This window comes from Dermacentor albipictus, unplaced genomic scaffold (genome assembly GCF_038994185.2).
Source record: "Dermacentor albipictus isolate Rhodes 1998 colony unplaced genomic scaffold, USDA_Dalb.pri_finalv2 scaffold_19, whole genome shotgun sequence".
NCBI lineage: Eukaryota > Metazoa > Arthropoda > Arachnida > Ixodida > Ixodidae > Dermacentor > Dermacentor albipictus.
The window spans coordinates 7344633-7632000 of NW_027225573.1; the positions used below are offsets into that span (position 1 = coordinate 7344633).

Sequence of the window (287368 nt, forward strand, 5' to 3'; positions counted from 1 at the left end):
TGGCGATGCCCCTCGTTACAGGGACCCAATCGCATCACAGAACAAGAATGGAGCTCTGCCATCCGGAGCTCAGAATATGCACATCAAACTTGGGCTGTCCAGAGAGCCCACGATGCGGCGGTTAGGCTCGGCCTACCAGTCCCCACGTGGGAGCGGCCCACAGCTCTGCCCTAGGGCAAAGCGTCTCAGGACCTTGCTATTAAAGTTCTTTGTCTGTCTGTCTGTCTGCAGCATATTCTTTAGGAACAATGACTTGCTTTGTGCAGATCTTGTAAGGTTGCTTGCTTGAAGAATGGCACTGAGAATTGCACGCAGAGCTGTGAATGGCATGGGCAGGATCATCTGTGCCATGGGCAAAGACGCATAATCATCAAACGACGCTGAAGCTCCGTGTGTGATCGGAGTAGGTCGCTGAAGAGCTGACTGGGATGGTCGCTGGGTACTGGTGTGGTTGAGGCGAATGCTGAGGTAGTCGATGAGACGTTAGATGAGGTTGCTATGTGACTGGCAGAGGGCGTTGATGAGAAGGTCGGCGAATAAGACTGGATGCCTGGGCAAGGTGAGTAGCATTCTCTGAAGATGGATCGTATCGCTCGATGTCAGAATGCTTTCGACCTGAGCGCTTTAGAGCTGCGCAATAGTTCACATTTTCCGCTTGTTCTTTTTCTTTGTTGGGATTTGGAGGCACATTCTTTACGGTATGTCGCAGTAGAAGATGGCAGAAGACTTGGTGGGGCGATGAAAGGAGGTAATTCGCGGGCGTTAGTTGCAATCGGTTGGCGCAGGACGGGTATTTGAGGATCGCAGGGAGGGGCCTTCGTCCTGCGTTGAACACAAAACAGGCCGATGAAAATTATGATGATGATGATGATGATGATGATGATGATGATCTTACGGTTTCAAGGTTCGGTGGGGGCGCATTCAAGGAGGCAGCCTTCCGTATTTCAAATCACGTCTATAGAACTTTGAGGTAGCTTTGCTCTGATGGCACCCGGAGTAGGAAGCTGTGGGGTTTCCACTACAGTTGGCACACTTTAGCTGACACACAGACTTGAACTCTGAATGGTTGCGGTCTTATGAGCTTATCTTGCAGCGACGTGGACTGCAGCAGTTCTTCGCTTGATGTCCAAATCCCAGGCAGTTGTAGGATCTCAGAGGAGAACCGTGGTGTTGTTCTACAGGATGACTCGTGGGACCCTCTTTGCGCGATGGGTTTGTCTTCTCTGAAATCAAGAATACCGGTTCTCAAATGGCGTGATTCTATCACTCTGTCTTCTTGGCGATCGTAGCGCGCCTGATGACGGGCCGATGTCACGCCAAGATCTTTCAGGAAGTCGACCATTGGTTCTTCTGTATATTCAACTAGAACATGGCGTAAATTGCCAACATTCTTGGTATAAGATGCCGGAATAATTGCCTTGTCTGCCCAGGGTTGCAATGTGGGCTTGTTGGTAATGCATCGCGAAGGGGTGCACGGTAGCGCGATTAAAAGACAGGACAAAAGAAGACACCCAGGGATACACATAGCGCTGTGTGTTCCCCTGTGTGTCTTCCTTTGTCTCCCAAACCAGCCACTTGACTTATCGGCAGTAGATGCCTTGCAGATGAGACTGAAGTACCGTTGACAAACTTCCATATCTCTATTCACACGGAGTGACTGTACCTTTTCTTTTGCCCCGGAAACAATTTCTGGTGCAGCACGGTTCGGATTCACTTACCAGAAGTTGCAGCCTTCCTGTGAGGGTCGAAAAACAAACGGAATTCTCTCAGGTCGCTGCTTTTTATGCACTACCGAGGAGAACGACGTATCATCACAGTCCATGTCTTCGTCTTCGCTTAGCTCATACGTGGATATCCTATCTTCGTCAACTCGTGGTTTATTGACTTCACTTTCAGATGTGTCAGCCATATATTCACTGAACGTGCACTGGAACGTAGTTCAGCGCTGCAAACTAACGTCGTCGGGTTGATGATAGTAGGCGCGTGTTGTGGGACTTCGGAATGTGGCGCCACTTCTGCGGCACTCAAGCTCCTGGGAAGGCGCTGTCGCACATTAGGCTCGTGCGAGTGTTCTTTGCTGCCTACCGCCGTGGAAGGCGTAGATTTGCTGCAGAGCGCAGCAAAACCACGCAATATTGCGCTTAATCTTTAGCACGTAGGTATCTCACCGGATGTCTGTTCTCTCTCGACAACAGCACAGTCTCAAAACAGCACTTATTCTTCGAAGAAACCAGAAAATGATATCTCACCAAAGAAGCAGCGGCTGCTCGGTGTTTCTTTTTTTTTTTTGCAGGTGTGCAAGGAACTAAGGAGGTGCGCCGATCCAACTGACAGGCATCAAACGGCAGCTGGAAAACACTATCGCGTTAAAATGGGCTTCTCTTTGAGTTTCCGCGTCACAGGATCATGTTTTCTCGTATATTAAAATTACAATCCGACGCTATCACCTCCGTAGGTTGTGTGTCCGTCGTACTTTACCATTATTGTACGTGTTTTACCTTGAGAAATTCGATTAATTCAGTAATTTTCTTGCGCCACATTTAGGGCCTGGGTAGTTGGTTATGCGTAATTAGAAGTTCCTTTGGCGACGTCCGACGTCACACACAGGATGCCGTCGCCGGATTTTTTTGCGACACGAGACCCTTATCGTTATCGCGTTAATAGTTGTTTCCATGGTCTGCTACTGGCCTCTTGAATTCATGTTATGAAAATGGAAGGAAATGTGGCTTCTCAATGAATATACGAACTCCATGGCCGAGCTCTTATATATCCAAAAACAGAGTCGGTGAATTGCGTCGCGTTGCTGGGGCCCTCCTCTTGGTCAGGACAATTTCTCTTATGCAGCCGGTCGCTATCTATTTGGCAACGTGCTTGTAAATTTTCGCCTTATGCGTGGAATAGTGTCAAGCACTCCCATATAAAGTGGAATACTGACACTGCATGCTGGAACCTGGAAGCAGTAGCGCTGTTCTGTGAGCCGTAGACGAATGCAGAATTTAAAGCTTTAAAGGCCAATTGCAAAAAAAAATTCATGGAAAAGAAAATGGACCGCGGTAAATCCTAGTTGTCTTATGAGATAGTCTGGGTATGCATGGGCCTTCGTGCAAAATTTTGTGCTTTAAATATGAATGGAAGCGGCGTGGAAACTTCGGAAGAGTAGCCGTTTTTCATAACAAAACAGAATATAAAGGCTCATCCAAGTATGGACGCGAAAAAAGAGAAGATGAACGTGGAGAGTGATTCAAATGATTTGATGAAAAATTCCCCGTCCTTAGCCATCGCCTAAAAGACGCGAAGGCAAAAGCCTTTTAACGCCTACTTTAATTGAGCTTAATCCACCCTATTTCGCCTTAATCTACCTCAATCCTCCGTCATACACCTTATTCCATTCTACCACCTTAATCGTCCTCACTCTACATTAATCTAGCTTAATCCACCCTTACCACCTTAATCCACTGTATTTCATCCTAATTCATTTTAATCCTCCTTCCACCTCAGTCAACCTTAACGCATCCTAATCCACCTTAATCCTCCTTACTACAGTTTATTGCATCTTATTCGACCTTATTCCGTCTTAATCCAATCATTTATTAATAATTAATTAACTTCTCTAATCAATATTCATCTCTTATACACGCCTGAACATGCTTTGCTTCGCCTCTGGCCTTCCTTGGGTCACGTGATATTTCCTGTACCTCAACACACGACCTCGAAACATCGATATATCAAGCTTTTGTCTTAATAAATATTGATTATGTCTCTCTAAGCTGTCTCGTTTTTATGTACATTGTACACTCATTTTCCATCTTATTCGTATCGCATTTCACGCGCCGTTACGTCGACTTAGACTTCCTGAGCATCGGCCCTTGGTTCAGTTTTTTTTTTCTTTTCAAGGAGGCCACGTGGGCCGAACCCGCGAATTGTGCACTCAGTAGCGCAATGTGGGTAATTTTTTTACTATATTGGAGCGAATAATGCCGATGCCGTTAATCTACTAACCTGCGGCGTCTAATTCTTGCGTTTTATAGGCACCAGCGAAGCCACCTTCCCGACACCATTGCCTCGCGCGAACTGTTTGTCTAAGTGAATTCGCTTCATTTCTCAAAAGTGTGCCGCACAGCGGCCTTGCCCTCACATGTGTGTATCCACGGTGGTGTATCCTTTACAGCACTATAGCACAACATGGTTAATTTTCGACTGTAGCGTTGCTAATTGTGCACCTGCCGCTATTTCACCTAATCTGCGACTAATCACTGCTTCTTGTCTCGCGGAGGCTTGCATTTTGATACCCGTTGCGTCTCGCTATGACGCCCTGGAGGCGCGGAAAGGACGTTTCTCTTCTTTTTTTCTTGTGAAAGTGGGTACACGATAACTAGATTCCAGACACCCCAGCCTCTTTTGAAGTCAGCTCAGACATTGCCTTCAAAGGACACCACGGTTACCGCTAGCTGGAAGTGACGCATGACCTAGAACACACCTCTCCTCGGCATGACCTCCATGATTTCGCGGCTCCCCTGGCTGTCCACGGCTCAATGAAAAATCTTCGAGGTGTGCTAGGACTTACGTCATAGCCGCTATCGAACAGCTGCAAGCGTCGTCAGCTTGGGTACCAGCCCTGCGGCTTTGCTTTTTATCGTTTTAATCATATATATATATATATATATATAATGTCTGTCTGTGTGCGTGTGTGTGTGTGTGCGTGCATGCGTGCGTGCGTGTGTGTGTGTGTGTGTGTGTGTGTGTGTGAGAGAGAGAGAGAGAGTGCCAAAGCCAGCAATATCATTACTAATATGGATGACAAAGTTCCAGTGGTTGAGTAGTTCTATAGAGATTGATACAGTACCAATGGCACCCACGACGATAATGGAAGTGGGAATAGAGTAGACGAACTTCGTAGTTGTTGCTGCCATATGAATTCAGTTGTCTGGTGCGCCAACCGAAAGTACTCGCGTTGCAGACAAATAGCTGTGAGGCGTCCTGCACGCCAAGTAACGCCGGTAGAAGTAAAGAACGCCTTGGGAGCTGTGCAAAGGGGGAAGGCGGCTGGGGAGGATCCGGCAACAGCAGATTTGTTGACGGATGGTGGGCAGATTATTATAGAAAAACAGCCCACCCTGTATACGCAGTGCCTCATGACCTCGAGCGAACCGGAATCTTAGAAGAACGCCGACATAATCCTAATCCATGGGAAAGGGGACGCCAAAGATTTGAAAAATATAGACCGATCAGCTTACTGTCCATTTCCTACAAAGTATTTACTAAGGTAATTGCAAATAGAATCAGACTTCTGTCAACGAAATGACCAGGCAGTATTTTGTACAGGCTACTCAACAATAGACCATATTTACACTGTCATTCAGGTGATAGAGAAATGTGCGGAATATAACCAACCCTTATATATAGCTTTCATTGATTACGAGAAGGCGTTTGATTCAGTCGAAACCTCAGCAGTCATGCAGGCATCACGGAATCAGGGTGTATGTAAAAATACTGAAAGATATCTATAGCGGCCATACAGCCACCATAGTCCTCCATAAAGAAAGCAACAAAATCCCGATAAAGAAAGGCGTCAGGCCGGAAGATACGATCTCTCCAATGCTATTCACAGCGTGTTTGCAGGAAGTACTCGGAGACCTGGATTCGGAAGAATTGGGGATAAGGGCTAATGGAGAATACCTTAGTAACTTGCGATTCGCTGATCATATTGCCTTGCTTAGCAACTCATGGAACCTATTGCAATGCGTGCTCACTGACCTGCCCAGGCAAAGTAGAAGGGTGAGTCTAAAAATTAATATGCAGAAAACCAAAGTAATATTTAACAGTCTCGGAAGAGAACAGCAGTTTACGATAGGTAGCGAGGCACGGGGAAGTTGTAAGGGAATACATCTACTTAGGGCAGGTAGTGACCGCGGCAGTGGCGTAGCCAGAAATTTCGTTCGGGGGGGGCTCACTTAGCAACTCGGCCTCCTATATATATATATATATATATATATATATATATATATATATATATATATATATATATATATATATATATATATATATATATATATATATATATATATATGTTCTTCAGCTACCTTGTTTGCATTTTCGTACATATGCCACGATCGATCAGCGGAAAATCTCAATGACGCTGTCTTTTGTTAGAATGTATTGCGAAGGAGCAGCTGTCACCGGTTGTGTATTGTCAGTAATTGCTCCGAAATTATAGTCGCAACTGAGAGCACATATAAAAAGCAGGAGTTCTGCAAGATATACGACGGCGAGTGAAATGAAAGCCAATGCGAATATATGACTACTTATTTAAAAGTAGTCACCATGAGTATTTAGACACTTGTCCTACTAACGAGTCGCGTAATTCCCGTCTCATAAAACTCCTTGGTTTGATGCCTCAAAAATATGTAAATGACTACACGTCATCTTCCGACACGAATCTGGTTCCCTTGAGCAGTTCTTTCAAATTTTACAAAATGTGGAAGACGCAAGGCAACAGGTCTGGGCTGCATGAGGGATGTTGCAGCGTTTCCCACTTGAACGTTGCCAGTTTTGTATTAACCACATCAGCAACGTGGGGACGGGCAATGTTGTGAAGCAAGATGTTCCCAATGCTCAATTTTCCACGTCGTTTGTTCTTGATTGCGACACGCAGCCGATGCGACCTTTCACAATATCTGACACGATTTAGTCTCTCCAGGTTTAGAAAATTCGATCAATAATGGCCCCTGACGATCTAAAAAGAAGTCGACACTTTTCCGGCAGAAATGGCGGCTTTTGTTTTCCTTGGGAGTGGTGAATTCAAATGTTTCCACTGTAGGCTTTGCCGTAGTGTTTCAGGCTGGTAGTAGCGGCACCATGAGTCATCCCCGGTCACAACTGCAGACAAAAAGTCGTCACCCCCATCGTGATAACGCATTAGATGAGTCAAGGCAGCGCCGAGCTTCTCCGTCTTCTGGCGGTGGTCCAAAATCTTGGGCACCCATTGCGCACCCAAGAGCCGATAAGCGAGATGTTCATGAATTATGGCGTGACTCGAGCCGTGAGTGATTTTCACACGCCCTGCCACTTCATCGATGCTTATCCTCCGTCCTTGTCTAATCAGCCTTTGCATTTGTTTAAAAAAAATGTAAATTATGGGGTTTTACGTGCCAAAACCCCTTTCTGATTATGAGGCATGCTGTAGTGGAGACTCCGGAAATTTCTACCACCTGGGGTTTTTTGACGTGCACTTAAATCTCAGTACACGGGTGTTTTCGCCTCCATCGAAATGCAGCCGCCGTGACCGGGATTCGATCCCGCGACCTCGTGCTCAGCAGCCCAACATCATAGCCACTGAGCAACCACGGCCTTTTCAATTGTGTTGGGGGTGATTGCACGGTAGCTTTGGCCCGGCCATGGATCGTCTTTATAAGTTTCATGTCCTTCTTTGAACAGCTTGCTACAACGCTTCACAGTGGCCAATGAAACGCAATGTTCAGCGCATACGGCAGCCATACGGCGAATAATTTCTTTTTTGGAAATATCTTCATTTCTCAAAAACCTCACGACACCAAGCTATTCAACTTTTGGAGTGTCCATTATGTCACGCAGCCATGTTCAACCCAGTGTATGAGAGCATTAAAGAACATTTAAACTCTCCTCTGCATGTCACTTGTAAATGAGATGCGTATGTGCTACGCACATGCCTCAAAAATAATGAACCGAACCATATTTCGCGGGGCCGGTTGTCTCACTTTAATTTGACTCGCCTTCGTACATTAGAAATGCGAAGATAAAATGGAATATACAAATGTGTAGATACAACTTGATAAAGGGCAGAAAATTGTCACTGGAAACAAAGTTCACTGCGCATACACACAAAACCTCGCAACAAGATATTTAAATATACGTATAACGTACCTAAGAAAAAGTCACTGTATATAATGCGTCAAACAAGGCAAATAAACAGGTCGCGCAACCACAAATTCACAGATCACAGCACCCCCCCTCCCTCCACTCCCAAAATGTATCGCGCGCGATGGAAGGCGGCGCGCTTTCTGCCCGCTTTTCTCCCTTGCGCACACAAGACTGAGCCACCATCGTCGGCTCACCACCTCCCCCCCACGCTTTCACTCGCACATAGAGCATGCGGTGCGCGGTCAAGATGTTATCGCCCTTGGCCTTTATTTATACGGAACATGAGGGCAACGGCAGGAATGCGCCTGGAGTCTTCATATAGCTGTTATCGCAATATTATTATAGTATCCGGCAACTGAAGCGTCCTGTGACCCATTACTTTCCCCAAAAGAAGTAATAAGATCGAACTTTCACCATGCGACAATTCGCTGCGCCGCAACAATGTCTTCTTTTTTTTCTTTTTTGGAGCGGGGGCCGGCGAAATAGAATAAAGCAAAGGAAAGCATGTTGGCTACAATCGAATGCCTACTGTGGGCCCCTAGTGTGGCTACCGAAGGAATATCGAAGAAAACGTGTGACGTTTGGTCCACAGAAAATTATACGCATAATGCCCGGTATCCGGAGAGGTTGCGCTCAAGCGAACGCGTTGCAATCCGTCGAGTCCCCGCAGTGCTGGCGGCGAGCGACTATGCATTGTTTCTTTTTCTCGTCTGCTAGCCAGAAAGCGTCCAAACCTCTGCCAGGCGAAAATGCAGCCGGCCAAAGAAAAACAAACGCGCATCCAAGTGTACCGCGCGGTTGTCAATGCAGCACGAGAAAAACGCATGCGCTCTGGCTGGATCGGCAGCCCGCGGGTTGCGAGATAAAAAAGAAAGAAAAAAAATGAGGCTCAATGAAATAGGCTCAATGTATCCTCGCGAATAAAAGTCTAGGTAGAAAAATAAATAAGAACTGAGTTACAATGGCGGCTTTAGTATCTTGACATGGATGCTTTGGCGCAGGTGAACAAAAAAATGTTCGTATTCTTTTCTGTGACCTGACGGCACAAATGAACCACCACAACGCTTTGTCTCATCGGACCTCGCTGCGTGCTTTGTCAACTTGTCTGATAGTATGTTGATTTGGCTTGTCTCGTTGTATAGCCCGATGTACGACTTTAGAAAAGTTGATGCACCTTTGGCATCAAATGTTTACAACAGCATCATTAAACCAACAAATTTCCGGAATCGAAAACCTAAAGCACGACTTTGGTAATGTCAATGCACCTTTCGCAACTAAATGTTATGAGAACTTTATACCCACAATGTTTCAGAATTGAAATCCAAGTGCTCCACAGATTCCGCGGCCTCCGCGAGATGCCGAGACGAGCCCGCTCGCCATCAAAAAACCCTTGACATTTTGTGCTCGGTGGGGCTCCTTGCGTTACGATATGTCACTCCCTATGCATGAGCGTTGCCGCGAAATCCAGCCCGATTTCGCAATGTTCGCGCTAAAATCTCTTTTCGAGCGTGGATTAAGGACATTCTAGACAAAATCGAGCATGATCTCCGCCGGGAGTTGTTTTGGCCGGCGGCGCATATCAGCACAAAAAAATTTCGGGGGGGGCTGAAGCCCCATAAGCCCCCCCCTGGCTACGCCCCTGGACCGCGGATGCGGATCATGAGACTGAAATAAGCAGAAGAATAAGAATGGGCTGGGGTGCGTTTGACAGGCATCGTCAGATTATGAACAGCAGGTTGCCATTATCACTCAAGAGAAAAGTGTATGACAACTGTGTCTTACAAGTACTCCCGTACGGAGCCGAAACCTGGAGGCTTAGAAAAGCGTTTTACTTAAATTTTGGATGACGCAACGAGCTATGGAAAGAAGAATGGTGGGTACAACGTTAAGGGATAAGAAAAGAGCAGATTGGGTGAGGGAAGAAAAGCGAGGTAATGACATCTTAGTGGAAATCAAGAAAAAGAAATGGGCATGGGCAAGACATGTAACATGTAATGAGGAGGGAAGATAACCGATGGTCATTAAGGGTTGCGGACGGGATTCCAAGGGAAGGGAAGCGTAGCAGGGGCGGCAGAAAGTTAGGTGGGCGGTAAAGATGAAGAAGTGTGCAGGGACAACATGGCCACAATTAGCACATGACCGGGGTAGTTGGAGCAGTACGGGAGAGGCCTTTTATATATATATATATATATATATATATATATATATATATATGTCTTGTAAGCATTTATGCGGACTTGATCTTCATCTGTACAAAGTCATCACCAATCATCGGCCCGTGTTCGTTTTGCATCAGCGCCATTTTTTCTTCTTGGAATAAAGCGTCGTCTCGACCGTGGTATTTGAAGTGGTGGAGGTGCTTTAAGATCCCTTCGCCCTCAATCCATTTCAAGATCTTTCCTGGAGCTACTTTCGGGACGCCGCTTACGCCAAGAGGCCGCCATGTCGCAAAACCAGACCGCAGCATCCACCATCTCGGTTCAAGTGCCAGCCACCCCAATCCCTGCCCTGCCAACAACCGGTATCGCGAGCCTGAAATCTTCTCTGGCTTGCCTGGTGAGGACGTTGAAGACTGGCTCGACAACTACGATCGTGTCAGCGAATACAACAACTGGAACGAGACATCGAGGTTGAACAACGTGCCATTTTACGTCTCTCAAGTAGCCATGACATGGTTCCTGAATCATGAGAGAGACTTCCGTGACTGGTCGTCTTTCAGGGAGCAGCTACGGCGAATTTTCGGCACTCCCACGGTTCTTTCGGAAGTTGCAAAAAAGAGGCTGTCTGAGCGCGTCCAGCATTATGGTGAATCGTATACCTCGTACACTGAGGACATCCTCGCGCTTTGCCGCCGTGTCAACAGTGCCATGCCAGAACCTAATCGCGTGCGACACCTTGTTAAGGGTATCGGATCTACTGCCTTCAAAGCACTCGCCGCTCAAAACCCTTCGACGGTGTCGGACGTCGTCTCCGTCTGTCAGCGCCTCGACGCCCTGCAGTCAATCCGCTTGCAACCGGACTTTTCCGGCAACCCCCTGGCAAACAGTATTGAGCTCCGGTCTATCATTCCAGCCATCATTCGTGAGGAATTGCAAGCGCATGGCTCACCCCCTTGCAACAGCGCTCAGGTCCAACCTGCTTCTACTGACCTGCGCGGTATTATTAAGGAGGAATTGGCCTCCCTGCAGAATGTCCAGCATACCTACGCTTCTCCTTGCCCACAACCGGCTTCTTACGCCCAGATTGCTGCAATGCCAGTCGCACCGTCTCCAATTACACCACCTGCGCCTGTTCACGATCACTTGGCACATTTAGTCACCCGAGCTCCGAACCCACCTTACTACTCTGCCTGGCGTTCGTCGAGGCCTATTTGCTACTACTGCGGCTTTCGAGGACATATCTCCCGGTTTTGCCGACGCCGCCAGCAAGACGAACGTCGTGGTTACGCGGCCTTTGAACGCGATGAGCCACCTCCTCGCGTTTGCCGCACTTATGACGATTATCCTCCCGTTCGCCGATCTCCATCTCCAGCCGACTTCTCCAACACCGCACTCAACACACGTGCCTCGAGACGCCGCTCCCCATCGCCGCTCCGACGTTCTGTTTCGCCACTTCGACCTGTCTCCCAACTCCATGTCCAGCGACCGGAAAACTAACCAGTGCAGTTTTTTGAGGGAAAACTGCATCGCCACGATACAGTTTTCCGAAGTGCTCCATGTCCTCCTGAACGTCCTTCGAACATGTTATTGGTGTCTGTGGAGGGTGTGACTTTGGTAGCTCTGATTGACACGGGAGCTACTATATCTATTATGCGTGCGGACCTGTGCTCTCGTCTGCGGAAAGTGAAGACGCCTTATATTGGATCATCCCTGATTGGGGCTATGGAGCGATCATTCGACCATCAGCCCAATGTACAGCACGCGTCTTCATTGATGGTATCTGTCATCACATTAAGTTAGCGATTTTATTCCAGTTAGCTCATGAACTAATTTTAGGTTGGGAATTTCTCTCGTCAGCGTCCGCTTTAATCTCTTGCCGTCAACGTGTAGTCAATATGAGCGAAACAGTTCATTGCAGCGGAAGTACCGATGAGCCACGACTGCGTTTTCTCACTGCTGCCGATGCTGTAGTGCCTCCCGGCCACGAGCAAGTCATAAGTCTCTCTTCTACGGACATCACCAATGGCGACGTGTTCATCACTCCTTACGGTCGCTGTCTTGCCCGTGGGATTGTCTTCGCTTCCTGCCTGGTGCGGTTCAAGGAAAGCTCTGCGTTAATCATCGCTCTAAATGCCACCACTGAGACAATCCTCCGTCCTCAAGGCTCCGCAGTGACCTGTTATGTGGATACCCAACCAGTCTCCCTGCTTCATCTTGCCGCCTCGCAAGCTCTTCGTCAACAGGACAAATCTGCTACATCTGCCCTTACTTCCGTGATAAGCCCTGACCTTACTGCTGCTCAACATGAAGCGTTGCTAAAATTGCTTACGAAGCACCAGGCCTCCTTCGATATGGATACTTCGTCACTCGTACAGACTTCCGTTGCCTTCCATCGTATCGACACCGATGGCCAGACTATTGTACGCCATCGTCCCTACCGAGTCTCTTTGGCCGAACGCAAAATCATCGAGGAGAACATCGCCAATATGCTGAAAAGAAACGTCATACGTCCCTCCGCCAGTGCTTGGTCATCACCCGTCGTTTTGGTGCAGAAGAAGGGTCGGTATGATTTTGTGTTGACTACCGTGCGCTAAACAAGGTCACCCGTAAGGATGTATATCCGATGCCCGGTATCGATGACGCCCTTGATTTGTTGCAAGGCGCGCAATATTTCTCCAGCCTTGATCTTCGCTCCGGATATTTGCAAATCCCAATGCACGAAGCGGACAAAGAAAAGACCTCCTTTTCTACTCCGGATGGTCTTTATGAGTTTAATGTAATGCCTTTCGGTCTATGCAATGCTCCCGTCACATTCGAAAGAATGATCGACACGGTTCTTCGCGGCCTCAAGTAGAAAACTTGTCTGTGTTACCTCGACGACATCGTCATGTTTTCCTCGACTTTCACTGACCATCTGCAACGCTTAGATGAAGTGCTCACATGCCTTTCTAATGCCGGACTTGAACTAAACACGAGGAAGTGCCGTTTCGCTAGCACAACGATTAAAGTCCTGGGTCATCTCGTTAGCAAAGACGGCATCCAGCCGGATTCAGATAAAATTTCCGCGGTGCTCAACTTTCCCCGTCCACTTCGTGCAAAAGAACTGCGTAGCTTCATTGGACTCACCTCATACTTTCGACGTTTTATCCGGAACTTTGCCAGCATTGCCTCGCCCCTCCACAAGCTCCTTGTTCTTTCCAGTTCCTTCGATTGGAATGATCAGTGTGAAGCCGCGTTACAAGAACTCAAGCGCGCACTAACATCCCCACCTGTTCTTTGTCATTTTGATGACAAGGCGTGCATATTAGTGCATACTGACGCCAGCGGTCACGGGATTGGTGCCGTACTGCTGCAGCGCGACCACGAATTTTGCGAGAAGGTTGTTGCATATGCAAGCCGCACTCTCACTTCCGCGGAAAAGAAGTACTCGATAACCGAACAAGAGTGTTTGGCTGTTGTCTGGTCCATTCATAAATTTCGTCCATACCTCCACGGTCGACATTTCACGGTTGTGACCGACCACCATGCCCTATGTTGGTTGTCGACGATCAAAAGCTTGTCCGGGCGCCTTGGCCGTTGGATACTTCGATTACAAGCATATGATTTCAATGTCATATACAAGTCCGGACGGAAGCACCAAGATGCCGATGCTCTTTCACAATGCCCATTACCACCATCATCGGAGCACATCACATCACCTTGTCAAATTGGCCGCACGGAGGACGCTTCGTCTATTACACCGATTTCTTCCTTGACTTCATCAAACCGCCTTTCAGTGCTTTCAACTCACCAGCGCGCCGATTCCTATTGCCATAGTATCATCAATCGCCTTAGCGGTGTTTCATCTCCACCCAATGCCAGGCTACGGAAACTACTCAAACTGTTCAAGTTTGAAGAGGACGTGCTCTACCGGCACATTTTTCACCCGGAAGGCCATCGATGGGTTTCCAATCTACCGCACTCTCTTCGCGCTGCAGTTCTGCAAGCCTCACACGATGACCCTACGTCAGGCCACTTGGGTTACAACAAAACACACGAGCGCATACGCAGCCGATTCTATTGGCCAGGCCTTTCCACGAGCATAGCTAGATATGTTGCCTCGTGCACGCTTTGCCAACACCATAAGCGACCTACTACTGCTCCGGTCGGGACCCTACAACCACTTCCTTGTCCAGCACAACCCTTCTCTGTCGTCGGTATTGACCTTTTCGGGTCACTCCCACCTACTCCAGACGGCAACCGATGGATCGTCACTGCTGTGGACCATTTGACCCGGTACGCTGAAACAGCCTCAATACGCTCAGGAGCTGCCTCAGAAGTAGCAGCCTTCTTCTTGCAGGCTGCCTACTTACGTCATGGGGCGCCTCACGTTCTTTTGAGCGACCGAGGCAAGACATTTCTTTCAAGGACTCTTAATGAAGTTCTGCAAGCGTCCAACACCGTGCACAAGACAACGTCCAGCTACCACCCTCAAACCACCGGCCTAACAGAGCGATTTCATCGCACGCTGTGTGACATGCTATCCATGTATATTCAACCCGATCATCGTAACTGGGATGCGATTCTCCCATTTGTAACATTTGCGTACAACACGTCGGTTCAACGGACCACCGGATACTCTCCGTTTTTCTTAGTATACGGCCGCCACCCAACCTCATCACTCGACGTTTCTTTCTTCTCTGGCCCCGTCAACGCTTCACCATTCATTTGCGACCAGTTTGTGTCTCGTCTTGCCTAATGTCGTCATCGCGCCCGTATGAACACTGCAGCCAGCCAAGACGATCGCAAACATCGGTACGATGCCTCTCATTGCGTCGTTTCCTACCGCCGTGGTGACGATGTGCTCCTATGGACACCTGCGCGAACACCCGGTTTATGTGAGAAGCTTGAGTCTCGATATATTGGCCCCTACAAAGTCATCGAGCAGACCTCGCCGGTGAACTATCGCGTTACACCTGTTGAGACCCCAACTGACCGACGCTGCCGCGGAACAGAGATCGTGCACGTTTCTCGCCTGAAGCCCTTTCATCTCCGTTCCACTGTCTAATGTGCGGCCAGGCTGGCCGCTTCCGTCCACGCATCACGCATCATTTAATCCACTGGTTTCCAGCTCACGTAGGGTCGGTCGAGAGTGCTCCCCCGAACCTAAATAAGTCTGCTCACGAGGCTGCGCGTGACCTCACCGACCGCGCTTGCTCTGCAAGAAGCACCGACTCCCCTCCTCTCTACGGCCACAGGGACGCTCCCGATACTCACAACGAGATTCTTAAATTCTTCTACATGTCTATAAGGGTCTTTCCACCCCCTCACCCTAAGTTTAATAGGGCGCAAGCCGTTTCGCTTAGGCTTCTGCAGACCAGTACGTATCCGTGTTTGTCCGTTCTCCATGAGGCTTACCCGGACGTGTATCGTGACGACGCCTGCCCCTCCTGCGGGCAGACCTCCACTCTAGCGCACATGCTGTGGGAGTGTGGGTCGACATACCCCAAGTTCATTAAGGAGGAGTGGGACTCGCTTCTGCGTAGCCCCGCTTTAGAAAAGCAAATCCTGGCTGTCCGGCGTGCCCGCGACCGGGCCAGTCGGCTAGACCTGCCGGTCCCGACGTGGGACTAGCCGGGTGCGCGACGAGTTCGCGTCCTCGCCGGACCTGCAATAAAAGTTTCTTCACTCACTCACTCCACGGGGGAAATTAGTGTAAGCATTTATGCGGACTTCATCTTCATCTGTACAAAGTCATCAGCAATCATCGGCTCGTGTTCGTGTTTGCGTCGGCGCCATTTTTCCTTCTTGGAATAAAGCGTCGTCTCCACCATGGTATTTGAATATATATATATATATATATATATATATATATGTGTGTAATTCGTTTATACCCAGTTTCGCCTAAGTACAATTTCGTTAGATTTTGCCTTTAGCAGCAGAGTCATCGTAGTGCTGAAGTTCTATCCAGGGCACTGTCCACTTTCGCCATTCTGCTGAATTCCGCCACAAGGGGTCGTTTTATTCAACCAGAGAGGCCGAAGCCTGAGCGTCAATCAGAATTCGCAAGACGACGAATTCGACAAAGTCCTGAGAGCCACACCGGTAGGAATTCGGCCTGTTGTTTGTTGTTGTGTCCTAGGACTTCCTCGCAGTCGGCTTTAGACGACGAGTCATCACAGTTGAGCAAGTTGACTCTTGGATCCCAAGTGTACAAGTGAATCACAAGTCTGTGGAACACCTCGATCAAGTCAGGGCAGCATTAAGTTATTAAATAATTTGATGCATGACCTTCATAGACTCAACAAAAATGTTATCGTAGCAGGTGATTTTAATGTGTCTTGTGTAGAACGGTAAGAAATGAAGCTGGGTGCACGGCATCACGATGCAGCTAAAGCAATCATAGATATGTTATTTTCTCAGGGTCTTTCTCGGTTGGTAACTATGTTCACGTGAATCCACGGTAATGGTAGATTAGATCAAGACTTAATTCTTATTATTGAATGCGTTGCCTCACGAAGCCGCAATATTTACATTTCGCCAGGCATTCCTGACCATTAGTCGTTAGCATATCTCTGATGCTGGCTCCTTTCCGTATACCTCATTCCGCCATCTATTATAGTGACTTCAATAAGGCTGATGACACGGCCATGCTCGATGAATTGGATAACTGCTTCAAAGTATTTGAACAGTCAGGTTTAGGTGAATCGGTTAACAATAAGGAATCACGCTAATACTTTCAATGCCTAACTCATATATTCGTGAAGCTATGTCTACAATTTAAAAGAAAAATGAAAAGCCTCCTCAGTCCCGGAATTACGAGAGATGTTATTCAGTTAAAAATAGAAAGTCGCCAGACGCAGAGCGATATTGAGGCGATTAAAAATGCCACACTATTTCTGATGACGTGGTTACGTTAGGCGACGAGTTAAATTATTTGATCAGAGACGCAAACCACAGGTTTTACAATGTCACGAAGCACAACTCTCTCCTCAAACCATCTCGAAAATTTTTCCGGCGTTTGTGGCCTGCCAGGAAGTCAGTCAACAAGATGAATACAGAACAGGGTACAATCGAAGGTAAGTGGTGTGTTATTGCTGGGGAATAACACAGTTTTTTCTCAAGTGTTTATACAGAGGTTAATGAAAAGGCAACGCATGTCGCGCGAGACATTGATCTTCGAAATATTGAGGACATCATACTATTACATGAACCTGTGTTGACTCTACAGCTTAACCTCGATACCTAAAAATCCGCATGCCCACACGACATTCCAAATATTTTCCTAAAGAGATACGCGGAATGGGTAGCTAGCTATCTTTACATAATCGTGGGGAAAGGACGCAATAGTCTTTTTTATAACAATTATTTTGCTCGTACGCCGTGGTTTTTGGACTGAGTGGATTTGAGAGAGTCAAGAAAATGGAAACCGAAACGAAGAAAACGAACTCAAGGCAGGCGCCACGGGAGCTCGGGCAAAAAAAAAAAGAAAGAAGTGCCATGTGGAAAACGTGCGAAGGAGCTCGAGCAGCGAAGAAACGATGGCCGCCGGACGAGCGCTCCGCTCGTCCGGCGGGTTCGGCGTCGTTCGGATCGTAACAGTGAGCTTTCGGGGTTTTGGCTAAGTGTCGGGCGGACTTAGTCCAGCTTTGTAGATACCTAGCAGGGTTTTAAGATAAATTTACATTGTCTGCTACGGAGATAGAGCCACAAATGTCTAAATGTTCTCCAGGGGACGGCACAGGGCGATCTCCGCCCTGGTCGGCCTCGCTACCACCTGATCAAATGCCTCTTGAAGCTTTCTTTCGTAGTGGGGTGAGCAGCATTCCTGTGGCGCTGGTGCCTCTGCATGGAGGAGCCATCCGGCTCAACAACCCGAAGGCAGTGCAGGCGGAACTTCAGGCGGCAACGCATCACTACTTGCACATCACTGATGTGCGACAGTTTGGCAGAGGTGGGATTGTTTGCCGTTCGCCAGACCAGGCGTGTGTGTACGACTTACTTAAGTGCTCATCATTTGGATCGATGCAAGTAAGTGCCTTCATTCCCCCACATCTTGCCTGCACTAAGGGAATAGTTCGTGGTGTAGACTCCTCCTTAAGTCCGACAGAGACCCTAGAAAAGCTCTCCGCGGCTGGAGTAATTGCGGTTTACCGGTGCAACAGAATGGTGGACAATACACGCGTCCCTACTGAGTCAGTAATTGCCACGTTTGCAGGTACGTCTTGCCCTTCAGAGATAAAAGTCTGGCCTCTAATATTCAGAGTGGACCCGCTTGCCTCGCGTCCATTACAATGTCGAAATTGTTGGCGCTATGGTCACAGCATGGGTGGTTGCAAATCCAGCATTCGTTGTTGCGTCTGCGGCGGGAGCCATTCCGCTAGTAATTGCTCGGCCGAGTCGGACTCTTGCTGCCTCTGTGGTGGAGACCACAAAGCTGATTGCTCAAACTGCCCTGCGAGAACTCAAGAAGTCCAAATAATGGAGGTTATGGACAAAAGGCGCTGCTCACGTCAAGAGGCAATTGCGGTGGTAAAAGAAAGAGCCCATGGTTATGCGAGTGTGACAGCACGAACCCAAGCTGTCGTTGATGGAAGCCTGTCAGAGGTAATCGCACAAGCTATTGAAAAGTCTATGGCTAAAATTATGGAGCGCATAGTAGAAAGCGTCACAGAATGCTTCAATGGACTGGTTACCTCAAAGTTAGAAAAATTATTACCGAGTGTTCCTGCCCTGCCATCATGCTCTGACATGAATGCGTGTTTAACCCACTCTCAGGAAAATGGAGCAATTGCATCCGCAACCCATATAGAGCAAGTCAGGTCTGCCGCAGGTACCTCAACCAAGGCAACTAATAGCCCAGACAACCCTGATCATCCAGATACCTCAAACATGGAAATTGACGTGAGGGCACATAAAAGGAGGTGTTCTCCCCTTGAGGCTACCACTTCCCACTCAGTTAGTAAATCAAAGAAAATCCTCCCTGAAGTCAACCCGAAGGGTAACATATTGGAGGAGGCTGTGGCCTCTGCGGTGCTCTCATCACTGGAAGGTAGATGAGGGTATTGCAGTGGAACTGCAGATCAGTATTCGCTGCTTCTACAGATTTAAACGTTCTATCGTCTCAAATTTCTCCAGATGTAATTTTACTGCAAGAAACCTGGTTATCCCCTGAAAAACAATTTTCTCTGCGCAATTTTAGGTCCTTCCGCCTAGATCGCCCATCTAGAGGTGGGGGACTGTTAATTATGGTCTCAAGCAAGTTTTGCCACAGGGCAAATATATCATTCCAGCTGATGTCTCCAGAATGTGAAATTCTAGCAGTAGAAATTACTCTCCCTGGCAGTAGGCCTTTTTCATTAGTCAATATATACTTTCCTTCGGGTGTGCAGGATACTCACCCACTAGACTCGGTTATGGCGAAATGCGGTAAAGATATAATTTTGGCAGGTGACTTCAACTCTCATCATGTATCATGGGGATCCAGGACAGACTCGTGCGGAAAGCGTCTATGGGACTGGGCAATCACAAATAACTTTTCGTGTCAAAATTCGGGATCAGTTACGTTTCTTCGCGGACAGTTCATATCTGTGCTGGATCTTACATTTTCAGGTCCAGGTATTCCCACATCCGCATGGGAAACGGTGAATGTCGGGACTACAAGCGATCATTTGTATGTTGTGTTTGAAGTGGTAGTTCCGCAGTCCACCGTGCAGGCTCGCATCCACTCTTTTGTGGATTACCGTACATTTAAAAATTGCCTGCGGACTACTTTCAAATCAATGGAAAATTCTCCATTGCAAGCCGAGGATATTTGCTCCATCATTGATACTTCGCGCAAAAGATCAGAGTTCCAGGTAAAGGCATGTAAAAACACTGCTTCTACAAATTGGTGGAATGACGATTGCTCGCGGGACTACAAGCGACGCAAGGCTGCATGGAAACAACTCATGCATAACCAATCCCCGAAAAACTGGAAAAACTATAAATTTATTGCTGGAACATTTAAAAGAACGGTAGGTAAGGCAAAAGACGCTTACAATGTCCGACATTTCGAATTCCTTTCGAAAGCAAATAATAAGCGTGCATTATTTCGGTTTTTAAGATCCCAAAAAATGATTCCACGCCCCTTCAACTGGGAGTCGGTAGTTTTAACCACAAGTGAGAAAGCTGACTCTCTAAATGTTATCGCGCAAGGGTTAGAGACCCGCTTCGCTACCTCTCTTCCCTTCTCTCCTTACGCGCAGGGCACTTCAGAAGATTTCGAAGAGTTTTCCATGTCAGAATTGTCCCAAGCCGTTTCCTGTTTACCAGCTGCAGCCCCAGGTCACGATGGAGTCACTACCAAGATGATTAAACTTCTCTTTGAAGTCGCTCCTAACGGCTTGTTAGATACCATAAATTACTCAGTAAAATATGCATGGTTCCCTCCTGTGTGGAGAATTGCGAAGGTGATTCCTCTGCTGAAAGACCAAACCAAAGGGTTTGTCCTAGACAATATTCGGCCTATTTCTCTAACATCAAATTTCGTAAAATTAATAGAAAGATTATTAAACGCACGTATGGTTCAGTTTGTAACCACAAGAGAATTATTGAGCCCCTGCCAAATTGGCTTTCGACCAGGGATGTCCATTTGGTGCGCACATATCGACCTAGAAAGCCGAATTCAGTTGGCTCGTTACCAAAAACAATATGCTGCCCTAGTCACGTTAGACATTTCTAAAGCATACGATAGTGTGGAATACCCTTTATTAATAAAAAGGATGCAGGATATTGGATTGCCAGACTACTTCGTGACGTGGACTGCAGAGTTCTTGCAGGGCAGGGAGTTTTACTGTGCACAAAGCGGAATTTCATCGGGAAAATTCAGACAAACACGCGGGGTTCCTCAAGGGGCAGTTTTGTCCCCGCTGCTGTTTAACATCCTACTCAGCTCCATTCCTCATCATCAAAATGTAAGCACGTACGTTTACGCTGATGATATAGCGTTTTTTGCATCAGCAAGTGATATTCAGTCACTGTACGAATGCTTGCAGAAATACTTATGCGAGCTAGAAGCATGGCTGGACAGTATTCGCTTGTCCCTTAATGTAAATAAGAGTGCCGTTCTTGTCTTTCCCCTACAAGACCCAGTTACTATATCCCTTTCATACCGTCACTCCACTATCCCACAAGTGGAAAAGGTCAAGTACCTTGGAATTATTTATAATGGTAATCTTGATTGGCATCCGCATATTGAACATATAACTTCAAAAGCTTCTCGTGCAATGGGGATATTACGAAGGATAAGTAATTATCGATGGGGCATGCGCAGAGACACACTCATAATGATTTACCGCATGTACATTCGACCTATACTAGAGTTCGGTTGTGTATTATTCTCCGGCGCCGCGGCTTACAAGCTACGTCCACTAGTTTTGCTAGAACGGGAAGCGCTTCGCTTATGTCTGGGGCTTCCAAAGTTTGTAGCCAACGCTGTACTCTACAAGGAAGCACGATTACCTTCCCTTGAAATGAGATTTAAAATACTCACCGTTCAAGCGTTTATAAGGCTCTATGAATCCCCACTAAGAAGGTCTCAGTCGATCTTCATCAAACAACGAGTCCAATTTTTTGGAGTCAGATGGCCACGGTTTCACACGCCACAAGTCATTGTATCGCAATCATTATTGAATCCGTTAGACGTAAATATAAATGATATAATCACGGAAAACAGAATCTCAAATTCACTAGTTATTACTTATGATGACCTATACCCAAATAATGCAAAGCAGCTTCCCTCACATATTCTTAACGGCTTACTCCAGGATCACTTGAATCAACTCCACACTAACGTAATTATAGCAACGGATGCTTCGCAGATTGATGAAAAGGCAGGAGTTGGAATCTTCTCATCATTATTGGACTGGTCTTTTTCTATTCGGCTTCCCGACTTCACTCCAATATACCTAGCGGAATTCCTAGCTGTTGTCCTAGCTTTACGAAAGCTACAGTCTTCCAGGTCAACGGCGGTAATAATCACAGATTCTTTGTCGCTGTGCACCTCACTTACTGCTCCCGGCGAGACACACATATTGAAAACTTTGAACTCACTGGCTCCAAGTCATTTGAGAAGTTTACGATTAATATGGGTACCTGGCCACAAAGGCATATTTATGAATGAGATGGCAGACAGCTTGGCCAAGGCTTCTATCAGCGGCCCAGTGCTTCCCCTTCTTCCAACAACGGGCTTTATCACGTCCGCCAGGTTCAGAAGATACATCCTTTTAACAGCTCAATCGAACCTCAAATCATCATTGGAACTACGCCACTTACAATTCCCTTGGAGCAGGAAGTTTTGCAAAACAAGACAAACGGAGGTTACATTAACGAGACTACGTTGTCGAGTCCCATCTCTAAATTTTTACATGCACCGATCTGGTCAGGCAATATCCCCATTGTGCCATTTTTGCAATGCATTAGAGACGATTGAGCACTACCTACTGGAATGCCGGCGTTTCTCCTCCATGAGGAAAATGACATTAGAAATTACAGTGCGACAGCTTGGTCTGCCATTGAACACTCCGGTACTGCTGTCTTTCGGAGCGTCTGTGCTTGGGCACTCACACAGGAATGTTTGCTTCGCCTTAGAAAAATTTCTTATTGAATCAAACCGATTTCATTGATGACCATATTATTTTATTCATTCCTCCTCTATTGCCTCATTGATATATTCAAGATACTTATTTTTTTATTCTCCTCTACGCAGCATGACAATCTACTGAACCATTTCGATTTTCCCTCGCCTAAATTCATGTAACAAAATTTTAGATTTTTACCTCCTTTTCTGAACACATAAGTAAAGTCTGCCCGACTCTTGGCCAATCCCCGCGAGTGGGTAAGCGCCAAACTCATCCAGGACATCATCATCATCATCATCATCCGCTCGGGAAGAGCTCATGCCGGCGTTCCAGCTGCTGCCGCGTGACCACGGTGTGACCTCTCGGGGCCGATGGAGAGGCCCGGCGGGACCAAGGCCCGCTGAGCGGCCTGTGCCAGGCCGCAATTGCTGGGCGCCATGTCTTCGGTGAGGCCTGTGCGGTCCGCGTGGAGTGTCCCTTGGTCACGGTGCCCGCTAGTTGCGGCCGCTCACCGCACTGGTGTCCTCTACGTGGCCAGGCGTCGCATGCGCTTCAGCGCAGCCGTGTCCCGGCGATGGTTCCAGCCGCAGAAACAGTGCCACCTCTGCCTCGGCTCGCCGAGGTGGCCGTACCGCACAACGAGCAACCAAGCTGTCACGACCCAGGAAAACCGTAAGACGACGTTAACGCTATAAGAGTACGTGGTTGATACAAGATTACAAGCAGTAAGCAGCGCTAAACAACAGGACAAAGAGAGGGACACAGACACAGAGCGACTCTTCACTGTACACAGAGGGACTCTTCGTCCTGTTGTTTAGAGCTGTTTACCGTTCGTATTGACGTTTCCGGTCTTTTAAACTTTCGGAGCGCCAAACGTTGGTGTGGTAGTTTTTCATAACTCCCTGTCCCTCTCTACTCTGAGCGTCGCGTTCATCGGTCGCGTATAGCTTGGGTTTGTCACACTGTTTTCATTTATCCCTCATGTTTGCTCATCGTTTGTGTGAAAGGGAAATTTAAAAAAAAAAACTACTTTTCCTTGCCCATTAGTACTTCTTTGGCAACTTTTCTCGTCCCACCAGACACAACCTAGTGGCGGACGTCACTAAGCATGGCAATAATAATTTGAAACTCTGTCTCCTGAGGCGAAATTCCTAATGACTGGATTATCAGTAAGGTTATACCGATATTTAAGGACGGGGACCACATTTCAATCTAAAATTATAGAGGTATTAGAGGTATATAGGTACAGGTATTAGAGCACAGTCTCCAGACACAGTCAACCCTCCTTATCAAGCAGTATTCTTATTAAATATCGGCATGGGTTTCGTAAATGTCTTTTAACAGTTACGAAACTGGTTGAAAGTATTCGTGATTTCTGCGAAGTAATTGATAAAAAAATCACCGCCCAAGCTCTGCACTCCGTACAGATGGTGAACAAGTGAAGCTGACACGTGCGGCCCCGGTGTTTTTCACTGGGTTGATCCTGACGTTTCATTGAAGTCTTCCTCATATTTGTTACGTCTTTGTGTTTCTTAATAAGGTTACACACACATTCGCCTGCGACGAAGAGAACGACGTCAGTGAAGATGTGCCCGCCCTAAAATAGTTTCACTTGCGTTCGATGTCTCGAGCTTGCTCGGCGGCGCAGTTAGCAGCATCCGCCCGCTATTGACGGTTGCGATTCTTCAAAATTAAAGTGCTTCAAAACTAAATCTGGCTGTCACGTAAGATAATGAATGGCTCATACCCCGATGCTGGAATGATGAGCGGCAACGGAGCGAGCTGCGAACGAAGTCGGCAGTCACGAACGCGGAAGCAAGGGCAGAACCGCGTTCGCGCGGTTCCGCCCAGGGGCGCCAGTGAACTAGCTTGAGAAGAAGACGCCGACGCTCGAGCCATTGCGGATGATGACGGTCTTCTCTACACAGGCGCGCCCAGCCGCATTTTCGTATTGCCTAGCCATGTAAAGATTCGCTTCAAGAAGAACCAAATCGACGTTATCAAGAAGAAGAAGAATCTTTATTAAAAAATAGTCCGACAGGTGTTGCTGTGGTGGCCTCAGGTGACGGCTCGAAGTCCTTGGACTCGAGCGGCATCTTCGGCTTGCCGGATGGCCCAGAGCTGGTCTGCCAGCTCTGAACTTTTGATAGCCGCCTCCCAGCGGCGGCGATGCCTACGGAGAAGGTCCCTGGCGGCTCCCGCATCCGAGGCGGCGTCGGGAAGAAGCGAGCTCGAGCCTTCTCCTACTCTGGCAACGGCCGCGATTACGGACGCGTCGCGAACGGAGCTGGTTTGATTACCGTTTCCGGCACATTTCCAGAGCATGTGTCGCAGCGTTGCTCTCTGTCCGCATGTTTTACATGCGTCTGTCGGATATAGACGCGGATAGCAGTGGTGTAAGATAGCGGGGCTAGGGTAGGTGTGTGTCTGGAGCATGCGCGAAGTTACGGCCTCGTTTCTGTTCGATTTATCGTGCGGTGGCGGGAATGCGCGTCTTTCAAGTCTGTAGTGTTGCGTGAGGTCTCTGAACGTGGTTAGGCGATCGCCCCACGCCCAGTGTGTTTCTTGTCGCTGTATTTCTGTTGTATTGTCCCGATCCGGCAGATCCGATGCCCCGCTCTCGGGGGCGGAGGCGGCCACATAATCATCGGCGGCTCCGCGTGTGAGACCTCGAGCTGTGGCGTGGGCCGCCTCGTTGCCCGTGAGTGGAACATCGGTGTGTGCCGGGGTCCAGAGGAGGAAGACCGTAGAATTTTGGGGTTGTGAGGGCGATGACGAGTCATCGTCGTCAGAATTTCGGAGTATGCAGGCCGCTTCCCGCGAGACACGACCGCGCGCGAAGCCGCGGATTGCCGCCTGCGAGTCGCTGATCACGATCGCAGCGTTCGGCACCGCGACGAGTGCTAGGACCATCGCGCCTTCTTCGGCCGCCTCCGTGTGTCCCGTGGTCACCGTGGCGCTCACGAGGCACTTAATCGATCGGTCTACAACCGCTATCGTGTGTGCGCTTCTCCCTCCTCCATATTGCGCCGCGTCTACGTACACCGCCTCGTTGCTGTTGCCAAACTTCTTCTGAAGGTCGCTTGCTCGTTTGTTGCGTCTCCCGGCGTGCTGCGTCGGGTGCATGTTCTTGGAAAGCGGCGCGATGATCAGGTGGTCGGGAACAGAGGCGGGAACCGCCGTCTTTTTTCCATGCTGAGTGTGGTACGCGATGCTGAGCGACTTGAGGATGCATCGACCTGCCTTTGACCTCGATAATCGCTCGTATTGCACAACGACGTGCGCCTCGACGAACTGGTTAAGAGAGTTGTGAACTCCGAGCTCTAGAAACTTGTCGGTGCTCGCGTTGAGTGGAACGCCGACCGCCCTCTTGAAAGCCTTTCGGATCATGCATTCGACCTTGTTTATTTTGGACCCGATCCACCTCAGGTAGGGGGCAACATACGTAATGCGGCTTATCGCGTACGCCTGCACGAGACGGATCGCGCACTCTTCACGCATACCATTGCGTCTATTCGTGATGCGACACAAGAGTCGGATGTTGTCATCTACCGAACGACAAAGTATTCGCACCGTCTCTCCGTTATGGCCGTTTGCCTGCAGGTGTAACCCTAGGATTCTATTTTTCTCTACGTGCCGTACGGGAGTACCATCTGCTAATGTAATGCGTATTTTGTAATATTCCCGTTCCTCTTCGCGCAGGGTTTTACGACCTCTCCTTGTGGGTTTGTAGAGTAGGAGTTCGGACTTGGTAGCCGAGCACTCGAGGCCCGTTCTACGCAAGTAATTATAAACCGCATCTACTCCTGCCTGTAGCGTTCGCTGGACGTGACCGTCACATGCTCCCCCGGGAACCCAGAGGGTGATGTCATCCGTGTAGAGACTGTGATGTAATCCTTCTGTTTCTGTTAATTTCTCGGGTAGACCAAGCAGAACTAAATTAAAGAGTAATGGTGATATGACGGATCCTTGCGGTGTGCCGCATGGACCCGTCTCGAATTCCGGCGATTCCTCGTCGCCGACGACGACGCATGCACGCCTGCCCACGAGGAAATCTCTAACGTAATTATACATTCTTTGGCCTAGTCCTAATGTTCTAATTGCTTTGAAGATCGCTTCGTGCTTAACGTTGTCAAAGGCCTTTTTAATATCTAAGCCTAGAATTGCCTTAGTGGAGCTGGTAGTGTCGTCTACGATCTGGTGTTTAAGCTGAAGCAATACGTCCTGTGCGGAGAATTTGCGGCGGAATCCTAGCATGGTGTGCGGGAACGCGGCCCGATCTTCGAGAAAGTAGGTCACGCGGGTGAGAACTGCGTGTTCCATGAGTTTGCCGACGCAAGACGTAAGCGAAATCGGTCTTAGATTATCGAGCATAACTTCCTTGCCGGGTTTAGGAATCATGATAACGCGGGCCCGTTTCCACGATTCCGGAAGGGAACCCCCTCGCCAGAACTCGTTGACGTAGGCCGCGAGTCGGGAGATTGACTCGTCGTCTAGGTTGCGGAGAGTCTTGTTGGTAACCCGGTCCTGGCCGGGCGCCGATCGAGTGTTTAGTTAGAACATGACTATCAGAATTTCCGATTTGCTAAATTCCGCGTCCAGTTTCTCCTTTGCGACGCGGTCGTACTCGGCGTGCTCGATGCTTTCGGCCTTCTTAAAGTAACGGTCACGTATTGCGTCGAGGAAGTTATCGCCTTTATAATCTCTTACTAGTCTACGAGTCTTGTGGCCTTGAGCGGCCCGAGTCTCCTCCGGATCTAATAGGTGTCTAAAAAGGCGCCAAGCGCTCGCCCCGATCATCTGCCTCTCGAGGCCGTTGAACGTGTCTTCCCATTGCGCCCTGCATACCTGGAGGGCGTGTTCTTCGATGCCTCTGTCTAACTGCGCTATGCGTTTGCGCAACGCCTTATTATGTCTTTGGCATTTCCATCTCTTAAGGGGGGCCCGCTTTGCGTCCCACATGTGTAGGAGCCTGCTCTCAATTATTTCGAGGTTCGCCTCGGGCGGAACGTCACTCCTTGCTGCGCCTACGTCCCTTCTGAGCGTCTCGGTCCACTCGTCTATGTCCGTAATTGGCTCGTCGCCTCGCCCCGCTTCTTCTCGCTTCTTGAGGAACGTGTCCCACTTCACGAGTTTGAGCTTACGACATTTGCCGTCAGGGTTAGTAGCAAGACCGCTCGGGCCCGTGCCTATCATGATCTCGATCAGCGCGTGGTCGCTCCCCAAATTTTCCTGCATATTTTGCCAGTGCGCTATTGTTACATTCGAAACGAACGCAAGGTCTGGTAACGTATCGGTACTCACGCTGTTCCCTTTGCGTGTAGGATCGGCGGGATTCGCGATCAGTGCAAGGCTTTGATCTTGCGAGTCTTCTCAAAGGTGTTTGCCCTTGGGTGTTTCTCGGGTGTAGCCCCAGGATCCGTGCGGCGCGTTAAAGTCGCCAGCAACAAGTAGAGAATCTGTGCTGCAGCGTGGATTTACTATACGCGTTAAGGACGAAGAGTCCTCGCCCGCTCTTAGGAATTAATTCTACGAACGTGTGAGGTATACTTACGCAGGCAAGTTCTCGCTGCACCACAGTGACGTTACGTCGAACGAGCACGGCGGCGACCAGCGACGGGCGTGTCGGGGAGACGGCCGGTGCGGCACCATCTCCCCCGGTCCCGCGCCACCCGCCACGCGGGATGTAGTGTTAGGAATGGCCTTACGGGGTGACAACGTGCCAGCTATTTCAGCCCGCTGCACGTGCTCCCAACCAACCGGACGGGGCGCACTTCAGAGAACTGCGAATAACCGACAGCCACGTGGCGCGGGGTCAGCTTAGGAATGTGCTACCCGCCAGCGCCACCCGGGACGGAGCAGAGTTCTACGAAACCCCTCTGACGTCGGCTCCAGACCATTACACCTGTGTGTGTGTGCAACACGAATATGTGAGCCCGCCTCCTTCAAAAGGGCGGGTCATCTACGGTGACGTCAAGCGGTGACGTCGAACGATGACTGGACGAACGTTTCCGTCCACTGGGAATCAAGGGGGGGACCAAGTGCTTATAAGCAGCGTTTGCCGGCTGCTAGTGTGTGCTAGTCGTCGGGAGCTGAGTGCTCGTTGTCATTCTAGAAATGTACTCGTGAGCTGTGTGCTCCTAAGCTGTTTGCTGTGTGTTAGTCTTGCGAGCTCCATATGGGAGTCACGCTAGACTATCGATGTACCTCATGTTTCAACTGTAAATACTGCAAATAAATCCTGCTCTCCTAAGTCCCGACGAAGAGTCAAGCTCCTTCCTACAGCTACGACTGGCAAAATCTTACAGAAGCCCGTTTTCTTCTTTGCCTGTTCTCCATCGCGGTCGCGTCTATGGCTTTGTAGCCAGCTAGTTTAACCGGATGGCTTGTCTCCTTAAGTGGCTCGTTGGAATGGCTCATACCCGGAAAAAGCGGTATCTACTCCAATGAGACAAAAATATCAGGAATGGCTCATGCCCCCGTAAGCAAGCAAAGGTGCAATGGCTGAATATGAAGAAATGAAAGATAGAACAAAGGAAATAGGAAAGCAAGAACAAACAACGAAAGCAAGTAAGGAAGAAATGAAGACAGGAAGAAATGAAGTCGGAAAGAAAGAACAAAAGAAATCTTAGGTAGTGCATTAGGTGATCGCATGTGTCGCTGAGGGGGTCGACCTACAGCGCCGGCTCAAACTGTGGCTCGTTATGTCTTGCGAGAAATCTGAGCCCTCCGATCGAAAAATTTAAGGCATTACCATGTGCGCAGCAGGCTTTCGCCTTGAAGCGTTACAGGGATCTAACGTACTGCCGAATGGTTTTTAGAGACTAAAAAGGCTTTTGACAAAGTTAATCACAATAAGCTCCTAATAAAACACAACGGTATGTTAGGTCATCAAGATGCCTAAAAAATTTGTTACCAACTGTGGTCTGGTTGTAAGTATCGGTGACAACATGGATGCAGTCCCTGCAGTTAAATCAGACGCGCCACATGGATCAGTCCTAGGCCCAGTGGTGTAGTTAGGTCGACTCGCACCCGGGGCCCATAAGTCTTCTGTCACTCCTCCCCCCCCCTCGGGGCGGAGGGGGGGGTGATGTTTCAGCACTAGCAAAGCCGCGTTGGATACCGCGCATGTCTTCCCCCTTCCCATTCGTTCCCAGAGATAGCAAATGTAGCAGGTGTACACATTGTTTTATTTTCTGCACCAAATAACACAGCGTTCTGTACTGATAACTTGTGATACGCACATTTGCCCATCTGCAGTCAGACTGCAAGACTTGGCAGCGAATACAGATGCGGCATTGTGGAAAATATGGCCCACAAGGAACAACAATGTTTTAATAAAGTTATAATTCACGATTTTGGGGGCAATATTGCATTTGCAATATTGATGCCCGACAGTCATGTGTCGGCCAGCAGCTACTTCACAGAATTCTTTGTAGGTACTACGGCGTGCAGTGTTTTGGCTGTGGGCAGTCCTAAACCCAAACGAAAATTGAATAGCATGTCAGTGACGCTGATCTCACCACCCTATTAGAAAACGTCACCAGCTTACCTGTTGTGCGGGCGTCAATGCTTTGACAATTACCAGTTCTCTTCGTTCTTACCCATACAGCATTTATTTATTTGTTGCTATTGTCCAACTTCATTATCTGAACTGCGGTGCCGCCACAATGTTAGGAACGGAATAGAGCATGCTCCGTGTCCATTCCTGGTGTCACCATACAAAAAACGAGAAGGCCACCGGGAAGCCCATGCCAGGGAAAGCTTGCGCTACTGTTCGTCTGCAATCGCAAGGGAAAGGATAGACAGATCGACGTCACTGGCGCCCTATTTCATATTTCTATTGGTAATGCCATACTGGGCCACCCGCAGTGCCAAAGTACTGCAGGCTCTAGCAGCCATGACTATATTGTTTAAAGAATAAGCTTTTGTTGAGTTGCTAAATATAACTTAGGGCCGTCAATTCCCTAACTGCAATGTTTCCTCTATAATTGCTATTTAGTCAGTTATTTAAGCTATCCTATTTCAGGATGGCGCGGACTGACTGGAGTAGGGACACAAGAGCCACATCGCTAGGCTGTGTGTGTTTAGCGAGGCGAACTCCGAGCACGAGCGCACCCTACATTAAGTGTTCCGCGAAAACATGTAGTTTAGCGACCACTTAGCGAATTCATTTTTTAGCCCGCACATTCGTGCAAGTATTACATAGGGTGCTGATAAAGCTGCAGCCGACAATGGTTCGGCACTCTACACATATCGTACATCGGGTACATGAGCTTGGGCTGCTCGTTACACCGAAGCCTTCTTTACCATTTACACCACGCCAAGCAGGCGGAAAGAGATATCTTCAGACATACATGACACCCCTTCCCCCCCCCCCCCAACCCAGATATGGCACCCGGAGCCCACGACCCCCTGCCCCCCTTGTTACTACGCCACTGCATAGGCCCCTTTTATTGTGGTTATACATAAACGATTTTATTGCACAACCTTCTCTAAGAGCAAGAGTGCCGACAAGTGCATCATTTACACTAGGTTAAATGCGTGAATGACCAAGCTATTCTGAATTGCCACTTGTCGAAAACTAAGGAATGTTGTAATTAGTGGCAGAGGTCCTTAGACCCGTCTAAAACAGTCAAGACAATTTCACATAAGCGCATGCAGAGAAAGAGGATATCCTATATCAGCGTCAAATAAAATGCGAAAACGTACGGAATTATTAAAGGATTAGTGCGCACTGTGCGGTCGTCACCATCGGCGGCGGCGATCATCCAGTTTGAATGCCCTGAGCGATGCTGCTGCACGTTTCTGCTTCTGTTCTCGCTCTCTTTTATTTGAAAGCCACAAAAGAAAAATGGAAGAAAACAGAAGATAAAAAACCACTGCATATGCCAAGCAGCAACGCTGAGTGTGGTACAAGCGTATATCCGATATTGGTGTCAAATGAAATGCGAACAATGGAGAACATAACTGAAGGATCAGTGCGCACCATCCGGTGATCAGCATCGGCAGGCGCCACAATCCGGTTTGAAGGCACATAGCACAACGAAAGGGGCGCGACGTCGCTGCCCGTTATCGTTTCTGTTCTGGCTCTCTTTCATTTGGAAGCGACAAAAGAAAAATGCAGGAAAAGACAAGCTAAAATGTCATTGCTTAGGCCGAACAGTATCGCGTAGTGCGGTGCAAGCGTGTATCCCTTGCCTGTTTCAAATGAAACGCTAACAACGGAAAGAATAACCGAAGGATTAGTGCGAACCGATGGTTGACCACCATCGTTAGGCGCAACAATCCGGTTTGAACGCACTGTGCGACGTTGCTGCCCGTTTTCATTTCTGTTCTCGCTTCATTTTATTTGAAACCGACAAAAGAAAAATGCAGGAAAACACAAGCTAAAATATCACTGCGTAGGCCGAGCAGTACCGCGCAGTGTGGCGGAAGCGCATATCCTTTGTGGGGTTCAAATGAAACGCGAAGAACGGAAAGAATAACCGAAGGATTAGTGCGAACCGACGGTTGACCACCATCGTTAGGCGCAACAATCCGGTTTGAACACGCTGCGCGACGTTGCTACCCGTTTTCATTTGTGTTCTCGCTCCATTTCATTTGAAAGCGACAAAAGGAAAATGCAGGAAAACACAAGCAAAAATATCATTGCTTAGGCCGAACAGTACCGCGCAGTGTATCGGAAGCGCATATCCTATGTCGGGTTCAAATGAAACGCGAAGAACGGAAAGAATAACCGAAGGATTAGTGCGAACCGACGGTTGACCACCATCGTTAGGCGCAACAATCCGGTTTGAACACGCTGCGCGACGTTGCTACGCGTTTTCATTTGTGTTCTCGCTCCATTTCATTTGAAAGCGACAAAAGAAAAATGCAGGAAAACACAAGCTAAAATATCATTGCTTAGGCCGAACAGTACCGCGCAGTGTATCGGAAGCGCATATCCTATGTCGGGTTCAAATGAAACGCGAAGAACGCAAAGAATAACCGAAGGATTAGTGCGAACCGACGGTTGACCACCATCGTTAGGCGCAACAATCCGGTTTGAACGCACTGCGAGACGTTGCTACCCGTTTTCACTTCTGTTCTCGCTCCATTTTATTTCAAAGCGACAAAAGAAAAATACAGGAAAACACAAGCTAAAATATCACTGCTTAGGCCGAACAGTACCGCGCAGTGTGGCGGAAGCGTATATGATATGTCGGTTCAAAATGAAACGCGAAGAACGGAAAGAATAATTGAAGGCTTGGTGCGAACCGACGGCTGATCACCCTCGTTAGGCGCAACAATCCGGTTTGAACGCACTGCGAGACGTTGCTACCCGTTTTCACTTGTGTTCTCACTCCATTTTATTTGAAAGGGACAAAAGAAAAATACAGGAAAACACAAGCTAAAATATCACTGCTTAGGCCGAACAGTACCGCGCAGTGTGGCGGAAGCGTATATGATATGTCGGTTTAAAATGAAACGCGAAGAACGGAAAGAATAACCGAAGGATTAGTGCGAACCGACGGCTGATCACCCTCGTTAGGCGCAACAATCCGGTTTGAACGCACTGCGAGACGTTGCTACCCGTTTTCATTTCTGTTCTCACTCCATTTTATTTGAAAGGGACAAAAAAAATGCAGGAAAACACAAGCTAAAATATCATTGCTTAGGCCGAACAGTACCGCGCAGTGTATCGGAAGCGCATATCCTATGTCGGTTTCAAATGAAACGCGAAGAACGCAAAGAATAACCGAAGGATTAGTGCGAACCGACGGTTGATCACCATCGTTAGGCGCAACAATCCGGTTTGAACGCACTGCGAGACGTTGCTACCCGTTTTCACTTGTGTTCTCGCTCCATTTTATTTGAAAGCGACAAAAGAAAAATGCAGGAAAACACAAGCTAAAATATCATTTCTTAGGCCGAACAGTACCGCGCAGTGTATCGGAAGCGCATATCCTATGTCGGTTTCAAATGAAACGCGAAGAACGGAAAGAAAAACCGAAGGATTAGTGCGAACCGACGGTTGATCACCATCGTTAGGCGCAACAATCCGGTTTGAACGCACTGCGAGACGTTGCTACCCGTTTTCACTTCTGTTCTCGCTCCATTTTATTTCAAAGCGACAAAAGAAAAATGCAGGAAAACACAAGCTAAAATATCATTTCTTAGGCCGAACAGTACCGCGCAGTGTATCGGAAGCGCATATCCTATGTCGGTTTCAAATGAAACGCGAAGAACGCAAAGAATAACCGAAGGATTAGTGCGAACCGACGGTTGATCACCATCGTTAGGCGCAACAATCCGGTTTGAACGCACTGCGAGACGTTGCTACCCGTTTTCACTTGTGTTCACGCTCGATTTCATTTGAAAGCGACAAAAGAAAAATGCAGGAAAACACAAGCTAAAATATCATTGCTTAGACCGAACAGTACCACACAGTACGGCGGAAACGCATGTCCTATGTCTGGTTCAAATGAAACGCGAAGAACGCAAAGAATAACCGAAGGATTAGTGCGAACCGACGGTTGATCACCATCGTTAGGCGCAACAATCCGGTTTGAACGCACTGCGAGACGTTGCTACCCGTTTTCACTTCTGTTCTCGCTCCATTTTATTTCAAAGCGACAAAAGAAAAATGCAGGAAAACACAAGCTAAAATATCATTGCTTAGGCCGAACAGTACCGCGCAGTGTATCGGAAGCGCATATCCTATGTCGGGTTCAAATGAAACGCGAAGAACGGAAAGAATAACCGAAGGCTTAGTGCGAACCGACGGCTGATCACCCTCGTTAAGCGCAACAATCCGGTTTGAACGCCCTGCGAGACGTTGCTACCCGTTTTCACTTGTGTTCTCGCTCCATTTTATTTGAAAGCGACAAAAGAAAAATACAGGAAAACACAAGCAAAAATATCATTGCTTAGGCCGAACAGTAACGCGCAGTGCGGTGGAAGCGCATCTCCTATGTCGGGTTCAAATGAAACGCGAAGAACGGAAAGAATAACCGAAGGATTAGTGCGAACCGACGGTTGATCACCATCGTTAGGCGCAACAATCCGGTTTGAACGCCCTGCGAGACGTTGCTACCCGTTTTCACTTGTGTTCTCGCTCCATTTTATTTGAAAGCGACAAAAGAAAAATACAGGAAAACACAAGCAAAAATATCATTGCTTAGGCCGAACAGTACCGCGCGTTGCGGTGGAAGTCCATCTCCTATGTCGGGTTCAAGTGAAACTCGAAGAACGGAAAGAATAACCGAAGGATTAGTGCGAACCGACGGTTGATCACCATCGTTAGGCGCAACAATCCGGTTTGAACGCCCTGCGAGACGTTGCTACCCGTTTTCACTTGTGTTCTCGCTCCATTTTATTTGAAAGCGACAAAAGAAAAATACAGGAAAACACAAGCTAAAATATCACTGCTTAGGCCGAACAGTACCGCGCAGTGTGGCGGAAGCGTATATCATATGTCAGTTTAAAATGAAACGCGAACAAAGGAAAGATTAGGTCACGGATTAGTGCGAACCGACCGTCGATCACTGGCTTTAGGTGCGACAATCCGGTTTGAACGCACTGCGCGACCTTGCTGCCCGTTTTCTTTTCTGTTCTGGCTCTCTTGTATTTGAAAGCGACGAAAGAAAAATGCAGGAAAACACAAGCTAAAATATCATTGATTAGGCCGAACACTACCGCGCAGTGTGGCGGAAGCGTATATCATATGTCGGTTTAAAATGAAACGCGAACAAAGGAAAGAATAACTGACGGATTAGTGCGAACCGACCGTCAATCACTGGCTTTAGGTGCGGCAATCCGGTTTGAACGCACTGCGCGACCTTGCTGCCCGTTTTCGTTTCTGTTCTGGCTCTCTTTTATTTGAAAGCGACAAAAGAAAAATGCACGAAAATACAAGCTAAAATATCATTGCATAGGCCGAACACTACCGCGCAGTGTGGCGGAAGCGTATATCATATGTCGGTTTAAAATGAAACGCGAACAAAGGAAAGAATAACTGACGGATTAGTGCGAACCGACCCTTGATCGCTATATTTAGGTGCGACAATCCGGTTTGAACACACTGCGCGACCTTGTTGCCCGTTTCCGTTTCTTTTCTGGCTCTCTTTTATTTGAAAGCGACAAAAGAAAAATGCAGGAAAACACAAGCTAGAATGTCATTGCTTAGGCCGAACAGTACCGCGCAGTGTGGCGGAAGCGTATTTCATATGTCGGTTTAAAATGAAACGCGAACAAAGGAAAGAATAACTGACGGATTAGTGCGAACCGACCGTTGATCACTATATTTCGGTGCGACAATCCGGTTTGAATGCACTGCACGACCTTGTTGCCCATTTCCGTTTCTTTTCTGGCTCTCTTTTTTTTGAAAGCGACAAAAGAAAAATGCAGGAAAACACAAGCTAGAATGTCATTAGTTAGGCCGAACAGAATCGCGCAGTGTGGCGGAAGCGTATATCATATGTCGGTTTAAAATGAAACGCGAACAAAGGAAAGAATAACTGACGGATTAGTGCGAACCGACCCTTGATCGCTATATTTAGGTGCGACAATCCGGTTTGAACGCACTGCGCGACCTTGTTGCCCGTTTCCGTTTCTTTTCTAGCTCTCTTTTATTTGAAAGCGACAAAAGAAAAATGCAGGAAAACACAACCTAATATATTATTGCTTCGGCCGAACAGTATCGCGCAGTGTGGCGGAAGCGTATATCATATGTCGGTTTAAAATGAAACGCGAACAAAGGAAAGAATAACTGACGGATTAGTGCGAACCGACGGTTGATCAATATATTTAGGTGCGACAATCTGATTTGAACGCACTGCGCGACCTTGTTGCCCGTTTCCGTTTCTTTTCTGGCTCTCTTTTATTTCAAAGCGACAAAAGAAAAATGCAGGAAAACACAAGCTAATATATCATTGCTTCGGCCGAACAGTATCGCGCAGTGTGGCGGAAGCGTATATGATATGTCGGTTTAAAATGAAACGCGAAGAACGGAAAGAATAACCGAAGGATTAGTGCGAACCGACGGCTGATCACCCTCGTTAGGCGCAACAATCCGGTTTGAACGCACTGCGAGACGTTGCTACCCGTTTTCATTTCTGTTCTCACTCCATTTTATTTGAAAGGGACAAAAAAAATGCAGGAAAACACAAGCTAAAATATCATTGCTTAGGCCGAACAGTACCGCGCAGTGTATCGGAAGCGCATATCCTATGTCGGTTTCAAATGAAACGCGAAGAACGCAAAGAATAACCGAAGGATTAGTGCGAACCGACGGTTGATCACCATCGTTAGGCGCAACAATCCGGTTTGAACGCACTGCGAGACGTTGCTACCCGTTTTCACTTGTGTTCTCGCTCCATTTTATTTGAAAGCGACAAAAGAAAAATGCAGGAAAACACAAGCTAAAATATCATTTCTTAGGCCGAACAGTACCGCGCAGTGTATCGGAAGCGCATATCCTATGTCGGTTTCAAATGAAACGCGAAGAACGGAAAGAAAAACCGAAGGATTAGTGCGAACCGACGGTTGATCACCATCGTTAGGCGCAACAATCCGGTTTGAACGCACTGCGAGACGTTGCTACCCGTTTTCACTTCTGTTCTCGCTCCATTTTATTTCAAAGCGACAAAAGAAAAATGCAGGAAAACACAAGCTAAAATATCATTTCTTAGGCCGAACAGTACCGCGCAGTGTATCGGAAGCGCATATCCTATGTCGGTTTCAAATGAAACGCGAAGAACGCAAAGAATAACCGAAGGATTAGTGCGAACCGACGGTTGATCACCATCGTTAGGCGCAACAATCCGGTTTGAACGCACTGCGAGACGTTGCTACCCGTTTTCACTTGTGTTCTCGCTCGATTTTATTTGAAAGCGACAAAAGAAAAATGCAGGAAAACACAAGCTAAAATATCATTGCTTAGACCGAACAGTACCACACAGTACGGCGGAAACGCATGTCCTATGTCTGGTTCAAATGAAACGCGAAGAACGCAAAGAATAACCGAAGGATTAGTGCGAACCGACGGTTGATCACCATCGTTAGGCGCAACAATCCGGTTTGAACGCACTGCGAGACGTTGCTACCCGTTTTCACTTCTGTTCTCGCTCCATTTTATTTCAAAGCGACAAAAGAAAAATGCAGGAAAACACAAGCTAAAATATCATTGCTTAGGCCGAACAGTACCGCGCAGTGTATCGGAAGCGCATATCCTATGTCGGGTTCAAATGAAACGCGAAGAACGGAAAGAATAACCGAAGGCTTAGTGCGAACCGACGGCTGATCACCCTCGTTAAGCGCAACAATCCGGTTTGAACGCCCTGCGAGACGTTGCTACCCGTTTTCACTTGTGTTCTCGCTCCATTTTATTTGAAAGCGACAAAAGAAAAATACAGGAAAACACAAGCAAAAATATCATTGCTTAGGCCGAACAGTAACGCGCAGTGCGGTGGAAGCGCATCTCCTATGTCGGGTTCAAATGAAACGCGAAGAACGGAAAGAATAACCGAAGGATTAGTGCGAACCGACGGTTGATCACCATCGTTAGGCGCAACAATCCGGTTTGAACGCCCTGCGAGACGTTGCTACCCGTTTTCACTTGTGTTCTCGCTCCATTTTATTTGAAAGCGACAAAAGAAAAATACAGGAAAACACAAGCAAAAATATCATTGCTTAGGCCGAACAGTACCGCGCGTTGCGGTGGAAGTCCATCTCCTATGTCGGGTTCAAGTGAAACTCGAAGAACGGAAAGAATAACCGAAGGATTAGTGCGAACCGACGGTTGATCACCATCGTTAGGCGCAACAATCCGGTTTGAACGCCCTGCGAGACGTTGCTACCCGTTTTCACTTGTGTTCTCGCTCCATTTTATTTGAAAGCGACAAAAGAAAAATACAGGAAAACACAAGCTAAAATATCACTGCTTAGGCCGAACAGTACCGCGCAGTGTGGCGGAAGCGTATATCATATGTCAGTTTAAAATGAAACGCGAACAAAGGAAAGATTAGGTCACGGATTAGTGCGAACCGACCGTCGATCACTGGCTTTAGGTGCGACAATCCGGTTTGAACGCACTGCGCGACCTTGCTGCCCGTTTTCTTTTCTGTTCTGGCTCTCTTGTATTTGAAAGCGACGAAAGAAAAATGCAGGAAAACACAAGCTAAAATATCATTGATTAGGCCGAACACTACCGCGCAGTGTGGCGGAAGCGTATATCATATGTCGGTTTAAAATGAAACGCGAACAAAGGAAAGAATAACTGACGGATTAGTGCGAACCGACCGTCAATCACTGGCTTTAGGTGCGGCAATCCGGTTTGAACGCACTGCGCGACCTTGCTGCCCGTTTTCGTTTCTGTTCTGGCTCTCTTTTATTTGAAAGCGACAAAAGAAAAATGCACGAAAATACAAGCTAAAATATCATTGCATAGGCCGAACACTACCGCGCAGTGTGGCGGAAGCGTATATCATATGTCGGTTTAAAATGAAACGCGAACAAAGGAAAGAATAACTGACGGATTAGTGCGAACCGACCCTTGATCGCTATATTTAGGTGCGACAATCCGGTTTGAACACACTGCGCGACCTTGTTGCCCGTTTCCGTTTCTTTTCTGGCTCTCTTTTATTTGAAAGCGACAAAAGAAAAATGCAGGAAAACACAAGCTAGAATGTCATTGCTTAGGCCGAACAGTACCGCGCAGTGTGGCGGAAGCGTATTTCATATGTCGGTTTAAAATGAAACGCGAACAAAGGAAAGAATAACTGACGGATTAGTGCGAACCGACCGTTGATCACTATATTTCGGTGCGACAATCCGGTTTGAATGCACTGCACGACCTTGTTGCCCATTTCCGTTTCTTTTCTGGCTCTCTTTTTTTTGAAAGCGACAAAAGAAAAATGCAGGAAAACACAAGCTAGAATGTCATTAGTTAGGCCGAACAGAATCGCGCAGTGTGGCGGAAGCGTATATCATATGTCGGTTTAAAATGAAACGCGAACAAAGGAAAGAATAACTGACGGATTAGTGCGAACCGACCCTTGATCGCTATATTTAGGTGCGACAATCCGGTTTGAACGCACTGCGCGACCTTGTTGCCCGTTTCCGTTTCTTTTCTAGCTCTCTTTTATTTGAAAGCGACAAAAGAAAAATGCAGGAAAACACAACCTAATATATTATTGCTTCGGCCGAACAGTATCGCGCAGTGTGGCGGAAGCGTATATCATATGTCGGTTTAAAATGAAACGCGAACAAAGGAAAGAATAACTGACGGATTAGTGCGAACCGACGGTTGATCAATATATTTAGGTGCGACAATCTGATTTGAACGCACTGCGCGACCTTGTTGCCCGTTTCCGTTTCTTTTCTGGCTCTCTTTTATTTCAAAGCGACAAAAGAAAAATGCAGGAAAACACAAGCTAATATATCATTGCTTCGGCCGAACAGTATCGCGCAGTGTGGCGGAAGCGTATATCATATGTCGGTTTAAAATGAAACGCGAACAAAGGAAAGAATAACTGACGGATTAGTGCGAACCGACGGTTGATCACTATCTTTAGGTGCGAATATCCGGTTTGAACGCACTGCGCGACCTTGTACCCCGTTTCCGTTTCTTTTCTGGCTCTCTTTTATTTGAAAGCGACAAAGGAAAATGCAGGAAAACACAAGCTAATATATCATTGCTTCGGCCGAACAGTATCGCGCAGTGTGGCGGAAGCGTATATCATATGTCGGTTTAAAATGAAACGCGAACAAAGGAAAGAATAACTGACGGATTAGTGCGAACCGACGATTGATCACTATCTTTAGGTGCGACAATCCGGTTTGAATGCACTGCGCGACCTTGCTGCCCGTTTCCGTTTCTTTTCTGGCTCTCTTTTATTTGAAAGCGACAAAGGAAAATGCAGGAAAACACAAGCTAATATATCATTGCTTCGGCCGAACAGTATCGCGCAGTGTGGCGGAAGCGTATATCATATGTCGGTTTAAAATGAAACGCGAACAAAGGAAAGAATAACTGACGGATTAGTGCGAACCGACCCTTTATCGCTATATTTAGGGGCGACAATCCGGTTTGAACGCACTGCGCGACCTTGTTGCCCGTTTCCGTTTCTTTTCTGGCTCTCTTTTATTTGAAAGCGACAAAGGAAAATGCAGGAAAACCCAAGCTAATATATCATTGCTTCGGCCGAACAGTATCGCGCAGTGTGGCGGAAGCGTATATCATATGTCGGTTTAAAATGAAACGCGAAGAAAGGAAAGAATAACTGAAGGATTAGTGCGAACCGACCGTTGATCACTATCTTTAGGTGCGACAATCCGGTTTGAATGCACTGCGCGACCTTGCTGCCTGGTTTTATTTCTGTTTTCGCTCCATTTTATTTGATAGCGACAAAAGAAAAATGCAGGAAAACACAAGCTAGAATGTCATTGGTTAGGCCGAACAGTATCGCGCAGTGTGGCGGAAGCGTATATCATATGTCGGTTTAAAATGAAAAGCGAACAAAGGAAAGAATAGCTGACGGATTAGTGCGAACCGACCGTTGATCACTATCTTTAGGTGCGACAATCCGCTTTGAACGCACTGCGCGACCTTGTTGCCCGTTTCCGTTTCTTTTCTGGCTCTCTTTTATTTGAAAGCGACAAAATAAAAATGCAGGAAAACACAAGCTAAAATATCATTGCTTAGGCCGAACAGTATCGCGCAGTGTGGCGGAAGCGTATATGATATGTCGGTTTAAAATGAAACGCGATCAAAGGAAAGAATAACTGACGGATTAGTGTGAACCGACCGTTGATCACTATATTTAGATGCGACAATCAGGTTTGAACGCACTGCGCGACCTTGTTGCCCGTTTCCGTTTCTTTTCTGGCTCTCTTTTATTTGAAAGCGACAAAAGAAAAATGCAGAAAAACACAAGCTAGAATGTCATTGCTTAGGCCGAACAGAATCGCGCAGTGCGGCGGAAGCGTATATCATATGTCGGTTTAAAATGAAACGCGAACAAAGGAAAGAATAACTGACGGATTAGTGCGAACCGACCGTTTATCACTATATTTAGGTGCGACAATCCGGTTTGAACGCAATGCGCGACCTTGTTGCCCGTTTCCGTTTCTTTTCTGGCTCTCTTTTATTTGAAAGCGACAAAAGAAAAATGCAGGAAAACACAAGCTAGAATGTCATTGCTTAGGCCGAACAGAATCGCGCAGTGTGGCGGAAGCGTATATCATATGTCGGTTTAAAATGAAACGCGAACAAAGGAAAGAATAACTGACGGATTAGTGCGAACCGACCGTTTATCACTATCTTTAGGTGCGACAATCCGTTTTGAACGCACTGCGCGACCTTGTTGCCCGTTTCCGTTTCTTTTCTGGCGCTCTTTTTTTTGAAAGCGACAAAAGAAAAATGCAGGAAAACACAAGCTAATATATCATTGCTTCGGCCGAACAGAATCGCGCAGTGTGGCGGAAGCGTATATCATATGTCGGTTTAAAATGAAACGCGAACAAAGGAAAGAATAACAGACGGATTAGTGCGAACCGACCGTTTATCACTATCTTTAGGTGCGACAATCCGGTTTGAACGCACTGCGCGACCTTGTTGCCCGTTTCCATTTCTTTTCTGGCTCTCTTTTATTTGAAAGCGACAAAAGAATAGTGCAGGAAAACGCAAGATAGAATGTCATTGGTTAGGCCGAACAGAATCGCGCAGTGCGGCGGAAGCGTATATCATATGTCGGTTTAAAATGAAACGCGAACAAAGGAAAGAATAACTGACGGATTAGTGCGAACCGACCGTTTATCACTATATTTAGGTGCGACAATCCGGTTTGAACGCAATGCGCGACCTTGTTGCCCGTTTCCGTTTCTTTTCTGGCGCTCTTTTATTTGAAAGCGACAAAAGAAAAATGCAGGAAAACACAAGCTAATATATCATTGCTTCGGCCGAACAGAATCGCGCAGTGTGGCGGAAGCGTATATCATATGTCGGTTTAAAATGAAACGCGAACAAAGGAAAGAATAACTGACGGATTAGTGCGAACCGACCGTTTATCACTATCTTTAGGTGCGACAATCCGGTTTGAACGCAATGCGCGACCTTGTTGCCCGTTTCCGTTTCTTTTCTGGCTCTCTTTTATTTGGAAGCGACAAAAGAAAAATGCAGGAAAACACAAGCTAGAATGTCATTGCTTAGGCCGAACAGAATCGCGCAGTGAGGCGGAAGCGTATATCATATGTCGGTTTAAAATGAAACGCGAACAAAGGAAAGAATAACTGACGGATTAGTGCGAACCGACCGTTTATCACTATATTTAGGTGCGACAATCCGGTTTGAACGCAATGCGCGACCTTGTTGCCCGTTTCCGTTTCTTTTCTGGCGCTCTTTTATTTGAAAGCGACAAAAGAAAAGTGCAGGAAAACACAAGATAGAATGTCATTGGTTAGACCGAACAGTACCGCGCAGTGTGGCGGAAGCGTATATCATATGTCGGTTTAAAATGAAACGCGAACAAAGGAAAGAATAACTGACGGATTAGTTCGAACCGACCGTTGATCATTATCTTTAGGTGCGACAATCCGGTTTGAACGCACTGCGCGACCTTCTTGCCCGTTTCCGTTTCTTTTCTGGCTCTCTTTTATTTGAAAGCGAAAAAAGAAAAATGCAGGAAAACACAAGCTAGAATGTCATTAGTTAGGCCGAACAGAATCGCGCAGTGCGGCGGAAGCGTATATCATATATTGGTTTAAAATGAAACGCGAACAAAGGAAAGAATAACTGACGGATTAGTGTGAACCGACCGTTTATCACTATATTTAGGTGCGACAATCCGGTTTGAACGCAATGCGCGACCTTGTTGCCCGTTTCCGTTTCTTTTCTGGCTCTCTTTTATTTGAAAGCGACAAAAGAAAAATGCAGGAAAACACAAGCTAGAATGTCATTGCTTAGGCCGAACAGAATCGCGCAGTGTGGCGGAAGCGTATATCATATGTCGGTTTAAAATGAAACGCGAACAAAGGAAAGAATAACTGACGGATTAGTGCGAACCGACCGTTTATCACTATATTTAGGTGCGACAATCCGGTTTGAACGCAATGCGCGACCTTGTTGCCCGTTTCCGTTTCTTTTCTGGCTCTCTTTTTTTTGAAAGCGACAAAAGAAAAATGCAGGAAAACACAAGCTAGAAGGTCATTGGTTAGGCCGAACAGTATCGCGCAGTGTGGCGGAAGCGTATTTCATATGTCGGTTTAAAATGAAACGCGAACAAAGGAAAGAATAACTGACGGATTAGTGCGAACCGACGGTTGATCAATATATTTAGGTGCGACAATCCGGTTTGAACGCACAGCGCGACCTTGTTGCCCGTTTCCGTTTCTTTTCTGGCTCTCTTTTATTTGAAAGCGACAAAAGAAAAGTGCAGGAAAACACAAGAAAGAATGTCATTGGTTAGGCCAAACAGTATCGCGCAGTGTGGCGGAAGCGTATATCATATGTCGGTTTAAAATGAAACGCGAACAAAGGAAAGAATAACTGACGGATTAGTGCGAACCGACCGTTGATCACTATATTTAGGTGCGACAATCAGGTTTGAACGCACTGCGCGACCTTGTTGCCCGTTTCCGTTTCTTTTCTGGCTCTCTTTTATTTGAAAGCGACAAAAGAAAAATGCAGGAAAACACAAGCTAATATATCATTGCTTCGACCGAACAGTATCGCGCAGTGTGGCGGAAGCGTATTTCATATGTCGGTTTAAAATGAAACGCGAACAAAGGAAAGAATAACTGACGGATTAGTGCGAACCGACCGTTTATCACTATATTTAGGTGCGACAATCCGGTTTGAACGCAATGCGCGACCTTGTTGCCCGTTTCCGTTTCTTTTCTGGCTCTCTTTTATTTGAAAGCGACAAAAGAAAAATGCACGAAAACACAAGCTAGAAGGTCATTGCTTAGGCCGAACAGTATCGCGCAGTGTGGCGGAAGCGTATATCATATGTCGGTTTAAAATGAAACGCGAACAAAGGAAAGAATACCTGACGGATTAGTGTGAACCGACCATTGATCACTATATTTAGGTGCGACAATCATGTTTGAACGCACTGCGCGACCTTGTTGCCCGTTTCCGTTTCTTTTCTGGCTCCCTTTTATTTGAAAGCGACAAAAGAAAAATGCAGGAAAACACAAGCTAGAATGTCATTGGTTAGGCCGAACAGTATCGCGCAGTGTGGCGGAAGCGTATATCATTTGTCGGTGTAAAATGTAACGCGAACAAAGGAAAGAATAACTGACGGATTAGTGCAAACCGACGGTTGATCAATATATTTAGGTGCGACAATCCGGTTTGAACGCACTGCGCGACCTTGTTGCCCGTTTCCGTTTCTTTTCTGGCTCTCTTTTATTTGAAAGCGACAAAAGAAAAATGCAGGAAAACACAAGCTAATATATCATTGCTTCCGCCGAACAGTATCGCGCAGTGTGGCGGAAGCGTATATCATTTGTCGGTTTAAAATGAAACGCGAACAAAGGAAAGAATAACTGACGGATTAGTGCGAACCGACCGTTTATCACTATATTTAGGTGCGACAATCCGCTTTGAACGCAATGCGCGACCTTGTTGCCCGTTTCCGTTTCTTTTCTGGCTCTCTTTTATTTGAAAGCAACAAAAGAAAAATGCAGGAAAACACAAGCTAGAATGTCATTGCTTAGGCCGAACAGAATCGCACAGTGCGGCGGAAGCGTATATGATATGTCGGTTTAAAATGAAACGCGAACAAAGGAAAGAATAACTGACGGATTAGTGCGAACCGACCGTTTATCACTATATTTAGGTGCGACAATCCGGTTTGAACGCAATGCGCGACCTTGTTGCCCGTTTCAGTTTCTTTTCTGGCTCTCTTTTATTTGAAAGCGACAAAAGAAAAATGCAGGAAAACACAAGCTAGAAGGTCATTGGTTAGGCCGAACAGTATCGCGCAGTGTGGCGGAAGCGTATATCATATGTCGGTTTAAAATGAAACGCGAACAAACGAAAGAATAACTGACGGATTAGTGCGAACCGACCGCGTATCACTATATTTAGGTGCGACAATCAGGTTTGAACGCACTGCGCGACCTTGTTGCCCGTTTCCGTTTCTTTTCTGGCTCCCTTTTATTTGAAAGCGACAAAAGAAAAGTGCAGGAAAACACAAGATAGAATGTCATTGGTTAGGCCGAACAGTATCGCGCAGTGTGGCGGAAGCGTATATCATATGTCGGTTTAAAATGAAACGCGAACAAAGGAAATAATAACTGACGGATTAGTGCGAACCGACGGTTGATCAATATATTTAGGTGCGACAATCCGGTTTGAACGCACTGCGTGACCTTGTTGCCCGTTTCCGTTTCTTTTCTGGCTCTCTTTTATTTGAAAGCGACAAAAGAAAAGTGCAGGAAAACACAAGATAGAATGTCATTGGTTAGGCCGAACAGTATCGTGCAGTGTGGCGGAAGCGTATATGATATGTCGGTTTAAAATGAAACGCGAACAAAGGAAAGAATAACTGACGGATTAGTGCGTACCGACCGTTGATCACTATATTTAGGTGCGACAATCCGGTTTGAACGCAATGCGCGACCTTGTTGCCCGTTTCCGTTTCTATTCTGGCTCTCTTTTATTTGAAAGCAACAAAAGAAAAACGCAGGAAAACACAAGCTAGAAGGTCATTGGTTAGGCCGAACAGTATCGCGCAGTGTGGCGGAAGCGTATATCATATGTCGGTTTAAAATGAAACGCGAACAAAGGAAAGAATAACAGACGGATTAGTGTGAACCGACCGTTGATCACTATATTTAGGTGCGACAATCAGGTTTGAACGCACTGCGCGACCTTGTTGCCCGTTTCCGTTTCTTTTCTGGCTCCCTTTTATTTGAAAGCGACAAAAGAAAAATGCAGGAAAGCACAAGCTAGAATGTCATTGGTTAGGGCGAACAGTATCGCGCAGTGTGGCGGAAGCGTATATCATATGTCGGTTTAAAATGAAACGCGAACAAAGGAAAGAATAACTGACGGATTAGTGCGAACCGACGGTTGATCAATATATTTAGGTGCGACAATCCGGTTTGAACGCACAGCGCGACCTTGTTGCCCGTTTCCGTTTCTTTTCTGGCTCTCTTTTATTTGAAAGCGACAAAAGAAAAGTGCAGGAAAACACAAGATAGAATGTCATTGGTTAGGCCGAACAGTATCGTGCAGTGTGGCGGAAGCGTATATGATATGTCGGTTTAAAATGAAACGCGAACAAAGGAAAGAATAACTGACGGATTAGTGCGAACCGACCGTTGATCACTATATTTAGGTGCGACAATCAGGTTTGAACGCACTGCGCGACCTTGTTGCCCGTTTCCGTTTCTTTTCTGGCTCTCTTTTATTTGAAAGCGACAAAAGAAAAATGCAGGAAAACACAAGCTAATATATCATTGCTTCGGCCGAACAGTATCGCGCAGTGTGGCGGAAGCGTATATCATATGTCGGTTTAAAATGAAACGCGAACAAAGGAAAGAATAACTGACGGATTAGTGTGAACCGACCGTTGATCACTATATTTAGGTGCGACAATCAGGTTTGAACGCACTGCGCGACCTTGTTGCCCGTTTCCGTTTCTTTTCTGGCTCCCTTTTATTTGAAAGCGACAAAAGAAAAATGCAGGAAAACACAAGCTAGAATGTCATTGGTTAGGCCGAACAGTATCGCGCAGTGTGGCGGAAGCGTATATCATTTGTCGGTTTAAAATGAACCGCGAACAAAGGAAAGAATAACTGACGGATTAGTGCGAACCGACCGTTTCTCACTATATTTAGGTGCGACAATCCGGTTTGAACGCAATGCGCGACCTTGTTGCCCGTTTCCGTTTCTTTTCTGGCTCTCTTTTATTTGAAAGCAACAAAAGAAAAATGCAGGAAAACACAAGCTAGAATGTCATTGCTTAGGCCGAACAGAATCGCGCAGTGTGGCGGAAGCGTATATCATATGTCGGTTTAAAATGAAACGGGAACAAAGGAAAGAATAACTGACGGATTAGTGCGAACCGACCGTTTATCACTATATTTAGGTGCGACAATCCGGTTTGAACGCAATGCGCGACCTTGTTGCCCGTTTCCGTTTCTATTCTGGCTCTCTTTTATTTGAAAGCGACAAAAGAAAAATGCAGGAAAACACAAGCTAGAAAGTCATTGGTTAGGCCGAACAGTATCGCGCAGTGTGGCGGAAGCGTATATCATATGTCGGTTTAAAGTGAAACGCGAACAAAGGAAAGAATAACTGACGGATTAGTGCGAACCGACCGTTTATCACTATATTTAGGTGCGACAATCCGGTTTGAACGCAATGCGCGACCTTGTTGCCCGTTTCCGTTTCTTTTCTGGCTCTCTTTTATTTGAAAGCGACAAAAGAAAAATGCAGGAAAACACAAGCTAGAAGGTCATTGGTTAGGCCGAACAGTATCGCGCAGTGTGGCGGAAGCGTATATCATATGTCGGTTTAAAATGAAACGCGAACAAAGGAAAGAATAACTGACGGATTAGTGCGAACCGACCGTTTATCACTATATTTAGGTGCGACAATCCGGTTTGAACGCAATGCGCGACCTTGTTGCCCGTTTCCGTTTCTTTTCTGGCTCTCTTTTATTTGAAAGCGACAAAAGAAAATGCAGGAAAACACAAGCTAGAATGTCATTGGTTAGGCCGAACAGTATCGCGCAGTGTGGCGGAAGCGTATATCATATGTCGGTTTAAAATGAAACGCGAACAAAGGAAAGAATAACTGACGGATTAGTGCGAACCGACCGTTTATCACTATATTTAGGTGCGACAATCCGGTTTGAACGCACTGCGCGACCTTGTTGCCCGTTTCCGTTTCTTTTCTGGCTCTCTTTTATTTGAAAGCGACAAAAGAAAAGTGCAGGAAAACACAAGACAGAATGTCATTGGTTAGGCCGAACAGTATCGTGCAGTGTGGCGGAAGCGTATATGATATGTCGGTTTAAAATGAAACGCGAACAACGGAAAGAATAACTGACGGATTAGTACGAACCCACCGTTGATCACTATCTTTAGGTGCGACAATCCGGTTTGAACGCACTGCGCGACCTTGTTGCCCGTTTCCGTTTCTTTTCTGGCTCTCTTTTATTTGAAAGCGACAAAAGAAAAATGCAGGAAAACACAAGCTAATATATCATTGCTTCGGCCGAACAGTATCGCGCAGTGTGGCGGAAGCGTATATCATTTGTCGGTTTAAAATGAAACGCGAACAAAGGAAAGAATAACTGACGGATTAGTGCGAACCGACGGTTGATCAATATATTTAGGTGCGACAATCCGGTTTGAACGCACTGCGCGACCTTGTTGCCCGTTTCCGTTTCTTTTCTGGCTCTCTTTTATTTGAAAGCGACAAAAGAAAAGTGCAGGAAAACACAAGATAGAATGTCATTGGTTAGGCCGAACAGTATCGTGCAGTGTGGCGGAAGCGTATATGATATGTCGGTTTAAAATGAAACGCGAACAAAGGAAAGAATAACTGACGGATTAGTGCGAACCGACCGTTGATCACTATCTTTAGGTGCGACAATCCGGTTTGAACGCAATGCGCGACCTTGTTGCCCGTTTCCGTTTCTTTTCTGGCTCTCTTTTATTTGAAAGCGACAAAAGAAAAATGCAGGAAAACACAAGCTAATATATCATTGCTTCGGCCGAACAGTATCGCGCAGTGTGGCGGAAGCGTATATCATTTGTCGGTTTAAAATGAAACGCGAACAAAGGAAAGAATAACTGACGGATTAGTGCGAACCGACCGTTGATCACTATCTTTAGGTGCGACAATCCGGTTTGAACGCAATGCGCGACCTTGTTGCCCGTTTCCGTTTCTTTTCTGGCTCTCTTTTATGTGAAAGTGACAAAAGAAAAATGCAGGAAAACACAAGCTAGAATGTCATTGGTTAGGCCGAACAGTATCGCGCAGTGTGGCGGAAGCGTATATCATATGTCGGTTTAAAATGAAACGCGAACAAAGGAAAGAATAACTGACGGATTAGTGCGAACCGACGGTTGATCAATATATTTAGGTGCGACAATCCGGTTTGAACGCACTGCGCGACCTTGTTGCCCGTTTCCGTTTCTTTTCTGGCTCTCTTTTATTTGAAAGCGACAAAAGAAAAGTGCAGGAAAACACAAGATAGAATGTCAATGGTTAGGCCGAACAGTATCGTGCAGTGTGGCGGAAGCGTATATGATATGTCGGTTTAAAATGAAACGCGAACAAAGGAAAGAATAACTGACGGATTAGTGCGAACCGACCGTTGATCACTATCTTTAGGTGCGACAATCCGGTTTGAACGCACTGCGCGACCTTGTTGCCCGTTTCCGTTTCTTTTCTGGCTCTCTTTTATTTGAAAGCGACAAAAGAAAAATGCAGGAACACACAAGCTAATATATCATTGCTTCGGCCGAACAGTATCGCGCAGTGTGGCGGAAGCGTATATCATTTGTCGGTTTAAAATGAAACGCGAACAAAGGAAAGAAACCTGACGGAATAGTGCGAACCGACCGTTTCTCACTATATTTAGGTGCGACAATCCGGTTTGAACGCAATGCGCGACCTTGTTGCCCGTTTCCGTTTCTTTTCTGGCTCTCTTTTATTTGAAAGCAACAAAAGAAAAATGCAGGAAAACACAAGCTAGAATGTCATTGCTTAGGCCGAACAGAATCGCGCAGTGTGGCGGAAGCGTATATCATATGTCGGTTGAAAATGAAACGGGAACAAAGGAAAGAATAACTGACGGATTAGTGCGAACCGACCGTTTATCACTATATTTAGGTGCGACAATCCGGTTTGAACGCAATGCGCGACCTTGTTGCCCGTTTCCGTTTCTTTTCTGGCTCTCTTTTATTTGAAAGCGACAAAAGAAAAATGCAGGAAAACACTAGCTAGAATGTCATTGCTTAGGCCGAACAGAATCGCGCAGTGCGGCGGAAGCGTATATCATATGTCGGTTTAAAGTGAAACGCGAACAAAGGAAAGAATAACTGACGGATTAGTGCGAACCGACCGTTTATCACTATATTTAGGTGCGACAATCAGGTTTGAACGCACTGCGCGATCTTGTTGCCCGTTTCCGTTTCGTGCAGTGTGGCGGAAGCGTATATGATATGTCGGTTTAAAATGAAACGCGAACAAAGGAAAGAATAACTGACGGATTAGTGCGAACCGACCGTTTATCACTATATTTAGGTGCGACAATCCGGTTTGAACGCAATGCGCGACCTTGTTGCCCGTTTCAGTTTCTTTTCTGGCTCTCTTTTATTTGAAAGCGACAATAGAAAATTGTAGGAAAACACAAGATAGAATGTCATTGGTTAGGCCGAACAGTATCGTGCAGTGTGGCGGAAGCGTATTTCATATGTCGGTTTAAAATGAAACGCGATCAAAGGAAAGAATAACTGACGGATTAGTGCGAACCGACCGTTTATCACTATATTTAGGTGCGACAATCCGGTTTGAACGCAATGCGCGACCTTGTTGCCCGTTTCCGTTTCTTTTCTGGCTCTCTTTTATTTGAAAGCGACAAAAGAAAAGTGCAGGAAAACACAAGATAGAATGTCATTGGTTAGGCCGAACAGTATCGTGCAGTGTGGCGGAAGCGTATATGATATGTCGGTTTAAAATGAAACGCGAACAAAGGAAAGAATAACTGACGGATTAGTGCGTACCGACCGTTGATCACTATATTTAGGTGCGACAATCCGGTTTGAACGCAATGCGCGACCTTGTTGCCCGTTTCCGTTTCTTTTCTGGCTCTCTTTTATTTGAAAGCAACAAAAGAAAAACGCAGGAAAACACAAGCTAGAAGGTCATTGGTTAGGCCGAACAGTATCGCGCAGTGTGGCGGAAGCGTATATCATATGTCGGTTTAAAATGAAACGCGAACAAAGGAAAGAATAACAGACGGATTAGTGTGAACCGACCGTTGATCACTATATTTAGGTGCGACAATCAGGTTTGAACGCACTGCGCGACCTTGTTGCCCGTTTCCGTTTCTTTTCTGGCTCCCTTTTATTTGAAAGCGACAAAAGAAAAATGCAGGAAAACACAAGCTAGAATGTCATTGGTTAGGGCGAACAGTATCGCGCAGTGTGGCGGAAGCGTATATCATATGTCGGTTTAAAATGAAACGCGAACAAAGGAAAGAATAACTGACGGATTAGTGCGAACCGACGGTTGATCAATATATTTAGGTGCGACAATCCGGTTTGAACGCACAGCGCGACCTTGTTGCCCGTTTCCGTTTCTTTTCTGGCTCTCTTTTATTTGAAAGCGACAAAAGAAAAGTGCAGGAAAACACAAGATAGAATGTCATTGGTTAGGCCGAACAGTATCGTGCAGTGTGGCGGAAGCGTATATGATATGTCGGTTTAAAATGAAACGCGAACAAAGGAAAGAATAACTGACGGATTAGTGCGAACCGACCGTTGATCACTATATTTAGGTGCGACAATCAGGTTTGAACGCACTGCGCGACCTTGTTGCCCGTTTCCGTTTCTTTTCTGGCTCTCTTTTATTTGAAAGCGACAAAAGAAAAATGCAGGAAAACACAAGCTAATATATCATTGCTTCGGCCGAACAGTATCGCGCAGTGTGGCGGAAGCGTATATCATATGTCGGTTTAAAATGAAACGCGAACAAAGGAAAGAATAACTGACGGATTAGTGTGAACCGACCGTTGATCACTATATTTAGGTGCGACAATCAGGTTTGAACGCACTGCGCGACCTTGTTGCCCGTTTCCGTTTCTTTTCTGGCTCCCTTTTATTTGAAAGCGACAAAAGAAAAATGCAGGAAAACACAAGCTAGAATGTCATTGGTTAGGCCGAACAGTATCGCGCAGTGTGGCGGAAGCGTATATCATTTGTCGGTTTAAAATGAACCGCGAACAAAGGAAAGAATAACTGACGGATTAGTGCGAACCGACCGTTTCTCACTATATTTAGGTGCGACAATCCGGTTTGAACGCAATGCGCGACCTTGTTGCCCGTTTCCGTTTCTTTTCTGGCTCTCTTTTATTTGAAAGCAACAAAAGAAAAATGCAGGAAAACACAAGCTAGAATGTCATTGCTTAGGCCGAACAGAATCGCGCAGTGTGGCGGAAGCGTATATCATATGTCGGTTTAAAATGAAACGGGAACAAAGGAAAGAATAACTGACGGATTAGTGCGAACCGACCGTTTATCACTATATTTAGGTGCGACAATCCGGTTTGAACGCAATGCGCGACCTTGTTGCCCGTTTCCGTTTCTATTCTGGCTCTCTTTTATTTGAAAGCGACAAAAGAAAAATGCAGGAAAACACAAGCTAGAAAGTCATTGGTTAGGCCGAACAGTATCGCGCAGTGTGGCGGAAGCGTATATCATATGTCGGTTTAAAGTGAAACGCGAACAAAGGAAAGAATAACTGACGGATTAGTGCGAACCGACCGTTTATCACTATATTTAGGTGCGACAATCCGGTTTGAACGCAATGCGCGACCTTGTTGCCCGTTTCCGTTTCTTTTCTGGCTCTCTTTTATTTGAAAGCGACAAAAGAAAAATGCAGGAAAACACAAGCTAGAAGGTCATTGGTTAGGCCGAACAGTATCGCGCAGTGTGGCGGAAGCGTATATCATATGTCGGTTTAAAATGAAACGCGAACAAAGGAAAGAATAACTGACGGATTAGTGCGAACCGACCGTTTATCACTATATTTAGGTGCGACAATCCGGTTTGAACGCAATGCGCGACCTTGTTGCCCGTTTCCGTTTCTTTTCTGGCTCTCTTTTATTTGAAAGCAACAAAAGAAAATGCAGGAAAACCCAAGCTAGAATGTCATTGGTTAGGCCGAACAGTATCGCGCAGTGTGGCGGAAGCGTATATCATATGTCGGTTTAAAATGAAACGCGAACAAAGGAAAGAATAACTGACGGATTAGTGCGAACCGACCGTTTATCACTATATTTAGGTGCGACAATCCGGTTTGAACGCACTGCGCGACCTTGTTGCCCGTTTCCGTTTCTTTTCTGGCTCTCTTTTATTTGAAAGCGACAAAAGAAAAGTGCAGGAAAACACAAGACAGAATGTCATTGGTTAGGCCGAACAGTATCGTGCAGTGTGGCGGAAGCGTATATGATATGTCGGTTTAAAATGAAACGCGAACAAAGGAAAGAATAACTGACGGATTAGTACGAACCCACCGTTGATCACTATCTTTAGGTGCGACAATCCGGTTTGAACGCACTGCGCGACCTTGTTGCCCGTTTCCGTTTCTTTTCTGGCTCTCTTTTATTTGAAAGCGACAAAAGAAAAATGCAGGAAAACACAAGCTAATATATCATTGCTTCGGCCGAACAGTATCGCGCAGTGTGGCGGAAGCGTATATCATTTGTCGGTTTAAAATGAAACGCGAACAAAGGAAAGAATAACTGACGGATTAGTGCGAACCGACGGTTGATCAATATATTTAGGTGCGACAGTCCGGTTTGAACGCACTGCGCGACCTTGTTGCCCGTTTCCGTTTCTTTTCTGGCTCTCTTTTATTTGAAAGCGACAAAAGAAAAGTGCAGGAAAACACAAGATAGAATGTCATTGGTTAGGCCGAACAGTATCGTGCAGTGTGGCGGAAGCGTATATGATATGTCGGTTTAAAATGAAACGCGAACAAAGGAAAGAATAACTGACGGATTAGTGCGAACCGACCGTTGATCACTATCTTTAGGTGCGACAATCCGGTTTGAACGCAATGCGCGACCTTGTTGCCCGTTTCCGTTTCTTTTCTGGCTCTCTTTTATTTGAAAGCGACAAAAGAAAAATGCAGGAAAACACAAGCTAATATATCATTGCTTCGGCCGAACAGTATCGCGCAGTGTGGCGGAAGCGTATATCATTTGTCGGTTTAAAATGAAACGCGAACAAAGGAAAGAATAACTGACGGATTAGTGCGAACCGACCGTTGATCACTATCTTTAGGTGCGACAATCCGGTTTGAACGCAATGCGCGACCTTGTTGCCCGTTTCCGTTTCTTTTCTGGCTCTCTTTTATGTGAAAGTGACAAAAGAAAAATGCAGGAAAACACAAGCTAGAATGTCATTGGTTAGGCCGAACAGTATCGCGCAGTGTGGCGGAAGCGTATATCATATGTCGGTTTAAAATGAAACGCGAACAAAGGAAAGAATAACTGACGGATTAGTGCGAACCGACGGTTGATCAATATATTTAGGTGCGACAATCCGGTTTGAACGCACTGCGCGACCTTGTTGCCCGTTTCCGTTTCTTTTCTGGCTCTCTTTTATTTGAAAGCGACAAAAGAAAAGTGCAGGAAAACACAAGATAGAATGTCAATGGTTAGGCCGAACAGTATCGTGCAGTGTGGCGGAAGCGTATATGATATGTCGGTTTAAAATGAAACGCGAACAAAGGAAAGAATAACTGACGGATTAGTGCGAACCGACCGTTGATCACTATCTTTAGGTGCGACAATCCGGTTTGAACGCACTGCGCGACCTTGTTGCCCGTTTCCGTTTCTTTTCTGGCTCTCTTTTATTTGAAAGCGACAAAAGAAAAATGCAGGAACACACAAGCTAATATATCATTGCTTCGGCCGAACAGTATCGCGCAGTGTGGCGGAAGCGTATATCATTTGTCGGTTTAAAATGAAACGCGAACAAAGGAAAGAAACCTGACGGATTAGTGCGAACCGACCGTTTCTCACTATATTTAGGTGCGACAATCCGGTTTGAACGCAATGCGCGACCTTGTTGCCCGTTTCCGTTTCTTTTCTGGCTCTCTTTTATTTGAAAGCGACAAAAGAAAAATGCAGGAAAACACTAGCTAGAATGTCATTGCTTAGGCCGAACAGAATCGCGCAGTGCGGCGGAAGCGTATATCATATGTCGGTTTAAAGTGAAACGCGAACAAAGGAAAGAATAACTGACGGATTAGTGCGAACCGACCGTTGATCACTATCTTTAGGTGCGACAATCCGGTTTGAACGCACTGCGCGACCTTGTTGCCCGTTTCCGTTTCTTTTCTGGTTCTCTTTTATTTGAAAGCAACAAAAGAAAAATGCAGGAAAACACAAGCTAGAATGTCATTGCTTAGGCCGAACAGAATCGCGCAGTGTGGCGGAAGCGTATATCATATGTCGGTTGAAAATGAAACGGGAACAAAGGAAAGAATAACTGACGGATTAGTGCGAACCGACCGTTTATCACTATATTTAGGTGCGACAATCCGCTTTGAACGCAATGCGCGACCTTGTTGCCCGTTTCCGTTTCTTTTCTGGCTCTCTTTTATTTGAAAGCGACAAAAGAAAAATGCAGGAAAACACTAGCTAGAATGTCATTGCTTAGGCCGAACAGAATCGCGCAGTGCGGCGGAAGCGTATATCATATGTCGGTTTAAAGTGAAACGCGAACAAAGGAAAGAATAACTGACGGATTAGTGCGAACCGACCGTTGATCACTATATTTAGGTGCGACAATCAGGTTTGAACGCACTGCGCGATCTTGTTGCCCGTTTCCGTTTCGTGCAGTGTGGCGGAAGCGTATATGATATGTCGGTTTAAAATCAAACGCGAACAAAGGAAAGAATAACTGACGGATTAGTGCGAAGCGACCGTTTATCACTATATTTAGGTGCGACAATCCGGTTTGAACGCAATGCGCGACCTTGTTGCCCGTTTCAGTTTCTTTTCTGGCTCTCTTTTATTTGAAAGCGACAATAGAAAATTGTAGGAAAACACAAGATAGAATGTCATTGGTTAGGCCGAACAGTATCGTGCAGTGTGGCGGAAGCGTATTTCATATGTCGGTTTAAAATGAAACGCGATCAAAGGAAAGAATAACTGACGGATTAGTGCGAACCGACCGTTTATCACTATATTTAGGTGCGACAATCCGGTTTGAACGCAATGCGCGACCTTGTTGCCCGTTTCCGTTTCTTTTCTGGCTCTCTTTTATTTGAAAGCAACAAAAGAAAATTGCAGGAAAACACAAGCTAGAATGTCATTGCTTAGGCCGAACAGAATCGCGCAGTTTGGCGGAAGCGTATATCATATGTCGGTTTAAAATGAAACGGGAACAAAGGAAAGAATAATTGACGGATTAGTGCGAACCGACCGTTTATCACTATCTTTAGGTGCGACAATCCGGTTTGAACGCACTGCGCGACCTTGTTGCCCGTTTCCGTTTCTTTTCTGGCTCTCTTTTATTTGAAAGCGACAAAAGAAAAATGCAGGAAAACACAAGCTAGAAGGTCATTGGTTAGGCCGAACAGTATCGCGCAGTGTGGCGGAAGCGTATATCATATGTCGGTTTAAAATGAAACGCGAACAAAGGAAAGAATAACTGACGGATTAGTGCGAACCGACCGTTGATCACTATCTTTAGGTGCGACAATCCGGTTTGAACGCACTGCGCGACCTTGTAGCCCGTTTCCGTTTCTTTTCTGGCTCTCTTTTATTTGAAAGCGACAAAAGAAAAATGCAGGAAAACACAAGCTAGAAGGTCATTGGTTAGGCCGAACAGTATCGCGCAGTGTGGCGGAAGCGTAAATCATATGTCGGTTTAAAATGAAACGCGAACAAAGGAAAGAATAACTGACGGATTAGTGCGAACCGACCATTTATCACTATATTTAGGTGCGACAATCCGGTTTGAACGCAATGCGCGACCTTGTTGCCCGTTTCCGTTTCTTTTCTGGCTCTCTTTTATTTGAAAGCAACAAAAGAAAAATGCAGGAAAACACAAGCTAGAATGTCATTGCTTAGGCCGAACAGAATCGCGCAGTGTGGCGGAAGCGTATATCATATGTCGGTTTAAAATGAAACGGGAACAAAGGAAAGAATAATTGACGGATTAGTGCGAACCGACCGTTTATCACTATATTTAGGTGCGACAATCCGGTTTGAACGCAATGCGCGACCTTGTTGCCCGTTTCCGTTTCTTTTCTGGCTCTCTTTTATTCGAAAGCGACAAAAGAAAAATGCAGGAAAACACAAGCTAGAAGGTCATTGGTTAGGCCGAACAGTATCGCGCAGTGTGGCGTAAGCGTATTTCATATGTCAGTTTAAAATGAAACGCGAACAAAGGAAAGAATAACTGACGGATTAGTGCGAACCGACCGTTTATCACTATATTTAGGTGCGACAATCCGGTTTGAACGCAATGCGCGACCTTGTTGCCCGTTTCCGTTTCTTTTCTGGCTCACTTTTATTTGAAAGCGACAAAAGAAAAATGCAGGAAAACACTAGCTAGAATGTCATTGCTTAGGCCGAACAGAATCGCGCAGTGCGGCGGAAGCGTATATCATATGTCGGTTTAAAGTGAAACGCGAACAAAGGAAAGAATAACTGACGGATTAGTGCGAACCGACCGTTGATCACTATATTTAGGTGCGACAATCAGGTTTGAACGCACTGCGCGACCTTGTTGCCCGTTTCCGTTTCTTTTCTGGCTCTCTTTTATTTGAAAGCGACAAAAGAAAAATGCAGGAAAACACAAGCTAGAAGGTCATTGGTTAGGCCGAACAGAATCGCGCAGTGTGGCGGAAGCGTATATCATATGTCGGTTTAAAATGAAACGCGAACAAAGGAAAGAATAACTGACGGAGTAGTGCGAACCGACGGTTGATCACTATCTTTAGGTGCGACAATCCGGTTTGAACGCACTGCGCGACCTTGTTGCCCGTTTCCGTTTCTTTTCTGGCTCTCTTTTATTTGAAAGCGACAAAAGAAAAGTGCAGGAAAACACAAGCTAGAAGGTCATTGGTTAGGCCGAACAGAATCGCGCAGTGCCGCGGAAGCGTATATCATATGTCGGTTTAAAATGAAACGCGAACAAAGGAAAGAATAACTGACGGATTAGTGCGAACCGACGGTTGATCACTATATTTAGGTGCGACAATCCGGTTTGAACGCACTGCGCGACCTTGCTGCCTGGTTTCATTTCTGTTCTCACTCCATTTTATTTGAAAGCGACAAAAGAAAAATGCAGAAAAACACAAGCTAGAATGTCATTGGTTAGGCCGAACAGTATCGCGCAGTGTGGCGGAAGCGTATATCATATGTCGGTTTAAAATGAAACGCGAACAAAGGAAATAATAACTGACGGATTAGTGCGAACCGACCGTTTATCACTATATTTAGGTGCGACAATCCGCTTTGAACGCAATGCGCGACCTTGTTGCCCGTTTCCGTTTCTTTTCTGGCTCTCTTTTATTTGAAAGCGACAAAAGAAAAATGCAGGAAAACACTAGCTAGAATGTCATTGCTTAGGCCGAACAGAATCGCGCAGTGCGGCGGAAGCGTATATCATATGTCGGTTTAAAGTGAAACGCGAACAAAGGAAAGAATAACTGACGGATTAGTGCGAACCGACCGTTGATCACTATATTTAGGTGCGACAATCAGGTTTGAACGCACTGCGCGATCTTGTTGCCCGTTTCCGTTTCGTGCAGTGTGGCGGAAGCGTATATGATATGTCGGTTTAAAATGAAACGCGAACAAAGGAAAGAATAACTGACGGATTAGTGCGAAGCGACCGTTTATCACTATATTTAGGTGCGACAATCCGGTTTGAACGCAATGCGCGACCTTGTTGCCCGTTTCAGTTTCTTTTCTGGCTCTCTTTTATTTGAAAGCGACAATAGAAAATTGTAGGAAAACACAAGATAGAATGTCATTGGTTAGGCCGAACAGTATCGTGCAGTGTGGCGGAAGCGTATTTCATATGTCGGTTTAAAATGAAACGCGATCAAAGGAAAGAATAACTGACGGATTAGTGCGAACCGACCGTTTATCACTATATTTAGGTGCGACAATCCGGTTTGAACGCAATGCGCGACCTTGTTGCCCGTTTCCGTTTCTTTTCTGGCTCTCTTTTATTTGAAAGCAACAAAAGAAAATTGCAGGAAAACACAAGCTAGAATGTCATTGCTTAGGCCGAACAGAATCGCGCAGTTTGGCGGAAGCGTATATCATATGTCGGTTTAAAATGAAACGGGAACAAAGGAAAGAATAATTGACAGATTAGTGCGAACCGACCGTTTATCACTATCTTTAGGTGCGACAATCCGGTTTGAACGCACTGCGCGACCTTGTTGCCCGTTTCCGTTTCTTTTCTGGCTCTCTTTTATTTGAAAGCGACAAAAGAAAAATGCAGGAAAACACAAGCTAGAAGGTCATTGGTTAGGCCGAACAGTATCGCGCAGTGTGGCGGAAGCGTATATCATATGTCGGTTTAAAATGAAACGCGAACAAAGGAAAGAATAACTGACGGATTAGTGCGAACCGACCGTTGATCACTATCTTTAGGTGCGACAATCCGGTTTGAACGCACTGCGCGACCTTGTAGCCCGTTTCCGTTTCTTTTCTGGCTCTCTTTTATTTGAAAGCGACAAAAGAAAAATGCAGGAAAACACAAGCTAGAAGGTCATTGGTTAGGCCGAACAGTATCGCGCAGTGTGGCGGAAGCGTAAATCATATGTCGGTTTAAAATGAAACGCGAACAAAGGAAAGAATAACTGACGGATTAGTGCGAACCGACCATTTATCACTATATTTAGGTGCGACAATCCGGTTTGAACGCAATGCGCGACCTTGTTGCCCGTTTCCGTTTCTTTTCTGGCTCTCTTTTATTTGAAAGCAACAAAAGAAAAATGCAGGAAAACACAAGCTAGAATGTCATTGCTTAGGCCGAACAGAATCGCGCAGTGTGGCGGAAGCGTATATCATATGTCGGTTTAAAATGAAACGGGAACAAAGGAAAGAATAATTGACGGATTAGTGCGAACCGACCGTTTATCACTATATTTAGGTGCGACAATCCGGTTTGAACGCAATGCGCGACCTTGTTGCCCGTTTCCGTTTCTTTTCTGGCTCTCTTTTATTCGAAAGCGACAAAAGAAAAATGCAGGAAAACACAAGCTAGAAGGTCATTGGTTAGGCCGAACAGTATCGCGCAGTGTGGCGTAAGCGTATTTCATATGTCAGTTTAAAATGAAACGCGAACAAAGGAAAGAATAACTGACGGATTAGTGCGAACCGACCGTTTATCACTATATTTAGGTGCGACAATCCGGTTTGAACGCAATGCGCGACCTTGTTGCCCGTTTCCGTTTCTTTTCTGGCTCACTTTTATTTGAAAGCGACAAAAGAAAAATGCAGGAAAACACTAGCTAGAATGTCATTGCTTAGGCCGAACAGAATCGCGCAGTGCGGCGGAAGCGTATATCATATGTCGGTTTAAAGTGAAACGCGAACAAAGGAAAGAATAACTGACGGATTAGTGCGAACCGACCGTTGATCACTATATTTAGGTGCGACAATCAGGTTTGAACGCACTGCGCGACCTTGTTGCCCGTTTCCGTTTCTTTTCTGGCTCTCTTTTATTTGAAAGCGACAAAAGAAAAATGCAGGAAAACACAAGCTAGAAGGTCATTGGTTAGGCCGAACAGAATCGCGCAGTGTGGCGGAAGCGTATATCATATGTCGGTTTAAAATGAAACGCGAACAAAGGAAAGAATAACTGACGGAGTAGTGCGAACCGACGGTTGATCACTATCTTTAGGTGCGACAATCCGGTTTGAACGCACTGCGCGACCTTGTTGCCCGTTTCCGTTTCTTTTCTGGCTCTCTTTTATTTGAAAGCGACAAAAGAAAAGTGCAGGAAAACACAAGCTAGAAGGTCATTGGTTAGGCCGAACAGAATCGCGCAGTGCCGCGGAAGCGTATATCATATGTCGGTTTAAAATGAAACGCGAACAAAGGAAAGAATAACTGACGGATTAGTGCGAACCGACGGTTGATCACTATATTTAGGTGCGACAATCCGGTTTGAACGCACTGCGCGACCTTGCTGCCTGGTTTCATTTCTGTTCTCACTCCATTTTATTTGAAAGCGACAAAAGAAAAATGCAGAAAAACACAAGCTAGAATGTCATTGGTTAGGCCGAACAGTATCGCGCAGTGTGGCGGAAGCGTATATCATATGTCGGTTTAAAATGAAACGCGAACAAAGGAAATAATAACTGACGGATTAGTGCGAACCGACGGTTGATCAATATATTTAGGTGCGACAATCCGGTTTGAACGCACTGCGCGACCTTGTTGCCCGTTTCCGTTTCTTTTCTGGCTCTCTTTTATTTGAAAGCGACGAAAGAAAAATGCAGGAAAACACAAGCTAGAATGTCATTGGTTAGGCCGAACAGTATCGCGCAGTGTGGCGGAAGCGTATATCATATGTCGGTTTAAAATGAAACGCGAACAAAGGAAAGAATAACTGACGGATTAGTGTGAACCGACCGTTGATCACTATATTTAGGTGCGACAATCAGGTTTGAACGCACTGCGCGACCTTGTTGCCCGTTTCCGTTTCTTTTCTGGCTCCCTTTTATTTGAAAGCGACAAAAGAAAAATGCAGGAAAACACAAGCTAGAATGTCATTGGTTAGGCCGAACACTACCGCGCAGTGTGGCGGAAGCGTATATCATATGTCGGTTTAAAATGAAACGCGAACAAAGGAAAGAATAACTGACGGATTAGTGCGAACCGACCGTCAATCACTGGCTTTAGGTGCGGCAATCCGGTTTGAACGCACTGCGCGACCTTGTTGCCCGTTTTCGTTTCTGTTCTGGCTCTCTTTTATTTGAAAGCGACAAAAGAAAAATGCACGAAAATACAAGCTAAAATATCATTGCATAGGCCGAACACTACCGCGCAGTGTGGCGGAAGCGTATATCATATGTCGGTTTAAAATGAAACGCGAACAAAGGAAAGAATAACTGACGGATTAGTGCGAACCGACCCTTGATCGCTATATTTAGGTGCGACAATCCGGTTTGAACACACTGCGCGACCTTGTTGCCCGTTTCCGTTTCTTTTCTGGCTCTCTTTTATTTGAAAGCGACAAAAGAAAAATGCAGGAAAACACAAGCTAGAATGTCATTGCTTAGGCCGAACAGTACCGCGCAGTGTGGCGGAAGCGTATTTCATATGTCGGTTTCAAATGAAACGCGAACAAAGGAAAGAATAACTGACGGATTAGTGCGAACCGACCGTTGATCACTATATTTCGGTGCGACAATCCGGTTTGAATGCACTGCACGACCTTGTTGCCCATTTCCGTTTCTTTTCTGGCTCTCTTTTTTTTGAAAGCGACAAAAGAAAAATGCAGGAAAACACAAGCTAGAATGTCATTAGTTAGGCCGAACAGAATCGCGCAGTGTGGCGGAAGCGTATATCATATGTCGGTTTAAAATGAAACGCGAACAAAGGAAAGAATAACTGACGGATTAGTGCGAACCGACCCTTGATCGCTATATCTAGGTGCGACAATCCGGTTTGAACGCACTGCGCGACCTTGTTGCCCGTTTCCGTTTCTTTTCTAGCTCTCTTTTATTTGAAAGCGACAAAAGAAAAATGCAGAAAAACACAACCTAATATATTATTGCTTCGGCCGAACAGTATCGCGCAGTGTGGCGGAAGCGTATATCATATGTCGGTTTAAAATGAAACGCGAACAAAGGAAAGAATAACTGACGGATTAGTGCGAACCGACGGTTGATCAATATATTTAGGTGCGACAATCCGATTTGAACGCACTGCGCGACCTTGTTGCCCGTTTCCGTTTCTTTTCTGGCTCTCTTTTATTTCAAAGCGACAAAAGAAAAATGCAGGAAAACACAAGCTAATATATCATTGCTTCGGCCGAACAGTATCGCGCAGTGTGGCGGAAGCGTATATCATATGTCGGTTTAAAATGAAACGCGAACAAAGGAAAGAATAACTGACGGATTAGTGCGAACCGACGGTTGATCACTATCTTTAGGTGCGAATATCCGGTTTGAATGCACTGCGCGACCTCAATTGCTCCCTGGTTTTATTTCTGTTTTCGCTCCATTTTATTTGATAGCGACAAAAGAAAAATGCAGGAAAACACAAGCTAATATATCATTGCTTAGGCCGAACAGTACCGCGCAGTGTGGCGGAAGCGTATATGATATGTCGGTTTAAAATGAAACGCGAAGAAAGGAAAGAATAACTAACGGATTAGTGCGAACCGACCGTTGATCACTATCTTTAGGTGCGACAATCCGGTTTGAACGCACTGCGCGACCTTGTACCCCGTTTCCGTTTCTTTTCTGGCTCTCTTTTATGTGAAAGCGACAAAAGAAAAATGCAGGAAAATACAAGCTAGAATGTCATTGGTTAGGCCGAACAGTATCGCGCAGTGTGGCGGAAGCGTATATCATATGTCGGTTTAAAATGAAACGCGAACAAAGGAAAGAATAACTGACGGATTAGTGCGAACCGACCGTTGATCACTATCTTTAGGTGCGACAATCCGGTTTGAAGGCACTGCGCGACCTTGTACCCCGTTTCCGTTTCTTTTCTGGCTCTCTTTTATTTGAAAGCGACAAAATAAAAATGCAGGAAAACACAAGCTAAAATATCATTGCTTCGGCCGAACAGTATGGCGCAGTGTAGCGGAAGCGGTATTTCATATGTCGGTTGAAAATGAAACGCGAACAAAGGAAAGAATAACTGACGGATTAGTGCGAACCGACGGTTGATCAATATATTTAGGTGCGACAATCCGATTTGAACGCACTGTGCGACCTTGTTGCCCGTTTCCGTTTCTTTTCTGGCTCTCTTTTATTTGAAAGCGGCAAAGGAAAATGCAGGAAAACACAAGCTAATATATCATTGCTTCGGCCGAACATTATCGCGCAGTGTGGCGGAAGCGTATATCTTATGTCGGTTTAAAATGAAACGCGAACAAAGGAAAGAATAACTGACGGATTAGTGCGAACCGACGATTGATCACTATATTTAGGTGCGACAATCCGGTTTGAATGCACTGCGCGACCTTGCTGCCTGGTTTTATTTCTGTTTTCGCTCCATTTTATTTGATAGCGACAAAAGAAAAATGCAGGAAAACACAACCTAATTATCATTGATTCGGCCGAACAGTATCGCGCAGTGTGGCGGAAGCGTATATCATATGTCGGTTTAAAATGAAACGCGAACAAAGGAAAGAATAACTGACGGATTAGTGCGAACCGACGGTTGATGACTATGTTTAGGTGCGACAATCCGGTTTGAATGCACTGCGCGACCTTGTTGCCCGTTTCCGTTTCTTTTCTGGCTCTCTTTTATTTGAAAGCGACAAAAGAAAAAAGCGGGAAAACACAAGCTAGAATGTCATTAGTTAGGCCGAACAGTATCGCGCAGTGTGGCGGAAGCGTATATCATATGTCGGTTTAAAATGAAACGCGAACAAAGGAAAGAATAACTGACGGATTAGTGCGAACCGACCCTTTATCGCTATATTTAGGGGCGACAATCCGGTTTGAACGCACTGCGCGACCTTGTTGCCCGTTTCCGTTTCTTTTCTGGCTCTCTTTTATGTGAAAGCGACAAAAGAAAAATGCAGGAAAACACAAGCTAGAATGTCATTGGTTAGGCCGAACAGTATCGCGCAGTGTGGCGGAAGCGTATATCATATGTCGGTTTAAAATGAAACGCGAACAAAGGAAAGAATAACTGACGGATTAGTGCGAACCGACCGTTGATCACTATCTTTAGGTGCGACAATCCGGTTTGAACGCACTGCGCGACCTTGTTGCCCGTTTCCGTTTCTTTTCTGGCTCTCTTTTATTTGAAAGCGACAAAGGAAAATGCAGGAAAACCCAAGCTAATATATCATTGCTTCGGCCGAACAGTATCGCGCAGTGTGGCGGAAGCGTATATCATATGTCGGTTTAAAATGAAACGCGAAGAAAGGAAAGAATAACTGAAGGATTAGTGCGAACCGACCGTTGATCACTATCTTTAGGTGCGACAATCCGGTTTGAATGCACTGCGCGACCTTGCTGCCTGGTTTTATTTCTGTTTTCGCTCCATTTTATTTGATAGCGACAAAAGAAAAATGCAGGAAAACACAAGATAGAATGTCATTGGTTAGGCCGAACAGTATCGCGCAGTGTGGCGGAAGCGTATATCATATGTCGGTTTAAAATGAAAAGCGAACAAAGGAAAGAATAGCTGACGGATTAGTGCGAACCGACCGTTGATCACTATCTTTAGGTGCGACAATCCGGTTTGAAGGCACTGCGCGACCTTGCTGCCCGTTTCCGTTTCTTTTCTGGCTCTCTTTTATTTGAAAGCGACATAATAAAAATGCAGGAAAACACAAGCTAAAATATCATTGCTTAGGCCGAACAGTATCGCGCAGTGTGGCGGAAGCGTATATCATATGTCGGTTTAAAATGAAAAGCGAACAAAGGAAAGAATACCTGACGGATTAGTGCGAACCGACGGTTGATCAATATATTTAGGTGCGACAATCCGCTTTGAACGCACTGCGCGACCTTGTTGCCCGTTTCCGTTTCTTTTCTGGCTCTCTTTTATTTGAAAGCGACAAAATAAAAATGCAGGAAAACACAAGCTAAAATATCATTGCTTAGGCCGAACAGTATCGCGCAGTGTGGCGGAAGCGTATATGATATGTCGGTTTAAAATGAAACGCGATCAAAGGAAAGAATAACTGACGGATTAGTGTGAACCGACCGTTGATCACTATATTTAGATGCGACAATGAGGTTTGAACGCACTGCGCGACCTTGTTGCCCGTTTCCGTTTCTTTTCTGGCTCTCTTTTATTTGAAAGCGACAAAAGAAAAATGCAGGAAAACACAAGCTAGAATGTCATTGCTTAGGCCGAACAGAATCGCGCAGTGCGGCGGAAGCGTATATCATATGTCGGTTTAAAATGAAACGCGAACAAAGGAAAGAATAACTGACGGATTAGTGCGAACCGACCGTTTATCACTATATTTAGGTGCGACAATCCGGTTTGAACGCAATGCGCGACCTTGTTGCCCGTTTCCGTTTCTTTTCTGGCTCTCTTTTATTTGAAAGCGACAAAAGAAAAATGCAGGAAAACACAAGCTAGAATGTCATTGCTTAGGCCGAACAGAATCGCGCAGTGTGGCGGAAGCGTATATCATATGTCGGTTTAAAATGAAACGCGAACAAAGGAAAGAATAACTGACGGATTAGTGCGAACCGACCGTTTATCACTATCTTTAGGTGCGACAATCCGGTTTGAACGCACTGCGCGACCTTGTTGCCCGTTTCCGTTTCTTTTCTGGCGCTCTTTTATTTGAAAGCGACAAAAGAAAAATGCAGGAAAACACAAGCTAGAATGTCATTGCTTAGGCCGAACAGCATCGCGCAGTGAGGCGGAAGCGTATATCATATGTCGGTTTAAAATGAAACGCGAACAAAGGAAAGAATAACTGACGGATTAGTGCGAACCGACCGTTTATCACTATATTTAGGTGCGACAATCCGGTTTGAACGCAATGCGCGACCTTGTTGCCCGTTTCCGTTTCTTTTCTGGCTCTCTTTTATTTGAAAGCGACAAAAGAAAAATGCAGGAAAACACAAGCTAGAATGTCATTGCTTAGGCCGAACAGAATCGCGCAGTGTGGCGGAAGCGTATATCATATGTCGGTTTAAAATGAAACGCGAACAAAGGAAAGAATAACTGACGGATTAGTGAGAACCGACCGTTTATCACTATATTTAGGTGCGACAATCCGGTTTGAACGCAATGCGCGACCTTGTTGCCCGTTTCCGTTTCTTTTCTGGCTCTCTTTTTTTTTGAAAGCGACAAAAGAAAAATGCAGGAAAACACAAGCTAGAAGGTCATTGGTTAGGCCGAACAGTATCGCGCAGTGTGGCGGAAGCGTATTTCATATGTCGGTTTAAAATGAAACGCGAACAAAGGAAAGAATAACTGACGGATTAGTGCGAACCAACGGTTGATCAATATATTTAGGTGCGACAATCCGGTTTGAACGCACAGCGCGACCTTGTTGCCCGTTTCCGTTTCTTTTCTGGCTCTCTTTTATTTGAAAGCGACAAAAGAAAAGTGCAGGAAAACACAAGAAAGAATGTCATTGGTTAGGCCAAACAGTATCGCGCAGTGTGGCGGAAGCGTATATCATATGTCGGTTTAAAATGAAACGCGAACAAAGGAAAGAATAACTGACGGATTAGTGCGAACCGACGGTTGATCAATATATTTAGGTGCGACAATCCGGTTTGAACGCACAGCGCGACCTTGTTGCCCGTTTCCGTTTCTTTTCTGGCTCTCTTTTATTTGAAAGCGACAAAAGAAAAGTGCAGGAAAACACAAGAAAGAATGTCATTGGTTAGGCCGAACAGTGTCGTGCAGTGTGGCGGAAGCGTATATGATATGTCGGTTTAAAATGAAACGCGAACAAAGGAAAGAATAACTGACGGATTAGTGCGAACCGACCGTTGATCACTATATTTAGGTGCGACAATCAGGTTTGAACGCACTGCGCGACCTTGTTGCCCGTTTCCGTTTCTTTTCTGGCTCTCTTTTATTTGAAAGCGACAAAAGAAAAATGCAGGAAAACACAAGCTAATATATCATTGCTTCGACCGAACAGTATCGCGCAGTGTGGCGGAAGCGTATTTCATATGTCGGTTTAAAATGAAACGCGAACAAAGGAAAGAATAACTGACGGATTAGTGCGAACCGACCGTTTATCACTATATTTAGGTGCGACAATCCGGTTTGAACGCAATGCGCGACCTTGTTGCCCGTTTCCGTTTCTTTTCTGGCTCTCTTTTATTTGAAAGCGACAAAAGAAAAATGCACGAAAACACAAGCTAGAAGGTCATTGCTTAGGCCGAACAGTATCGCGCAGTGTGGCGGAAGCGTATATCATATGTCGGTTTAAAATGAAACGCGAACAAAGGAAAGAATAACTGACGGATTAGTGTGAACCGACCGTTGATCACTATATTTAGGTGCGACAATCAGGTTTGAACGCACTGCGCGACCTTGTTGCCCGTTTCCGTTTCTTTTCTGGCTCCCTTTTATTTGAAAGCGACAAAAGAAAAATGCAGGAGAACACAAGCTAGAATGTCATTGGTTAGGCCGAACAGTATCGCGCAGTGTGGCGGAAGCGTATATCATTTGTCGGTGTAAAATGAAACGCGAACAAAGGAAAGAATAACTGACGGATTAGTGCGAACCGACGGTTGATCAATATATTTAGGTGCGACAATCCGGTTTGAACGCACTGCGCGACCTTGTTGCCCGTTTCCGTTTCTTTTCTGGCTCTCTTTTATTTGAAAGCGACAAAAGAAAAATGCAGGAAAACACAAGCTAATATATCATTGCTTCCGCCGAACAGTATCGCGCAGTGTGGCGGAAGCGTATATCATTTGTCGGTTTAAAATGAAACGCGAACAAAGGAAAGAATAACTGACGGATTAGTGCGAACCGACCGTTTATCACTATATTTAGGTGCGACAATCCGCTTTGAACGCAATGCGCGACCTTGTTGCCCGTTTCCGTTTCTTTTCTGGCTCTCTTTTATTTGAAAGCAACAAAAGAAAAATGCAGGAAAACACAAGCTAGAATGTCATTGCTTAGGCCGAACAGAATCGCGCAGTGCGGCGGAAGCGTATATGATATGTCGGTTTAAAATGAAACGCGAACAAAGGAAAGAATAACTGACGGATTAGTGCGAACCGACCGTTTATCACTATATTTAGGTGCGACAATCCGGTTTGAACGCAATGCGCGACCTTGTTGCCCGTTTCAGTTTCTTTTCTGGCTCTCTTTTATTTGAAAGCGACAAAAGAAAAATGCAGGAAAACACAAGCTAGAAGGTCATTGGTTAGGCCGAACAGTATCGCGCAGTGTGGCGGAAGCGTATATCATATGTCGGTTTAAAATGAAACGCGAACAAACGAAAGAATAACTGACGGATTAGTGCGAACCGACCGTGTATCACTATATTTAGGTGCGACAATCCGGTTTGAACGCAATGCGCGACCTTGTTGCCCGTTTCCGTTTCTTTTCTGGCTCTCTTTAATTTGAAAGCGACAAAAGAAAAGTGCAGGAAAACACAAGATAGAATGTCATTGGTTAGGCCGAACAGTATCGCGCAGTGTGGCGGAAGCGTATATCATATGTCGGTTTAAAATGAAACGCGAACAAAGGAAATAATAACTGACGGATTAGTGCGAACCGACGGTTGATCAATATATTTAGGTGCGACAATCCGGTTTGAACGCACAGCGCGACCTTGTTGCCCGTTTCCGTTTCTTTTCTGGCTCTCTTTTATTTGAAAGCGACAAAAGAAAAGTGCAGGAAAACACAAGATAGAATGTCATTGGTTAGGCCGAACAGTATCGTGCAGTGTGGCGGAAGCGTATATGATATGTCGGTTTAAAATGAAACGCGAACAAAGGAAAGAATAACTGACGGATTAGTGCGAACCGACCGTTGATCACTATATTTAGGTGCGACAATCAGGTTTGAACGCACTGCGCGACCTTGTTGCCCGTTTCCGTTTCTTTTCTGGCTCTCTTTTATTTGAAAGCGACAAAAGAAAAATGCAGGAAAACACAAGCTAATATATCATTGCTTCGGCCGAACAGTATCGCGCAGTGTGGCGGAAGCGTATATCATATGTCGGTTTAAAATGAAACGCGAACAAAGGAAAGAATAACTGACGGATTAGTGTGAACCGACCGTTGATCACTATATTTAGGTGCGACAATCCGGTTTGAACGCAATGCGCGACCTTGTTGCCCGTTTCCGTTTCTTTTCTGGCTCTCTTTTATTTGAAAGCAACAAAAGAAAAATGCAGGAAAACACAAGCTAATATATCATTGCTTCGGCCGAACAGTATCGCGCAGTGTGGCGGAAGCGTATATCATTTGTCGGTTTAAAATGAAACGCGAACAAAGGAAAGAATAACTGACGGATTAGTGCGAACCGACCGTTTCTCACTATATTTAGGTGCGACAATCCGGTTTGAACGCAATGCGCGACCTTGTTGCCCGTTTCCGTTTCTTTTCTGGCTCTCTTTTATTTGAAAGCAACAAAAGAAAAATGCAGGAAAACACAAGCTAATATATCATTGCTTCGGCCGAACAGTATCGCGCAGTGTGGCGGAAGCGTATATCATTTGTCGGTTTAAAATGAAACGCGAACAAAGGAAAGAATAACTGACGGATTAGTGCGTACCGACCGTTGATCACTATATTTAGGTGCGACAATCCGGTTTGAACGCAATGCGCGACCTTGTTGCCCGTTTCCGTTTCTTTTCTGGCTCTCTTTTATTTGAAAGCGACAAAAGAAAAATGCAGGAAAACACAAGCTAATATATCATTGCTTCGGCCGAACAGTATCGCGCAGTGTGGCGGAAGCGTATATCATATGTCGGTTTAAAATGAAACGCGAACAAAGGAAAGAATAACAGACGGATTAGTGTGAACCGACCGTTGATCACTATATTTAGGTGCGACAATCAGGTTTGAACGCACTGCGCGACCTTGTTGCCCGTTTCCGTTTCTTTTCTGGCTCCCTTTTATTTGAAAGCGACAAAAGAAAAATGCAGGAAAACACAAGCTAGAATGTCATTGGTTAGGCCGAACAGTATCGCGCAGTGTGGCGGAAGCGTATATCATATGTCGGTTTAAAATGAAACGCGAACAAAGGAAAGAATAACTGACGGATTAGTGCGAACCGACGGTTGATCAATATATTTAGGTGCGACAATCCGGTTTGAACGCACAGCGCGACCTTGTTGCCCGTTTCCGTTTCTTTTCTGGCTCTCTTTTATTTGAAAGCGACAAAAGAAAAGTGCAGGAAAACACAAGATAGAATGTCATTGGTTAGGCCGAACAGTATCGTGCAGTGTGGCGGAAGCGTATATGATATGTCGGTTTAAAATGAAACGCGAACAAAGGAAAGAATAACTGACGGATTAGTGCGAACCGACCGTTGATCACTATATTTAGGTGCGACAATCAGGTTTGAACGCACTGCGCGACCTTGTTGCCCGTTTCCGTTTCTTTTCTGGCTCTCTTTTATTTGAAAGCGACAAAAGAAAAATGCAGGAAAACACAAGCTAATATATCATTGCTTCGGCCGAACAGTATCGCGCAGTGTGGCGGAAGCGTATATCATATGTCGGTTTAAAATGAAACGCGAACAAAGGAAAGAATAACTGACGGATTAGTGTGAACCGACCGTTGATCACTATATTTAGGTGCGACAATCAGGTTTGAACGCACTGCGCGACCTTGTTGCCCGTTTCCGTTTCTTTTCTGGCTCCCTTTTATTTGAAAGCGACAAAAGAAAAATGCAGGAAAACACAAGCTAGAATGTCATTGGTTAGGCCGAACAGTATCGCGCAGTGTGGCGGAAGCGTATATCATTTGTCGGTTTAAAATGAACCGCGAACAAAGGAAAGAATAACTGACGGATTAGTGCGAACCGACCGTTTCTCACTATATTTAGGTGCGACAATCCGGTTTGAACGCAATGCGCGACCTTGTTGCCCGTTTCCGTTTCTTTTCTGGCTCTCTTTTATTTGAAAGCGACAAAAGAAAAATGCAGGAAAACACAAGCTAGAAAGTCATTGGTTAGGCCGAACAGTATCGCGCAGTGTGGCGGAAGCGTATATCATATGTCGGTTTAAAGTGAAACGCGAACAAAGGAAAGAATAACTGACGGATTAGTGCGAACCGACCGTTTATCACTATATTTAGGTGCGACAATCCGGTTTGAACGCAATGCGCGACCTTGTTGCCCGTTTCAGTTTCTTTTCTGGCTCTCTTTTATTTGAAAGCGACAAAAGAAAAATGCAGGAAAACACAAGCTAGAAGGTCATTGGTTAGGCCGAACAGTATCGCGCAGTGTGGCGGAAGCGTATATCATATGTCGGTTTAAAATGAAACGCGAACAAACGAAAGAATAACTGACGGATTAGTGCGAACCGACCGTGTATCACTATATTTAGGTGCGGCAATCCGGTTTGAACGCAATGCGCGACCTTGTTGCCCGTTTCCGTTTCTTTTCTGGCTCTCTTTAATTTGAAAGCGACAAAAGAAAAGTGCAGGAAAACACAAGATAGAATGTCATTGGTTAGGCCGAACAGTATCGCGCAGTGTGGCGGAAGCGTATATCATATGTCGGTTTAAAATGAAACGCGAACAAAGGAAATAATAACTGACGGATTAGTGCGAACCGACGGTTGATCAATATACTTAGGTGCGACAATCCGGTTTGAACGCACTGCGCGACCTTGTTGCCCGTTTCCGTTTCTTTTCTGGCTCTCTTTTATTTGAAAGCGACAAAAGAAAAGTGCAGGAAAACACAAGATAGAATGTCATTGGTTAGGCCGAACAGTATCGTGCAGTGTGGCGGAAGCGTATATGATATGTCGGTTTAAAATGAAACGCGAACAAAGGAAAGAATAACTGACGGATTAGTGCGAACCGACCGTTGATCACTATCTTTAGGTGCGACAATCCGGTTTGAACGCACTGCGCGACCTTGTTGCCCGTTTCCGTTTCTTTTCTGGCTCTCTTTTATTTGAAAGCGACAAAAGAAAAATGCAGGAAAACACAAGCTAATATATCATTGCTTCGGCCGAACAGTATCGCGCAGTGTGGCGGAAGCGTATATCATTTGTCGGTTTAAAATGAAACGCGAACAAAGGAAAGAATAACTGACGGATTAGTGCGAACCGACCGTTTCTCACTATATTTAGGTGCGACAATCCGGTTTGAACGCAATGCGCGACCTTGTTGCCCGTTTCCGTTTCTTTTCTGGCTCTCTTATATTTGAAAGCAACAAAAGAAAAATGCAGGAAAACACAAGCTAATATATCATTGCTTCGGCCGAACAGTATCGCGCAGTGTGGCGGAAGCGTATATCATTTGTCGGTTTAAAATGAAACGCGAACAAAGGAAAGAATAACTGACGGATTAGTGCGTACCGACCGTTGATCACTATATTTAGGTGCGACAATCCGGTTTGAACGCATTGCGCGACCTTGTTGCCCGTTTCCGTTTCTTTTCTGGCTCTCTTTTATTTGAAAGCGACAAAAGAAAAATGCAGGAAAACACAAGCTAATATATCATTGCTTCGGCCGAACAGTATCGCGCAGTGTGGCGGAAGCGTATATCATATGTCGGTTTAAAATGAAACGCGAACAAAGGAAAGAATAACAGACGGATTAGTGTGAACCGACCGTTGATCACTATATTTAGGTGCGACAATCAGGTTTGAACGCACTGCGCGACCTTGTTGCCCGTTTCCGTTTCTTTTCTGGCTCCCTTTTATTTGAAAGCGACAAAAGAAAAATGCAGGAAAACACAAGCTAGAATGTCATTGGTTAGGCCGAACAGTATCGCGCAGTGTGGCGGAAGCGTATATCATATGTCGGTTTAAAATGAAACGCGAACAAAGGAAAGAATAACTGACGGATTAGTGCGAACCGACGGTTGATCAATATATTTAGGTGCGACAATCCGGTTTGAACGCACAGCGCGACCTTGTTGCCCGTTTCCGTTTCTTTTCTGGCTCTCTTTTATTTGAAAGCGACAAAAGAAAAGTGCAGGAAAACACAAGATAGAATGTCATTGGTTAGGCCGAACAGTATCGTGCAGTGTGGCGGAAGCGTATATGATATGTCGGTTTAAAATGAAACGCGAACAAAGGAAAGAATAACTGACGGATTAGTGCGAACCGACCGTTGATCACTATATTTAGGTGCGACAATCAGGTTTGAACGCACTGCGCGACCTTGTTGCCCGTTTCCGTTTCTTTTCTGGCTCTCTTTTATTTGAAAGCGACAAAAGAAAAATGCAGGAAAACACAAGCTAATATATCATTGCTTCGGCCGAACAGTATCGCGCAGTGTGGCGGAAGCGTATATCATATGTCGGTTTAAAATGAAACGCGAACAAAGGAAAGAATAACTGACGGATTAGTGTGAACCGACCGTTGATCACTATATTTAGGTGCGACAATCAGGTTTGAACGCACTGCGCGACCTTGTTGCCCGTTTCCGTTTCTTTTCTGGCTCCCTTTTATTTGAAAGCGACAAAAGAAAAATGCAGGAAAACACAAGCTAGAATGTCATTGGTTAGGCCGAACAGTATCGCGCAGTGTGGCGGAAGCGTATATCATTTGTCGGTTTAAAATGAACCGCGAACAAAGGAAAGAATAAGTGACGGATTAGTGCGAACCGACCGTTTCTCACTATATTTAGGTGCGACAATCCGGTTTGAACGCAATGCGCGACCTTGTTGCCCGTTTCCGTTTCTTTTCTGGCTCTCTTTTATTTGAAAGCAACAAAAGAAAAATGCAGGAAAACACAAGCTAGAATGTCATTGCTTAGGCCGAACAGAATCGCGCAGTGTGGCGGAAGCGTATATCATATGTCGGTTTAAAATGAAACGGGAACAAAGGAAAGAATAACTGACGGATTAGTGCGAACCGACCGTTTATCACTATATTTAGGTGCGACAATCCGGTTTGAACGCAATGCGCGACCTTGTTGCCCGTTTCCGTTTCTTCTCTGGCTCTCTTTTATTTGAAAGCGACAAAAGAAAAATGCAGGAAAACACAAGCTAGAAGGTCATTGGTTAGGCCGAACAGTATCGGGCAGTGTGGCGGAAGCGTATATCATATGTCGGTTTAAAATGAAACGCGAACAAAGGAAAGAATAACTGACGGATTAGTGCGAACCGACCGTTTATCACTATATTTAGGTGCGACAATCCGGTTTGAACGCAATGCGCGACCTTGTTGCCCGTTTCCGTTTCTTTTCTGGCTCTCTTTTATTTGAAAGCGACAAAAGAAAATGCAGGAAAACACAAGCTAGAATGTCATTGGTTAGGCCGAACAGTATCGCGCAGTGTGGCGGAAGCGTATATCATATGTCGGTTTAAAATGAAACGCGAACAAAGGAAAGAATAACTGACGGATTAGTGCGAACCGACCGTTTATCACTATATTTAGGTGCGACAATCCGGTTTGAACGCACTGCGCGACCTTGTTGCCCGTTTCCGTTTCTTTTCTGGCTCTCTTTTATTTGAAAGCGACAAAAGAAAAATGCAGGAAAACACAAGCTAATATATCATTGCTTCGGCCGAACAGTATCGCGCAGTGTGGCGGAAGCGTATATCATTTGTCGGTTTAAAATGAAACGCGAACAAAGGAAAGAATAACTGACGGATTAGTGCGAACCGACCGTTTCTCACTATATTTAGGTGCGACAATCCGGTTTGAACGCAATGCGCGACCTTGTTGCCCGTTTCCGTTTCTTTTCTGGCTCTCTTATATTTGAAAGCAACAAAAGAAAAATGCAGGAAAACACAAGCTAATATATCATTGCTTCGGCCGAACAGTATCGCGCAGTGTGGCGGAAGCGTATATCATTTGTCGGTTTAAAATGAAACGCGAACAAAGGAAAGAATAACTGACGGATTAGTGCGTACCGACCGTTGATCACTATATTTAGGTGCGACAATCCGGTTTGAACGCATTGCGCGACCTTGTTGCCCGTTTCCGTTTCTTTTCTGGCTCTCTTTTATTTGAAAGCGACAAAAGAAAAATGCAGGAAAACACAAGCTAATATATCATTGCTTCGGCCGAACAGTATCGCGCAGTGTGGCGGAAGCGTATATCATATGTCGGTTTAAAATGAAACGCGAACAAAGGAAAGAATAACAGACGGATTAGTGTGAACCGACCGTTGATCACTATATTTAGGTGCGACAATCAGGTTTGAACGCACTGCGCGACCTTGTTGCCCGTTTCCGTTTCTTTTCTGGCTCCCTTTTATTTGAAAGCGACAAAAGAAAAATGCAGGAAAACACAAGCTAGAATGTCATTGGTTAGGCCGAACAGTATCGCGCAGTGTGGCGGAAGCGTATATCATATGTCGGTTTAAAATGAAACGCGAACAAAGGAAAGAATAACTGACGGATTAGTGCGAACCGACGGTTGATCAATATATTTAGGTGCGACAATCCGGTTTGAACGCACAGCGCGACCTTGTTGCCCGTTTCCGTTTCTTTTCTGGCTCTCTTTTATTTGAAAGCGACAAAAGAAAAGTGCAGGAAAACACAAGATAGAATGTCATTGGTTAGGCCGAACAGTATCGTGCAGTGTGGCGGAAGCGTATATGATATGTCGGTTTAAAATGAAACGCGAACAAAGGAAAGAATAACTGACGGATTAGTGCGAACCGACCGTTGATCACTATATTTAGGTGCGACAATCAGGTTTGAACGCACTGCGCGACCTTGTTGCCCGTTTCCGTTTCTTTTCTGGCTCTCTTTTATTTGAAAGCGACAAAAGAAAAATGCAGGAAAACACAAGCTAATATATCATTGCTTCGGCCGAACAGTATCGCGCAGTGTGGCGGAAGCGTATATCATATGTCGGTTTAAAATGAAACGCGAACAAAGGAAAGAATAACTGACGGATTAGTGTGAACCGACCGTTGATCACTATATTTAGGTGCGACAATCAGGTTTGAACGCACTGCGCGACCTTGTTGCCCGTTTCCGTTTCTTTTCTGGCTCCCTTTTATTTGAAAGCGACAAAAGAAAAATGCAGGAAAACACAAGCTAGAATGTCATTGGTTAGGCCGAACAGTATCGCGCAGTGTGGCGGAAGCGTATATCATTTGTCGGTTTAAAATGAACCGCGAACAAAGGAAAGAATAAGTGACGGATTAGTGCGAACCGACCGTTTCTCACTATATTTAGGTGCGACAATCCGGTTTGAACGCAATGCGCGACCTTGTTGCCCGTTTCCGTTTCTTTTCTGGCTCTCTTTTATTTGAAAGCAACAAAAGAAAAATGCAGGAAAACACAAGCTAGAATGTCATTGCTTAGGCCGAACAGAATCGCGCAGTGTGGCGGAAGCGTATATCATATGTCGGTTTAAAATGAAACGGGAACAAAGGAAAGAATAACTGACGGATTAGTGCGAACCGACCGTTTATCACTATATTTAGGTGCGACAATCCGGTTTGAACGCAATGCGCGACCTTGTTGCCCGTTTCCGTTTCTTCTCTGGCTCTCTTTTATTTGAAAGCGACAAAAGAAAAATGCAGGAAAACACAAGCTAGAAGGTCATTGGTTAGGCCGAACAGTATCGGGCAGTGTGGCGGAAGCGTATATCATATGTCGGTTTAAAATGAAACGCGAACAAAGGAAAGAATAACTGACGGATTAGTGCGAACCGACCGTTTATCACTATATTTAGGTGCGACAATCCGGTTTGAACGCAATGCGCGACCTTGTTGCCCGTTTCCGTTTCTTTTCTGGCTCTCTTTTATTTGAAAGCGACAAAAGAAAATGCAGGAAAACACAAGCTAGAATGTCATTGGTTAGGCCGAACAGTATCGCGCAGTGTGGCGGAAGCGTATATCATATGTCGGTTTAAAATGAAACGCGAACAAAGGAAAGAATAACTGACGGATTAGTGCGAACCGACCGTTTATCACTATATTTAGGTGCGACAATCCGGTTTGAACGCACTGCGCGACCTTGTTGCCCGTTTCCGTTTCTTTTCTGGCTCTCTTTTATTTGAAAGCGACAAAAGAAAAGTGCAGGAAAACACAAGACAGAATGTCATTGGTTAGGCCGAACAGTATCGTGCAGTGTGGCGGAAGCGTATATGATATGTCGGTTTAAAATGAAACGCGAACAAAGGAAAGAATAACTGACGGATTAGTACGAACCGACCGTTGATCACTATCTTTAGGTGCGACAATCAGGTTTGAACGCACTGCGCGACCTTGTTGCCCGTTTCCGTTTCTTTTCTGGCTCTCTTTTATTTGAAAGCGACAAAAGAAAAATGCAGGAAAACACAAGCTAATATATCATTGCTTCGGCCGAACAGTATCGCGCAGTGTGGCGGAAGCGTATATCATTTGTCGGTTTAAAATGAAACGCGAACAAAGGAAAGAATAACTGACGGATTAGTGCGAACCGACGGTTGATCAATATATTTAGGTGCGACAATCCGGTTTGAACGCACTGCGCGACCTTGTTGCCCGTTTCCGTTTCTTTTCTGGCTCTCTTTTATTTGAAAGCGACAAAAGAAAAGTGCAGGAAAACACAAGATAGAATGTCATTGGTTAGGCCGAACAGTATCGTGCAGTGTGGCGGAAGCGTATATGATATGTCGGTTTAAAATGAAACGCGAACAAAGGAAAGAATAACTGACGGATTAGTGCGAACCGACCGTTGATCACTATCTTTAGGTGCGACAATCCGGTTTGAACGCAATGCGCGACCTTGTTGCCCGTTTCCGTTTCTTTTCTGGCTCTCTTTTATTTGAAAGCGACAAAAGAAAAATGCAGGAAAACACAAGCTAATATATCATTGCTTCGGCCGAACAGTATCGCGCAGTGTGGCGGAAGCGTATATCATTTGTCGGTTTAAAATGAAACGCGAACAAAGGAAAGAATAACTGACGGATTAGTGCGAACCGACCGTTGATCACTATCTTTAGGTGCGACAATCCGGTTTGAACGCAATGCGCGACCTTGTTGCCCGTTTCCGTTTCTTTTCTGGCTCTCTTTTATGTGAAAGTGACAAAAGAAAAATGCAGGAAAACACAAGCTAGAATGTCATTGGTTAGGCCGAACAGTATCGCGCAGTGTGGCGGAAGCGTATATCATATGTCGGTTTAAAATGAAACGCGAACAAAGGAAAGAATAACTGACGGATTAGTGCGAACCGACGGTTGATCAATATATTTAGGTGCGACAATCCGGTTTGAACGCACTGCGCGACCTTGTTGCCCGTTTCCGTTTCTTTTCTTGCTCTCTTTTATTTGAAAGCGACAAAAGAAAAGTGCAGGAAAACACAAGATAGAATGTCATTGGTTAGGCCGAACAGTATCGTGCAGTGTGGCGGAAGCGTATATGATATGTCGGTTTAAAATGAAACGCGAACAAAGGAAAGAATAACTGACGGATTAGTGCGAACCGACCGTTGATCACTATCTTTAGGTGCGACAATCCGGTTTGAACGCACTGCGCGACCTTGTTGCCCGTTTCCGTTTCTTTTCTGGCTCTCTTTTATTTGAAAGCGACAAAAGAAAAATGCAGGAAAACACAAGCTAGAATGTCATTGGTTAGGCCGAACAGTATCGCGCAGTGTGGCGGAAGCGTATATCATTTGTCGGTTTAAAATGAACCGCGAACAAAGGAAAGAATAACTGACGGATTAGTGCGAACCGACCGTTTCTCACTATATTTAGGTGCGACAATCCGGTTTGAACGCAATGCGCGACCTTGTTGCCCGTTTCCGTTTCTTTTCTGGCTCTCTTTTATTTGAAAGCAACAAAAGAAAAATGCAGGAAAACACAAGCTAGAATGTCATTGCTTAGGCCGAACAGAATCGCGCAGTGTGGCGGAAGCGTATATCATATGTCGGTTTAAAATGAAACGGGAACAAAGGAAAGAATAACTGACGGATTAGTGCGAACCGACCGTTTATCGCTATATTTAGGTGCGACAATCCGGTTTGAACGCAATGCGCGACCTTGTTGCCCGTTTCCGTTTCTTTTCTGGCTCTCTTTTATTTGAAAGCGACAAAAGAAAAATGCAGGAAAACACAAGCTAGAAAGTCATTGGTTAGGCCGAACAGTATCGCGCAGTGTGGCGGAAGCGTATATCATATGTCGGTTTAAAGTGAAACGCGAACAAAGGAAAGAATAACTGACGGATTAGTGCGAACCGACCGTTTATCACTATATTTAGGTGCGACAATCCGGTTTGAACGCAATGCGCGACCTTGTTGCCCGTTTCAGTTTCTTTTCTGGCTCTCTTTTATTTGAAAGCGACAAAAGAAAAATGCAGGAAAACACAAGCTAGAAGGTCATTGGTTAGGCCGAACAGTATCGCGCAGTGTGGCGGAAGCGTATATCATATGTCGGTTTAAAATGAAACGCGAACAAACGAAAGAATAACTGACGGATTAGTGCGAACCGACCGTGTATCACTATATTTAGGTGCGGCAATCCGGTTTGAACGCAATGCGCGACCTTGTTGCCCGTTTCCGTTTCTTTTCTGGCTCTCTTTAATTTGAAAGCGACAAAAGAAAAGTGCAGGAAAACACAAGATAGAATGTCATTGGTTAGGCCGAACAGTATCGCGCAGTGTGGCGGAAGCGTATATCATATGTCGGTTTAAAATGAAACGCGAACAAAGGAAATAATAACTGACGGATTAGTGCGAACCGACGGTTGATCAATATACTTAGGTGCGACAATCCGGTTTGAACGCACTGCGCGACCTTGTTGCCCGTTTCCGTTTCTTTTCTGGCTCTCTTTTATTTGAAAGCGACAAAAGAAAAGTGCAGGAAAACACAAGATAGAATGTCATTGGTTAGGCCGAACAGTATCGTGCAGTGTGGCGGAAGCGTATATGATATGTCGGTTTAAAATGAAACGCGAACAAAGGAAAGAATAACTGACGGATTAGTGCGAACCGACCGTTGATCACTATCTTTAGGTGCGACAATCCGGTTTGAACGCACTGCGCGACCTTGTTGCCCGTTTCCGTTTCTTTTCTGGCTCTCTTTTATTTGAAAGCGACAAAAGAAAAATGCAGGAAAACACAAGCTAATATATCATTGCTTCGGCCGAACAGTATCGCGCAGTGTGGCGGAAGCGTATATCATTTGTCGGTTTAAAATGAAACGCGAACAAAGGAAAGAATAACTGACGGATTAGTGCGAACCGACCGTTTCTCACTATATTTAGGTGCGACAATCCGGTTTGAACGCAATGCGCGACCTTGTTGCCCGTTTCCGTTTCTTTTCTGGCTCTCTTATATTTGAAAGCAACAAAAGAAAAATGCAGGAAAACACAAGCTATTATATCATTGCTTCGGCCGAACAGTATCGCGCAGTGTGGCGGAAGCGTATATCATTTGTCGGTTTAAAATGAAACGCGAACAAAGGAAAGAATAACTGACGGATTAGTGCGTACCGACCGTTGATCACTATATTTAGGTGCGACAATCCGGTTTGAACGCATTGCGCGACCTTGTTGCCCGTTTCCGTTTCTTTTCTGGCTCTCTTTTATTTGAAAGCGACAAAAGAAAAATGCAGGAAAACACAAGCTAATATATCATTGCTTCGGCCGAACAGTATCGCGCAGTGTGGCGGAAGCGTATATCATATGTCGGTTTAAAATGAAACGCGAACAAAGGAAAGAATAACAGACGGATTAGTGTGAACCGACCGTTGATCACTATATTTAGGTGCGACAATCAGGTTTGAACGCACTGCGCGACCTTGTTGCCCGTTTCCGTTTCTTTTCTGGCTCCCTTTTATTTGAAAGCGACAAAAGAAAAATGCAGGAAAACACAAGCTAGAATGTCATTGGTTAGGCCGAACAGTATCGCGCAGTGTGGCGGAAGCGTATATCATATGTCGGTTTAAAATGAAACGCGAACAAAGGAAAGAATAACTGACGGATTAGTGCGAACCGACGGTTGATCAATATATTTAGGTGCGACAATCCGGTTTGAACGCACAGCGCGACCTTGTTGCCCGTTTCCGTTTCTTTTCTGGCTCTCTTTTATTTGAAAGCGACAAAAGAAAAGTGCAGGAAAACACAAGATAGAATGTCATTGGTTAGGCCGAACAGTATCGTGCAGTGTGGCGGAAGCGTATATGATATGTCGGTTTAAAATGAAACGCGAACAAAGGAAAGAATAACTGACGGATTAGTGCGAACCGACCGTTGATCACTATATTTAGGTGCGACAATCAGGTTTGAACGCGCTGCGCGACCTTGTTGCCCGTTTCCGTTTCTTTTCTGGCTCTCTTTTATTTGAAAGCGACAAAAGAAAAATGCAGGAAAACACAAGCTAATATATCATTGCTTCGGCCGAACAGTATCGCGCAGTGTGGCGGAAGCGTATATCATATGTCGGTTTAAAATGAAACGCGAACAAAGGAAAGAATAACTGACGGATTAGTGTGAACCGACCGTTGATCACTATATTTAGGTGCGACAATCAGGTTTGAACGCACTGCGCGACCTTGTTGCCCGTTTCCGTTTCTTTTCTGGCTCCCTTTTATTTGAAAGCGACAAAAGAAAAATGCAGGAAAACACAAGCTAGAATGTCATTGGTTAGGCCGAACAGTATCGCGCAGTGTGGCGGAAGCGTATATCATTTGTCGGTTTAAAATGAACCGCGAACAAAGGAAAGAATAAGTGACGGATTAGTGCGAACCGACCGTTTCTCACTATATTTAGGTGCGACAATCCGGTTTGAACGCAATGCGCGACCTTGTTGCCCGTTTCCGTTTCTTTTCTGGCTCTCTTTTATTTGAAAGCAACAAAAGAAAAATGCAGGAAAACACAAGCTAGAATGTCATTGCTTAGGCCGAACAGAATCGCGCAGTGTGGCGGAAGCGTATATCATATGTCGGTTTAAAATGAAACGGGAACAAAGGAAAGAATAACTGACGGATTAGTGCGAACCGACCGTTTATCACTATATTTAGGTGCGACAATCCGGTTTGAACGCAATGCGCGACCTTGTTGCCCGTTTCCGTTTCTTCTCTGGCTCTCTTTTATTTGAAAGCGACAAAAGAAAAATGCAGGAAAACACAAGCTAGAAGGTCATTGGTTCGGCCGAACAGTATCGGGCAGTGTGGCGGAAGCGTATATCATATGTCGGTTTAAAATGAAACGCGAACAAAGGAAAGAATAACTGAGGGATTAGTGCGAACCGACCGTTTATCACTATATTTAGGTGCGACAATCCGGTTTGAACGCAATGCGCGACCTTGTTGCCCGTTTCCGTTTCTTTTCTGGCTCTCTTTTATTTGAAAGCGACAAAAGAAAATGCAGGAAAACACAAGCTAGAATGTCATTGGTTAGGCCGAACAGTATCGCGCAGTGTGGCGGAAGCGTATATCATATGTCGGTTTAAAATGAAACGCGAACAAAGGAAAGAATAACTGACGGATTAGTGCGAACCGACCGTTTATCACTATATTTAGGTGCGACAATCCGGTTTGAACGCACTGCGCGACCTTGTTGCCCGTTTCCGTTTCTTTTCTGGCTCTCTTTTATTTGAAAGCGACAAAAGAAAAGTGCAGGAAAACACAAGACAGAATGTCATTGGTTAGGCCGAACAGTATCGTGCAGTGTGGCGGAAGCGTATATGATATGTCGGTTTAAAATGAAACGCGAACAAAGGAAAGAATAACTGACGGATTAGTACGAACCGACCGTTGATCACTATCTTTAGGTGCGACAATCAGGTTTGAACGCACTGCGCGACCTTGTTGCCCGTTTCCGTTTCTTTTCTGGCTCTCTTTTATTTGAAAGCGACAAAAGAAAAATGCAGGAAAACACAAGCTAATATATCATTGCTTCGGCCGAACAGTATCGCGCAGTGTGGCGGAAGCGTATATCATTTGTCGGTTTAAAATGAAACGCGAACAAAGGAAAGAATAACTGACGGATTAGTGCGAACCGACGGTTGATCAATATATTTAGGTGCGACAATCCGGTTTGAACGCACTGCGCGACCTTGTTGCCCGTTTCCGTTTCTTTTCTGGCTCTCTTTTATTTGAAAGCGACAAAAGAAAAGTGCAGGAAAACACAAGATAGAATGTCATTGGTTAGGCCGAACCGTATCGTGCAGTGTGGCGGAAGCGTATATGATATGTCGGTTTAAAATGAAACGCGAACAAAGGAAAGAATAACTGACGGATTAGTGCGAACCGACCGTTGATCACTATCTTTAGGTGCGACAATCCGGTTTGAACGCAATGCGCGACCTTGTTGCCCGTTTCCGTTTCTTTTCTGGCTCTCTTTTATTTGAAAGCGACAAAAGAAAAATGCAGGAAAACACAAGCTAATATATCATTGCTTCGGCCGAACAGTATCGCGCAGTGTGGCGGAAGCGTATATCATTTGTCGGTTTAAAATGAAACGCGAACAAAGGAAAGAATAACTGACGGATTAGTGCGAACCGACCGTTGATCACTATCTTTAGGTGCGACAATCCGGTTTGAACGCAATGCGCGACCTTGTTGCCCGTTTCCGTTTCTTTTCTGGCTCTCTTTTATGTGAAAGTGACAAAAGAAAAATGCAGGAAAACACAAGCTAGAATGTCATTGGTTAGGCCGAACAGTATCGCGCAGTGTGGCGGAAGCGTATATCATATGTCGGTTTAAAATGAAACGCGAACAAAGGAAAGAATAACTGACGGATTAGTGCGAACCGACGGTTGATCAATATATTTAGGTGCGACAATCCGGTTTGAACGCACTGCGCGACCTTGTTGCCCGTTTCCGTTTCTTTTCTTGCTCTCTTTTATTTGAAAGCGACAAAAGAAAAGTGCAGGAAAACACAAGATAGAATGTCATTGGTTAGGCCGAACAGTATCGTGCAGTGTGGCGGAAGCGTATATGATATGTCGGTTTAAAATGAAACGCGAACAAAGGAAAGAATAACTGACGGATTAGTGCGAACCGACCGTTGATCACTATCTTTAGGTGCGACAATCCGGTTTGAACGCACTGCGCGACCTTGTTGCCCGTTTCCGTTTCTTTTCTGGCTCTCTTTTATTTGAAAGCGACAAAAGAAAAATACAGGAAAACACAAGCTAATATATCATTGCTTCGGCCGAACAGTATCGCGCAGTGTGGCGGAAGCGTATATCATTTGTCGGTTTAAAATGAAACGCGAACAAAGGAAAGAAACCTGACGGATTAGTGCGAACCGACCGTTTCTCACTATATTTAGGTGCGACAATCCGGTTTGAACGCAATGCGCGACCTTGTTGCCCGTTTCCGTTTCTTTTCTGGCTCTCTTTTATTTGAAAGCAACAAAAGAAAAATGCAGGAAAACACAAGCTAGAATGTCATTGCTTAGGCCGAACAGAATCGCGCAGTGTGGCGGAAGCGTATATCATATGTCGGTTTAAAATGAAACGGGAACAAAGGAAAGAATAACTGACGGATTAGTGCGAACCGACCGTTTATCACTATATTTAGGTGCGACAATCCGGTTTGAACGCAATGCGCGACCTTGTTGCCCGTTTCCGTTTCTTTTCTGGCTCTCTTTTATTTGAAAGCGACAAAAGAAAAATGCAGGAAAACACAAGCTAGAAGGTCATTGGTTAGGCCGAACAGTATCGCGCAGTGTGGCGGAAGCGTATATCATATGTCGGTTTAAAGTGAAACGCGAACAAAGGAAAGAATAACTGACGGATTAGTGCGAACCGACCGTTGATCACTATATTTAGGTGCGACAATCAGGTTTGAACGCACTGCGCGACCTTGTTGCCCGTTTCCGTTTCGTGCAGTGTGGCGGAAGCGTATATGATATGTCGGTTTAAAATGAAACGCGAACAAAGGAAAGAATAACTGACGGATTAGTGCGAACCGACCGTTTATCACTATATTTAGGTGTGACAATCCGGTTTGAACGCAATGCGCGACCTTGTTGCCCGTTTCAGTTTCTTTTCTGGCTCTCTTTTATTTGAAAGCGACAATAGAAAATTGCAGGAAAACACAAGATAGAATGTCATTGGTTAGGCCGAACAGTATCGTGCAGTGTGGCGGAAGCGTATTTCATATGTCGGTTTAAAATGAAACGCGATCAAAGGAAAGAATAAGTGACGGATTAGTGCGAACCGACCGTTTATCACTATATTTAGGTGCGACAATCCGGTTTGAACGCAATGCGCGACCTTGTTGCCTGTTTCCGTTTCTTTTCTGGCTCTCTTTTATTTGAAAGCAACAAAAGAAAAATGCAGGAAAACACAAGCTAGAATGTCATTGCTTAGGCCGAACAGAATCGCGCAGTGTGGCGGAAGCGTATATCATATGTCGGCTTAAAATGAAACGGGAACAAAGGAAAGAATAATTGACGGATTAGTGCGAACCGACCGTTTATCACTATCTTTAGGTGCGACAATCCGGTTTGAACGCACTGCGCGACCTTGTTGCCCGTTTCCGTTTCTTTTCTGGCTCTCTTTTATTTGAAAGCGACAAAAGAAAAATGCAGGAAAACACAAGCTAGAAGGTCATTGGTTAGGCCGAACAGTATCGCGCAGTGTGGCGGAAGCGTATATCATATGTCGGTTTAAAATGAAACGCGAACAAAGGAAAGAATAACTGACGGATTAGTGCGAACCGACCGTTGATCACTATCTTTAGGTGCGACAATCCGGTTTGAACGCACTGCGCGACCTTGTAGCCCGTTTCCGTTTCTTTTCTGGCTCTCTTTTATTTGAAAGCGACAAAAGAAAAATGCAGGAAAACACAAGCTAGAAGGTCATTGGTTAGGCCGAATAGTATCGCGCAGTGTGGCGGAAGCGTATATCATATGTCGGTTTAAAATGAAACGGGAACAAAGGAAAGAATAATTGACGGATTAGTGCGAACCGACCGTTTATCACTATATTTAGGTGCGACAATGCGGTTTGAACGCAATGCGCGACCTTGTTGCCCGTTTCCGTTTCTTTTCTGGCTCTCTTTTATTCGAAAGCGACAAAAGAAAAATGCAGGAAAACACAAGCTAGAAGGTCATTGGTTAGGCCGAACAGTATCGCGCAGTGTGGCGTAAGCGTATTTCATATGTCAGTTTAAAATGAAACGCGAACAAAGGAAAGAATAACTGACGGATTAGTGCGAACCGACCGTTTATCACTATATTTAGGTGCGACAATCCGGTTTGAACGCAATGCGCGACCTTGTTGCCCGTTTCCGTTTCTTTTCTGGCTCTCTTTTATTTGAAAGCGACAAAAGAAAAATGCAGGAAAACACAAGCTAGAAGGTCATTGGTTAGGCCGAACAGAATCGCGCAGTGCCGCGGAAGCGTATATCATATGTCGGTTTAAAATGAAACGCGAACAAAGGAAAGAATAACTGACGGATTAGTGTGAACCGACGGTTGATCACTATATTTAGGTGCGACAATCCGATTTGAAGGCACTGCGCGACCTTCTTGCCCGTTTCCGTTTCTTTTCTGGCTCTCTTTTATTTGAAAGCGACAAAAGAAAAATGCAGGAAAACACAAGATAGAATGTCATTGGTTAGGCCGAACAGTATCGTGCAGTGTGGCGGAAGCGTATATGATATGTCGGTTTAAAATGAAACGCGAACAAAGGAAAGAATAACTGACGGATTAGTGCGAACCGACGGTTGATCACTATCTTTAGGTGCGACAATCCGGTTTGAACGCACTGCGCGACCTTGTTGCCCGTTTCCGTTTCTTTTCTGGCTCTCTTTTATTTGAAAGCGACAAAAGAAAAATGCAGGAAAACACAAGCTAATATATCATTGCTTACGCCGAACAGTATCGCGCAGTGTGGCGGAAGCGTATATCATATGTCGGTTTAAAATGAAACGCGAACAAAGGAAAGAATAACTGACGGATTAGTGCGAACCGACGGTTGATCACTATCTTTAGGTGCGACAATCCGGTTTGAACGCACTGCGCGACCTTGTTGCCCGTTTCCGTTTCTTTTCTGGCTCTCTTTTATTTGAAAGCGACAAAAGAAAAGTGCAGGAAAACACAAGCTAGAAGGTCATTGGTTAGGCCGAACAGAATCGCGCAGTGCCGCGGAAGCGTATATCATATGTCGGTTTAAAATGAAACGCGAACAAAGGAAAGAATAACTGACGGATTAGTGCGAACCGACGGTTGATCACTATATTTAGGTGCGACAATCCGGTTTGAACGCACTGCGCGACCTTGCTGCCTGGTTTCATTTCTGTTCTCACTCCATTTTATTGGAAAGCGACAAAAGAAAAATGCAGGAAAACACAAGCTAGAATGTCATTGGTTAGGCCGAACAGTATCGCGCAGTGTGGCGGAAGCGTATATCATATGTCGGTTTAAAATGAAACGCGAACAAAGGAAAGAATAACTGACGGATTAGTGTGAACCGACCGTTGATCACTATATTTAGGTGCGACAATCAGGTTTGAACGCACTGCGCGACCTTGTTGCCCGTTTCCGTTTCTTTTCTGGCTCCCTTTTATTTGAAAGCGACAAAAGAAAAATGCAAGAAAACACAAGCTAGAATGTCATTGGTTAGGCCGAACAGTATCGCGCAGTGTGGCGGAAGCGTATATCATATGTCGGTTTAAAATGAAACGCGAACAAAGGAAAGAATAACTAACGGATTAGTTCGAACCGACGGTTGATCAATACATTTAGGTGCGACAATCTGGTTTGAACGCACTGCGCGACCTTGTTGCCCGTTTCCGTTTCTTTTCTGGCTCTCTTTTATTTGAAAGCGACAAAAGAAAAGTGCAGGAAAACACAAGCTAGAAGGTCATTGGTTAGGCCGAACAGAATCGCGCAGTGCCGCGGAAGCGTATATCATATGTCGGTTTAAAATGAAACGCGAACAAAGGAAAGAATAACTGACGGATTAGTGTGAACCGACGGTTGATCACTATATTTAGGTGCGACAATCCGGTTTGAACGCACTGCGCGACCTTGCTGCCTGGTTTCATTTCTGTTCTCACTCCATTTTATTGGAAAGCGACAAAAGAAAAATGCAGGAAAACACAAGCTAGAATGTCATTGGTTAGGCCGAACAGTATCGCGCAGTGTGGCGGAAGCGTATATCATATGTCGGTTTAAAATGAAACGCGAACAAAGGAAAGAATAACTGACGGATTAGTGCGAACCGACGGTTGATCACTATATTTAGGTGCGACAATCCGGTTTGAACGCACTGCGCGACCTTGCTGCCTGGTTTCATTTCTGTTCTCACTCCATTTTATTGGAAAGCGACAAAAGAAAAATGCAGGAAAACACAAGCTAGAATGTCATTGCTTACGCCGAACAGTATCGCGCAGTGTGGCGGAAGCGTATATCATATGTCGGTTTAAAATGAAACGCGAACAAAGGAAAGAATAACTGACGGATTAGTGCGAACCGACCGTTGATCACTATATTTAGGTGCGACAATCAGGTTTGAACGCACTGCGCGACCTTGTTGCCCGTTTCCGTTTCTTTTCTGGCTCCCTTTTATTTGAAAGCGACAAAAGAAAAGTGCAGGAAAACACAAGCTAGAAGGTCATTGGTTAGGCCGAACAGAATCGCGCAGTGCCGCGGAAGCGTATATCATATGTCGGTTTAAAATGAAACGCGAACAAAGGAAAGAATAACTGACGGATTAGTGCGAACCGACGGTTGATCACTATATTTAGGTGCGACAATCCGGTTTGAACGCACTGCGCGACCTTGCTGCCTGGTTTCATTTCTGTTCTCACTCCATTTTATTGGAAAGCGACAAAAGAAAAATGCAGGAAAACACAAGCTAGAATGTCATTGGTTAGGCCGAACAGTATCGCGCAGTGTGGCGGAAGCGTATATCATATGTCGGTTTAAAATGAAACGCGAACAAAGGAAATAATAACTGACGGATTAGTGCGAACCGACGGTTGATCAATATATTTAGGTGCGACAATCCGGTTTGAACGCACTGCGCGACCTTGTTGCCCGTTTCCGTTTCTTTTCTGGCTCTCTTTTATTTGAAAGCGACAAAAGAAAAATGCAAGAAAACACAAGCTAGAAGGTCATTGGTTAGGCCGAACAGTATCGCGCAGTGTGGCGGAAGCGTATATCATATGTCGGTTTAAAATGAAACGCGAACAAAGGAAACAATAACTGACGGATTAGTGCGAACCGACCGTTTATCACTATATTTAGGTGCGACAATCCGGTTTGAACGCAATGCGCGACCTTGTTGCCCGTTTCCGTTTCTTTTATGGCTCTCTTTTATTTGAAAGCGACAAAAGAAAAATTCAGGAAAACATAAGCTAGAAGGTCATTGGTTAGGCCGAACAGTATCGCGCAGTGTGGCGGAAGCGTATATCATATGTCGGTTTAAAGTGAAACGCGAACAAAGGAAAGAATAACTGACGGATTAGTGCGAACCGACCGTTTATCACTATATTTAGGTGCGACAATCCGGTTTGAACGCAATGCGCGACCTTGTTGCCCGTTTCCGTTTCTTTTCTGGCTCTCTTTTATTTGAAAGCGACAAAAGAAAAGTGCAGGAAAACACAAGATAGAATGTCATTGGTTAGGCCGAACAGTATCGCGCAGTGTGGCGGAAGCGTATATCATATGTCGGTTTAAAATGAAACGCGAACAAAGGAAAGAATAACTGACGGATTAGTGCGAACCGACGGTTGATCACTATCTTTAGGTGCGACAATCCGGTTTGAACGCACTGCGCGACCTTGTTGCCCGTTTCCGTTTCTTTTCTGGCTCTCTATTATTTGAAAGCGACAAAAAAAAAATGCAGGAAAACACAAGCTAGAATGTCATTGGTTAGGCCGAACAGTATCGCGCAGTGTGGCGGAAGCGTATATCATATGTCGGTTTAAAATGAAACGCGAACAAAGGAAAGAATAACTGACGGATTAGTGTGAACCGACCGTTGATCACTATATTTAGGTGCGACAATCCGGTTTGAACGCACAGCGCGACCTTGTTGCCCGTTTCCGTTTCTTTTCTGGCTCTCTTTTATATGAAAGCGACAAAAGAAAAGTGCAGGAAAACACAAGATAGAATGTCATTGGTTAGGCCGAACAGTATCGTGCAGTGTGGCGGAAGCGTATATGATATGTCGGTTTAAAATGAAACGCGAACAAAGGAAAGAATAACTGACGGATTAGTGCGAACCGACCGTTGATCACTATATTTAGGTGCGACAATCACGTTTGAACGCACTGCGCGACCTTGTTGCCCGTTTCCGTTTCTTTTCTGGCTCTCTTTTATTTGAAAGCGACAAAAGAAAAATGCAGGAAAACACAAGCTAATATATCATTGCTTCGGCCGAACAGTATCGCGCAGTGTGGCGGAAGCGTATATCATATGTCGGTTTAAAATGAAACGCGAACAAAGGAAAGAATAACTGACGGATTAGTGTGAACCGACCGTTGATCACTACATTTAGGTGCGACAATCAGGTTTGAACGCACTGCGCGACCTTGTTGCCCGTTTCCGTTTCTTTTCTGGCTCCCTTTTATTTGAAAGCGACAAAAGAAAAATGCAGGAAAACACAAGCTAGAATATCATTGGTTAGGCCGAACAGTATCGCGCAGTGTGGCGGAAGCGTATATCATTTGTCGGTTTAAAATGAACCGCGAACAAAGGAAAGAATAACTGACGGATTAGTGCGAACCGACCGTTTCTCACTATATTTAGGTGCGGCAATCCGGTTTGAACGCAATGCGCGACCTTGTTGCCCGTTTCCGTTTCTTTTCTGGCTCTCTTTTATTTGAAAGCAACAAAAGAAAAATGCAGGAAAACACAAGCTAGAATGTCATTGCTTAGGCCGAACAGAATCGCGCAGTGTGGCGGAAGCGTATATCATATGTCGGTTTAAAATGAAACGGGAACAAAGGAAAGAATAACTGACGGATTAGTGCGAACCGACCGTTTATCACTATATTTAGGTGCGACAATCCGGTTTGAACGCAATGCGCGACCTTGTTGCCCGTTTCCGTTTCTTTTCTGGCTCTCTTTTATTTGAAAGCGACAAAAGAAAAATGCAGGAAAACACAAGCTAGAAAGTCATTGGTTAGGCCGAACAGTATCGCGCAGTGTGGCGGAAGCGTATATCATATGTCGGTTTAAAGTGAAACGCGAACAAAGGAAAGAATAACTGACGGATTAGTGCGAACCGACCGTTTATCAGTATATTTAGGTGCGACAATCCGGTTTGAACGCAATGCGCGACCTTGTTGCCCGTTTCCGTTTCTTCTCTGGCTCTCTTTTATTTGAAAGCGACAAAAGAAAAATGCAGGAAAACACAAGCTAGAAGGTCATTGGTTAGGCCGAACAGTATCGCGCAGTGTGGCGGAAGCGTATATCATATGTCGGTTTAAAATGAAACGCGAACAAAGGAAAGAATAACTGACGGATTAGTGCGAACCGACCGTTTATCACTATATTTAGGTGCGACAATCCGGTTTGAACGCAATGCGCGACCTTGTTGCCCGTTTCCGTTTCTTTTCTGGCTCTATTTTATTTGAAAGCGACAAAAGAAAATGCAGGAAAACACAAGCTAGAATGTCATTGGTTAGGCCGAACAGTATCGCGCAGTGTGGCGGAAGCGTATATCATATGTCGGTTTAAAATGAAACGCGAACAAAGGAAAGAATAACTGACGGATTAGTGCGAACCGACCGTTTATCACTATATTTAGGTGCGACAATCCGGTTTGAACGCACTGCGCGACCTTGTTGCCCGTTTCCGTTTCTTTTCTGGCTCTCTTTTATTTGAAAGCGACAAAAGAAAAGTGCAGGAAAACACAAGACAGAATGTCATTGGTTAGGCCGAACAGTATCGTGCAGTGTGGCGGAAGCGTATATGATATGTCGGTTTAAAATGGAACGCGAACAAAGGAAAGAATAACTGACGGATTAGTACGAACCGACCGTTGATCACTATCTTTAGGTGCGACAATCCGGTTTGAACGCACTGCGCGACCTTGTTGCCCGTTTCCGTTTCTTTTCTGGCTCTCTTTTATTTGAAAGCGACAAAAGAAAAATGCAGGAAAACACAAGCTAATATATCATTGCTTCGGCCGAACACTATCGCGCAGTGTGGCGGAAGCGTATATCATTTGTCGGTTTAAAATGAAACGCGAACAAAGGAAAGAATAACTGACGGATTAGTGCGAACCGACGGTTGATCACTATCTTTAGGTGCGACAATCCGGTTTGAACGCACTGCGCGACCTTGTTGCCCGTTTCCGTTTCTTTTCTGGCTCTCTTTTATTTGAAAGCGACAAAAGAAAAATGCAGGAAAACACAAGCTAATATATCATTGCTTACGCCGAACAGTATCGCGCAGTGTGGCGGAAGCGTATATCATATGTCGGTTTAAAATGAAACGCGAACAAAGGAAAGAATAACTGACGGATTACTGCGAACCGACGGTTGATCACTATCTTTAGGTGCGACAATCCGGTTTGAACGCACTGCGCGACCTTGTTGCCCGTTTCCGTTTCTTTTCTGGCTCTCTTTTATTTGAAAGCGACAAAAGAAAAGTGCAGGAAAACACAAGCTAGAAGGTCATTGGTTAGGCCGAACAGAATCGCGCAGTGCCGCGGAAGCGTATATCATATGTCGGTTTAAAATGAAACGCGAACAAAGGAAAGAATAACTGACGGATTAGTGCGAACCGACGGTTGATCACTATATTTAGGTGCGACAATCCGGTTTGAACGCACTGCGCGACCTTGCTGCCAGGTTTCATTTCTGTTCTCACTCCATTTTATTGGAAAGCGACAAAAGAAAAATGCAGGAAAACACAAGCTAGAATGTCATTGGTTAGGCCGAACAGTATCGCGCAGTGTGGCGGAAGCGTATATCATATGTCGGTTTAAAATGAAACGCGAACAAAGGAAAGAATAACTGACGGATTAGTGTGAACCGACCGTTGATCACTATATTTAGGTGCGACAATCAGGTTTGAACGCACTGCGCGACCTTGTTGCCCGTTTCCGTTTCTTTTCTGGCTCCCTTTTATTTGAAAGCGACAAAAGAAAAATGCAAGAAAACACAAGCTAGAATGTCATTGGTTAGGCCGAACAGTATCGCGCAGTGTGGCGGAAGCGTATATCATATGTCGGTTTAAAATGAAACGCGAACAAAGGAAAGAATAACTAACGGATTAGTGCGAACCGACGGTTGATCAATACATTTAGGTGCGACAATCTGGTTTGAACGCACTGCGCGACCTTGTTGCCCGTTTCCGTTTCTTTTCTGGCTCTCTTTTATTTGAAAGCGACAAAAGAAAAGTGCAGGAAAACACAAGCTAGAAGGTCATTGGTTAGGCCGAACAGAATCGCGCAGTGCCGCGGAAGCGTATATCATATGTCGGTTTAAAATGAAACGCGAACAAAGGAAAGAATAACTGACGGATTAGTGTGAACCGACGGTTGATCACTATATTTAGGTGCGACAATCCGGTTTGAACGCACTGCGCGACCTTGCTGCCTGGTTTCATTTCTGTTCTCACTCCATTTTATTGGAAAGCGACAAAAGAAAAATGCAGGAAAACACAAGCTAGAATGTCATTGGTTAGGCCGAACAGTATCGCGCAGTGTGGCGGAAGCGTATATCATATGTCGGTTTAAAATGAAACGCGAACAAAGGAAAGAATAACTGACGGATTAGTGCGAACCGACGGTTGATCACTATATTTAGGTGCGACAATCCGGTTTGAACGCACTGCGCGACCTTGCTGCCTGGTTTCATTTCTGTTCTCACTCCATTTTATTGGAAAGCGACAAAAGAAAAATGCAGGAAAACACAAGCTAGAATGTCATTGCTTACGCCGAACAGTATCGCGCAGTGTGGCGGAAGCGTATATCATATGTCGGTTTAAAATGAAACGCGAACAAAGGAAAGAATAACTGACGGATTAGTGCGAACCGACCGTTGATCACTATATTTAGGTGCGACAATCAGGTTTGAACGCACTGCGCGACCTTGTTGCCCGTTTCCGTTTCTTTTCTGGCTCCCTTTTATTTGAAAGCGACAAAAGAAAAGTGCAGGAAAACACAAGCTAGAAGGTCATTGGTTAGGCCGAACAGAATCGCGCAGTGCCGCGGAAGCGTATATCATATGTCGGTTTAAAATGAAACGCGAACAAAGGAAAGAATAACTGACGGATTAGTGCGAACCGACGGTTGATCACTATATTTAGGTGCGACAATCCGGTTTGAACGCACTGCGCGACCTTGCTGCCTGGTTTCATTTCTGTTCTCACTCCATTTTATTGGAAAGCGACAAAAGAAAAATGCAGGAAAACACAAGCTAGAATGTCATTGGTTAGGCCGAACAGTATCGCGCAGTGTGGCGGAAGCGTATATCATATGTCGGTTTAAAATGAAACGCGAACAAAGGAAATAATAACTGACGGATTAGTGCGAACCGACGGTTGATCAATATATTTAGGTGCGACAATCCGGTTTGAACGCACTGCGCGACCTTGTTGCCCGTTTCCGTTTCTTTTCTGGCTCTCTTTTATTTGAAAGCGACAAAAGAAAAATGCAAGAAAACACAAGCTAGAAGGTCATTGGTTAGGCCGAACAGTATCGCGCAGTGTGGCGGAAGCGTATATCATATGTCGGTTTAAAATGAAACGCGAACAAAGGAAAGAATAACTGACGGATTAGTGCGAACCGACCGTTTATCACTATATTTAGGTGCGACAATCCGGTTTGAACGCAATGCGCGACCTTGTTGCCCGTTTCCGTTTCTTTTATGGCTCTCTTTTATTTGAAAGCGACAAAAGAAAAATTCAGGAAAACATAAGCTAGAAGGTCATTGGTTAGGCCGAACAGTATCGCGCAGTGTGGCGGAAGCGTATATCATATGTCGGTTTAAAGTGAAACGCGAACAAAGGAAAGAATAACTGACGGATTAGTGCGAACCGACCGTTTATCACTATATTTAGGTGCGACAATCCGGTTTGAACGCAATGCGCGACCTTGTTGCCCGTTTCCGTTTCTTTTCTGGCTCTCTTTTATTTGAAAGCGACAAAAGAAAAGTGCAGGAAAACACAAGATAGAATGTCATTGGTTAGGCCGAACAGTATCGCGCAGTGTGGCGGAAGCGTATATCATATGTCGGTTTAAAATGAAACGCGAACAAAGGAAAGAATAACTGACGGATTAGTGCGAACCGACGGTTGATCACTATCTTTAGGTGCGACAATCCGGTTTGAACGCACTGCGCGACCTTGTTGCCCGTTTCCGTTTCTTTTCTGGCTCTCTATTATTTGAAAGCGACAAAAGAAAAATGCAGGAAAACACAAGCTAGAATGTCATTGGTTAGGCCGAACAGTATCGCGCAGTGTGGCGGAAGCGTATATCATATGTCGGTTTAAAATGAAACGCGAACAAAGGAAAGAATAACTGACGGATTAGTGTGAACCGACCGTTGATCACTATATTTAGGTGCGACAATCCGGTTTGAACGCACAGCGCGACCTTGTTGCCCGTTTCCGTTTCTTTTCTGGCTCTCTTTTATATGAAAGCGACAAAAGAAAAGTGCAGGAAAACACAAGATAGAATGTCATTGGTTAGGCCGAACAGTATCGTGCAGTGTGGCGGAAGCGTATATGATATGTCGGTTTAAAATGAAACGCGAACAAAGGAAAGAATAACTGACGGATTAGTGCGAACCGACCGTTGATCACTATATTTAGGTGCGACAATCAGGTTTGAACGCACTGCGCGACCTTGTTGCCCGTTTCCGTTTCTTTTCTGGCTCTCTTTTATTTGAAAGCGACAAAAGAAAAATGCAGGAAAACACAAGCTAATATATCATTGCTTCGGCCGAACAGTATCGCGCAGTGTGGCGGAAGCGTATATCATATGTCGGTTTAAAATGAAACGCGAACAAAGGAAAGAATAACTGACGGATTAGTGTGAACCGACCGTTGATCACTACATTTAGGTGCGACAATCAGGTTTGAACGCACTGCGCGACCTTGTTGCCCGTTTCCGTTTCTTTTCTGGCTCCCTTTTATTTGAAAGCGACAAAAGAAAAATGCAGGAAAACACAAGCTAGAATGTCATTGGTTAGGCCGAACAGTATCGCGCAGTGTGGCGGAAGCGTATATCATTTGTCGGTTTAAAATGAACCGCGAACAAAGGAAAGAATAACTGACGGATTAGTGCGAACCGACCGTTTCTCACTATATTTAGGTGCGACAATCCGGTTTGAACGCAATGCGCGACCTTGTTGCCCGTTTCCGTTTCTTTTCTGGCTCTCTTTTATTTGAAAGCAACAAAAGAAAAATGCAGGAAAACACAAGCTAGAATGTCATTGCTTAGGCCGAACAGAATCGCGCAGTGTGGCGGAAGCGTATATCATATGTCGGTTTAAAATGAAACGGGAACAAAGGAAAGAATAACTGACGGATTAGTGCGAACCGACCGTTTATCACTATATTTAGGTGCGACAATCCGGTTTGAACGCAATGCGCGACCTTGTTGCCCGTTTCCGTTTCTTTTCTGGCTCTCTTTTATTTGAAAGCGACAAAAGAAAAATGCAGGAAAACACAAGCTAGAAAGTCATTGGTTAGGCCGAACAGTATCGCGCAGTGTGGCGGAAGCGTATATCATATGTCGGTTTAAAATGAAACGCGAACAAAGGAAAGAATAACTGACGGATTAGTGCGAACCGACCGTTTATCACTATATTTAGGTGCGACAATCCGGTTTGAACGCAATGCGCGACCTTGTTGCCCGTTTCCGTTTCTTTTCTGGCTCTCTTTTATTTGAAAGCGACAAAAGAAAATGCAGGAAAACAAAAGCTAGAATGTCATTGGTTAGGCCGAACAGTATCGCGCAGTGTGGCGGAAGCGTATATCATATGTCGGTTTAAAATGAAACGCGAACAAAGGAAAGAATAACTGACGGATTAGTGCGAACCGACCGTTTATCACTATATTTAGGTGCGACAATCCGGTTTGAACGCACTGCGCGACCTTGTTGCCCGTTTCCGTTTCTTTTCTGGCTCTCTTTTATTTGAAAGCGACAAAAGAAAAGTGCAGGAAAACACAAGACAGAATGTCATTGGTTAGGCCGAACAGTATCGTGCAGTGTGGCGGAAGCGTATATGATATGTCGGTTTAAAATGAAACGCGAACAAAGGAAAGAATAACTGACGGATTAGTACGAACCGACCGTTGATCACTATCTTTAGGTGCGACAATCCGGTTTGAACGCACTGCGCGACCTTGTTGCCCGTTTCCGTTTCTTTTCTGGCTCTCTTTTATTTGAAAGCGACAAAAGAAAAATGCAGGAAAACACAAGCTAATATATCATTGCTTCGGCCGAACAGTATCGCGCAGTGTGGCGGAAGCGTATATCATTTGTCGGTTTAAAATGAAACGCGAACAAAGGAAAGAATAACTGACGGATTAGTGCGAACCGACGGTTGATCAATATATTTAGGTGCGACAATCCGGTTTGAACGCACTGCGCGACCTTGTTGCCCGTTTCCGTTTCTTTTCTGGCTCTCTTTTATTTGAAAGCGACAAAAGAAAAGTGCAGGAAAACACAAGATAGAATGTCATTGGTTAGGCCGAACAGTATCGTGCAGTGTGGCGGAAGCGTATATGATATGTCGGTTTAAAATGAAACGCGAACAAAGGAAAGAATAACTGACGGATTAGTGCGAACCGACCGTTGATCACTATCTTTAGGTGCGACAATCCGGTTTGAACGCAATGCGCGACCTTGTTGCCCGTTTCCGTTTCTTTTCTGGCTCTCTTTTATTTGAAAGCGACAAAAGAAAAATGCAGGAAAACACAAGCTAATATATCATTGCTTCGGCCGAACAGTATCGCGCAGTGTGGCGGAAGCGTATATCATTTGTCGGTTTAAAATGAAACGCGAACAAAGGAAAGAATAACTGACGGATTAGTGCGAACCGACCGTTGATCACTATCTTTAGGTGCGACAATCCGGTTTGAACGCAATGCGCGACCTTGTTGCCCGTTTCCGTTTCTTTTCTGGCTCTCTTTTATGTGAAAGTGACAAAAGAAAAATGCAGGAAAACACAAGCTAGAATGTCATTGGTTAGGCCGAACAGTATCGCGCAGTGTGGCGGAAGCGTATATCATATGTCGGTTTAAAATGAAACGCGAACAAAGGAAAGAATAACTGACGGATTAGTGCGAACCGACGGTTGATCAATATATTTAGGTGCGACAATCCGGTTTGAACGCACTGCGCGACCTTGTTGCCCGTTTCCGTTTCTTTTCTTGCTCTCTTTTATTTGAAAGCGACAAAAGAAAAGTGCAGGAAAACACAAGATAGAATGTCATTGGTTAGGCCGAACAGTATCGTGCAGTGTGGCGGAAGCGTATATGATATGTCGGTTTAAAATGAAACGCGAACAAAGGAAAGAATAACTGACGGATTAGTGCGAACCGACCGTTGATCACTATCTTTAGGTGCGACAATCCGGTTTGAACGCACTGCGCGACCTTGTTGCCCGTTTCCGTTTCTTTTCTGGCTCTCTTTTATTTGAAAGCGACAAAAGAAAAATACAGGAAAACACAAGCTAATATATCATTGCTTCGGCCGAACAGTATCGCGCAGTGTGGCGGAAGCGTATATCATTTGTCGGTTTAAAATGAAACGCGAACAAAGGAAAGAAACCTGACGGATTAGTGCGAACCGACCGTTTCTCACTATATTTAGGTGCGACAATCCGGTATGAACGCAATGCGCGACCTTGTTGCCCGTTTCCGTTTCTTTTCTGGCTCTCTTTTATTTGAAAGCAACAAAAGAAAAATGCAGGAAAACACAAGCTAGAATGTCATTGCTTAGGCCGAACAGAATCGCGCAGTGTGGCGGAAGCGTATATCATATGTCGGTTTAAAATGAAACGGGAACAAAGGAAAGAATAACTGACGGATTAGTGCGAACCGACCGTTTATCACTATATTTAGGTGCGACAATCCGGTTTGAACGCAATGCGCGACCTTGTTGCCCGTTTCCGTTTCTTTTCTGGCTCTCTTTTATTTGAAAGCGACAAAAGAAAAATGCAGGAAAACACAAGCTAGAAGGTCATTGGTTAGGCCGAACAGTATCGCGCAGTGTGGCGGAAGCGTATATCATATGTCGGTTTAAAGTGAAACGCGAACAAAGGAAAGAATAACTGACGGATTAGTGCGAACCGACCGTTTATCACTATATTTAGGTGCGACAATCCGGTTTGAACGCAATGCGCGACCTTGTTGCCCGTTTCCGTTTCTTTTCTGGCTCTCTTTTATTTGAAAGCGACAAAAGAAAAATGCAGGAAAACACAAGCTAGAATGTCATTGCTTAGGCCGAACAGAATCGCGCAGTGCGGCGGAAGCGTATATCATATGTCGGTTTAAAGTGAAACGCGAACAAAGGAAAGAATAACTGACGGATTAGTGCGAACCGACCGTTGATCACTATATTTAGGTGCGACAATCAGGTTTGAACGCACTGCGCGACCTTGTTGCCCGTTTCCGTTTCGTGCAGTGTGGCGAAAGCGTATATGATATGTCGGTTTAAAATGAAACGCGAACAAAGGAAAGAATAACTGACGGATTAGTGCGAACCGACCGTTTATCACTATATTTAGGTGTGACAATCCGGTTTGAACGCAATGCGCGACCTTGTTGCCCGTTTCAGTTTCTTTTCTGGCTCTCTTTTATTTGAAAGCGACAATAGAAAATTGCAGGAAAACACAAGATAGAATGTTATTGGTTAGGCCGAACAGTATCGTGCAGTGTGGCGGAAGCGTATTTCATATGTCGGTTTAAAATGAAACGCGATCAAAGGAAAGAATAACTGACGGATTAGTGCGAACCGACCGTTTATCACTATATTTAGGTGCGACAATCCGGTTTGAACGCAATGCGCGACCTTGTTGCCCGTTTCCGTTTCTTTTCTGGCTCTCTTTTATTTGAAAGCAACAAAAGAAAAATGCAGGAAAACACAAGCTAGAATGTCATTGCTTAGGCCGAACAGAATCGCGCAGTGTGGCGGAAGCGTATATCATATGTCAGCTTAAAATGAAACGGGAATAAAGGAAAGAATAATTGACGGATTAGTGCGAACCGACCGTTTATCACTATCTTTAGGTGCGACAATCCGGTTTGAACGCACTGCGCGACCTTGTTGCCCGTTTCCGTTTCTTTTCTGGCTCGCTTTTATTTGAAAGCGACAAAAGAAAAATGCAGGAAAACACAAGCTAGAAGGTCATTGGTTAGGCCGAACAGTATCGCGCAGTGTGGCGGAAGCGTATATCATATGTCGGTTTAAAATGAAACGCGAACAAAGGAAAGAATAACTGACGGATTAGTGCGAACCGACCGTTGATCACTATCTTTAGGTGCGACAATCCGGTTTGAACGCACTGCGCGACCTTGTAGCCCGTTTCCGTTTCTTTTCTGGCTCTCTTTTATTTGAAAGCGACAAAAGAAAAATGCAGGAAAACACAAGCTAGAAGGTCATTGGTTAGGCCGAATAGTATCGCGCAGTGTGGCGGAAGCGTAAATCATATGTCGGTTTAAAATGAAACGCGAACAAAGGAAAGAATAACTGACGGATTAGTGCGAACCGACCATTTATCACTATATTTAGGTGCGACAATCCGGTTTGAACGCAATGCGCGACCTTGTTGCCCGTTTCCGTTTCTTTTCTGGCTCTCTTTTATTTGAAAGCAACAAAAGAAAAATGCAGGAAAACACAAGCTAGAATGTCATTGCTTAGGCCGAACAGAATCGCGCAGTGTGGCGGAAGCGTATATCATATGTCGGTTTAAAATGAAACGGGAACAAAGGAAAGAATAATTGACGGATTAGTGCGAACCGACCGTTTATCACTATATTTAGGTGCGACAATGCGGTTTGAACGCAATGCGCGACCTTGTTGCCCGTTTCCGTTTCTTTTCTGGCTCTCTTTTATTCGAAAGCCACAAAAGAAAAATGCAGGAAAACACAAGCTAGAAGGTCATTGGTTAGGCCGAACAGTATCGCGCAGTGTGGCGTAAGCGTATTTCATATGTCAGTTTAAAATGAAACGCGAACAAAGGAAAGAATAACTGACGGATTAGTGCGAACCGACCGTTTATCACTATATTTAGGTGCGACAATCCGGTTTGAACGCAATGCGCGACCTTGTTGCCCGTTTCCGTTTCTTTTCTGGCTCTCTTTTATTTGAAAGCGACAAAAGAAAAATGCAGGACAACACAAGCTAGAAGGTCATTGGTTAGGCCGAACAGTATCGCGCAGTGTGGCGGAAGCGTATATCATTTGTCGGTTTAAAATGAAACGCGAACGAAGGAAAGAAACCTGACGGATTAGTGCGAACCGACCGTTTCTCACTATATTTAGGTGCGACAATCCGGTTTGAACGCAATGCGCGACCTTGTTGCCCGTTTCCGTTTCTTTTCTGGCTCTCTTTTATTTGAAAGCAACAAAAGAAAAATGCAGGAAAACACAAGCTAGAATGTCATTGCTTAGGCCGAACAGAATCGCGCAGTGTGGCGGAAGCGTATATCATATGTCGGTTTAAAATGAAACGGGAACAAAGGAAAGAATAACTGACGGATTAGTGCGAACCGACCGTTTATCACTATATTTAGGTGCGACAATCCGGTTTGAACGCAATGCGCGACCTTGTTGCCCGTTTCCGTTTCTTTTCTGGCTCTCTTTTATTTGAAAGCGACAAAAGAAAAATGCAGGAAAACACAAGCTAGAAGGTCATTGGTTAGGCCAAACAGTATCGCGCAGTGTGGCGGAAGCGTATATCATATGTCGGTTTAAAGTGAAACGCGAACAAAGGAAAGAATAACTGACGGATTAGTGCGAACCGACCGTTTATCACTATATTTAGGTGCGACAATCCGGTTTGAACGCAATGCGCGACCTTGTTGCCCGTTTCCGTTTCTTTTCTGGCTCTCTTTTATTTGAAAGCGACAAAAGAAAAATGCAGGAAAACACAAGCTAGAATGTCATTGCTTAGGCCGAACAGAATCGCGCAGTGCGGCGGAAGCGTATATCATATGTCGGTTTAAAGTGAAACGCGAACAAAGGAAAGAATAACTGACGGATTAGTGCGAACCGACCGTTGATCACTATATTTAGGTGCGACAATCAGGTTTGAACGCACTGCGCGACCTTGTTGCCCGTTTCCGTTTCGTGCAGTGTGGCGGAAGCGTATATGATATGTCGGTTTAAAATGAAACGCGAACAAAGGAAAGAATAACTGACGGATTAGTGCGAACCGACCGTTTATCACTATATTTAGGTGTGACAATCCGGTTTGAACGCAATGCGCGACCTTGTTGCCCGTTTCAGTTTCTTTTCTGGCTCTCTTTTATTTGAAAGCGACAATAGAAAATTGCAGGAAAACACAAGATAGAATGTCATTGGTTAGGCCGAACAGTATCGTGCAGTGTGGCGGAAGCGTATTTCATATGTCGGTTTAAAATGAAACGCGATCAAAGGAAAGAATAACTGACGGATTAGTGCGAACCGACCGTTTATCACTATATTTAGGTGCGACAATCCGGTTTGAACGCAATGCGCGAACTTGTTGCCCGTTTCCGTTTCTTTTCTGGCTCTCTTTTATTTGAAAGCAACAAAAGAAAAATGCAGGAAAACACAAGCTAGAATGTCATTGCTTAGGCCGAACAGAATCGCGCAGTGTGGCGGAAGCGTATATCATATGTCGGCTTAAAATGAAACGGGAACAAAGGAAAGAATAATTGACGGATTAGTGCGAACCGACCGTTTATCACTATCTTTAGGTGCGACAATCCGGTTTGAACGCACTGCGCGACCTTGTTGCCCGTTTCCGTTTCTTTTCTGGCTCTCTTTTATTTGAAAGCGACAAAAGAAAAATGCAGGAAAACACAAGCTAGAAGGTCATTGGTTAGGCCGAACAGTATCGCGCAATGTGGCGGAAGCGTATATCATATGTCGGTTTAAAATGAAACGGGAACAAAGGAAAGAATAATTGACGGATTAGTGCGAACCGACCGTTTATCACTATATTTAGGTGCGACAATGCGGTTTGAACGCAATGCGCGACCTTGTTGCCCGTTTCCGTTTCTTTTCTGGCTCTCTTTTATTCGAAAGCGACAAAAGAAAAATGCAGGAAAACACAAGCTAGAAGGTCATTGGTTAGGCCGAACAGTATCGCGCAGTGTGGCGTAAGCGTATATCATTTGTCGGTTTAAAATGAAACGCGAACAAAGGAAAGAAACCTGACGGATTAGTGCGAACCGACCGTTTCTCACTATATTTAGGTGCGACAATCCGGTTTGAACGCAATGCGCGACCTTGTTGCCCGTTTCCGTTTCTTTTCTGGCTCTCTTTTATTTGAAAGCGACAAAAGAAAAATGCAGGAAAACACAAGCTAGAAGGTCATTGGTTAGGCCGAACAGTATCGCGCAGTGTGGCGGAAGCGTATATCATTTGTCGGTTTAAAATGAAACGCGAACAAAGGAAAGAAACCTGACGGATTAGTGCGAACCGACCGTTTCTCACTATATTTAGGTGCGACAATCCGGTTTGAACGCAATGCGCGACCTTGTTGCCCGTTTCCGTTTCTTTTCTGGCTCTCTTTTATTTGAAAGCAACAAAAGAAAAATGCAGGAAAACACAAGCTAGAATGTCATTGCTTAGGCCGAACAGAATCGCGCAGTGTGGCGGAAGCGTATATCATATGTCGGTTTAAAATGAAACGGGAACAAAGGAAAGAATAACTGACGGATTAGTGCGAACCGACCGTTTATCACTATATTTAGGTGCGACAATCCGGTTTGAACGCAATGCGCGACCTTGTTGCCCGTTTCCGTTTCTTTTCTGGCTCTCTTTTATTTGAAAGCGACAAAAGAAAAATGCAGGAAAACACAAGCTAGAAGGTCATTGGTTAGGCCGAACAGTATCGCGCAGTGTGGCGGAAGCGTATATCATATGTCGGTTTAAAGTGAAACGCGAACAAAGGAAAGAATAACTGACGGATTAGTGCGAACCGACCGTTTATCACTATATTTAGGTGCGACAATCCGGTTTGAACGCAATGCGCGACCTTGTTGCCCGTTTCCGTTTCTTTTCTGGCTCTCTTTTATTTGAAAGCGACAAAAGAAAAATGCAGGAAAACACAAGCTAGAATGTCATTGCTTAGGCCGAACAGAATCGCGCAGTGCGGCGGAAGCGTATATCATATGTCGGTTTAAAGTGAAACGCGAACAAAGGAAAGAATAACTGACGGATTAGTGCGAACCGACCGTTGATCACTATATTTAGGTGCGACAATCAGGTTTGAACGCACTGCGCGACCTTGTTGCCCGTTTCCGTTTCGTGCAGTGTGGCGGAAGCGTATATGATATGTCGGTTTAAAATGAAACGCGAACAAAGGAAAGAATAACTGACGGATTAGTGCGAACCGACCGTTTATCACTATATTTAGGTGTGACAATCCGGTTTGAACGCAATGCGCGACCTTGTTGCCCGTTTCAGTTTCTTTTCTGGCTCTCTTTTATTTGAAAGCGACAATAGAAAATTGCAGGAAAACACAAGATAGAATGTCATTGGTTACGCCGAACAGTATCGTGCAGTGTGGCGGAAGCGTATTTCATATGTCGGTTTAAAATGAAACGCGATCAAAGGAAAGAATAACTGACGGATTAGTGCGAACCGACCGTTTATCACTATATTTAGGTGCGACAATCCGGTTTGAACGCAATGCGCGACCTTGTTGCCCGTTTCCGTTTCTTTTCTGGCTCTCTTTTATTTGAAAGCAACAAAAGAAAAATGCAGGAAAACACAAGCTAGAATGTCATTGCTTAGGCCGAACAGAATCGCGCAGTGTGGCGGAAGCGTATATCATATGTCGGTTTAAAATGAAACGCGAACAAAGGAAAGAATAACTGACGGATTAGTGCGAACCGACCGTTGATCACTATCTTTAGGTGCGACAATCCGGTTTGAACGCACTGCGCGACCTTGTAGCCCGTTTCCGTTTCTTTTCTGGCTCTCTTTTATTTGAAAGCGACAAAAGAAAAATGCAGGAAAACACAAGCTAGAAGGTCATTGGTTAGGCCGAATAGTATCGCGCAGTGTGGCGGAAGCGTAAATCATATGTCGGTTTAAAATGAAACGCGAACAAAGGAAAGAATAACTGACGGATTAGTGCGAACCGACCATTTATCACTATATTTAGGTGCGACAATCCGGTTTGAACGCAATGCGCGACCTTGTTGCCCGTTTCCGTTTCTTTTCTGGCTCTCTTTTATTTGAAAGCAACAAAAGAAAAATGCAGGAAAACACAAGCTAGAATGTCATTGCTTAGGCCGAACAGAATCGCGCAGTGTGGCGGAAGCGTATATCATATGTCGGTTTAAAATGAAACGGGAACAAAGGAAAGAATAATTGACGGATTAGTGCGAACCGACCGTTTATCACTATATTTAGGTGCGACAATGCGGTTTGAACGCAATGCGCGACCTTGTTGCCCGTTTCCGTTTCTTTTCTGGCTCTCTTTTATTCGAAAGCGACAAAAGAAAAATGCAGGAAAACACAAGCTAGAAGGTCATTGGTTAGGCCGAACAGTATCGCGCAGTGTGGCGTAAGCGTATTTCATATGTCAGTTTAAAATGAAACGCGAACAAAGGAAAGAATAACTGACGGATTAGTGCGAACCGACCGTTTATCACTATATTTAGGTGCGACAATCCGGTTTGAACGCAATGCGCGACCTTGTTGCCCGTTTCCGTTTCTTTTCTGGCTCTCTTTTATTTGAAAGCGACAAAAGAAAAATGCAGGAAAACACAAGCTAGAAGGTCATTGGTTAGGCCGAACAGAATCGCGCAGTGCCGCGGAAGCGTATATCATATGTCGGTTTAAAATGAAACGCGAACAAAGGAAAGAATAACTGACGGATTAGTGTGAACCGACGGTTGATCACTATATTTAGGTGCGACAATCCGGTTTGAAGGCACTGCGCGACCTTCTTGCCCGTTTCCGTTTCTTTTCTGGCTCTCTTTTATTTGAAAGCGACAAAAGAAAAATGCAGGAAAACACAAGATAGAATGTCATTGGTTAGGCCGAACAGTATCGTGCAGTGTGGCGGAAGCGTATATGATATGTCGGTTTAAAATGAAACGCGAACAAAGGAAAGAATAACTGACGGATTAGTGCGAACCGACGGTTGATCACTATCTTTAGGTGCGACAATCCGGTTTGAACGCACTGCGCGACCTTGTTGCCCGTTTCCGTTTCTTTTCTGGCTCTCTTTTATTTGAAAGCGACAAAAGAAAAATGCAGGAAAACACAAGCTAATATATCATTGCTTACGCCGAACAGTATCGCGCAGTGTGGCGGAAGCGTATATCATATGTCGGTTTAAAATGAAACGCGAACAAAGGAAAGAATAACTGACGGATTAGTGCGAACCGACGGTTGATCACTATATTTAGGTGCGACAATCCGGTTTGAACGCACTGCGCGACCTTGCTGCCTGGTTTCATTTCTGTTCTCACTCCATTTTATTGGAAAGCGACAAAAGAAAAATGCAGGAAAACACAAGCTAGAAGGTCATTGGTTAGGCCGAACAGAATCGCGCAGTGCCGCGGAAGCGTATATCATATGTCGGTTTAAAATGAAACGCGAACAAAGGAAAGAATAACTGACGGATTAGTGCGAACCGACGGTTGATCACTATATTTAGGTGCGACAATCCGGTTTGAACGCACTGCGCGACCTTGCTGCCTGGTTTCATTTCTGTTCTCACTCCATTTTATTGGAAAGCGACAAAAGAAAAATGCAGGAAAACACAAGCTAGAATGTCATTGGTTAGGCCGAACAGTATCGCGCAGTGTGGCGGAAGCGTATATCATATTTCGGTTTAAAATGAAACGCGAACAAAGGAAAGAATAACTGACGGATTAGTGTGAACCGACCGTTGATCACTATATTTAGGTGCGACAATCAGGTTTGAACGCACTGCGCGACCTTGTTGCCCGTTTCCGTTTCTTTTCTGGCTCCCTTTTATTTGAAAGCGACAAAAGAAAAATGCAAGAAAACACAAGCTAGAATGTCATTGGTTAGGCCGAACAGTATCGCGCAGTGTGGCGGAAGCGTTTATCATATGTCGGTTTAAAATGAAACGCGAACAAAGGAAAGAATAACTAACGGATTAGTGCGAACCGACGGTTGATCAATACATTTAGGTGCGACAATCTGGTTTGAACGCACTGCGCGACCTTGTTGCCCGTTTCCGTTTCTTTTCTGGCTCTCTTTTATTTGAAAGCGACAAAAGAAAAGTGCAGGAAAACACAAGCTAGAAGGTCATTGGTTAGGCCGAACAGAATCGCGCAGTGCCGCGGAAGCGTATATCATATGTCGGTTTAAAATGAAACGCGAACAAAGGAAAGAATAACTGACGGATTAGTGTGAACCGACGGTTGATCACTATATTTAGGTGCGACAATCCGGTTTGAACGCACTGCGCGACCTTGCTGCCTGGTTTCATTTCTGTTCTCACTCCATTTTATTGGAAAGCGACAAAAGAAAAATGCAGGAAAACACAAGCTAGAATGTCATTGGTTAGGCCGAACAGTATCGCGCAGTGTGGCGGAAGCGTATATCATATGTCGGTTTAAAATGAAACGCGAACAAAGGAAAGAATAACTGACGGATTAGTGCGAACCGACGGTTGATCACTATATTTAGGTGCGACAATCCGGTTTGAACGCACTGCGCGACCTTGCTGCCTGGTTTCATTTCTGTTCTCACTCCATTTTATTGGAAAGCGACAAAAGAAAAATGCAGGAAAACACAAGCTAGAATGTCATTGCTTACGCCGAACAGTATCGCGCAGTGTGGCGGAAGCGTATATCATATGTCGGTTTAAAATGAAACGCGAACAAAGGAAAGAATAACTGACGGATTAGTGCGAACCGACCGTTGATCACTATATTTAGGTGCGACAATCAGGTTTGAACGCACTGCGCGACCTTGTTGCCCGTTTCCGTTTCTTTTCTGGCTCCCTTTTATTTGAAAGCGACAAAAGAAAAGTGCAGGAAAACACAAGCTAGAAGGTCATTGGTTAGGCCGAACAGAATCGCGCAGTGCCGCGGAAGCGTATATCATATGTCGGTTTAGAATGAAACGCGAACAAAGGAAAGAATAACTGACGGATTAGTGCGAACCGACGGTTGATCACTATATTTAGGTGCGACAATCCGGTTTGAACGCACTGCGCGACCTTGCTGCCTGGTTTCATTTCTGTTCTCACTCCATTTTATTGGAAAGCGACAAAAGAAAAATGCAGGAAAACACAAGCTAGAATGTCATTGGTTAGGCCGAACAGTATCGCGCAGTGTGGCGGAAGCGTATATCATATGTCGGTTTAAAATGAAACGCGAACAAAGGAAATAATAACTGACGGATTAGTGCGAACCGACGGTTGATCAATATATTTAGGTGCGACAATCCGGTTTGAAAGCACTGCGCGACCTTGTTGCCCGTTTCCGTTTCTTTTCTGGCTCTCTTTTATTTGAAAGCGACAAAAGAAAAATGCAGGAAAACACAAGCTAGAATGTCATTGGTTAGGCCGAACAGTATCGCGCAGTGTGGCGGAAGCGTATATCATATGTCGGTTTAAAATGAAACGCGAACAAAGGAAAGAATAACTGACGGATTAGTGTGAACCAACCGTTGATCACTATATTTAGGTGCGACAATCAGGTTTGAACGCACTGCGCGACCTTGTTGCCCGTTTCCGTTTCTTTTCTGGCTCCCTTTTATTTGAAAGCGACAAAAGAAAAATGCAAGAAAACACAAGCTAGAATGTCATTGGTTAGGCCGAACAGTATCGCGCAGTGTGGCGGAAGCGTATATCATATGTCGGTTTAAAATGAAACGCGAACAAAGGAAAGAATAACTGACGGATTAGTGCGAACCGACGGTTGATCAATACATTTAGGTGCGACAATCTGGTTTGACCGCACTGCGCGACCTTGTTGCCCGTTTCCGTTTCTTTTCTGGCTCTCTTTTATTTGAAAGCGACAAAAGAAAAGTGCAGGAAAACACAAGCTAGAAGGTCATTGGTTGGGCCGAACAGAATCGCGCAGTGCCGCGGAAGCGTATATCATATGTCGGTTTAAAATGAAACGCGAACAAAGGAAAGAATAACTGACGGATTAGTGCGAACCGACGGTTGATCACTATATTTAGGTGCGACAATCCGGTTTGAACGCACTGCGCGACCTTGCTGCCTGGTTTCATTTCTGTTCTCACTCCATTTTATTGGAAAGCGACAAAAGAAAAATGCAGGAAAACACAAGCTAGAATGTCATTGGTTAGGCCGAACAGTATCGCGCAGTGTGGCGGAAGCGTATATCATATGTCGGTTTACAATGAAACGCGAACAAAGGAAATAATAACTGACGGATTAGTGCGAACCGACGGTTGATCAATATATTTAGGTGCGACAATCCGGTTTGAACGCACTGCGCGACCTTGTTGCCCGTTTCCGTTTCTTTTCTGGCTCTCTTTTATTTGAAAGCGACAAAAGAAAAATGCAGGAAAACACAAGCTAGAATGTCATTGGTTAGGCCGAACAGTATCGCGCAGTGTGGCGGAAGCGTATATCATATGTCGGTTTAAAATGAAACGCGAACAAAGGAAAGAATAACTGACGGATTAGTGCGAACCGACGGTTGATCAATACATTTAGGTGCGACAATCTGGTTTGAACGCACTGCGCGACCTTGTTGCCCGTTTCCGTTTCTTTTCTGGCTCTCTTTTATTTGAAAGCGACAAAAGAAAAGTGCAGGAAAACACAAGATAGAATGTCATTGGCTAGGCCGAACAGTATCGTGCAGTGTGGCGGAAGCGTATATGATATGTCGGTTTAAAATGAAACGCGAACAAAGGAAAGAATAACTGACGGATTAGTGCGAACCGACCGTTGATCACTATCTTTAGGTGCGACAATCCGGTTTGAACGCAATGCGCGACCTTGTTGCCCGTTTCCGTTTCTTTTCTGGCTCTCTTTTATTTGAAAGCGACAAAAGAAAAATGCAGGAAAACACAAGCTAAAATATCATTGCTTCGGCCGAACAGTATCGCGCAGTGTGGCGGAAGCGTATATCATTTGTCGGTTTAAAATGAAACGCGAACAAAGGAAAGAATAACTGACGGATTAGTGCGAACCGACCGTTTCTCACTATATTTAGGTGCGACAATCCGGTTTGAACGCAATGCGCGACCTTGTTGCCCGTTTCCGTTTCTTTTCTGGCTCTCTTTTATTTGAAAGCAACAAAAGAAAAATGCAGGAAAACACAAGCTAGAATGTCATTGCTTAGGCCGAACAGAATCGCGCAGTGTGGCGGAAGCGTATATCATATGTCGGTTTAAAATGAAACGGGAACAAAGGAAAGAATAACTGACGGATTAGTGCGAACCGACCGTTTATCACTATATTTAGGTGCGACAATCCGGTTTGAACGCAATGCGCGACCTTGTTGCCCGTTTCCGTTTCTTTTATGGCTCTCTTTTATTTGAAAGCGACAAAAGAAAAATTCAGGAAAACATAAGCTAGAAGGTCATTGGTTAGGCCGAACAGTATCGCGCAGTGTGGCGGAAGCGTATATCATATGTCGGTTTAAAGTGAAACGCGAACAAAGTAAAGAATAACTGACGGATTAGTGCGAACCGACCGTTTATCACTATATTTAGGTGCGACAATCCGGTTTGAACGCAATGCGCGACCTTGTTGCCCGTTTCCGTTTCTTTTCTGGCTCTCTTTTATTTGAAAGCGACAAAAGAAAAGTGCAGGAAAACACAAGATAGAATGTCATTGGTTAGGCCGAACAGTATCGCGCAGTGTGGCGGAAGCGTATATCATATGTCGGTTTAAAATGAAACGCGAACAAAGGAAAGAATAACTGACGGATTAGTGCGAACCGACGGTTGATCACTATCTTTAGGTGCGACAATCCGGTTTGAACGCACTGCGCGACCTTGTTGCCCGTTTCCGTTTCTTTTCTGGCTCTCTTTTATTTGAAAGCGACAAAAGAAAAGTGGAGGAAAACACAAGCTAGAAGGTCATTGGTTAGGCCGAACAGAATCGCGCAGTGCCGCGGAAGCGTATATCATATGTCGGTTTAAAATGAAACGCGAACAAAGGAAAGAATAACTGACGGTTTAGTGCGAACCGACGGTTGATCACTATATTTAGGTGCGACAATCCGGTTTGAACGCACTGCGCGACCTTGCTGCCTGGTTTCATTTCTGTTCTCACTCCATTTTATTTGAAAGCGACAAAAGAAAAATGCAGGAAAACACAAGCTAGAATGTCATTGGTTAGGCCGAACAGTATCGCGCAGTGTGGCGGAAGCGTATATCATATGTCGGTTTAAAATGAAACGCGAACAAAGGAAATAATAACTGACGGATTAGTGCGAACCGACGGTTGATCAATATATTTAGGTGCGACAATCCGGTTTGAACGCACTGCGCGACCTTGTTGCCCGTTTCCGTTTCTTTTCTGGCTCTCTTTTATTTGAAAGCGACAAAAGAAAAATGCAGGAAAACACAAGCTAGAATGTCATTGGTTAGGCCGAACAGTATCGCGCAGTGTGGCGGAAGCGTATATCATATGTCGGTTCAAAATGAAACGCGAACAAAGGAAAGAATAACTGACGGATTAGTGTGAACCGACCGTTGATCACTATATTTAGGTGCGACAATCAGGTTTGAACGCACTGCGCGACCTTGTTGCCCGTTTCCGTTTCTTTTCTGGCTCCCTTTTATTTGAAAGCGACAAAAGAAAAATGCAGGAAAACACAAGCTAGAATGTCATTGGTTAGGCCGAACAGTATCGCGCAGTGTGGCGGAAGCGTATATCATATGTCGGTTTAAAATGAAACGCGAACAAAGGAAAGAATAACTGACGGATTAGTGCGAACCGACGGTTGATCAATACATTTAGGTGCGACAATCTGGTTTGAACGCACTGCGCGACCTTGTTGCCCGTTTCCGTTTCTTTTCTGGCTCTCTTTTATTTGAAAGCGACAAAAGAAAAGTGCAGGAAAACACAAGATAGAATGTCATTGGGTAGGCCGAACAGTATCGTGCAGTGTGGCGGAAGCGTATATGATATGTCGGTTTAAAATGAAACGCGAACAAAGGAAAGAATAACTGACGGATTAGTGCGAACCGACCGTTGATCACTATCTTTAGGTGCGACAATCCGGTTTGAACGCAATGCGCGACCTTGTTGCCCGTTTCCGTTTCTTTTCTGGCTCTCTTTTATTTGAAAGCGACAAAAGAAAAATGCAGGAAAACACAAGCTAATATATCATTGCTTCGGCCGAACAGTATCGCGCAGTGTGGCGGAAGCGTATATCATTTGTCGGTTTAAAATGAAACGCGAACAAAGGAAAGAATAACTGACGGATTAGTGCGAACCGACCGTTTCTCACTATATTTAGGTGCGACAATCCGGTTTGAACGCAATGCGCGACCTTGTTGCCCGTTTCCGTTTATTTCTGGCTCTCTTTTATTTGAAAGCAACAAAAGAAAAATGCAGGAAAACACAAGCTAGAATGTCATTGCTTAGGCCGAACAGAATCGCGCAGTGTGGCGGAAGCGTATATCATATGTCGGTTTAAAATGAAACGGGAACAAAGGAAAGAATAACTGACGGATTAGTGCGAACCGACCGTTTATCACTATATTTAGGTGCGACAATCCGGTTTGAACGCAATGCGCGACCTTGTTGCCCGTTTCCGTTTCTTTTATGGCTCTCTTTTATTTGAAAGCGACAAAAGAAAAATGCAGGAAAACACAAGCTAGAAGGTCATTGGTTAGGCCGAACAGTATCGCGCAGTGTGGCGGAAGCGTATATCATATGTCGGTTTAAAGTGAAACGCGAACAAAGGAAAGAATAACTGACGGATTAGTGCGAACCGACCGTTTATCACTATATTTAGGTGCGACAATCCGGTTTGAACGCAATGCGCGACCTTGTTGCCCGTTTCCGTTTCTTTTGTGGCTCTCTTTTATTTGAAAGCGACAAAAGAAAAGTGCAGGAAAACACAAGATAGAATGTCATTGGTTAGGCCGAACAGTATCGCGCAGTGTGGCGGAAGCGTATATCATATGTCGGTTTAAAATGAAACGCGAACAAAGGAAAGAATAACTGACGGATTAGTGCGAACCGACCGTTTATCACTATATTTAGGTGCGACAATCCCGTTTGAACGCAATGTGCGACCTTGTTGCCCGTTTCCGTTTCTTTTCTGGCTCTCTTTTATTTGAAAGCGACAAAAGAAAAGTGCAGGAAAACACAAGATAGAATGTCATTGGTTAGGCCGAACAGTATCGCGCAGTGTGGCGGAAGCGTATATCATATGTCGGTTTAAAATGAAACGCGAACAAAGGAAAGAATAACTGACGGATTAGTGCGAACCGACGGTTGATCAATATATTTAGGTGCGACAATCCGGTTTGAACGCACTGCGCGACCTTGTTGCCCGTTTCCGTTTCTTTTCTGGCTCTCTTTTATTTGAAAGCGACAAAAGAAAAGTGCAGGAAAACACAAGATAGAATGTCATTGGTTAGGCCGAACAGTATCGCGCAGTGTGGCGGAAGCGTATATCATATGTCGGTTTAAAATGAAACGCGAACAAAGGAAAGAATAACTGACGGATTAGTGCGAACCGACGGTTGATCAATATATTTAGGTGCGACAATCCGGTTTGAACGCACTGCGCGACCTTGTTGCCCGTTTCCGTTTCTTTTCTGGCTCTCTTTTATTTGAAAGCGACAAAAGAAAAGTGCAGGAAAACACAAGATAGAATGTCATTGGTTAGGCCGAACAGTATCGTGCAGTGTGGCGGAAGCGTATATGATATGTCGGTTTAAAATGAAACGCGAACAAAGGAAAGAATAACTGACGGATTAGTGCGAACCGACCGTTGATCACTATCTTTAGGTGCGACAATCCGGTTTGAACGCACTGCGCGACCTTGTTGCCCGTTTCCGTTTCTTTTCTGGCTCTCTTTTATTTGAAAGCGACAAAAGAAAAGTGCAGGAAAACACAAGATAGAATGTCATTGGTTAGGCCGAACAGTATCGTGCAGTGTGGCGGAAGCGTATATGATATGTCGGTTTAAAATGAAACGCGAACAAAGGAAAGAATAACTGACGGATTAGTGCGAACCGACCGTTGATCACTATCTTTAGGTGCGACAATCCGGTTTGAACGCAATGCGCGACCTTGTTGCCCGTTTCCGTTTCTTTTCTGGCTCTCTTTTATTTGAAAGCGACAAAAGAAAAATGCAGGAAAACACAAGCTAATATATCATTGCTTCGGCCGAACAGTATCGCGCAGTGTGGAAGAAGCGTATATCATTTGTCGGTTTAAAATGAAACGCGAACAAAGGAAAGAATAACTGACGGATTAGTGCGAACCGACCGTTTCTCACTATATATAGGTGCGACAATCCGGTTTGAACGCAATGCGCGACCTTGTTGCCCGTTTCCGTTTCTTTTCTGGCTCTCTTTTATTTGAAAGCGACAAAAGAAAAGTGCAGGAAAACACAAGATAGAATGTCATTGGTTAGGCCGAACAGTATCGTGCAGTGTGGCGGAAGCGTATATGATATGTCAGTTTAAAATGAAACGCGAACAAAGGAAAGAATAACTGACGGATTAGTGCGAACCGACCGTTGATCACTATCTTTAGGTGCGACAATCCGGTTTGAACGCACTGCGCGACCTTGTTGCCCGTTTCCGTTTCTTTTCTGGCTCTCTTTTATTTGAAAGCTACAAAAGAAAAATGCAGGAAAACACAAGCTAATATATCATTGCTTCGGCCGAACAGTATCGCGCAGTGTGGCGGAAGCGTATATCATTTGTCGGTTTAAAATGAAACGCGAACAAAGGAAAGAATAACTGACGGATTAGTGCGAACCGACCGTTTCTCACTATATTTAGGTGCGACAATCCGGTTTGAACGCAATGCGCGACCTTGTTGCCCGTTTCCGTTTCTTTTCTGGCTCTCTTTTATTTGAAAGCAACAAAAGAAAAATGCAAGAAAACACAAGCTAGAATGTCATTGCTTAGGCCGAACAGAATCGCGCAGTGTGGCGGAAGCGTATATCATATGTCGGTTTAAAATGAAACGGGAACAAAGGAAAGAATAACTGACGGATTAGTGCGAACCGACCGTTTATCACTATATTTAGGTGCGACAATCCGGTTTGAACGCAATGCGCGACCTTGTTGCCCGTTTCCGTTTCTTTTCTGGCTCTCTTTTATTTGAAAGCGACAAAAGAAAAATGCAGGAAAACACAAGCTAGAAGGTCATTGGTTAGGCCGAACAGTATCGCGCAGTGTGGCGGAAGCGTATATTATATGTCGGTTTAAAGTGAAACGCGAACAAAGGAAAGAATAACTGACGGATTAGTGGGAACCGACCGTTTATCACTATATTTAGGTGCGACAATCCGGTTTGAACGCAATGCGCGACCTTGTTGCCCGTTTCCGTTTCTTTTCTGGCTCTCTTTTATTTGAAAGCGACAAAAGAAAAATGCAGGAAAACACAAGCTAGAATGTCATTGCTTAGGCCGAACAGAATCGCGCAGTGGGGCGGAAGCGTATATCATATGTCGGTTTAAAGTGAAACGCGAACAAAGGAAAGAATAACTGACGGATTAGTGCGAACCGACCGTTGATCACTATATTTAGGTGCGACAATCAGGTTTGAACGCACTGCGCGACCTTGTTGCCCGTTTCCGTTTCTTTTCTGGCTCCCTTTTATTTGAAAGCGACAAAAGAAAAATGCAGGAAAACACAAGCTAGAATGTCATTGGTTAGGCCGAACAGTATCGTGCAGTGTGGCGGAAGCGTATATGATATGTCGGTTTAAAATGAAACGCGAACAAAGGAAAGAATAACTGACGGATTAGTGCGAACCGACCGTTGATCACTATCTTTAGGTGCGACAATCCGGTTTGAACGCACTGCGCGACCTTGTTGCCCGTTTCCGTTTCTTTTCTGGCTCTCTTTTATTTGAAAGCGACAAAAGAAAAGTGCAGGAAAACACAAGATAGAATGTCATTGGTTAGGCCGAACAGTATCGCGCAGTGTGGCGGAAGCGTATATCATATGTCGGTTTAAAATGAAACGCGAACAAAGGAAAGAATAACTGACGGATTAGTGCGAACCGACGGTTGATCAATACATTTAGGTGCGACAATCTGGTTTGAACGCACTGCGCGACCTTGTTGCCCGTTTCCGTTTCTTTTCTGGCTCTCTTTTATTTGAAAGCGACAAAAGAAAAGTGCAGGAAAACACAAGATAGAATGTCATTGGGTAGGCCGAACAGTATCGTGCAGTGTGGCGGAAGCGTATATGATATGTCGGTTTAAAATGAAACGCGAACAAAGGAAAGAATAACTGACGGATTAGTGCGAACCGACCGTTGATCACTATATTTAGGTGCGACAATCAGGTTTGAACGCACTGCGCGACCTTGTTGCCCGTTTCCGTTTCTTTTCTGGCTCCCTTTTATTTGAAAGCGACAAAAGAAAAGTGCAGGAAAACACAAGCTAGAAGGTCATTGGTTAGGCCGAACAGAATCGCGCAGTGCCGCGGAAGCGTATATCATATGTCGGTTTAGAATGAAACGCGAACAAAGGAAAGAATAACTGACGGATTAGTGCGAACCGACGGTTGATCACTATATTTAGGTGCGACAATCCGGTTTGAACGCACTGCGCGACCTTGCTGCCTGGTTTCATTTCTGTTCTCACTCCATTTTATTGGAAAGCGACAAAAGAAAAATGCAGGAAAACACAAGCTAGAATGTCATTGGTTAGGCCGAACAGTATCGCGCAGTGTGGCGGAAGCGTATATCATATGTCGGTTTAAAATGAAACGCGAACAAAGGAAATAATAACTGACGGATTAGTGCGAACCGACGGTTGATCAATATATTTAGGTGCGACAATCCGGTTTGAAAGCACTGCGCGACCTTGTTGCCCGTTTCCGTTTCTTTTCTGGCTCTCTTTTATTTGAAAGCGACAAAAGAAAAATGCAGGAAAACACAAGCTAGAATGTCATTGGTTAGGCCGAACAGTATCGCGCAGTGTGGCGGAAGCGTATATCATATGTCGGTTTAAAATGAAACGCGAACAAAGGAAAGAATAACTGACGGATTAGTGTGAACCAACCGTTGATCACTATATTTAGGTGCGACAATCAGGTTTGAACGCACTGCGCGACCTTGTTGCCCGTTTCCGTTTCTTTTCTGGCTCCCTTTTATTTGAAAGCGACAAAAGAAAAATGCAAGAAAACACAAGCTAGAATGTCATTGGTTAGGCCGAACAGTATCGCGCAGTGTGGCGGAAGCGTATATCATATGTCGGTTTAAAATGAAACGCGAACAAAGGAAAGAATAACTGACGGATTAGTGCGAACCGACGGTTGATCAATACATTTAGGTGCGACAATCTGGTTTGACCGCACTGCGCGACCTTGTTGCCCGTTTCCGTTTCTTTTCTGGCTCTCTTTTATTTGAAAGCGACAAAAGAAAAGTGCAGGAAAACACAAGCTAGAAGGTCATTGGTTGGGCCGAACAGAATCGCGCAGTGCCGCGGAAGCGTATATCATATGTCGGTTTAAAATGAAACGCGAACAAAGGAAAGAATAACTGACGGATTAGTGCGAACCGACGGTTGATCACTATATTTAGGTGCGACAATCCGGTTTGAACGCACTGCGCGACCTTGCTGCCTGGTTTCATTTCTGTTCTCACTCCATTTTATTGGAAAGCGACAAAAGAAAAATGCAGGAAAACACAAGCTAGAATGTCATTGGTTAGGCCGAACAGTATCGCGCAGTGTGGCGGAAGCGTATATCATATGTCGGTTTACAATGAAACGCGAACAAAGGAAATAATAACTGACGGATTAGTGCGAACCGACGGTTGATCAATATATTTAGGTGCGACAATCCGGTTTGAACGCACTGCGCGACCTTGTTGCCCGTTTCCGTTTCTTTTCTGGCTCTCTTTTATTTGAAAGCGACAAAAGAAAAATGCAGGAAAACACAAGCTAGAATGTCATTGGTTAGGCCGAACAGTATCGCGCAGTGTGGCGGAAGCGTATATCATATGTCGGTTTAAAATGAAACGCGAACAAAGGAAAGAATAACTGACGGATTAGTGCGAACCGACGGTTGATCAATACATTTAGGTGCGACAATCTGGTTTGAACGCACTGCGCGACCTTGTTGCCCGTTTCCGTTTCTTTTCTGGCTCTCTTTTATTTGAAAGCGACAAAAGAAAAGTGCAGGAAAACACAAGATAGAATGTCATTGGCTAGGCCGAACAGTATCGTGCAGTGTGGCGGAAGCGTATATGATATGTCGGTTTAAAATGAAACGCGAACAAAGGAAAGAATAACTGACGGATTAGTGCGAACCGACCGTTGATCACTATCTTTAGGTGCGACAATCCGGTTTGAACGCAATGCGCGACCTTGTTGCCCGTTTCCGTTTCTTTTCTGGCTCTCTTTTATTTGAAAGCGACAAAAGAAAAATGCAGGAAAACACAAGCTAAAATATCATTGCTTCGGCCGAACAGTATCGCGCAGTGTGGCGGAAGCGTATATCATTTGTCGGTTTAAAATGAAACGCGAACAAAGGAAAGAATAACTGACGGATTAGTGCGAACCGACCGTTTCTCACTATATTTAGGTGCGACAATCCGGTTTGAACGCAATGCGCGACCTTGTTGCCCGTTTCCGTTTCTTTTCTGGCTCTCTTTTATTTGAAAGCAACAAAAGAAAAATGCAGGAAAACACAAGCTAGAATGTCATTGCTTAGGCCGAACAGAATCGCGCAGTGTGGCGGAAGCGTATATCATATGTCGGTTTAAAATGAAACGGGAACAAAGGAAAGAATAACTGACGGATTAGTGCGAACCGACCGTTTATCACTATATTTAGGTGCGACAATCCGGTTTGAACGCAATGCGCGACCTTGTTGCCCGTTTCCGTTTCTTTTATGGCTCTCTTTTATTTGAAAGCGACAAAAGAAAAATTCAGGAAAACATAAGCTAGAAGGTCATTGGTTAGGCCGAACAGTATCGCGCAGTGTGGCGGAAGCGTATATCATATGTCGGTTTAAAGTGAAACGCGAACAAAGTAAAGAATAACTGACGGATTAGTGCGAACCGACCGTTTATCACTATATTTAGGTGCGACAATCCGGTTTGAACGCAATGCGCGACCTTGTTGCCCGTTTCCGTTTCTTTTCTGGCTCTCTTTTATTTGAAAGCGACAAAAGAAAAGTGCAGGAAAACACAAGATAGAATGTCATTGGTTAGGCCGAACAGTATCGCGCAGTGTGGCGGAAGCGTATATCATATGTCGGTTTAAAATGAAACGCGAACAAAGGAAAGAATAACTGACGGATTAGTGCGAACCGACGGTTGATCACTATCTTTAGGTGCGACAATCCGGTTTGAACGCACTGCGCGACCTTGTTGCCCGTTTCCGTTTCTTTTCTGGCTCTCTTTTATTTGAAAGCGACAAAAGAAAAGTGGAGGAAAACACAAGCTAGAAGGTCATTGGTTAGGCCGAACAGAATCGCGCAGTGCCGCGGAAGCGTATATCATATGTCGGTTTAAAATGAAACGCGAACAAAGGAAAGAATAACTGACGGTTTAGTGCGAACCGACGGTTGATCACTATATTTAGGTGCGACAATCCGGTTTGAACGCACTGCGCGACCTTGCTGCCTGGTTTCATTTCTGTTCTCACTCCATTTTATTTGAAAGCGACAAAAGAAAAATGCAGGAAAACACAAGCTAGAATGTCATTGGTTAGGCCGAACAGTATCGCGCAGTGTGGCGGAAGCGTATATCATATGTCGGTTTAAAATGAAACGCGAACAAAGGAAATAATAACTGACGGATTAGTGCGAACCGACGGTTGATCAATATATTTAGGTGCGACAATCCGGTTTGAACGCACTGCGCGACCTTGTTGCCCGTTTCCGTTTCTTTTCTGGCTCTCTTTTATTTGAAAGCGACAAAAGAAAAATGCAGGAAAACACAAGCTAGAATGTCATTGGTTAGGCCGAACAGTATCGCGCAGTGTGGCGGAAGCGTATATCATATGTCGGTTCAAAATGAAACGCGAACAAAGGAAAGAATAACTGACGGATTAGTGTGAACCGACCGTTGATCACTATATTTAGGTGCGACAATCAGGTTTGAACGCACTGCGCGACCTTGTTGCCCGTTTCCGTTTCTTTTCTGGCTCCCTTTTATTTGAAAGCGACAAAAGAAAAATGCAGGAAAACACAAGCTAGAATGTCATTGGTTAGGCCGAACAGTATCGCGCAGTGTGGCGGAAGCGTATATCATATGTCGGTTTAAAATGAAACGCGAACAAAGGAAAGAATAACTGACGGATTAGTGCGAACCGACGGTTGATCAATACATTTAGGTGCGACAATCTGGTTTGAACGCACTGCGCGACCTTGTTGCCCGTTTCCGTTTCTTTTCTGGCTCTCTTTTATTTGAAAGCGACAAAAGAAAAGTGCAGGAAAACACAAGATAGAATGTCATTGGGTAGGCCGAACAGTATCGTGCAGTGTGGCGGAAGCGTATATGATATGTCGGTTTAAAATGAAACGCGAACAAAGGAAAGAATAACTGACGGATTAGTGCGAACCGACCGTTGATCACTATCTTTAGGTGCGACAATCCGGTTTGAACGCAATGCGCGACCTTGTTGCCCGTTTCCGTTTCTTTTCTGGCTCTCTTTTATTTGAAAGCGACAAAAGAAAAATGCAGGAAAACACAAGCTAATATATCATTGCTTCGGCCGAACAGTATCGCGCAGTGTGGCGGAAGCGTATATCATTTGTCGGTTTAAAATGAAACGCGAACAAAGGAAAGAATAACTGACGGATTAGTGCGAACCGACCGTTTCTCACTATATTTAGGTGCGACAATCCGGTTTGAACGCAATGCGCGACCTTGTTGCCCGTTTCCGTTTATTTCTGGCTCTCTTTTATTTGAAAGCAACAAAAGAAAAATGCAGGAAAACACAAGCTAGAATGTCATTGCTTAGGCCGAACAGAATCGCGCAGTGTGGCGGAAGCGTATATCATATGTCGGTTTAAAATGAAACGGGAACAAAGGAAAGAATAACTGACGGATTAGTGCGAACCGACCGTTTATCACTATATTTAGGTGCGACAATCCGGTTTGAACGCAATGCGCGACCTTGTTGCCCGTTTCCGTTTCTTTTATGGCTCTCTTTTATTTGAAAGCGACAAAAGAAAAATGCAGGAAAACACAAGCTAGAAGGTCATTGGTTAGGCCGAACAGTATCGCGCAGTGTGGCGGAAGCGTATATCATATGTCGGTTTAAAGTGAAACGCGAACAAAGGAAAGAATAACTGACGGATTAGTGCGAACCGACCGTTTATCACTATATTTAGGTGCGACAATCCGGTTTGAACGCAATGCGCGACCTTGTTGCCCGTTTCCGTTTCTTTTGTGGCTCTCTTTTATTTGAAAGCGACAAAAGAAAAGTGCAGGAAAACACAAGATAGAATGTCATTGGTTAGGCCGAACAGTATCGCGCAGTGTGGCGGAAGCGTATATCATATGTCGGTTTAAAATGAAACGCGAACAAAGGAAAGAATAACTGACGGATTAGTGCGAACCGACCGTTTATCACTATATTTAGGTGCGACAATCCCGTTTGAACGCAATGTGCGACCTTGTTGCCCGTTTCCGTTTCTTTTCTGGCTCTCTTTTATTTGAAAGCGACAAAAGAAAAGTGCAGGAAAACACAAGATAGAATGTCATTGGTTAGGCCGAACAGTATCGCGCAGTGTGGCGGAAGCGTATATCATATGTCGGTTTAAAATGAAACGCGAACAAAGGAAAGAATAACTGACGGATTAGTGCGAACCGACGGTTGATCAATATATTTAGGTGCGACAATCCGGTTTGAACGCACTGCGCGACCTTGTTGCCCGTTTCCGTTTCTTTTCTGGCTCTCTTTTATTTGAAAGCGACAAAAGAAAAGTGCAGGAAAACACAAGATAGAATGTCATTGGTTAGGCCGAACAGTATCGCGCAGTGTGGCGGAAGCGTATATCATATGTCGGTTTAAAATGAAACGCGAACAAAGGAAAGAATAACTGACGGATTAGTGCGAACCGACGGTTGATCAATATATTTAGGTGCGACAATCCGGTTTGAACGCACTGCGCGACCTTGTTGCCCGTTTCCGTTTCTTTTCTGGCTCTCTTTTATTTGAAAGCGACAAAAGAAAAGTGCAGGAAAACACAAGATAGAATGTCATTGGTTAGGCCGAACAGTATCGTGCAGTGTGGCGGAAGCGTATATGATATGTCGGTTTAAAATGAAACGCGAACAAAGGAAAGAATAACTGACGGATTAGTGCGAACCGACCGTTGATCACTATCTTTAGGTGCGACAATCCGGTTTGAACGCACTGCGCGACCTTGTTGCCCGTTTCCGTTTCTTTTCTGGCTCTCTTTTATTTGAAAGCGACAAAAGAAAAGTGCAGGAAAACACAAGATAGAATGTCATTGGTTAGGCCGAACAGTATCGTGCAGTGTGGCGGAAGCGTATATGATATGTCGGTTTAAAATGAAACGCGAACAAAGGAAAGAATAACTGACGGATTAGTGCGAACCGACCGTTGATCACTATCTTTAGGTGCGACAATCCGGTTTGAACGCAATGCGCGACCTTGTTGCCCGTTTCCGTTTCTTTTCTGGCTCTCTTTTATTTGAAAGCGACAAAAGAAAAATGCAGGAAAACACAAGCTAATATATCATTGCTTCGGCCGAACAGTATCGCGCAGTGTGGAAGAAGCGTATATCATTTGTCGGTTTAAAATGAAACGCGAACAAAGGAAAGAATAACTGACGGATTAGTGCGAACCGACCGTTTCTCACTATATATAGGTGCGACAATCCGGTTTGAACGCAATGCGCGACCTTGTTGCCCGTTTCCGTTTCTTTTCTGGCTCTCTTTTATTTGAAAGCGACAAAAGAAAAGTGCAGGAAAACACAAGATAGAATGTCATTGGTTAGGCCGAACAGTATCGTGCAGTGTGGCGGAAGCGTATATGATATGTCAGTTTAAAATGAAACGCGAACAAAGGAAAGAATAACTGACGGATTAGTGCGAACCGACCGTTGATCACTATCTTTAGGTGCGACAATCCGGTTTGAACGCACTGCGCGACCTTGTTGCCCGTTTCCGTTTCTTTTCTGGCTCTCTTTTATTTGAAAGCTACAAAAGAAAAATGCAGGAAAACACAAGCTAATATATCATTGCTTCGGCCGAACAGTATCGCGCAGTGTGGCGGAAGCGTATATCATTTGTCGGTTTAAAATGAAACGCGAACAAAGGAAAGAATAACTGACGGATTAGTGCGAACCGACCGTTTCTCACTATATTTAGGTGCGACAATCCGGTTTGAACGCAATGCGCGACCTTGTTGCCCGTTTCCGTTTCTTTTCTGGCTCTCTTTTATTTGAAAGCAACAAAAGAAAAATGCAAGAAAACACAAGCTAGAATGTCATTGCTTAGGCCGAACAGAATCGCGCAGTGTGGCGGAAGCGTATATCATATGTCGGTTTAAAATGAAACGGGAACAAAGGAAAGAATAACTGACGGATTAGTGCGAACCGACCGTTTATCACTATATTTAGGTGCGACAATCCGGTTTGAACGCAATGCGCGACCTTGTTGCCCGTTTCCGTTTCTTTTCTGGCTCTCTTTTATTTGAAAGCGACAAAAGAAAAATGCAGGAAAACACAAGCTAGAAGGTCATTGGTTAGGCCGAACAGTATCGCGCAGTGTGGCGGAAGCGTATATTATATGTCGGTTTAAAGTGAAACGCGAACAAAGGAAAGAATAACTGACGGATTAGTGGGAACCGACCGTTTATCACTATATTTAGGTGCGACAATCCGGTTTGAACGCAATGCGCGACCTTGTTGCCCGTTTCCGTTTCTTTTCTGGCTCTCTTTTATTTGAAAGCGACAAAAGAAAAATGCAGGAAAACACAAGCTAGAATGTCATTGCTTAGGCCGAACAGAATCGCGCAGTGGGGCGGAAGCGTATATCATATGTCGGTTTAAAGTGAAACGCGAACAAAGGAAAGAATAACTGACGGATTAGTGCGAACCGACCGTTGATCACTATATTTAGGTGCGACAATCAGGTTTGAACGCACTGCGCGACCTTGTTGCCCGTTTCCGTTTCTTTTCTGGCTCCCTTTTATTTGAAAGCGACAAAAGAAAAATGCAGGAAAACACAAGCTAGAATGTCATTGGTTAGGCCGAACAGTATCGTGCAGTGTGGCGGAAGCGTATATGATATGTCGGTTTAAAATGAAACGCGAACAAAGGAAAGAATAACTGACGGATTAGTGCGAACCGACCGTTTTTCACTATATTTAGGTGCGACAATCCGGTTTGAACGCAATGCGCGACCTTGTTGCCCGTTTCCGTTTCTTTTATGGCTCTCTTTTATTTGAAAGCGACAAAAGAAAAATTCAGGAAAACATAAGCTAGGAGGTCATTGGTTAGGCCGAACAGTATCGCGCAGTGTGGCGGAAGCGTATATCATATGTCGGTTTAAAGTGAAACGCGAACAAAGTAAAGAATAACTGACGGATTAGTGCGAACCGACCGTTTATCACTATATTTAGGTGCGACAATCCGGTTTGAACGCAATGCGCGACCTTGTTGCCCGTTTCAGTTTCTTTTCTGGCTCTCTTTTATTTGAAAGCGACAAAAGAAAAGTGCAGGAAAACACAAGATAGAATGTCATTGGTTAGGCCGAACAGTATCGTGCAGTTTGGCGGAAGCGTATTTCATATGTCGGTTTAAAATGAAATGCGAACAAAGGAAAGAATAACTGACGGATTAGTGCGAACCGACCGTTTATCACTATATTTAGGTGCGACAATCCGGTTTGAACGCAATGCGCGACCTTGCTGCCTGGTTTCATTTCTGTTCTCACTCCATTTTATTTGAAAGCGACAAAAGAAAAATGCAGGAAAACACAAGCTAGAAGGTCATTGGTTAGGCCGAACAGTATCGCGCTTTGTGGCGGAAGCGTATTTCATATGTCGGTTTAAAATGAAACGCGAACAAAGGAAAGAATAACTGACGGATTAGTGCGAACCGACCGTTTATCACTATATTTAGGTGCGACAATCCGGTTTGAACGCAATGCGCGACCTTGTTGCCCGTTTCCGTTTCTTTTCTGGCTCTCTTTTATTTGAAAGCGACAAAAGAAAAATGCAGGAAAACACAAGCTAATATATCATTGCTTACGCCGAACAGTATCGCACAGTGTGGTGGACGCGTATTTCATATGTCGCTTTAAAATGAAACGCGAACAAAGGAAAGAATAGCTGACGGATTAGTGTGAACCGACCGTTTCTCACTATATATAGGTGCGACAATCCGGTTTGAACGCAATGCGCGACCTTGTTGCCCGTTTCCGTTTCTTTTCTGGCTCTCTTTTATTTGAAAGCGACAAAAGAAAAGTGCAGGAAAACACAAGATAGAATGTCATTGGTTAGGCCGAACAGTATCGTGCAGTGTGGCGGAAGCGTATATGATATGTCAGTTTAAAATGAAACGCGAACAAAGGAAAGAATAACTGACGGATTAGTGCGAACCGACCGTTGATCACTATCTTTAGGTGCGACAATCCGGTTTGAACGCACTGCGCGACCTTGTTGCCCGTTTCCGTTTCTTTTCTGGCTCTCTTTTATTTGAAAGCGACAAAAGAAAAATGCAGGAAAACACAAGCTAATATATCATTGCTTCGGCCGAACAGTATCGCGCAGTGTGGCGGAAGCGTATATGATATGTCAGTTTAAAATGAAACGCGAACAAAGGAAAGAATAACTGACGGATTAGTGCGAACCGACCGTTGATCACTATCTTTAGGTGCGACAATCCGGTTTGAACGCACTGCGCGACCTTGTTGCCCGTTTCCGTTTCTTTTCTGGCTCTCTTTTATTTGAAAGCGACAAAAGAAAAATGCAGGAAAACACAAGCTAATATATCATTGCTTCGGCCGAACAGTATCGCGCAGTGTGGCGGAAGCGTATATCATTTGTCGGTTTAAAATGAAACGCGAACAAAGGAAAGAATAACTGACGGATTAGTGCGAACCGACCGTTTCTCACTATATTTAGGTGCGACAATCCGGTTTGAACGCAATGCGCGACCTTGTTGCCCGTTTCCGTTTCTTTTCTGGCTCTCTTTTATTTGAAAGCAACAAAAGAAAAATGCAAGAAAACACAAGCTAGAATGTCATTGCTTAGGCCGAACAGAATCGCGCAGTGTGGCGGAAGCGTATATCATATGTCGGTTTAAAATGAAACGGGAACAAAGGAAAGAATAACTGACGGATTAGTGCGAACCGACCGTTTATCACTATATTTAGGTGCGACAATCCGGTTTGAACGCAATGCGCGACCTTGTTGCCCGTTTCCGTTTCTTTTCTGGCTCTCTTTTATTTGAAAGCGACAAAAGAAAAATGCAGGAAAACACAAGCTAGAAGGTCATTGGTTAGGCCGAACAGTATCGCGCAGTGTGGCGGAAGCGTATATTATATGTCGGTTTAAAGTGAAACGCGAACAAAGGAAAGAATAACTGACGGATTAGTGCGAACCGACCGTTTATCACTATATTTAGGTGCGACAATCCGGTTTGAACGCAATGCGCGACCTTGTTGCCCGTTTCCGTTTCTTTTCTGGCTCTCTTTTATTTGAAAGCGACAAAAGAAAAATGCAGGAAAACACAAGCTAGAATGTCATTGCTTAGGCCGAACAGAATCGCGCAGTGCGGCGGAAGCGTATATCATATGTCGGTTTAAAGTGAAACGCGAACAAAGGAAAGAATAACTGACGGATTAGTGCGAACCGACCGTTGATCACTATATTTAGGTGCGACAATCAGGTTTGAACGCACTGCGCGACCTTGTTGCCCGTTTCCGTTTCTTTTCTGGCTCCCTTTTATTTGAAAGCGACAAAAGAAAAATGCAGGAAAACACAAGCTAGAATGTCATTGGTTAGGCCGAACAGTATCGTGCAGTGTGGCGGAAGCGTATATGATATGTCGGTTTAAAATGAAACGCGAACAAAGGAAAGAATAACTGACGGATTAGTGCGAACCGACCGTTTTTCACTATATTTAGGTGCGACAATCCGGTTTGAACGCAATGCGCGACCTTGTTGCCCGTTTCAGTTTCTTTTCTGGCTCTCTTTTATTTGAAAGCGACAAAAGAAAAATGCAGGAAAACACAAGCTAATATATCATTGCTTCGGCCGAACAGTATCGCGCAGTGTGGCGGAAGCGTATATCATTTGTCGGTTTAAAATGAAACGCGAACAAAGGAAAGAATAACTGACGGATTAGTGCGAACGGACGGTTGATCAATATATTTAGGTGCGACAATCCGGTTTGAACGCAATGCGCGACCTTGTTGCCCGTTTCAGTTTCTTTTCTGGCTCTCTTTTATTTGAAAGCGACAAAAGAAAAGTGCAGGAAAACACAAGATAGAATGTCATTGGTTAGGCCGAACAGTATCGCGCAGTGCGGCGGAAGCGTATATCATATGTCGGTTTAAAATGAAACGCGAACAAAGGAAAGAATAACTGACGGATTAGTGTGAACCGACCGTTGATCACTATATTTAGGTGCGATAATCATGTTTGAACGCACTGCGCGACCTTGTTGCCCGATTCCGTTTCTTTTCTAGCTCCCTTTTATTTGAAAGCGACAAAAGAAAAATGCAGGAAAACACAAGCTAATATATCATTGCTTACGCCGAACAGTATCGCACAGTGTGGTGGACGCGTATTTCATATGTCGGTTTAAAATGAAACGCGAACAAAGGAAAGAATAGCTGACGGATTAGTGTGAACCGACCGTTTCTCACTATATATAGGTGCGACAATCCGGTTTGAACGCAATGCGCGACCTTGTTGCCCGTTTCCGTTTCTTTTCTGGCTCTCTTTTATTTGAAAGCGACAAAAGAAAAGTGCAGGAAAACACAAGATAGAATGTCATTGGTTAGGCCGAACAGTATCGTGCAGTGTGGCGGAAGCGTATATGATATGTCAGTTTAAAATGAAACGCGAACAAAGGAAAGAATAACTGACGGATTAGTGCGAACCGACCGTTGATCACTATCTTTAGGTGCGACAATCCGGTTTGAACGCACTGCGCGACCTTGTTGCCCGTTTCCGTTTCTTTTCTGGCTCTCTTTTATTTGAAAGCGACAAAAGAAAAATGCAGGAAAACACAAGCTAATATATCATTGCTTCGGCCGAACAGTATCGCGCAGTGTGGCGGAAGCGTATATCATTTGTCGGTTTAAAATGAAACGCGAACAAAGGAAAGAATAACTGACGGATTAGTGCGAACCGACCGTTTCTCACCATATTTAGGTGCGACAATCCGGTTTGAACGCAATGCGCGACCTTGTTGCCCGTTTCCGTTTCTTTTCTGGCTCTCTTTTATTTGAAAGCAACAAAAGAAAAATGCAAGAAAACACAAGCTAGAATGTCATTGCTTAGGCCGAACAGAATCGCGCAGTGTGGCGGAAGCGTATATCATATGTCGGTTTAAAATGAAACGGGAACAAAGGAAAGAATAACTGACGGATTAGTGCGAACCGACCGTTTATCACTATATTTAGGTGCGACAATCCGGTTTGAACGCAATGCGCGACCTTGTTGCCCGTTTCCGTTTCTTTTCTGGCTCTCTTTTATTTGAAAGCGACAAAAGAAAAATGCAGGAAAACACAAGCTAGAAGGTCATTGGTTAGGCCGAACAGTATCGCGCAGTGTGGCGGAAGCGTATATTATATGTCGGTTTAAAGTGAAACGCGAACAAAGGAAAGAATAACTGACGGATTAGTGCTAACCGACCGTTTATCACTATATTTAGGTGCGACAATCCGGTTTGAACGCAATGCGCGACCTTGTTGCCCGTTTCCGTTTCTTTTCTGGCTCTCTTTTATTTGAAAGCGACAAAAGAAAAATGCAGGAAAACACAAGCTAGAATGTCATTGCTTAGGCCGAACAGAATCGCGCAGTGCGGCGGAAGCGTATATCATATGTCGGTTTAAAGTGAAACGCGAACAAAGGAAAGAATAACTGACGGATTAGTGCGAACCGACCGTTTATCACTATATTTAGGTGCGACAATCCGGTTTGAACGCAATGCGCGACCTTGTTGCCCGTTTCCGTTTCTTTTCTGGCTCTCTTTTATTTGAAAGCGACAAAAGAAAAATGCAGGAAAACACAAGCTAGAAGGTCATTGGTTAGGCCGAACAGTATCGCGCAGTGTGGCGGAAGCGTATATTATATGTCGGTTTAAAGTGAAACGCGAACAAAGGAAAGAATAACTGACGGATTAGTGCGAACCGACCGTTTATCACTATATTTAGGTGCGACAATCCGGTTTGAACGCAATGCGCGACCTTGTTGCCCGTTTCCGTTTCTTTTCTGGCTCTCTTTTATTTGAAAGCGACAAAAGAAAAATGCAGGAAAACACAAGCTAGAATGTCATTGCTTAGGCCGAACAGAATCGCGCAGTGCGGCGGAAGCGTATATCATATGTCGGTTTAAAGTGAAACGCGAACAAAGGAAAGAATAACTGACGGATTAGTGCGAACCGACCGTTGATCACTATATTTAGGTGCGACAATCAGGTTTGAACGCACTGCGCGACCTTGTTGCCCGTTTCCGTTTCTTTTCTGGCTCCCTTTTATTTGAAAGCGACAAAAGAAAAATGCAGGAAAACACAAGCTAGAATGTCATTGGTTAGGCCGAACAGTATCGTGCAGTGTGGCGGAAGCGTATATGATATGTCGGTTTAAAATGAAACGCGAACAAAGGAAAGAATAACTGACGGATTAGTGCGAACCGACCGTTTTTCACTATATTTAGGTGCGACAATCCGGTTTGAACGCAATGCGCGACCTTGTTGCCCGTTTCAGTTTCTTTTCTGGCTCTCTTTTATTTGAAAGCGACAAAAGAAAAATGCAGGAAAACACAAGCTAATATATCATTGCTTCGGCCGAACAGTATCGCGCAGTGTGGCGGAAGCGTATATCATTTGTCGGTTTAAAATGAAACGCGAACAAAGGAAAGAATAACTGACGGATTAGTGCGAACGGACGGTTGATCAATATATTTAGGTGCGACAATCCGGTTTGAACGCAATGCGCGACCTTGTTGCCCGTTTCAGTTTCTTTTCTGGCTCTCTTTTATTTGAAAGCGACAAAAGAAAAGTGCAGGAAAACACAAGATAGAATGTCATTGGTTAGGCCGAACAGTATCGCGCAGTGCGGCGGAAGCGTATATCATATGTCGGTTTAAAATGAAACGCGAACAAAGGAAAGAATAACTGACGGATTAGTGTGAACCGACCGTTGATCACTATATTTAGGTGCGATAATCATGTTTGAACGCACTGCGCGACCTTGTTGCCCGATTCCGTTTCTTTTCTAGCTCCCTTTTATTTGAAAGCGACAAAAGAAAAATGCAGGAAAACACAAGCTAATATATCATTGCTTACGCCGAACAGTATCGCACAGTGTGGTGGACGCGTATTTCATATGTCGGTTTAAAATGAAACGCGAACAAAGGAAAGAATAGCTGACGGATTAGTGTGAACCGACCGTTTCTCACTATATATAGGTGCGACAATCCGGTTTGAACGCAATGCGCGACCTTGTTGCCCGTTTCCGTTTCTTTTCTGGCTCTCTTTTATTTGAAAGCGACAAAAGAAAAGTGCAGGAAAACACAAGATAGAATGTCATTGGTTAGGCCGAACAGTATCGTGCAGTGTGGCGGAAGCGTATATGATATGTCAGTTTAAAATGAAACGCGAACAAAGGAAAGAATAACTGACGGATTAGTGCGAACCGACCGTTGATCACTATCTTTAGGTGCGACAATCCGGTTTGAACGCACTGCGCGACCTTGTTGCCCGTTTCCGTTTCTTTTCTGGCTCTCTTTTATTTGAAAGCGACAAAAGAAAAATGCAGGAAAACACAAGCTAATATATCATTGCTTCGGCCGAACAGTATCGCGCAGTGTGGCGGAAGCGTATATCATTTGTCGGTTTAAAATGAAACGCGAACAAAGGAAAGAATAACTGACGGATTAGTGCGAACCGACCGTTTCTCACCATATTTAGGTGCGACAATCCGGTTTGAACGCAATGCGCGACCTTGTTGCCCGTTTCCGTTTCTTTTCTGGCTCTCTTTTATTTGAAAGCAACAAAAGAAAAATGCAAGAAAACACAAGCTAGAATGTCATTGCTTAGGCCGAACAGAATCGCGCAGTGTGGCGGAAGCGTATATCATATGTCGGTTTAAAATGAAACGGGAACAAAGGAAAGAATAACTGACGGATTAGTGCGAACCGACCGTTTATCACTATATTTAGGTGCGACAATCCGGTTTGAACGCAATGCGCGACCTTGTTGCCCGTTTCAGTTTCTTTTCTGGCTCTCTTTTATTTGAAAGCGACAAAAGAAAAATGCAGGAAAACACAAGCTAGAAGGTCATTGGTTAGGCCGAACAGTATCGCGCAGTGTGGCGGAAGCGTATATTATATGTCGGTTTAAAGTGAAACGCGAACAAAGGAAAGAATAACTGACGGATTAGTGCTAACCGACCGTTTATCACTATATTTAGGTGCGACAATCCGGTTTGAACGCAATGCGCGACCTTGTTGCCCGTTTCCGTTTCTTTTCTGGCTCTCTTTTATTTGAAAGCGACAAAAGAAAAATGCAGGAAAACACAAGCTAGAATGTCATTGCTTAGGCCGAACAGAATCGCGCAGTGCGGCGGAAGCGTATATCATATGTCGGTTTAAAGTGAAACGCGAACAAAGGAAAGAATAACTGACGGATTAGTGCGAACCGACCGTTGATCACTATATTTAGGTGCGACAATCAGGTTTGAACGCACTGCGCGACCTTGTTGCCCGTTTCCGTTTCTTTTCTGGCTCCCTTTTATTTGAAAGCGACAAAAGAAAAATGCAGGAAAACACAAGCTAGAATGTCATTGGTTAGGCCGAACAGTATCGTGCAGTGTGGCGGAAGCGTATATGATATGTCGGTTTAAAATGAAACGCGAACAAAGGAAAGAATAACTGACGGATTAGTGCGAACCGACCGTTTTTCACTATATTTAGGTGCGACAATCCGGTTTGAACGCAATGCGCGACCTTGTTGCCCGTTTCAGTTTCTTTTCTGGCTCTCTTTTATTTGAAAGCGACAAAAGAAAAATGCAGGAAAACACAAGCTAATATATCATTGCTTCGGCCGAACAGTATCGCGCAGTGTGGCGGAAGCGTATATCATTTGTCGGTTTAAAATGAAACGCGAACAAAGGAAAGAATAACTGACGGATTAGTGCGAACGGACGGTTGATCAATATATTTAGGTGCGACAATCCGGTTTGAACGCAATGCGCGACCTTGTTGCCCGTTTCAGTTTCTTTTCTGCCTCTCTTTTATTTGAAAGCGACAAAAGAAAAGTGCAGGAAAACACAAGATAGAATGTCATTGGTTAGGCCGAACAGTATCGTGCAGTTTGGCGGAAGCGTATTTCATATGTCGGTTTAAAATGAAACGCGAACAAAGGAAAGAATAACTGACGGATTAGTGCGAACCGACCGTTTATCACTATATTTAGGTGCGACAATCCGGTTTGAACGCAATGCGCGACCTTGCTGCCTGGTTTCATTTCTGTTCTCACTCCATTTTATTTGAAAGCGACAAAAGAAAAATGCAGGAAAACACAAGCTAGAAGGTCATTGGTTAGGCCGAACAGTATCGCGCTTTGTGGCGGAAGCGTATTTCATATGTCGGTTTAAAATGAAACGCGAACAAAGGAAAGAATAACTGACGGATTAGTGCGAACCGACCGTTTATCACTATATTTAGGTGCGACAATCCGGTTTGAACGCAATGCGCGACCTTGTTGCCCGTTTCCGTTTCTTTTCTGGCTCTCTTTTATTTGAAAGCGACAAAAGAAAAATGCAGGAAAACACAAGCTAGAAGGTCATTGGTTAGGCCGAACAGAATCGCGCAGTGCGGCGGAAGCGTATATCATATGTCGGTTTAAAATGAAACGCGAACAAAGGAAAGAATAACTGACGGATTAGTGTGAACCGACCGTTGATCACTATATTTAGGTGCGATAATCATGTTTGAACGCACTGCGCGACCTTGTTGCCCGATTCCGTTTCTTTTCTAGCTCCCTTTTATTTGAAAGCGACAAAAGAAAAATGCAGGAAAACACAAGCTAATATATCATTGCTTACGCCGAACAGTATCGCACAGTGTGGTGGACGCGTATTTCATATGTCGGTTTAAAATGAAACGCGAACAAAGGAAAGAATAGCTGACGGATTAGTGTGAACCGACGGTTGATCACTATATTTAGGTGCGACAATCCGGTTTGAAGGCACTGCGCGACCTTCTTGCCCGTTTCCGTTTCTTTTCTGGCTCTCTTTTATTTGAAAGCGACAAAAGAAAAGTGCAGGAAAACACAAGATAGAATGTCATTGGTTACGCCGAACAGTAACGTGCAGTGTGGCGGAAGCGTATATGATATGTCGGTTTAAAATGAAACGCGAACAAAGGAAAGAATAACTGACGGATTAGTGCGAACCGACCGTTTATCACTAGATTTAGGTGCGACAATCCGGTTTGAACGCAATGCGCGACCTTGTTGCCCGTTTCGGTTTCTTTTCTGGCTCTCTTTTATTTGAAAGCGACAAAAGAAAAATGCAGGAAAACACAAGCTAATATATCATTGCTTACGCCGAACAGTATCGCACAGTGTGGTGGACGCGTATTTCATATGTCGCTTTAAAATGAAACGCGAACAAAGGAAAGAATAGCTGACGGATTAGTGTGAACCGACCGTTTCTCACTATATATAGGTGCGACAATCCGGTTTGAACGCAATGCGCGACCTTGTTGCCCGTTTCCGTTTCTTTTCTGGCTCTCTTTTATTTGAAAGCGACAAAAGAAAAGTGCAGGAAAACACAAGATAGAATGTCATTGGTTAGGCCGAACAGTATCGTGCAGTGTGGCGGAAGCGTATATGATATGTCAGTTTAAAATGAAACGCGAACAAAGGAAAGAATAACTGACGGATTAGTGCGAACCGACCGTTGATCACTATCTTTAGGTGCGACAATCCGGTTTGAACGCACTGCGCGACCTTGTTGCCCGTTTCCGTTTTTTTTCTGGCTCTCTTTTATTTGAAAGCGACAAAAGAAAAATGCAGGAAAACACAAGCTAATATATCATTGCTTCGGCCGAACAGTATCGCGCAGTGTGGCGGAAGCGTATATTATTTGTCGGTTTAAAATGAAACGCGAACAAAGGAAAGAATAACTGACGGATTAGTGCGAACCGACCGTTTCTCACTATATTTAGGTGCGACAATCCGGTTTGAACGCAATGCGCGACCTTGTTGCCCGTTTCCGTTTCTTTTCTGGCTCTCTTTTATTTGAAAGCAACAAAAGAAAAATGCAGGAAAACACAAGCTAGAATGTCATTGCTTAGGCCGAACAGAATCGCGCAGTGTGGCGGAAGCGTATATCATATGTCGGTTTAAAATGAAACGGGAACAAAGGAAAGAATAACTGACGGATTAGTGCGAACCGACCGTTTATCACTATATTTAGGTGCGACAATCAGGTTTGAACGCACTGCGCGACCTTGTTGCCCGTTTCCGTTTCTTTTCTGGCTCCCTTTTATTTGAAAGCGACAAAAGAAAAATGCAGGAAAACACAAGCTAGAATGTCATTGGTTAGGCCGAACAGTATCGTGCAGTGTTGCGGAAGCGTATATGATATGTCGGTTTAAAATGAAACGCGAACAAAGGAAAGAATAACTGACGGATTAGTGCGAACCGACCGTTTTTCACTATATTTAGGTGCGACAATCCGGTTTGAACGCAATGCGCGACCTTGTTGCCCGTTTCAGTTTCTTTTCTGGCTCTCTTTTATTTGAAAGCGACAAAAGAAAAATGCAGGAAAACACAAGCTAGAATGTCATTGGTTAGGCCGAACAGTATCGTGCAGTGTGGCGGAAGCGTATATGATATGTCGGTTTAAAATGAAACGCGAACAAAGGAAAGAATAACTGACGCATTAGTGCGAACCGACCGTTTTTCACTATATTTAGGTGCGACAATCCGGTTTGAACGCAATGCGCGACCTTGTTGCCCGTTTCAGTTTCTTTTCTGGCTCTCTTTTATTTGAAAGCGACAAAAGAAAAATGCAGGAAAACACAAGCTAATATATCATTGCTTCGGCCGAACAGTATCGCGCAGTGTGGCGGAAGCGTATATCATTTGTCGGTTTAAAATGAAACGCGAACAAAGGAAAGAATAACTGACGGATTAGTGCGAACGGACGGTTGATCAATATATTTAGGTGCGACAATCCGGTTTGAACGCAATGCGCGACCTTGTTGCCCGTTTCAGTTTCTTTTCTGGCTCTCTTTTATTTGAAAGCGACAAAAGAAAAGTGCAGGAAAACACAAGATAGAATGTCATTGGTTAGGCCGAACAGTATCGTGCAGTTTGGCGGAAGCGTATTTCATATGTCGGTTTAAAATGAAACGCGAACAAAGGAAAGAATAACTGACGGATTAGTGCGAACCGACCGTTTATCACTATATTTAGGTGCGACAATCCGGTTTGAACGCAATGCGCGACCTTGCTGCCTGGTTTCATTTCTGTTCTCACTCCATTTTATTTGAAAGCGACAAAAGAAAAATGCAGGAAAACACAAGCTAGAAGGTCATTGGTTAGGCCGAACAGTATCGCGCAGTGTGGCGGAAGCGTATTTCATATGTCGGTTTAAAATGAAACGCGAACAAAGGAAAGAATAACTGACGGATTAGTGCGAACCGACCGTTTATCACTATATTTAGGTGCGACAATCCGGTTTGAACGCAATGCGCGACCTTGTTGCCCCTTTCCGTTTCTTTTCTGGCTCTCTTTTATTTGAAAGCGACAAAAGAAAAATGCAGGAAAACACAAGCTAGAAGGTCATTGGTTAGGCCGAACAGAATCGCGCAGTGCGGCGGAAGCGTATATCATATGTCGGTTTAAAATGAAACGCGAACAAAGGAAAGAATAACTGACGGATTAGTGTGAACCGACCGTTGATCACTATATTTAGGTGCGATAATCAGGTTTGAACGCACTGCGCGACCTTGTTGCCCGATTCCGTTTCTTTTCTGGCTCCCTTTTATTTGAAAGCGACAAAAGAAAAATGCAGGAAAACACAAGCTAATATATCATTGCTTACGCCGAACAGTATCGCACAGTGTGGTGGAAGCGTATTTCATATGTCGGTTTAAAATGAAACGCGAACAAAGGAAAGAATAGCTGACGGATTAGTGTGAACCGACGGTTGATCACTATATTTAGGTGCGACAATCCGGTTTGAAGGCACTGCGCGACCTTCTTGCCCGTTTCCGTTTCTTTTCTGGCTCTCTTTTATTTGAAAGCGACAAAAGAAAAGTGCAGGAAAACACAAGATAGAATGTCATTGGTTAGGCCGAACAGTATCGTGCAGTGTGGCGGAAGCGTATATGATATGTCGGTTTAAAATGAAACGCGAACAAAGGAAAGAATAACTGACGGATTAGTGCGAACCGACCGTTTATCACTATATTTAGGTGCGACAATCCGGTTTGAACGCAATGCGCGACCTTGTTGCCCGTTTCGGTTTCTTTTCTGGCTCTCTTTTATTTGAAAGCGACAAAAGAAAAATGCAGGAAAACACAAGCTAATATATCATTGCTTCGGCCGAACAGTATCGCGCAGTGTGGCGGAAGCGTATATCATTTGTCGGTTTAAAATGAAACGCGAACAAAGGAAAGAATAACTGACGGATTAGTGCGAACCGACCGTTTATCACTATATTTAGGTGCGACAATCCGGTTTGAACGCAATGCGCGACCTTGTTGCCCGTTTCCGTTTGTTTTCTGGCTCTCTTTTATTTGAAAGCGACAAAAGAAAAATGCAGGAAAACACAAGCTAATATATCATTGCTTCGGCCGAACAGTATCGCGCAGTGTGGCGGAAGCGTATATGATATGTCGGTTTAAAATGAAACGCGAACAAAGGAAAGAATAACTGACGGATTAGTGCGAACCGACCGTTTATCACTATATTTAGGTGCGACAATCCGGTTTGAACGCAATGCGCGACCTTGTTGCCCGTTTCAGTTTCTTTTCTGGCTCTCTTTTATTTGAAAGCGACAAAAGAAAAATGCAGGAAAACACAAGCTAGAATGTCATTGCTTAGGCCGAACAGTACCGCGCAGTGCGGCGGTAGCGTATATCATACGTTGGTTTAAAATGAAACGCGAACAAAGGAAAGAATGACTGACGGATTAGTGCGAACCGACCGTTGATCACTATATTTAGGTGCGACAATCCGGTTTGAACGCACTGCGCGACCTTGCTGCCTGGTTTCATTTCTGTTCTCACTCCATTTTATTTGAAAGCGACAAAAGAAAAATGCAGGAAAACACAAGCTAGAATGTCATTGGTTAGGCCGAACAGTATCGCGCAGTGTGGCGGAAGCGTATATCATATGTCGGTTTAAAATGAAACGCGAACAAAGGAAAGAATAACTGACGGATTAGTGCGAACCGACCGTTGATCACTATATTTAGGTGCGACAAGCCGGTTTGAACGCACTGCGCGACCTAGCTGCCTGGTTTCATTTCTGTTCTCGCTCCATTTTTTTTGAAAGCGACAAAAGCAAAATGCAGGAAAACACAAGCTAGAATGTCACTGGTTAGGCCGAACAGTATCGCGCAGTGTGGCGGAAGTGTATATCATATGCCGGTTTAAAATGAAACGCGAACAAAGGAAAGAATGACTGACGGATTAGTGCGAACCGACCGTTGATCACTATATTTAGGTGCGACAATCCGGTTTGAACGCACTGCGCGACCTTGTTGCCTGGTTTCATTTCTGTTCTCGCTCCATTTTATTTGAAAGCGACAAAAGAAAAATGCAGGAAAACACAAGCTAGAATGTCATTGGTTAGGCCGAACAGTATCGCGCAGTGTGGCGGAAGCGTATATCATATGCCGGTTTAAAATGAAACGCGAACAAAGGAAAGAATGACTGACGGATTAGTGCGAACCAACCGCAGATCACTTTCTTTAGGTGCGACAATCCGGTGTGAACGCACTGCGCGACCTTGCTGCGTGGTTTCATTTCTGTTCTCGCTCCATTTTATTTGAAAGCGACAAAAGAAAAATGCAGGAAAACACAAGCTAGAATGTCATTGGTTAGGCCGAACAGTATCGCGCAGTGAGGCGGAAGTGTATATCATATGTCGGTTTAAAATGAAACGCGAACAAAGGAAAGAATAACTGACGGATTAGTGCGAACCGACGGTTGATCACTATATTTAGGTGCGACAAGCCGGTTTGAACGCACTGCGCGACCTAGCTGCCTGGTTTGATTTCTGTTTTCGCCCCATTTTTTTGGAAAGCGACAAAAGAAAAATGCAGGAAAACACAAGCTAGAATGTCATTGGTTAGGCCGAACAGTATCGCGCAGTGTGGCGGAAGCGTATATGATATGTCGGTTTAAAATGAAACGCGAACAAAGGAAAGAATAGCTGACGGATTAGTGCGAACCGACCGCGGATCACTTTCTTTAGGTGCGACAATCCGGTTTGAACGCACTGCGCGACCTTGTTGCCTGGTTTCATTTCTGTTCTCGCTCCATTTTATTTGAAAGCGACAAAAGAAAAATGCAGGAAAACACAAGCTAGAATGTCATTGGTTAGGCCGAACAGTATCGCGCAGTGTGGTGGAAGTGTATATCATATGTCGGTTTAAAATGGAACGCGAACAAAGAAAAGAATAACTGACGGATTAGTGCGAACCGACGGTTGATCACTATATTTAGGTGCGACAAGCCGGTTTGAACGCAATGCGCGACCTAGCTGCCTGGTTTCATTTCTGTTCTCGCTCCATTTTTTTTTGAAAGCGACAAAAGAAAAATGCAGGAAAACACAAGCTAGAATGTCATTGGTTAGGCCGAACAGTATCGCGCAGTGTGGCGGAAGCGCATATGATATGTCGGTTTAAAATGAAACGCGAACAAAGGAAAGAATAGCTGACGGATTAGTGTGAACCGACCGTTGATCACTATATTTAGGTGCGACAATCAGGTTTGAACGCCCTGCGCGACCTTGTTGCCCGTTTCCGTTTCTTTTCTGGCTCTCTTTTATTTGAAAGCGACAAAAGAAAAATGCAGGACACCATAAGCTAATATATCATTGCTTAGGCCGAACAGTACCGCGCAGTGTGGCGGAAGCGTATATCATATGTCGGTTTAAAATGAAACGCGAACAAAGGAAAGAATAACTGACGGATTAGTGCGAACCGACCATTGATCACTATATTTAGGTGCGACAATCCGGTTTGAACGCACTGCGCGACCTTGCTGCCTGGTTTCATTTCTGTTCTCGCTCCATTTTATTTGAAAGCGACCAAAGAAAACTGCAGGAAAACACAAGCTAGAATGTCATTGGTTATGCCGAACAGTATCGCGCAGAGTGGTGGAAGCGTATATCATATGTCGGTTTAAAATGAAACGCGAACAAAGGAAAGAATAACTGACGGATTAGTGTGAACCGACCGTTGATCACTATATTTAGGTGCGACAATCCGGTTTGAACGCACTGCGCGACCTAGCTGCCTGGTTTCATTTCTGTTCTCGCTCCATTTTTTTGAAAGCGACAAAAGAAAACTGCAGGAAAACACAAGCTAGAATGTCATTGGTTATGCCGAACAGTATCGCGCAGTGTGGCGGAAGCGTATATCATATGTCGGTTTAAAATGAAACGCGAACAAAGGAAAGAATAACTGACGGATTAGTGTGAACCGACCGTTGATCACTATATTTAGGTGCGACAATCCGGTTTGAACGCACTGCGCGACCTAGCTGCCTGGTTTCATTCCTGTTCTCGCTCCATTTTATTTGAAAGCGACAAAAGAAAAATGCAGGAAAACACAAGGTAATATATCATTGCGTAGGCCGAACAGTACCGCGCAGTGTGGCGGAAGCGTATATCATATGTCGGTTTAAAATGAAACACGAACAAAGGAAAGTATAACTGACGGATTAGTGCGAACCGACCATTGATCACTATATTTACGTGCGACAATCCGGTTTGAACGCACTGCGCGACCTAGCTGCCTGGTTTCATTTCTGTTCTCGCTGCATTTTATTTGAAAGCGACAAAAGAAAAATGCAGGAAAACACAAGGTAATATATCATTGCGTAGGCCGAACAGTACCGCGCAGTGTGGCGGAAGCGTATATCATATGTCGGTTTAAAATGAAACGCGAACAAAGGAAAGAATAACTGACGGATTAGTGCGAACCGACGGTTGATCACTATCTTTAGGTGCGACAATCCGGTGTGAACGCACCGTACGACGTTGCTGCCTGGTTTCATTTCTGTTCTCGCTCCATTTTATTTGAAAGCGAGAAAAGAAAAATGCAGGAAAACACAAGGTAATATATCATTGCGTAGGCCGAACAGTACCGCGCAGTGTGGCGGAAACGTATATCTTATGTCGGTTTAAAATGAAACGCGAACAAAGGAAAGAATAACTGACGGATTAGTGCGAACCGACGGTTGATCACTATCTTTAGGTGCGACAATCCGGTTTGAACGCACTGTACGACGTTGCTGCCTGGTTTCATTTCTGTTCTCGCTCCATTTTATTTGAAAGCGACAACTCTTTTGGCCGTGTGTTCCACCTCTCCACCTTTGACCGTATTCGGTCAGCCCTATGTGATAACTAAATGTCCAATTACTCACCAGTAGAAATGAATATAGATGTACTCTATTCTATGATATATTTTCTGGAATGTATCTCTGTAGAACAAGTGATTCTGGATCAAGCAAAGACGGTCCACTTGTTTGTGATATCGCTCAGCATCTACGGAGGTGGTGCCTGGTCAGAGCCCCTAGTATCACAGTAAACTTGCTTTGTTTTAATGTCCTTACCTTCTGCATATACAGCACATGATCCGGCGCGAGTATTTTACAATTGACCAGCTGATCTCCCATTATTACCGTCACAGATACGGATTCTTAGAGGCTGATTGTATGAAGCTCACATGAGGTTGCCGAAGACAGAAACCGATTGAAACGATCAGAAAATTCAGCAATGAAGTTCAACAACTTTCCTTGGAGTTCATGGTTGGCAAACCTGGGGTAAGTTTAAATGGTATTTTCCAGCTTGGTGAAGGTACACAATAGATGGAGGCGTTTCATAACTTCCAAAGAAACTACTAACAATTCAGTATTCATTCATTAGGCCTAAAATGCATAATGTTGTCGCCAGAGAATGAAGGGCTACCTTTCTGTCATCTTTCATGTTTCAACTCCACCAATTGTACGTAAGTGTAAGGCCAGATATTTCGGAGCACTATCGCTGTACATGGGCAGTTATGGGACTGATAGAATAGTCCATACTTTCCTACGTGATGGCATTATATGGGTAATGTGAAGTCAGTAGGCGATTAAGAATTTCTGGATAGAAACAGTGCCAAATTTTTCAATGAATTGGTTTTCGCTTTAAACAAACTGAGACTTCAAAATTCGACAAAAAGATGCTTAGAAATTCTTTTAATTTGTGATGGCGCACGCTGCTACATACAGGCTTCTGTGGAATCTGATGATAAATGTGTCATCCACAGTATTTTGCATCAGCTGGCCTAAAAACTATGGTTATCAAGGCACTCAGCTCCAAGAGCTCTTATTAGAGTTCTTTATTTGCAGGATTATGGTAAGTTCAAACGGTATTTTTTCAGCTTTCTGTGTAGGGCAGTATAGGAAAAGGGCATATATGTTGTTGATGATGTGATGCAGCAGTTATCATGAAGTTTATTCCGCGCCAAAAAAGCGGCGAACCGACCACCCCCACAGCACAGATCACACTCGAGAACCAGACCCACAAGCGATGATGAAGCAGAACCCCGTATGAACCCCACATGATGATGAACATGTACAGATCACAAAGGGTAGCTTATAAATACCCACAGTATATGCACTCGTATGTTTGTTTTATTTCTTTTACTTTAAACAGGCTGATTACTCTAGACAGAAAACGGCAAGCTCTCAGTTACATTTGCTTTAGGATTTCCGGCCGTTTTGAGTTTCCTATGTAATTTCATATCTCTATTTTCATTATTTGCCCACAAAAAATGCTGTATGTTTAGGAGAGAAAAAACGAAGTTCTAACTATCCATCATGCCGGAACTCCAGTAGTAATACATAAGGGTAACATCATAAATTTCATATTGCTTTCTCACCACATAGATTGTTCCGTCACAAGTATATAGTACAACATTTCCCCCCCATGATAGTATAGCAAAAAACTAATATTATCAGGTCACTAGGACTTCGCGTGCGGGTAACGTAGTCTAGTCTCTGAACGCAATTACTTTCGTTCAAAGTCCATCTTAATACAAATCGTATTTCTCTCATTATCTGTTTTTTGGGTCTATGATGAAATTGTTATGGATGACACTGGTGAGTGCCCTAGCAGTAATAAAGTAAACAGACTGCGATGACTCCTGAGCAATGAATTGAAAAGTTGAACTTGTAACACTTTATTGAACGTATTTTTCCTCCTACGAACGTTTGAGTCTTCTTATTTCTCCAAAAGAATCAAAGATGCCAATCCATCGCCCCATTATTCTCCTTTCGTTGCCCCTGATTAGCGATTTAGCCGTAAGAATGCATTATCTGTCATGTGCTATGTTGTTAAAGTTGTGTGTTGCCTATTTTCCTTTAAGGTTTTTTCTTGTGCGTGATATATCTCATGGAGTTTTTTATGAATATGCATCGTTCACTTATAGTGTATTTTTGTCCATCTTACTGCTTTTTCTCATGGTCGAATTCTTTTGGCCGTGTGTTCCACCTCTCCAGCTTTGACCGTATTCGGTCAGCCTTATGTGATAACTAAATGTCCAATTACACACCAGTAGAATGGAATATAGATGTACTCCTTTCTACGATATATTTTCTGGAATCTATCCCTGTACAACAAGCAATTTTGGATAAAGCAAAGACGGTCCATTTAACTGTGATATCGCTCAGCATCTACGCATGTGGTGCCTGCTGAGAGCACCTAGTGTCAGAGTAATGTTGCTTTGTTTTTTGTCCATGCCTTGGGCAAATACAGCACATGAGTCGGCACGAATACTTAACAATTGACCAGCCGATCTCCCTTGATTACCCGCGCAGACACGGATTCTTTGAGACTGATTGTATGAAGCTCACATGAGGTTGCCGAAGACAGAAACTGATTGAAACGATCAGAAAATTCAGGAATGAGGTTCAGCAACTTTCCTTGGAGTTCATGGTTTCCAGCCCTGTGGTAAGTTTAAATGGTATTTCCAGCTTAGTGAAGGTACACAATAGATGGAGGCATTTTAACACTTCCAAACAAACTACTAATAATTCAGTATTCATTCATTAGGCCTAAAATGCATAATGCTGTCGTCTGAGAATGAAGGGCCAGCTTTCTGTCATCTTTCATTTTTCAACTCCACCAATTGTACGTAATTGTAAGGCCACAGATTTCGGAGCACTATCGCTATACACGGGCAGTTATGGGACTGATAGAATAGTTCATACTTTCCTACATGATGGCATTATATGGGTAATGTGAAGTCAGTAGGCGATTAAGAATTTCTGGATGGAAACAGTGCCAAATTTTTCAATGAACTGGTTTTCGCTCTAAACAAATTGAGACTTCTAAATTCGACAAAAAGATGCTTAGAAATTCTTCTAATTTGTGATGGCGCATCCTGCTACATGCAGGCTGCTGTGGAATCTGATGATAAATGTGTCATCCACAGAATTTTGCTTCAGCTGGCTTACAAACTATTGTTATTAAGGCACGCAGCTCCAAGAGCTCCTATTAGAGTTCTTTATTTGCAGGAATATGGTGAATTCAAACGTTATTTTTCAGCTTTCTGTGTAGGCCAGTATAGGAAAAGGGCATATATGTTGTTGATGATGTGAATCTGCAGTTATCATGATGTTTAATCTGCGTCAAAGAAGCGGCGAACCGACCACCCCCACAGCACGGATCACAGCCGAGAACCAGACCCACAAGCGATGATGAAGCAGAACCCCGTATGAACCCCACATGATGATGAACATGTACAGATGACAAAGAAAAGCTTATAAATACCCACAGTATATGCACTCCTATGTTTGTTTTATTTATTTTTTTTTAAACAGGCTGATTACTCTAGAGAGAAAATGGCAAGCTCTCAGTTACATTTGCTTTAGGATTTCCTGCCGTTTACAGTTTCCTATATCTCATATCTCTATTTTCATTATTTTCCCACAAAAAATGCTCTATATTTAGGAGAGAAAAAACGAAGTTTCTAACTATCCATGATGGCGGAACTCCAGCAGTAATGCATATGGGTAACGTCATAGATTTCGTAGTGCTTTCTCTACACATCGGTTGCTTCGTCACAAGTGCATAGTACTACATTCCCCCCCCCCATGATAGTATAGCAAAAACCTGAGATCATCAGGCCACTAAGACTTCGCGTGCGGGTAACATAGTTTAGTTTCTGAACCCAATTACCTTCGTTCAAAGTCCATTTTATTACAAATCGGATGTCTCTCACTATCTGTTCTTTGGGTCTATGATGAAATTGTTATGGATGCCACTGGTGAGCACCCTAGCAGTAATAAAGTAAGCATAGACTGCGATGACTCCTGAGCAATGAATTGAAATGTTGAACTTGTAACACTTTATTGAACGTATTTTTCCTCCTACGAATGTTTGAGTCCTCTTATTTCTCCAACAGAATCAAAGATGCCAATCCATCGCCCCATTATTCTCCTTTCCTTGCCCCTGATTAGCGATTTAGCCGTAAGAATGCATTATCTGTCATGTGCTATGTTGTTAAAGTTGTGTGTTGCCTATTTTCCTTTAAGGGTTTTTCTTGTGCTTGATATATCTCGTGGAGTTTTGTATGAATATGCATCGTTCACTTTTAGTTTATTTTTGTCCATCTTACTGCTTTTTCTCATGGTCGAATTCTTTTGGCCGTGTGTTCCACCTCTCCAGCTTTGACCGTATTCGGTCAGCCTTATGTGATAACTAAATGTCCAATTACACACCAGTAGAATGGAATATAGATGTACTCCTTTCTACGATATATTTTCTGGAATCTATCCCTGTACAACAAGCAATTTTGGATAAAGCAAAGACGGTCCATTTAACTGTGATATCGCTCAGCATCTACGCATGTGGTGCCTGCTGAGAGCACCTAGTGTCAGAGTAATGTTGCTTTGTTTTTTGTCCATGCCTTGGGCAAATACAGCACATGTGTCGGCACGAATACTTAACAATTGACCAGCCGATCTCCCTTGATTACCCGCGCAGACACGGATTCTTTGAGACTGATTGTATGAAGCTCACATGAGGTTGCCGAAGACAGAAACTGATTGAAACGATCAGAAAATTCAGCAATGAGGTTCAGCAACTTTCCTTGGAGTTCTTGGTTTCCAGCCCTGTGGCAAGTTTAAATGGTATTTTCCAGCTTGGTGAAGATACACAATGGATGGAGGCATTTTATGACTTCCAAGCAAACTAGTAATAGTTCAGTATTTATTCATTAGGCTTAAAAATGCATAATGATGTCGCGAGAGAATAAAGGGCTAGCTTTCTGTCATCTTTCATGTTTCAACTCCACCAATTGTACGTAAGTGTAAGTCCTCATATTTCGGAGCACTATCGCTATACATGGGCACGTATGGGACTGATAGAATAGTCCATACTTTCATACGTGATGGCATTATGCGGGTAATGTGAAGTCAGTAAGCATTCTCTACACATGGGATGTTACATCACAAGTAAATAGTACAACCTTTCCCCGCCATGAAAGTAAAGCAAAATTGTTCAGTCAGTAAGCGATTAAGAATTTCTAGACGGAAACAGTGCTTACTTTTTCAACGAATTGGTTTTCACTTTAAACAAACTGAGACTTCTAAATTCGGCAAGAAGATGCCTAGAAATTCTTCTTATTTGTGATGGCGCATCCTGCTACATCCAGGCTGCTGTGGAATCTGATGATCAATGTGTCATCCACAGAATTTTGCTTCAGCTGGCTTAAAAACTATTGTTATTAAGGCACTCAGCTCCAAGAGCTCCTATTAGAGTTCTTTATTTGCATGAATATGGTGAGTTCAAACGGTATTTTTTCAGCTTTCTGTGTAGGCCAGTATAGGAAAAGGGCATATATGTTGTTGATGATGTGACACAGCTGTTATCATGATGTTTATTCTGCGTCAAAGAAGCGGCGAACCGACCACCCCCAAAGCACGGATCACACTCGAGAACCAGCCCCACAGGCGATGATGAAGCAGAACCCCGTATGAACCCCACATGATGATGAACATGTACAGATCACAAAGGGTAGCTTATAAATACCCACAGTATATGCACTCCTATGTTTGTTTTATTTCTTTTACTTTAAACAGGCTGATTACTCTAGAGAGAAAATGGCAAGCTCTCAGTTACATTTGCTTTAGGATTTCCTGCCGTTTACAGTTTCGTATATCTCATATCTCTATTTTCATTATTTTCCCACAAAAAATGCTCTATATTTAGGAGAGAAAAAACGAAGTTTCTAACTATCCATGATGGCGGAACTCCAGCAGTAATGCATATGGGTAACGTCATAGATTTCGTAGTGCTTTCTCTACACATCAGTTGCTTCGTCACAAGTACATAGTACAACATTCCCCCCCCCCCCATGATAGTATAGCAAAAACCTGAGATCATCAGGCCACTAAGACTTCGCGTGCGGGTAACATAGTTTAGTTTCTGAACCCAATTACCTTCGTTCAAAATCCATTTTATTACAAATCGGATGTCTCTCACTATCTGTTCTTTGGGTCTATGATGAAATTGTTATGGATGACACTGGTGAGCACCCTAGCAGTAATAAAGTAAGCATAGACTGCGAGGACTCCTGAGCAATGAATTGAAAAGTTGAACATATAACACATTATCTTAAGTATATTTCCTCCTACGAACGTTTGAGTCTTCGTTTTTCTCCAATAGAATCAAAGATGCCAATCCATCGTTCCATAATTCTCCTTTCCTTGCCCCTGATTAGTGTTTTAGCCGTCAGAATGCATTATTTGTCATGTGCTATGTTGTTAAAGTTGTGAATTGCCTAATTTCCTTTAAGCTTTTTATGCTTGCTATATCTCGTTGAGTTTTTTTGAATGTGCATCATTCACTTTTAGTTTATTTTTGTCCATCTTACTGCTTTTTCTCATTGTCGAATTCTTTTCGCCGTGTGTTTCACCTCTCCACCTTTGACCGTATTCGTTCAGCCTTACTTGTTAACTAAATGTCCAATTACTCACCAGTATAAAGGAATATAGATATACACAATTCTATGATATATTTTCTGGAATCTGTCCCTGTACAGCAAGCAATTCTGGATAAAGCAGAGACGGCCCATTTATTTGTGATATCGCTCAGCATCTACGTATGTGGTGCCTGCTGAGAGCACCTACTGTCACAGTAAAGTTGCTTTGTTTTAATGTCGATTTCTTCGGCAAATACAGCACATGAGTCGGCACGAATACTTAACAATTGACCAGCCAATCTCCCTTTATTACCCCCGCAGACACGGATCCATAGAGACTGATTGTATGAAGCTCACATGAGGTTGCCGAAGACAGAAACTGGTTGAAACGATCAGAAAATTCAGCAATGAGGTTCAGCAACTTTCCTTGGAGTTCTTGGTTTCTAGCCCTGTGGCAAGTTTAAATGGTATTTTCCAGCTTGGTGAAGGTACACAATAGATGGATGCATTTTATAACTTCCAAACAAAGTACTAATATTTCAGTATTTATTCATTAGGCTTAAAAATGCATAATGATGTCGCCAGAGAATGAAGGGCTAGCTTTGTGTCATCTTTCATGTTTCAACTCCACCAATTGTACGTAAGTGTAAAGCCACATATTTCGGAGCACTATCGCTATACATGGGCAGTAATGGGGCTGATAGAATAGTCCGTAGTTTCTTACGTGATGGCATTACACGGGTAATGTGAAGTCAGTAAGCATTCTCTACACATGGGTTGTTACGTCACAAGTAAATAGTAAAAACTTTCCCCCCCATGATAGTATAGCGAAATTGTCCAGTCAGTAAGCGATCAAAAATTTATAGATGGAAACAGTGCCTACTTCTTCAATGACTTGGTTTCCACTTTAAACAAACTGAGACTTCTAAATTCGGCAAGAAGATGCTAAGAAATTCTTCTAATTTGTGATGGCGCATCCTGTTACATCCAGGCTGCTGTGTAGTCTGATGATCACTTTGTCATCCACAGAATTTTCCTTCAGCTGGCTTAAAAACTGTTGTTATCAAGGCACTCAGCTCCACGAGCTCTTATTAGAGTTCTTTGGTTACAGAATTAGGGTGGGTACAAACGTTATTTTTTCAGCTTTCTGTGTAGGGCAGTATAGGAAAAGGGCATATTGTTGTTGATGATGTGACGCAGCAGTTATCATGAAGGTTATTCCGCGTCAAGGAAATGGCGAACCGACCACCCCCACAGCACGGATCACACTCGAGAACCAGCCCCACAAGCGATGACGAAGCAGAACCCCGGATGAACGCCACATGATGATGAACATGTACAGACGACAAGGAATAGCTTATAAATACCCACAGTATATGCACTCCTTCCTTTGTTTTATTTATTTTATTTTAAACAGGCTGATTACTCTAGAGAGAAAATGGCAAGCTCTCAATTACATTTGCTTTAGGATTTCCGGCCCTTTGGAGTTTCATATAAAATTTCATATCTGTATTTTGAATATTTTCCTACAAAAAATGCTGTATATTTAAGAGAGAAAAAACGAAGTTTATAACTATCCATAATGCCGGAACGCCAGTAGTAATGCATATGGGTAACGTCATAAATTTCATAGTGCTTTCTCTACACATGGGTTGTTACGTCACAAGTAAATAGTACAACCTTTCCCCCCATGATAGTATAGCAAAAACATGAGATCCTCAGGTCACTAAGACTTCGCGTGCGGGTAACATACTCTAGTATCTGAACGAAATTACTGTCGTTCAAGGTCGTCTTTCATAACAAATCGGATGTCTCTCATTAGCTGTTCTTTGGGTCTATGAGGAAATTGTTATGGATGACACTGGTGAACGCCCTAGCAGTAATAAAGTAAACAAAGACTGCGATGACTCCTGAGCAATGAATTGAAAAGTTGGACTTGTAACAATTTATTGAACGTATTTTTCCTCCTGCGAACGTTTCAGTCTTCGTTTTTCTCCAACAGAGTCCAAGATGCGAATCCATCGCCTTATGAATCTCCCCTCCTTGTCCCTGATTAGTGCTTTAGCCGTCAGCAAGCAATATCTGTCATGTGCTTTGTTGTTAAAGTTGTGTTTTGCTTATTGTCTTTTAAGGTTTTTTCTTATCCTTGCTATATCTCGTTGACTTTCGTATGAATTTGCGTCGTTCACTTTTAGTGTATTTTTTCCATCTTACTGCTTTTTCTCATGGTCAAATTCTTTTGGCCGTTGGTTTCACCTCTCCATCTTTGACCGTATTCGGTCAGCGTTATGTGATAACTAAATGTCCAATTACTCACCAGTAGAAAGGAATATAGATGTGCTCTATTCTATGATATATATTCTGGAATCTATCCCTGTACAACAAGCAATTCTGGATAAACCAAAGACGGTCCATTTGTTTGTGATATCGCTCTGCATCTACGGAGGTGGTGCCTGTTGAGAGCGCCTTGTATCACAGTAAACTTGCTTTCTTTTAATGTCCATGCCTTCGGCAAATACAGCACATGAGTCGGCACGAAAACTTAACAATTGACCAGCCGATCTCCCTTTATTACCGCCGCAGACGCGGATTTTTAGAGACTGATTGTATGAAGCTGACATGAGGTTGCCACAGAAATGGTTCCAACGATCAGAAAATTCAGCAATGATGTTCAGCAACTTTCCTTGGAGGTCTTGGTATCGTGCCCTGTGGTAAGTTTAAATGGTATTTTCCAGCTTCGTGAAGGTACACAACAGATAGAGGTATTTTATACCTTCCAAACAAACTACTAATAATTGAGTATTCATTCATTACGCTTAAAAATGCATAATGATGTCACCAGAGAATGAAGGGCTACCTTTCTGTCATCTTTCATGTTTCAACTCCACCAATTGTACGTAAGTGTAATGCCACAGATTTCGGAGCACTATCGTTATACATGGGCAGTTATGGGACTGATAGAATAGTCCATACTTTCCTACGTGATGGCATTATATGGGTAATGTGAAGTCAGTAGGCGATTAAGAATTTCTAGACGGAAACAGTGCTTACTTTTTCAACGAATTGGTTTTCACTTTAAACAAACTGAGACTTCTAAATTCGGCAAGAAGATGCCTAGAAATTCTTCTTATTTGTGATGGCGCATGCTGCTACATCCAGGCAGCTGTGGAATCCGATGATCAATGTGTCATCCACAGAATTTTGCTTCAGCTGGCTTAAAAACTATTGTTATCAAGGCACTCAGCTACAAGAGCTCCTATTAGAGTTCTTTATTTGCAGGATTATGGTGAGTTCAAACGTTATTTTTTCAGCTTTCTTTGTAGAGCAGTATAGGAAAAGGGCACATATGTCGTTGATGATGTGTGCAGCGGTTATCATGATGTTTATTCTGCGTCAAAGAAGCGGTGTACCGACCACCCCCACACCACGGATCACACTCGAGTACCAGCCCCACAAGCGATGATGAAGCAGAACCCCGTATGAACCCCACATGAAGACGAACATGTACAGATGACAAAGGATAGCTTATATATACCCACAGTATATGCACTCCTTCATTTGTTTTATTTATTTTGCTTTAAACAGGCTGAATACTCTAGAGAGAAAATGGCAAGCTCTCACTTACATTTGCTTTAGGATTTCCGGCCGTTTACAGTTTCCTATATCTCATATCTCTATTTTCATTATTTTCCCACAAAAAATGCTGTATATTTAGGAGAGAAAAAACGAAGTTTCTAACTATCCATGATGCCGGAACTCCAGTAGTAATACATATGGGTAACGTCATAAATTTCGTATTGATTTCACACCACATGGGTTGTTCCGTCACAAGTAAATAGTACAACATTTCCGCCCCCCCCCCATGATAGTATAGCAAAAACTGAGATCATCAGGTCACTAAGGCTTCGCGTGCGGGTAACAAAGTCTAGTTTCTGAACGCGATTACCTTCGTTAAAAGTCTATTATATTACAAATCGGATGTCTCTCATTATCTGTTCTTTGGGTCTATGATGAAATTGTTATGGATGACACTGGTGAGTGCCCTAGCAGTAATAAAGTTAACAAATACTACGATGACTCCTGAGCAATGAATTGACAAGTTAAACTTGTAACACTTTATTGAACGTATTTTTCCTCCTACGAACGTTTGAGTCTTCGTTTTTCTCCAACAGGATCAAAGATACGAATCCATAGCGCCGTGATTCTATTTTACTTGCCCCTGATTAGTGATTTAGCCGCCAGAGTGCATTATCTGTCATGCGCTATGTTGTTAAATTTGTGTGTTGCTCATTTTCTTTTAAGGTTTTTTCTCATGCTTGCCATATCTCATTGAGTTTTGTATGAATATGCATCGTTCACTTTTAGTTTATTTTTGTCCATCTTACTGCTTTTCTCATGGTCCAATTCTTTTGGCCGTGTGTTCTACCTCTCCACCTTTGACTGCATTCGGTCAGCCTTACGTGATAACTAAATGTCCAATTACTCACCAGTAGAATGGAATATAGATGTACTCCTTTCTACGATATATTTTCTGGAATCTATCCCTGTACAACAAGCAATTTTGGATAAAGCAAAGACGGTCCATTTATATGTGATATCACTCAGCATCTACGCATGTGGTGCCTGCTAAGAGCACCTAGTGTCAGAGTAAAGTTGCTTTGTTTTTTTGTCTATGCCTTCGGCAAATAGAGCACATGAGTCGGCACGAATACTTAACAATTGACCAGCCGATCTCCCTTTATTACCCCAGCAGACACGGATTCTTAAAGACTGATTGTATGAAGCTCACATGAGGTTGCCGAAGACAGAAACTGATTGAAACGATCAGAAAATTCAGCAATGAGGTTCAGCAACTTTCCTTGGTGTTCTTGGTTTCCAGCCCTGTGGCAAATTTAAACGGTATTTTCCAGCTTTGTGAAGATACACAATGGATGGAGGCATTTTATACCTTCCAAGCAAACTAGTAATAATTCATTATTTAATCATTAGGGTTAAAAATGCCTAATGATGTAGCCAGAGAATAAAGGGCTAGCTTTCTGTCATCTTTCATGTTTCAACTCCACCAATTGTACGTAAGTGTAAGGCCACATATTTCGGAGCACTATCGCTATACATGGGCAGGTATGGGACTGATAGAATAGTCCATACTTTCATACGTGATGGCATTATACGGCTAATGTGAAGTCAGTAAGCATTCTCTACACATGGGATGTTACATTACAAGTAAATAGTACAACCTTTCCCCCCCCATGAAAGTATAGCAAAATTGTTCAGTCAGTAAGCGATTAAGAATTTCTAGATGGAAACAGTGCCTACTTTTTCAACGAATTGGTTTTCACTTTAAACAAACTGAGACTTCTAAATTCGGCAAGAAGATGCCTAGCAATTCTTCTTATTTGTGATGGCGCATCCTGCTACATCCAGGCTGCAGTGCAGTCTGATGATCAATGTGTCATCCACAGAATTTTCCTTGAGCTGGCTTAAAAACTATTGTTGTCAAAGCACTCAGCTCCAAGAGCTCTTATTAGAGCTCTATATTTGCAGGATTACTGTGAGTTCAAACGTTATTTTTTCAGCTTTCTGTGAAGGCCAGTATAAGAAAAGGGCATATATATTGTTGATGATGTGACGCAGCAGTTATCATGATGTTTATTCATCGTCGAAGAAGCGGCGAACCGACCACCCCCACAGCACGGATCACACTCGAGAACCAGACCCTCAAGCGATGATGAAGCAGAACCCCGTATGAACCCCACATGATGATGAACATGTACAGATGAGAAAGGATATCTTATAAATACCAACAGTGTACGCACTCCTATGTTTGTTTTATTTGTTTTATTTTAAACAGGCTGATCACTCTAGAAAGAAAATGGCAAGTTCTCGGTTACATTTGCTTTAGGATTTCCGGCAGTTTAGAGTTTCCTATATCTCATATCTCTATTTTCATTACTTTCCCACAAAAAATTCTGTATGTTTAAGAGAGAAAAAACGAAGTTTCTAACTATTCATGATGCCGGAACTCCAGTAGTAATACATACGGGTAACATCATCAATTTCATATTGCTTTCTCACCACATGGGTTGCTCCGTCACAAGTAAATAGTACAACATTTCCCCCCCCCCCCATGATAGTATAGCAAAAACCTGAGATCATCAGGTCACTAAGACTTCGCGTGCGGGTAACATGGTCCAGTTTCTGAACGCAATTACCTTCGTTCAAAATCCATTTTATTACACATCGGATGTCTCTCATTATCTGTACTCTGGGTCTATGATGAAATTGTTATGGATGACACTGGTGAGTGCCGTAGCAGTAATAAAGTAAGCATAGGCTGCGGTTGTGAAACTTAATAAGAGTTGTGGAACCTAATAAGAGGTACAAAATGAAGATTGTACAAGTCTACGCCCCTACATCCAGTCATGATGACCAGGAAGTCGAAAGCTTCTATGAAGACTTGGAATCGGCGATGGGTAGAGTGAAAACTAAATACACTATACTAATGGGCGACTTTAATGCCAAGAAGCAGGCTGGAGACAAGGCAGTGGGGGAATATGGCATAGGCGCTAGGAATAGCAGGGGAGAGTTATTAGTAGAGTTTGCGGAACAGAATAATATGAGGATAATGAATACCTTCTTCCGCAAGCGGGATAGCCGAAAGTGGACGTGGTGGAGCCCGAATGGCGAGACTAGAAATGAAATAGACCTCATACTCTGCGCTAACCCTGGCATCATACAAGATGTGGACGTGCTCGACAAAGTGCGCTGCAGTGACCACAGGATGGTAAGAACTCGAATTAACCTAGACCTGAGGAGGGAACGGAAGAAACTAGTACATAAGAAGCCGATTAATGAGTTGCCGGTAAGAGGGAAAATAGAAGAATTCCAGATCAAGCTACAGAACAGGTATTCAGCTTTAACTCAGGTAGAGGACCTTAGTGTTGAAACAATGAACGAAAATCTTGTGGGCGTCATTAAGGAGTGTGCAATAGAAGTCGGTGGTAACTCCATTAGGCAGGATACCAGCAAACTATTGCAGGAGATGAAAGATCTGATTGATTACCCGCCGTGGTTGCTCAGTGGCTATGGTGTTGGGCTGCTGAGCACGAGGTCGCGGGATCGAATCCCGGCCACGGCGGCCGCATTTCGATGGGGGCGAAATGCGAAAACACCCGCGTACTTAGATTTAGGTGCACGTTAAAGATCCCCAGGTGGTCGAAATTTCCGGAGTCCTTCACTACGGCGTGCCTCATAATCAGAAAGTGGTTTTGGCACGTTAAACCCCATAATTTAATTTTTTTTTTTAAAGATCTGATTAAGAAACGCCAATGTATGAAAGCCTCTAACCCTACAGGTAGAATAGAACTGGCAGAACTTTCGAAGTTAATCAACAAGCGTAATACAGCTGACATAAAGAAGTATAATGTGGATAGAATTGAACATGCTCTCAGGAACGCAGGAAGCCTAAAAACAGTGAAGAAGAAACTAGGAATCGGCAAGAATCAGATGTATGCGTTAAGAGACAAAGCCGGCAATATCATTACTTATATGGATGAGATAGTTCAAGTGGCTGAGGAGTTCTATAGAGATTTATACACTCTAAGAAAAAAGAGAGTGAAAAGTGAGTCATGGCAACTTGACTGTCTTTTTTCTTCTGAAGACCCACTTTTGCGCGAGTAGAGTCAGAAAGAAGAGTCAACATTCCCGCATGGGTCGTTTGACTCTCAATAGCACGCTAAGAGTCATGGAAGATCGCCATTCCTCTGATATTCGAGATGAGTCTGGCGAGAGAAAGATTTTAATGCAGGAAAAGAAATACCAGATAAACTCTTCTGTTTTAGGCAGGCCCTCGGGTTCCTGTCCTGGTTGTAATGCCGTGTATCATTCTTTCATCCTTGTCATGTTCTGCAATTACTTCGAACTCTATATATTGATTTTCCTTGACCATGTTTGTTGATACCTCACACGCTTAAGCGATAGCTGGATTCCCATGATAAGGAAAACTTGGATTTGTCACACTGGATTCTGACCATAAGTAAATCTAAAAAAAGTATTGGCTACTAAAGAGAGCACAGCAAAGAGATAAGGTCAGTAGGTGCAGTCAACAGTGTCGATTGTAAATGTAATTCCGCGACTTAAACTAAATTTTGAAGATTTAAGTTCCAAAACCAATATCTTGTTATGAGGCGCACGGTAATGGAAAGCTGCAGATTTATTTTCAGCAGCTCGGGTTATTTAACGTGTACGAGATGCACGGTTACGCGCGTTTTCGCATTCTGCCCCCGTTGGAATGTGACTGCCGCGGTTGTGATTGGACTCGTCACCTCGAGCTCAGCAGCGCAACACCAAAGCCACTGGGCTACCGCAGTGCGTTGCGTTCCGTGGCCAGAAACAAATATTAGCGTACGCAACACTGCTTTGGAACCCCCTAGAAATATAAAAACAAAAATACAGCAGTTTCGTCCCAATGCTGCATGAACCACTGCACGAACCATTGCTCGAACCAAGGTTCGTTGTTTCATCGGCTGAATAAACTGCAGTAAACATTCGCTTACTCCTTAAATTAGGAAGCACTGGCTCACGCGCGTACGTGCAAACAACAGATCTCAATTCAATGACGGCGAACACTCGCTGTCACAGCGTTGGCGTGACGAAGGGCGCGACCGAACGCTTCTGCTGCCTCTTCCGTCAAAGCGTCTCCGCAAAATTGCGTAATCTGTGTGACCCCCCCCCCCCCTCCCCCCAGCTTTGCGTCCATCGGAAATTATCACCAAAACAGAGCGAGGGTGGCGTAAGACCGGGCTAGAGCAACGGCTAGAGGAGGAGAAGCGCGGTAAACTAGCGCATCCCTCTCCCGGCTTGCGCGCGTTTTATCACGTGACCTCCTATAGATACTTGGCGCGCCCATCGAGCCCCGCTCAGCCTCAAACACTTCCTTTAACGCGCACAGCCAACTGCGCGGGATAAGATCTTATCGCACTTGACTTTATACGAAAGCTCACGGTTACACCGACAGATATATTACGACGGTTGTGTCCATATAATTGCTATCGCAAAATTCGCAATAAATAGAAATTTTCACTAAGGACCAACCACGCTGCTTCTCCATGTCGTGAGAGAGCGGTGAACGATAGTTCTAGAAAATGTGTTGCTAAATCTCCGCCAAATGACTACGCTCGCATTTGGTGACAACGGCACACAGTCGCAAGAACTTGTGGAGGAAATGCCGGAGTTCTGGCAGCTTCAGGTGCACTAGATCATTCAGTAACATGGGCGGCTTTGTAGTTCTACCTCACATCAGAGCAAACTGTACTCGACAGAAATAAAGGGCAGCCGCACCGTTACAGCTAAGCAAATTAAGGACAATTACGCCGCGTCTTCACACTTCGAGCATGCTCCGACAGCCCCCCGATAGATATTTCAAACGTAACCACGCTCGGACGGGCAAATTTTGCTTCTGCCAAGTGACCGTAGCGGGCATTTCAACACGCGTGTTAAATTCATGCCTGTTTCATTCGTGAACATTACTTAAGTGACGTAAAATTATCAGTGAGCAAAACAGTTTTCATTTCAACGCGAGGAAACAAAACCGAAACTAGCGCAACTGTTTTGCTCAGTTGTGCAGATACAAAATGATCCAAAGCCGAAGCCGTCAATAGCATGACGCCATTTTAAAGTTGCGCTGTATCACGCGCGAGTGCGTTGTCGTTGAGTGGTTCTGAAATCGCTGCGTTAGGGGCGACTGCAACCAAGCGTTGCGGCAAGTTACGGTGGGAGCTTCTGTCCGTGCTGTGTGATTGCGACGAGGGGACCGCCGCCAGCAGCAGCGTATCGCCGATTTCGTCTTTCGGTTTGCACTGCATCTTTCATGGTGATATGGGAGATCGCAACGGACAGAGACGACCAGATGCATCCGAACCACTAACAGCGGGAACCTGTGACCTGTGCCATATTTCTCTTAACGTCTCAGGTAAGCATATCAGCTTTTGTTCCTAGTTTACAAACGGCGCGGACTCGGCCCTTCCGGTATGGCTACATTTTGCGCCACGTTTCTCTTGGCAGTTCACAGACGTTTCTTGGGCATGCGTGCGCGTATGTATGCGAAAATACTACTGGCAGACGGAAGCCTCAGGAGAGCATCTGAAATTATTGCAAAGCTGTACTGCCAGGAGAAACACCGTTCTTAACGACTCCGGTGACGAGTGGCCTGTCGCATTGAAAAATCCGTATAATATCAAGCACTGCGTAACTTGAAGTGTAGATACAGTACTAGCACTAGTGTGACTTTCGCTGGCGAAGACAGGTAGTCGAAAAGACAGCTTGTGTATTCTGAAGATTTACTAGCGCTTTAGGTATATTACCGCGAATAATAAAAGCGCTACAACGCTGTATGGCAGTGTCACGCGATGTGGCAGCACAGATATCTTAAGAGCGGTAAAGTGGCTCCATGCACAAGCGAACAGACACAGCGCTTTAAAAGCGCTGAAACAGAAAAAAATTTATGTGCATTTGGCTGTAAGTAGAAAACACAAAACACGTTAGCTGACAATCTAAGCCGATGTATAATGTTATTATTTTTTATGTAATCTTTATTTTCATGGTGGTAAATATTTAAAAGCATGAATTTGCTGCAACCTTTATATAGTAAATCCTACTAGGCGTACAAAACCTGGCTGTGTTATGCACAGAAGTTGTGGTATTCCTACTGGATTTTCTATTTTGAGTCCGGTGTTTTATGAAAAAGAGGGTCTTTTTATTAGGAGTCTTATGTTAGTGCAGATATTTGGCAAGCAGAAATGAATTGATTGCAAAGTGGTACCTCCTGGTGATCTGCATATAAACCCAAGTTTATCCTGTCTTGGCTATTGTAATGTGCATATAACAATTTTAAGTATATACTGCTGTAGTTGGCTTAGTCACTGTCGCATAATTTTTAAAAGTAGAAGGCTATGATTATTTTACTGTTTTCATGCAGAAATACCTTTCTTTCTTGTACCAAGAAACGCTCACAGCATTGAATGAAATGAAGTGTGGTGTATTATTCTACTAATTTAATAAAGTAAATTTCGTCTGCACTGCATCAGAGATTAGCTTACTTTCTTTTACTAAACAATGCGTTATCTCCTCTGCTACTGCTGTTCTGTGTATTTTTGTAATTTTGAAATGTACTTTATTTTAGGTATTCAAGAAATGCCAACATCCAGAAGACACCATCTTATCCAGCACGTTATGGGTGAGACAGATCGTAGCAGGCACTTTCGCATATCTCATTAGCATATGATGCTATTTGTTGTAATTTTTGTGTCCACTTTCCTGGCCTTTATTCATTTCAGCATTATTGTGCAAAGGGTAATACTTTTACATCGAGATAGAGTAATTGTCCAAAGGAGAAACATGGCTGGAGGAGACGGCACACATAAGCCTCCTTTGTCCGTATCTCTATGTTGCGCAGTTACTCTGTCATTGTCTACCAACAAGCGCCCAAGTTCTTCATCAGCTACATTTACCAATTCTCCATTATTACAATTTCATTGATACAACATTGAAAGTACAGAGGTGCACAGGAAGACAGAGACTTGAAATGATGAAGAGCTGTAGAACAAGGAGCATCGCTGGAGCCAATGTTTCGACAAAAAGAAGGAGATAAGTTTTCTTGTCAAAACATTAGCTCCAGTAAAATGTCTTGTTCTATCACTATTTATGATTAAAAGACAGCATTATTGCTCTTGCTGCACTATTATGCATTATGGAATAAAAATTAGCAGGGTTAAATGTCAAGAATGTGAAATTTCTTGTGTATTTTAATGCTACAGCGAAAGCCAGAAAAACAAGATGTAGAGAACCACATTGTTATTTGTCACTACCCAGTTTGGCCAGCTTCATCAGAGCATGCACTTTGTTGCATTATCGACCACTGGAATTCATTAATTGAATTGCTTCGTGATTACTTATATTTAGAGATGCTGAACTTGTTTTAATGCAGCTTAACATAGTGCGTGTAAAAATATACAATAACATTTTAAGAGGCTTGCAGTTGACTAGCAGATCATTTGATGGTATGAGCTCGGGTTCCCACTGAGCTTCCATGCACAAATCGGATGCACATTCTTTTTTTTTCATTGCTTGGATTTTCATAAGCATAAGTACCATTTCTTCTTTGTCGATGTTCTAGTTGTGTTGTAGGACCTAACTGTTTACATTTATTTGTATTGGTATCCATGTTACACAGACAGCTGAATTTTTCTTGTAAATTGTGACACGGTAGGTCTAAGAGCATTTGTGCAAATTTGCTGCAGGTACACTCTGCTGGCTCCCGCCCCTGCATCCTACCACCACTGTGTCCTGACTACGTCCACTAGAGAGTTCGAAACCTTTGGCGGCTCCTGCCACTGCGTCGTGCCACCACCGTGTCCTGACTACGTCCACTAGGGAGTTGGCAGCCTTCGTGATGATGCCAAGCAGGCTGGAAGCCGGCAGAAAGATTAAGGTAAATACATGTGAATAAGTGGCAACTTTTTGAGTGAAGTGGCTTGTGGCCACTCAGCAATGAAAGAGTTAACTTCAAAGCAGTTTGCCTTAGCCGCAAAAAGGCTATGTGGATTACACGAAATGCGCTGCAAATTTTCAAACCAGTAGGAGGCCACTTGTACAATTTTTTTTCTTGCTTAACAAAAAACTGCTCTGATAAAGCTTTAGCAATCTAAAAACAATACAGTGTACACTCATACATGGTAGTGGGCATAAATTTACTAGGACTGCCTCAATAGCAAGTATGCCAATAAACACACCAAAACTGACTTTTTTTGCTAGTTCATCCTCATCTCTGTGCACTGCTGCATAATTTATGTTCCTGAAACAAGATTTTGCATGCAGCACAACTCCTAAATATGCGGATTACATAAATTTGCAGCTTTTGCTGTAAGCCAGATTCATGAAAATAAAGTTAATAGGCCATTTTGTCCATTTTTAATGACCCATAATAAACTGAGCAGTGGCTAATAAGCAGTTCAATTTTTGGTGTAAGGCCTCTCTTTATTGTCCTGAAAAATTTGGCCCCCTTAATGAAGGAACCAATTTTTCTGCTATGCCTTTTATGATGCATAGATTGGTGCATTACACAAAATCTCACTTAGTGCTTGCGCCAGTAAAAAAACTTTTAAAGTTAAGTATTTCTTGAAATTAACATTTGCGCTATATTGAAGGGCCTCCAGTTTTTCAAAAAAAAATTTCAAGTGGTCGTGTGCCAGGTTGGTACAGCTCGCATTGAATAGCCTACTTACACAAATAGGGAGGGCCATGCCCTCCGTGGTTGCTCAGTGGCTATGGTGTTGGGCTGCTGAGCACGAGGGCGCGTGATCGAACCCCGGCCACGGCGGCCGCATTTCGATAGGGTTGAAATGCGAAAACACCCGTGCACTTAGATTTAGGTGCACATTAAAGAACCCCAGGTGGTCGAACTTTCCGGAGTCCTCCACTACGGCGTGCCTCATGATCAGAAAGTGGTTTTAGCAAGTAAAACTCCATAATTTTAAGTTTTTTTAGGGAGGGCGAAGTAAACTTGACTTTATGTTAAGATACTATTATTGATCTACAAAAGACAAAATGAAACATTCCATCCTATAAGCAGCTCTTCACACTCATTTACACTTTTGCACATTTTTATACCTGAAGTCTGGTGGCTTGTGTCTGTTTTCATTATCTGCTATGTGCCGATGGTAAACTTCAGGTTTGCCCTATGGTGAAGAATATTGTGGTGCTCATAGATATCAATCTATGTTTTTCAGGTTGCCTCGAAATTTTACCAAAGCCGTACCACACACTCGGGCCAGGCCTTTTTGCAAACGGCGTATAACCAAGCTCAACGCATGAGTGTCGAGTGAGTCTGGAGATCAAGGCAACCTGCTGTGCAACCTGCATGCAACCTTTGGTGACCCCTCTACATGTTCCACCTATTTCACAGCTGCACCTCAGCTGCAACTTATCCAAACAGCATCACCAACTGTGGTCACTCATCGAACCATGGATGAATGTTGAGGTGGAGTGATTTGAAGAGACATTCTATTTGTCTCTTCAAATTCTTAGCAAATACTTGTGTTATTATAATTATTATGTGTCTTTAGTGCCTAGTTTTTAATGGTTCCTTTCTATTAGAATTCTCACCATCGATTCCTGGTATTATAATGTATGTCTTTATGACCAGTGTTTCGTAGTTGTTTCGTACTTGTGTATGTAATTGATAGGTTCATACTTGTTATACAGAAGGCTAAAGTGCAAACTTACAGCATTTTTTTTCTTTCTTTTGATAATCTACAGCACTGCAAAGTGTTCAAGAAATGTAACCTAACATGGGCTCTTGTGCAGGAAAAATTTAAGAGCAATATAGAGTACTTATTTCAAACACCCATTATTCTTGGAAAAGTCAAGAATATAGGAGCACAAAAAAGAAAATAATAAACTAGAGAAACATGAGTTCCCCTCATAAGTCTGATAATAATGCGACTTCCTTTCACTGCAAAGATACCAGTAATGTACTCACATACAAGGTTTCAAACAAGAAAGGTATGATGCCCTTGGCATTTCTCAGTGCCTATTTACCACACTGACGAATGTCAAAGGCATCGTAGGTTTCATGCACACATTGGTTGTGTTACACTTTTGAGTATTGCATTTCTCAAACACAAAGGTTTACAGCAGTGCTTTAAGTAGCAAGTGCATTTCCTAATTTATTAGTACAAGAGTAACAGTACAGATCATGTAAAAATATTTTACAGACTATATGTCCATGGATGCACGCTTCTGATGACATAGCAGTGACGTGTTCGTGGGATGAATGTCTTTATTTCAGATTTAAATATTGGCTTCCAGGTCTGGGTTAGTCTCCTACACTGAGTAGTCTAAGTCAGAGCCCATTTACTAGAGAAAGTGAATTAAACTAGTAATTATAAACATCAAAAGATCTTGTTTAGGACACCAATTAGACAATCAGCAAGGTTCTTTGGTTATTCATTTCCAAATTTGTGAGGATATATTTTATGACTGGTTTCAATATTGTGAGAACAAATATTTGTTTATTGTCACACTAGAGTTGGCTGCCCCCATTTGTATAAAACCCCTTTACAGGCTAAAAATTCAGTGTGTTACCCTATTTACTCGCATAATGATCGCACTTTTTTGTAAAAAAAATTGACTCAAATTCAGGGGTGCGATCATTACGCTGGTTAAATTTCCCGCAAAAAGAAAAAAAATATATTATCTGGCATTTACTACGGGATGACAACAGGTCAACAAATAGGGGGCTGCTGCTGTATGTAGTGCAGGACACGAAAAAAAATGGTGGCCGGCAGAGCAAGCCGAACGCGCTGAATGCGTTTTTCTTCTCGTGAGTACATTACAGTGCATTAAAACAGTTTCTTCCATATTAGTAATGAATAACATCGGCAAGTTTGCGGCAATAACATAGCCATGCCCACTTTGAGGGGACAGAGATGGGCACGCTTAGCTCTGCCAGTGACATAGGAACACGTGGTGGGCATGCTGCGGAAACTGCGGCATTTGTCTTCACCACTATCCCAATGTGGCACGTTTCCGCTAAGGGTGGGCGAATATCTTAGCTGCGCTACAAACGTCAGCGAATTAATAGGGTACACTTCTAACGTATCAGTGTAAACGTGGCTGCTATCATTGCCGCTCGCGATTTGTTGCGTGCCCACAAGTGCAGATGAGAAGAATCGAAAGACGCCTTTTTTTGTTGTTTTTGTTAACCACAACCATTATAAAGCCTACACATATTAAAGGAAAGTTTGGTTGCAGCTTTTTTTTGTCGTAGAAGTGCAGAAAGTGATGAAATGGGGCATCTGCTTAAGAAAGTTTTTTGCATGCAGTCTGCTTGGTTTGTCTTGAAGAGTCGTTCGCATAGCAGTCGACAGATGGAAAGCGCGATCATTATTAGCTAGATTTGGCACATGACACATCGCTGCGGCAAGTTCGGGGTGAAATCGTTACATGGAAAATAAAAAAAATCGAATTTTGACGACAAAATTTAGGAGTGCGATCATTACGCGAGCGCAGTCATTATGCGAGTAAATACGGTAATAGGCTGTTTTTGGTTTCGTGCACTCTATGTTAAGGGATGCAAATGGTGACATACAACAGAATGCAAAAATGTCTAATGAATTCAAGCAGGGCATGGGGCTTTTTAGGCAGATGCGTGCGTGTGCTATTTATAAAGCTCCCCATGGTATGCCTGAAGGCATTTTCTAACACTTTGGTAGAATACACTGACACCCCCTTATTAACTCTTCGAAACAACTCTTTTATATATTTGTACTAGAGATTTGAATATACTGTCATTCATAAAGTGTTTTATTAGATTTGAATTGTCATTTATTTTTGTGTAGCTGCTGTTTTTCAGTTATGTCCTACACAGTGGCAAAATATTTTTGTGGGCACTTTCCTGTGTATAAAATTTTCAGAAATAGCTTCATGCTGTATCTTATTTAGCTACTCGTATACTGCAAATTGGTGATACCTATCCAAACGGCTTGTACAATTACTGGAACTATGCAAAAATATATCAGGCCACATTAAATAATTTTACAGATTGAAATTTCAATTAGATATCAGCATTCTGTATATCTTGGAGAGTACGTATGCCAAATTTCGAAGTATAGGACAACTATAAGTGCATAAGGTTATTCTCATGCTATTGTGAGAAAATGTTTTTGAAGTATATTCAATAGTTTTTTTTTTCACAATAGCATGAGAAGTATGCAAGATTAGTAGGCAGGCCTCTCTGCCTGCCTACTAATTTTGCATACTTCTAGTAACTTTACATGCTCTTTGAATAGATATCGGCACTTTGCAGTCTACAAAGAGCTGAGGTAGCTACAGCACACTGCTTTTTGTGAAAATTTACACAAGAAAGTGCCCGCAAAGGTCAGTGTATTTTCCCATTGTGTAGGACATAACTCAAGAAGCAGCTAAAGAAATACTAATGACATATATGACATCTGCACGAAGAGCTCTACAATTTGCTCTCTTTTCAAGCCTCTAGCACGAATAATAAGACTGTTTCGAGTAATATTCAATCAGCAAAACATGCCCCTTGTTATAGTGACCTACAACATAGAAACACAAATTGAACGCAAGTCTTTTTGTTGAAGAGACTCTGGGCTGTCTTCCCAAGGGCTTCTGTTAAACACTGAAATTTCCTGCATTTACCAGAAGTGCAATACTCAAATGTTTGTGTATGTGCAATTGGCATTGGCAAACTAACAGAAAAAAAGACAGTTCTGTGAAATGAAGAATTGACTATAACTTTGTTCGACATTTACATTTTGACTCCATATCTTTGTTTTGTGCTTTGTACTGAGTGTTTCAGCAGTGACTGCCGCTAAAAATTGAACATAACTGTTTCATGACAATGCGACAATTTTCGCTAACAGAAATTTATAGCAGTGGCAGGCATTATAATTACCGTACTCAATAACGTCTAGTTTGTAAGAACTCAGACTAGCACCAGTTCCGAGATACACAACCCAAAAAGACATGATCAGATAGGTTTATCTTCCACACAGAATTGTCCCATAAAGCTTACAAAATGTTTTGTGGCTAAGTAATATCTGCAACAGCAAATCATGTTCCACCAAGTATGGCGATAAATATTTCAGAGCTGTCAGTCTGAGGAATCCTACAAACTAACAATACCTTCAGCACTGACTAGCCTCAATAATAGGATGTCAGCCATTTTGCTGAAATTAATAAAACTTCAATTATTGTGATCTTGTTTACGAAAACATTTGCAATTGTAATTCAGTTCTTGTATCTGTCACTTTTGTAAATATTTTCCAATTAGTTTTTTAGAATACAATTTTTGGTAATAGAGGTATTCATTGCAGAAAGATCTAGTACATGGCACTTAATAATAAAGGTACTGCTCATCGTAGACTTTCTGTTGCACAGCTGTTTCTCGAAATTTGAAAGGATGTACCCGCCTCCTTATGTTAGCTAAAAACGGAAATCTGTCAGTATGTTTTGTTTAAAATACAGCTGATCAACCCGATAGTTAGGCTGCTTGCCAAATATAAATTATAACGATAATAGTGAAGGACCATAATAACGGAGTGATGAGCTACATCCACGCAGCTGTGCCATACAATGTGCATGTGTTCAGAAGAGCCAAATGCCCCAGAGAGAAAGCAACAGTAACTCATTGTTTGTCATCTTGTTCAAGCAGATTATGCGCTAGCTGTAATTTATGCTCAGTAAATACATAAATCAGTCATGTCAGGTGTCTTACTTTAGGTTGCAAGTTCGAAGTTCTTGTAATCTTGCTTGTTTTATTTTGTTTTCTTCGTGAGAATGAGTCACTTGGTTGCCTTCGCACATATTCTCAAATCTGTTTCATCACTGGGAATCAGGAAATTTAATTTGCATATGAAATTCCCAATTACTAATTTGGTAGGCTTTGAGCTTAATTCTCTTATCTTTTATATGTTTATCTACCAAGTAGTCTTATCGTTCATTGAAACATATCCATGTAATGCAGAGAGGGCACCCAAATTATAAATATCTATTCTTGCTTTCTACCCTGCTCCGGTGTTTTCAAAACCTAGCATTGGTGCAATGGCCTGTCCGCAGAAAAGTAGTAAAGTGGCTAAATTTAAAGGTCAACAACATAATTAAAATACAAAGCAAAAATATAAGTTTGCAATTGTCCCCTATAACAAGAGTTCTGCTTAGAATTTAAAAAAAATGGACATCCTGCTGTGGTGTGAGAATTGCTTTGGGTTCCAAGGGGACTACGTAGCACCTGTACTAGTGTATACAAAGCAAAAAAAAAGATCACTCCAGATTGGAGCGGCAGTGGAAAGTCAAGCACAGATGCTTTATTTCACGCACCATTAATGTGGTTTATCATCTGCTCCTGTTGTATGGGAATGCATACATTGGGAAGACAATCCTTTGCGCCATTGTTACCTTAGCGGGACACCAGAGAAAGGTAGAAATCGAGAACAGGTATTCAAACTTGATTGCCCACAGTGTGTTATTTGGATGTGTTTCACTCTACAAAAGACTACTGTGGTAGGTAATCATAATGACAAAGACAAAAGAATTAAAAGGGGTATGTGTCCGTCATCCGTCCGTGACCTCCAGTGCTTATAGAAACCCTTCTTTGTGTATATGTGCCAAGCCGTAGGGAGGCTTTACGTAACTCAGTCATGCTTGCTAAGCTAAAGATTGGAATAAGGAAAATCACAAGAATATTGTATGAGTGATTTATAAATGTGGCACTTAAAGTAACTTATTCATGTATGTCCTGAGGATAGATTACAGCCAGTGCATAATGTGCTCTTACAGGATGACTTGTGATGAGTAAAAGAAGCCTTCCTCACATCTTCCTCTTTGTTTCTTTTGGATCTTTGTGCACTATGTGTATTGTTACAGCTGTGTGCATGCAGCTGGGTATAGTTTGTTTATGTGTTCTGCTTCCTCTCCTGTACTCATCATTCATGCGCTATTTTGCCGTAACAAAATACAGCTGCCTGTGCTACTTATTTTGTCAACATGTTTGCATTATGGAAAGTTTTGTATTAGCGGTTATTTCTACCTGTGAAATTGTCTGTGTCAGCTATTTTACTTAGTCTTGCAAAAGTGTGCTTCTCAACATAAATAAATGATCAGTGTGAGTGTTGCTGTATTTATTTTTGTAATTCTGTCAGTTATGAGGTTTTTATACACTGTTGCATGTTGTATGACAGAATAAAATTGATGCACAACTTTTTAATGTGCTGTTTTTCAGATCAATTTTCATCACGCTAACATGCAAAAATTGTGTGGGAAAAAGTGCCAACAAGAGTACCATAAGGTAAGACAGCTGTTTTTACTATTAGACTGGATTATCAATTGCCAACCAGTTGTTTTCAGCAAGCATAGCATAATGCATAGATAATGTAATCTAAGTTGGAATATTGTTTTTATTGCACTTCATTATATGGGTCTCCTTTGTACATAAGTGCAGCCTTTCTTATTTGTTATGTGTAGCTTACTTGCTTAGAATGTTAAGTCGTAAGTTAAGTCTTTTAGAACAGGGAAATAGGTTGAACTTATGAATATTTTGACATATTATAAGAGACTTGTGCGGTGGTAAATTAACCTTCTACATGAGTTACATAATATTTTGGGGTCTCATTATGGTTCTGAGTGGCATTGCAGTGTCATGCATATGCAGCTGCAGGCTACATATTGGATATTTATTTAAGACTGTTTTGCTTAGTTGGCTATTGATTCCAGTTTAATGGTAAAGAGAACTGTCTTGCTTTGATAGTGCTTCTGTGGTGACTTAAACATTTGAATTTTCCAGAAGACAGTAACAAAGATTGATGAAATATTAACTTTTTCTTGCTAACCTGCCATGTGCTTTTTGTCAAGTTTACTGTGCATTCTTTGTTATCCTATGTTGTCTTTTCATAGTAGTGTTCTTGAGAACTAGCCGCAGTCGTGTGTACTTACAGCAAGAGTTGTTGACACATTTTGAAAAGCGGCTCGACACTGCCGTCCAAGAGTGAAACGACTTGCAAGAGGCCGCATTTGCCGCTAGCATTTGCAAGAGGCCGGCACCACACACTAAGGGTAACTTGACACACATGGTGGAGTCATCAGACTCATCTAGAATAGTTACCTGAATCATTCTTGCAGTGTTCACGTGACACTTTATCTTGAGTCGTTCGACTCATTTAGAGTTGTTAACAGACTCCCTCAGCACTAGTCTTGTAACCCTTTTGAGAGGGTATAGGCGACTATTACAACAGAGTATGCATGACTATTGTGTGCAGAGTCACGCGAACGCCTTGTACTGAGCACAGATAGTCTCGGGACTCTCTGCCAAAAGAGAGTTCGGGTGTCTCCCACAAAGTGAGTCGTATACGTGACGAGTCCAGACTCTTCGAAAAGAGTAAGGGATACTCTTTTTTTTCTTAGTGTGTATAGTACCACTGGCACCCACGACGATAATGGAAGGGAAAATAGTCTAGAGGAATTCAAAGTCCCAAAGGTAACGCCGGAAGAAGTAAAGAAAGCCTTGGGAGATATGCAAAGGGGGAAGGCAGCTGGGGAGGATCAGGTAACAGCAGATTTGTTGAAGTATGGTGGACAGATTGTTCTAGAGAAACTGGCCACCCTGTATACGCAATGCCTCATGACCTCGAGCGTACCGGAATCTTGGAAAAACGCTAACATAATCCTAATTCATAAGAAAGGAGACGCCAAAGACTTGAAAAATTATAGACCGATCAACTTACTGTCCGTTGCCTACAAACTATTTACTAAGGTAATCGCAAATAAAATCAGGAACACCTTAGACTTCTGTCAAGCAAAGGACCAGGCAGGATTCCGTAAAGGCTACTCAGCAATAGATCATATTCACACTATCAATCAGGTAATAGAGAAATGTGCGGAATATAACCAACCCCTATATATAGCGTTCATTGATTACGAGATAGCGTTTGATTCTATCGAAACCTCAGCAGTCATTGGGGCATTACGGAATCAGGGTGTAGACGAGCCATATGTAAAAATACTGAAAGATATTTATAGCGGCTCCACAGCCACCGTAGTCCTCCATAAAGGAAGCAACAAAATGGCAATAAAGAAAGGCGTCAGGTGGGGAGATACGATCTTTCCAATGCTATTCACAGCATGTTTACAGCAGGTATTCAGAGACCTGGATTGGGAAGAATTGGGGATAAAAGTTAATGGAGAGTACCTTAGTAACTTGCTATTCGCTGATGATATTGCCATGCTTCTCAGGGGATCAATTGCAATGCATGCTCACTGACCTGGAGAGGCAAAGCAGAAGAGTGGGTCTAAAAATTATTCTGCAGAAAACTAAAGTAATGTTTAACAGTCTGGGAAGAGAACAGCAATTTTCAATAGGCAGTGAGGCACTGCAAGTCGTAAGGGAATACACCTACTTGGGGCAGCTAGTGACGGCGGATCCGGATCATGAGATGGAAATAATTCGGAGAATAAGAATGGGCTGGGGTGCGTTTGGCAGGCATTCTCAGATCATGAACAGCAGGTTGCCATTATCCCTCAAGAGAAAAGTATATAATAGCTGTGTCTTACCAGTACTCACCGACGGGGCAGAAACCTGGAGGCTTACGAAAAGAATTCTACTCAAATTGAGGACGACGCAACGAGCTATGGAAAGAAGAATGTTAGGTGTAACGTTAAGGGATAAGAAAAGAGCAGATTGGGTCAGGGAACAAACGCGAGTTAATGACATCTTAGTTGAAATCAAGAAAAAGAAATGGGCATGGGCAGGACAGGTAATGAGGAGGGAAGATAACCGATGGTCATTAAGGGTTACGGACTGGATCCCAAGGGAAGGGAAGCGTAGCAGGGGGCGGCAGAAAGTTAGGTGGGCGGATGAGATTAAGAAGTTTGCAGGGACGGCGTGGCCACAATTAGTACATAACCGGGGTTGTTGGAGAAATAGGGGAGAGGCCTTTGCCCTGCAGTGGGCGTAACCAGGCTGGTAATGATGATGATGATGATGATGAGACTGCGATGACTCCTGAGCAATGAATTGAAAAGTTGAACTTGTAACACTTTATTGAACGTATTTTTCCTCCTACGAACGTTTTAGTCTTCGTTTTTCTCCAACAGAATCAAAGATGCCAATCCATAGCCCCATGATTCTCTTTCCTTGCCCCTGATTAGCGATTAAGCCGTAAGAATGCATTATCTGTCACGTGCTATGTTGTTAAAGTTGTGCGTTGCCTATTTTCCTTTAAGGTTTTTTCTTGTGCTTGATATATCTCGTGGAGTTTTTTATGAATATGCATCGTTCACTTTTAGTTTATTTTTGTCCATCTTACTGCTTTTTCTCATGGTCGAATTCTTTTGGCCGTGTGTTCCACCTCTCCACCTTTGACCGTATTCGGTCAGCCTTATGTGATAACTAAATGTCCAATTATTAACCAGTAGAAAGGATTATAGATGTACTCTATTCCATGATATATTTTCTGGAATATATCCCTTCACAACAAGTGATTCTTGATCAAGCAAAGACGGTCCATTTGCTTGTGATATCGCTCAGCATCTACGGAGCTGGTGCCTGTTGAGAGCCCCTAGTATCACAGTAAACTTGCTTTGTTTTAATGTCCTTGCCTTCTGCATATACAGCCCATGATCCGGCCCGAATATTTAACAATTGACCAGCTGATCTCCCTTTGTTACCCCCACAGATACGGATTCTTAGAGACTGATTGTATGAAGCTCACATGAGGTTGCCGAAGACAGACACCGATTGAAACGAACAGGAAATTCACCAATGAGGTTCAGCAACTTTCCTTGGAGTTCATGGTTTCCAGCCCTGTGGGAAGTTTAAATGGTATTTTTCAGCTTGGTGAAGGTACACAATAGATGGAGGCATTTTATCACTTCCAAACAAACTACTAGTAATTCAGTATTCATTCATTAGGCCTAAAATGCATAATGATGTCGTCTGAGAATGAAGGGCTAGTTTTCTGTCATCTTTCATTTTTGAACTCCACCAATTGTACGTAAGTGTAAGGCCACAGATTTCGGAGCACTATCGCTATACATGGGCAGTTATGGGACTGATAGAATAGTTCATACTTTCCTACATGATGGCATTATATAGGTAATGTGAAGTCAGTAGGCGATTAAGAATTTCTGGATGGAAACAGTGCCAAATTTTTCAATAAACTGGTTTTCGCTCTAAACAAATTGAGACTTCTAAATTCGACAAAAAGATGCTTAGAAATTCTTCTAATTTGTGATGGCGCATCCTGCTACACCCAGGCTGCTGTGGAATCTGATGATCAGTGTGTCATCCACAGAATTTTGCTTCAGCAGGCTTAAAAACTATTGTTATTAAGGCACTCAGCTCCAAGAGCTCCTATTAGAGTTCTTTATTTGCAGGAATATGGTGAGTTCGAACGTTATTTTTCAGCTTTCTGTGTAGGCCAGTATAGGAAAAAGGCATATATGTTGTTGATGATGTGACACAGCAGTTATCATGATGTTTATTCTGCGTCAAAGAAGCGGTGAACCGACCACCCCGACAGCACGGATCACACCGGAGAACCAGACCCACAAGCGATGATGAAGCCGAACCCCGTAGGAACCCCCCATTATGATGAACATGTACAGATGACAAAGAACAGCTTATAAATACCCACAGTATATGCACTCCTATGTTTGTTTAATTTATTTTATTTTAAACAGGCTGATTACTCTAGAGAGAAAATGGCAAGCTCTCAGCTACATTTGATTTAGGATTTCCGGCCGTTTAGAACTTCCTATATTTCCTACCTCTATTTTAATTTTTTCCCACAAAAAATGCTGTATATTAAGAGAGAAAAAACGAAGTTTCTAACTATCCATGATGACGGAACTCCAGTAGTATTACATATGGGCAACATCATAAATTTCATATTGCTTTCTCACCACATGGGTTGCTCCGTCACAAGTAAATAGTACAACATTCCCCCCCCCCCATTAAAGTATAGCAAAAACTTGAGATCAGCAGGTCACTAAGACTTCGCGTGCGGATAACATAGTCTAGTTTCTGAACGCAATTACCTTCGTTCAAAGTCCATTTTATTACAAATCGGATGTCTCTCATTATCTGTTCTCTGAGTCTATCATGAAATTGTTGTGGATGACACTGGTGAGCGCCGTAGCAGTAAAGTAAGCATAGACTGCGATGACACCTGAGCAATGAATTGAAAAGTTGGACTTGTAACACTTTATTGAGCGTATTTTTCCTCCTACGAACATTTGAGTCTTCTTTTTTCTCCAACAGAATCAAAGATGCCAATCCATAGCCCCATGATTCTCTTTCCTTGCCCCTGATTAGCGATTAAGCCGTAAGAATGCATTATCTGTCATGTGCTATGTTGTTAAAGTTGTGCGTTGCCTATTTTCCTTTAAGGTTTTTTATTGTGCTTGATATATCTCGTGGAGTTTTTTATGAATATGCATCGTTCACTTTTAGTTTATTTTTGTCCATCTTACTGCTTTTTCTCATGGTCGAATTCTTTTGGCCGTGTGTTCCACCTCTCCACCTTTGACCGTATTCGGTCAGCCTTATGTGATAATTAAATGTCCAATTACTCACCAGTAGAAATGAATATAGATGTACTCTATTCTATGATATATTTTCTGGAATGTATCTCTGTACCACAAGTGATTCTGGATCAAGCAAAGACGGTCCACTTGTTTGTGATATCGCTCAGCATCTACGGAGGTGGTGCCTGGTCAGAGCCCCTAGTACCACAGTAAACTTGCTTTGTTTTAATGTCCTTGCCTTCTGCATATACAGCACATGATCCCGCCCGAATATTTAACAATTGACCAGCTGATCTCCCTTTGTTACCCCCACAGATACGGATTCTTAGAGACTGATTGTATGAAGCTCACATGAGGTTGCCGAAGACAGACACCGATTCAAACGAACAGGAAATTCACCAATGAGGTTCAGCAACTTTCCTTGGAGTTCATGGTTTCCAGCCCTGTGGTAAGTTTAAATGGTATTTTCCAGCTTAGTGAAGGTACACAATAGATGGAGGCATTTTAACACTTCCAAACAAACTACTAATAATTCAGTATTCATTCATTAGGCCTAAAATGCATAATGATGTCGTCTGAGGTTGAAGGGCTAGCTTTCTGTCATCTTTCATTTTTCAAGTCCACCAATTGTACGTAAGTGTAAGGCCACAGATTTCGGAGCACTATCACTATACATGGGTAGTTATGGGACTGATAGAATAGTTCATACTTTCCTACGTGATGGCAATATATGGGTAATGTGAAGTCAGTAGGCGATTAAGAATTTCTGGATGGAAACAGTGCCAAATTTTTCAATGAACTGGTTTTCGCTCTAAACAAATTGAGACTTCTAAATTCGACAAAAAGATGCTTAGAAATTCTTCTAATTTGTGATGGCGCATCGTGCTACATGCAGGCTGCTGTGGAATCTGATGATCAATGTGTCATCCACAGAATTTTGCTTCAGCTGGCTTAAAAACTATTGTTATTAAGGCACTCAGCTCCAAGAGCTCCTATTAGAGTTCTTTATTTGCAGGAATATGGTGAATTCAAACGTTATTTTTCAGCTTTCTGTGTAGGCCAGTATAGGAAAAGGGCATATATGTTGTTGATGATGTGACACAGCAGTTATCATGAAGTTTATTCTGCGTCAAAGAAGCGGCGAACCGACCACCCCCACAGCACGGATCACACTCGAGAACCAGCCCCACAAGCGATGATGAAGCAGAACCCCGTATGAACCCCACATGAAGACGAACATGTACAGATGACAAAGGATAGCTTATATATACCCACAGTATATGCACTCCTTCATTTGTTTTATTTATTTTATTTTAAACAGGCTGAATACTCTAGAGAGAAAATGGCAAGCTCTCAGTTACATTTGCTTTAGGATTTCCGGCCGTTTACAGTTTCCTATATCTCATATCTCTATTTTCATTATTTTCCCACAAAAATGCTGTATATTTAGGAGAGAAAAAACGAAGTTTCTAACTATCCATGATGGCGGAACTCCAGTAGTAATACATATGGGTAACGTCATAAATTTCGTATTGATTTCACACCACATGGGTTGTTCCGTCGCAAGTAAATAGTACAACATTTCCGCCCCCCCCCCATGATAGTATAGCAAAAACTGAGATCATCAGGTCACTAAGGCTTCGCGTGCGGGTAACAAAGTCTAGTTTCTGAACGCGATTACCTTCGTTAAAAGTCTATTATATTACAAATCGGATGTCTCTCATTATCTGTTCTTTGGGTCTATGATGAAATTGTTATGGATGACACTGGTGAGTGCCCTAGCAGTAATAATGTTAACAAAGACTACGATGACTCCTGAGCAATGAATTGACAAGTTAAACTTGTAACACTTTATTGAACGTATTTTTCCTCCTACGAACGTTTGAGTCTTCGTTTTTCTCCAACAGAATCAAAGATACGAATCCATGGCGCCGTGATTCTACTTTACTTGCCCCTGATTAGTGATTAAGCCGTCAGAGTGCATTATCTGTCATGCGCTATGTTGTTAAATTTGTGTGTTGCTTATTTTCTTTTAAGGTTTTTTCTGATGCTTGCCATATCTCATTGAGTTTTGTATGAATATGCATCGTTCACTTTTAGTTTATTTTTGTCCATCTTACTGCTTTTCTCATGGTCCAAATCTTTTGGCCGTGTGTTCTACCTCTCCAGCTTTGACTGCATTCGGTCAGCCTTACGTGATAACTAAATGTCCAATTACTCACCAGTAGAATGGAATATAGATGTACTCCTTTCTACGATATATTTTCTGGAATCTATCCCTGTACAACAAGCAATTTTGGATAAAGCAAAGACGGTCCATTTAATTGTGATATCACTCAGCATCTACGCATGTGGTGCCTGCTAAGAGCACCTAGTGTCAGAGTAAAGTTGCTTTGTTTTTTTGTCTATACCTTCGGCAAATACAGCACATGAGTCGGCACGAATACTTAACAATTGACCAGCCGATCTCCCTTTATTACCCCCGCAGACACGGATTCTTAGAGACTGATTGTATGAAGCTCACATGAGGTTGCCGAAGACAGAAACTGATTGAAACGATCAGAAAATTCAGCAATGAGGTTCAGCAACTTTCCTTGGAGTTCTTGGTTTCCAGCCCTGTGGCAAGTTTAAATGGTATTTTCCACCTTTGTGAAGATACACAATGGATGGAGGCATTTTATAACTTCCAAGCAAACTAGTAATAATTCATTAATTATTCTTTAGGGTTTAAAATGCCTAATGATGTAGCCAGAGAATAAAGGGCTAGCTTTCTGTCATCTTTCATGTTTCAACTCCACCAATTGTACGTAAGTGTAACGCCACATATTTCGGAGCACTATCGCTATACATGGGCAGGTATGGGACTGATAGAATAGTCCATACTTTCATAGGTGATGGCTATATACGGGTAATGTGAAGTCAGTAAGCATTCTCTACACATGGGATGTTACATCACAAGTAAATAGTACAACCTTTCCCCCCCCCCCATGAAAGTATAGCAAAATTGTTCAGTCAGTAAGCGATTAAGAATTTCTAGATGGAAACAGTGCCTACTTTTTCAACGAATTGGTTTTCACTTTAAACAAACTGAGACTTCTAAATTCGGCAAGAAGATGCTTCGAAATTCTTCTTATTTGTGATGGCGCATCCTGCTACATCCAGGCTGCAGTGCAGTCTGATGATCAATGTGTCATCCACAGAATTTTCCTTGAGCTGGCTTAAAAACTATTGTTGTCAAAGCACTCCGCTCCAAGAGCTCTTATTAGAGCTCTATATTTCCAGGATTACGGTGAGTTCAAACGTTATTTTTTCAGCTTTCTGTGAAGGCCAGTATAGGAAAAGGGCATATATATTGTTGATGATGTGACGCAGCAGTTATCATGATGTTTATTCTGCGTCGAAGAAGCGGCGAACCGACCACCCCCACAGCACGGATCACACTCGAGAACCAGACCCTCAAGCGATGATGAAGCAGAACCCCGTATGAACCCCACATGATGATGAACATGTACAGATGAGAAAGGATAGCTTATAAATACCCACAGTATATGCACTCCTATGTTTGTTTTATTTATTTTATTTTAAACAGGCTGATCACTCTGGAGAGAAAATGGCAAGTTCTCGGTTACATTTGCTTTAGGATTTCCGGCAGATTAGAGTTTCCTATATCTCATATCTCTATTTTCATTACTTTCCCACAAAAATTCTGTATGTTTAAGAGAGAAAAAACGAAGTTTCTAACTATCCATGATGCCGGAACTCCAGTAGTAATACATACGGGTAACATCATAAATTTCATATTGCTTTCTCACCACATGGGTTGCTCCGTCACAAGTAAATAGTACAACATTTCCCCCCCCCCCATGATAGTATAGCAAAAACCTGAGATCATCAGGTCACTAAGACTTCGCGTGCGGGTAACATAGTCTAGTTTCTGAACGAAATTACCTTCGTTCAAAATCCATTTTATTACAAATCGGATGTCTCTCGTTATCTGTACTCTGGGTCTATGATGAAATTGTTATGGATGACACTGGTGAGTGTCCTAGCAGTAATAAAGTAAGCATAGGCTGCGGTTGTGAAACTTAATAAGATTTGTGGAACCTAATAAGAGGTACAAAATGAAGATTGTACAAGTCTACGCCCCTACATCCAGTCATGATGAGCAGGAAGTCGAAAGCTTCTATGAAGACTTGGAATCGGCGATGGGTAGAGTGAAAACTAAATACACTATACTAATGGGCGACTTTAATGCCAAGGTAGGCAAGAAGCAGGCTGGAGACAAGGCAGTGGGGGAATATGGCATAGGCGCTAGGAATAGCAGGGGAGAGTTATTAGTAGAGTTTGCGGAACAGAATAATATGAGGATAATGAATACCTTCTTCCGCAAGCGGGATAGCCGAAAGTGGACGTGGTGGAGCCCGAATGGCGAGACTAGAAATGAAATAGACCTCATACTCTGCGCTAACCCTGGCATCATACAAGATGTGGACGTGCTCGACAAAGTGCGCTGCAGTGACCACAGGATGGTAAGAACTCGAATTAACCTAGACCTGAGGAGGGAACGGAAGAAACTAGTACATAAGAAGCCGATTAATGAGTTGCCGGTAAGAGGGAAAATAGAAGAATTCCAGATCAAGCTACAGAACAGGTATTCAGCTTTAACTCAGGTAGAGGACCTTAGTGTTGAAACAATGAACGAAAATCTTGTGGGCGTCATTAAGGAGTGTGCAATAGAAGTCGGTGGGAACTCCATTAGGCAGAATACCAGCAAACTATTGCAGGAGACGAAAGATCTGATCAAGAAACGCCAATGTATGAAAGCCTATAACCCTACAGGTAGAATAGAACTGGCAGAACTTTCGAAGTTAATCAACAAGCGTAATACAGCTGACATAAAGAAGTATAATATGGATAGAATTGAACATGCTCTCAGGAACGCAGGAAGCCTAAAAACAGTGAAGAAGAAACTAGGAATCGGCAAGAATCAGATGTATGCGTTAAGAGACAAAGCCGGCAATATCATTACTTATATGGATGAGATAGTTCAAGTGGCTGAGGAGTTCTATAGAGATTTATACACTCTAAGAAAAAAGAGAGTGAAAAGTGAGTCATGGCAACTTGACTCTCTTTTTTCTTCTGAAGACCCACTTTTGCGCGAGTAGAGTCTGAAAGAAGAGTCAACATTCCCGCATGGGTCGTTTGACTCTCAATAGCACGCTAAGAGTCATGGAAGATCGCCATTCCTCTGATATTCGAGATGAGTCTGGCGAGAGAAAGATTTTAATGCAGGAGAAGAAATACCAGATAAACTCTTCTGTTTTAGGCAGGCCCTCGGGTTCCTGTCCTGGTTGTAATGCCGTGTATCATTCTTTCATCCCTGTCATGTTCTGCAATTACTTCGAACTCTATATATTGATTTTCTTTGACCATGTTTGTTGATACCTCACACGCTTAAGCGATAGCTGGATTCCCATGATAAGGAAAACTTGGATTTGTCACACTGGATTCTGACCATAAGTAAATCTAAAAAAAAGTATTGGCTACTAAAGAGAGCACAGCAAAGAGATAAGTTCAGTAGGTGCAGTCAACAGTGTCGATGTAAATGTAATTCCGCGACTTAAACTAAATTTTGAAGATTTAAGTTCCAAAATCAATATCTTCTTATGAGGCGCACGGTAATGGAATGCTGCAGATTTATTTTCAGCAGCTCGGGTTATTTAACGTGTACGGAATGCACGGTTACGCGCGTTTTCTCAATCTGCCCCCGTTGGATTGTGACTGCCGCGGTTGCGATTGGACCCGTCACCTCGAGCTCAGCAGCGCAACACCAAAGCCACTGGGCTACCGCAGTGCGTTGCGTTCCGTGGCCAGAAACAAATATTAGCGTACGCAACACTGCTTTGGAACCCCCTAGAAATATAAAAACAAAAATACAGCAGTTTCGTCCCAATGCTGCATGAACCACTGCACGAACCATTGCTCGAACCAAGGTTCGTTGTTTCATCGGCTGAATAAACTGCAGTAAACATTCGCTTACTCCCTAAATTAGGAAGCACTGGCTCACGCGCGTACGTGCAAACAACAGATCTCACTCAATGACGGCGAACACTCGCTGTCACTGCGTTGGCATGACGAAGGGCGCGACCGAACGCTTCTGCTGCCTCTTCCGTCAAAGCGTCTCCGCAAAATTGCGTTATCTGAGCGACCCCCCCCTCCCCCCAGCTTTGCGTCCATCGGAAATTATCACCAAAACAGAGCGAGGGTGGCGCAAGACCGGGCTAGAGCAACGGCTAGAGGAGGAGAAGCGCGCTAAACTAGCGCATCCCTCTCCCGGCTTGCGCGCGTTTTATCACGTGACCTCCTATAGATACTTGGGGCGCCCATCGAGCCCCGCTCAGCCTCAAACACTTCCTTTAACGCGCACAGCCAACGGCGCGGGGTAAGATCTTATCGCACTTGACTTTATACGAAAGCTCACGGTAACACCGACAGATATATTTCGACGGTTGTGTCCATATAATTGCTATCGCAAAATTCGCAATAAATAGAAATTTTCACTAAGGACCAACCACGCTGCTTCTCCATGTCGTGAGAGAGCGGTGAACGATAGTTCTAGAAAATGGGTTGCTAAATCTCCGCCAAATGACTACGCTCGCATTTGGTGACAACGGCACACAGTCGCAAGAACTTGTGGAGGAAATACCGGAGTTCTGGCAGCTTCAGGTGCACTAGATCATTCAGTAACATGGGCGGCTTTGTAGTTCTACCTCACATCAGAGCAAACTGTACTCGACAGAAATAAAGGGCAGCCGCACCGTTATAGCTAAGCAAATTAAGGACAATTACGCCGCGTCTTCACACTTCGAGCATGCTCCGACAGCCCCCCGATAGATATTTCAAACGTAACCACGCTCGGGCGGGCAAATTTTGCTTCTGCCAAGTGAACGTAGCGGGCATTTCAACACGCGTGTTAAATTCATGCCTGTTTCATTCGTGAACATTACTTAAGTGACGTAAAATTATCAGTGAGCACAACAGTTTTCATTTCAACGCGAGGAAACAAAACCGAAACTAGCGCAACTGTTTTGCTCAGTTGTGCAGATATAAAATGATCCAAAGCCGAAGCCGTCAATAGCATGACGCCATTTTAAAGTTGCGCTGTATCACGCTCGAGTGCGTTGTCGTTGAGTGGTTCTGAAATCGCTGCGTTAGGGGCGACTGCAACCAAGCGTTGCGGCAAGTTACGGTGGGAGCTTCTGTCCGTGCTGTGTGATTGCGACGAGGGGACCGCCGCCAGCAGCAGCGTATCGCCGATTTCGTCTTTCGGTTTGCACTGCATCTTTCATTGTGATATGGGAGATCGCAACGGACAGAGACGACCAGATGCATCCAAACCACTAACAGCGGGGACCTGTGACCTGTGCCATATTTCTCTTAAAGTCTCAGGTAAGCATATCAGCTTTTGTTCCGAGTTTACAAACGGCGCGGACTCGGCCCTTCCGGTATGGCTACATTTTGCGCCATGTTTCTCTTGGCAGTTCACAGACGTTTCTTCGGCATGCGTGCGCGTATGTATGCGAAAATACTACTGGCAGACGGAAGCCTCAGGAGAGCATCTGAAATTATTGCAAAGCTGTACTGCCAGGAGAAACACCGTTCTTAACGACTCCGGTGACGAGTGGCCTGTCGCATCGAAAAATCCGTATAATATCAAGTACTGCGTAACTTGAAGTGTAGATACAGTACTAGCACCAGTGTGACTTTCGCTGGCGAAGACAGGTAGTCGAAAAGACAGCTTGTGTATTCTGAAGATTTACTAGCGCTTTAGGTATATTACCGCGAATAATAAAAGCGCTACAACGCTGTATGGCAGTGTCAGGCGATGTGGCAGCACAGATATCTTAAGAGCAGTAAAGTGGCTGCATGCACAAGCGAACAGACACAGCGCTTTAAAAGCGCTGAAATAGAAAAAAAATTTATGTGCATTTGGCTGTAAGTAGAAAACACAAAACACGTTAGCTGACAATCTAAGCCGATGTATAATGTTATTATTTTTGTGTAATCTTTATTTTCATGGTGGTAAATATTTAAAAGCATCAATTTGCTGCAACCTTTATATAGTAAATCCTACTAGGCGTACAAAACCTGGCTGTGTTATGCACAGAAGTTGTGGTATTCCTACTGGATTTTCTATTTTGAGTCCGGTGTTTTATGAAAAAGAGGGTCTTTTTATTAGTAGTCTTATGTTAGTGCAGATATTTGTCAAGCAGAAATGAATTGATTGCAAAGTGGTACCTCCTGGTGATCTGCATATAAACCCAAGTTTATCCTGTCTTGGCTATTGTAATGTGCATATGACAATTTTAAGTATATACTGCTGTAGTTGGCTTAGTCACTGTCGCATAATTTGTAAAAGTAGAAGGCTATGATTATTTTACTGTTTTCATGCAGAAATACCTTTCTTTCTTGTACCAAGAAACGCTCACAGCATTGAATGAAATGAAGTGTGGTGTATTATTCTACTAATTTAATAAAGTAAATTTCGTCTGCACTGCATCAGAGATTAGCTTACTTTCTTTTACTAAACAATGCGTTATCTCCTCTGCTACTGCTGTTCTGTGTATTTTTGTAATTTTGAAAAGTACTTTATTTTAGGTATTCAAGAAATGCCAACATCCAGAAGACACCATCTTATCCAGCACGTTATGGGTGAGACAGATCGTAGCAGGCACTTTCGCATATCTCATTAGCATATGATGCTATTTGTTGTAATTTTTGTGTCCACTTTCCTGGCCTTTATTCATTTCTGCATTATTGTGCAAAGGGTAATACTTTTACATCGAGATAGAGTAATTGTCCAAAGGAGAAACATGGCTGGAGGAGACGGCACACATAAGCCTCCTTTGTCCGTATCTATATGTTGCGCAGTTACTCTGTCATTGTCTACCAACAAGCCCAAGTTCTTCATCAGCTACATTTACTAATTCTCCGTTATTACAATTTCATTGATACAACATTGAAAGTACAGAGGTGCACAGGAAGACAGAGACTTGAAATGATGAAGAGCAGTAGAACAAGGAGCATCGCTGGAGCCAATGTTTCGACAAAAAGAAGGAGATAAGTTTTCTTGTCAAAACATTAGCTCCAGTAAAATTTCTTGTTCTATCACTATTTATGATTAAAAGACAGCATTATTGCTCTTGCTGCACTATTATGCATTATGGAATAAAAATTAGCAGGGTTAAATGTCAAGAATGTGAAATTTCTTTTGTATTTTAATGCTATATCGAAAGCCAGAAAAACAAGATGTAGAGAACCACATTGTTATTTGTCACTACCCAGTTTGGCCAGCTCCACCAGAGCATGCACTTTGTTGCATTATCGACCACTTGAATTCATTAATTGAATTGCTTCGTGATTACTTATATTTAGAGATGCTGAACTTGTTTTAATGCAGCTTAACATAGTGCGTGTAAAAATATACAATAACATTTTAAGAGGCTTGCAGTTGACTAGCAGATCATTTGATGGATTGAGCTCGGGTTTCCACTGAGCTTCCATGCACAAATCGGATGCACATTCTTTTTTTTTCATTGCTTGGATTTTCATAAGCATAAGTACCATTTATCTTTGTCGATGTTCTAGTTGTGTTGTAGGACCTAACTGTTTACATTTATTTGTATTGGTATCCATGTTACACAGACAGCTGAATTTTTCTTGTAAATTGTGACATGGTAGGACTAAGAGCATTTGTGCAAATTTGCTGCAGGTACACTCTGCTGGCTCCCGCCCCTGCATCCTACCACCACTGTGTCCTGACTACGTCCACTAGAGAGTTCGAAGCCTTTGGCGGCTCCTGCCACTGCGTCCTGCCACCACCGTGTCCTGACTACGTCCACTAGGGAGTTGGCAGCCTTCGTGATGATGCCAAGCAGGCTGGAAGCCGGCAGAAAGATTAAGGTAAATACATGTGATTAAGTGGCAACTTTTTGAGTGAAGTGGCTTGTGGCCACTCAGCAATGAAAGAGTTAACTTCAAAGCAGTTTGCCTTAGCCGCCAAAAGGCTATGTGGATTACACGAAATGCGCTGCAAATTTTGAAACCAGTTGGAGGCCACTTGTACAATTTTTTTTCTTGCTTAACAAAAAACTGCTCTGATAAAGCTTTAGCAATCTAAAAACAATACAGTGTACACTCATACATGGTAGTGGGCAAAAATTTACTAGGACTGCCTCAATAGTAAGTATGCCAATAAACACACCAAAACTGACTTTTTTTGCTAGTTCATCCTCATCTCTGTGCACTGCTGCATAATTTATGTTCCTGAAACAAGTTTTTGCATGCAGCACAACTCCTAAATATGTGGATTACATAAATTTGCAGCTTTTGCTGTAAGCCAGATTCATGAAAATAAAGTTAATAGGCCATTTTGTCCATTTTTAATGACCCATAATAAACTGAGCAGTGGCTAATAAGCAGTTCAATTTTTGGTGTAAGGCCTCTCTTTATTGTCCTGAAAAATTTGGCCCCCTTAATGAAGGAACCAATTTTTCTGCTATGCCTTTTATGATGCATAGATTGGTGCATTACACAAAATCTCACTTAGTGCTTGCGCCAGTAAAAAAACTTTTTAGGTTAAGTATTTCTTGAAATTAACATTTGCGCTATATTGAAGGGCCTCCAATTTTTCAAAAAAAAATTTCAATTGGTCGTGTGCCAGGTTGGTACAGCTCGCATGGAATAGCCTACTTACACAAATAGGGAGGGCCATGCCCTCCGTGGTTGCTCAGTGGCTATGGTGTTGGGCTGCTGAGCACGAGGGCGCGTGATCGAACCCCGGCCACGGCGGCCGCATTTCGATAGGGTTGAAATGCGAAAACACCCGTGTACTTAGATTTAGGTGCACATTAAAGAACACCAGGTGGTCGAACTTTCTGGAGTCCTACACTACGGCGTGCCTCATGATCAGAAAGTGGTTTTAGCAAGTAAAACTCCATAATTGTAAGTTTTTTTAGGGAGGGCGAAGTAAACTTGACTTTATGTTAAGATACTATTATTGATCTACAAAAGACAAAATGAAACATTCCATCCTATAAGCAGCTCTTCACACTCATTTACACTTTTGCACATTTTTATACCTGAAGTCTGGTGGCTTGTGTCTGTTTTCATTATCTGCTATGTGCCGATGGTAAACTTCAGGTTTGCCCTATGGTGAAGAATATTGTGGTGCTTATAGATATCAATCTATGTTTTTCAGGTTGCCTCGAAATTTTACCAAAGCCGTACCACACACTCGGGCCAGGCCTTTTTGCAAACGGCGTATAACCAAGCTCAACGCATGAGTGTCGAGTGAGTCTGGAGATCAAGGCAACCTGCTGTGCAACCAGCATGCAACCTTTGGTGACCCCTCCACATGTTCCACCTATTTCACAGCTGCACCTCAGCTGCAACTTATCCAAACAGCATCACCAACTGTGGTCACTCATCGAACCATGGATGAATGTTGAGGTGGAGTGATTTGAAGAGACATTCTTTGTCTCTTCAAATTCTTAGCAAATACTTGTGTTATTATGATTAATATGTGTCTTTAGTGCCTAGTTTTTAATGGTTCCTTTCTATTAGAATTCTCACCATCGATTCCTGGTATTATAATGTATGTCTTTATGCCCAGTTTTTCGTAGTTGTTTCGTACTTGTGTAAGTAATTGATAGGTTCATACTTGTTATACAGAAGGCTAAAATGCAAACTAACAGCATTTTTTTTCTTTCTTTTGGTAATCTACAGCACTGCAAAGTGTTCAAGAAATCTAACCTAACATGGGCTCTTGTGCAGGAAAAATTTAAGAGCAATATAGAGTACTTATTTCAAAAACCCATTATTCTTGGAAAAGTCAAGAATATAGGAGCACAAAAAAGAAAATATTAAACTAGAGAAACATGAGTTCCCCTCATAAGTCTGATAATAATGCGACTTCCTTTCACTGCATAGATACCAGTAATGTACTCACATACAAGGTTTCAAACAAGAAAGCTATGATGCCCTTGGCATTTCTCAGTGCCTATTTGCCACACTGACGAATGTCAAAGGCATCGTAGGTTTCATGCACACATTGGTTGTGTTACACTTTTGAGTATTGCATTTCTCAAACACAAAGGTTTACAGCAGTGCTTTAAATTGCAAGTGCATTTCCTAATTTATTAGTACAAGAGTAACAGTACAGATCATGTAAAAATTATTTTACAGACTATATGTCCATGGATGCACGCATCTGATGACATAGCAGTGACGTGTTCGTGGGATGAATGTCTTTATTTCAGATTTAAATATTGGCTTCCAGGTCTGGGTTAGTCTCCTACACTGAGTAGTCTAAGTCAGAGCCCATTTACTAGAGAAAGTGAATTAAACTAGGAATTATAAACATCAAAAGATCTTGTTTAGGACACCAATTAGACAATCAGCAAAGTTCTTTAGTTATTCATTTCCAAATTTATGAGGATATATTTTATGACTGGTTTCAATATTGTGAGAACAAATATTTGTTTATTGTCACACTAGAGTTGGCTGTCCCCATTTGTATAAAACCCCTTTACAGGCTAAAAATTCAGTGTGTTACCCTATTTACTCGCATAATGATCGCACTTTTTTGTAAAAAAAAATTGACTCAAATTCAGGGGTGCGATCATTACGCTGGTTAAATTTCCCGCAAAAAGAAAAAAATATATTATCTGGCATTTACTACGGGATGACAACAGGTCAACAAATAGGCGGCTGCTGCTGTATGTAGTGCAGGACACGAAAAAAAATGGTGGCCGGCAGAGCAAGTCGAACGCGCTGAATGCGTTTTTCTTCTCGTGAGTACATTACAGTGCATTAAAACAGTTTCTTCCATATTAGTAATGAATAACATCGGCAAGTTTGCGGCAATAACATAGCCATGCCCACTTTGAGGGGACAGAGATGGGCACGCTTAGCTCTGCCAGTGACATAGGAACACATGGTGGGCATGCTGCGGAAACTGCGGCATTTGTCTTCACCACTATCCTAATGTGGCACGTTTCCGCTAAGGGTGGGCGAATATCTTAGCTGCGTTACAAACGTCAGCGAATTAATAGGGTACACTTCTAACGTATCAGTGTAAACGTGGCTGCTATCATTGCCGCTCGCGATTTGTTGCGTGCCCACAAGTGCAGATGAGAAGAATCGAAAGACGCCTTTTTTGTTGTTTTTGTTGACCACAACCATTATAAAGCCTACACATAATAAAGGAAAGTTTGGTTGTAGCTTTTTTTTTTGTCGTAGAAGTGCAGAAAGTGATGAAAGGAATGAAATGGGGCATCTGCTTAAGAAAGTTTTTTGCATGCAGTCTGCTTGGTTTGTCTTGAAGAGTCGTTCGCATAGCAGTCGACAGATGGTAAGCGCGATCATTATTAGCTAGATTTGGCACATGACACATCGCTGCGGCAAGTTCGGGGTGAAATCGTTACATGGGAAATAAAAAAAATCTAATTTTGACGACAAAATTTAGGAGTGCGATCATTACGGGAGCGCAGTCATTATGCGAGTAAATACGGTAATAGGCTGTTTTTGGTTTCGTGCACTCTATGTTAAGGGATGCAAATGGTGACATACAACAGAATGCAAAAATGACTAATGAATTCAAGCAGGGCATGGGGCTTTTTTAGGCAGATGCGTGCGTGTGCTATTTATAAAGCTCCCCATGGTATGCCTGAAGGCATTTTCTAACACTTTGGTAGAATACACTGACACCCCCTTATTAACTCTTCGAAACAACTCTTTTATATATTTGTACTAGAGATTTTAATATACTGTCATTCATAAAGTGTTTTATTAGATTTGAATTGTCATTTATTTTTGTGTAGCTGCTGTTATTCAGTTATGTCCTACACAGTGGCAAAATATTTTTGTGGGCACTTTCCTGTGTATAAAATTTTCAGAAATAGCTTCATGCTGTATCTTATTTAGCTACTCGTATACTGCAAAGTGGTGATACCTATCCAAACGGCTTGTACAATTACTGGAACTATGCAAAAATATATCAGGCCACATTGAATATTTTACAGATTGAAATTTCAATTAGATATCAGCATTCTGCATATCTTGGAGTGTACGTATGCCAAATTTCGAAGTATAGGACAACTATAAGTGCATAAGGTTATTCTCATGCTATTGTGAGAAAATGTTTTTGAAATATATTCAATAGTTTTTTTTCACAATAGCATGAGAAGTATGCAAGATTAGTAGGCAGGCCTCTCTGCCTGCCTACTAATTTTGCATACTTCTAGTAACTTTACATGCTCTTTGAATAGATATCGGCACTTTGCAGTCTACAAAGAGCTGAGGTAGCTACAGCACACTGCTTTTTGTGAAAATTTACACAAGAAAGTGCCCGCAAAGGTCAGTGTATTTTCCCATTGTGTAGGACATAACTCAAGAAGCAGCTAAAGAAATACTAATGACATATATGACATCTGCATGAAGAACTCTACAATTTGCTCTCTTTTCAAGCCTCTAGCACGAATAATAAGACTGTTTCGAGTAATATTCAATCAGCAAAACATGCCCCTTGCTATAGTGACCTACAACATAGAAACACAAATTGAACGCAAGTCTTTTTGTTGAAGAGACTCTGGGCTGTCTTCCCAAGGGGTTCTGTTAAACACTGAAATTTCCTGCATTTACCAGAAGTGCAATACTCAAATGTTTGTGTATGTGCAATTGGCATTGGCATACTAACAGAAAAAAAGACAGTTCTGTGAAATGAAGAATTGACTATAACTTTGTTCGACATTTACATTTTGACCCCATATCTTTGTTTTGTGCTTTGTACTGAGTGTTTCAGCAGTCACTGCCGCTAAAAATTGAACATAACTGTTTCATGACAATGCGACAATTTTCGCTAACAGAAATTTATAGCAGTGGCAGGCATTATAATTACCGTACTCAATAACGTCTAGTTTGTAAGAACTCAGACTAGCACCAGTTCCGAGATACACAACCCAAAAAGACATGATCAGATAGGTTTATCTTCCACACAGAATTGTCCCATAAAGCTTACAAAATGTTTTGTGGCTAAGTAATATCTGCAACAGCAAAGCATGTTCCACCAAGTATGGCGATAAATATTTCAGAGCTGTCAGTCTGAGGAATCCTACAAACTAACAATACCTTCAGCACTGACTAGCCTCAATAATAGGATGTCAGCCATTTTGCTGAAATTAATAAAACTTCAATTATTGTGATCTTGTTTACGAAAACATTTGCAATTGTAATTCAGTTCTAGTATCTGTCACTTTTGTAAATATTTTCCAATTAGTTTTTCAGACTACAATTTTTGGTAATAGAGGTATTCATTACAGAAAGATCTAGTACATGGCACTTAACAATAAAGGTACTGGTCATCGTAGACTTTCTGTTGCACAGCTGTTTCTCGAAATTTGAAAGGATGTACCCGCCTCCTTATGTTAGCTAAAAACGGAAATCTGTCACTATGTTTTGTTTAAAATACAGCTGATCAACCCGATAGTTAGGCTGCTTGCCAAATATAAATTATAACGATAATAGTGAAGGACCATAATAACGGAGTGATGCTGACTCATAACTATGCCCAGCTACATCCACGCAGCTGTGCCATACAATGTGCATGTGTTCAGAAGAGCCAAATGCCCCAGAGAGAAAGCAACAGTAACTCATTGTTTGTCATCTTGTTCAAGCACATTATGCGCTAGCTTTAATTAATGCTCAGTAAATACATAAATCAGTCATGTCAGGTGTCTTACTTTAGGTTGGAAGTTCGAAGTTCTTGTAATCTTGCTTGTTTTATTTTGTTTTCTTCGTGAGAATGAGTCACTTGGTTGCCTTCGCACATATTCTCAAAACTGTTTCATCACTGGGAAACAGGAAATTTAATTTGCATATGAAATTCCCAGTTACTAATTTGGTAGGCTTTGAGCTTAATTCTCTTATCTTTTATATGTTTATCTACCAAGTAGTCTTATCGTTCATTGAAACATATCCATGTAATGCAGAGAGGGCACCCAAATTATAAATATCTCTTCTTGCTTTCTACCCTGCTCTGGTGTTTTCAAAACCTAGCATTGGTGCAATGGCCTGTCCGCAGAAAAGTAGTAAAGTGGCTAAATTTAAAGGTCAACAACATAATTAAGATACAAAGCAAAAATATAAGTTCGCAATTGTCCCCTATAACAAGAGTTCTGCTTAGAATTTAAAAAAAATGGACATCCTGCTGTGGTGTGAGAATTGCTTTGGGTTCCAAGGGGACTACGTAGCACCTGTACTAGTGTATACAAAGCAAAAAAAAAGATCACTCCAGATTGGAGCGGCAGTGGAAAGTCAAGCACAGATGCTTTATTTCATGCACCATTAATGTGGTTTATCATCTGCTCCTGTTGTATGGGAATGCATACATTGGGAAGACAATCCTTTGCGCCATTGTTACCTTAGCGGGACACCAGAGAAAGGTAGAAATCGAGAACAGGTATTCACACTTGGTTGCCCACAGTGTGTTATTTGGATGTGTTTCACTCTACAAAAGAGTACTGGGGTAGGTAATCATAATGACAAAGACAAAAGAATTAAAAGAGGTATGTGTCCGTCATCCGTCCGTGACCTCCAGTGTTTATAGAAACACTTCTTTGTGTATATGTGCCAAGCCGTAGGGAGGCTTTACGTAACTCAGTCATGCTTGCTAAGCTAAAGATTGGAATAAGGAAAATCACAAGAATATTGTATGAGTGATTTATAAATGTGGCACCTAAAGTAACTTATTCATGTATGTCCTGAGGATAGATTACAGCCAGTGCATAATGTGCTCTTACAGGATGACTTGTGATGAGTAAAAGAAGCCTTCCTCACATCTTCCTCTTTGTTTCTTTTGGATCTTTGTGCACTATGTGTATTGTTACAGCTGTGTGCATGCAGCTGGGTATAGTTTGTTTATGTGTTCTGCTTCCTCTCCTGTACTCATCATTCATGCGCTATCTTTGCCGTAACAAAATACAGCTGCCTGTGCTACTTATTTTGTCAACATGTTTGCATTATGGAAAGTTTTGTATTAGCGGTTATTTCTACCTGTGAAATTGTCTGTGTCAGCTATTTTACTTAGTCTTGCAAAAGTGTGATTCTCAACTTAAATAAATGATCAGTGTGAGTGTTGCTGTATTTATTTTTGTAATTCTGTCAGTTATGAGGTTTTTATACACTGTTGCATGTTGTATGACAGAATAAAATTGATGCACAACTTTTTAATGTGGTGTTTTTCAGATCAATTTTCATCACGCTAAGATGCACAAATCGTGGGAAAAAGTGCCAACAAGAGTACCATAAGGTAAGACAGCTGTTTTTACTATTAGACTGGATTATCAATTGCCAACCAGTTGTTTTCAGCAAGCATAGCATAATGCATAGATATTGTAATCTAAGTTGGAACATTGTTTTTATTGCACTTCATTATATGGGTCTCCTTTGTACATAAGTGCAGCCTCTCTTATTTGTTATGTGTAGCTTGCTTAGAATGTTAAGTCGTAAGTTAAGTCTTTTAGAACAGGGAAATAGGTTGAACTTATGAATATTTTGACATATTATAAGAGACTTGTGCGGTGGTGAATTAACCTTCTACATGAGTTACATAATATTTTGGGGTCTCCTTATGGTTCTGAGTGGCATTGCAGTGTCATGCATATGCAGCTGCAGGCTACATATTGGATATTTATTTAAGACTGTTTTGCTTAGTTGGCTATTGATTCCAGTTTAATGGTAAAGAGAACTGTCTTGCTTTCATAGTGCTTCTGTGGTGACTTAAACGTTTGAGGTTTCCAGAAGACAGTAACAAAAATTGATGAAATAATAACTTTTTCTTGCTAACCTGCCATGTGCTTTTTGTCAAGTTTACTGTGGATTCTTTGTTATCCTATGTTGTCTTTTCATAGTAGTCTTCTTGAGAACTAGCCGCAGTCGTGTGTACTTACAGCAAGAGTTGTTGACACATTTTGAAAAGCGGCTCGACACTGCCATCCAAGAGTGAAACGACTTGCAAGAGGCCGCATTTGCCGCTAGCATTTGCAAGAGGCCGGCACCACACACTAAGGGTAACTTGACACACATGGTGGAGTCATCAGACTCATCTAGAATAGTTACCTGAATCATTCTTGCAGTGTTGACGTGACACTTTATCTTGAGTCGTTCGACTCATTTAGAATTGTTAACGGACTCCCTCAGCACTAGTCTTGTAACCCTTTTGAGACGGTATCGGCGACTATTACAACAGAGTATGCATGACTATTGTGTGCAGAGTCACGCGAACACCTTGTATTGAGCACAGATGGTCTCGGGACTCTCTGCCAAAAGAGAGTTCGGGTGTCTCCCACAAAGTGAGTCGTATACGTGACGAGTCAAGACTCTTCGAAAAGTGTAAGGGAAACTCTTTTTTTTTCTTAGTGTGTATAGTACCAGTGGCACCCACGACGATAATGGAAGGGAAAATAGTCTAGAGGAATTCAAAGTCCCAAAGGTAACGCCGGAAGAAGTAAAGAAAGCCTTGGGAGATATGCAAAGGGAGAAGGCAGCTGGGGAGGATCAGGTAACAGCAGATTTGTTGAAGTATGGTGGACAGATTGTTCTAGAGAAACTGGCCACCCTGTATACGCAATGCCTCATGACCTCGAGCGTACCGGAATCTTGGAAAAACGCTAACATAATCCTAATTCATAAGAAAGGAGACGCCAAAGACTTGAAAAATTATAGAGCGATCAACTTACTGTCCGTTGCCTACAAACTATTTACTAAGGTAATCGCAAATAAAATCAGGAACACCTTAGACTTCTGTCAAGCAAAGGACCAGGCAGGATTCCGTAAAGTCTACTCAGCAATAGATCATATTCACACTATCAATCAGGTAATAGAGAAATGTGCGGAATATAACCAACCCCTATATATAGCGTTCATTGATTACGAGATAGCGTTTGATTCTATCGAAACCTCAGCAGTCATTGGGGCATTACGGAATCAGGGTGTAGACGAGCCATATGTAAAAATACTGAAATATATTTATAGCGGCTCCACAGCCACCGTAGTCCTCCATAAAGGAAGCAACAAAATGGCAATAAAGAAAGGCGTCAGGTGGGGAGATACGATCTTTCCAATGCTATTCACAGCATGTTTACAGCAGGTATTCAGAGACCTGGATTGGGAAGAATTGGGGATAAAAGTTAATGGAGAGTACCTTAGTAACTTGCTATTCGCTGATGATATTGCCATGCTTCTCAGGGGATCAATTGCAATGCATGCTCACTGACCTGGAGAGGCAAAGCAGAAGAGTGGGTCTAAAAATTATTCTGCAGAAAACTAAAGTAATGTTTAACAGTCTCGGAAGAGAACAGCAATTTACAATAGGCAGTGAGGCACTGCAAGTCGTAAGGGAATACACCTACTTGGGGCAGCTAGTGACGGCGGATCCGGATCATGAGATGGAAATAATTCGGAGAATAAGAATGGGCTGGGGTGCGTTTGGCAGGCATTCTCAGATCATGAACAGCAGGTTGCCATTATCCCTCAAGAGAAAAGTATATAATAGCTGTGTCTTACCAGTACTCACCTACGGGGCAGAAACCTGGAGGCTTACGAAAAGAGTTCTACTCAAATTGAGGAAGACGCAACGAGCTATGGAAAGAAGAATGTTAGGTGTAACGTTAAGGGATAAGAAAAGAGCAGATTGGGTCAGGGAACAAACGCGAGTTAATGGCATCTTAGTTGAAATCAAGAAAAAGAAATGGGCATGGGCAGGACAGGAAATGAGGAGGGAAGATAACCGATGGTCATTAAGGGTTACGAACTGGATCCCAAGGGAAGGGAAGCGTAGCAGGGGGCGGCAGAAAGTTAGGTGGGCGGATGAGATTAAGAAGTTTGCAGGGACGGCGTGGCCACAATTAGTACATAACCGGGGTTGTTGGAGAAATAGGGGAGAGGCCTTTGCCCTGCAATGGGCGTAACCAGGCTGGTAATGATGATGATGATGATGATGAGACTGCGATGACTCCTGAGCAATGAATTGAAAAGTTGAACTTGTAACACTTTATTGAACGTATTTTTCTTCCTCCTACGAACGTTTGAGTCTTCGTTTTTCTCCAACAGAATCAAAGATGCCAATCCATAGCCCCGTGATTCTCTTTCCTTACCCCTGATTAGCGATTAAGCCATAAGAATGCATTATCTGTCATGTGCTATGTTGTTAATGTTGTGCGTTGCCTATTTTCCTTTAAGGTTTTTTCTTGTGCTTGATATATCTCGTGGAGTTTTTTAAGAATATGCATCGTTCACTTTTAGTTTATTTTTGTCCATCTTACTACTTTTTCTCATGGTCGAATTCTTTTGGCCGTGTGTTCCACCTCTCCACCTTTGACCGTATTCGGTCAGCCTTATGTGATAACTAAATGTCCAATTATTCACCAGTAGAAAGGATTATAGATGTACTCTATTCCATGATATATTTTCTGGAATATATCCCGTCACAACAAGTGATTCTGGATCAAGCAAAGACGGTCCATTTGTTTGTGATATCGCTCAGCATCTACGGAGGTGGTGCCTGTTGAGAGCCCCTAGTATCACAGTAAACTTGCTTTGTTTTAATGTCCTTGCCTTCTGCATATACAGCCCATGATCCGGCCCGAATATTTAACAATTGACCAGCTGATCTCCCTTTGTTACCCCCACAGATACGGATTCTTAGAGACTGATTGTATGAAGCTCACATGAGGTTGCCGAAGACAGACACCGATTGAAACGAACAGGAAATTCACCAATGAGGTTCAGCAACATTCCTTGGAGTTCTTGGTTTCCATCCCTGTGGCAAATTTAAATGGTATTTTCCAGATTGGCGAAGATACACAATGGATGGAGGCATTTTATGACTTCCAAGCAAACTAGTAATAGTTCAGTATTTATTAATTAGGCTTAAAAATGCATAATGATGTCGCCAGAGAATAAAGGGCTAGCTTTCTGTCATCTTTCATGTTTCAACTCCACCAATTGTACGTAAGTGTAAGGCCACATATTTCGGAGCACTATCGCTATACATGGGCAGGTATGGGACTGATAGAATAGTCCATACTTTCATACGTGATGGCATTATGCGGGTAATGTGAAGTCAGTAAGCATTCTCTACACATGGGATGTTACATCACAAGTAAATAGTACAACCTTTCCCCGCCATGAAAGTATAGCAAAATTGTTCAGTCAGTAAGCGATTAAGAATTTCTAGATGGAAACAGTGCTTACTTTTTCAACGAATTGGTTTTCACTTTAAACAAACTGAGACTTCTAAATTCGGCAAGAAGATGCTTAGAAATTCTTCTTATTTGTGATGGCGCATCCTGCTACATCCAGGGTGCTGTGGAATCTGATGATCAATGTGTCATCCACAGAATTTTGCTTCAGCTGGCTTAAAAACTATTGTTATTAAGGCACTCAGCTCCAAGAGCTCCTATTAGAGTTCTTTATTTGTAGGAATATGGTGAGTTCAAACGTTATTTTTTCAGCTTTCTGTGTAGGCCACTATAGGAAAAGGGCAAATATGTTGTTGATGATGTGACACAGCTGTTATCATGATGTTTATTCTGCGTCAAAGAAGATGCGAACCGACCACCCGCGCAGCACGGATCACACTCGAGAACCAGCCCCACAAGCGATGATGAAGCAGAACCCCGCGTGAACCCCACATGATGATGGACATGTACAGATGACGAAGAAAAGCTTATAAATACCCACAGTATATGCACTCCTATGTTTGTTTAATTTATTTTATTTTAAAAAGGCTGATTACTCTAGAGAAAAAATGGCAGGCTCTCAGCTACATTTGCTTTAGGATTTCCGGCCGTTTAGAGCTTCCTATATTTCCTATCTCTATTTTCATTTTTCCCACAAATAATGCTCTATATTTAAGAGAGAAAAAACGAAGTTTCTAACTATCCATGATGACGGAACTCCAGTAGTAATATGTATGGGTAACATCATAAATTTCATATTTCTTTCTCACGACATGGGCTGCTCCGTCACAAGTAAATAGTAGAACATTCCCCCCCCCCCTCATTATAGTATAGCAAAAACTTGAGATCATCAGGTCACTAAGACTTCGCGTGCGGGTAACATAGTCTAGTTTCTGCACGCAATTACCTTCGTTCAAAGTCCATTTTATTACAAATCGGATGTCTGTCATTATCTGTTCTCTGAGTATATGATGAAATTGTTGTGGATGACACTGGTGAGCGCCCTAGCAGTAATAAAGTAAGCATAGACTGCGATGACACCTGAGGAATGAATTGAAAAGTTGAACTTGCAACACTTTATTGAACGTATTTTTCCTCCTACGAACGTTTGAGTCTTCTTTTTTCTCCAACAGGATCAAAGATGCCAATCCATCGCCGCATTATTCTCCTTTGCTTGCCCCTGATTAGTGATTTAGCCGACAGAATGCATTATATGTTATGTGCTATGTTGTTAAAGTTTTGTGTTGCCTATTTTCCTTTAAGGTTTTTTCTTATGCTTGATAAATCTCGTTGAGTTTTTTTATAAATATGCATCGTTCACTTTTAGGTAATTTTTCTCCATCTTACGGCTGTTTCTCATGGTCGAATTCGTTTGGCCGTGTGTTCCACCTCTCCACCTGTGACCATATTCGGTCAGCCTTATGTGATAACTAAATGTCCAATTACTCACCAGTAGAAACGAATATAGATGTACTCTATTCTATGATATATTTTCTGGAATGTATCTCTGTAGAACAAGTGATTCTGGATCAAGCAAAGACGGTCCATTTTTTTTTATATCGCTCAGCATCTACGGAGGTGGTGCCTGTCGAGAGCGCCTAGTATCACACTAAACTTGCTTTGTTTCAATGTCCTTACCTTCTGCATATACAGCACATGATCCGGCGCGAGTATTTTACAATTGACCAGCTGATCTCCCATTATTACCGTCACAGATACGGATTCTTAGAGACTGATTGTATGAAGCTCACATGAGGTTGCCGAAGACAGAAACCGATTGAAACGATCAGAAAATTCAGAAATGAAGTTCAACAACTTTCCTTGGAGTTCATGGTTTCCAACCCTGGGGCAAGTTTAAATGGTATTTTCCAGCTTGGTGAAGGTACACAACAGATGGAGGCGTTTTATAACTTCCAAACAAACTACTAACAATTCAGTATTCATTCATTAGGCCTAAAATGCATAATGACGTCGCCAGAGAATGAAGGGCTACCTTTCTGTCATCTTTCATGTTTCAACTCCACCAATTGTACGTAAGTGTAAGGCCAGATATTTCGGAGCACTATCGCTATACATGGGCAGTTATGGGACTGATAGAATAGTCCATACTTTCCTACGTGGTGGCATTATATGGGTAATGTGAAGTCAGTAGGCGATTAAGAATTTCTGGATGGAAACAGTGCCAAATTTTTCAATGAATTGGTTTTCGCTTTAAACAAACTGAGACTTCAAAATTCGACAAAAAAGATGCTTAGAAATTCTTCTAATTTGTGATGGAGCACGCTGCTACATACAGGCTTCTGTGGAATCTGATGATAAATGTGTCATCCACAGTATTTTGCATCAGCTGGCCTAAAAACTATTGTTATCAAGGCACTCAGCTCCAAGAGCTCTTATTAGAGTTCTTTATTTGCAGGATTATGGTAAGTTCAAACGGTATTTTTTCAGCTTTCTGTGTAGGGCAGTATAGGAAAAGGGCATATATGTTGTTGATGTGATGCAGCAGTTATCATGAAGTTTATTCCGCGCCAAAGAAGCAGCGAACCGACCACCCCCACAGCACAGATCACACTCGAGAACCAGACCCACAAGCGATGATGAAGCAGAACCCCGTATGAACCCCACATGATGATGAACATGTACAGATCACAAAGGGTGGCTTATAAATACCCACAGTATATGCACTCCTATATTTGTTTTATTTCTTTTACTTTAAACAGGCTGATTACTCTAGAGGGAAAATGGCAAGCTCTCAGTTACATTTGCTTTAGGATTTCCGGCCGTTTAGAGTTTCATATGTAATTTCATATCTCTATTTTCATTATTGCCCACAAAAAATGCTGTATGTTTAGGAGAGAAAAAACGAAGTTTCTAACTATCCATGATGCCGGAACTCCAGTAGTATTACATAAGGGTAACATCATAAATTTCATATTGCTTTCTCACCACATAGATTGTTCCGTCACAAGTATATAGTACAACATTTCCCCCCATGATAGTATAGCAAAAAACTGATATTATCAGGTCACTAGGACTTCGCGTGCGGGTAACATAGTCTAGTCTCTGAACGCAATTACTTTCGTTCAAAGTCCATCTTAATACAAATCGTATTTCTCTCATTATCTGTTTTTTGGGTCTATGATGAAATTGTTATGGATGACACTGGTGAGTGCCCTAGCAGTAATAAAGTAAACAGACTGCGATGACTCCTGAGCAATGAATTGAAAAGTTGAACTTGTAACACTTTATTGAACGTATTTTTCCTCCTACGAACGTTTGAGTCTTCTTATTTCTCCAACAGAATCAAAGATGCCAATCCATCGCCCCATTATTCTCCTTTCCTTGCCCCTGATTAGCGATTTAGCCGTAAGAATGCATTATCTGTCATGTGCTATGTTGTTAAAGTTGTGTGTTGCCTATTTTCCTTTAAGGTTTTTTCTTGTGCTTGATATATCTCGTGGAGTTTTTTATGAATATGCATCGTTCACTTTTAGTGTATTTTTGTCCATCTTACTGCTTTTTCTCATGGTCGAATTCTTTTGGCCGTGGGTTCCACCTCTCCACCTTTGAGCGTATTCGCTCAGGATTATGCGATAACTAAATATCCAATTATTCACCAGTAGAAAGGAGAATAGTTGTTCTCTATTCTACGATATATTTTCTGGAATCTATCCCCGTACAACAAGCAATTCTGGATAAAGCAAAGACGGTCCATTTAGTTGTGATATTGATCAGCCTCTACGGAGCTGTTACCTGCTGCAGCGCCTCGTATCACAGTAAACTTGCTTTGTTTTAATGTCCATGCCTCCTGCTAATACAGCACATGAGCCGGCTCGAGTATTCAACAATTGACCAGCCGATCTCCTTTTATTACCCCCACAGATACGGATTCTTAGAGACTGATTGTATGAAGCTCACATGAGGTTGCCAAAGACAGAAACTGATGAAACGATCACAAAATTCAGCAATGAGGTGCAACAGCTTTCTTTGGAGTTCATGGTTTTCAGCCCTGTGGTAAGTTTAAATTGTATTTTCCAGCTTGGTGAAGATGCACAATAGATGGAGTCATTTTATACTTTCCAAACAAACTACTAATAATTCAGTATTCATTCATTAGGCTTAAAAATGCATAATGATGTCGCCAGAGAATGAAGGGCTAGCTTTCTGGCATCCTTCATGCTTCAACTCCACCAATTGTACGTAAGTGTAAGGCCACATATTGCGGAACACTATTGCTATACATGGGCAGTTATGGGACTGATAGAATATTCCATACTTTCTTACGTGATGGTATCATATGGGTAATGTGAAGTCAGTAAGCGTTCTCTACACATGGGTTGTTACGTCACAAGTAAATAGTACAATCTTTCCCCCCCCCCCCATGATAGTATAGCGAAATTGTTCAGTCAGTAAGCGATTAAGAATTTCTAAATGGAAACAGTACCTACTTTTTCAACGAATTGGTTTTCCCTTTAACATACTGAGACTTCTAAATTCGGCAAGAAGATGCTTAGAAATTCTTCTAATTTGTGATGGCGCATGCTGTTACATCCAGGCTGCTGTGGAGTCTGATGATCAATGTGTCATCCACAAAGTTTTCCTTCAGCTGGCTTCAAAACTATAGTTATCAGGGCACTCAACTCCAAGAGCTCTTATTTGAGTTCTTTATTTGCAGGTATAGGGTGTGTTCAAACGTTTTCTTTTTCAGCTTTCTGTGTAGGGCAGTATAGGAAAAGGGCACATATGTTGTTGATGACGTGACGCAGCAGTTATTATGAATTTTATTCGGCGCCAAAGAAGCGGCGAACCGACCACCCCCACAGCACAGATCACACTCGAGAACCAGGCCCACAAGCGATGATGAAGCAGAACCCCGTATTAAACCCACATGATGATGAACATGTACAGATGTCAAAGGATAGCTTATAAATACCCACAGTATATGCACTCCTATGTTTGTTTCATTTATTTTATTTTAAACAGGCTGATTACTCTGGAGAGAAAATGACGAGCTCTCAATTACATTTGCTTTAGGATTTCCGGCCCTTTAGAGTTTCATATATAATTTCATATCTCTATTTTGAATATTTTCCCACAAGAAATGCTGTATGTTTAGGAGAAAAAAAAACGAAGTTTCTAACTATCCATGATGCCGGAACTCCAGTAGTAATACATAAGGGTAACGTCATAAATTTCATATTGCTTTCTCACCACATAAATTGTTCCGTCACAAGTATATAGTACAACATTTGCCCCCCATGATAGTATAGCAAAAAACTGAGATTATCAGGTCACTAGGACTTCGCGTGCGGGTAACATAGTCTAGTATCTGAACGAAATTACTGTCGTTCAAGGTCGTCTTTCATGACAAATCGGATGTCTCTCATTAGCCGTTCTTTGGGTCTATGAGGAAATTGTTATGGATGACACTGGTGAGCGCCCTAGCAGTAATAGTTAATGCATAACGTAAGCAGAACACAATTATTTTGGATTGTCTCAGCAGGGGAAACCAGCGCTCCTGGTCGAAGGCCTCGCTCCCGCCGATTCACATGTCGTACCTGCTTTTTCGCTTGGCGAGCATCCTCGGCCGTAGCGTACTTTCGAGGTCTACCGCGGAATCTGCTATGCCCCGGGCGAGCGTCCTCCATCGCCGTCTCTCTCGCTTCGCAGTTGCCTGTCACCACAACCACGGCCGCCGCTTGACGACAGTGACACAACACCTGTCTCTTTTAAAGCCCCTTAAACTTCGTTAGTTTTTCTGTGTGTGCGCGTCCCTCGTTCCGCTCTCCCTCCACCGCTCACTCGGAGAAGTTCACGTGGTTTCTTTTCCTTGCCGCTCTACTAGACGCTGCATTTTTTTTTTCAAGGTCATTGTGCAACGACCCATTTAAGGCATTTGCCTTAAAATGTTTTACACTTGGTTACAGCAATAGTAGGTCTGCATTTGCGGGGTTAACTTCTGCGCCACCAGGTAGCTGCCCCGTGCAAGCCACTCAGGCCGCTCACGTTTACGCTAAAGTCCCTTCCTCACAGCAGTCGTAAGATGAAGATGTTTTCGTTAACTCCACCGCCCATCCGTCCAAACGTCGACAAATTTTTTCCGAGCATTTTCAGGGGCCCTTTGAGACAGAGGAAGACAGTGGTGTGGATCAGAGTGTGAACTTGGATAACCAATGTTATAGTTGACAGTAACAGTGAAAGATGCAGCTGAGCAGGCCATGTAATGCGTGGGACAGATAACTGCGGGTCTGTTACAACTACAGAATGGGCGCCTAGAGCAGGTAAGTGCAGTCGAGGACGACGGAAAATTAGGCGGCGTCATGAAATTAGGAACTCCACAGGCCTAACTGGAATCGACTAGTGGGAGACAAGGGTAAATGGAGAGCTCTGGCAGACGCCTTCGTCTGGCCGGTGGACATCAAGATAGGCTGGTATCGATAATGATGACGACGCACATTCCACAATTTTAGCACATAATACAGTGCACTCAAAGCGGCCATTTAAAAAGTCGCAGTTTCACCCGAAAGGCGAGTATCGATTGCGATAGCAAATTAGTAGATATTTATATGCGGCCATGTAAGCTTGGAAGCATTCACTTACTAACTGAATTAAGAAGCATAGTGTCAGCGCGCACAGGCAAACATGCAAAAATCACACTCGATGACCGCGGACACTCACTGTCCAAACCCTGGGGCATGAGCAAATGCGGCAGCAGCAGTGAGCGAAGTGACATTCGTGCTGTGTATCACTTCAACGCAAACAGCGGCGAGAAAACAGCGCGCACGAAAGCATGAGCCGTCGGGAGATAGCTGTCAAGATATCGCGCGTGCAACCACGCGCCGCCGCGCAAAGCACGCATTGATAGCGGAGTAGAAGGCTCCCCCCCTCCCTCCCTCCAGCATTGCATGTCGGTTTTGCGCGCGCGATCGAGCCGTGATTGTCAGTTGCCCTTGCATCCGGTCACGATATACACAGTTGCTGCTGGAGTCCAACTCCGCCCCCCCACCTCTTTTGCCTCCCCCCACGGCCTTTCGTATGACGGAGAACTTGCTACCCGCGTTCCTCCCTCGTGCGTGCTATATTCAGCCCCGATCATCGGCTTCCCTCGCGTGCTTTCCCTCGCACATACAGCATACGGCACACCATGACGGTGTTATCGCCCTTGGACTTTATACGGAACATTACGGCGATGCCAACGGCAAAAAATGCGCCTGGAGTGTCCATGTAATTGCTATGGCGACCGAAGCCTCGGCTCACGATGCACTGCCAGCAGGCGTGGTGCCCAAGTGAGTAAATGACGGTAGCAAAATCTCAGCAGATTGCTAACCTAAGCACTTGCTTTGAAACTATTTATACTTCTCCAATTGTCAAACGACGTAGGTAAGCTTAGAGTATACTGCCAAGTTAATAACAAGCCTCTCTTTGGTTTTGCTAGCACCAGCAAAGCACGCGCACACTCATGACATACAGTTAGCCACTGATGACGGCGAAACTGAAAGTATCTTTTCACGTTGTCACAACACATACAAAAATCTGTCGCTTGTAACTTTATCCGTAAGCCCAACAAGCCTTTTAGTGAGGAACATATTTCATGCACTTAGTAAAACCCCGCCACCCCGAAGGGAAAATGTGGCTGAGCATGATTCTACATGCAGAGCGCTTATCCAATCGTTTCATCAAGCGCTTTGAACCGAGCGTCTTGTCCCCGTTGAGTGCCATCGTAAACCAAGCTTGAATAATATTTCTCCAGATCCACTCTGCGCGCTTCCTCTTGACGTAAAGAGGCCTTCTTATACCTCAAGTAACGGCCTCAATGAAAGTAAAAGTGCCATCGCGTGACACTTTGCGAGGAATACCCTCCGCATCAGTGTCTAACGCAAGTGTAGCTGTAGTCCCTTACGAAAATGGGTGTTGAATTTCCATTGTCCATTTGTTGTACTATAATTGAGTCAAGTCAAAGTACATGGAATTTCAACACCAGTTGACTCACCACAACGAGAGTTCAACGGAATTTCCGTTGTGCACAGCCAATGATTTTTCCGTTGAATGCTTTCCAATTGATTTCTCGTTGTATTTTCCCGTTCCGATTACACCGGTACCACATGGTCACTTTCAATCGTGATCTTGCTCCATTAGGATCAATAATACGCGCATCGCGTTCGAGCCTCTTTATCGCGATCATAGGCTGACTACCATTTGTTTGATACAGTGTCTCGATGCTTAGCCAAAGGTTAGTGTGAATCCAAGCACTATAAGTAACATTGAATTTTTTTAGGACAATTGTTTACATACTGAAGACTACTGAAATCATATAGAAATGAAACAGAAAATTGAGAGAATGAAGGAATAGCATAATAGAGCGAATAATAATGAGGAGCAAGAATATGTCGAGAACAGTGTCATACAATCAGCTGATGATAACGGCCCTATTCACAATGACAAACGAAATATTTTCCTTTAAAAAATGTTTTATGTTGAAATTTTTACAGCACATTAGACAAATTTGACAAGTCCCTTGGACCTGCAACACCTGAAACTCCATGAGGATCACATAATTGGACAGTGTTATCAGCTGTCACTGTCAATTTCAATCAAATTTGATCCATATCAGGCTTGATTGCAATCGAAAGTGGCTCTGTGACACCAGGTATTAGATGGAATGACGAAAGCCAGGCGTTCTTCAGCTTGTGGCTGTTTGGGCTTGTTGTTCCACATGTTGACAAACTGAGCAGAGAAAACACAGACAGAAAGAATGATACGAATGCTTGTTTGTCATCTAGTTTCTTTTGTCTGTCCATGTTTTTCTGCTCTACATTTTCTCAACAGGCATCCATGTTTTCTTAATATTCCAGAGGTGTAAATTAGGATAGAGTACAGGCACACTGCAACAAAGCAACAGCAACTATCTGCAAATTACTGACAACCATCGTGATTGTTGCCCGAGGATCAGCTAGGTCACACTCGTTACAGTATGAGCATGCATCCTATCCTAAAGGGAGTCAGGATAGCCGTCTGCTACAATATGAAAGAAAATACACCTCTCACTCTATTGCACTGCTTGTATCTTATTAAATGTAAGTGTCTATATGCAGATTTACAAGCCCCCTGCTTGTATTGATACAAGTGCAATGCTGTTTAATGATGTTTGTTAGCATGCTGCAAGTGTACATTTCAATTACCCTAGCTATTTCACTAAGTGATTGTTGAATAAGAAACGTGTTTTCGTCCTCATAGGAAAAAGCTCATTTGAAATATGTCACACTGTTTGGACTTATAATATATTACCCAATAGACCTATATTTTGCAAGTTAGATCTAGCATGCAATTGCTGACTGCTGTTGGCCACACAGTGTTGCTGTACCAATTTTCAGATTTGCAGACGTGGATAAGCAAATGAAGAGATAATGAAACGCATGTTCTGTGCCACCCCATGATTCCAATGTATTGCTTGTGATAATATGAGGGGCCACTCGTGAACCTGTATGCTACTCCCCCAAGCAGCGATTACTCAAGGAACCAGACATATAATGCTCTTTATTATTTACAGGCATCGCAGAAGTGTACAAAAGCATACTATACATGAAAAAAATCTGTATATATCACTTTTGCTCACAGCACACATCATAACAAAGCATAAAAATGTGGCACAACATCACGTAATAACTTAACAAAAGCAAGCATGGTTAAATAGGATGTGCTTAATTCAAAAGAGTCCATAGAGCTTTCCAACAAAACTGAACTCTGTTGCAAGGTAATGTAACATTTTCTATCGTGTTGGAAAATCAAAATGCATTCATTTTGTAACAAGCGATGAAAATGACTGTAAGGTCTTGTGAGCAACTTCCAGACAGCGAATAGCTAAAGCAAGTCTAAAGCCCTTTGATGGCATCTCATATTACTCATCTTTTATTATGTAGTTTAAGGAAAATGTTACTTCACCATGCCATTTCGACAACTATCACTCACTTATCTCAAACAAAATATTACGCAAACATCTAATTTTGCCAGCTACAGTTGGCAATCTGAAATTGTGGACATCTGATGCCATTGACTTAGCGTCTAAGTGTACCATTCATAAATTCAAATGGAAAAAGAGGGTGACTCCAGAAAGGACCCCAGTTTACGGCACTGTCGACAACATGCAAAAGAGGAGAGCATTATATGTCACGTACTTGATACCGTACAATTCCTGGTACTCAAGAAGAAACTTCTTCATCTTTCTCCTAACTGTAGCAAGCTCCTGAATGCAGATGCAAGGGTCAAGAAGGTAATGCATGATCACAAAAAATTTCAACTAATGGTTGTACTGTCTTTCTAGAATGCGTCCTATTAATGTGACTGGGGAACAAAACAGCAGCTGATTCCTCCAACCGGCAGCTTTCCACTCCTTTATGTCCTTTAAAGACCTTGGCAGCCTCGTGAGCTCCCATATGGGGGCGAGGCTCAGAAGACATTTGTCTGCATCAGGAAGATGTCGGCATAGATGAAATCGGTGGCACTGTCTGGACTTCAGCCACATAAACATTGTTGCCCGAACAAAACCAGAACAAACGGCATGCACGTAGTGTACTACAAAGGCCTCACTAAATGAAAAAAAAATGAAAGAAGTGTCAGCACACTTGCTACTTTGATGCCACAACTAGGGGCCTGCACGGCCTTTTGTGCATGGCACAAAAATGGCTCGTGTTCTGAGCTTGTTTGCAGAAGCACTTGGCAGACACACACGACAAAACCCATTTCCTTTTGAAACAACCTGCCCAGAGTCCTCACACGATGCACAACCATAAGCACTGTTGAATTGTGTCATACTAGTTAGTTCACATTTGGAAACGCTGTCTACTGTACGGGGACCAGGAAATGTTTTGACGTGTGCGATACACCCCTGCTGTCCCTCCAAACAACTCCAGTGGATGATATTTCATTCATTCTTTTCACAAACTGTATCAAAAAAGAGTTCATTGATGGCCTCCCTGTGCCAAACCACAGCCCAGACAACAAAAGAGTCTGTGCACATTCTTTGCATGGCAGTTCACTAATCATCAAAAGAAGAGACCACATGCTCGCATCAGAACTTTCGAAAAGGGGCACACCGTCAGTATTCAATGTCAATGTAATGTCATTCAAAGTCACAGGCAACTTGTACTGATAGCTTTTTGTGATGTCACACACATCAAAGGAAGTGCCTGTTCTACTGCATTGCAGCTTTCCTGATTCTAACACATCTGTAATTTGGCCCTTCAGAACCATTACAAGAAAAAATGATGAGCTTTTCAGTAAGCTGCCACTCGCATAGTTGACATTGCACTGACTGCCAACCACATCATTTCCTGGTAATTCTGGTAGTTCACCAATATACCCAGAGCACACACTACAGTATAAGTGCTTAGCATACTGCTTTTCGGAGCCGGCAAAGTGTCATAAAAGAAGTATACTTTGATGTTGGGTACGCGACACCTTCTGGCAAGTGAGCTCTGAGAAGCTGCACTAAGCTATCGGTGGCTTCTTTTGAGCAGCCATGGCGCAAGCTGTGGGCCATGACCATTAAGAGGCTTTCGGCTTTCGTAAGCTTGGCTCCAGGAAACAGGTCTTCATCCTAAGCAGAGAGGAATGGTAGCAAACAATGGTGGTGTTAGAAAAAGTACAACATTACAATCATACACTTGTAGATGCCTGTTTTGTTACCTGCACAGTAAATTGGACAGAAAGTCCTGCCATGACAAGGGCTTCATGAGTTATCTTGTGGCACTGAGTTTATACTGGCTAACATGTTACTTAACCTGGCAACTAACTTTAATGCACCATTTTAAGCTACCCCTTTTACTTTGTGAACCTGCTTCGAAATAATGCAGATGCCAACTGTGCATGGTGAACACCAGATGGCCACCAAAGAAACCTCTTTAAAGCAGCCATGGTACATGCAGCACAGTGAGACTAAGCACTGCCTTGCTATGAAATGTGTGCTTCGGGACAGCAGATATTTTTAACATGTACTTTTGGAGTACTATTAAATAACGACAGATGTTCAAGGAAGATTTGAGGGCTTCATTTGCAAACAACACCAAAAAAGCAGGCTTTGGCCACAACACGACAAAATTACACACACACACACAAACACACACACACACACACACACACACACACACTCACACACACACACACACGAACGCACGCACGCACGCATTATGTATATATGCTAGAACAGGCGCCAAGATAACGCCTGAACGTTAAAGGAAAACCCTAGGAAATTCCATCAGCACATTACGTATTCTAAGGCTCTGCGGTGCTCTGTTCCTGCCTCAGCTCCACTTTACCAGCACCGGTTTACTAATGCTTTACCATCAGTAAACACAGTTTACTTATGTAAACAGTGTTTACATCAGTAACATGAATTTAACAGCGCGGTTTTCTCATTAATTGGGAGAAATAACTGCTGCGAGCAATGATCGCATCGGTACGCTCCCTACTTCATTCCATCACGTCAATATCTTCACTATATGACTCGGTCACTACGCTGCATAAGCTTCAGGAGATAACCTGCGGCAGGCGTTACAGCGGGGCAAAACAAGACGTCACAGCAACAAAATAATATCTGGAAATTACGCCTGACACCACAACGCTTACCAAGTCATCCTTCCAGCCTCTCGGAAAATGCTGCTCGCCGGGGTCAGGATACACGTCAGCGCAATCGGCGTCACATTCCGATTCGCTGCTCTCAGACGACGAGGTAGACAAGGTTTCATGCGTGCTTTCCAATGGATGACAGTCTTCAGTTGCAGCGTCAATTGAAGGGAATGGTGCGATGTGGCCTGCGTCAGCGTCTGCTTCGTTTTCGCAGAAATTCTGTTCACTTGCATCAGTAGAACCCAGTTCACTGTCCAACGCGGCAGACGAAGCGCCGACTGATGAACGTTTTTGAACCTATTTTGAGCGTATGGGCACGTCGATGGACGGGTCCCATAAGTAATTTCCGAATTGTCTTCTCGGCGACATTATTCGTGAACGGCGCTGGGCCTTGCACGATTACTTTACGATAAAATATAGAGCGCAACACCCAAGTAAAACATGCGAACAGTGAATGCGGAGTACAGCGGAGTAGTCATACAATCACGTAGTAGTGCACCCGCTGGCTAGAAAACCTAAAGCGTTGCCAGACGGTCAACTGCCTCGACGCTCAATGACTCAACAGTGAAACGTTAGATCAGCGTATCCAAGAGGTAGGTCTAAAAAATACATTTTATATTATTAGGCAATAGTGTGTGGCTCAGAGGGCCGCAAACATTTATTAAAGTTTTGTTTCAAGCTTTTGTTATGAGTTTTTAAAAAAAATAATTTTAAGCCAAACACAGCCATATCTAAAAAGTGAGCAGGAAACACTGATACCATCTCTTTCGTTTGCGTCGTGTTTGCGTTTTTCCGTCGCCATTTCGTACGTATTTTTGTTAGTTCCCTCCCGGCAAGTTGGTTCTTTATTTTATGTTCCGGCCTCGGCACGTGCGTTTGTTTGCTCGGACAGCTGGAGCGTAAGATGTCTCACGTCCTTGCGAAGTGAGTTGACGATAACAAGTGGGACGTGTATCCCGTGAATGCTTTGGCCGACACGGATGTGGCCTTCCGTCTCATATCGCAGCAGGGGTCAATTAAAGAAGTATTCAACTCATCAGTTGGAAAGAAGGAGCGCCACCGGACCCGGCAGTACTCCTTGCCTTCGGTGAGTACATCTCGTGTTTTTTGACGGCTGTCCCTACTAAAGTAACATATTTAACAGGGAGAGGCGGGCTAGTTGGTGGTCGATATTGGAATGCATCATGTAACCGCGAAAACGACAACGGACGATGAAACATCCGCGCCTGTCCTGTGTGTTTCTTTCCTCTTGCGTTGTCGTTTGCGTGGTTACATGATGCATCCCAACTAAAGGCACGTTACACGGAACCTGTCTCAGAAAAGTTTATGCGCTGTCCAGGTTGCCGGTGTAGCGTGTTACACGTACAGTCGTAAAATTTATGAGCGTGAACACGGGAAAGCGTACCCGCCGTGGTTGCTCAGTGGCTATGGTGTTGGGCTGCTAAGCACGAGGTCGCGGGATCGAATCCCGGCCACGGCGGCCGCATTTCGATGGGGGCGAAATGCGAAAACACCCGTGTGCTTAGATTTAGGTGCACGTTAAAGAACCCCAGGTGGTCAAAATTTCCGGAGTCCTCCACTACGGCGTGCCTCATAATCAGAAAGTGGTTTTGGCACGTAAAACCCCAAATATTATTATTACGGGAAAGCGTGCCGAACTGTACAATCAGCGCAGTCTAGCGCACGCTGGCAGTAACTTCGCGAACGAGATATTCGCGGCTAAGGCTGTTAGATCAGCGGATGCACTCCCAGCCACCAATGCGGTCTGTTGTCCCTTCTAGACCCGCAATCTGCTGCGTTAACTATCTGCAACACGTGGTGATAACAGGTCAAGAAAGGCGCACTGATATGAACCCTACATGCCGAGCGCGTAACGATAAGAATACTGACGTGCTGTCCAACTCTGGAGTTTTTGTGCTTTTGTTTACAACGCAGCTCTTATGCGCCCGTCCTTTGGTTTAAGCGCGCCGCCGTCGGCATTCCCGGTGTAACCGAGCGAAAGGGCCCGTGCAGCTAAAAACGGCCGAAAGAGCTCTGCGTCGCTCGCTGGTTGGGACGTTTGTGATTGGTTGAATTTCTTGATCATAAAATAAAACACACATGCTTTGATAACGCTGATACAGTTTTGCGTAGAAAAACATTCCTTGAGCGGTTTTCTTTCACTTCTTCGGGAGCCACACCATGGCGCGTGTACCCGACAAAGAGCGACGGCACATCATTGACCTAGCGTTGAAAGAATACAGCCAACGGTCTATTGCGGCCGTGACCGGCCGACCGCTCAAGACTGTCAACAGAATATGTCAAGCCTATAAGACAGAAGGAAGAATTGGCGATGCTCCACACCGGCGCCGACCAAGAGCAACGACGGAAGAGGAGGATCAATTGATCATTGCGGCTGTGGCAGACGATCCTTTTCAGACAGCGAATGAAATCATGGCAAATACCGGAGTCAATGCCCACCCAGCCACTGTGCGGAACCGGCTGAAAGAAGCGGGCTTGCACAGTCGCGTCGCCGCACAGAAGCCCTTCCTCAACAGTGCGCACAAGACCAAGCGACTCCAGTTTGCAGAACAACACGCGTCCTGGACGTCTGAGGAGAGGAAAAGAGTAATATTTACAGATGAATCCACCTTTTGCACCAAACAAGCCCAAAGGAAGAGAGTCGGGCGGCTAGAAAACGAGAGGTGATGCTTTCATTTGTATTTTATTTCCCGTTGAGTAGTCTCAATAGAATTATCCTAAATGTAGGAGGAGGAAGAGGAGAAAAGCTTCACGCAATCAATGGCTTCTTAATTAACGATGTCGACTGCAGCTCGAAATTGAAATCTTCGGCTGCAAATGCTAGAATGAGTTTAGTGTTCGCCAGTCTCATTCAAGAAGCTTTATATCCTCTTTGCACATTTGTGCCTATTGTCCGTGCGCGCACTCTTTATTTGCAGGCACAATCCGACCAATATTCAAAGCGTAGCCGCAAGCGGCCGCACAACAGTAAATACCTGGGGAGCCCTCTCGCATCTCGAACTGGGACCGCTGGTCCGTATCGAGGGCCACTTGACATCCGCCCGTTACAGCGAACTTCTAAAGGACGTTATGCTGCCTTACGCTCGCCAAGGACCCTTTCCCAACGGCAGTTTCATCTTTCAACAGGACCTTTCCCCTATACACACGTCTCGCCGTGTCAAGGAGCTGCTGGAAGACGAAAGTGTAGAGGTCCTGCAGTGGGCTCCAAAAAGTCCTGACCTGAATATTATAGAGAATGTTTGGGGGCGGATGAAGCAACGTTTGGTTGCCTACCTCTACTCTTCTTTACCGAAGAGGATGGCTGATGTCGTTCGCCTAAAAGGCTGTGCTACTCGCTACTAGAAGCAGGCGAAAATGTTCAGTTACCTTAAGTGCAGGATGCTTTCCACAGTTCTCACTGTAGTGCGAGTAGCAGTTGATTTTTGCTAAATTCTTCTTTCTCCTCCACTCTCAATAAAATGATTCTCCTAACCGCAAACTGTGCAGTGCTTGTGTTTTGTCTTAGACATATATGCACGCAGACTAGTCAGTAGTGTTTTACTTGAAAACATATCTGTATATATAAAATATATTCACACATAAGAGAACGAAAAACGTGAGCGTCTTTGCAGACTTAGCTTATGGTCAATTTTTCACACAACTGAGGCCACTACAATGCGAAATATTGAGAGAAGCAGCAATGGCATTCCTCGAGATGCCAAAACGTATCTTTAGTTGTAGTAGTGCATGACTGTTGAAAGCGCCACCTCGATGAAACCACTGGTAAAGGTTATTTTAAAACGTAATTTTATTATTTTCTTTTCGCACCCGGAAAGTCGATCTGCAATTATAAGGTATACCGTACTCCACTGTTGAGAATATCTGAGTGGCGATGAAATGGTAATAACATCAAAATGACCATATGCATAGGTTTCCTTGCCATTGGTTACAAATTCGCTCGCCCAAGATGCAGGCACTCCTTTTGGAAAGGAACACATGTTGCTTTAGCGGCTGGGAACCCGCATCAGATTATCGCTTTGCGCATGCATGGGAAAGTGACAGCCGCTTAGTGCCCGCGCCTTTGTTATCAGTTATCCGTTATCGCTGTGCGAAGTAGACAGTGAGCGGGAGCTGGCTGGGAGTGCATCCGCTGATCTAACAGCCTTAGCCGCGAATATCTCGTTCGCGAAGTTACTGCCAGCGTGCGCTAGACTGCGCTGATTGTACAGTTCGGCACGCTTTCCCGTGTTCACGCTCATAAATTTTACGACTGTACAATCAAATTGATCACTAAGACACGGAAAAAAAAAACATCTCATAGCGAATATGATCGACGCGACCAGTTTGTGTGCTAGACCTTGACATTTTTCATACGTATGCCCGAGCAGCGCAATGTAATACAGCCTAGCCACAAATTCGTGCCAGCTTGCCCGCTTATCAGTCATTCTGCTCGATACTTCAGCAAAGTTCTGACTGGTGTCGCATAAAAGTCGCGGGCCGCTTTTATCGTCGCGACAAGAGATTGGAGGATTTTTTACAAGCACTGCTCCCGGAGGGGACATGTAACCGGCAAACGAACGCTTCAGAAGAGCACTTGATATTATAACAAAAGAGGCGGCGCAGGTTCTCCAGGGCACCCAAGGGGTGCGGGAGGATCAAAGCTGGAAGCAGGGCGGCCCGTGAGTTGGGGCTGCGGAGGCCGAAGCGTGTCAGGGGCATTCACACTGTAAAGCCTGTTTCACATGATGCGACTGCAACGACGAAAATCGGTACTGTCGCACGCGTCGCAATGCGATTTTTAGAGGGCTCATTTCACATGATTGCGATTTTAACAATGCGACTGGTGCGACGCCCAGGGTTGCTTAGTGCCAGGTTTCGTGGCACACGCTGCATAATTCATATATTGTAGTGAATAAAACGTTTACACTATAATATTATTGACTTCTTTTGATTATAAGCAAATAATATGTACGTTTACTCATTTAAAAACGTTAGTTAAGATTTGTCTTGGGGTGCGCGACGGCGGTTTCTGTAGTTCAGTGCGACATCGCGCACGTAAACAGCTGTTCGTAGGTGGTTCAGCGGTGTGTGTTGCCTTATCTACCTTCTATGACCGTTTTGTTCTGCCTGTGCTACAACAATCTGCAAGATGACCTATCGACAAGTTCATATAGCTACCCTCACCGTATATGCAGTATTCGGAATTCGGCTGCCACGAAGTTGTCGTGTCAGCCCAACAAGATCCTCGCGCTACCCGTGCTCGGCGTCAGCGTCTAGAGAAATGATGCGTGTATACTGCCTGTCATTGCGCATATGTGGTGCCTGCTCCTAGCCATATTCTTACGCCAAACGCAACAAGAAGCACCAACCCGAACGCCCGCGTGTGCCCCTGAACGAAGCCTCAAACGATCTGTGTGATTACGACGTGGAATGAAAATTGTGTTGTGAAATTCAACCTTAGCGCTAGCCTGGTTCGTCCATCGCCGTGCTTGCGCTGCGAATATATATATGGGAGCCCCCTCTCAATATTTCTAAAGGCGCAAAAGCCGACGCATCAAATGTTTCGAGCAGTTACCGTCACTTTTGTAGAAACCTGTACGTTGTAACATAGCATTCTAAAAGACACGCTTCTCGTCCACTTTGTTGTCCCGTGTCTCGCGCTGGTAGTATACTCGGAACTTCTAACAAGAAGACCATATCAATACGCGCTATTCATAATGCAGGATCGTAGGCTCACGGCAGGCGCACTTGCCGTAGAATTTTTCAGCTTTCTGCTCAGCCTCGCACGCCTCTCACGGTTAGCCTGTTTTGTGGAAATAAATATCATTATATTATTAATGTTATTAGATATTATAGTTTCTTCACTGTAATTTATAGCAATCGTCCAGATTTCTTAAGCTAGTCATGCATTTAAGCTATATTAGATCAACATTGTTAGGACATGCTTATGGGAGTCATTTCAATCTAGATTGCTCAGCCAGAGAAAGTACAAATGCAAGCCTCAATGTTTATTCCAATTTGGTATTCCTATACATTATATTGTCAGAATTTTATGCCTGCTTGCATTTCCTGCAATTCAATGTTCAGAGCTGGAAAAACTGATTCCTTTTCTTGCTGTCGAATGGCTGCTTCAATGTCGATAGCAAGCTATAATTATTCATTTCGAAAGTGTTAAGCAATGACTATATGTCTAAGCTTATCAGTGCGTTTTTGTTCCACGAACACTTTTAAGTTTTCTCTCTCCCTCTCATTGACAGCCATGGAATGAAACCGTTCACTTTCATATGTATCAGAATGCAAACATTCTGAAATTTGTCCTGAACATTTGTCTGCGTCCTATAGTGTGCATGTTTGTATTAAGTTCTGGGGTTACAATCGCAGTGATCTACACATATTGTTATATTGCAAGAAACAAATTTATTTCACTTTGTTTTCAAATCTACAATGTGGCCATGCAGTAACGACTGCATTAATAAGCAAAAAAGAAAACTGCAGATTCAGTGTACGTGTTGGAATCTATGCGAAGTGAAGTTTTTGTCAAGTGGTCAATTAAATGCTGTTAAAGTAACTGCGATATATACCATTTGTCTTATTTTCAACAATCCAACTTGTCATCTTTTGCAAGGTTTGCTTATGCACCGCATAGGTCACAACCTTAATGTCATGTAATCTTTATGCATTACACTGTTCACAAACCATACCGAAACGCAAACGGCAGTTAATGTAGATGCACGCTGCGAGACATCAACACAGTGACGTTTGTTGAGCAAGGAATGGTGCGAGGTGTATGCAGATGAATGAATGACGTGCTTATGTACTTATTTATTTATATACCTCGCAGGCTGCAAGGTTGGAGTATTATGCAAGGGGGAGTAAAAAAGTTGTTACAAAAGGAAGAAGGGCACAACATTAAGAAAAAAAAACAGCAAAAAAAAGCAGTACCACTACATTGCACCAACTAGCCCAACGTGTTTTACTGGCACATTATAAAATACTTAACAAACAATAACAGAAAAAGTTACTGCCCATGCACCCTGTACAGACGGTAAACCAGCGAAGCTGAAATGTGCAGCCCCGGTTTTTATCACTGGGTTAATTCCAATGGCTTATTAAAGTCTTTCTATATTATTGGTTATGTCTGTGTTTCTTAATGAGGTTATGCACATGTTTGGCTTGGGTTTATCACATTGTTTATTTGGAATGCCGCACATTGCACTTTGCAAGATCACCATCTTCGAAAGTGCAATGAGCAGCGGTTCATTGTGTTAATCCAGGTGGTCCGTCGAAGTCTTTCTGAATTATGTTACGCATTTGTGTTTTGTAATGCGTTAATCATAATGTTTATGACTCAGTTATGCACTGTAGTTACCAAGTGACACACCGGGGCTGCACATTTCATTTAATTAAATACAGGGACACATTTTTGAACCTATAGGGAAGTCTGAGAGAGACTTCTGCACGCGCGCTCTGTTGCTAGAGAGAAATGACGTCACTATCGGTGTAGCCATTGGCCCGCCACACCTTTGCTGCAAGATAATTATGACATCATGATCTTGTCTTAACCCCGTCCCACTCTGTGTCCCTTCCTTGGAATAATGCGTAGATAAATGTTTATGTGTTAAATGCATAAGCAATTTCTATGTCTACCCAACAAGAAATGTCTCCGTCCCTCATGTAAGACGAACAATGGCTCACAACCCCCGAAACAATGGCTCATACCCCTACGCTAGGGTTCTTGTGATCGGACCATGAGTGTTTCGCCTAGGCATATACAGCTTCACTCTAAAAAGAATGAACACCTTTCTGCTAGATACCAAGATAATCTCATGAGGTGTTCTAACAAATGAAAGTTTATTGACCATGCCGAGTAAATGCTGGTCGACAAGCAATAAATCGAATTTACACAAAAAGCAGAAGCAAGATCTGATGCGTGTCCATACAGATCCCAACAGGAAACGCATCCATCTCTGAAAGTGTAACAGCGGCCATGCTGACACAAGATTCTCCCAGTGTATTTGCATCTACAGCATCCATAATTTCTCTAGGCAGCCGATCTCCACAGAATGCTAGCTTCTTCCTCTACAATGCACTCTCCACATCTGAGCGTGCATCGTAGAGGAAGAAGCTAGCATTCTGTGCAGATCGGCTGCCTAGAGAAATTACGGAAGCTGTAGATCTAAAAATGCTGGGTTAATCTTGACATCACGGCCCCCGCTAAAAATGGATGCATTTCCCGTCAGGAAATGCACATGAATTTTTGCTTCTCCTTTTTGTGTATGTTCAGTCTATTGCTTGTCAGCGAGCATTTACTCGGTGTGTACATTAAACTTTTGATTGTTAGATCATCACGGTTTTCTTGTTTGTCCTATGTGTTCTTTGGTGCCATTTGCAGCCAGGCTATTCGTTTTTTTTTAGACTGCAGCAAGTCACTTTAATAGCCCTCATGATACCTTATAAAATCTTTTATTCGGCCAATGTAGCAAGAATTTACAGTGTGAAGCAGTAAGAACAGGGTATGCTAACTTCTAATTAAAAGGTTTATTGTGAAAGTGCAGTGATCTATAAAGGTTACCACAAAGTAGTGCAGCAATAAAACCTGATAAAGACTAGTGCTTGGTGAAACCAAACATAAAAGCAGGAAAGGGGGAAAATACGTATAGATATACAAGTCCAGGGAAAAAAAACAGTGATGACCAAGTGTGCAAGTGGCTACCTTCCAGGAAACTCATTTTTTCCCCAATGGCATGGAACTGGAAGAATGTGCTTGCATTGCATAAGCAAACTGTCAGTCTGTCTATAGGAATAACAACAGTGTTTCTTGAAAGGTGCTGGCATGCAGGATTGGCAATTGTAATTATTTTTTCCTGCACTTGGAATTTTTCTCTATTTTCTTTCTGTAGCATATTTATTTATGTTTGGCTACATCAAGCACCAATTTTTATCTATCCTTCAATGATGTCTTTCTTTTTCTGGGGAAAATTCGGGGAAGGCAGGAGATGGAAATTCAAGACGATGAGTAACATGATAACAAGGTGAAAGTAGGAGCCAACGTTTCCACACGTGGACTTTGAAGAAGACAAGTCCACTTGTCGAAACGTTGGCTCCTGCTTTCACCTTGTTCTCGTTCTGCTCATCGCCCTTTTACAACTCGCCACATTTTTACAAATGAACCTCAGTTGAAAGTTAGTCCTCATCCATATCTAGTGTCATCCTGTTGATACTGCTCCATGCTGTGCACTCTTGCAACATTTGTGTGTGTATGTGTGCACACGTGTGGATTTGGATGCGAGATCGGGCCCTTGGGCAGAGGTACCATTCTTCTCCTGTGCAGCCTTATGAATTCATTAACTATACTGCAACAGAAATGCAATGGACAGGAACGAAGTGAACACACAGACCGCTTCGTTCTTGTGTGTTGTCTATCTGTTGCACTTTAGTTAATAATGAATACACACAAACTCATCTAGTTTTCAGTTATTATGTCAGGCTTATAAGCCCGCTTGTGTCCTGGAATAACTGCATGGCTATGTATCCTGTAATTTAATTTTTGGCCATGTGCTGGCAAGTCGCGTGTTAATCTCTTGATTTTCCTGACAATCTTGTGTGATGTGCAGGCCCAGACAGTTTCTGGTGAATCCATGCAGGGTGTTGTGCAGGGTGTAATCTGCATTACAAGTGCTGCTTTGATTGCTTTCCGTTCAGCTTTTCTAGGTGTAGGATGACCTAAAATGGTACTCACTTATATGGGGTTTAGTTTTATGTAGTGTCATACTACTGTTACACTGCTATTGCCAGATCAGTGTACTATATGTGCCTTATGTTTGCTTGCATCTTCGTGATTAGCAACCTCCTGTGTTTGTTTGGCAGCTGCATATAATCTCCTGGCCTAATTGTTTGTCCCCATATTTCACGGTATGGGCCTGTTGTGTTTCAACTTCACGTACTCCCGAGGTTGCCTTTCTGAAGGGAGGGGTGTTTGCATCTCATATGCTAACTGGCATAGTATCTTGGGACGAGGTTCTGAGCTCTTGAGACAAAGAATTTGTGCTGCAGGCTGCAACTCTACTCTGTCTAGGTGCTTGTTCGTTAGCTCTTTCTCATAGAGGTCTTCAAGCATGGTACAGTTGGAAAGACCTGTTATTACTACCCGATGCCTGTATTCGATGAGTTGTCTTTTTTGTGTGCTGTTGGTAATTCATACCGTACCATACCTTGGACACAAGCACAGCATCTGCGATTTTCTATAGTATCCGCTCGCCCACCCCCGTTATTTCGAGATTATTCTTTTCACCAGGTGTGGAAGTTTCGTCCAGGCATTGCATAATTGTTTCACCCACATGCTGGCTCTGCCGTCATGGGCTTACACTAGCTGAGGATTTGTGGATGTTGACTTGCGGGCATATTTGTCCAGCTATGTGGATCACTATGTGCAATCTGGGGTAGTTCTTGATTCTAGTCTTTCTTTTTTTCTGACGTCGATATGAGCTGACTTATCAGAAAGCGAGAGGCCAGACTAGCCAAGAAAGTCTGCAGTGTTGTCGAGGGCTTGTTGCATCATTTTTGATTTCTGTATAAGATAGCTTTCCCACAGACTGTAATACACCATAGGCTGTAGTGTTTCTTGTAGTATGCCCGTGTTGTTGGTGTGTGTGGGCTTAACGTACCTCCAACTCTCACCTGGAATTTTCTGTCTTTCAGAAAGTTAGTTTAAGTGTTCTACCAGAAATGTTTTTGCACATCGTTCCTCTTATTAGAGCAGCATGAGGTACTGCTGTTAACCCTTTAATGACGAGACATATAAATACCGAGAAAACATGTTTATTGTTCTATCTAAATATGCAAAACACGTCAAGAGTAAGCATAATCAACAAAAAGAAAAAAAATATTTTGCAGAAATTTTTCAGCAATAGAGGGAAAACCCCAGGCAGGAAACTGGAAGTGGGCTTCACCCCATTGAAGCCACCTAGCTTTATTTTCCATTTGTATAGACAACTCTTATCATATGTGAACCAGAGGTGCCCATTTCATTTGCTTTACATCAGATGTGCGACACCAATGCCGCTGCATACGTTGCATTGGCCTGTCTCCTCTGAACTTGCTTGCACAAGACAGTGAGTCACGTGCCAAACTTCTTCTTCCTCGTCCAGTGTTCCTGCTCTAAACCAACAAATTGACAACCAACAACGCTTGCTGCTTGTCATTCAGTGTTGGCCGAAGACATTTAGCTAGAAACTTCGTACTCGATACTTAAACTCGACAAGAAAAAAATTCTTTTTTGGTGTGTTGCCTGTAGGCAACACTTGTCAAGAAAGGGTTAAAAGCCTCTTCACTCTGTTCATTTTTTCATAAGCGGTATTACACAATGTCCTGCAATAAAGTTTCTGCTGCTTATGGCCCACTCATATCTGCCAGAAGGGACAACTCTTGAAAAAGGTTTTCTTTGTGCTATGTGTGCGACGTAGTATGAGCATTCATGCCTTGACATTTATACATCTGTATAACCAGCTTCTTGACAGAGTACTTGCTATACCTGATCATGCTTACTTCTGCAGTGCCGTTGAACAATACATATTGATGCAATGAATATTTACACACTTGAATTATCACGAAAGATGGTTGTTTTACAATTCTGCGCTTTGCTTTCTATTGGTGTTAGATTTTGCATAAGCATGCGCCCCGTGCAATAGCATTTTGAAGTGTAAGGGTTCAATAAAAGGTGGTGAACTAAATCTAAGTGCAAGAGCTTTTTTTCGCACCTATGACTCCCATCGAAATGCGACTTCCATGGCTGGCAAATCAATCCCTCGCCTTGTGTTAGCAGCAGAATGCTATAGCCACAGTGGCAGGTGAACAAATTGAAGAACAATATTTCTGTCTATAATTTTTTTTTCTTCCCTGTATGTAAGTAAAGTTGGGAATAAGTTTGTCATTGCAAAAAAGCCCAGTTTGTGTTCTTTTATTGAATAAACCACATATTGTGTATAGTTGAAATGCAGAAATTTGTTCTAAAATCCTCAGGTGATATATGTTCTTGCAAGTAGCATGGTATTTCATTACTTACAAAGATAGTAATCGCAGCGGATATCGTTATATGGGTTTACACACTAATATATGTGATCACAAACTTATTAGAAACTTACTAGAAACATGTAAGGCATGAATGTTTCTGCACACTTGATCAGCTGTGAACGTGCAAGAACTGCTTGTACTGGCTGACTTCACTGCACAGTTTAGATTTACTTTTCTTCAGCGTGTCGTTTTATACTGTTTTATCCACACAAGAACAGGGCGTTTGCCTGCTTTTCGCATTGTTGCACGAGTTCTACATAATTGTGCCGGAGGGTACGTTGTCACTGTATTTACTTAATCTACTAGCTGTGCAGTTAGTTACCTTGCAGAGCAAGTGTTCATACAGATGCAGTAAGGATACAAAGTCCGCAACATAGTCAATGTTTATTGGTTTCTGTGCAAGAAAAAAAAATTCTCCAGCGAAGAGGTGCAACCAAACGTGCATGTAATATTTTATTCAAGCCACGGATTTAATGCTATCGTAGCAAATTCATTACGATAGCCTACACTTTTGCTCTGTCAGATTTTATAAGAGGCAAGATAAGCTTTCAAGATGCATCGGGAAATTTGTGCTTGAAAACCGACAAGAAAATGCAACTGAACGGTACCGCGTTCAGCGCAACGTTGAAACTTCGGGTACTTTGCTGTCTTGTCATTTGCCCTTGACGAGGTTGAAATAATTCAAGCTGCTCCGTAAGCGCGATTTTTGCATGCTACTCAAAACATTGTAGCGACCTCGTCGTCTGCTGGGGATCGAACACCTCCTAGCACTGACAACTCGCAAAGGCGTACGAAGCAAACGTGAAAATGCACTTCATTTGCTGTGCAGAGTGTCAACAAACGCATAGAAATCGGAGAATGCAATCTGCGGTACAAGTTTTTTATTCTCCCTTCGCGTACGTACCGAATTCGACGATCCACGTCTCCGCGTATTGCACTTGTCGATCGAGACGCCATTTTCCAAAACAAACCAGCGAAATAGCTCCTTTGGCAGCTCTCCGCGCAATTTCGACGGAAAATCGCAGCGATCGGTGCGACGGTGCGACTGTGCGACCAACCGGTTGGTCGCAGCCGAAAATCGGGGGGTCGGCACTGCGACTGCGATTTTCATCGCAAACGACGGAAATCGCACTTCCGGTACGACGAAAATCGCATCATGTGAAACAGGCATAAGGCATTCGTATTTCGAGCTGCCGGTCTTCTACAGGTGGATGGTCACGCATTTATGAAAAAGAAGTAATATTTATTTATTTACAATATCGCAAAGGCCCCAGTAAAGGGATTTTACATGAGGGGTGGGCTATTTACAAATGCATTAAGTGTTATATACAATTTTGTTTATTACTGTATTGAAGTCGGTGCTACTGGAGAGGAGCGCAACGTCAGAGGGAAGGTAATTCAAATCTTGCAATGTTTTCACAAAAATGAAGAAAGATTCACAGTGGTTCGAGCAGATGGTGGGTATACAGCTGTTTCGTGATTGGTGCTGACTTGATGGCAGGAGTACAATGTGACGTGTGATAAAACTTGAACAATAGGCACAGACGTGCTATTCTGCGGCGTGCTGAAAGACTTCCAAGGTTTGCACGAGATTTTAGTTCGGTGAGACTAGAATGGTATGAGCATTCTGAGAAAATGAGTCTGGCTGCATGGTTCTGTACAGATTTTAGCATTTTATTAGGGTTACTTTGGTGAGGGTCCCAAACAGTACCTGTGTATTCCAGTTTAGTCTGATTATTGTGTGATAGGCGAGAAGTAGGACAGAAGGATGTGGTAGATAAAGGTTACGATGTAAAGAACCAAGAACGCGGTTAGCTTCATTAGTAGTGTGCATTGTATGAAAGGACCGTGTTAAATGTGATGACAAATGAACACCTACGTACTTGTATGCACTTACACATGAAATTGCGAAGTTATAGATCAAATAATTCAGTGATGAGTAATATTGCTGGCAATGAAAAGAAAGTAGTGATGTTTTATTTGTGTTTAGTGACATGAGCTACTCGTTGCACCAGATTTCGATCCGTTGAAAGTCAGACCGAAGGGAGTGAATGTCAGGCAGGTTGTTAATTGGACGATATATGTAGCATGCAGTCGTCTGCAAAAAGTGTGATGTTAGAAGAAATATCACTCGGTAAATCATTGATATATATTAGGAATAATAGTGGGCCTAGGATCGTGCCCTGAGGCACACCCAAGCTGACAGGAAGGTAGGCAGAAGACTGTTTATTGGCGCGCACGAATTGCTGGCGGTTAGTTAGAAAGTCACAAATCCATTCAAAAGCAAAAGAATTAACGCATTAAAGTTTTAGAAACGGGCGTTCATGAGGAACGTTATCAAATGCTTTCTCGAAGTCCCCCCCCCCCAAAAAAAAAGGACACACACTCACACGATATATCTCACGTGCTCCTTTCTTCCGCATTCCAAAGAAAGCCTGCGAAATATAAAAAAATACCATGTGACGGGGCAATGGTGCACTGTTATTGTGTTGCTTGGTCTCAAGCGTGCGATGGATGAAGATGTCCGCTGCAGCGAGACTGGCCCGTGACAGGGCGTTACGTCTGGTGTAGGTATCTGGGCGTGCGGCTTTTATCGCATGACGGCACAAATGCATGCTGCTGGCTGAGCGGTGCCGAAGCGATAAAGCATCTAAGGAGACGAAAGAGAACAAGAAGATAGCTTTATTTCTTTTTATTCTTGAAATGGACACGAGCTGGCGGCCTGCCGATGGAGTGTAATGGGGTTGGGCGGGGAGGCGGCGTTAGGGCCGGAATGATTTTGCAGTGACCTTCAATCCAAAAAGTGCCTTTCGATTATAATGCGTGTTCGAAGAGGTCAGCATCTCATAGGCACATTTTCCAAGCCGTTCTTGATCATGGTATCAGGGATGGAGTTGCAAACTTGTCTTACTTTTTCTTTTAGGTTCTCTGATGTTGTAGTTGGTGTCCGGTATACTTGATCCTTGATGTAGCCCCAGAGAAAAAAAGCAAGGGAGTTAAATCTGGCGACCATGCTGGCCAAGCAATGAGCCCATGCTGTCCAATACACTGCTGCGGGAATAATTCATGCAGCCATTTGCAAGCTTTGCTGCTGCCGTGTGCATGAGCACCATCATGCTGATACCAAATATCCTTGATCCTAGCCAGTGGAACTCGGCAAAGAAAATCCTCAGGCGCCCCATCAAGGATGTCATTCATATGTTTCGCCTGTAAGCATGTTATTTAAAAACAGGGGGCCAATGATAGTGCCACCGTAAATTCCACACTACACGTTAACCGACTGCTGATATTGGTAATGTCTTCAAAACCCAGTGAGGGTTTTCGTTGCTCCAATAGTGAGTGTTGTGGATGTCCACGTGTGCATTACATGAGATGGTAGCTTCATCAGTCCACAATGTTATGTTGGCAAAGCCCGGCGGAAGATAATCTTCCACCTTGATTATAATCCAGTTTGCAAAGTGCTTTCGATTTTTGAAATAGCGGGGCTCCAACATCTGGTGCAGCTGCATGTGGTATGGATGAGGCTGCCTCTTCTTAAGTACTCTTCACATTGAAGAATTTGGCACTCCAGCTTCAGCACCCACACTACGAGCACTTGCATGTGGGTCTGAAGAAAACTGACACAGTATCTATCTCCACGTCCTCGTCCAGGATTGAAGATTTATGTTGCTTCTTCGTAAAAGTCCCAGTCTGTCTCAGCGTTTCATATGCATGCACAATCATCATTGAGCTCAGATGCTTACCTGGATGCCAGTGTGGAAATAGCTAAAGTGCACGCCTTCTATGTCCACTTGACGCACCTAGAGCCAAAACCATATCCTCCCTTTCCTCATTGGAGTAAGCCATATCCGCTGCTCAACGTTGGTCACAGCTGAATAGCGTTGCTGTAGAGAACACGCAGGGATATGTGTGCCTGAGGAGCTCTGGATATTGGGGGCGAGCTCCACCACTGGAAAAGCTCATGCCACCATCGGCGTGACGTGACATATGAGAGGTCACGTGGACACAGTGGCCGCATCGGCTGCATTGGAAGCACCGAAGCGAGCTGAAAATGAAAGTTTAAAGTGCCACTTGTGCTACAGTTCTGATTAAGTGGCGAGGCTTTACCGCTTGACAACATTTGAAAGTACTCTAATAGGTAGTGGCTGCCTTTGGAAGCGTGCAGCATGGTAGGCTGCTGCTCGGTGCCGTTGTGCCGGACGTACGCAGTGGAGCCTGGTGTCAGCCTTATTCACACGTAGCCACAGAACAAAGAGCCACATGAAACTTGACTCGCGAAACTTAGAAGTGGCAGACAGCCATCACCTACAACTCCAGTATGCAGCAAACAGGTGCGAGGAAGATTTCTGCTATGGTGTCAGGACTGCGCAATGTTCGGTGAGTAGCAGAAAACGCACACCTAGACGCTTGCCCGCGCCCACTGCCTAGCTAATGTCATGACGGTTTTGGTCTATGAACTTGTTGACGCTAGATACTGGCAAGTTCACTGGAACGGAAAGGGAGCGGCAAGAAGCACATTAAAAAAAAGGCATGGCATATGGTCACGTTTGTGTTATGAATTATTGCACTGGATTACGACGAAGAAGCACAGGGAAATCGCACACTGAGAAGACCGATAAGCATACAGTGCGATGCAACTTGAGAAATAATATTGGAACGTCCAAGAATTCGGAAGACAAAAAAAGATTTAATCGTTGCGATGGCACATCGCAGTCACTGTAGGTGTCGAAATCTCTATCACAAAATTATTTTTGAACAGTTGTGATAGTGTCCATGCAACAAAGATTGCCATTGTAGTGTAAAATGCTCATATGCTGCAGCCTAAAGCTAACGGCACGGTGCGAAAACGCGCTCACAGCGAAAGCAAAACATTGTTCACAGACATGCATGCAGACGTGCAGTCGGTCGCTGCGAACCCGTGCGATCGCTGCATTGAGGCTTCATTCTGTTATGCCCCATTTGGTTACACAGACAGCCCACTATAAGAACATATTTCGCATAGTTTATTCGCAGCATTTGCCTACCTTTCACGCAATTAGGGAGACTCCATCCTGGCGACCGCGTGCAGTGGCGCTCACTGTACATATGTATTCGGCAAAGAGATAGCGTCTGTAAACAATTCTGTGCTTTCAGTTTGCCCAAGATTATTATATCGACAGTCAAAAACTTCCCTGTTGTGAGAGTACTTACATAAATGTTGAGGAGGGCCGCCACGTGGTGTTTTTTTAGCGCTGTAAGCGAAACCTATGAGGAGCGCGCCGCGTGATCTCGTACTACGCAAGGGAGGAGCTTCTGACAGATGGCGACTCCATAAGTCCTCGCCCCCAACATTTCAGTTCGCTGGAATTGGTTCAGACGAGGTACATAAGGTATGATCTACATCCGGAAAACTGGAACAGCCTGTGGGCGCACTCTCTCGGGGACTGACACGCTGGTGACGGTGCACAAGTGTGAAGCCAGACGCGGCCACCCGATACTGCGACCACAAAGTGATGTGCATCTGTGGGGTGCGAGATAAAAAAAAAAAGTCTGGTAGACAGTAAGTGCGAGAAGGAGAGCAGACGGGGCCAGTATGGGAAGAGTTATCTGATGAATACATGTGTAATCTTCCTTGAATATAGCCAAGGTTTTTTTTACCATTAGTTAGTTTTGTCCGCATGCCACTTATCCGCTGTTATTCGAGCCCTAAGGTTTAAAGTTGTAGCATCATCGTTCAATTTGAAAACTTTTGCAAGGTCATTTGTGTACAAAGGCAAAATTCCAGCAGCAGTAATTGCTTTCCATCATTCCCACGCACTTCGCCCTTTCCTTCTTTCAAGCAGAATCAAAATGCTGCTTTCATCTTTTCTCTTTTGTGGCCTTAGATGCTTTATCGCTTTGGCAACATTTGGCCAGCAGCATGCATTTGCACCGTCCTGCAATAACAGCCGCATGCCCGGATATCTACACCAGGCATAACACCCTCTTGCGGGCCAGTCTCACTGCAGCCGACACTGTTCATCCATCGCACGCATCAGAGCAGCACAATAACAGTGCACAAGTGCCCCGCCACGTGGTATTTTTTCATATGTTGTGGGCTTTCTTTGGAACGCGGAAAAAGGGGCCATGTGAAATATACCGTGTTGGAAACAATTTATTGAGAGGTTTCTGTAAATGCTTTACAACTTTGCATCTCACACTTGGGGTCTGCAGCCAATACTTAAAAAGTTGATTAATTAAACATAAATAATCCGTTAGTTAAGGGGAAAATAAAAAAAAACAGCCTGAGTAACTCTAGAACATGCCAACATTATGAATTTGGTTCAACTTGCGTCCGGAGTGCCTTTCATTTTTAAAACTTTGGCTCAAGCTATGTGGGACAAGCTGTATATATAGTACAGGAGGGAGATTGAAAGGTTAGATGATATAGCTGGCTGTTCATTACACTATTACCAAAAAAGTTGTTTGTAAATTTAATAACTAACCCTCATTTATCACTAGTTGCGAATAAGCTCATTATGTAAACTAGGTTGGTACTTAACCAGACTTAGTCAAGACAAGCATGGGCCGGTTTTTGTAGCAATGCCTTTTCCCATGGAGGAAAGAAACAAAGTAGGAGGGCTTGACGTCACATTTTTGAAGAAGTGACTAGCGTAAGGGTGGACATGAGACAATGAGACACTAAAAAGATGACAAGGACAAGCGCCTGTCCTTGTCGCCTTTTAGTGTCCACTCTTGCGCTAGTTACTTCACCATGGAATACCATCTAGCGCGGTCTCGCACCCCACATTTTTGAAGCCGGAAATGCAGCCATGTTGGTGTGCCATCTCCCTTTGTGCCTCCAATCAGCTCGCCAGAACAGTTAGGCACGAGCTTTGAACTTGCATTGCTATGAGCTGCCAGAAGTGCGTGCTGCTGATATGCATCAGAACAATGCCTGTGAAACTTCTTGATCAGTTTTAGTGAAGCAGACGCGATCCTGTGCCCATCTGGGGCATGTTGAAGACGTTGACAAAGACCTGCACCGCAAATACTTGAGTATGTCTGTTGCTGACACTTGCACTCACAGACCCAAAACATCTTTCAAGCTTACACACCTCGCTTCAAAGTCGGCTTGTCTTGCGAACATAATGTGCTGCGAGAAAGACGCAGATCGAACAAGCTTATTTCACTTTTCAGAGGCCTAGCACAGCAGCGAGAGCTTAAGGGGCATGGTTGCTATGGCAAGGTTTTCATTTGGGGCACCATTACCAGTGCTGCATTGCGAAAAACAGCATGCGACTTCCGTCACACTACCTCCAACACGTCTGTGTTGGCCAGCGCCTCTCCTACGCTCTCCTTCCTCCATGCCTTTTCCCGATAACAATGCCTTTCAGTGCTCTTCGCTTTAGTGGGTGGTCAAGCGAGGCTGTGTATCGGGCGGAGCTTTAAAAGAGGCCACTCATAAATGCGAAAAGCACTGAAAGGCATTGGCATCGAGAAAAGGCATCGCTACAAAGTACTGGCCATGCTCGCCACTTCTTTCTGTATAAGTAAATACAAATAAAAATTGGCTCACAAATGTACAGGACTTGACACAGCATAAGAATTGGGGATAAGAGTTAATGGAGAATAGCATAGTAATTTGCGAATCGCTGATGATATTGCCTTGCTTAGGAACTCGGGGGACCAATTGCAATGTATGCTCACTGACCTGGACAGGCAAAGCAGAAGGGTGGGTCTAAAAATTAATCTGCAGAAAACTAATGCTTAACAGTCTCGGAAGAGAACAGTAGTTTACGATAAGCAGCGAGGTACTGGAAGTGGTAAGGGAATACATCTACTTAGGGCAGGTAGTGACCGTGGATCCGGATCATGAGACTGAAACAATCAGAAGAATAAGAATGGGCTGGGGTGCGTTTGGCAGGCATTTTCAGATCGTGAACAGCAGGTTGCCATTATCCCTCAAGAGAAAAGTGTGTAACAGCTGTGTCTTACCAGTACCCATCTACGGGACAGAAACCTGGAGGCTTATGAAAAGGGTTCTCCTTAAATTGAGGACGATGCAACGAGCTATGGAAAGAACAATGATGGGTGTAACATTAAGGGGGATAAGAGAGCAAGTTGGGTGAGGGAACAAGCACAAGTTAATTACATCTTAGTTGAAATCAAGAAAGAAATGGGCCTGGCCAGGGCATGTAATGAGGCGGGAAGATAACTGATGGTCGTTAAGGGTTACGGACTGGATTCAAATAGAAAGGAAGCGTAGCAGGGAGCAGCAGAAAGTTAGGTGGGCGGATGAGAGTAAGAAGTTCGCAGGGACAACATGGCCACAATTGGCACATGACCGGGGTTGTTGGAGAAGTATGGGAGAGGCTTTTGCCCCACAGTGGGCGTAGCCAGGCTGATGATGATGAAGCAAGTGATCATTGTTAGCATTGTGTTCAGTGGGGCTGGTTGGTTCATGTTTAGAATAAAGACAGGGACAGCACATCATGGAGTACAGGACAGCGCTCTGTGCTGTGCTCTTTACTCGCTCGCCCTGTGTTGCGCTGTTCCTGTTTTTATTCTAAAGGGATCATTGCCTGTGTTTATATATTTTTAAATAAGGTTTCCATTGAAACCGTTCAACGGTGTGGAGTAAACAAAAATATCGGGACATCTGAACATTCGAATATTATTCATCAAACAACCATGCAGGCTGACTGATCACTGGTTGTCCAGTTTTAATCTTTGAATAAGTTGGGAATCAAGCAACCGAATAACTGGTATTGCCAAAGGCCTGATTTAATGGTGCTTTTATAGTTCGTCAACTACTATTGGCAATATTGAATTAAGGCGTGTTTGTAAGAAGGCATTATGTGGATAACTTCGATGACAGTCTGTGAAAGTGCACTGCCCACAGATAATTTTCGTGCGCGTGATACTGCTAAACCAATTGTTCTTGTATGTCTTAAAAAAAATAGATGCTTTCTTTTATTTCAGATATCAACCCATGCAGCACCTGTACTGTTCAGGTAAAGGCACTTCAAGAAGAAAATCGGGAATTAAAAGATGAAGTGGAACATATGAAGCGGATGGCAGAAAAACACGATTACATTTATGGTAAAAAGCCTTTAAACATATGTTGCCACAACATTATACAGTCAGCAGCTGTCCTAACCTTGGTGCTTGACCACTTGCCATTGCTTTTGAAAAAGTTGAAGACCCTTCAAAATAAGAAAGAAGTTAATTTCATGAAACATGTTTTTCAACGGAAAGGTTTTTGCTTCGTTATTACCATGTGAACTTGGTCACAAAGTGCCAAACTATGTCATAAAAGGCGCTGGTAAGAACACTCTTCCTTTCCTATGAAAGCACAACAAAATTTTTCAGGTAAATGAAGAGAAAGAAGTTTTACACCATAATGCATTCGTCGATTATCAGCCATTTCTAACATTTTTGTAGGCCATTGAAAGGCAGTAAAATGGCCTGTATTTAGGATTTTTTCCAGTAAAAGCTTAAATTTTGCATCAGGCAAATGGTCAGGACCTGTACAATGCTGAAAAAAAAATGCTTGGACGGAATATGGTACAATAGTGTACACATGTGACGACCACTCAAGAAAGCTGATACGGTGTGCTAATTTAACAATGAATTGAAAAAAAATATGCAAACACTGCCTCTTGTGATAGCTCATTGTGTTGTTATTAAACTGAGAAAGCTTTGTTAGAATAATTTTTTGCTTAAAGGGAGAAAAAAGGATATTGAAGTGCGATTCCACCGATCTCAAAATGTACAATACATCTTCTCACTTCAGGAAGCCTCTTGGCGCCAAAGACGGAATGCATGGATACGAGCGCTCCTGTGCCAATAAATAGAGGTTAGTCTAAACTGATTTTAAGGTAATTGCTTCATTGCTAGGGTGGTTATGAGCCTCTTCAGTCAAGCAGGGCTGCTAGATTACTTGTGTTTACCAGCATGTCACTGTCTGCTAATTTCCTGCTTGGTGCCCTTACACAGCATTGGGCAGTGCATTGATACCGACGTATTTGCTACCCGACTACTTGTGCCAGTCTAGTTAGAATTGGGCAGATTGCAATAAATAAAATAATAATAATAATTGCAGATTCCCGTAAATATCAAACGAGTAAGTTGGTGGGAATGAGCTGCCCAGTATTGTGTAAGGATGATGAGCCGGCTGTTAGTAGACAGCGACATGCTACTAAATACACGTAATCTAGCAGCTCTGCTTGACTGAAGAGGCTGGTAACCACCCCAGTACTGAAAGAATCGACATAAAATCAGTCTGCACTACCCTTATGGCACAGTAACGCTCGTGTTTAGTACTACAGGCTCAATATATAACAAGGAATCAAAGGACGAGATAAAGAAATAAAATGTGCATGCATCCGCTAGCACAAAAACTTGGAAAAGGACAGCAGAAGCACAATGAGATAAACAAAGTGGCGAGTGATCGCTTTTTCATTCTGCGTAACTTGTGCATTTATCCACTTCCAGTTTCATTTCACATGCTGCCATGGCTCAGTGGCTGCATTTTGACTGTGGTGCAATCCAAAAGCACCTGTCTGTTGTGATATACTAAAGAACCATAAGTGATTGCTTTCATAATTTCGTAACCAATTTATTTTGCAGAAGCACCCAAATTAGTCAAAACGACCTAAAACGGCACTTGGCAAGGTTGTAATTCAAGCCAAACAAACAGTTGGACCTTTTGTTGCTTGCCCAAAGGTGCATATATCTATCATATCCTCTGTCTTAGCTAGCTAACATAAATGCATGAAATGGTACTGTCAGAAAAATGAATTTTTCGCACTATCCTTAAACTTGTTCTCTGCAAGCTCCAAGTCTCTTCAAGTCAAAGGCAGGAACATGCACATTGGTATAGCAATGCATCATCAGAAGTTGCTGTTTATTTAAAAAGTAGTAAGCAGGATGACCTCTCATTGATAGGCTGCATTTTTCATATCAATTTTGTCTGTGAAAGCACACATTAGGGTTGATGCCTGAGGAAACTTGTCACTGTCTTCACTGTAATTATGCATTTATGTTTCTGGCTAGAAACGTCATTTATAGTCCTAATATAATGTGTGCTGTGTAGCATCCATGTCTGAACCTGTACTTACTATTGCCAAAAAGCACTCGTCCTGTCTCCCTTTCTCATCCGTGTTTTCTTCGATGAATTCATAACAGTGAGCTTGCGTTCAAATCCTTTTAAGCCACTGATAACTTACACCATCACCAGACAGTAACTTTAATGTCATGAGCTTGTACAATTTCACTTGATGGAGGTCACCTTGGTGTTACATGACAAAAAAGTGTCACCTGATATTGAGGGCTATGGTGCTTATCAGAGTAGTATGCACTTGAGCTTTTCCTGTGCCTTTATGCTGTGTGTAGATATCATGAATGGATATGAAAGTGCCAGAAAAACCAAACTTGCCTCCGGTGGGAGCCGAACCCACAACCTCTTCACTACAAATTGCGTTACCGCGGCAACTGTTCCAACTACTAGATTCTTGGGTATTTTGTTTATGTGTAACCGTGGGTGTGTTAGCCAGTTCTATTCATGCCAATCCATTGGATGTGGACCATCCTTTTATCCAATGGTGACGCATATGTGAACTTTATGAGCAGGCAGCTGACCAATAAACTCTTGTATGCTATTTGAAGACATCAAACCTGCCTGATTCAAGACCCTCATTATGAAATTAAAGACAAAGGGAACTGAGGGGCCCAATTTTGTTAAACACAATCATGTGAAACCAACAGATAATAAGCCAAATAAAGCATAAAGGAAGTTATCTGTATTTTTTTATTTAAGTGTAGAAATGATAAAGCAAAATGATAGTCGATGAAAAACAACTTGCTGCTGTAAGTCATGTCAGTAACTGCTGCAGGTTACCGCATTGTTTCTCTCCTTTGAACTTAGCTATTTGTTCCTAGATGTGTCACCCGCTGTGGTTGCTTAGTGGCTATGGTGTTGGGCTGCTAAGCATGAGGCCCCGGGATCGAATCCCGGCCACAGCGGCTGCATTTCAATAAAGACAAAATGGAAAAGCGCCAGTGTACTTAGATACAGATGCACGTTAAAAACCCCAGGTGGTCCAGATTATTCAGGAGTCCCCCACTACAGTGTGCCTCATAATCAGATCGTGGTTATGGCATGTAAAACAGCATAATTTAATTTTTTGTTAGGTATGTCATTGCCAGCAAATTCTGAATCTTACTCTGCAAAAGGTTATGGGCTATACAGCTCCCACATGATATTTTTTTTTTCATGTTCCCAGGTGGACATTGGGGCCGGTGTGAGTGTTGAACAAGGCACCCTAGAGAAGCTATGCTGAGCATGCGAAAGTGGCCTTGGCAAATTTGCCAGGGCTCTTTTGTGGAATGTATTCACCCCTGAGGAGCTACGGGACGAACCGCTCCTGGGTGAGAAGAGCAACTTGCACTTAAACCAGCCATTCAAGGAGGCCTTGGACCCTATTCGTATCCGAGCTGTGATTGGTATGTACGTCAGTCCTAGTGGTACAACTCCGAATTCCAGTCTTGGAACATTATTTTAAAAATTTGCATCTCCTCGTGCGTTACTTAGCAAGAGATATGCGCCAGCACAGCAATATTAGCTTTTAGTTTGACTGGTCAAGCTCGGCACCACCAGGTAGCTGGACCGTACAGAGCGATCAGGCCACTCACGGACGTCTAGGCTAAAAGCTCCTTATCACAGCAATAGTAGCATGGAGAGGATTTAGTGTACGCCTCCAGCTATCCGTCAAAATCTCCAAATCTTGCCTGTGGTTAACAGAAAACCAAACACGCTTGGCATTGCGACGGAATGCTCGCAACACATGCTGCTTCGACAGCTCGCTTGGGATCGACTGCCAGTCAGCTGGCGGAGAAGTTTGAGAGGCTTGGTGCGCTGGCTCAAGACAACTAGGAGATGACAGGATGTCCCATCACGATGCGGAGCCAGTGAAGGCGGAGCTTAGCCTGGCGAATGAGTTGGAGAAAAAGCATGGCTATGGAGGTGGGTAACTTGTAATTGGCTAAAGTTCTCTTAAAGGGCCCCTGAAACAGTTCGGACAAATTTTGTAGACGCGTAGGATACAGCTAAAGTTAATCATTGACACCACAATTTGTGTGAAGCCTTGCGTATTAAGAGAGCCACTGACGATTACAAGTTACCCTCCTCCGTAGCCATGCGTTTTCTCCTCAACTCGTTTGCCAAGTGATCAGGGCTAAGCTCCGCCTTCACTGGCTCTGCGTCAGGACGGCACGTCCTGCCGTCTACTTCCAGTTCTCTAGGACCGAGTGCGCGAAGCCTCTCCAACCTCTCCACCAGTTGCTTGGCAGTCGACCCCAAGCGAGAGCTATCGAAGCAGAGTGCATTCTGAGCAGTCTGTCGCAACGCCGAATATGTCTGGCATTCCGGTAACCACAGCTGAGCGGACTGATTGGTCTGCACGGTCTAGCCACCTGTTGGCGCAGAGCTTAACCAGCCAAACAAGCTAATATTGCTCTGTCTCGACGTAAAACAATTTAAGCATTTACAAAAACATGTTAACGATTACGCTCGTGCAAAATATTTACACCAGCAGCAAGGAAGAATACACTTTGTTACTGTTACTGTTTTTGGTCAAGCTCTGTGCCATCAGGTGGCTGCGCCGTGCCGTTTGCGCTTCTGCTCATCCTGTGAAACGGCACAGTCAAACGGCCAGGCCCTGTCTCCTTGTGCTTGCATTTACACAAATACCGGACTCGCGAAACACTATTGTGGTTTTTAGTAATCCTCCGGTGTAAAGTGACGGCTGCAAACGTGCAAATCCTGGCGCCGATTCGATATCGACAGTCCGATGCACTGCAGCCACTTCGCTCGTCTGCTGCCTTGCAGAGGGACATGGTGTCGCAGCTTGACATTGCCAGTTACTACGTTTTCAGCCTTCAGCGTAACAAAGGCGAATCGTGTTTCTTGCGAAAGGACTGAGACCGACAATGACTGCGGAGCTCTCGTAAAAATGGAGCACGTTGCAACACAAGCAGATGACACTTGCTGTGCGCCAGAAGTGTAGTGACAAATTTTTCTTGTGCATTCTCTTTCTGTTACTTTCTTTTTATAGAAACAAATTAACTAACATTCCAACTATTAAGAACAACATTGGTTCACCATAAAGTTAAAAAAATTATTGATGGAGTGCGCTGGGCGGCCAGTCGGATAGCTTGCCCTACCAGCATCATTAGGACAGTTTACATCAAATGGTTAGATGCGGCTGAAAATTCAGCCGAGTGGTGTGCTGTGATCGGCAGCAATGTAAATTTTTGAAATCCTTTAATAAATTATGTGCTTTAACCGGAGCACTTACTTGTGTCAAATAATGATCAGAAGGACCTATCCTCTATTGGCTCAGTATGTTTGTACAGAATCATCAAAATCATTTCGGGGTCCCTCTAATGTAAGATGCTTTACACAGATTGTTGTGCGAATGTTTTACTGTAGCTGTGCCCCACGTGCCTACAAAATTTGTCCGGACCATTTCGGGGACAGATAAGTGTGTCTTAGCAACAAGGCTGTATGTCAACGCTTATTAGCCTTCATATAGCTGTGATACTTTAGTGTTGCTATCATTGCTTCCACTTTTGGGTGAAGCTTCAACTGTTTTTGTCATTGAAATTCATTTTTTCTGATTGCCCGATAATTTGATAAGGTTTACACACCCTTTTGGGTAAGAGAAATTTGCTGTGAGGATAAATGAATTTATAAAAGTTCAAATTTTCATTCAACGAAATTTTTATACAACGAAGTAAAGTGCTGGTTTTACTGGCTTCATTATAGAGGATTACCTGTACGTGCAAATGAATTATATAAAATTCCAATGAATAGCTGCTAACACACTGACCTGTTCTTTATGCATGCCAAAGAGCTTGGTGCCAGTACTGAGATGTTTATCTTCATTCTGCCTCTGCACTTTACAATATTGTGGTGCACACTTGATAACTGCAGACCCTGGCTCAAAGTACACAACGTAGCTAAATTACTCTGTGATGATGTTTTATGACTGACACTAGCAGTGTGGCCTGCACTTAAACATAGCATAAGGCTACAATTTGTTATTATTTTATTAGACAGCTAGAAAATCCTGTATGCATCGGTAATCTTATGCTGTATTTCTTTTCCAGACTACACATGCTCCAAGTTTCCCTCTGCCAGCCTCTCCTACATAAAGAACATCATCTCCTCAGTACTGGCAAGAGAAATGAAAGAGCCTGAAGCTAAATAAATTTGTGGGCTATTGTATAAAAGGAATGATTCACATGCTTTTTGTTAATCACGAAGTTGTTTCTTTTCATAACACCACAGGGAAAGAGGCCTTGCAATGGAAAGCTAGAAAATGCACCTTGAAGATGTCCCGAGGCCAAGCCATGCCTCAATGGCGAATATCAACATTAGTTAATTTCATGTTGTATTGCACCTTACAATCCATAAATTTAATATTGCATTCCACTTTACAATCCATAAACTTAATGTTGCATTCCAATTGAAAATCCATAAACTTATTGTTGCATTCCACTTGAAAATCCATAAACTTATTGTTGCATTCCACTTTACAATCCATCAACTTAATGTTGTATTCCACATTACATTTCATGGAAATACAATTGTTCGTCCATGGGAATTCCATAGAAAGTCAAGGCAATAACTGGTAAATGAAATTACAATGGTTTCACGGTGGCCACTTTTCAATGCTGGTCAACAAATCTGCAATAGTGGGACAATGATATTTCAACAAAAATTTTGTTGATTGAGCAATAGGACGGCAATGGAATATCTACTAAAATTCAACACTAATTTTCATAAGGGGTACTCCACCTCGCTTATATTTCCGAGGTATGGTATGTTTTGTATAAGTTCTGTTTGTATAACATTAAGCATTGCCCTAAAGATGGCTTATTTTTGGCACAAAAGTAAAGGCGGTTTTGCCGTTACCGATATTGAAAAGAATAAATGGAAGATGAAACGAATCGCTATTAAACTAAGTTCTTTAATTGAGAACCAAATTTCACGTAATGTATTCGCGTATAGCTGAAAACTTTTCGTTTCTTCGGCATCACTCTTTTAGAGCGCTGCTCTTAGGCTCCCACTCCTGCGGCGAGCGCCAGCGCTGACGTGCTCGGCGTAACCGAGGGAACTACCACAGCCAAGGATTGAAGAGTGAACGCGATGCGCGTCAGCGGATTAAAAACGGCGATAGCGTTGAGGGTGCGAGGAAGAAAGCGGAGAAGGAAGGTATGGTGAAAGCATGATAATAGCGCAGTGCGCGCGCAAGGAGGGCTCTGCGGCAGTAATGGTAACGAAATGCCGCGACAGGAGAGCGACTCGGACATATGGAAAGAAAGCACTGTGTGACCGGAGGTCTGTCTGCAGCGGTTGCTGTGAATCGCGCCCACGCATCACCCACTCGCTGCGTTCGGCGATCTCACAATTAGCGAGGCAGTCGCGCTACCCTTCGCGCCGTTTGCAACGTGCCGTACGGTACAGTTTGTCCGCGACAGCCAGAATATCGTGACGTGAAAACATGTATAGAAGTCATCAAGAAAGTACATTTTCAGAACTTAACTTGCCCGTGTAGTCTGTCACCTCAGTAGCGAAGGCTGAGGGTAAAGTCAGTGTACAAAAATTGCTTGCTCAGCTCCGACTCGCACATGCCGGGTACGATGTCGGATGCCAAAGCGAGTGCAATTTGATTTGAAAATTTGAGAAGAGCATGTTTACAACTTAGTTGTAACTATTATTATACGGTTCACATATTCATTCTGCATGTTCACGGTCGACTCCAGGCAGCATTCAACAAACACACAAATGAGCCTGTCCATGCAAAACTCATGCATGCGTTGTGGCCGTACTTGTTAGCCATAGGTCTTGAAAACGCCCACTTTGCCATCACGTTGCTGTGACTCCTATTCCTATACAAACTATAAGGATGATTATCACTGCACTCACCATTGTAACAAAAGTCGCAGTTTCGCCAAAGAAGCAAAGCATAGAGTGTGATAACAAATTGTTACACATCTATACAAAGTAACGATAGCCGCTTTATCGGCCATATAACTTGTAAATAAGAGTAGTTTCGAACAGCTGAACGTTAAAACATAGAACTAAGGAAGACAGACAATGACTTTGTTGTACTAACGATTGGAGTTGTTAGTACAGCGACGTAAACCTGTGCAACAGCCGACGAGGCATTTTCTGTTAAGTGTGCGTCGGTTGCAGCAGGTGCAGTCGATCCCACATTGATCACACACTACACTCACATGTGTACGACGAATCGTACATTCTGTCCATAATGATCATCTGAAAGCTTGACAAAGCGCGAGTGGTCCTAAAATTGCTGGTTACTGTTTCATTGTCGAACATTACTCTGCCTTTTCATCAAAAACACAATTATTACATGAACGCATCGGACACCGTGTTTGAACGCTAGTGTATTGCTTTCCGAAGCTTTGAAGAGGCCCCTATCACGTGCGGCAAAGGCATTGTGCGACGCGTGCTTCGTCGGCGGCAGTATCGGCCATTTGCTGGTCTTGTTCCGGCGTTGCATCCTGCAACACTGGCTCCGACGTGGATGCCAATGTTCCCCACATCTGCGAGAGACGCAGCAGTCTGTAGTACGTACAAATAACTAGCACACAAGCACCAGTACGAAAGTATGCAAAGTACACAAATATAACAAGAACCGAATATACAAAAGCTGCTCTCTCGAGCGTAATGGTTAATTGCCAACCAGATTCTTGACACGCGCATCCAAGCAAACCGTCATTTACCGCAGATGCTGAGCTGCAGCGGAAGGAGTGCAACCATCTGGTGGCGCTGGATTGCATCAAGATTGCCAAACTACGTAATCTTGCCGAAATACGGAGTCATAAAAAGTCAGCACTTCTGTGGGAAGAGGGAACTGCCGAGGCGAACATCATGACATCCACGCAAGCGGCTATGAAGGGAACGTCGGATGGAACCACAGTCTTGCTGGTTTAGGTGGCGAATAAAATTTTTAAAATGTTGAAATATGTTTCTGTTTTCCATACACCGTGGTATCGCAGTCACCATGTCGTTGCAATGCTGAGCTCGAAGTAGCGGGTTTGGTCTCTGCTGTGGCGGCCGCATTTCAATGGCAGCCAGAGCGTTAAAGGGACACTAAAGGCAAATACTAAGTCAACGTGGACTGTTTGAATACTATTCCAGAAATATCAACACGCTTGTTTCGTTCCAATAAAATTAGTTTACGAGAAAATTGCATTTGAAGTGTCCGAATACCTTATCGCAATTAATATATATCGCCACCCAACTGGGGGAGTGGTGACGTCGCATACGGCATTACCCGCCTTTGCTGCCGTCGGTGATTAAAGCGGCGCCCGAGAGGCGGCGGCACCGAGCCAAGACAGAGTAGCGGATTCGCCGCTTTAGCTGCTCTTTGGTCAGGTGGCGTAGAGCATTCGGGCATCCCGCGACACCACATGGAAGTTGAATTCTCTGATACCTGCGGTTTGTGCGAGTTTCGCAAGCCGGAAAAACCAGCGCAGCACTACGCGATAAAGAAACTACGGAAACGTGAAAGTGTGGGCGGCGCGAAGTTGAGCGAAAAGGAAACCTTTCGGCCACCCACGTCGTTGTCAGGATTATTGCAATGAGTTCTTTTTTTCTAAAAGTGAAATAGAACTGGACAGGTAACATTTCATTTCGTATCATAATACAAGTATGTATTGTGCAACGAGTGGGTGAGTACTAGTGACAGACTTTAACTGAGGAGTGCTTTGGTCATGGGGCAAGTAGATGAATGCCCCGGAGAGTTTCTAATCGTGTCGCGCATTTAGCTCAGTTTCTCGGTTATTAGGGCTCTGTTCGCGATAATATTGATGCGTTAGAGATTCTCGAGGACTAATCTATCACTGTAGCTTGACTTAATATTTGCCTTTAGCATCCCTTTAGGAGCACGTGTTGCACAAAATCCGGTGCCAGTGACGGGCGTCGCACGTTGTTTCGGCAAAAAGATTTGCGAACCACCCATATGCAGGGCCTTCATATTACGCAAGGAATTTACTGAGCTAATTTCATTTTTCAACCTAAAATACATGGGGAAATCGTGAACTATGACCTACACATAACCTACAGACCTGATAGCTCTTGGACTGTAATTTCACTATACGAGAAAACAGATTTCAGTTAGGCGGAAACTCAAGCCACTTGTCCAGCGTTTCTGCCAATCACAGACCAGCTGCGGCGTCCGCCATTTGCGGCAGCCGGCGCGCAGGTATCTTGAGGGCAGGTAGCGGCACACCCGGTTCCCTGCAATACCTCTAGCTGACGCTCGTCTCCATCGCATCGCAGCTCATGCAAGAGGCCGCGTTTCTACCAGAAAGCCCACCTTCATGCATAGCGTTCGCGGCTAGCGTTTCCCGGTAAACCAGTAAACATTACGGCTACATACACTCCAGTTGCTGGGAAGCATGAGAAGTAGTCACGGATCTTTGAACTCTATCGCATTCCACTCTTAAAGTTGAAGCTTAACCGTCCTCCAAATTTTGTGCAAAGTTTCTCGTCGATACGTCTCAACTAACGTTCTGCAGTAAGCAAGTCTATGCAAAATTAAGGTCCACTAAATTTTTGAAATGTACGTGTAAAGGCATTGTTGATATGTTACGGGCTAAAATACAGCTTCTAACGCCGAGGATGGACCTCGCAGATGGAAATAACTGCATACAGCGGGAAATATTGAAAGTAAACACAAAGGGATGCAATGAACATAGAATATCATTTGACACGCTACAAAACAGGCATCATGACGGGCAGTCTTAACGGCGCAGCTTTATGCACAAAATCCATGGCTGGTATTATGTGGCAATGGTAAAAAAGCGCTTGCAAGAACACGAGACTAAGTACCATGTACAACCCCGAGGACGTGGATGGGCTTGGGTGAGTGCGTGAAAAGCGCTGACGGTGCCGCGTGCAGCGAGGAAAACAAACTCGCGCAGCGAAATGGATCGCTCGTCTTCTCCACGTGTAGCAAAAAGGCCACGCCGTCTGCTGCGCGGTATAAGCGTTGGCTGTATGTGGGAGCAGAATGGGGAGAGGACGCCTATGCTTCTGCCATTGCCAACATACAAAATCTATGGAAAAGAAAAAAAAACGCCTAAAAGAAGACAGCAGAATCTGAAATGGAACACATGAGCAAAAGAAAAAGTGCGTTTTCTATACGTGAAAGCCAATTTTACAGGACAAAGTACTTTAGTTTGTTCTGATTTTCTTAGGTGTTCCTTAATAAAATAGTGGTACTTTAAGTGCATTAGCTCGTGATGTGGGTTAGCTCGACGCTTTTGAGAATAGCTGTTTAACCCAGCTGGACTATAAAGCTCTGGCGCCTCTACTAAAACTAGGATGCTCTGGTCTACGATAGGTAATCAATGCCCGGTGATAGGCATGACACATGAGAAAGAATCTTGTTTCGGAAGAAAATTTTCTTAAATTTCTAGAACATGAGGCCTTTCTTTGAAAATGCAATCTTACAAAATATAAAGGGAACTGATCAATTTTTGGCTAACATTATTGCATAGAATAGGTAGCGTTGGCCCGGGTCTCAAATTTTAGGCAAGTACTCGAGTTTAGTCTACTTTCCGCTTCACAAAGTGGCAGTTTGAGATGCTTTGGTGCTTCATCAAAACATTTCAACATATCTGGAGAAGCGGAGCTAACGTACGTATCACAAGGTTGGTAGTTCATAATATGCCAATGTACCGGCAATCTTGTAATTGTATAATTTGGAAGAATTACTACAGTGGGTGAACTTTGTGATCCCACAATGATTCGTATTTGGTGTCGTTACCCGCTCCTTGCTCCAGTTCGTCACAAAGTGTCAGTTTCAAACTTTTGTCTAGGTCTTACTGCTGGAAAGACTTATGCAACTCGTTATGTATTTAAAATTAAACAGCCCTAATAACCAGCAAATAGTTTTATATATTAGATTTCATGGCATCAGCCAGATAGATCACTAGTATACAGCACGTCCCGGATAAATTTTGTCAAGCCGTTAAAATACTGGTACATAATACAATTATGTGATATACGGTGTTTGCTCATAAGTCAGAACCACAAACAAAAAGTTTTCGCGTATTTATTATTAAACTAATAAAAAAACTCTAACTAGAAAAGTTAGGGATTCAGGACGTGACTTCATATGACAAACTGTTACTGCTTCCTTAAAAGATTCCACTAAGTCGTGTACATCACGCTATATCCTACGCAAATATGTTATCGCGGTTTAGTTATAACGCGCAAAATACGTCCGCGCACTGCGCGACACCAACAGTGCCAAAAGAAAGTAGACAAAAAATGCAGGACCCATTCCACGCTGTGAAGGTCGTTCGACAGTGAAACTGTGGGGGGGGGGGGACACCACATACGACATGGCGAAGAGACAAACAGTTTGTGACAATCCTCACCACTGCATTGTCGTCACTATGATATAGGGCTAAATTTTCAGTTTTAACTGCCGTTTTAACGTTCTTTGCCAACGTAAGATCAATACATGTTCCATGTGTGGTTGTTGGCTGAGTGCAATCTCGCCAGCTACGAACTAGACAACTCACTTGTTTTGTGGTTTGTCAATGCCCACAATAAAATAACGGGCACAACGTTGTCGGTAACATTCGCTCCTTTATTCTTTTCTTCCTTCTTTGTATGCACGTTGCTCTGCAGCAGTGTGCACAGTGGCCTCCCCATATGACAAATGCACACACAATACTTGGCGGTCATGTATATGTATACAGGGTAATAACGTCACATTCTCTTCACCATCCGCTCACCGTTACGTCATCGCTCTACACGTTTCCACAGTTTTTTCTCCGGCTGCCGGTACTTGGCGAACTTCTCTATGCAAAGGCTAATGACGTTACTTCCTCTTTCTTCGACACCCCTCACCCTTACTTCCTCACTTGACATCTTTCCATTGCTTGTTCCACCGCTGCCAGAACTTAGCGGACATTTAAATATACAGGGTAATGGCGTCACATCCGCTTCCTTCGCCACCCCTCAGCCTTACTTCCTCGCTTTACGTCTTTCCGTTGTTTGTTCCCCGGCTTCTAATACTTGGTGGACCTTTATATATACAGGGTAAGGACGTCGCATCCTCTTCCATCGACACGTCTCACCCTTACCTCATCGCTCCACATCAATGCATTGTTTATTCCACGACTGACAATACTTGGCGGAATCTTATATATACAGGCTAAGGACGTCATATGCTCTTCGACACCCGTAACCCTTACCTCCTCCCTCTACCCTTTTCAATTGTTTGTTCCCCGGCTGCCAATACTTGGTGGACTTTATATATACAGGGTAAGGACGTCACATCCTCTTCCTTCGACGCCCCTCACCATTACCTCCTCGCTCTACATATTTCCATTGTTTGTGCCCCGTCTGCGGATACTTTGCGGATTTTATATATACAGGGTGAGGACGTCGTATCCTATTCGATAACCCTCACCCTTATCTCCTCGCTCCACACCATTCCCTTATTTGTTCCCCGGCTGCCAGTACTTGGCGGACCTTTCTATATACAGGTTTAGGACGTCGCATCCTTTTCCTTCGACACGCCTCATCGCCTTTTCCATCGATCCACACCATTCCATTGTTTTTTCACCGGCTGCCAATACTTGGCAGACGTTTATATATACAGGATAAGGACGTCACATCCTCTTCCTGCGACACCCCTCACCCTTACCTCCTCGCTCCACAATTTGCCTTGCTTGTTCCCCGCCTGCTAATACTTGAATATATATATAAATTTATCAGTCATAGCACTCGTAGTACAGCCCTCTCGGCCGTTCTCTTTTCGAAACTAGTCATATTAGGGTTATTATAATTAGACAAAAGTATTTCACTCTCCTAAGCAGCAGTCCTTGGGATAGTTACTCGGGCGAGCTTCCCACGCTAAGCGTGCCGCGCCCGCCTCGCACCTGCTTAACCTTTTCCTAGTCTCTAGAGCCGCTCGAGTTCCCTCTCATCGATGGGCGTCCATTTTTCCAAGAAGGCATGCCTTCGCGTTCCCCTTCGCGTTCCCTGGAGAGGCAAAGCAGAAGAGTGGGTCTAAAAATTAATCTGCAGAAAACTAAAGTAATGCTTAACAGTCTCGGTAGAGAACAGCAATTTACAATAGGCAGCGAGGCACTGGAAGTCATAAGGGAATACATCTACTTAGGGCAGGTAGTGACGGCGGATCCGGATCATGAGAAGGAAATAATCAGAAGAATAAGAATGGGCTGGGGAGCATTTGGCAGGTATTCTCAGATCATGAACAGCAGGATGCCATTATCCCTCAAGAGAAAAGTATATAATAGCTGTGTCTTACCAGTACTCACCTACGGGGCAGAAACCTGGAGGCTTACGAAAACGGTTCTACTCAAATTGAGGACGACGCAACGAGCTATAGAAAGAAGAATGATAGGTGTAACGTTAAGGGATAAGAAAAGAGCAGATTGGGTGAGGGAACAAACGGAAGTTAATGACATCTTAGTTGAAATCAAGAAAAAAAAATGGGCATGGGCAGGACATGTAATGAGGAGGGAAGGTAACCGATGGTCATTAAGGGTTACGGACTGGATACCAAGGGAAGGGAAGCGTAGCAGGGGGCGGCAGAAAGTTAGGTGGGCGGATGAGATTAAGTTTGCAGGCACGGCATGGCCACAATTAGTACATGACCGGGGTTGTTGGAGAAGTATGGGAGAGGCCTTTGCCCTGCAGTGGGCGTAACCAGGCTGATGATGATGATGCCTTCGCGAACAACATCAGTCTCTTTCTATGTAAGTACGAGGCTCTGGACAGGAGCGATGCCACTTCAATGTAACTGGGGCCTGACGGACCAACCGACTGAGCTACCTCTCCGGGCAAAATCAAAGGGTCACGAGTTTAAATCCCCAATTCACTGAGTTTTTTATTTTGTTCGCCTTTTCTTTTCTTGTTTTAATCTGTTTTCTTCTAGTCTATCACTATACCAGGGACTTGCATATCTTCGCCACGACTATAATAATAATAATAATAATAATAATAATAATAATAATAATAATAATAATAATAGTAATAATTTTTTGAGACACTTGTTTTTTTTTCTCCTCTATTATTTATGGCCACTCATGTGCAGGTCATAAACTACCAGGTTTCTCCAGTTGAGTGCCATCTGTGCGGTTCAAAAGAGCTCAGATTGGTCGATCTTGACTGACTGAAGAACAAACCACTCTAGGTTAAATGAGGCGTACAACTCCTGCGGTGGCGAAGAGGTAGAGTATCCGCCTCGCGTGCAAGAGGACCATGGTTCGAATCCCGGTGCCACGAAACTTTCCACAGGATTAAAAAAAATCAGCATGTTTCAGCAGTTTCAGCAATCAGCAAGAAAATGGTACATAAGAAGCCAATGAATGATTAAGCGGTAAGAAGGAAATTAGAGGAAATCCTGATCAAACTACAGAACAGGTATTCGGCTTTAACTCAGGAAGAGGACCTTGGTGTTGAAGCAATGAACGACAATCTTGGGGGCGTCATTAAGGAGTGTGCAATATAAGTCGGTGGTTACCAGTAAGCTATCGCAGGAGACGAAAGATCTCATCAAGAAACGCCAATGGATGAAAGCCTCTAACCCTACAGCTAGAATAGAACTGGCAGAACGTAAGACAGCTGACCTGAGGCACTATATTATGGATAGAATTGAACATACTCTCAGGAGCGGAGGAAGCCTAAAAGCAGTGAATAAGAAACTAGGAATAGGCAGGAATCAAATGTATGCGTTAAGAGACAAAGCAGGCAATATCATTGCTAATATGCATGAGATAGTTTAAGCGGCCGAGGAGTTCTATAGAGATTCATACAGTACCAGTAGTACCCACCACGATAAGTGAGAGAGAACAGTGTAAAGCAATAGTCTAGAGAAACCCACAGGTAACACCGGAAGAAGGAAACAACGCCTTGGGAGCGATGCAAAGTGGGAAGGCAGCTGGGGAGGTTCAGGTAACAGCAGAATTGTTGAAGGATGGTGGGCACATTCTTCTAGAAGAACGGGCCACCCTATATACACAATGCCTCATGACCTCAAGCGTACTGGAATCTTGGAACAACGCTTACATAATCCTAATCCATAAGAAAGGGGACGCCAAAGACTTGAAAAATTATAAGCCGATCAGCTTACTGCCGATTGCCTACGAAGTATTTACCAAGGAAATCGCAAATAAAATCAGGAACACCTTAGACTTCTGTCGACCAAAGGACCAGGCACGATTCCGTAAAGGCTACTCAACAATAGACCATATTCACACTATCAATAGGGTGACAGAGAAATGTGCGGAATATGACCAACCCTTATCTATAGCTTTCATTGATTACGAAAAGCGTTTGATTGAGTCCAAACCTCAGCAGTCATGGAGGGAATACGGAATCAGGGTGTAGCCGAACCATATGCGAAAAAACTGAAAGATATCTATAGAGGCTCCACAGCCACCGTAGTCCTCCACAAAGAATGCAACAAAATCCCAATAAAGAAAGGCGTCAGGCAGGGAGATATGTTCTCCCCAATGCTATTCAAGGCGTGTTTCCAGGAGGTATTCAGAGACCTGCAGTGGGAAGAATTGGGCATAAAGGGTAATGGAGAATACCTTAGTACCTTGCGAATCGCTGATGATATTGCCTTGGGGACCAATTGCAATGCATGCTCACTGACCTGGAGAGGCAAAGCAGAAAACTAAAGTAATGTTTAAAAGTCTCGGAAGAGAACAGCAGTTTACAGTAGGTAGCGAGCCGCTGGAAGTGGTAGGGGAATACATCTACTTAGCGCAGGAAGTGACCACGGATCCGGATCATGAGACCGGAATAATCAGAAGTACAAGAATGGGCTGGGGTGCGTTTGGCAGGCATTCTGATATCATGAACAGCAGGTTGCCACTATCCCTCAAGAGAAAAGGTGTAAGAGCTGTGTCATACCAGCACTCATGTATGGGGCAAAAACCTGGAGTCTTAGGAAAGGGTTCTGCTTAAATTGAGGACGATGCTACGAGCTATGGAAAGAGGAATTATGGGTGTAATGTTAAGGGATAAGAAGAGAGCAGATTGGGTGAGGGAACACACGCGAGTTCATGGCATCTTCGTTGATATCAAGAAAAAGAAATGGACATGGGCAGGACATCTAATGAGGAGGGAAGGAACCGATGGTCATTAAGGGTTACGGAGTGGATTCCAAGGGAAGGGAAGCGTAGCAGGAGGCGGCAGAAAGTTAGATGGGTGGATGAGATTAAGAAGTTTGCAGGGACGAGAGAACAACCATTTTTATTGGGTGAATGCAGCTTTGGAGAGGCGTCGTCATTTCAGAATGCCTTGAGCTCGGAGCGCATCATGGGCCCCCGCAATCAGCCGTTGCTGATCCTCGATGTTGGAGCTGGCCAAGGCTTTCTCCCAAAGCTCGTTAGTGGGGTAAGGGTTCGGAGGATTTAATGGTGCCGCTCTGCAACCCCCTACTATGTGCTTGAGGAACCCGGGCTCTGCGCAAAAGCGGCATTGTGTAGAGAATTGTATAGGGGCTATGAGGTGATTTCTGGTTGGGTGGGGGAATGTAATAACCTGTAGAGCTCGGAGGTATCGCTTCTTCTCTCTAGGTAGTGACTTGTGTGGGGCTGCATATGTTCTGCGGGTTTGCATGGAGCGTTGTGTGATGTCTTGGTACGACATTAGAGGGTCCATGCGCTCGGGTTCAGACTACTCGCCGTCGGCTCGGTGGGTCAAATCTCGAGCTACGTGGTTGGGGACCTCGTTTGCCAGGAATGCCTTGATTAGCTGGTGCCCAGATGAACATGACTGATCTCGTTGGCAGCCTTTGATTGATGATTCGGAACGTAGTGGTGTGAATTCGGCTGCTAGGAAAGTTGCGGCACGCCTGTTGGGAGTCGGTTACTATGACTTCAACCTCTGTTTTGGAGAGCACGAGGGCTATGACCGCTTTCTCGGCTTGGGGGGGAATGTTTCGTGTGAGCGAAATGCTGCTCCAATGTTCTATGTTGACGACTATGGTGGCTGTTGTGGCTGCGCGTCTGGGGTAAGAAGCCGTGTCCGTGTAGGCTGTAGAGGGTACAGTCCCATGTCGCTTGTGTATGGCCAGGGCGCGGGCCTCCCTTCTCTCTGCGAGATGCACTGGGTGCATATTGCGAGGTAGAAGGCGTATGGTGATGTAGCTCTGGATGGTACGGGCTAAGCTCACAGTCTGAGGTGGCGGATGGCTCAGAGGGGCAGAGAGCCCCAGGCGTAAGAGAAGGGACCTCCTCGCTTCCGTAACCACCAGCCTTCTTCGGTGATTGGATAAATGTGCCTCGATCAGGTCCTCGGCTGCGTTGTAAACACCTACTCGTAGTAGGCGTTCTGTGGACGTACTGATCGGCAGGCCCATCGCCGGCTTATATGCCTGTCTGATCATTATGTTGATTTTCTTGAGTTCCGTCGCGTGGAGTAGTGCGTATGGAATAGCGTAAGTTATTTGAGACACGACGAAGGCTTCGACAAGCCGAAGCGTGTCCGCGTCCTCCATGCCTATTGTATTGGTTTTATTCGCCGGATCATGTGGGTAACTTGGGCTGTTGTATTCTTAAGCTTTTGAATTATTAATGTGTTTGTGCGAACCCACTTGAAAACCATTCCCAATATCTTTACGCTCTGAGACGGAACGATGGTGTGTTCCTCCAGTTGTATGTTGATAGTGGGCGAGTCGGATGTGTGCTTCTTTCGCGGTGAGACCAGGAGTAGCTCCGACTTTTGCGGGGCGCAGTTGAGCCCGCATGACTTAGCATAGTCGCTCATCACGTCTGTAGCTTCCTGCAAGCGGTTCTCCATTTCCCCGATGCACCCTGTGGACGATCAGATGGTAATGTCGTCGGCATGTTGGCCATGCCAGATCCCTCGGATGTTGTCGAGGAGTGGCGGTAGGCCTATTAGGGCGATATTGAAAAGGAGAGGGGATAGCACTGCGCCCTGTGGTGTGCCGCGCCCGCCCAGTAGGAAGGGCTTTGTGGCTTTCACCCTGACTTTTAGGATGGCTTTTCTATCTGAGAAGAAATATCTGATATAGGAGTACTTCCTGGCCCCACAGGAGAGTGCGTTTAACTTCTGCAAGATTGCTGTATGCTTGACGTTATCGAACGCCCCTTTAAGATCTAAGCCGAGGATAGCCGTGGGGGAGTTGCGTGTCACTGGTACAATCACCTCCTCTTTCAGCTGAAGTAGGATGTCTTGAGTTGAGAGGTGTGGACTGAATCCTATCATCTAACTACCCAACGAAAAGACAGCGATCTTCACCGAGGAGATGACGCGCCTGTTCCGCCATGCCGACCCCGAAATGACAGAGGACAAAAAGCTTCTCCTACTCAAGCATGGCGTCAAGCAAGAACTTTTCGCCGGAATGATAGGAAATCCACCGAAAACCGTCGAAGAGCTTCTTCACGAGGCCAGAAGCGCCGAGAAAACTCTGGAAATTTGGAACCGGCAATTCAATCGCTGCGCAAGGCCAGCAAAATACGCTGAAGTTCAATCATTGGTCACCAACGACCTATGCAAGACCATTAGAGCGGTCGTGGGAGGGGAACTTCAGAAGATGTTCGCAAGATCCCAGCTTCAGGTTGCGTCTATAGCGGACGTCATGAGCGAAGAAATCAAGAGGTCAGTTGAACTTCCCGAAGGCCAGCCGAATTCGCCACAGGCCCAGCCTGAACCGATAACCTACGCCGCCGTCGCTCGCCGTCAAAGTAACACTTCGTGCCCGCGCCATAGCGCTGTAACAATGGAGTTGCGCCGTCCGCCGCCGCCACCAGCTCACCGACCCGTCATCCAGCGAAGGTACCCAAGGAAGACAGACATCTGGCACGCCCCTGACCACCGCCCTCTCTGTTACCACTGCGGAGAAGCGGGTCTCGTCTACTGCTGATGCCCATACCGGGAGGTGACATTGCGAATATTCGCCCTTAACGCGCCGCGACCAGAGATTGGCGAATGAGCTCGCGATATCGCCGACTACCTCGCCGCCACGCAGTGGAGCCCTCGACGACCGTCCCGTTCACCGTCACCAGGCCGCTACCTGTCGCCGCAGCACCGACCACACACTGGCCCAGCACGGGGCCGGTCTGCGACCCCATATCCGGAAAATTAAATGGAGCAACCGATGGAGGAGTGGTTGCTGTTCGTCGAACTGACGAAGATCCTCCGCGTCCGACGAAGACGCCGAAGAGACCATCTTGACGACATAACGAAACGCCACCGTTCCGAGGAATGGAAGCAAAGATTACGCCGACGAAAGACGACCTGATGACGCCGCATACCAGCCACAGGTCAAGGCACCGCAGTCGCAATGCGACGCCAAGAGCTAACTGTAACGCAAGACAAAGAACCAACGACCTCGACGTGCTTCTTGGCGGCCACGCATTCACCACCTTAGTTGACATAGGGGCCGGTTACTCCGTAATGAGTGGACACATCGCCACCCAGTTGAAGAAATTTTAAACTGCATGGGAAGGCCGTCAAATTCGGACTACTGGAGGACACCTCATTACGCCGACTGGAATCTGCACGGCAAGAAATACCGTTCATGACCGGACTTACCTTGCCACCTTCGTTATCCTCCAACAGTGTTCACGAGAAGTCATTCTCGGCAAGGACTTCCTGAATCAACACGGCGCAATCATCGACCTGAAGTCGAAATTGATAACGCTGTCGGAAGATCAAGCGATACCGCCGGAGAGCTTTCGTAGTCACCACACCTTGAGTGTGCTTGAAGATCAAGTGAGCATCCCGCCGCGCTCCAGCCTTATTATTTCCGTCGGCAGCGAAACACCCGCTGACAAAGAAGGAGTCACAGAGGGGGACCAACACCTACTGCTCAACCGGGAAATTTGCGTCGCAAGAAAGATCGCTCGACTCCACGTAGGGAAAGCGGGAGTCATGCTAGCCAACTTCAGCCAAGAGTCCAAGCATATCAGCAAGGGCACGACAATCGCACACATCGACGAAATCGTGGAAACCAGCAATGCCTTTGTCCTCTCGGATGCTGCCGCATCTACACAGACGACCACAATTCTGGAACCAGACTTCGAAGTAAATCCAGGTCTCCCTGTGAGTAAGCAGCAACAGCTCAGAAATCTTCTCCGATTATACAAAGGCTGCTTTTCGACGTCATCAAGTATTCGACAAACACCACTTGCTAAGCATCGCCTAATAATCGAAGAATGCGCTGGACCACTCCGCCAGCGCCCTTAACGAGTTTTGACGCGACAGCGTGAAGCTATTAGGCAACAATCGACGAAATGCTGCGCGATGACATCATCTAGCCGGAGGAAAGAACGTGGGCATCTCCTGTGCTCCTGGTGAAGAAAAAGGAAGGAACCTTATGTTCCTGCGTCGATTATCATCGATTGAACAAGATCACGAAGAAGGACGTATACCCCCTTCCACGGATAGACGACGCATTGGATCGGCTCTGCAACGCTAAATACTTCTCGTCGATGGACCTCAAGTCTGGCTATGGGCAAATAGAAGTCGACGAAAGGTATCGCGAAAAGACTGCCTTCATCACGCCAGATGGCCTCTACGAGCTCACATCTGCTCTCCCAAATGCAAGTTCTGCGGTGCAGATCACCCCACAGGTGACAGGGCTTGTAAGCAGTGGTACCAAATACCATATGCATTAAGAGTAAGAAGAAGACAACGCTCCAAAGTGGAGACCGAGATGGAATCGGCCCAACTGACAAAGGAAACCCCTCCAGGCGCCGGAAGGCGCCCACGCTCGGGAAGCACATCAAGATAAAGAGAGCGCTCAACATCGAGAGGAAGAAACCGTTCCAGGTCTCGCGAGGCGCAGGTGCGCTTCGAGGAGCAGGAGCTGAAGACAAACAAGAAAAAGGAGCCAGGAGCAACCTGTGTCGATAACTCGAAGGTACTGTGAAAGTCACAGGTGCGCTAGCCTCGCAGAAACAAAGCAATGATGCCAGAGTAGAAGAGCTAATCAGAGAGGTTATATCACTAAAGAAAGCAAATGAAGAACATAAGCAGCAGATTCAGGAAATGAAAAAAAAAAGGATTGAGGACAGATAGCGGTAGTGTGGCAATAGCTAAGCCGGTGTGTAGAAGTAACAGCCAGGAAGAAGACACACCGGCGCCCAAAAAGAGAGCTGTAGTTCCGGAGGCAGAATCGATGTGCTCGGTTCTGGAGGAGATTAGGAATGCGATTAGGGACCTAAAGGACCCGGTAGACAGCGTTAACCTTAAGGTGGATACAACATGAAAGTGGAAGTTAATAGCCAAGAAAAGGTTGAAAAAGATAGAGGCCCAAGGAGAGGATGAAGAATATATGCCCTTGGAAGCCGAAAGCGCTAGAACACCCCCAGAAGCGGTAAGTGGTACAGTCAAGCAACCAGTGACAGGGGGTAGCAAGTCAGGGGGCAACGACAATAATAATGGATAACAGAAATAGACTTAGTGTGTGGCAGTGGAACTGCAGAAGATTTCAGCAAAAAAGAGCGTCACTAGCACAGAAAATCAAAGTGGTTGAAAATAGGCCGAAATTAATAATGTTGCAGGAAACTCTAGCGGAGGACATCGGGCTGTCCGGCTTCAACTCGGTCTGCAAAGGCAAAGAACCAGGCAGAGGAATTGCCACCCCCTTTGACAAGAAAATTCCCTACATAAAGCACGATCTAAATTTAGGGGCGAGTAAAATTGAATACATATTTATAGAAATGGTCCTAAAAAGGCACAGAGGTAAAGCGCAAAGCTTGTTCTCCCTCAACATATATAGCAGTCCCAGAGAGATGAGACAGAGCTTCAGAGCAATTTTTAATTACTCTGAAGCTCTGTCGCCACTCGTAATAGGAAGGGACTTGAACGCCCCACACCAATCTTGGGGTTACCGCTGGAGTAGTAAGAAAGGGGAAGGAATCTGGCATCTCGCCATGGATTTAGGCCTTTCTCTTATCACGGACCCAGCCTTTCTTACCAGGTGTGGCAGTTCCACGTGTAGTGACACTACCCCGGACTTATCCTTCACTTATCACTTACCCAGGGCAGACTGGATCAACTCTGGTACGGACCTAGGAAGCGACCATTACATACTACACATAATGGGAGAAACGATGGGGGGGCGTAAAGCATTTAACTTACATAGACTGGGATCACATTAGAAAAATCAGAAATGATAGAGCAGACACACATAGAAATGGGCGCATCAGACTACAAGAGTGGGTGGCTCAGCTTAGGGACGACTTGAATGCAGCAACTAAGGCTATAGAGACAGAGGAAGAGGTCGAACAAACTGATAGTAGATTGGCGCATTTGATCGAAGCCAAGCAATCGATTTTACAAAGATGGAAATCACAACGCTTAAACTGGAGGCTTAGGAAACGAATTGCTCAGCTCAATAAGAATATAGAGGAACACGCACGATATTTGCAGACACAAAAATGGGATGAGGTGTGTAAATGTGTAGACGGAAGGATAAAACGTGGAGGCAATTGGAGTCTGCTCAGGCATCTGCGCAACGAAAAAGGCACTGAATCGAATAGACATATGGCAGTGGCAAAACTGGTACACCAGGAAAGTCAGACTGCAAGCGCAGAGAGCATAATGGAGCGATTGGCTACAAAATACTTGCTTCTCAGAAAAGAAGATCAGGATGTAAGTTATTCCGATTACTTAGGGGTAGAATGCAAATATATGGACCAGGAATTCACCGAAAGTGAGGTACGCACGGCACTGTATGATCTGAATAGTAGGTCAGCAGCTGGCCTGGATGGCATCTCTAACAGATTGCTTAAACATTTGGACGACGAATCAATAAATTATCTGACCACATATATTAATGACCTATGGAAAGATAGGGTATATCCAGAAGAATGAAGGATGGCCAGTACTATCTTAATACCAAAGCCGGGCAAGCAACTCAACTTGGATAATCTGAGGCCAATTTCGTTAGCATCATGTCTAGGGAAGGAAATGGAGCATGTCATATTAAACAGGTTAACGAAATATGTGGAGGACAATGACATCCTACTGTTTAATCTGATTGGTTTTAGATCAGCCTTGTCCACACAAGATGCCATATCGTTAATCAAACATACACTGCTATTAGCTAAACCAAAAAACACTCGAGCTCTCTTGGGGTTGGATGTCGAAAAACCTTTTGAAAGAATTAAGCAAAGAGCAATATTTGAAGTGATTTCCGAACTGGGATTGGGGAGAGAACTCTATAAGGGGTCAAAACGTTTCTTGGCAATCGTTCAGCTCGCCTTAGATTCGAGGATATTAAATCAAAGAAGATGGATATCGGTGACAGAAGAACGCCACAAGGGTCGGCCTTGTCACCTATGCTTTTCAACTTGGCCATGTCAAAAGTGGCAAAGAGGCTAAAATGGATAGAGGGCATTCACTTTACCATTTATGAAGACGATGTGACTATATGGACCGCTGAAGGAAGTATGGGACATGTGGAAAGCAGACTTCAGAAAAGCATTTATGAGGTAGAGTCTATTTTAGAAGACAAGGGACTCAAATGCTCTGCTAATAAGTCTGTGAACTCTTTGTACTCAAGAACAGAAGAAGGGGTAGAAAACCAAGGGGATACGTTCCCGAGGAAGAACCCAGGTTAGTACTAACCACGAAGGCAGGTGAATCTATTAAGCAAGTAGAATCCATTAGAGTCTTAGCGTTATTCCTGGAGGCAAACGGGCAAATGGAAGAACAATACGACACATCACAAGCAAGACTGTGGAGGTAATAAGACTGCTAAGGAGAATCACTAACAGACACAGAGGGCTGGGAGAGGAGAGCGCCATGAAACTGGTCGACGCTTTCGCCTTTTGTCACTTCTCATATGTAGCTGGGATGCTCAGTTGGACACAGACAGAGTTAAGCAAGTTGAACAGAATAATTAAAAGGATAATCAAAACAACAGTGGGGTTACCGATTAACACGCCGGGTAACAAATTAATGAAACAGGGGCTCTACAACACAATAGCCGAAATAATTGAAGCTCAGCAAATTGCCCACAGAGAGAGGCTCTGTGGAACAAGACCAGGTAGAGCAATACTAGAAGAGGTAGGATGGTGCCCAACCCAATCCAAAATTTCAGGTGAAGGCACAGTAGAACTGAAAGATAGCATAAGAGAGATCATCAAGACGACTCCTCTCCCCAGAAACACGCACCCGGTGCGCAACCTGGAAAGACGAAATGCAAGGGCCAAAGCTCTCCTGCAAGAGATAGAACACGACAGAGAACATGCGGCATTTGTAGATGCCGCGTGGGTCAGAGGAAAGAAAGCCTTTACGGCAGTAGTAGTTGATGCAGATGGTCTCACTCGGGATGCTATTACAATCATGACTAGACACGGCAGTCGGGGAACAAGTAGCAATAGCATTGGCTTTAAGGAATAATAAGTGGACGACGATTTACAGTGACTCTAAGATGGCTATTACACACTTTACCAATGCTTTGTAACCAAAAGGGCTACCCAGCTGATCGGTGAGCCAAGAGATCGAAAATCTATAATAATAATATAATATTTGAGGTTTTACGTGCCAAAACCACTTTCTGATTATGAGGCACGCCGTAGTGGACTCCGGAAATTTTGACCACCTGGGGTTCTTTAACGTGCACCTAAATCTAAGCACACGGGTGTTTTCGCATTTCGCCCCCATCGAAATGCGGCCGCCGTGGCCGGGATTCGATCCCGCGACCTCGTGCTCAGCAGCCCAACACCATAGCCACTGAGCAACCACGGCGGGTAAGAGATCGAAAGTCGCTGGTTTCCTACGCACATAGGGTCTGTCGATCCATCTCGGAAGAATTTAAACGAGATGACTAACGCAGCTGCACGAGGACCTACTATCCTTGCACTATGCGACCAGGACCTTATTAATATAAAGGAGAAGAACAGGGACCAATTACTTACATATAATGAAGTCATGAGGCAGTACTACACGAACAGAAGGGAATTCCCACTGCCACCCGCTAAGCTCAATAGAGCTCAAGCGGTGACTCTGAGATTGTTGTAAACAAGAACTTATCCAAATCCAAACTTTATTAACAAGATATGTCCTGAAAGAGAGATACCAATCAATCGCGAGAAGTGTAATGGCCTCATTACTCTGGATCACATGCTTTCGCAGTGTCCTCTGACTGTCACAGACTGTGACACCGAGAGAGACTGGTGGCGGCGAGTCCTCCACAGTGGAGTTCTTTTCGATCAAGTACAGGCCGTCCAGAAGGCGCATGATACGGCGGTAAGGTTAAACCTTATTGTCCCGACCTAGCAGCCACCTGCGTCAACATAAGGGTTGATCTTCAAAACATTAAATAAAGTACCATATCATACCATCAGAGATATCAATCAGAGGTAGTATGGGCGAACGTGAACCTGCATATTTTCTATATAGCCGAGTGCGTCAACCACAATACCAGTGGGCGCAACTTGTTCCTGGGAGTGTGAGGGCGCTGCGGTCGAGCTCTGCACCAAGTGAGCGACGCTGCTCTGCTGATATGTGCACGTTAGTTGCGGGCGTTTGCGCTTCTTGTGCTGTAGCCGATTTTATTTTCTCATTGCGTGTGCCTTGTCACTGTCCTCGTGCACGTGGCTGGAGGTCGAGATCTTTTGCGTCCGGTCCAAGTTTTTCGCTCACAGAGACGCCAGTACCGGCGACGTGTGGGTCACCGAGCGTTAACATTGCGTGCGCATTTTGGTTTGTAGGCCCAATTTTGTTTCATCTCATTCCTTTCTTCGGACGTGCACCAAGGTAAATACACTTGGTAGCGAAGCTTCCATAGGAACCAATACGTTCAAAACATGGCAGTCCATTGGTGGTTTATGGGGCTTAGCGCCATATGTATGTGGTGGGAACACTTTCGGCGGAAAAAAAAATAATGTGACGCCATGTTCGTTAAAAGCAGGTTACGTCATTTTGTTTTTGAAGGCGCAAAATTTTTTTGTTGGCCTGCCTTTGGAGCTATATATTCAAATGCCCCGCCATTCGACTTCAGAATCAGAATCCACTTTATTTCCAACACACTAGTTGGAAATACTTGATGGGCCTTTCGAGCTTTCAGCGCGGAAAGCGATGCAGGAAAAGGCCAGCCGTACGGTTGTCTAAACAGCGCCCCTGCACAGAACATACTTTCTTCGGAGGCCGACGAAAGCCTTAAGTGTAGAATGCTGATCCTATCGTCGGACGCCAAGCCCGTCGTCCAGCGCAGTCGCACGAAAACAACTACACAATTATCTGGCGGTCGTAACTCACTACTTTTGACTCAACAGATTAAGAAGCGATGAAACTACCCGTGTCACCAAGTTCAGACAAACTTCGACAACCAAAAAATCACAACGCGTGAGGGGGCGTATTTCAACAGGTCAACTTTACGAGCGCACCTTTTTGCTCATTTCAAGACATGCATTGCATTGCGAGTGATAGTGGTGTCAACGCCCCCTGTAACGATGGGCGCTGAAAATAAATGCATTTATTAATAATTATAAAGTTAAATAAACTTGTATTTTCTTAACTCGTCCCGAATATATAAAATTTACCAGAAATTTTATTTTCGTTGAATGAATCTAACTATGTCTCGCTTGAATTAACAGACGCTTTTTTCTTTCCCAACGTTTGTTCCCTCCAAACCTAGTCGTGGTTCAATCGCTTCTCCCATAGCCCCCCTTGCTGATGTCGGTGACACTCTGTACTGAACTGCTTTTCGCCCGAAGCTTCGCGACCTATTTGAATCGACCTTGCGTGCACCCCCAGGTATGGTGTCTGTAGAATATTATACTTCAGCTTAAACAACAACATAAAGAAATAACGGCTGCTTTATTCAGCGAGCACCATGTAAATGCCGAGTGCCGCAACAAACAACCATAACCGTACCAGGCTATAGCAGACGACGCTCGGACGCTTGGCGCGGAGGTCGATGGCAGCGCTGTGGTGGCCGGAACGGCAGCGGGCTGCATGGTGTGCATAGGCGAGGAGTCGGGGTACTTAAATAGGATCTATAAACGTTGTTGCGAGGGCCTGGGCGGCCGATGTAATACTGATCGTTTGATCATATTTACGCGGTGCTTAGAGAACATGTGCTCCTTTTTTGTGTGAATTAACGATCACTAAGCCCTGGGGCCTGTGCAACGCTATTAGCTCTCTGTAGATGTCTTGTGGTGCGCCGTTGTTGATTATCGTAGTGCGGTCAATTCGCGCTTCTTTGTCCCCGGCTCATGAGAAAGTGTTGTACTCTCGCCGCTCCCGCATCGGGTCACAGTGCACGGAAGAATGTGTTAATAGTTGTGCTATCGCGTGCTGTAGTTCACCGCAATTCAACACTACGCTGGACGGACTGTTGGTGCAGTCGATGCGGCGTGAACAAACACGAAACAGCGCTCGCCTCGGAAGGTCAGTCCGGCGCCTGCCGCCTTCTTATGGTTCATGTAGTGTACCTTGTCATGCGCAGAAGATTATTAGTACAGCTACAAAAACAATAACAGTGATTCTCTAATGTTTGTTCGATATCATAGTGCACATTCAGCAAAAAGTTTCACGACAATTACCGCGAGATTGATATTGCTAAGAGCTTCAACTATTGTTTATTTTCTTTTTGTTATGAAGTATGCCAGCGCCGGGGCATCGCTTGGTCTCAACGGGCACAAAAATTCAAGCAGAGAATGTCACTGCTTGTGTACGTAATTTCTCGGCAACAAATCGTATAGACAATTCTAGAAGTGCGTTGATGTGTTGTGCAAATGTTTTCACACCTAACGTCAACGCGCGACGGCATCCAAATGATCTGACTCGTGAGAAGATTTTAGCTTGTATGCAAACTTTGATGCTTGTAGATTGTCGCCAAGGGAACCTGTATTTCTTGTGTTTACTGTTCTGTTTGTTTTCGTGCCTTTAACACGTTGAATAACCGCCAGTGATGTAAGAATAAAATATTTAATTTGTCTAAGCGGATCCAGCTTCATGTAGCTGGCTGTACGAGAACTTTCCATAATTTGACGCGATGTAGTTAAATCACGTTTGCAGTTTCAGTAGTGATTACGATAAGCTGAACATTTATTGTTTAAGGATGTCCCAATTTCCTGAGACGGAGGCATCTCTGCACCACATAGTACTCTGCGGCACTATGCAGCCTGAACAGCACGACAAAGCATCTGATCGGCTTGCTTTGACAAGGTACGTAAAAACGGTCACAGCCATTTATGCGTTCTAGGTTTTGTTCGTGTATTTCGTACCTGCCAACGTTCCTGACTGTCTCATACAATTTATAAATTCTTGCTATTCAGCAATTTTACTAATGTTCCATTAAGTAATGAGAATAAAGTTCTATTAGTGAAGATGTTCTAAAGCTGTTGAGAAATGGGGTGGCATAGGATTGTGAAAATCCACGTAAAAAAATAGTCATGTCGCTTATGCTGCTTTCTTAATTGCTAGCAATGAAAAATCCCTAACAAAAATACCAGAGGGGCACTTGCTTTAGGTAAGTCTATTAAGATACGTTCCAGAAGCAGGTTATATTTGCAGCAACAAAAGCAGAGAAAAACTTGCTGATCTAAAGACATGTTAGTTTCTGCTCTTTCAAGTGTGCTGTTTGTGTACAGCGTGTGAAGGTTAATAATGTATGCATAGAAAAATGTGGGTGCTGAGAGAAAGCATTAGGAAAGTACGTGCTGTCTTTCAAACACAGGATTTCTGTCTAGAATTTTCGCAAAATATGAAGTGCACAGGCTGGCAGGTTTGGCAAACAATGTTCAACACTTTTGCTTTAGATTTTAATGTAACCACTTCATTATGTGTCCCTAGTACAGCTTAGCCTCAAGCTTGAAGCTGATCTCTGATGTCACATCAGTTGCAGGTTGTAATAACGTGGTATCACAAACTGCTTGTTACGCATGTCAGTCAACCTGGTGCAGTGGCCACAGGTGAGAGTATAACCGAAAGCTGGTAATTTTTTGCCCTTCTGCACATGATGTGGGATAGAGCTTGAACTATGCAATAGTGGCACCATCTCTCTCACCTTCTCTTCCTCATTATACTGTCAACTTGCAATAATGTGCACAACTTCTAGAGGCTTGATTGTGGTGTTGCCTGCTGAACTTGGCTGATGTGAATTTCAGTAGTTTGGGGTACCCTCAAAGCCACGCTGTACTTTGCATGCATTTTAAAATGGTCAATTTAAAATATGTGACTGGCTGTGGCATTCTCAGAAAAACAAGGCCTCTTGTGAATAATGCATATATGCATTATTCGCATTATTCGCATTTTCTAATACTCTTTCAAGGAGCAGCCTATTGGCTGCTCCCCGAAGAAGTGACTACCTTTGCTTACACTATGTGGCAGTCTGGTCCAGTTTACTTAACCTGTCTGCCATCTATGCACGAGGAGGAGGACAGAAGCGAAAAAAGGGACATTCGATTTATGTTTTTGCACTGATGGCTCATACATTGCACTTTTCTTATCTTGCAGGCTCTGTTAACTCAAAGCTTTGTATGGGCGAATATCAGCGATTCATTCCTCTTTACACCTAATGAGAATTGCTTTGTTCACGGTGTCACTTTTTATATTATACTCTTGTGAGACTAAGCTCACTTGTTTAAATGCAGGTGTGGCTGGGCCAGCAGAAAGAGTGTAAGCAGACTACTGTGTTGCTGATCAGTGCTGCTCTCTACGTCTGAGTTGGCCCCACAACATCCAGGCACCACTGTGCTTTGCTTCATTGACAAGGTAATATCATATAGACACCTTGCACCTCAGTATCAGTTTTGAAAAATAGGCTAAGACACAAGGGTTAGCCTTGGTGATAAATACACTCGTGTTCTTCTTTTGAAGCGTTCTTCTTGCAGTGTTCCTCATGTGCATGTTTTCAGAGGATGCTTAAATGCAAACTGCCATGGAACTTGTTTATGCCTTAAAGTATCACTCTCTCACCAAGAAAAAAGCCTCATTTAACGCACAATTCATAAGAAAGGTTAGGAGGTGACAGGACATAACAGTCTAACAACCATGCAATTTTACTGCTTGCACAGCAATGTAAAGCGAGAGGTGAAAGGGCAAGAGCAGATTAATCGACAATGCATGTTGCTCACACAACTGCGAAAATGACACATGGCATGGCTACTATGACACCTGTTTTACAATAATAAATAAGCAGTCTTTCTATCTGATAATCCAGTGGAGGGGGAGCCAACTCACAGATTCTCTGTCACACATATAAGGAAAGGCTCACAAATCTTGCCAGCCCTATGCTCGTATTACATTGCCACAGGTGCAGTTTTCAAACAATTATGCAAGTGAGCTTTGCACTACGAAGTGACCAACAAATGACCTGCGCATTCAGTTAACATGGTTGCAAATCCAGTCATTTATACATTGGCCTGTTTTGCCGACGTAGTGTCTACTGCACGACAGTAGTATTTAATATCCATCGACACCCCTGTGCTCTACGTACTCTTTCTTGCATGCTTTGTTTTTCACAGGTAGTGGAAGATTACTTGATTCCAGAACAATTTGGTTTGTTCTACACATGATAGTGAACTTGCCAGTCTTATATTAAACATGAAATTGGGTAGGAAGACGTATTTTTGTGGTGCCCTGGTGCATTCAGCTTGTGGAGATGCTTCAAGCTTGTATTGACAAAAAGTGGGATGAGGCCATAGGAATAGAGTTGTAAAGGTAACAAAAGCCTCCTGATAGATATGCTGAGTTGTGCTGCTGTGGACACTTATTGGTTATCTCTACCGGGGTACGCTGTTAGGGTTATGGATGCTTTGACACTGTAGGGCCTACAAGATGCCTAGCATTACAGAACACATTAAAACGACCGTAGGGATGCATCTCGTGCTATGGTATTATAAATGGCCCACAAAGTGACCACCTTTGCTTACACTATGTAGTAATCTGGCCCAGTTTACTTAACCTGACTGCCATCTATGCATGAGGAGGAGAAGGGACAAAAAAAATGAAGTGACCTTCGACTAATGTTCTTGTAGAGATGGCTCATACATCGCATTTTTCTTATCTTGCAGGCTTTGTTACTTAAAGCTTTCTATGGGCAAATATCAGCATTTCAATCCTATTTATACCTAATAAGTATTGCTTCGTTCACAGTGTCATTTTTTATATTTACCGTATTTACTCACCTAATGATCGCACTCACATAATGATCGCAGCCCTGAATTTTGTCACCCAAATTTGATTTTTTTTATTTCCTGTGTAATGATCGCACCCCGAACTTGGCGCAGCGATATCTCATGTTCCAAGTCTAGCTATTAATGATCGTGCTCATCATCTGTCGAATGCTACGCGAACAACTCTTCAAGACAGACAAAGCGGTCTGAACGCACCAAATATTCTTAAGCAGATGGGCCATTTCATTCCTTACATCACTTTCCGCACTTCCATGACAAAAAAAACTACAACCAAAATTGCCTTTATTATGTGTACGCTTTGTAATGGTTGTGGTCAACAACAACGAAAATGGCGCCTTTTGGTTCTTCTCATCTGCACTCGTGGGCACGCAACAAATCACGAGCGGCACCGATAGCAGCCACGTTTACACTGATACATTAGATGTGTAGCCTATCCATACGCCGACACTTGTAACACAGCTATTTTTTGCCCAACCTTAGAGAAAACGTGCTGTATTAGGGTAGTAGTGAAGACAAGTGCCGCAGTTTCCGCAGCATACCCGCCGTGTATTTCTATGTCACTGGCAGCTACGCGCGCCCATCTGTTTCTGCCCTCTCATAGTGGACAGGGCTACGTTATTGCCACAAACTTACCGACATTAACGATATTGTTCATTACTGATACGGAAGAAACTGTTTCAATGCACGTGCTGTGTTCGCGAGAACAAAAAATCGTGTTCGGCGCATTTGGTGTGTTCAGCTTGCTGCACCGGCTGCCATTTTTGTTTTGGTGTCCCGCACTACATGCAGTGGCACCCACCTATTTGTTGACCTGTTGCCGCAGCAAACGCGGGATAAAAAAAATTCTTTTTACGGGAAATTTAACCGGCGTAATGATCACGCACCTGAATTTGCGACCATTTTTTTACAGAAAAGTGCGATCATTATGCGAGTAAATACAGTACTCTTGTGACACCAAGCTCACTTGTTTTAATGCTGGTGTGGCTGGGCCTGCAGAAAATCTGTAAGCAGACTGCAGTGCTGCTGATCAGTGCTGATCTCCACGTGCGAGTTGGGCCCACAACATCCAGGCACCACTGTGCTTTTACAAGGTAATATTATATGGACACCTCACACCTCAGTATCAGTTTTGAGTTTGACTTTTTATAAATATTTAAGAAGACACAAGGGTTGGGCTTGGTGATAACTACACTCGTGTTCGTTTTTTAAAGTGCTCTTTCTGCAGTGTTCCTCGTGTACATGTTTTCAGAGGATGCTTACACTCCTTAAATGCAAACTGTTATGGAGCTTGTTTAGGCCTCAAACTAGAACTCTTTCACCAAGAAAAAAGACTAATTTAGCGCACTATTCATAAGGAAGGTGAGGAGGTGACAGCCAGTGTCTAACAACTAGCGAGTTTGACTGCTTGCCCAGCAATATCAAGTGAGAAGCGAAAGGCCAAGAACCGATAAATCGGCAATGCATGTTGCTCGCACAACTGCGAATGCGCCAGATGGAATGGCTACTATGAATGCTGATATGACAATAAAAACATTGTAGTTTTTACATTAACCGGTGAGCTAATTAACATTTTACGCCAGCAAACAACCAGTTTGGTAGCTGTAGTTGTTGCACTACTTCGGGAGTAAGATGTTTTTAATGAAGATTGAGTAGTGCTGTGGTTATCGAAGCTATTTCTGCCTGTACAATAAATTAGGCAGTTTTGAAGAGGTGGCATATAACAATTGTGTTGCTGTGCCACATAATTAGTAAAGTGAGGAGAGGTTTAAGTAAGAGAAAGAGGAAGATAAACCTTGTCGTACTAACAGATCCTTGTCTGAGCCATCGTCACTGTGATGCAACGGCTGCAACAATGCAACAATAATACGAAAATCCATTGTAAAAAGTGTGGTTGCACCTTTGTTTGACCAGTGCAGTATCGGGGGAAGGGCCAGACAGCAGCAGAAATGTGTTGTAATAGAAGCTGTTCATATTCAGTACTTAGCAGACAGGTGAGATTACACTGTGTCCCTGTTACTATACCATAAGGAACTGGCAGCCTACGCTCATGGAAAATAGAAATAATAGAATAATGGAGAATGTCGGGGGGCAGGAAGTTCATTGCGTAAAAGGTATCTGATAATAGTTTCAGTCCTGCATCTATTGCGCTACCCAATTAAGAAAAGGCGATGCTAACGTTATATCCTACATGTGTGTGAAATGTGGTCTGGTCCAAGTACGATGTGTTGAATAGTTGCTTATGCTATATTGTAACATTTTAAGAGCTTCTTTTTAATGCCATGAAACCAGTTAAAGACCAGTGGCCTTCCTGTCCTGTCATCCTTTCTGCATTGTAAGACATTTCTTTTTTCCTCCAAAGGATGTGTGCTTTTTTTCACTTGGTTCAGCACTGCCCGTGACGTTAGGTGTTGCCTAATGACTTTCGTGCTCTGAGCAAGGTGTGTAACCAGTGTGCAGTGCAAAAGAGCAAACGCAGTGCCAGTGTCCAACTTAAATGACACCATGAGTCAACATTGCCTTGTCATCAGGGTAAACTACAGGAATGCCAAAATGCGTCATGCCTGCTTGTGTCATTCTTCTCGCGTTTGCTGCCCTGCATGACACTGCATTGGCCACTTGCCTTCAGAACTGCATATAGTCACACTCTGTAGTCGTGATAATCATGAGCACGGTTTCGTTCGCAGCAGTAAATTGTGGCAAGTAGTTGTTTCATTGTGACTTGGTGCGATGCACGCAGTCTCACAAACATACTGGCTATCGAGGATAGTAATTGTACTGTGGCCTGCACGCTGTCATCCATTCAGCCAGCTACATTGAGATTGTTGAACAATCTGTTACAGCCAGCCCAATGGTGACAAAGATTATCGGGATGCACCCGTGGTAGTGAATAGCATGTCTCTGATAAAGATGCGGCCATGTCTTGTGCTATGACTGCACAGCACTTCCTCAAGCCGCTTGCCGCTACGAGGAGTATAATCAGTCGCGAAATGACATTTGCAGCTCCCGCACTGCTTTTGTGTGAAATAGAAACAGGATTTCTGGATTAATTCAGTATAAAAGTGTGTTAGTGTGAACATTTGTTTTTTTTTAGTGTCATACCCTTCATTTTAACATTCCATTATTCAGAATTTTGTTCCAGTCCTGGGAAATTTCAATGAATAAGCGTTTACTGTATACACCCCTTCTTTCACCGCTTGTGTAATTTGAGCATACTGGGTTACTGCAAGAACTTTTTCCAGCCTCAAGGGTAAGATTGATAGCTCTGGGACAAAGCAGCTCCTTAAGGATGCAGGATGTTTTACTGTGGCTTTCTACGGTTCCCATCTGCTTCCCTAAAAATTCTCTCAACTCTAAAGAAAATCTAGTATATCCCGTACAAAAGGTGCTTGTCGCTGAATGTGGGATTAAATGTGGTGAATCCTCTGAGCTATGATTGTTTTTCCTGGGCCATTATCAGTGAAGCTTCATTGACTAGGGCTTTCCTACTGCCAGGACGTAAACTTTGAACCTTTTGCATATATCTTAGTTTTATCCTTGAGTGCTATCACTGTGCCTGGCAACCTACTTTTCCTTAATAACTGTTATCTTTTTTATGCACTATTTCAGGAAAAGATGCTTTTTCTGAGAGCACAAATGCTATTTTTGTATTTGAGTAACTAATCTCTTGCAATTTTTATCTTTCATAGGTTCACATTCGAAATGGATTATTTATTTGGACTAGCAAGTGGACGTGGGTAAATCAAGCCATAACGGACAGCACGTTTGCCCGATGGTTGTGGCAGGCCCAAGAATTAATCAACAGGAGTGTTACGAGCAAAATATGTATGCGAAAGCTAAAGGAAGGTGGCGAGGCAAAGCCAGCGTTGACACCACAAAAACTTGGTGCATGTCTAAGTAAGTAGACCCTGTCCTGCTAGCTCATGTTTTCATAAGGATTGCAAAGTGTTTCGAAGTTAAACGAGTAATGCCTATCACACAGTGCTTTTTCTGCCCGAATATAATGGCCTGGCGGTAAGATTGGGTTGTATTGAGGTGATCTCTCATATGGGCCGACACAGTGTACATCTACACATCAGGGGCATGCGTAGCTGTATGCGTATATTTAGCCGTGTGCTCTAGCATACTCACAAAAGCTATCATTTAGTTTCTATAGTGGTAATAAAGGTGCTCTAATATTTCCTATTAACAATTCTTCACTGGCATCTATGCAGTGTTTTCCATCTGCATATTCCGCAGTGCGGTAGCAAAAAGCTGTGCAATCTGTGTATTCACTTGCATGAGCTGGTTATACTTGTTCATGTAATGTAACATACTTGTGGAAAAGTATTAGACTATTTCTGTGGTCTTGTATTGCAATTCTGCAGCCATTTATATTGTTTGTAAAACACGAACATTTCACAGAGGCAGGAACAAGACAATGCGAGGATGAGCACTTGCTTTCAACTGCTGTGGTTAATGTTGAAATATCAGTTTACGTAGGTAGAAAACTCGTAAGCCTCCGTGTTCTCTTTTTCCTGTTTCTCTGTGAGATGTTCACGCTTTACACACAATATCACGCAAGAACCAGCCCAATCAGTTATGCAGTAGAGCCACCTATTGTACATGTCACTTTCAATGGCTTGTAATGTAACAGGGCCGGCTGCTTTGTTTACATTTTTGTGTAGAGGCGTACTAGCCCTTTGTGTCAAAAACGCGGAGCACTGTGGATATAGAGGCAACGAGGCTGAAGGACCTGAACAAGCACGTGGCCGCCATGCTTTCGGATGCAAAATAAAGATGGTTTGTGTTAATTGTGTGTCCTAAAAAGTGTCCTCTTTGTCTCTGAGCTGGCACATCGGCCGACTCACGTGATCGAAATTAATCGCTGTAATGTTGGCAGAAGATCTTATTGTGTAGGACTTCACCAAAAATATTGCATGAACAAAAGAACTCATTCAACACAAATGAGAACACTTGTAGAATTCAGCTAAGCAAGAATAGTGTCATTTTGCATAGCTGAACGAGAACATTTTCATGTAGCTACACAAAAGAGAACGATAGCGTTGAGCATAGCCGTGCGAGAACTATCTCGTCAAGCATAGCTATGCGAGAAGAATCTCATTTATTATACCCACACGAGAACTATCTCGTTCAGGGACGATGTCCACTCACACATGTGACATACGACGTCATTGAGTCGACGGAGCAATAATAGCGTACAGAAGGTCTCGTGAAATTCTCATACATATTTTTTTTATTAGGGTATGTACGAAGACAGGCTTTCTGATGGAAACAAAGCCTCTTGCGTGGGCCGCAATGCGGCGGAGGTGAGCGCCATCTAGAATTGTTTCTGAAGAAAGCAGGCGCGCCTCTCCGTAGGCTCCGAGATATTAGAGAGGTTTAGGTTGTGCAGTATTCGTGTAAACGCAGGTGGGAGCGCTCTGCATGGTGAAGCCACCTGGTGGCGCGGAGCTCAAACAGACGAAAAACGGCTAATATTGCAGAAACAAAGTGTATTTTACTTTGCTGGGTGTAAATTTTTGGTAGCATCAGGACTGCGCCAGTGCAAAAATGCACGATGCAGACCACTCTAAAGCCCCTTAATCTTTGTAAAGTACTGCCACACTTTAAAGAATGCCGCCGCCTCCTCCTCGCGAGCTCTGGCCGAGGCCAACGCCGCGACGCTATTGGCCGAGGCCAACGCCGCGACGCTATTGGCCTAATAGCATCACGTGGGCCCTTGCACCGTGCATCAGCGCCATTTTTCCATCAGATTTTTCCGCCATCAGACCCCCCCCTCTTCCTTACTCTCAAAAGGGGAGGGGGGGGGGTCCTTTCGAGTACAACATGCTGTTCCGTGAAGAGAATGGGGGGCAGGTAAGCGTGTAGAAGTGAGGTGCAGCACGTCTGACTTCCAATTAACTACTGCGCGACTATGTAGGCTTCATATTTCGTCATAAACCTTAAAAAAGGTCAGTCAAATATAAAGCCCAGTTTGACATCAGGCTAGGTGAAAAGGTGAAATTAGGCGTAAAGTCTATGTCCAGCTAAGAGAGCGCGCGTTCTCACTTTTATCAATGAATTGTTGCGTTGCCACGTAACTAACGCGCCAAGCGTCTCAATGCACTGTAGCTGGCCCGATTGAAGCTGGTAAGAGTGTTATGTGGTATTCCTAGGTGTGCGTGCATGTCTCAATTTGTAGAGCATAGGGCTGCTGCACTGAAGGAAGCGGGTTAGAAACCAATCGTCGGACATGATAGGATAGCGTTAGATAGCAGCACACCAAAGTGAGGTTAGTAGGTTATCAACACTAATCGCATTGAAAAAATGTCCGGTAATTACAGTACTCCCTAATGCGAAATTTGAGCGCAGCTGTATACGTGTTTTCATTTCGCGATATGTTGACGAAAACAATTTAAGATTGAAATGACCCCACCGACTGCCAGTGGGGCAGTGTCGTCAGCTCCTTCGCAGAGGAAGGTGCAGTGTGGGAACGCTGACTTGATGAGCGGCATCGGAGCCAGCTGTGGAAGAACACGACAACGAATGCGCGTACGATACATGCCAAACTTTGTAAAATTAATAGAAAGAATAATAAACGCAGGTATGACTGAACTGGGGACCACAAGAGTGTTGAGCCCCTGCCAAATTGAATTTAGGCCAGAGATGGCAATCTGGTGCGCACACGTCGACCTAGAGAGCCGAGTTCAGTTGGCCCGTTACTACAAACAATGTGCGGCTCTGGTTACACACAAAGAAAGGAAGTTAACCGAGGCGACCGATTTTTATGAGTCATCATCAGAAGCCAACGCTCACACCAAGGACAACATAGGGGAAATTACTTGTGCTTAATAAATGAAATAAAGAAGCGCTAAATTAAAGGAAATGAAAGTGGGTGAAAAAACAACTGGCCGCAGGTGCAAAACGATTCCACAACACTCGCATTATGCGTGCGATGCTCTACCAATTGAGCTAGCATGGTGCCGTTTCCCCATCCACTTTCTTGGGAATTTATGTTTCCTAATAGAAGCCTGGGGGTGTTAGCCAGCAACACCACTCACAAACCTAGTCAGCGGATTTGGTACCTCCTTTCTGCCGCAGGCGTCACGAGAACTTGACCTTCTTGGGTGAAGGCAACTGGTCAATAAACTCACATGTGCTACCTGAAGGCATCAATGTTGCTGGATTCGAAACCCTCATTATGTCTATAAATATAAGCAAGAGGATTAACCGTGGGGCCCAATTTTTATTATGTATAGCTGAAGAAGCCTACAAACACTGATACCAAAGACTACATAGGGGATATTACTTCTACCTAATGAATGAAACAAAGAAATGATAAATGTGTTTAGAATGTCTAGTTACACTAGACACTTCCAAAGCATACGATAGTGTGGAATACCTTACTTTATATAGAGAATGCAGGATATTGAATTACCTGAATACTTCGTAAGGTGGACTCCCGAGTTCTTGCAGGGCAGGGAGTTTTACTCTACACAAACTAGAATTTCATCGGCGAAATTGAGACAACCGCGCGGGGTTCCAGAAGGCTTACGTTTCTCCCAGCTGCTGTTAAAAATCTTGCCGAGCTCCATTCCTTTTCATCCAATGCGTGCACGTACGTTTACGCCGATAATATAGCGTTTCTTTGCTTTGAGAACTTATATTCAGCCACAGTACGAGTACTCACAGGAATACTTATGCGGGTTAAAAGCATGGCTCTGTATCCACTTGTCTTCTAATGTAAATAAGAGTGCTGTTCTTGTCTTTCCTCTGCAAGACCATGTTATTATATCTCTTGCTTGCCGCCATTCCGTTATTCTACAAGTGGAAAAAGTCGGGTACCTTGGAATTATTTATGACAGAAATCTTAACTGGCGTCAACATATTGAATATATAATTTATAAATTTTCCCTTGAAATGAGAATATTGGGACGGGTAAGCAAGAATCGGTGGGGCATGTGCAGACGCGCACTCAGAATGATTTATCCTATGTATATTCAACCTATAGTAGAGTTTGGTTGGGGCTTATTCTGCGGCTGTCCTGCTTATATGTACTCGTGAACTGCATCTACTAGTTCTGGTGGAAGGGGAAGCAGCTCCGCTCGTGTCAGTGGCTACCAAAGTTTGTAGCAAGCGCCGTGCTCTACAAGGAATCACGAGCACCTTCCCGAGAAATGAGATTTAAGATACTCACCGTTCAAACATTCATAAGGCTCTATGAATTTTCGCTGAGAAGGTCCCAGTCGAGCTTTATCACTCAACGAGCTATGTTTTTCGTAGCTTCGTTGCCTCAGTTTCGCACGCCACATTGATTGTAACACAATCGTTATTGGATCGGCTAAATGTAAATATAATGATGTAATCACGGTAAGCAGTATGCTTCCCTGGTATATTCTTGATGGCTTGCTGCAGGATCACTTGAATCAGCTCTACACAAGCGTAATTATAGCAACGGTTGCTTCGCAGTGTAAGGAAAAGGCCGGAGTTGACACTTTTTTATCGTCATTCAATTGAATGTTTATTGTATGGCTCCCAGGCTTCCCTTCAATATTCTTTGCTGAATTCATAGGTTATGTCCTAGCAGCGTGTAAGCTACAGCCCTCCACGACAACAGCAATAATAATCAGACATTTGTTGTTGTGCAACTCATTTGCTGCTACCGGTGAGTCGCATATATTAAAACCTTTAGACTGACTGATTCCAAGTCATTTGGAAAGTTTACGATTAGTATGGGTACCTGGACACAGAGGTATATTGATGAATGAAGCGGCAGACTGTCTGGCCAAGGCTTCCATTACATACTCTATATTTTCCCTTATTCCAACGGCGGCTCTTATCGCGCCTGTCAAGATTCGAAGACACAGTCTTTTGACATGAAAATCAAACCTTACGTCATACACGTAACTACACCACTTGCTGCTTCCTTGGACCACGAAATGTTCCAAAACAAGATATGTATATATACTATAAACAGACGTGACATTAACGAAACTGCGATGTCGAGTCCCACTCCTGAATTTATACATGCACCAATCTGGTCTGGCAATATCTGCAACACATCAGAAACAATTGAACATTGCTTACTGGGCTGCACGCATTTCTCCTCTATAAGAAAAACGACATTGAAAATTACAATGCGAAAGCTCAGCCTGCCATTGAACCCTCCGGTACTTCTGTCTTTAGGAGCTTCTGTGCTTGGACACTATTGCAACTTCCGGATCCAGGACGAGAGACTACTCTTTGAGCCCATACAAAAATTTCTAGTAACATTCAATAAACTTTCTTTAGACAAATGTTCCTAGGACCTACCAACAGTCTATTGAGTTTCTTTAGACCGTTTTCAAACTTCTTATATTCTTCATGCCAACATCCTATCGACTATTGGCCACCGATATCGAATTGAAACCCTTTTTACACTTTCTTTAGACAATGAATGAACATCCTTAACACACTAAAAGCAGGATTTATCGACCATTTTCATACTTCTTAGAAAATTTTAGTAACCATCTACTAACTTTCTATTGCTCGATCTAGAAACATTTTAGTAACTTTCTGTAAACTTTGTGTTGCTCGATCTAGAAACACTTTAGTAACTTTCTGCTAAATTTCTGTTGCTCGGTCTAGAAACTTTTTAGTAACATTCTGCTAACTTTCTGTTGCTTCATCTAGAACATCCTAGCAACTTTCTATAACTTGACCTAGAAACGGCCTTGTAACATTCTACCAACTTTCTGTTGCTCACCCTAGAAACATTCTAGCAACTATTTTAGTAAGCTCTAAATGTGCTGGTGACATTTAAGCGAATTTCTCTGGCATTGTTGTAATACTATATTCTTGTGCTGTTCCAACGTAACCTTCAACATGGGTACTATATATAAATGTATTTGCCCATGAACAAACACTCCAATCTTTTTCAAAACTAACATTTACTTACCACATTTCAAAACCTGCACGCCACCATCGATTACATGTTTTTGACCTCTGCAGTGTCGAAGTGCCTTGCTATGTAGCCTAAGGGAAGAGACAAAGTAAAGAGTTAGTTCAGCCTTATGTCTCTGTTAGTGTATCTGGGCAGGACGGCACAAAGGAGTAATCCACAAGATTTTAACTTCAAATTATGAATTAAAGCAAACATTTTAGTTGTCTGCGCTGTCACGCGTACTCAGAATGGCGTTCACACGCCTTGGGTCCAAAGCCTCTTTTAGCGTGACATCCTTGTGGGCATTGGAACGCCGCCCAAATAGAGACTTGTGCTCCAACTCTTCTGGGCTGAAAAGAACCTTCAGGGGGCCCCGTGTACATCTTGAGCCTGAGTTTCTTGCGTCTCGCTGCAGTCGTGCCAGCATGGCCTTATCAAGGAGGATTCCTTCCCCAAGGTACACCTGAAAACGAAAAGCAAACATTATTTCTGGTTTTTATGCTTTGTAACTAAAACATTTCTCTTTCCCCAGTCAAAAAAAAAAACGTCAAGACGTTTCTGACGAAACGACAGCATTTCTGTGTGCAACGAAAAGATTCTTGTTTGCAACGATAGAATTCTTGCTTGCAGCCTTCCGACACCGACATAAATGCTGTTTGCAACGATAGAATTTCTGTTTGCTGCCTTCCGTCACTGACAGAAATGCTGTTTGCAACAATAGAATTCCTGTATGCAGCCTTCCGACACGATAGCAATGCTGTTTGCAACGATAGAATTCCTGTTCGCAGCCTTCCGACACCGATAGCAATGCTGTTTGCAACGACAGCATTCGTGTTTGCTGCCTTCCGTCACCGACAGCCATGCTATCTGCAACGATAGAATTCCTGTTTGCAGCCTTCTGACACCGTCAGTTCTGCTGTTTGCACGGCCGACTATAGCTGATTGCCGCTGACGGAGCGTCAATATGGCGGCCGCGACTAGATGGGCACTAACATACGCGTCGCCGAAGCAACGCATTTTAGGTTATGCGCGCGTTTATAAAGGCATGATGTGACACCAAACCCCAAGTATTCGATTAATTGTATCCTCATGAGGGATCGATGCTAGCGGATTTGTATTGCAAGTCAGCAATGAGGAAGGAAAGATGTCGCGATTGGTTGTTGAGGCGTCGTGCTCTTTTAAGCTCGTTCCGGCCTTGATTGTAAACGCATAAAACAGTCATACACGCATGTCTTGCTTTATGGCAATGACGAGTCTACGCGTACGTATCAGAAACGTTGCTTCCTCAGTTGGCTTGCATGCCGGTGCACTTCGGAAGATTGAAGCTGCGCGGCAACTAATGCGATCGAGCACCGGTCGAGACTACATCATATGCACGTACAGTCGATGTTATCGGAAGCGTATCAATGTTTCGTTCCGCGGAAATCAATCACCGTAGTTGAGATTGTATTATGTTTGTCTTTGACTGCGTACGGAGCTGTCGCGCCAAGTATGCGTGTGCGGCGGCAGCACATTGAAGCTATCTTGCAGATAGCATTTTGCCTGCGGCCTTTTCCCTTCTTTAAGGAATGAATACAAATTTCACTTCAATTGGTGAAGAAGCATGTTTTATTTTTCTGAGGAAAAACCAAACATTACATATGCGGTTCAAATTCAAAAGACCCCACTGAACTGTGTAGCTGTGAATGCTACAAATGCAAAAATGCTGTGAACAATTATGAACAGCGTACACACAACCTGTCACTTGGAAACTGCTCACATACTACTAATGCTTAAATGAGCTGCCAGAGTAGAAAAACTAGTATATTTCAATTACAACCAGTGTTGTATGCAATTCAATCAGTGTAACTTTAGGCACATGGCAACACATGTAACAAACACAGAAACTAGCCAGTTTTCTAATGGCCATTTAATATATAGGCTGCACTAATGAACCACATCAGGATGTTAAAAATGATGGGTAATCAGATCCCATGTACAACACTTTGTACAAAAAATTACATAAAGCTTTGGAGGCTACAGAGAGAACAATGTAGAACAGATTGGGCAAAAAGAAGTAAGAAGAAATTAAAGTACAGTAATAAAGAGCAAATCAATATCATATAGCGACCATATAATAATTGATACTTGCAGCCAGAAGAGCACGACAGTTCACGTGATACAACGTAGGTGCAGCTAACCTGTCCCAAGTAACAGGACAGACAAAGTAAGTCCAACATTACAGAATTGGAGTAACGCAAATGCAACCTTACAGAAAAGTTTACATTGCACAAAGATTGGGAATTTGTGGGTGCAGACTTAGCTTGGTTTATGTAAAGCATGAGTGAATGGTGACCTCAGGAAAGTCTGCGTCCCATATGCTTAAGATGGTCGAATAATCGCACCTCTGCAATTGAGCAGAGAATCAACTTCCTTCTCATTCAGCTTGCTGCTATGGTCATGTCTTCCTAGGACACTTGTACACCAGTGCTGTCCAATGCTAGCAAAACTAACAGGTCCTACAGAGCATTCAAGGCCAAGCCCTTCGAACATGTCTGGGGCTGCCTCGAAATGCTTCAGCCAAAGCAACAATTGCCACCGCGAGAGACCACCCAACAATGACCCATGTAGCCATCGACGCACTCCAGGCGCATGTTCGCCATATATCTAGAGTCCCTGACCACCATCTCGCTCGCTTGCCTGAGAAAAAACCCAAGACAGTGTTTTCCAGACCAGTTGCGGCTAACCAGCACTCTTTGTCATTGAGGCACTTGCCCGCAACAAGAACGCCATCCCCTCTGCAGTGCTTGAAAAAGCCTCCCGTGTACCTTGCTATTGCAGAAACTGTGATGAAAGCTAGCATGACCACCACAGCTCTCAAACAAATCACACTGGAACTTTTGCATTGTTCGTATGCTAACCGCATGTATGTATACATGGACGGTTCCGTCTCTGAAAATTCGACAAGCGCCATTGTTATACCGTCTCAGTCAGTTGTCACGAAGTTTAAGGCTTCACATGTAATGACACCTACAGGTTACAAACTGGCCGCTCTTCGCGCTGCTGTTGAAAACATTGAAAAATCACCACCTAACAAATGGGCAATATTTTGTTATTTGAAAGCAACTCTCCAGAGCTTGCGAGGTTTACGACGTGGCAATTATGAACAGCTGGTGTCTAAAATCGACGAAACTTGCCATTGTGCTTCTGAACGAGGACATGATATCATCTTTCAGTGGCTGCCAGGACATAGTGGCATCGTTGGTAATCACCTCACCGATGACGCTGCCGGACGTGTGCAGGCTGGCGCACCATCACTCATTATACCTTTATCGAGAGTAGACGCCGCAAGAGAACTTGTCTGTCTCGCTCGTACCATCATGTTAAGTTACTGGTATACACCACAGAACTTTGAGTGTCATTTATACAGCCTCGACCTATCACTGAAACTTAAATTACCAGCAAACCTTTCACGATGTGACGCAACACTGCTGTGTCGGCTGTGGGTAGGAGTAGCATTCACTAACTCCTACAACTATCATATTGGAATGGTCCAGCAAGCCCGAGAGGCGGCGACGAGGCAATGCCCCGAAGTCCCCTCATGGGAGACCTGAGCCCGGGTCGTCAAATTTGCCGGGTTCAAAATAAAGTTGTTTCCATCCATGGCGAACTCACCTATGTGCACTAAGTGCTCGTGTGGAGAGACCATCAGTCATCTTCTGTGCCACTGTTCTTGCTTTGATAAACAGTGTCAGACTCTCCAGTGTGCCTTGAATAGATTGGACAACAGGCCATTTACAGACGCAAAGATCATGGGAGCCTGGCCTCACAGTTCATTAGCCCAGAAAGCAGTTCGAGCTCTTCTTCACTACCTGAAGCCAACAGACTGGAATGCACGATTAGAGACATCCTGCACCTAACTTAGTGGGTGTGAAAGTACAGTGTAGACCCATGTTCTCTCTCACTCCTCATTCCCCACCCCATGTGCAGTAGCAAACTGAAATCAGTCTGGTCAACCTCCCTCCTCTTTTCCCCTTCTCTTTCTCTCTACTATGGTCATGCACATTTCCATGATAAGTTGTAGAACAGTTGCAGAGTGCAACATTCATGTCGCTATGCAAATTATGGTTCACTGCCAATCAAAAAAGGGCAGTACACTTGGCAGGTACTGGAGCCAAAGCACTGCAGTGATCGTGCCTATGCAGCAAGCATGCGTATATACATTAGCCACTCTGGACAAGTATTTTCTTAAGCCAACCACTACACTGCAACATTGCACCCTTAGCACTAGGTCTACCTTTGTTTCTTGAAAATGTTAACCAACACTAGCTGTTGACCTGTGTTCATTAACAAAGCTAGCATAGGTACCAAATTTCTGTGTTGTACCCGTTGTAAAGCCAGTGTGGAGATTACCGTGGCTGGATTTATAAACTGCTGCAAAAGCAATGCACTCGACAGCATCAAGGACATTGTTTGGGGTGCCTGCAAAGCATCTGACTAAGCTGACTAAGGCAACTTCTCTGGCAGTTCCACCGGGAATGTTGCTGTGGGATAGACCAGAGAGATTTAGTAGCCAAGCTTAGGTTTAATAAAGGTGTGTGATGTTCAAAAACTTGTTCTTCAAAAAGATACTACGAGTCAACCTAAATATGAATTGCAATTTTTCATTTCTCGGTGAGTTGAATATACAGGGGTCAAAATATATACTCGTGTTCAACATATTTTCAAGTAAATACGATGTATATTACATCCTTACACACACTGTTTCTTGTGATTTTCAGCATAGATAACTAAATACCCAACACCTGTTTCCTTGTGCTTTGTTCATTTTCATAAAAATTCCTCAATGTGCTGTCATTTAAACGTTGTACAGTGTTATCTCAATTCATGAATGCTCTTGTTCACTACCAGCACAACTTCGAAAAGCTTACCTCTGTTGATAAAACTTGCCTCAAGTGATAAACAGGACTGTACAAAAGTATGGCCTCTAGAAATTAAGCTAGTCCACTATCTACCACCTCTTTCTTTTTACAGTACACGTACTTGTATTTATGCATGCAGGATTGGTACGGCTTAGTTTGCCAGCTTCACCACAAGAAAGTGTTGATCAGGCTCTTGACATGGTTATCCGAAGGGATTCACCCAATGAGAGTCGTAGGTAAGGTCCACCTTCCAGAAGTGCTGGTACTTAGAGTGGAAGGGAGCATCAGCTGGTTAGCAGTTGAGATAAGCAAAAGACGTTTAGATTATTGGTGGAAAAAAGGCAGGGAAAAGGTTGATATGAATGGATCCATCACAGACATGGATAGTGGTGCAGGGTAGATGGAGAAGTTTTGAGGAAGGAGAAAAAATATAGCATACCTGATTAACTCAAGCCAGCTAGGCTGTCACCGCCTTGTTTCAGGTGGGATGGCAATAAATCATCATCATCGTGCGAGTGTTCTAGCGCTTATTCGAATAAGACTGGGAACAAAATGACACACAAAAGGCACATGCAGCACTTTGTGTAGCGCTGTGTGTGTACTGCGTGTGTTCTTGTGTCCACTGTCCAGTCTTATCCACGCTAAAACACTCCCGCCAAGATGCAATACCAACAAGACCACATTGCTACTATGGTCGTTGATCAGGCTCACTGACTGCACTTCGGGGATATACGGTTGATATGTTTTATATTGCATTAACTCATGTCATCGGCCATTGAGCAGCTGACGATGGTTTGCACTTTCTTGCAGGTTTCTATCATCCAAATTGAAATCATGATTAGACATTATGCTCAGGTGTACATACAATAATCTGACGAATCATAACTGAAACTGACGTCGTTCACATGAGGTCACAGCTGCTAAATGCCTGCCATCTTCGTGATCACAGGGTCTGCTCTGCTCAGGGTACAGCAGTAAACAAAAATATATATTTTGCATTTGTGTCTAGTGAGCTAAACTGCTCAGAATAATGGTGCTGCATTATGCTACACTGTTAGCCTAGGGCAATAGGTCTCTTGAACACACACTTCTGTCATACTTTATTCACACCACATGGCTGTGTACGTAATCTGTGTAGTCCAAGAATTTATCGCAAGGAAATCGTAATATCAACCGGTAGTTAAAATATGTGTGTGCTGGCGAGAGAAATTTCAATGATGAGTGGAAATATTAGGCGAAGAAAAGGTGTGGAATGATACTACAAGTTCAATACATTGTCACAAAGTTAACGAGTGAGTCTTTGGCAAAACATTCTTTTAATAATGGTTTATACTCTGAGAGCATGCATACTACTATGGACTTTGTTGTTCTTATTCAAAGTGGCCAGCAGGTGCACCCGCCGTGGTTGCTCAGTGGCTATGGTGTTGGGATGCTGAGCACGAGGTCGTGGGATCGAATCCCGGCCACGGCAGCCGCATTTCGATGGGAGCAAAATGCGAAAACACCCGTGTACTTAGATTTAGGTGCATGTTAAAGAACCCCAGATGGTTGAAATTTCCGGAGTCCTTCACCAGGGCATGCCTCATAATCAGAAAGTTGTTTTGTCACGTAAAACCCCATAATATTTCTTTTTGACCGGCAGGTGCAGGAGCCAGCCTGTGTGAATATAGCAAGAAAGAAAAATATGCACATGCATCTACTCTTGTAGGAACTCTGAAATTGGTAGCAATGAGCATCATAAAATGAACATGGAGAAAAGGGGAGCTTTATGGCACCCAAAATAAACTAAATGTTATTGATATCTGTCCATTTGGCTGCACCACGAAAATGGATAACATTTTGGTTATTGGTGGTGCTACAAGCTCCACTTTCCACGTAGTTGACATCAAGGGGCTCACTGCAACTCCCTTCAGAGTTTGTGTGAGTGAATGCGTGTGCATTTCTCTTTTCTCGCATTTTTTGATCTCATTATATATTAAACGTGTAGTAGCCTACTAAGCCTTTTGTGTGGCTAACCTTTCGCCTATCAATAATGTTTCTCTCACCAGTGCACACATATCTTGACTACTGTTTGGTATTGTTTTCTTGCAGTACATTATTGGAATACACAAATTATTGACATGGTGGGCTGGCTGGGCTGTGTGAGTAAAGTACAATGGCAGTACATGTTCAAGAGACCGTTCTATGCTAGCGGTCCGGCATAACACAGCACCAACATTCTGAGCAGTTTACATCATAGAACCCAAATGCAAAATATATCTTGCTGTTCATAACTGTATATGGTGCGTATACGTCTGTGTGCGTAATATTGCCACCACATGGTAATAAACTTAAAGAAAATGATAAATGCTCAGGAAATTTAATAGTACAATTGTTGACTATGCCGTATGGTGTTAGAAGTCTGCATGCAATTTTTTAAAGATCTCTTGGGTGTGAATAGATTGACCACATGTGCATTGTTTCCTATGGGAAACTGTGGTTCAATCCGTGATCATTTCAGATGCTGCCCGAGTTACGGAATTAGACTTATAAACTGAGGTACCACTGTACTTCACTGCATTGTGTTTTCAGGGAAGCTTGGCATGCGGTAAATTCCTTCTAATAAGATTGAAGCATGCTTGAGTTTCAGTATATCTTTTTATTTGTGATGTATGAAAGTGAATTTCTGTGCTGTCATGCATTCTGTAGATTCAAGTAAGGCTTCACAGGAGAAGAAAATTAGTCCTTGTCGAGGGTTAAACAAACAACCACCGCTTTTCGTGGGCGATTGCTCAACCGAGCTAACCAGATGGCTAGCATGTGGAAGCTCAAGAGCAAATTCAATGACAGCTTGAAGGAAGCCATGCTTTGCACATGTGTGAATGATTTTAAAGCACCCCTCTGTGCAGAAACCGCCAACAGGAACACAGACAGAAGGCTTCATTGTTCTTGAAGTATAGGTTAAAATGAAAATTTGCAGCTGAAAAAAATTCAATTGCGATGCTCCCTAATTCGAAATTTGAGTGCAACTCTGTGTGTGTTTTCATTTTGGAATATATTGGCTGACAGACAATATGTCTCGTGCGGCATATTGCAAATGGGCCAAAGTGTGGCACGACTTCGCCAATCTTCAGATCATGGGAGCCAGCACGTGGGTGCGATTCACAGCCGCCGCCACCACCGCCAGATCTCCCAGATGACGCATGCTACTCTGACACCATTTTGTAGTTATTGTTGCCAAACTGTGCTTCTCATGCTTTCACCATACCCTCCTCCACTTTCTGCCTCATGGTTCTGCTGCACCCTCCTCTCCGCTTTGCTCCTCGCTTCTTTCATGCCCTGCGGCGTTCCGCATTCCCTCTTTGATTGTGCTCGTTAGCTTAGTTACAAGTGACAATGCTGACGCTTGCTGCAGGAACAGGTGCCTAAGAGCTCTGCCCTAAAGATTTGTCTTGGTTTGGGATTCGAATCTGGGAGCTGGACAAATTTTTGTTCAACTGCAAAGTTTTGTCTTAAATTATCATATAAGCATGTTTTGTGCATGTACTGTGTGTTTTACATTTGCGAGATTGCACTGAAGCGATCTTAAAATGACTTCTGTTGTGTTCTTGCCATGTTCTTGAAACTGATTTTGTTTACAACAGCTGACCACACAGGCAACCAAGCATATGAGAGCTGAGGTCCAGCGAAGTGCGGAAAAAGAACTGCTTGCAGAAATTGAGGGTACATGCGTGCAACAGGATGTGCAGTACACATGCTGCGACCAAGGCTGTCCTGTTCTTGAAGAACTTGCCAAATGCCAGAAAAAAATTGCAGAATTGAGCACGCAGCTCGAAGATGCAAAAAAAGACACCGGTGAGGAGCGGAGAAGGTTGAAAGAAAAGGTGGTATACTTGAAGACAAGGAATGCAAACCTGCAAGACGCTTTGGCATCAAAAGTCTTCGCAAGTGGTGAGTAAGCGCTCATGTTTGCTGAAGGTGGAATTAAATATACTTGAGTGCAAGTAGAACATGACAGAGAATTGATGCATTCAGCAGCAGTACTCAATTAGCAATCTGTTGGTGCGATCGCACACTTCTGCATGGAAATCGTGTTCTGCAGATATACCTTAATGCAGCATAACGAAGCACTGTAACTAAAGCACTGCAACTAAACTATATCACACAATGTGTTGCCAAGTAATAGTCCTCAACCAGTCTCTGCCATGGATACTCCCTGGCAGCAGCTGCCATTAGCTGGAATAGGGTAGCTCGTCTAAAATATACATGGAAAGCTGCAACTGAACTGAAGCAATGCTCTGGAAAAGCCCACACATTTATACACTTGGCAAGGCCAGCGTTATCTTGACTCCGGTTGCCACGTTGCATCATGGCAATGTGTGACATGGGCCTCTTGTGAACACATGTTTGCTGTAAACCATCTGGGTCCAAGAATGTTCATTATATGTACAATGTGGTGCCATTGCATTAATGGATATTTTGATGATTGTGCTGGTTTTGTTTCGACCAAGCAGAAGTTCGTCCCATGTGAGCCCGTAAGAGTTGGCTCATACTGCTCGCATCACTAGCCCTTTAGTTTTAGTATCCTAACCATCTTAAACATGTCTGGTTGTTAGTTAATCTAGACCTGTAATTTTCACTCATCTACTGATGGGAATTAGTCATATCTTTAAAAGGCCTTGGCAACATTCACATTTACCTCTTCCTCTTGCCATTAGTTCGTAATTTTTCAGCCTTGAAATAACTGCCATGGCATCACAGTACAAAAAGTAACATTTGTGGTCTTGTTTCAGCAGATCATTGAAGTGTATTCTGATTGATTAATGAAAGGAGATGGAGCTGTATTGTGCAGTATTAGCCAAAAGTAACAGTGGATTTGTATTAGATGAAGTATCATTGAGTGCCTATGCAGAAAAAACAAGAGAAGAATAACAAAAACTTTGTGAAGGTGGGGTACTTTTTGAACCCCTTTGTCTTTTCTAACATTTCAGTACTTGAAATACTTCAGACTATTGTAAGCTAATGTGGATAGTGGAGAAATCTCTGTCAACGAGCAAGTTTATTTGCTTTCTAGTGTGTCTGCAGGTGTACGGTCCATTCCTAAATAAAATTTTGTTCTTGCATACTCATTAACATGCTTGTGAAGCTGTATTAGCAAATTGGTAGCTACATGTGCTTGTCTACTGTAGGTCACTGCCAACTGTACCAAATTACATTCTATTCTGTGGAAGCAATCCAATCATCTGTAGCAAGATGTATTGCAAAAATTTCAGAGAGCAAGATTATCTATGCCACCTCATTGGGTGTTTCGGTGGTGGCAGGTCCTCCAGGACCAAAAGGAGGACAAGGAGCCGCAGGTAAGTTGTAAAGTGTGGAAATGTGTCATTTTTGTTAGCTTAATATTTCTGTCATAGTACAAAAGTCTTGACTTGGCTTTTGTTTATATAGTTTAGGAAAAATTGTAATTGAAATTATGAGCATGCTCTGTTTCAGTATGTAAGAACATATTAAAAATTCAAATTTTCAGCCGGTTAGCTGCCTAAAAATTTTCCTTACAGCTGCTCACTCTTAAGAAACACTCCATATTGTGACTTTCTAGGGTCTGTAAAATGCAGTGTGACTGCTGAGAAGTGGAATACATTAAGAGGCTATTTTCAATGACCACAGCCATTTGAAGGACGACAACTTACTTTTATGGGCTTCTGTCACCTGGGCTTTCTCAAAAAATTACTTAAAAAATTACAACCTCATAAGAGGTCTCCGTTTATTCATAATGGCGATTTTTAAATAATGCTAGAAGTCTTCATAAAAACACCCTCTATACCTTCCCTGTTCTGTGTGCTATTCATGCAAATGGCACGTAGAAGGCATTGGTGTACTGGGGGCGAAGGGGAAAAAGAGCATAACAGATAATGATTATCCTGATTCATGCTTTATCACCATGATATGCGCTCCTGTCTTTGATGGCAACTGGCAGATGGCACGAACTGCTTGTTTGACCACAAGTTTGACTTCACATTTTTATTTGATGCAACTAGCACAAACTGCCTCTTTGTTTTTAGCCATTGGCATTTTTATATATTTTTACAGTCTGGTGCGCGACTCGTTCAATCATATCTGTCACCTAAATTTGGATATTTTTGTTTTATCTCTTGGAACCACAGATGCCACGCCGCTGGTTCAGCCGCGCCGTACACTTTTTCCTGCAGAGCCCAGTAAGGATACTTTTTCTTTGTGGTCGTGTTGTTGAACCTTTGAGAATATCACATATATGAGTGGTCATGAACTTTTACCCTCAGGAACCACTGCTGCCCCGGCTACGATTGTGCAGCCACCATCAGTTGGCTACTTGTCAGAGCCCAGTAAGAATAATTTTTCTCTGTGGCAGTTCAGTGAATCTTTCAGAAGATAATGTGAGCGGTAATTGCACTTTTGTCATCAGGAACCACTCTTGCCCCAGCTCCAGGCCAGCCAAGTGCGGTGGACTGCTTGTCAGAGCCTAGTAAGGATCATTTTTCTCTGTGGCAGTTCATCACATCTTTCAGGAGATGTTGTCAGCAGTCGTGGCAGTTCGGTCACCTAACAAATTTCTTGCTGCAGGTACAAGTTGCACACAAGTGCAGAGCACTTCAAGGGCTTGGACACCAGAGCCAGGTAATGAGACATTCTCGTGTGGCTCCATCTTCAAGTTGCACTTTCATGTCTGCTTTCATGTCATTGTGAAATTTTTAAAGAAATTATAACTGCAGCTTTGCACAATAGCATGGTAAGACTGTATTTCTTTATACAGCACTGTTCACTTCCAAGCACAAATTTTTTCTAGTTCCATGCTTACTCACTGCTACTACCTTACAAATTCACTTGTGCCTACAGGTGCTCATCATGCATTTGCAGTATTTCACATTTGCTCTTATAATGTCACTGATGCCTACTCATGCTAACATTATGCCCGGTCATGTCCAAAATTTAACGGAATAGAATCGGGTTATTTAACTTTTTTTCTTGACTAAATAATTTAGATACGGTCGGCACACGAAACTGAATTCTGTTTTTGACAGAACCTAGCAGTTCACCTGAAAAACACTACCACAGACCACCTGGTAAAAGTGGAGTGTATTTTTCCCAAATTTGAAGGTGTATGTGAAGCAACAGAACCAGAACATGACAAGAAACTGTGGTTATATATTATTATTAATATGTACTGTATATAATATAAGGGAAATGGGTTGCATGGTATGGTGTTTTAAGACAAAGATGCCATATAAAGTTCGAGCAATTCTAGATTTTACGACATTGTAAAACTGATTTCAACATTAAATTTTCAGTGCCTGAAGATGGCTTATGCAACAAGATGCCAGGCATGGTGCCAAGTGACTTCGGTAGGAAAATATTTTGTTTCACTATCATTGTAGTTAGGGGTGCGTGAATATTCGCACCTTTCAGATATTCATACCTGATTCCCTTGAGTTTAGGCAGAAATAGTTACCTATGCACTAAAGATTGCAGTGCCATTGCACTGGTCATGTTTGCAAGGTACCAGTGTGTGGCCTGTCCCACACAATGTTCTTGGCGACTGATATTTTTGGTTTCTATTCCTTGGTATTGTGTAATGGTTACCTTGTGCTCTTTCATTAGCATGGAACTCCTCTATATTGCTTTTGAAGTATCAAACCTGGCAATTCAAGGGAAAAGTTGTACATTTTTCTTTGCAGCTGACATCGACCTGTTCCCCGAAGAAGAGGCCCTCGATGTAGTAATCGGATCCTCAAGAGATGATGGAAAGGTAATATTTAAGTCACAGAATTGTTCTTTAAGGCTCCGTGTTACATTTGGGTGCTAAAGGTGCTCATACATTTCAGAATGTGTAAGAAATTTACTGATTTTTTCACCTTTTGTTTTTTCTTTTCGGATGTATGTAACTGTGTATGATCCATGATCTAGATCTATGGCCGAGTACCATATTTATGCATCTAAACCAGACTCGCTTCTAAGTTAACACCTGAAGGTCTAAAGCCCAAGCGCTTTTCTTGAATGAAAGCCGGACAAAAGAAAGAATGACAGACACAAAATGCAAACAGCATTTAATAACTGCGAACCTGCCCCAGCTCATGTGATGTCGTCATTGCTGCTAGCTTTGTTGCTTACCTTATCCCTGTCAGCACATAGAGCACACTATATTTGGTGCCATCTAGAGCACTTTAGATGCTGCGCTCCTTGAAAACATGCAATCAAGCTTCGTGGCATGTTGTCCCATGCTGCAGTGACCCAGCTCACCACTTGCTCTAGTGGTGTGTATTTGATACAACTTTTGCTGTTAGCTTACATGCTTCATCAGTCAACCACATCGCAAAGTATTTCCGCAGGCAGTCCTCAAAACGCTTGTTGATGCAGACGTCAAGTGGCTCAGGCTGGCATGTCATGCCACTTAGAATGATAGCGATGTACATACGTTCAAGTATGGATCAAGGACAAGGAGACAGTTCTTGAGCGCTGTTGCCACATGATTCTTATCCACTAGCTCAACATATGTATGTCAGCATCTCTGGGGAAGGCTTCCTTAGCAGGCAGTGTCTTCCTCTTATAAATTTGTATATAGGCGGCTTATGTCAATCAGCTATGCTGCACAGCATCATTGTCACAATTCGCAACCGGCCAAGCACATAGTCACACCCTCGGCGCCATCCTCATCAGCTTGCCACACCACAGGCATATTAAAATAAATGAAAAGTGGTCAGCTTACAGCACACTACTGTAACCACTTTTGGTTGGCTTGAGTGCCGAAGTAGAATATCTGACGTTGGTATGTGCTTCCCTCTGCACTTTTGTCTCACATAAATGCTTTATTTTTGTTGTTGGGTTTGTTGTTGCTTAGCACTATTCTCACAATTTCTTGTGTCGAACAGTGTCCCATGGAAGCACAACAATGGTTGCTCTCAATGTGTACCAATGTAGGTGAAGTGTTTGCAGATCATCTGGATTTGCTGGTGCTTGTGAAATTAAGAGAGTGCACAAATGACAGCAATGGAATAGTGAGCAGAAGGAAACAAACAGCTGCTTGTGTGATTAGCCTGATGGCTTCTTTAACTAGGCCACCATAAAGGGTGCCTGATGCTTGTGGAGATCGCCATTTTCACTTTCAAACTCCTGTGTCTTCCGAGCTAATTAAAATATCGTTGCCACACCGAAGAAATAAGCATACAAATTGAAACTACTTCTACTATAAGTCAGATGGTGCACTGTGCTCCGTAGAGCGTCTCGAAAATGGGGCTCGAAAACCTAATTAGTAGGCTAATCCTCTTTTTACATGAACATCACAGTGCACATGAAGTTCTTTTTTGTTAGTGTACATTAACATAATTATGTAATCATGCAGTCCTTGGATCGCATTGCTGGTGCAGATTTCTATTGTGCATCTAGTGACCGCACAGAGTAACCTGTGGAAAAGAGTGGTTGTGCAGATATCACATGGAACATATTTGAAATTGGGCTACCCAATGTCTAGGTAGACTTCAGTGATTTCATCAAGCTGTAGCAGTGAATATTCTTGCAGATCATTGTCAGTTTTCCAAGTTTAGCGATTGCTACTGACGCCTAGGAGATCTTTATGTAGGAGGGTCTAAAAGATTTATAAAAATCTTACTGGATAATTTAGTTTCGCTCTTGCAGGTATTGGTCCAAATGACACAAATAATTGTGCCAAAATGCCAGGAAACTGCAGAGTTGAGAAAATACAGTGTATATAGTCCAGTACAAAACCTGTCAGCTACGAGCTATGCATGTATGGATATACATTGCAGATGTATGCTGAATCCGGCAAATTGATCGATAAGGCAGCATGGGGGACACTGTTCCGGGCGTCGTCTGACTCCATGTTTTGCTGCATGGCTTCTACAATTTACTGGACGCCGGATGAACTCCGGAACAGAAGCGTTACAGGAACCCTGTCGAATAAGTCGCGGTCCATGGGGAGACGGAGGCCAGACAAGCTGTAACACCACAGAAGCGGTCATCCCTAAAAAGTACGCACAATTGAACTTACTGTCCAATGAAAAAAGTAGCAGCAGTATTTTTTGATACAGTCACTGAAGGTGGTGCTCTGCTTCGCAAAACAGTGTGCTTAACCTGCATTGATGTGCCATCCTATAACAAACTGAAACTGAAATCCTTACTAACTCCTCATAGTAGTGGGCTTCTTGCTATTGAAAATGGTATTTATACAGAAAACATTAACTAGTGATCATTTCCATTTAAATTTCACGTAACGGAAACATTAAAAAACATGTCTGCTATTATTTCACATTCAGTTGTGGTAATTGTCTTTTTCATTCTGAATAAATTAAATTTTTTGGTGTATGGCTGTAGTGCTTTGTGCACAAACTTAGCCGCACTATCCAGTGTGCTTCAGTATTGACAGTTTTATAAGAGCAGTGAAATTACATCAGCAAAGGAGATTGCATATCTATAGGAGTGCTACTTTTGTGTAATTTCGCTACTTTCTGGAAGACGATAAACCAACAAGCCTAAGTGTTCACAATTGAGAGCCGCTATGCTGATCAGAATACTTTAGCCTATCATTAACCTTTATCCTTAGTGGCTCTAACGGCTGCCAGCTGTGTGCTTTAGCTAATTGTTCTGCTCATATATAGATGGCAAACACGAAAGGCCACAGTAACAGCGAAGCTGTTGTGCTAAAGCACTGTGTTGCGATAACCTGCTACTGAAATATTTCATGTTGAAGCTCTAAAACGAATTTGTGGCATGCAAATGAACAGGCATGAAGTAGCCTGTAATTTTGTTGCTAAATTGAAAATGTAGCTATGATAAAATATTTCCTTGAACCTTGGGTATACTGTTGGGAACTTGCAGTGTCATGCTGGAAATATTTGTTTAGCTGCTTTCATTAGTTTTACAGCCGTGATTAATTTTCTTGTGCAGGCCTCCTCCGGATCTTCATGGGCAGTGATGTGACGCCAGAAGATGAGAAAAAAAGAATGAAGAGTGTACGCAGGCACCTGGCGCAAAAACTTGCTGATGCACAAAGAAAGTAGTGCCGCTGATGCAGCTACAAAGCCCGGCTCAAAAGTTTGTGCAGTTCATGCCACCTCACCCTCTGCTGCATTTTTGCTGACTTACTGCACAATTGAGCCAGCAAAAACGCAGCAGAGAGTGTGGTGGCATGAACTTCACAAACTTTTGGGGCAGATCTTGTACACTCATCATCAGCCTATCTTATGTCAACTGCAGGACGAAGACCTCTCTCCGCGATCTCCAATTATCCTTGTCCAGCACCAACTGATTCCAACTAGCACCTGCAAATTTCCTCATTTTGTCGCACCACCTAGTCTTCTGTCATCCTCTACTGCACTTCCCTTTTCTTAGTATCCATTTTGTCACCCTAATGGTCCAACAGTTATCTACTCTATGCATTACATGACCTGCCCAGTGCTATTTGTTTTCTCTTCATGTCAATTAGAATGTCGTCTATACCCGTTAGCTCTCTGAACCAAACCTCTCTCTTTCTGTCTCAAAGTTATGCCTAGCATTCTTCGTTCCATCGCTCTTTGCGCAGTCCTTAACTTGTTCTCAAGCTTCTTTGTCAGTTTCCAAG

General features: G+C 43.8%; 5 long non-coding RNA genes across 7 annotated transcripts; all 5 read left to right on the forward strand.

Moving 5' to 3' along the window:
- Positions 1-17619: 17619 nt before the first annotated feature.
- LOC139052164 (uncharacterized) lies at positions 17620-172068 on the forward strand. The gene is made up of 4 exons (XR_011509752.1): positions 17620-23326; positions 142424-142556; positions 144594-144726; positions 171952-172068. It is a non-coding gene; the product is annotated as an uncharacterized lncRNA (long non-coding RNA).
- LOC139052162 (uncharacterized) lies at positions 158351-167396 on the forward strand. The gene is made up of 4 exons (XR_011509749.1): positions 158351-158672; positions 159882-159935; positions 160999-161189; positions 162487-167396. It is a non-coding gene; the product is annotated as an uncharacterized lncRNA (long non-coding RNA).
- A 2055-nt stretch (positions 172069-174123) lies between the features above and the next one.
- On the forward strand, positions 174124-237811 carry LOC139052163 (uncharacterized). 2 transcript variants are annotated; one of them, XR_011509750.1, is made up of 3 exons: positions 174124-174251; positions 198985-199116; positions 237576-237811. It is a non-coding gene; the product is annotated as an uncharacterized lncRNA (long non-coding RNA). The 2 variants fall into 2 exon arrangements; XR_011509751.1 differs by lacking the exon at positions 174124-174251 and adding an exon at positions 176389-176437.
- On the forward strand, positions 180970-190965 carry LOC139052161 (uncharacterized). The gene is made up of 4 exons (XR_011509748.1): positions 180970-181252; positions 182462-182515; positions 183576-183766; positions 185064-190965. It is a non-coding gene; the product is annotated as an uncharacterized lncRNA (long non-coding RNA).
- On the forward strand, positions 208545-235054 carry LOC139052152 (uncharacterized). Of its 2 annotated transcripts, none has more exons than XR_011509741.1 (4): positions 208545-208810; positions 228736-228855; positions 232041-232260; positions 234928-235054. It is a non-coding gene; the product is annotated as an uncharacterized lncRNA (long non-coding RNA). The 2 variants fall into 2 exon arrangements; XR_011509740.1 differs by lacking the exon at positions 208545-208810 and adding an exon at positions 221365-221408.
- Positions 237812-287368: the final 49557 nt, after the last annotated feature.